The 288358-nt window shown below is 33.5% G+C and overlaps 1 pseudogene; it reads left to right on the forward strand.

The window, feature by feature from the left end:
• Positions 1 to 113883: 113883 nt before the first annotated feature.
• LOC149558152 (uncharacterized) lies at positions 113884 to 237102 on the forward strand (annotated as a pseudogene).
• The last annotated feature ends 51256 nt before the right edge of the window (positions 237103 to 288358 follow it).

Below are 288358 nucleotides of genomic sequence, written 5' to 3' on the forward strand. Positions count from 1 at the left end.
CTTATACATCCTCTTTAGCTTAGTACCATTGTATCTATCTAGTGTTCATGTCAGTTCATCCTTGATCAGCATCTTGCACCCATCGCACATCTTGGTTAGCTATTCCAATGCATTCTTTAGCTAGATTTCCTATCACCAAAGTGTTATCTTTCTTAGTTCAGCTTGCCAGACACATCACTCATCCAAATCCACCAGCTTAGGTGCTCTCCAATAGGTCCTTGTAGGATATAGCTTTCCTCATGTCTGATCTTGGTCCGTTAGTACCTTGTCCTACCCATCTCGTTGGCAAACGGTTCTCTTTTGGATTTTTGCTTTCTTTTGATTTGGACTCTTCCCTATTGGGTCTTGAAATATCTTTTCCAAGCAATCTCCTTTTTCCCTCCTCAAGGTTTCCATGATCTTCCATATCATGGTATACTGCGAATGGGGCAATCAGAGCGTAAGGTCTTGATCATGTCTTTTGCTTGTTTTCTTTTCTACTTGTGGGTTACCCAGTGCCATTTCCACACTGCTTCCTCTGGGATTCATGTGTGATGCTAGGGCAATCCTTGTGTGTTTGTTTTTTGTTAGTTCATCAGTCCTCTAGATAGTTGGTGAAAAGGCCTTGATGTTCTTGGTAACCTTGGTAATTAACCAACAGTCCTATAGCAAATGTAGTGCTCAACTACATGGTGGTACTTCTCTTTGAAGTATCCCTCCGCTCAAAAAGCTTCAATGGTTTTCCTTCATCTCCATTATCCCCCATCCATATCCAACATCTGTCTCTCCTACCCCAACTTATGCATCAGTATCTCTTTGAATCACTCCTCACCTTTAGCTTTAGGGATCCACAATCCTAGTCTTAGGGACCCACCAATCGAAATCAATCCACCAAGCCTCATCTTTCAAGATCCACAAACCTAGTCCTAGGGATCTTCAAAACCCATCTTCCACCAATATGACTCTTTGAAATCCTGTTGCATCAACTTTTGCCATCCCATCATCCATCCCCCTATCCTGGATTCTTTTTTTTATAGCACTCTGCTCCTTCATCCTCCCCCCAATCCTGAAAGTCTTAAGCTTGCTTCCTCTTATGCATCTGATAGCCCTTTATCATTCTCCCGTAGTGAGCGTTTGAGCTAATTTAGCCCCTTATCTTGAGCCAATATGACTCTCCTTGCTCATCTCGGATTCTTCTACTTTTCAAGAAGTCATCGAGCCTCATTTCTCTCTTCACCACCTTCTTGAGGGGGCATCATCTAAGTCTAGTCTCTCCTCTTCTTATCCAAGACTGGGGCAACCTTGTTGCTAAAACATCTTCCTCGTGTCATCTTCATTCGAACTTCTTTGAAATAGTGTTGTCTCAACACCATGTCAAAGAGGGGCAAAATGTAGACACCTAAATTTGATTACATTGCTTCGATAATCCTATTTAGCTATCTCTAAAGGCATCATTAATTAAATTCCTATTTAATTAATCCTTTGCCATCCCCTAGCTGATTAATTTAATTAATCATTTATAGTCCTAATTGATAAATCAAATAACTTATCATTTATCAATTAAATCCTATTCTTCTATCTAATTCAAAAATTCCCATTATTAAATAAATCTATTTGATAAATAAAACCCTCAAATCTAATAACCCTTAACTTATTCCTAAACCCTCTTTTTAGCCTAATCCACCCCATCCACCCATACTAACCAAGCTTAGCCACTAACTCACCCACCCTCATGAATGCCATCCACTCGAAAATCTCTAACAAGCCTAATCTAATCCTAAAACCAAGCCTAATCCACCCCCTAATGTTGTCACATTCCCCAAACAATCTTAAGACTTTCCTAAGCCAAGGAAAGTCAACAATCTCAACTCCCTCCAAAATATCCCAACCACCCAACAATGAATGCTCTTACAAAAGCCATAAAGACTCTTACAAGCTCTTACAAGCCATAATGAAGGGTCTTTATGAAGATATTATCCCTTGAGCCTCCTTTGTTGACTCATCCTTTCCCTTTCCTCCATCCACTCACCTTGTGACATGTGTCACTCCCCGATTGGTGCTTAACAAGCACAATCCATGTGCTCCTCTTTGAGTGCATCCTAGCCCTCCTTAAGCTTTCATCTTTCCTTGCATCTTAGCCCTCAAACCCTCAAGCCCTTAGCCTATAAATTGAATCCCCTCCCAAGCCATTTCATCACAATCTTGGAACTAAAGTTATAATGCCCTTTTGAGAGCCAAAAGCCATCAACCATACCCTTATGATGCCAAATTGAGAGCTCACAAAGCTACCAATTTGCCATTTTCCATCTCCATTGAAGCTAGTTTTTGAGAACCTTGAGCATACATCCCAATCCTTAGACCCATCTACCAAGCAAGGAGCTAAATCCTATTGGGAGAGTCCATTCATTTGGCTCACATTTCCAATTGGGGTTTCCTCTTTAATCTCTCATTTATGTTATGGTTTATATGCTAGTTAATGCTTTTGTTTTTGAATAGATTAGTATTACTTGCTAACATATTTATCATATACACATTGAAATCTTTTCAATGACTAAATGACATCCTTTACTCGATTTCCCATCTCTTAGAGCATATGTCATTGTCTTATATATCTATAGTCTACTATTTCATTTTCAATTGCATGTGTACTATCCATATGTTCACAAGTTGATAAAAGTTGCAAATAACCAAAAAATAAGCATGTACCATCCAAGCATGATGTCTTGTAAAATTGTTGGATGGCCCCTATTCCACATAAAATGTTGGATATGAATTCCCTTGAAGATCTTGGTAGCTCATTCATGTCACAATCCTACGAAACAAACTTAGAATGCAAAAACACACATATATTCCTAAAAATATCAAAATGGTTACAAAATTAAATATGTATCCTACAACAACAAGTTGTGCACAAGTGATTCATCTTCACATAAAAAATTTACCCATCTCAAAAAATTTGTGACTTATTTGAATTTGAGGATACCTACCAATAAATTTTACAAAAAAATATGTTTGAGTAGAGTCCAAAAAATGTTTTGCATATGGGTTGCAATTTTGTCTACCAATCTTCCTTCTTACAACATTTCTTTGATTAGTGGAAATATACATGTTATTTTTCCAAAAATCTTTGATCAATGATTTCAAAGCTTCACTAATTTCTTTATCCTTTCATGATAGTCTACTGCTAAATGTCCATAACTCATTTTTTGTTGGATCTTCCAATGTCTCACGCCTTAGCATGGCTCTCCTTAGAGTACCTCTACCAATTTTTAATTTTTTTCTTATCTTTCTCATGAGTCCAACTTTCTTCATTTGGGTACTTACAATTGTCAATGTAAGTACTCATCTTGTGATATTACTATCTTTGGTGTGTGATTTATAACCCACTTTGTCATAAGCACTTATTAGATTCTTTACAATGCTTTTTTCATTTGAATTGTCCATTGTTCTTAGCTCAAGAATCTTCATGATAGGCCTAATTTCAAATTCCTCATCATTTCAAAAACTAATTGGCATTAACCTATAATATTTAATTCTTCAAAGAATAATCTCCATATATGATTAACTTTTCTTTGACATGTACACTTGCTAATCTTGTCAAGTATTGATTTCAAAATGTTAGCATCAATATCAATCAAATATTTTGGTCTTCTAAAATGAATTCTAGAAGGTGTTATAATCTCTTCCATTATCTTAACATTTTGAACATGAACATAAGGTTGAGTGTTTTGCATACCTTGAACCGAAGATGATGTGCCTTGGCAATAAGATGCAAAAGATGGAATATAACCTACTTGATATGTTGATGTTGTGCCTTCAACATGACATAATAGAGTGTGTACATTGTCGAATCTACAAATTAGCATTTCTTCAACATGAGATGATGATATGACTCCAAAATTGGAAGAAGGTGTAGCTTCACAGTTCAATTGTCTTCTTGAGTGTAATAGTCTCATTCATTCTCTTTGTCTTTCCAATTCTTCCTCTTTGTTTGTTTGTGTTGATGGTTCTTGTTCCTCTTTGAAATTCAATTCTTCATTATTGCTTTGCAATTTTCTTTCTTCACGTAGTAGTTTTATTTTATCTCTTTTAATTACCAAATATCTCTCCCTCTCTTCCATTGTTTGAGTTTTTGGTTTCTTCCTTGGCATGATGATGATTTGTATATGTCAAATTATTCAAACATCTGAATTGCTTACAATTTGTAAATTACAAATCATTCAAATACATATACAAATTATAATTATTTCAATGAATGCACAATTTATATTAAACAACTTGCTAAATTTTTAACCATTTCCAAATAACAATTCATTCAAACATAAAAATTTCAATGAATTCACTATATATTAAACAACATGTCAAATTATAATCAAATTTGTCTCTATATAACAACAAAGAATATTTAAAAAGGACTGCACTAACCTTTTCTATAGAAAGAATATTCCACACTCAATTTCAATCTAAGGGTTCCCTAACCCCCAAAGCCCCAATTCACCCTTTTAGAACCCTTGTTCTTAGGGCTTGGTCAATCCCACACGTGCCAACACTTTTATGACCAATTAAAGATGCAAACATCAATGTTTTTTCATCACAAGCATGTTCCCAAACTCAAACACTATCCTTATTAAGTAAAATCTCATGCTATAGGTCTGTCCCCTCAACTTTAACCCTTGTTTTCACAACTTTCTTGCTTGGTGGCCACCAATTCTTCAGATTAAATGCTAATTACAAGGTTAGTAAGCATGGTACATGTTAGTGAAGTGTCTTAGGGAGTATGGTTTTAGTTGTGCGATCATATCTTTGGTGATTCTTACAAACTAAGTTGATTTTTTGAAGATCCTTTGTGTTATTGTGATATTTTAAATTGGTTTGAGATAGTTTAATTTTGATTTAAAGTGTTTAAGGCAAGTTTTCTAGAAAAAATCTAGGAAAAGGCTTGTTAAGAGCTCATTCCAAAAATGAAGCCCTAACTTGAATTTGAACCAGTGGAATTCTCTAAGATTCTAGAAAATTCAAGGAGGGTATAGTTATAGATTTCTAGAGCTCAAGAAGTGTCTCGATGGAAAAACCATGTTTGCATTAGTCCCTAAGTTGAATAGCTTAGTGTATTTAGGTAGGATTGAGACCAAAAATATTTTAAAATGTTGAATTAAATTGATGGGTATTTCAGTGGTGGATTTGAGTTATTTTTGGTTAGTAGAGGAGGTGTAAAGCCATGCACCAATTCATGCACCAATTATCTAGTAATTACTTTGAAAACCAAACCTAGTGTGACCTTATTAGGTCTATGTGCTTTACATGGGTTAGGTGCTATATGAATGGAATTGGGAATCTAGGCTTTGGAGTCTTAAATAAATTCCAAAAGGGTGTCTAAATCTACCCATAGAATAGTTAGATTTCAACCTAAGAGGAATTTAAGTCTAGAAAGTCAAAATAGGAGACCTACAAGGAATTCTATGATAGTCGACATTTTGTAATATATGAAAATTGGAGGGTTAAAAAAGGAGTTAATTCTCAATCAGTTCAACATAAGGAAGGTGTCCTAATAGAAGCTTGGGGTTGGTGAAGCCATTGGTGAAGTGTTACAGTTATTGGCTTAGAATAGGGCTAGTGTCCCTAAAGAAAAAAGGTGCAAAATCTTGATTGGAGAAGTACTCACCTTGGAGGAGATCACAAATGACCCTATCACTTTGGATAGGCCACAAAAATGATATCCTAAAGGAGTAAGATATTAGGAAGGCCACAAGTTTAGTTCGGTAGATTAGGAAGAAGAAGTTTCTTAAACCTCACTTCTTGCTCAACATATCTGCATTAGTGAGGGGGAGATAAAGAGGATAGATGGCTACACAGATATGGAAAAAATAGAAATATAAAGAGGGGGGGAATAAGAGAGAGTGAGATACAAGGATAGAGTGAGATACAAGGATAACATGAGCCAAAACTACCAAATTGTAGTGCTTGAATCCTTCATTAGAAAATCAACACCCAAATTTGAATACAATTCTACAAAACAACATGTTCCTTCCACTTGTCATACTCTTTTATTTCCTTTTAAATATGCTCTATGATTTTATATAACATGCATTGTAAATTCGTTAACAAGTATAGCTCCCTCTTACAAGTATCTTATGTGTCATCTTAGATTCGTCCCCCTCTCATGTGAGATATCTCTCTTTCCTATACATCACAACTATTTATCAAACTTTTATTTTTACCTTAATTTAGTTACTATATAATAATAACAACACATTCCAATCAACTGGTGATTATGTTACAATAATTAATGTATGAAAATACATAAAACTATTAGTGATTATGTTAGATTTATGATTTTTAAAATGACTTTTTTTTGCAAATAATCCATCTTTTCTCTACTATATCTAACATTTTTAAATTGATGATAAAGAATGGTGGTTGTGTATTGAAGCTCAACAAGCTAATTGTGTTTTTTCTTCTTGTCTATATTCTTTTTGTAACAATGATTTTTTCTTGTACACAAACTTTGTGACCACTTGTGATCAAATTTTTATCTTATTTTTAACATAAATATTTAGAGAACTTTTGATCTAATTTTGTTGGATAGAGTAATTTCAAAAAAAGATAATTGTTAATGGGTCATTGGTCTATTGATGAAGTTGAAATCTCTTTAAGCATCCAACAAATATAAATTTTACTGAATGTAAGACAAAATTTTAAATGAAAAATCTTACATCAAAAAATTATTTTTATAAAAGATTAAAACTTTATTATAAATTATTTATTCTTTATAAAGATTATAAAAATAAGTGCTAGAGAAGAGCCACAAGTGACCATGAAGATTCATATTGTAAAAATGGTATAACTAAGCCTATAATGAAGAAATATTTGGACCAAAGTTGTATCCATTAAAATCTTTAATAATAAATTAAATCAAAATCAATACAATTTATTACTTAAAGATATTCATAGTTCCATCTAACCACCTCCAAAATCAAAACATCATGGAGCCAAGATTGCAATCAAGGGACAAAAATAGACTTATTCAAAATAGCATCTACATACGGATTGTCATACAACATAAGATTGCAATGAGCTCTACCTTGGACAACCTCCATGCAAATGTGTTGATCATTAGAATCATCATAATAAAATTCCCACTTATCAACCATTAAATCATCTTCAGCTTCCAACTTATAGTATGCCCTTATTTTCACCTTCTCACCTCTCTTTGCAACATAAGAATGTTTCTTAACACTGACCCTATAACTCCAATGCTTGCTGAACATGGAGAAGATGCATAGAGATAGGGGGAAAAAAAAGAAGGTGTAGGTAGACATGAAGATTAAAGGAAATAAAAACATGGTGATAAATGAATAGAGATATAAGAAGAGGGTGAATGTGAGATAAAATTGAGAGAGTTAGGGAGACATAGAGAGACATCTAGATAGTGATATATGTTGGAATTGAGGAAAGCCAACTCCGAAGATGCCCAGGATCACCTGCATGCGAGAACCTATCAAAGAGAAGCGAAGGAGAGGAAGAGCATGGAGCAAGGGAAAAACCCTAAACGGACATGAGAGACAATATGTGCAAACACAAGAGAAAAATGTATTTATAATATGCACAATGAGATGTTATAATGTGATGTGATATGTTGTGAAAATACAAAGAGGGAGCCCACTTATAAAGAGCTCATGGAAGCTTGTAGAACAAGCTAGAAGGTGGTAGAAGATAAGGATGACAACTCAGCACATATCTACAAAAGGTGGAACATGCTAGAAAGAAACAAACTTATGTGTTGTCAAAAACTAACCACTACATGCATTAAATACTAAGTATTAAATAAATACATTTACCTAAGTAAGCTTAAGTAAATAGAATAAATAATTAACAATTAATTATTTACTCTAACACCCCCCCTTAAGTGCAACTTAAAGAAATACCTTAAGCTCACAAAACAAAGATGAATGCAAAATGGGTCCCGACAACAAGGCCATGTTAGGTACCCAAGTACAATGCAAGAAGATGCAACCTTTGAAAATGGGAAAAGAGAGAAAACCACATGAGAAAAACCCTCCCCCAAAAAGAGGCAACTTAGTGAAGAACTAGAAAAGTCTCCAACTAGGGAAATTGTCCCCTAAAATAGGAACAAGAAGTGATCATGTAGAAGCATCACTAAAGCATAAAGAAGCTACAAATCTGCCAAACTGCTAATCTGGAGAACCTCTAGGGAAGAAGAAGGCATGAACCGAGCATGTCTATATGGTAGATGATCCATCTCACCGAAATGCATAGGTAGCCAGCTACTGCAATCACCTTGTATATAGGATCAACCACTAAATACATAGTTCACACTATCAAACCATTGAACCATGAATGCATTAGAACAACAACATAACCCCCCCTTAATGCAGATGGGGTGTGATGACATGAAACTGAGAAGGTGGGCCAAAATCTCTTGCAGACGAACCAAGAACGAGGAGAGAGGAAAAGAGGTACAGACACCTATAAAGACACAGTCAAACTGACTCTACATGGGCCTAATGTCATGGAAGGGACACTCACTTGACAAAGGGAGAATGCCTAAAATAACAAACAACTATCCCCCCCCATGGTGCTTTATGAAAATAGTGCATGTACAACTAACTCAAAACAATGTTCATGACTTCCGAAATGCAAAAGTGGCACTTTATCTTAGTGCAAAATAAAAAAGTGCTTCAAAATGATAGCCACAATGATCAAAACTAAAAACAAGCTACAACAAAACAAAGTACAGCTGAAAATAAGAGAATCCATGCCAGGAAAATGATCCTTGGGCCTAAAACACTAAAGATATCCACCATATAGAAAAAATGCCAAAACTATGATAGAAAGAGCAAAGGCCAAAAAATAAGAAAAAGGACTACATTTCTTAAAAGTACAGAGAACTAGCTTTCTAAAAATATAAAGTTTTCAAAAAATAGGCATGGGACACAAAAGATATGCATGCTGGAGTCAAAAATATGACTTTAGACTTCAACAGAAAAAAGGGCAATAAAAAGGCATCAAAACCTAAAAATACCTACACCAATGTCTCCATCTTGGAACTAGCTTTCTGGTGCTTCTTTTGGATTGAAAAAATACCTTCGTAAAAAAAAGTTATGGCCAAAAAACTACAAGTAGGTCTAGAATAAAATCAGGAGAGGTGCATGCAAGGTCTGATGACTAAGTGCTAACCTCATGCTGATGTCAGCAAATGAGGACATTAAATTTGATGGCTTGCAGGCCGTCACCACAAAAAAGAGTGCCACGTGGTAGATGGATGACGTGGTAGGGACCACATGGCAATGTGCCACGTGTCAGGTAGAGAATGCACGCTGACTATGCAGGTGGCTGATGATGCAGAGTTGAGTGTCCTGTCAAAATGCTGATGTGGCAGCTGTGTTGTCTGTTGATTGTGTCAAAAACTAACGAACCAAAAACTACCAGACAGCTACTGAACTGTCACTGACTGGGCTCGGTGGAGCAGGGTGGAAAGAGGGAATTGGCGGAGGCGGCCGGAAACACAGAACCACTGAGTGGAGGAGCGCAACAGCGACAGAGGTGCTGGGAAGGAGCGGCACCAGAGTCGCCAGCCGGCGACACCGGGCCACAGCGGCTCTGCGGTGGCCCTTCTGGTGGTAGCGGCAAGCGAGCTATGCAACGGTGGCCATTGGGTGGTGTGGCGGTGGCCGCCCGGCGCTCCTGTATTTTTAAAAAAAAATTGCAATAAATGCGAAGATTGTCCGTACGACAGCGTCCCAAGGGCCTAAAAAATTCTCCAAAATGCCCTGTGTCCAAAAATAGAAAATTTTTTATGAATCCTGACTACAAATGGCCTTCTAGATCCAATGGTGATGTCCATTTGGGCCTAATGTGCTTCGAAAAACTGTTGATCCCCTGATTTGAAGAAAAAATGCACAAACAAACTAGGGTTTGTGACTTCAAATCATGGCTTCAAAATTCTTCAACCAAGTAGCAGTAGGAAGGCTCTGATACCATGTTGGAATTGATGAAATCCAACTTCGAAGATGCCTAGGATCACCTACATGCGAGAACCTATCAAAGAGAAGCCAAGGAGAGGAAGAGCATGGAGCAAGGGAAAAACCCTAAACGGACATGAGAGACAATATGTGCAAACACAAGAGAAAAATGTATTTACAATATGCACAATGAGATGCTATAATATGATGTGATATGTTGTGAAACTACAAAGATGGAGCCCACTTAAAAAGAGCTCATGGAAGCTTGTAGAACAAGCTGGAAGGTGGTAGAAGATAAGGATGACAACTCAACACATATCCACAAAGGTGGAACATGCTAGAAGGGAACAAACTCCCATGTTGTCAACAACTAACCACTACGTGCATTAAATACTAAGTATTAAATAAATGCATTTACCTAAGTAAGCTTAAGTAAATAGAATAAATAATTAACAATTAATTATTTACTCTAACAATATAGATTCATAGAGATCATCATATTAATACTTAGTTTTCTCTAATTCAAAAAATATTGAAGATATCATGCTAAAACTCTCTTATTGATTTTGTATCGACTTCATACTTAATTTGTCTTCTTTAGGTCATCCTTTTTAGGTTTAAGTGTATGTGCATACATTACTGATTATTAGCAATTGTAAAACTTGATCTTCTTCTTATGTAACAATATTTCTATGCTTAGATGAATACACTATTTATTTGATTATATATCTATAAAATTGGTTTGTACAATAAAGGCCAGCCATCTACAATCCAAGGTTTTAATTTAGCTAACAAATGGAGAGCTTCTCAACCTATTGATTTCTTTCATGGAGTTCCTAATAAATCTCAAGGTTCTCATTTAGGTGACCAATTGCTAGGAGGTCTACGAATATTGCTTGATAAAGTTTATTGCCAGGAGGTCCTAATCGATCTTGACTGATAAAGTTTATTGCCAATCAATATTGTATCAAAAATTCAAACTAATTAAGTATTGAATTAAACTTGATAAACAAATGATAGAGAAGGAAAAGTTTAAACATGAACAAGATCATAAAGCATATGACAATGACATATTGCAAATGATTAACTTATCCTTAAATAGTGATAAAGTTTATTGTTAATCAATATTCTATCAAAGTTTCAAATAGATTAGGTATTGAATTTAATGTCATAAATAAACATATTTGATTTAATGTCATACATGCACATATCTAATTTAATGTCATACATGAACATATCTAATTTAATGTCATACATGAACAAACATATAATATAAAATGATAACCAATAATTTCATGTACATTAACAAACACATAATATATTATGATAACCAATAATGTTGTATATGAACAAACATATCATATATTAACCAATAATGTCATAAGTTGAATAATGTCATACATCAAATATAAAATGTAATATGCATCAAATGTGTATCGAATATGTCCATTGATGTCTATATATATACATGTCTAGATCAACTATATCTTTTCCTTCCCATGAAGGGAAGGAAAAAAATCTCTCAACATCTTCTATCATCGTGTGGAGGGAGACAGTGGAGATGATGGGGTCCTCTTGACACACTCGCTTGTCCTCTTGTTGAGGCTCTTCTCTAACTTGAGCTGATACAAAAAAACTAGATATGAATCAATATTTATTATATGTTGAAATCAAATATATGTACACACGAAATTAATTATTTTCTTACCACCATTAGATAGTCACTCTATAAGTCCACCTTAAAGGCTCATGGACGATCAGGTATGATGAAACCCTACAAAAATTCAATAAATATAATCACTTATAAATAACATTAGAAATTTGGATACTAACTATTATAAAAAAAAACTAAAACCAAGAAAATTCGTTCATACCTCAATCAATGGTTGTGAGCTAGCCATAGCTGCGACCACTCCACAATCGATAGACTATTAGAGATGAGGAGGAGTGTCTGATGTCATGAGCTGCATGTCATACAATACACATTACATGTAACATGACACATGAATCAAATATAATCAAATGAATTAAATTAACATCAAACAAATGTACTTGTACATAGCTCATATGATGTCTATGCTCTAAGTCCATAGTAAAGGTTTACGGTCCAGTAGAGAAGTGAAACACATGCATAATTTTTTTGTCAATCCTTAATATGATTACTTAATAAATATATGTATTAATTTAAATGATTAAATTGATACACACCTCTAGACTTGTGGAGGGGACAAAAAAAGGGACCAGAGTATCGCTGCTAGGCTCGACAACACTCTAACCCTAAATTTTGAACAATGTCAATAGATGCTAATTAATTAATAATTCACAATACATATGAAATGTGATCAAATTAGTAAATTATAATTGTAATTTACCTATGTGTCAATGCCAAATGTGTCATTTAGGAACTGATTAGTGACAAGCCCATCATGCGCACCATCTCCAGCATGAGTCCAAATGTGCATAGGGATCTGCATGAAGTGCACATGTGACCACGATGCACAAAGGGCTCTCCCTCAACTAATGGGCTCATGGAATGGATGAGGGTCTACATCAAAGCATTAATGGTCCCTAGAGTGCTGGCCTCTACATGTTCCTTCACAACTAAAGGAATAGTCACATGCTCGCACTGTGGCTTGACCACATGTGCCCTACATTAGGGTCACAACGTGCTCCTAGCCTCTCAAATGATGACCCCCCACCTCTACCCTAGGAGTCTAATATATCAAAATAATTGGGGATCTACCCGAGGACAAACTTACAATATAATTTTTTCAAAAAATACATGGGGACCTTATGATTATTGCAAGGAGGGGCACCAAAAACTTTCCACCATCTATCCCAAAAATTATTTCTAATAGCATCATGTATGCACCAATGGATGGGGAACCATTTAGTACCCTCTCTAATAGTATTTTGCTCACCAGGTTTTCTAAATAGTGCACATATTCTACCTTTTGGTATTTTATTTTTTTTAACATCTTCATATGATAATTTATTTGCATAAAATCTTTTTTGTTCATCCCTCTTAACCTACCAAATATCTAACTGACAACTAACTAAGGCTATCTGGGTTTTAATGGATTCAAAGGATGATGCCAATTGAGCCCTCATTGGACTAGTTTGTCTAGATTCTTTCAACTGAGCAACGAGTCCGTCTAATTTAGTTTTGCCTCTCTCTATTTCATTTATTATATTTTCTTGAGTGCTTGGCAGAGGTCTTGCAATTGGTTCAGGTTATGGAATTTGTTGTTCTTCTTGGGGAGGGTTTTGGTTTTGAGGTTTTTGTGGATTTGTCAGTTGATTATGGACATTTCTTGATAAAAAATCAATTGAAATCCAAATAAATAAACATATCTGAATAAAAAGTGTAAAAACCCTACAAAATAATATTAAAAACCTACCAAACAATATGAAAAACATATCAAACAATGCAAAATGAAGTTCAAATCACATACGGTGTGGGTGTGGGCATGCTTGTGATCTTAGATTTTGCTAGCAAGGAGGCATATTGGAAAGGAAATGGTGAAAACTTTTGTTTCTTCAACCTACATATGTGCTGTAGGTGTAGGAATGTAAAAAAACTAAGATGAAAATGATGGGTTGTGGGTATGCAAACCATCTATAAAAATTCACTTTTTAAAAAGCACATACGTGCTATAGCATGTATGCGCTATAGCACATACCTACTATGGCTTGGGTTACCTAATATGTATATATGTACATATGTACATATATATATACATATATATATATATACATATATATATATATATATATACATACATATATATATATATACATATCCATATATATATATATGTATATATATATATATGTATATATATATATGTATATATATACATATATAAATATATGTATATATATATATATAGTAATTTTTTGAATTTTTATGTTTTATACATATACACAAATTATATTTGATGGACCCACCCCCACCTCCATGACCACCTAGTCCTCCTCCACCACCTATCCTAGAGAATTTGTGTGAGAGCATGAGATGCAACCTTTGTGACCTTATGCGAGATATATAGAGTATTAGGCACGAGGTCCATCCTCCTCCCCCCCTCACCTACTTTTCCTTGCAAATAGCATGCAAGGTTTTGTACAATCTATTGAACATGTAGACAATAACATAGATAGCTTCAGACTATAGAGGCAAAACATGTGTGCCTTCTATTCTAACAACCTATCTTATAGAGAGATCCATCAAATGAAATTACAAAAAAGACATTTTATAAGATATTTCATAAACTTGAAGACAAGTCTTGAGATAAGCGAGAAGAAGTATCGTATATCTATTAGATGGTGCACACATCCTCGTATATTACAACACTTTTAGGAGTGGTGGTGGATGGTATTTGACCATCCACCATAAGTTAATTATGAGGTGTCATTGTACTTTCTTAGAAAACTATGGGTTGAGTTTTAATTGGGTTTGAAACCTAATTATTTTGATATTAGACCATTTTAGGGGGTTGGTGGAGGGATGCCTTAGGATAGGCTTGGGAAAAAGCTTAGAGATAATATGAGGAATTACAGACATCCTCATCCTCTTTTTCCTCTTCCTATTCTAGTTGTCCTAGTGCCTCTCCATCATTGAGCAGTGTCATCATCTCTTACTTCATTGAGTGCCCTTTTGGGAAATTTAGTAGACTAGTAGATGCAGGAGACAAATAGTCATCGACTTGGACATGTTTGTACTAGTTGTGGAGGTATATGTAGAGGCCCCCAAAGCAATGTCAATGCAGCATAGGATGGCCATGATGCCAAGGGTATTGAATTTGATGATGAGGTGTACGTTGCTCATGGTGGTGGTAGTGATGATATTGATGTGTCATCATTTGTTGACCTTCTTTGTGGAGAGGGAGAAAGTCAGCAGTAGAAGGTAATTTTTTAATTAAAATTTATAACTTACATTATTATTTACTTTCTACATATATGCATAATTGTATTAACCATATTAATGTCTTTTAATTTTCAATTAACAAAGGATGGATGAAACTATTCCTTGTAGGAGATAGTATAGTCTTTTTTTGAGACCTTTAGATGTTGGCATCCCTTATATGGTATGCACTTTGAATTACTCAAATTTAATAACATGTTCTCATATATTATTTTTATATGATTTTGAAGGGATTGTCATCTATTACATAGTTAGATGCTTGTATAGGTCTTGATCCATCAACCATTGAGGTACAACCTCAAATACCTATGGTATGAACTTTTGAAGAAAAATAATTTGTACTATTTTTATGTACACATTATTATTAACTTATCTCCCACTTTGATTTATGTATAATAATGTATTTTGGTTGTATGAATAGGAGATAGATTGTACTTTTCCATGTAAGCCTTAATATAGTCTATTTTTGACTCCATCTTTTGACCATTTTAGACATGTTGATGATCATCATTGTAGTATATCTCTAGACACATCTGTGACACTGGCTAGTACTCAGGTATGATATATATGTTTTTATTTTAAAAAAATGTAGTGTAAATTATGTACTTTTAAATTTATGTATGTATAATTTTGACTCAAGGTTTATGTATCCATGATTTTAGGACTATGTCACCATGATTGTTGTTGGGACTACAGAACTAAGCTAGATGGAGGTACAAATATCATCCTTTTAGGTTAGTATTATAATTTATAAATAGTTCATTATGATCTTCATCAAATTTTTAAAATTTATGAATTCTATTATACGACTTCACCACTACCACATTTGATAGCTTTGACAGTGTTGTAAGAACCCTCCTCATATGTACTTATTTAAATATGAATTTCTCATTTAAAACCTAATAGGAGGTTTTAATGGATGTATGTGCACAACAAGACAATTGTATGGGGAAATGTTGTTTTTCTTGCTATAAACCTTGTATAGGACATCATGATAAATCATGGCTATCTTATGTATAATAATGATGATGATGGATATGAATTAACATTTTATGGTTTATGTGTCCTAGTGGAAATTGAGATCATTTGATACATTCATGTTTTATTACCCCATGATTTGAGACTTATTACATTATTCGATTGTTTAAACATTATTTTGTACTAACGATGCTATGAGGTGTTTCACCTTATAATGATGATGTTAATTATGGTACCTTAAGGATTATGATATATGCATTCAGATAGTTTAGTATGTCGTATTGATGATGTTATGATGTTTTGGGTATATGTATGCATTACAATGATTATTTCTATATTTTAATTTGAATTGATGAATATGTTGTGATGATTCAATTATGAGATTAGTGATGACCAGTTAAATATGTGTGTAGAAATGAGAAAGGTTTTTTAAATGAAAGTTTAATGTTTTGATCAATGTGATTATGGAATTTGGTTTAAACATATGAATGTGATGTTATCAAACTACTAATATTCAAATTGAGTGTATAGAATGATAAACCATGGAATTTATCAAAGAATTGATAATTCACCATATGTGCAAACTGTAAGACTAAGGTTGAATCCAATAAAGTGATTTGAACCTCATTGTCAAGTGTTTTATTTGTATTGTAATTTGAATGTGTGTATCATTCTATATTCTGTAAGGTGTTGAATGTTAAGTAACAATGAATCTTATGGTGTCACTTGACACTCATAATATGTATATGTGTATCAACATGTTAATTAGGATTCACAATATAACTCATCACCCGAAGATTGATTAAGTTAGCAATCTAAGACGAATTATTTGGTAACCTAGATTAATTACCCTGATTAGTAATGGAAAGGTTATATTTCTGGGGTTTTAAAAGATCAAATATTTTAAGTCAATTATGTATGTCCTAAAATGATCATAGAGGCCAAATTTAATATAATCCAAGTGCCCAAGCAGTATGTGTATGGTTTGGAAACCTTTTCCACCCTTCTAGATCCTTTTGTTGACTTTTATGACCCCTTAAATATCTTATTCTCCCTTTAGTGCGAAAATTGATCATCTTCATGAGGTTAGTCAATTTACACTTCTCCTAATAGGTTGTCTTGATAGTAGGAAATGGTGGTGTTGGTGTTTGAAAATGCTAGAAGGTTTTCAATTATCCCACTAAGAAACTGACATATCTAGGGGCAACTAACTCCCATTTTCAACATGCCATTTCTAATAATAGGCCAACTATAAGGCATAACTCCTTCTTCACTTCAGGCTCTACAAGACCTAGGTAGGTTAACCTTGCGATTATTTATATGGTACCAGTTATCAAAGCATACACTGAATCTAATATGAAGCAGATAAAACCCTTATTTCTCATATTAACTCATGTAATAACATAGATCTAAAGTAGCAAATTAAAACTCTATGATATTCACAAGCTAAGTGAGGGCATTCTATTATAGCTCTTCAACATGAAAGGGGAAAAACATTTGATTAATAATGTTGATATTAGCAAGACCCAAATATAAGCAACAAAACCTAATTATCCTATGTCTGATTAGTGCCTTATCTATTGGGAAATTAAATGAATTGCATCCATACATCTTCTGGAAATCTAAGATATATTTCTACATCAAGATCCTTGATCTATCTTTCACCTTGTGAATAGACATCTGCATCAAATTTGAATCTCATGCTCAAATTATCCCATCATGAAATTTGTGAACCCTGTGATAAACACCAAGCAATTACATTGCTCTTTGTTCCATCGGCAAGACATTTTAACCACATACATTCCAAAATGAAATGCAACCTAATTCATGCTCTTGGTTCACAAATTAGAAGAAATTACACATCCATGAACAGGAGACAAGATTCAAACTGAATTTAAAACCCTTTACTACTCTTTATTTGGTTTCCTTAAAACCAAATACATGAAAGATGTACAGAAAACTAACTCACAAATCACCTAACAAATCTAAACCATCTACATTAAAACATAAATGCTGATGATACAAGAAGAAGTGCTGAAGAATGGTGTCTTAGTAGTGAGTATTTTTTTCTCAAAATTGGAACCCCTACAATGATAGAGAGAAAGAACGATATAGGAAAGAAAAATGAAATCTCGGATTGAATCTATAACTAAGAGGTGTCCATTCAAAAATCCTTCCCAAGAAGATGAAAAACCTCTTTCTACCCTCTCTCCCTAATTGCCAGAATCAAATCTCCATCATTTGATTTTCAAAGGCCAAAAATATCTCAATGAAAGACAAAGATCTGATAATTGAACCCTGATATGTACCAAATTATCCATTTTGGACCCAAATACAACAAAGCCTTAAAATAATCAGATACAAAGACCACTAAATATGTTTTAAGGTATTTCTTTACTAAATTCTTTGACTGGAAACTCAAAACACCTCATAAAACACAAAAAACAATTAGAGAGACAAAACCTCCTTTAGCGTGTACCAGTGACATCCTTTGCAAAAATTGACCTCAGAATTGGAAAATTCAGATTCTCCCAATTTTGGCGATATATAATATTGCATACTTAGCCTCTTGGAAACCCCTAGAAAGTCGATTTGAAAAACACTCCCATGCTATAAGAACTTAGGTCTACAATTGAATATTTTTAAAAATTTAAATATTCTAAAGGATAGACTTTAGAATAAAAACTTATTAGATTTCAAATCTTGAATGTGCACTTCATTTGAAAAATATTTTAAATTTTGGCATTTAAAATATTTTATTCTTTTTCTTTTGTCTTCAAATTCATGGTCAACCCTCTATTGACTAGATGCCACATGTCACTCTATGATTAGCCCATATAATCTACATCATATGCCACATGTCATCACCTTATCAACCCTCGCTATGTCACTATACTAACGAGTGAGCAACTTCCTCTTAGCAACATAGCGAGAACCCTCAGATCTGCCACGTGGCACGATCTGGTGCACTTTAGAAATCCAATTGCCACATCGCCATTGACTCACCTAACAATCTACCACTTGGCACTACTTGATTCATTGCTCCGTACCCACGTCACCAAATCATCCTATCAAGCGGGCCCGAAAACTCCTACTAGATTTTTGAGTTTTTCTGGCTAGTTGCTACCTTGCTAGCTGATTTTTTTTTTGATTTTCCAGCTAGCAACATAGTGACTAGCAGGATTTTTGAGTTTTTCGGTGCGTTCAAATGCTGCCATCATCAGTCTTCTGTAAATTTATTCAAAATTTACACTTTGATAGCATCCAGCTTGTTGTCATCCGGGACCCACCTGTCGCATGCCATGGCCTTGCCTTTCAAAAGGCCCTTTCATTGAGACAACACAACTATTGAGTGCTAAGACTTTTAAATGTTTAAAAACTTCACTCATGTTCCCAATGTGGGATTAAACCTTTTTCATTTCTTTGCTTTATGCTACTCCTTGCTTGGTTGCTTTCTCTTCTAAATGTGTGGGCTGCTCATGCCATGTGTGGGAGGCTTGTGAAATGCTTGAAGTGTTTCCTTTTTTAAAATGTACAAGTTCTCCCTTTAATTCCATCAGCTCCCTTTGTTTTCATATTCCTCCCTGTGCATGGGCATTTCTGATCTCAAAATGTGGGTCACTTTTGTTGCTTGCACATCCCCATTTCTCATGCCTTGCATGCATTTTTGTTCATGAGAGCTGCTCCAAATTGGTTACTCCATGCAGTGTGGTCTTTCTTACTCATGGATGTTCATTGCTTCATTTTTCCACCCCTGCACCTGCCACCTCTTTGGCTTCTTTCTTTATGTGCATGGACTTCCTTCAACTCATCATCTTGCATCCTTAGCTATGGGCAGTGGCCTCTTTATTTGCATAGGGTACTATTAATTATGAAGAAAAAATGGTGTTTGACACAATAATGCCCCTTCCTTGGCCTTGTTGTGCAAGATCTTTACCTTTTTAGCATGTTCTTCCTATTGGCGTGGTTTTATTTGCAAGTCATTCATCGTTCACTTTAGCATGAGTTTTCTTTTACATGGGCATCTTCTACTTTTAATCTCCATGCTGCTACCTCCTCATATGGTGTGAATTCCTCAGTGTGGGCTTTAGCATAGATCTACATGGCTACGTGAGCACTCCACTTTGATGCATGTGGAGACTTATTTTGTACGCTGCTATAGATTCTACTGCTATGTTGGGTGTCTCTGCACTTTAACTAGTGACTACTCCTTGTCTTGGCCGCCTCCTTTGCTGCCTTTGACTGTGTGGGCATTCAGTTTTAGATGCCTCTGCTCCTTTGGCTGTGGCTTTCCCTCTGCATGGTGACTTCATCTTTTTAATTCATGAGCTCCTTGCTCTGCCAAGTCGACTACCTCTTCTTCCTATTTTCTAGAAGAATGTAGTTTTGCAATTGTGACAAAAGTTAGAGTAAAAATGGTTGAAAATGCCTTCATTGCCACCTCTTCTTCATTGGAAGCTCCTTTGTGATCTAGGGCTGCTCTACCTTGACATCAGGTTCCCCAAAGCTCTTCATTTTAGTAACAGATAAATGTCATTACTTATACTTATTGTTAGAATTGTCTTTTCTAAATAAAGGGTAGGAAAGCAACATCTTTGGATGATCATATATCTTTATTTTTTTCTTTCCCTTTCACATTAATCTTTATCTCTTTCTACACTAACGATCTTCTTGCTTTTGAAACCGTTGGCATGAGATAAAAATTGTAGGCTTTTCATCAGAAGATGTGATTCCTCATTGAGTTGCAAACCTCAAGAAAAACTCTTCCATCTCAGTAAACACAACTTTATTTTGTGGTGCTTCATTCAACTTGCATATCCAAAAGCTTATGCCAAGGACACAACCTAATAAAAAATGTAATGCGGTGATACTCATTAATAGATCACACTGCCTGAAAGAGGGCTTTTAATGTCATCACCAAAATTGCCTCCTGAACAGGATTCCCAACATCAACATTATTAAGCTCTTATATGAAATTATCACAACTTATGCAATCCCCCTCAAAATATTTTCACTTCCTGGGACTTCAATCAATTTGATAAAATTAGCCAGATCCCAAAGTGGGTCCGGCTAAAACAAATTTCATTTCAAAACAATTGATACTCCAAACTAGTCTATTCATCATCTAATACTAACTAGGATTAATTTTGAGGATTAAGCAATCATGAAAAGCTCATTTACCCACTTTTTGAAAACTATGATTTTGGTGCCAAAAGGTCCATTGACTGGCCTTAAAAACTAACTCAAACCTCTGACCTAGCTCTAAAAACTGGCACACCGAATCTCCCTTGTACATACTTTCAACCTGTCAGATTTCATCTTATGATGAATTCCTAGTCAAAAGATATTGATTGTCAAACTTGGCTTCTCAAAATTATCTGCAAGTAAACACGTTAGAAAACATTAAATGGGGCTTGGATTTGGCTTTAAAAGTTGAGCAAATGGGCACACGAGGAAACAAAAACTGGAACATTGGTTCTCTATCATGAGGACATTATGGATCTACAATTTGGGCTCATGATGAATAATTAGGCGTAAATGGAAAGCGTTCAAAGTAGCTTACTTGGATTTGCTGACTAAAAAGAATGTCAAGAAATTGATTTTTGGAAATGGATTTGACTTGGAAAAATGTGCAAATGGATTCAACATGACTTAAAAATTGACACACTTGGATTATTTTTAGAGGACAACACAGGGGTACAATCCATTCAATCTTACCAATCATGAATCCCAAGTTATGACATCCTGAATAGGGGTACCAAACAATCTACAAATGCTGACACTAGTATAACTTTAGAAATTGCATTTGGACTCGCATTTGAAAACTGACCAAACAGATTCGTCATAAGTTGAAAATTGAAACATAACAAGTCCCTGATGTCTAAAATGAAATGCAAAAGGAATTTCAATATTTTGATCAACTGGTTCAAACTTATTAATCATCAAACCTAGAATTCAAAAATAATTGCAAAAGCATGAAAACAATAACTAACCAACTTTGAGGGGTTCGAAACCTAGTCAAATGGACTTGAAACAACTCAAAATATGAAACATAAGTTCTTGGATATGGAAACTAGACACTTTCAAAGTGATGAATCACAAAATATTTATGGGCACAAGATATTCAATCACAAACATGGCCTCCTGTCACTATTTGACACTTGGGGCAAAAATGCAGATTTGAAACTAGCTCAAAACGAGATTTCACAAAATGACTCAGAATCTCAATTTTTCTTCATGGAATGCTTAGGTTGGCTAAATGTAGGGTGTTAGAAACATTAAACACCTTAGGGGGCTCAAATGGATAGCTGTGTACATAGGCATTAAAAAATGTTTATAGGGCTCAATTTTCTCAATGGTACTCAAAATCGGGAAGGCAATTTTTAGTCCCAATAGTGGATCTGTCTAGGGATGCATGCCCCTTGTAGTCATGGAAAGGATTCAAATCTTTGGGAGAAGCAAACCACACACCTGAACTTCAAAAACTTCTCTCAAACAGCTTTATTGAAAACAGGGAAATTACCACTAAGATTATATAAAAATGATGGCCCCAAGCCACTGAAAAATTTTCAAAACTCCTTACCCCTATCATACACTTGATTCTCATCACCATCTCTATGAGGTAAGTTGGAATTATCTCTCTCAATTTTACCAATCAGATTAGCATCATGAATCACATCACTTGGCAAAAAGAAATATCTTTCTTCATTCTCATAGTGCATATACAAATCAAGGACTATTCCATCATCATGCTCACTATGAGAAAAAAACATCAGCATGCTCATTACTACACAAAATAAAATGAGAATCAAAATCCAATGATGATTCATGCATGCTGATCAGAAACACAAAAACTTCATAATCTACATCATTCACCAAGTTGCAAACACCAAAAACTTGCAACTCACCTTGTGTCTCCGGCTACAAAGAGTATTTGAAATTTGATTGTTTCCTACTTGTTGTCATATCATTCACTAAATTAGATTCATCTTTCAATGAAGTCTCTTCACTTCTTCAAATAACTGATTAGTTACCAAGCATGAAAACTCATTTTGAAAGTGTTGATCTAAACTATGCTAATCACAATCATTTTCTTCATCTAACTGAATATCGGAATAAACCTTGAACTTATCTTTACAAGACCTGTCTGAAAATAAAGAAAATCTATAATTGGAGTGACAACCTTCACTTTTTTCATCTTCATCACATGAAACATCAAAACAATGTTTAGCAAGATCGACATAAAAGGAATATGAAACAACATTAAACTTCCCTTCATTAACATTCCCCACATCCAACAAATCATCATGTGTAAAGACATTTGAGTTACTATCATTGTTTGGATCCCACATCTCTTTCTACATCAAATTTTGGGGCAATAACTTGACTGAATGAAGAAACATTATGATAGAAAATATGAAGATCCTTAGAAACACTTACTTTCGTATCAAAATCACGAGCCAACAAATTAGAGATTTCATTAGAGTTCAAGAAGAATGCCTCACAAATCTTCTCCCGGCTATGATTATCATCCCGATGGCATGAAGAATTTACAACAAGAAGATCATTAGTATAACAATCTAGAAAAAATAGAATTGTTACAACATTCATTCTCATCATAGCAACCACTACCCCTACTGCTATCATAACTCTCTTCAACTTTATATTTACTATAACCAAATTTATTTTCTCTTTCATATCCATCTTCCTTATGTTGATTGCAATTACCCAATTCACTTGCATTTGAATCCTTCTCTTCACATTTGGAAGACAGATTATATTGCTCTATGGACGCATTGTATTCATTACTACCCTTGCTTTCAACACACTCATTATCATTGGAAGATATGTCATGAAATCTATAATCACCACTTTCCATCTCCCCAATGAATCTTTCAATTTGCAAAATTATTTGTAACCTTATAGGTGTTGGCCAATTGACTGAATCACTTACTAGAACATCAAGGAAAATACTGGGCAAGGAAGATTCCTCAAGTCTACAATGAAAAAGCCTCTTGTTGATTACTGATTTAATCCTTATATAACATTGTTTGGCATTTAAACCTTGAGTACTTCCTACGTCAATTCTTATAAGATTAACAATCCTTTTGTAGACTAGTCTATTCAACATAGCAAAGTTATTATTCACAGTTTCTAAACTCTCAGAATTTGGCAAACTAATCTCAGGTCTGAGATCTGACTCCATTATATAACATAATTTCTACCTCTTCCCTCTAGTGCTGAAAATCACTGAATAGAGGCATTGATTCTAACATTTGACTTCCATGAAAAGAAAACATGAAAACCAAAATACCTCAAGTGTTGATGTTGAACTTTGATCTATTGATTTGGCATAGGTACAAGACTAAAAATCCTTTACACCACTGATCAAACTTTGTAGAGTCACCACCTCCCTTCAAGAGGAATAAAGAAATCACAATTGTGATCTACTTTTACACTTCAATGCTTTATAGCAACAAATTGCAAACAACACTTTAAAACTTATCAAGAATTTAGAAATTCCTTTCCAAGATCTGTCAATAGTTTCAGATCTACCCATACAACTGAAAGTCCTTCAAAATTTTGTAATGAAATCAACTAGGAAAAAATTGGTATAGAGATTTGAGAGTCGCCACTCACACTTTGTGATAAATAAAACATAATTTGTCACTTGAAAAATTTGAACCAAGCCTTCAATGTAGGAGAAACTTGCAGATCATTATTATCTTGAAAAGAATTTACACCTTATAAATCAATTCTTGACTCTGACCTTTCTCAACAACACTTGCAAATACTGAACTGGTTGAAGATAGACTTATAATAGTCATAGAACACAATTTACATCCAGTTTCACAACACACTATTTTATATAAATAAAGCTTGACTAGGGAACATAAAACATCAACAGAGAAATGGTAAACACCTCACACAATCCTATTGCTATAGCATATCCTTCCTATTGTATTGAATCTTCTTCAAAAATTTAAGGTTTGTTTGTCATACAGATTCAATACAATCCTCAATAGAGTCACCATTTTGTTGGTGTTTGAAAATGCTGGAGGGTTTTCAATTATCCCACTGAGAAATTGACATATCTAGGGGTAGCTAACTCCCACTTTCAACATGCCATTTTTGAAAATAAGCCAACTATAAGGCATAACTTCTTCTTCACTTCAGGCTCTACAAGACCTAGGCGAGTTAACCTTGATATTCTTTATATGGTACCAGTTATCAAAGCATACACTGAATCTAATATGAAGCAGATGAAATCCTTATTTCTCCTATTAACTCATGTAATAATACAAATCTACAGTAGCAAATTGCAACTCTATGATATTCACAAGCTGAGTGAGGGCATTCTATTATAGCTCTTCAACATGAAAGGGGAAAAGTGTTTGATTAATAATGTTGATATTAGAAAGACCCAAATATAAGAAACAAAACCTAATGATCCTATCTCTGATTAGTGCCTTATCTATTGGGAAATTAAATGAATTGCATCAATACATCTTTTGGAAATCTCAAATATATTTCTACATCAAGATCCCTGATCTATCTTTCACCTTGTGAATAGACATCTGCATCAAATTTGAATCTCATACTCAAATCATCTGATTATGAAATTTGCAAACCCTATGATAAACACCAAGCAATTACATGGCTCTTTGTTCTATCTGCAAGATATTTTAACCACATACATTCCAAAATGAAATGCAACCTAATTCATGCTCTTGGTTCACAAAGTAGAATAAATTACACATCCATGAATAGGAGACAAGATTCAGACTGAATTTAAAACCCTTTACTACTCTTTATTTGTTTTCCTTGAAACCAAATACATGAAAGATGTACAAAAAACTAACTCACAAATCACCTAACAAATCTGAACTATCTACATTAAAATATAAGTGCTGCTGATACAAGAAGAAGTGCTAAAGGATGGTGTCTCAGTAGTGAGTGATTTTTTTCTCAAAACTAGAACCCCTACAATGATAGAGAGAAAGAATGATATAGGAAAGAAAAATGAAATCCTAGATTGAATCTACAACTGATAGGTGTCCATTCAAAAATCCTTCCCAAGAAGATGAAAAACCTATTTCTACCCTCTCTCCCTAACTACTAGAATCAAATCTCCATCATTTGATTTCCAAAAGCTAGAAATATCTCAATGAAAGACAAAGATCTAATAATTGAACCTAGATATGTGCCAAATTATCCATTTTCGAGCCAAACACAACAAAGCCTTAAAATAATCAGATACAAAGACCACTAAATATGTTTTAAGGTATTTCTTTACTAAATTCTCCGAGTGGAAACTCAAAACACCTGATGAAACATACAAAAGAATCAGAGAGACAAAACCTCATGTAGTGTGTACCAGTGACATCCTGTGCACAAATTGACCTTAAAATCAAAAAGTTTGAATTCTCCCAATTCCAGTGATATATAATATCACATACTTAGCCTTTCAAAAACCCTCAGAAAGTCGATTTGAAAAACACTCCCCTGCTATAAGAACTCAAGTCTACAACTGAATATTTTCAAAAATTTAAATATTCTAACATATAGACTTCAGAATAAAAACTTCTTATATTTCAAATCCTAAACGTGCACTTCATTTGAAAAATATTTTAAATTTTGGCATTTAAAATATTTTATTCTTTTTCCTCTGTCTTCAAATTCATGGTCAACCCTCTGTTGATTGGATGCCACATGTCACTCTATGATTGGCCTACCTAATCTACATCATCTACCATGTGTTGTCACCATATCAGCCCTTGCTATGTCGCTATACTAACAAGTGAGCAACTTCCTCTTAGCAACATAGTGAGAACCCTTAGATCTGCTACGTGGCATGATCTAGTGCACTTCAAAAATCCAATCTCCACATCACAACTAACTCACCCAACCATCTACCACTTGGCACTACTTGATTCATTTCTCTGTACCCACGTCACCAAATCATCCTATCAAGCAAGCCTAGCAAATCGTCCTGCCAAATTTTTGAGTTTTTCTGGCTATTCGCTACCTCAGTAGGCAAAATTTTTTGGATTTTTTGGCTAGTGACATAGTGACTAGCTAGATTTTTGAGTTTTTCAGTGTGTTCAAATGTTGATGTCATCAATTTTCTACATGTTTATTCAAAATTTACACTTTGACAATGTCTAGCTTGTCGTCATCCGGGACCCACTTACCTCATGCCATGGCCTTGCCTTTCAAAAGGACCTTTCATTGAGACAACACAACTATTGAGCACTAAGACTTTTAAATGTTTAAAAACTTCACTCACATTCCCAATGTGGGATTAAACCTTTTTCATTTCTTTTCTTTACACTGCTCCTTGCCTGGTTGCTTTCTCTTCTGAATGCATGGGCTGCTCATGCCATATGTGGGAGGCTTGTGAAATGCATGAAGTGTTTCCTTTTTTAAAACATGCAAGTTCTCCCTTTAATTCCATCAGCTCCCTTTTTTTGCGTATTACTCCCTATGCATGGGCCTTTCTGATCTCAAAATGTGGGTGGCTTTTATTCCTTGCACATCCCCATTTCTCATGCCTTGCATGGGTTTTTGTTCATGCGAGTTGCTCCAAATTGGTTACTCCATGCATCATGGTCTTTCTTGCTCAAGGATGTTCATTGCTTCATTTTTCCACCCCTACACCTACCACCTCTTTGGCTTCTTTCTTTATGTGCATGGACTTCCTTCAACTCATCATCTTGCATCCTTAGCTCTGGGCAGTGGCCTCTTGATTTGTGCAGGGTACTCTGTTAATTATGAATGAAAAATGGTGTTTGACATAATAAAACCCCTGCCTTGGCCTTGTTTGCATAGGGTCTTGACCTTTTTAGCCTGTTCTTCCTATTAGCGTGGTTTTATTTGCAAATCATTGATCATTCACTTTAGCATGAGTTTTCTTTTACATGGGTAGCTTCTACTTTTAATCTCCATGCTATTGCCTCCTCATATGGCATGAATTCCTCAGCGTGGGCTTTAGCATAGATCTCCATGGCTGCGTAAGCACTCCACTTTGATGCTCGTGGAGACTTATTTTGTATGCTGCTATAGATTCTAGTGCTATGTTGGGTGTCTTTGCACTTTAACTGGCAATTACTCCTTGCTTTGGCTGCCTCCTTTGTTGCCTTTGACTACATGGGTATTTAGTTTTAGATGCCTCTATCCCTTTGGCTATGGCTTTCCTTTTTCTTGGTGACTTCATCTTTTTAATTCATGAGCTCCTTGCTTTGCCAAGTTGACTGCCTCTTCTTCTTAGTTTCTAGCAGAATGTAGTTTTGCAATTGTGACAAAAGTTAGAGTAAAAATGGTTGACGATGCCTTCATTGCCACCTCTTCTTCATTGGAAGCTCCTTTGTGATCTAGGGCTGCTCTGCCTTGACATTAGGTTCCCCACATCTCTTCATTTTATTAAAAGATAAATGCCATGACTTATACTTATTGTTAGATTTATCTTTTCTAAATAAAGGGTGGGAAAGAAATATCTTTGGATGATCATATATCTTTATTTTTTTCTTTCCCTTTCACATTAATCTTTATCTCTTTCTACACTAACCATCTTCCAGCTTTTGAAGCCTTTGGCATGAGATAAACATTGTAGGCTTTTCAATAGAATATGTGATTCCTCATTGAGCTGCAAACCTCAAGCAAAACTCTTCCATCTTAGTAATCACAACTTTATTTTGTGGTGCTTCATTCAACTTGCATATCCAAAAGCTTATGCCAAGGACACAACCTAAAAAAGAAGTACTGCGATGATACTCATTAATAGATCACACTACCTGAAAGAGGGCTTTTAATGTCATCACCAAAATTGCCTCCTGAACAGGATTCCTAGCATCAATATTATTAAGCTCTTATATGAAATGATCACAACTTGTTCAATCCCCCTCAAAATATTTTCACTTCCTGGGAGTTTAATCAATTTGATAAAATTAGCCGATCCCAAAGTGGGTCCAATAAAAAAAAAATTCATTTCAAAAGAACTGATACTCCAAACTGGTCTATTGATCATTAGATACTAACTGGGATTAATTTTGAGCATTAAGTGATAATGAAAAGCTCATTTACCCACTTTTTGCAAACTATGAATTTTGTGCCAGAAGGTCTGTTGACTGGCCTTAAAAACTGACTCAAAGCTATGACCAGGCTCTGAAAACTGGCACACTGAATCTCCCTTCTACATAATTTCACCCTATCAAATCTCATCTTATGAAAAATTCCTAGTCAAAAGATATTGACTGTCAAACTTTCCTTAGAATTATCTACAAGGAAACACAGTAGAAAACAATAAATGGGGCTCAGATTTGGCTTTAAAATTTAGGGAAATGGGCACATGGGGAAACAAAAACTAGGACGTTGGTTCTTTATCATGAGGACATTATAGATCTGCAATTTGGGCTCATGATGAATAACTGGTCACAAATGGCGAGCATTCAAAGTAGGTTACTTGGATTTGCTGATTGAAAAGAATGTCAAGAAATCAATTTTTGCAAATCGATTGGACTTGGAAACATGTGCAAATGGATTGGTCATCACTTAAAAAATGATGCACTTAGAGTATTTTTAGAGGACAACACAGGGGTACAATCCATTCGATCTTACCAATCACGAATCTCAAGTTATGACATCCCGAACAGGGGTACCAAACAATCTGCAAATGCTGACACCAGTATAACTTTAGAAATTGCATTGGGAATCGCAAATGAAAACTGATCAAACAGATTTGTCATAAGCTGAAACTTGAAACATAAAAAGTCCCTAACGTTTACAATGTAATGCAAAAGGAATTTCAACATTTTGGTCAACTTGGTCAAAATTATTAATTGTCAAATAGGGCTTCCTAGAATTCTAAAATAATTGCAAAAGCATGAAAACGGTAACTGACCAACTTTGAGGGGTTCGAAACCTAGTCAAACTGACTCAAAATGACTCGTAATCTGAAACATAAGTTCTTGGATATGGGCACTAGACACTCTCAAAGTGATGAATCACAAAACATTTTTGGGCATGAGATATTCAATTGCAAACATGGCCTCCTATTGCTATTCGACACTTCAGGCAAAAATGCAGATTTGAAACTAGCTCAAAACAAGAGTTCACAAAATGACTTGAACTCTCAATTTTTGTTCATGGAACACTTAGATAGGCTGAATGCAGGGTGCTAGAAACATTAAACACCTTAGAGGTCTCAAATGGATAGCCAGGTACATAGGCACTAAAAAGCGTTTATAGGGCTCAATTTTCTCAATGGTACTCAAAATCGGGAAGGCAATTTTTAGTCCCAATAGGGGGGAAGACCCTAGAAGGCTTAAGTGAAGTATGAAGTTATTTTCTTTTTAGGTGGGTGAGTTTAGAAACCTATTTAGTGGTCATTTTGAGAGTTGAAGGTTGTTCACCCATTCTCTACATTTAGAGAAAGTCAAGCTTGGAATTGAAGAGGAAGAAGGATTTAGCTTGTCTGAAAACTCCATTTTCATAACCTTTGTGAAGGTAGGATTCTTCATGACCATGTTCTCCATGCATTGTTCATTTCTTGCTTAAATAAATTTCTTGCATGTGTGTATTTCATGTTTGTGTTAGAACATGTGAGGGATGGGTATTTGTGAATTTTCTATTTCCTTTCCTTTTATGTTTTCCTTTTGGTTTTTTTTGGGAAAATTGTTAAGGGTGTGTTGGAACTACTCACCCCCGGATAGGGAAAAAGTGACCATGTACAAGAGAAGGGCTTTAGTTGGACTCTGGATCAGTGTAGAGTCTCTCCTTATGATGAGGAGAGCGAGAAAGTAAGGTGTTATGAGTCTTTACTTGTCAATACAAACTAATTTTGGTTTTGAAAAATAAGGAGAGAAAAAACATAAGTTCATTATGACTTGTTAGCCTTGAAAGAGGCATATGATTTTTGTTCATGATTGACATCTCCTACCTAGAAAAATCTACCTTCTCCCTAGTCTTGGTTCAATATGGAACTTGTTGTGCATACCTTAGATGGGGTTTTTTTTGTTGAGTGTGTCATTGTGAGTGTATCTGATTGTTACTTGATTGATTATGGTTCTCCTAATCTTGGGGTGGGGCCTCACATTGATGCCTTGGTTGGGAGGTGATCTTTCCATGGTTATGATCAATCTTATTTGTAGGTTTGTGGATACTTGTTGGACAACTCTAGAGTCCTTGGACCTCCTATTGGAGTTTTGTGAAGAAAAGAGTTCAAGATAGTTTTTGGATCAAAATTATTTTTGGAATTTTCTCCATTTCCTACCCTTGTTTTTGTGTAATGGTATGAGTTAAAAGAGTATATTCCTATTCCATTTATAGATCTCCTTAAATTGTATGTATCATTAAGTTGGAATAAAAAGGTATTTTTTTGATGTCATTGATTAAATTATCTTGTGTGGATCTCTCCTTTGTATTGTAGTAGAATGAAGGAAATGTTTTTGCAATAAAAAGTGACCAAAAACAAGGGGGTCGACCCTTAGAAACTAAAAGCTGGTAACCAACACATTACCAATAGCGACCAATAGCAAAAATACAAACTAAAACTTCACAAAACTATAGAACAACTAGCTTAAAAACAACTAACTAAAATAAAAATCCAGAAGATCTAACAACTACAAAAGTTCAACAAAATAACTATTGGCATATCAAGCTAACCCAAGTCTTAGTTATAGATGGATACCAACAAAACCATAAACATGTTCAGAATAACATAAAAATCTTGGATCTGAAGATACCATTAAACTAAAAAACTCAATTTTCTTTTTTCTCCTTCTCCTTCACAGCCAAGAGAATCTAGGACCAATCTTCAACAAGGGATTTGAAGAGGAGCTTATGATCCTCCATATCCATCCCAATATCTTCCTTTTCTTGTGCCAGCAGTTAGAGGGTGGTGGCCACGGTGTGTGTGACTTTGAGGGAAAATTTAGAGAAGGTAAAGAACCCTTCCTCTAATATTTTAACCCTCTTATCCAAATTGGCATACACCTTCACTTGCTCCTCGATCTCTTCCTTGATATCCATTTCCACCTTTTTTGCTTCTTCCTTTGTTGTCTATACTTAGATATCATCTTGCAAAACACTAGGATTAGTAGAAATCTTAGATTTTTCCTTAGCTAAGGATGAGATATTTATGGGGGAGGTGTCCACTTTGCTACTCTCTTCACAGAAGGTTATGGGCTAGAGGGTGAAGCTAGCAGAAACATGGTTGATCTCTGTGGTAGCAGCATTGTCAGCTAACACCTGAGTCTAAGAATTTTCAACAGAATTATCCTCTAAGTTAACACTTTTTTCCACCTCCTCCTTTCCATCTTCTCTTTTAGAATCCTCCTCCCTTTCTTCTTTATTATTTTCTGAGCTTTCCTCCTCAACCTCCTCAACTTTGAATCTGTTGGATTTATGTTTACACCTTGCCTAAGATTAGGCAAGTCTTCGAGATCTTGTCCTAGTCTTTCTACCAGCCTCCTTGTCTGAATCCTCCTCTTCCATCTCAACAGTTTTTTCAATTTTTATCTTTTTGTTGCCCTTTTGTTCCATAGTTGTATCAAGTTTTTAATTTTTCTTATTTTCCTGACTAGGGGAGGGATAGGGGGTATGAATTTTAGTGCCAGTACTGGTGCTTGAGGGTGAATTCTGGCAATGGTGTTGGTTATCAACCACCATCACCTTAGGGGGGCACAGGGCAAGGTGGAATTGGTAGAGGCAAAAAATTAGTCCTTGATGGATTATGGTAAAGTTATGCCCTTTGTTCCTCTTTTCCCTAATAGTAGCTACCATATCCTCAAGAGAATGTAGAAGGAAAAATGGGATAGAAATGAAGTCCCTATTCCTAAAATGATTTAACAAAGGGAAATGGTAGTAGTAGTAAACACCAAACTTTCCCTCCAGCATCAGATATCTCATGAGAACCAGGCACACATCATCCCATGGGGCTAGCAGCTTGTCCCTTTTAAATCCTCCTCTATATCAAACTGGTTCCTTGTCTTCTGTAAAGAAATTGTTCATACTAGCCTCATCTGCAGTTTTGGTGACCTTTCTCCATTTTTTCCCTTTCATTGAAAGACTAGTTGCCATGGAAATCACTTCCTCATTCACTTGGAAGATGATTCCATTAATGGTGACCTTGCGATCATTCCACCCCTTAACAAACTGGAGGGCACAATTCTTGTCGTACCCCACCATTGACTGCATGTAGGGCAGAAAATCCCCTTCCTTCAGCAGAAACCAGGTGGTCATTTTATCCTTGAAGTTCTCCATTTGTGTGGGCTCTAGCCTATTCAAGTCTTGTCCCCCCCTCAACCCCCCATATCTATTCTGACAATATCTCATTCCTCTTCTTCAGTGGTGCGCATATGAACTTCCTTCCCTACAAAATCTCTACAAGTTATTATGGAAATGTTAAATGAGGTTATTATGGAAGTTAATGATATGATATTCACATTTAAAATTTTCATTCTAATGAAATCTATGGTGCATGAGATGAAAAAGTTCCAAATAAATTGGTAGTAAAGTAGGATGTATGAAGAGCAAGAAAATTGATATTGAAATATAGTTTTCAACATAGTGGGGAAGTTAGATTATGATGGAATGATACTAATAAGGAGATCACACCACTAAGACTTGTTAAATTTTTATTCTTTTCATGTCAATAATGTGTTTGATGTAGCTATCAAATTTAAAAGAATTCATAAATTGAAGAAATAGATATCATGTATGTGGAGTTACTTACTTATAGATTTAACCATTAGATTAAATTGGATTGAGTAGACACATTAAAGAAGGTGAATGGTAATGTCTAATATGACATTGATATACTAAAATAGAATCCCACTAAATTGATCCTCAAATAGTAACCTCTGCTGAAAATGTATGGCAAACAATTAATTCATCCTCAAATTTTGTGATGATCATTAGTTGTAATTCAGTTCATAAGTACAAGAAAATAACATGATGGAAACTATGTAACTATGTAGATCAAAATTACATTAAAAATTTCACATTTTATTTTATTAGTGAAAAAAAATATTAAATAAGATACTAATAAATTATTATTATTTTTACAAAATATAATATTAAAAATTTATAATAATGTTAAATATACTCTTAATCTATATGAGTATAATAATCTATATGAGTATAATTTTATTATATGTTTAACTTACTTTTATCAAATTGATTATATATAATTAATAGTATATACATATATTATATTATTTAATATTAATATATATTAATATTAAATAAATGTCTCAATGTTTATTTAATATTAAATAAATGTCCCTAATGTCTATTTAATATTAAATAAATGCCACCAATGTTTATTTAATATTAATATTTAGTAATATAATATATATATAAATTATTAAATATTAAAATTAAATAAATTATAATGAAATATAAATTTAATTGCATCAAATATAATATATTAAACTTAAAATATAATAATTATGATTTAATTGTATATCTATTTTATAGTATAAAAATCTACTCTAATTAAATCTATTAAATATTAATAAATTTTAAGGAAGGCACGCTAAGATAGAGTTAATTTACCATAGAAAAATTCAATCAAACTCCAAATTTTAAAATGCAATTCGATTTTCATCAGACTGTACTCTGCCACAGGGTCCGTGCATGGTTGACGATACAGGAGAGGTAGAAGGAAGATAGACAGAGATAAACGCATGGCATACCCAGCCAATCGAAATAACTGGCTAGGTAGTTGTTACCGCATTCGAGTGGTGGCTCAAATAAATTTTTATATGATAAGTAGGAGATATTTTCCATAGCAATTCAGAATGTGATATTGCTATCAAGATTTAAGTGTGTGATTTTGAGTCAAATTCATTGACCCGTGTTTCATGAGTGGTGACCCTCGGGTGCTTTACCCTGTGAACGTCACCTAGATCCAATGAGTGCTAAGTGTTCCATTTATTCTCAATGAAACATGGGTCAATGAGTATGACTCAAAATCATACACTTAAATTCTCATAGCAATATCACAATTTTTATATGATTACAAATTTAGAATGATATTTACTCAAGAATTTTTTTGGTTTGTAAAATTATGTGAGTGAAATACAACTCTCAGCTAAATAATTTAAAATATGTAATTTTTTTTTTGAATAATTGAAGTTTAAAAATATTTAAACAATATTTTTTTAATTTTAAATTAATCCCAATTTCGATTTGTTGGTAATTATTCCTAGTGAAAATTCTTGTACATTTAGGTTTTCTTGATATAATTGATTACTAAAAGTTGAATCTAAGTATTATTGTGACACATTTTAAATTTTACACTTTAACTAGTGATTAAATTTTTTGGTTTCTATAGTTAGAATTGATTGATTTTAACTTGCATAAGGATAGATGCAAGATTTTTAACTTTACAATTTTTAGAAAATATATTTCTAAGATTTGATTGGGTGAATTACTTAGCTCTTATATGGGTCGGGTTTGATGGATTGTAGATTTTTATTAAGTTGACTATGATTCATTTTTGACATTTTTTTGAATGTAAGTGGGTTGGTTTAAATTTTTATGTTTTAATATTACATTTTTTTTTAAAATATAATTTTTATCATTCCATTAAAAATACTAAAAAAAGGATATTTCTTATATTATATAATTATTTAAAAAATATTATTATAAAGATATTATGATTTATTTATAATATAATAGTATCACATGATATATGTGTGTGTGTGTGTGTGTGTGTGTGTGTATGTGTACATATATATGTATATATGTATATATATATATATATACATATATATACATATATATATATGTGTGTGTGTGTGTGTGTGTGTGTGTGTGTGTGTGTGTGTGTGTGTATATATGTATATATATATATATGTATATATATGTATATATATATATATATATGTATGTATATATATATATGTATATATATATATATATATGTATATATATATATATATATATATATGTGGAAAATTTAAATTTAAATTATAATTAATATCATTATAGAAAACTATAAATATATAATATTTTTATTAATTAAAATATTCTATAAATTATAACAAATTTATTAAATTAAAACTATATCTATATAAAAACTAAAGGCAAGTACTAACTCACTATGTGGCACTTGTTGTAGTAGTTGTATTGTAGTCACTTTCTACAATTAGTGAATTAGTTTTGAATATATCAATCAATAACGCTCTAGTATTTTTAGTTTATTTTAACTTTTCTAAAGTTTAGAATTTATTTAAATATGATGCTCGGGTTGAACAAAACATCTTAGGGTTGGATACAATTGTTCAATTGTGTGTTGTCCTTGATGTTACAAATGTCATATTAGTCATCAGATAGAGTTTACCGAACTTAGTTGGTCAGCAAGGCAAAAGACAGAGTCTATCGAGCTCAGTTGGTTAGCAAGGCAAAAGATAAAGTCTACCGAGCTTAGTTGGTTAGCAAGGCAAAAGATAGAGTCTACCAAGCTCAGATGGTTAGCAAAGAAAAAGACAAAGTTTACTGAGTTTAGAAGGTTAACAAATAAGGTTTACAGTGTCTGCTAAGCATTCTCAAGCTTTACCTTGCACAGGCAGTTGCTACTGAGCTTTCAAGGTTTAGCAAAGGAAATTTAGTTGTTACCGAGCTCACTCGATTATCAAGAGAAAATAGTGCAAGAAACAATTCTAACCAAGCTTTCATAGACAGTGAAGGAAATTTACTTCTTACCAAGTTAACTCAGTAGTCAAAGGATTTTGCAGCTTTTGCAGTGTTAACCGAGTTAAGATGGTTAACTCAGGGAATTATTTCTGAAAGCAGTATTTACCGAGCAGGGTCAGCTAGTGAAGAATTCCATTATTTTGTGAAATAAAATTTATTTGTTTAATGTAGTATTTGTAGCCAGCTGAAATATGGTTTATTGGTAAATGTAACTTGTGAATGAGCCAACTTGATAATTTGAATGGTATATACAAGAGGTCAAGTTGTGAATTCTAAGGGTGTGGTGTGTGTGAATGAAAAAGAAGTACTAAGAGTGAATTTTGAAGGATGATCAAAGATCATTGAGGAGCAACAAAGCTATATTTGATCAAGAAGGATCTAATAGTGAAAAATGGAGATTTATTATTAGCAAATTTAGTTGCATCTTGTTTAGGTCAATTCATTGTTACTTTCTAACCATTGTAGTAGTAATTTCAAATCTCTTAATAGAGTTTATTTAACAACCATTTTGTAAATCCTCTAGCAAGGTGATAGTTCAGTTGAATTGTTCTAAAGACCTCTAGCAAGGCCACTCCTATTAGGATGATTAAATCCTATAATAGGGTCACATCTAACAGTGTGTATTGTAACCTTTAACAAGTTTGGCTCCTAACAAAGCTTACTTCACAAGAGTGAAAAATTGGTAGCTAGTTACTTGGTAATTTTTTCCATATTGGGTTTCCACATTAAATCTAGTGTCTCTTGTGTTCATTTTATTTAACTTTTTTATGCATATTAATAATAATGAATGCTAGATGATTAGTAACTAGTTAATTAATCTACTGAGTTACAACATTCTTATAGTGTGTACTAAGTATCAGTAGTAAATAGGTATTTAAGACATCTAAGGGATCTATGAATTATTTTTGCGGTAACTAATTTACCCCCCCTCTCAGTTACTCCATCTATAATTCCATCAATTGGTATCAAATCTTTTGGTTCTTGTAGGAAAAGATTTCAAGGATCTAAGCCAAAGGTTAGGATGTTTTATAAGAGGGAAATTTCAAGACTTAACAAGGATAGCTTCTCAGCACGGCAAGGATTGATGAGACTTCATCTAGCTTCTATTGGTGATACAGGGCTAAAGTACCTTGATGAAAAATATGCAAAAAATTTTGGTACATTATCTATCAATGATATTGCTGAAAAGAAGGCTCACAACAACATGATGATAGATATAGCATCTGCTCTGAGTTATGAAGAAATTGTTGATATCAAGGATTGCAAAACTACATTTGAAATGTGGAACAAGCTGAAAGAAATCTATGGAGGAGATGATAATGTGAAAAGAGCCAAAGTAGAAAGTTTGAGAGGACAATTTGATCAAATGAGGATGAGAGAGGATGAAAACATTGCAAAATATGTTGAAAAAGTTAAAGCATGTGTTAGTGCAATTAAAGCATCTGGAGGACATATCAAGGAGAAGACAATTATAAATAAAGTTCTTAGAACTCTACTTCCTATTTATGTAATTAGAGTCTCTACAATTCAAGAAAGAAGATGTGAAGAAAATCATAAGATAAATTTAGAGGCCATAGTTGGAAGATTGATTGCATTTGAGCTAGACAACTATGATAATTATGTTCTAGCTACTAAGAACATTGAATCGACATTTGAAGCCAAGATTTCACTCAAAGAAAAAGGAAAAATGTTAAAGGATTCTCAATCAGATAGTGATAAAGAATCATAACAGAGTTTAGACAGTGATCTTGAGGTGGTTGAAGCTCTGCTAGCAAGGAAATATTCAAGAGGCAAAGGAAAATACAAAAGTAAGGTTCCTCTAATCTATTTTTCTTGTGAAAAAATTGGACATATTACTACTACATGCCCAAATAGGAAAAACAAGGATGAGAAGAAAGGTCACAAGTGCAATGGCAAGAAAGACTCCAAATCATTGAAGGATAAAGGTAAGAAATCATGTTTTATGGAAAAAGATTCCAATGATTCTGATGATGGAGAAGAAAATGAAATTGTTTACATTTCTATAAAAGATGATTCTGATAATGATGAAGAAATGCACTCATTTCTCATGTGAGAGAAAATGATACATAAATTATAGTTAATGGTTGTTCTCATCACATGACTGGTGATAAAACTAAGTTTGAACACTTTGAAGACTATGATGGTGGTAGTGTAAGATTTTGTAACAATGAACCTTGTTGTATAAAAGGAAAAGGAAGAATCTCACTAAGGAACTTGTATGTGATAATGCATATTGGGTAGAAGGATTAAAGCATAATCTGTTGAGTGTGGTAGAGCTACTAAATAATAGATTCAAAGTGGAATTTATGCATGGAAAAACAAGACTGCTGGATGGAAAAGGAAAGCTGATTGGATCAGGAACTCAAACAAAAGGTAACTTGTTTTATCTTGAACTTGGTGAATGTTCATGTTTTATTGCTCAAGTTGAAGAAAGTTGGTTATGGAATAGGAGGTTATGTCATGTAAACTTTGACAACTTGGTAAAAATAAGTAAATTCAAGAAAGTAAGAGGCATGCCTAACAAAAGAAACCTGAGGTTGGTCTATGCAAGAATTGTCAAATTTGCAAAATAGAAAAAACTAGGTTTAAAAGCAAGAACTATCAATCTAAAGAAATTTTAGAAATTGTGCATACTGATTTATGTGGACCTATTGGCATTGAAAGTTATACTGGTGAAAAAATTTCATTCTTTTTGTTGATAATTATTCAAGAATGATGACTGTCACGTACCTAAGAGAGGAATCAGAAGCATTTGAAAAGTTCAAATGGTATTTGGCTAGAGTGGAAAAAGAAACAAGCAAAAGGCTGAAATGTTTAAGGTCTGACAGAGGTGGTGAATTTATTTCACATGAATTCAATAAATTTTGCATTGAAAGTGGAATTAAAAGATAGGTTTCAGCACCTAGTGTAGACACCTAAATTTGATTACACTATTTTAGTAATCCTATTTAGTTATCTAAAAAGGCATTATTAATTAAATTTCTATTTAATTAATCCTTTGTCATCCCCTAGTTGATTAATTTAATTAATCATCTATAGTCCTAATTGATAAATCAAATAATCTATTATTTATCAATTAAATCCTATTCTTCTATCTAATTCCAAAAATCCCCATTTATTAAATAAATCTATTTGATAAATGAAATCCTCAAATTCAAAAACCCCTAACCTATTTCTAATCCTCCATTTAGCCTAATCCACCCCATCCACCCATACTAACCAAGCTTAGCCACTAACTCACCCACCCTCATTAATGCCATCCACTTGCACATCTCTAACATCCCTAATCTAATCCTAAACCCAAGCCTAATCCACCCCCTAATGTTGTCACATTCCTTAAACAAGTTTAAGACTTTCCTAATCCAAACCAAAGTCTCCCCTCAAAAAAAACCCAACCACTAAGTCATGAGTGCTCTTACAAAACATAAAGACTCTTACAAGCCCACTCATGACTCTTACATCCATCTTACACACTCTTCCCTCTTCCACACTCATTCCTCTTACATCCCTCTTACATACTCAACCCCTCTCATCATGACTTTAACCAACCCTTAACCCTACCCTCTCACACTCATCCTCCTTGTGACAAGTGTCACCTTCCCATTGGTGCTAAACAAGCACAATCCATGTGCTCCCCTTTGAGTGCATCTTAGCCCTCCTTAAGCCTTCATCCATCCTTGCATCTAAGCCCTCCATCCCTCTACCCCTTAGCCTATAAATTGAATCCCATCCCAAGCCATTTCATCAACAATCTTTGAGCTAAAGTTACCATGCTATTTTGAGAACCAAAGCCATCAACCATACCCTTATAATGCCAAATTGAGAGCTCACAAAGCTACCAATTTGCCATTACCCCTCTCCATTGAAGCAGCTTTTGAGCATCTTGAGCATACATCCACAACAAAAGGACACATCTACAGAATCAAGAAATCATGGAGTGTTTTCTCTTGTGAGGTTTGCACTCCTTATTTTCTTTCTTAGTCTAAGCATATTTGTGAATTTAGTTTTTGGTTTGTGAATGTTTACTTCATTTGTTAATGTTCTTTGCATACTGATTCTGGTTCTACACCTAGAACTCCTAAACAAAATGGAATAGCTGAAAGAAGGAACATATCTATCATGGACTATGCAAGAACCTTAATGATTGAGAAGAGAATTGCTATCAAATACTAGAAAGAAGCTATCAACATTGTAGTTCATACCTTGAACCGAGTACAGCTGAAAAAGGACTCATTCAAGACCCCCTATGAGTTGTGGTATGGATACAAACCCAATGTAAGTTACCTAAAAGTATTTGGAAGAAAATGTTACAGTTTTGAAAGAATCTAGAAAAGGTAAATTTGATGTAAAGGGTGATGAAGGAATATTTATGGGATATTCTTTCAAAAGTAAAGCATATAGATGTTTGAATCTATCTACTCACAGAGTCATAGAAAGTGCACATGTGAAAGTTGATGAGTTTGTAGAAAGAACTGAAGAAAAAAGAAAAAGTGAACCTAAAGACTACAAGAGATTTGTTTACATTGAACTTGATACGATGCCAAATATACCTATTAATCAAGAATCTTCAACTCCAAAGACTTTAGGTATCGAGTCACAAGAAGTTCAAACAGAGTTAATGCCTATCAAGTTGTAAGAACCTAAGTTGCAAACATAAGCTACTTAATCAACATCTACCAAGCTTGAGTAATCAAATCTAGAACTAAAATTTGAGACAAAAAAGGATAACAATGCAAGTCATTCAAAAGGCAAGGAGCCTGTATTAGCCAAGTATGTCAGGAAGTATCATGCACTAGATCAAATCATTGGAGATAAATTGAAAGGAATGATGATAAGAATTAAGTTGAAAGGCATTTGTTTACTTGCTGCTTTTGAACCTAGAAATGTCAAAGATGCATTAGAAAATTAAAATTGGATTGAAGCTATGAATGAAGAGATAGAACAAATAGAGAAAAAAAAACATGGACTCTTGTACCTAGACCTAAAGACAAAAATGTAATTGGAACTAAGTGGGTATTCAGAAACAAGTTAAATGAAGATGTAAAAGTGTCAAGGAACAAAGCTAGACTGGTATGCAAAGGATACTTTCAAGAAGAAGGTGTAGACTATGGTGAGACTTTTGCTCCTATTGCAAGATTGGAAGGTGTCAGAACCTTACTTGCATATGCTACATAGAAAGCATTCAAAGTTTATCAAATGGATGTCAAGTTAGTATTTCTTAATGGCATATTGGATGATGAGGTTTACATTGAATACCCTGAAGGTTTTGTTGATCCTAACAAGAAGGACATGGTCTGCAAACTACATAAAGCATTATATGGTTTGAAACAAGCCCCTAGAGCATGGTATGAAAGATTGCATAACTATCTTATTCAAATTGGTTTTCAAAGAACTAATGATAATAGTAGTTTGTACATAAAGGAAGGACCAGATAATAAGATTGTTTTAGTAGAGATATTTGTAGATGATACTTTGTTCATAGAAAATGATGATCTTTGCAAATAATTTTTAGAACAAATGAACAAGGAATTTGAAATGTCAATGTTTGGTGAAATCAAATTCTTTGTTGGTCTTCAAATTCAATAGAGTAAGAATGGCATCTACATCACTCAATCTAAATACATCAAGGAGATACTAAAAAAGTTTGGTATGGAAGACTGCAAACCAGTTGGGACTCCTATGTGTACTGGATTGAAACTTACCAAAGATGATGAATCAAAGAAAGTGGATCAAACATTGTATAGATCTATGATTGAAAAGTTGTAGTATGTAGTAAATATAAGACCAGGCATTGCCCTTGTAGTAGGAATTGTGGCAAGATTCTCAACAAAACCAAAAGAAAATCACATGATGGAAATCAAAAGGATCATGAGATATTTAAAAGGAACTGAAGATTATGGATTATGGTATAAACTTGGAAGAAATTTGGATTTAAAAGTGTTCACTGATGTAGATGAGGCAGGGAATGTTGATGACAGAAAGAGTACAAGTGGAGGAGCTTTATTTCTTGGAAAGAGGTTGGTTTCTTGGACAACTAAAAAGCAGAACTATACATCCCAGTCCATAGTAAAGGCTGAATATGTTGCAACAATAGTAAACTACTCAAACATTGTATGGGTCAAACAATTATTAAAAGGTATGAAGCAAGAAATCAAAGAACCTATTATTATGATTTGTGACAACACAAGTGTAATCAACATATCCATGAATCCAGTGATGCATTCAAAACCCAAACATATTGCTACAAAGTATCACTTTGTTAGAGAATTGGTACAAGAAAAGGAAATTAGATTGGAATATGTACATACAAAGGAAAAAATTGCTAACATATTCACAAAGCCTTTACCTAAGGATGCATTCTTGTATCTAAGAGGTAAGTTAGGGGTCATTCCCCTATCTGAAGCTCACTAAAATATAGTTGTAGTGATGCATCAACATGAATAGAACTGAATATCTATCAGTTGATGTAGCAAAGTAATGAAGACATTGCATATGAATCAGTGCATCAGGTACAATGCTATTCATTTGATTTGTGTTGTCTTTGGCATGTGTTTTAAATGAGAGAGAGTATACTATCATATCTTTTTGAAATTTTCAAGAAAATGAGAGCTTGTGTAAGAGTGAGAGATTATTATGAAAGAGGGAGATTTTTGTAAAGTAAAGAGTTGTTTAGACCCATTTTCAAATTTTATTCTGCTATGACATGTGTTTCCATCAATGCCAAAGAGGGAGATTGTTGGATACAATTGTTCAATTGTGTGTTTTTCTTGATGTTACATAAATGTCATATTAGTTATCAGACAGAGTTTATCGAGCTCAATTGGTTAGCAAGGAAAAAGACAAAGTCTATCGAGCTCAATTGGTTAGCAAGGAAAAAGACAAAGTCTACCGAGCTTAGTTGGTAAAAAAGGCAAAAGACTAAGTGTACCGAGCTCAGATGGTCAAAAAAACAAAAGACAAAGTTTACTAAGTTAAGAAGGTTAGCAAAGAAGGTTTACAATGTCTACTAAGAATTCTCAAGCTTTACCTTGCATAGGTAGTTGCTATCGAGCTTTCAAGGTTTAGCAAAGGAAATTTAGTAGTTACCAAGCTCACTCGGTCATCAAGAGAAAATAGTGCAAGAAATAATTCTAACCTAGCTTTCATGGATAGTTAAGGAAATTTAGTTCTTATGGAGTTAACTCTGCAGCCAAAGGATTTTGCAGCTTTTGCAATGTTAACTGAGTTAAGACGGTTAACTTTGGAAATTATTTCTGAAAGCAGTATTTGCTAAGCAAGGTCGGCTAGTGAAAGATTTCATTATTTTGTGAAATAAAGTTTATTTATTTATTTTAATATTTGTAGCTGACTGATATATGGTTTATTGGTAAATGTAACTTGTGAATGAGCTGACTTGATAATCTGAATGTTATATACAAGAGGTCAAGTTGCAAATTTTAAGTGTGTGGTGTGTGTGAATGAAAAAGAAGGACTAAGAGTGAATTTTGAAGGATGATCAGAGATCATTGAGGAGCAAAAAAGCTATATTTGATTAAGAAGGATCTAATAGTGTAGAATGGAGATCTATTATCAACAAATTCAGTTGCATCTTATTCTAGTCAATTCATTGTTACTTTCTAACCATTGTAGCAATGAGATCAAATCTCTTAACAGAGTTAGTTTAACAACCATTTTGTAAATCCTCTAACAAGGTGGCAGTTTAGTTGAATTGTTCTAAATACCTCTAGCAAGGCCACTCCTAACAAGGTGATTAAATCCTCTAATAGGGTCACACCTTACAATGTGTATTGTAACCTTTAATAGGGTTGGCTCCTAATAGGGCTCACTTCAGAAGAGTGAAAAATTGGTAGCTAGTTAATTGGTGGTTTTTCCCATATTGGGTTTCCATTTTAAATCTAGTGTGTCTTGTGCTCATTTTATTTAACTTTTGTATGCATATTAATATTAATGAATGCGAGATGATCAGTAACTAGTTAATCTACCGAGTTACAACATTCTTATAGTGTTTACAAATTATCAACAGTAAATAGGTATTTAAGACATCTAAGGGATCTGTGAATTATTTTTGTGGTAACTGATTCACCCCCCCTCTTAGTTACTCCATATATAATTCCATCACTTGGGGAAATATTATAAATATAATGAGTGTAGGATAGAAGCAAAAACAATAACTTAGCATTATCATTTTTTTAAAATTATTGAAATATACATAGTTTTAATTTAGTTAATAATCTTCATTTTACCACACTAAACTATTTGTTCTACATTTTTGCTAAAGCTTTTTACAGTTTGATTTATTGAATTAGTTTAGATTTTATAAATTTAATAGTTTGTTCTAACTATAACTATGACGACAAGTACACTATGTGGCACTTGTTTAGTAAATACTAAAACAACATGTCAATAAGTTTAAAATTATTATTTAATATAAGTTTGAAATTTGAAACAATTAAATTATTTATGTATCCTTAATATCCTATGACAATATCATAATTATTCTTTGTATCTATTATCTTTAATTGCATTTTAAAATTTAAATAGTTTTAAAATAGGGAATCAAAATGAGTGGGACTAATTTATAAAAATAAGATAATTATTAATACAAAATTCAACTTATATGTATATATAAAATAGTGAATTGAAGTAATTATTGATAATTCTTTTTGAGAATGTTATAAATAATTTTTAGATTGAATTGTGTTAATTTATTTTATGATAAACATTTCTTTCTAAGTATATGTTGTGGTTCTCACAATGCAAACCCCATTTCTCCCAAGAAATGGGGACCTCCTAGTTTAATTTTTTCTTTTTAGACCCTTAGTCAAGGGTCTGAGTCTTTTTTAGGGCTTTACCTAGTGTCGTAGAAAAGCTTGACCTTCTACCTAAGAAAATCACATCCTAGAACTTCAAAATTCTAGAGAAAAGTGTGATTTAGGTGTTAAGGGGAGCACCAAGTGCACCTAGCACACCCATCAAGGTGCACTAGTGCACTAGCCACATTAGTGCGGGACCACATTCTCTTGGATGTGAGCACATTTGTAGGTGTGCACCTCCAAGAGGTGTGCCCCATCCTGAGCCTATATAAGCCCAAGACCCCTCTCCTTGTCCACACTCATTTGTTTCCTCCAAACCACTGGCAGTGCACTTTTGCACCTCACAAGGTGCGCCATTTTTCTTGGATCTACACACACACACACACACACACATAAGTAAAAAAGGTGTGAAAATGTGCACCTTTTTTTGAATTTTTTTAAAAAAATAAACAAACCTAAGCATAAAGGTGTGCACCTTGTGCACCTAGCCAAGGTGTGCAAGGTGCACACCTTTATTTCACCAAGTAAAAAAGAAAACCTAAGGATTAGCATATAGAATAGTGCACAAGAGCACACCTTTCCAAGGTGCACACTTGCACACCATTGGTTTGTTTTTAAGACAACAACCTTTGAGAGAATAGGTTGCACACATTGCGCACCCCATAAGGTGTGCACCCTATTACTCATCCACTTAAGTGCCTTTGTCAAAAAAGGGTGCACACATTGCACACCCCCAAGGTCTGCATGGTGCACACCCTTTGGTGTCAAAGCTTGTTCAAGTGTGAAGGGCGCACCTAGTGCACCTTCAAGGTGTGCAAGGTGTGAAAGGTGCACCAAAATCTATCTTTTAGAGTTATGAAATGGGGTTTTTAGGTGTTGTGTTAGTTTTTAGGGTTTTGGGTCAATTTTATTAGCTAAGGTTTGTTTAAATTTGATTTTTATGCCTTTCAGACTAAGGTTATTTTATTTTTATGTAGATCTAATGGCCTCTTCTCTGTCTTCCCTCACCATAAAGATTTCTCCTAAGCAAGTGGTTTTTAAGTTTCAAGGTGTCCAACCGAAATCATGCTTCTAGGATGCGCATTTACAGATCTGAGATACAAAAATGGTTCAAATTGACTAGAATACATTCTTGGTTCTATGCAACAAACCAAATGAGAGGCGTGCAATGGTGTTTGCACTTATAAGATTGGGATTAGTAGATACAACTTCACACCCAATTTCATAACAATCTTCAAAGTTGTTCATGGCTTTGGGTAAGAATTATTTTTTAGAAGAGAGGGTGGTCAAAAGCATAACTAGAGAGATCATTTTTGATCTAAGACCCAAGAATATAGAGAAAGTATTCCATCTTCCAAGGGAAAATCAATATATAAGACTAACATACCATCAAGCAGAAAGGTGGTATAGAGATCATGAACAAGAAGCCACCTGAATTATTCAATCTTCATATCTCATTGATAGAACACCTTTGGGAAGAAAAGTTGGAAAAGTAGATATGACAAGAGGTTACATGAAGGATAATATTGGACATTCCATAGTACTCCTAAGAAAAATCATGGGATTACTAGTAGTAGGACACTTAAACGTATGGATGGTACGCTTCATTGAAACCATCAAAATGACAAAGATGCCAATTGACTTGGACAAAATTCTTAGTGAGAATTTAGATGAATAGCTATTGGTGTTAAAAAATGATCTAAGGTTTTATATGACATCTTATTTGGTGTATCTGTTAGCAGCAAGAATTACATATTACCCAGGGTTGTTTAAGAGGGGCAACTTGCAAGATGTAGATGCATGGCCTTATGTGGTATGCCTCCAGATGGTGAAGAAAAAGATCTTAGATTAAAATAAATAATACAAAATAGTGACTGATGAAGACATTAGACAAACATTTAAGACAGAGGAGGCATTGCTAGAATTGGATGTAAAGCTAGAAGACTTTGTTGAGACTCATATAGAAGTAGGAAACTATCGACAAGTAGTGAAAGCTAAGTATGATTCTTTGGATTTTTTGAATGCAACCCAAGTTATGGAGATCATTGAGAAATCCAAGACAAAATATCTAGAAATAGCTCTAGTATGAAGGGGAACAAAACCCAGAAGCTAGAATTTCAGTTTTGACACTTGAGGGAAAATTTTGCATTTTTTGGACTTGTCTCCCAAGGTGAGCAAGGTGCACTTCTCCCAAGGTTCACAAGGTGCACTTATCCCAAGGTTTGCAAGGTGCATAAGGTTCCAAGGTGTGCTTGTCCAAAGGTGCACCAATTTTTTTTTGAAGAAGTCAGAGGTGCACCGACAGTTAACTGCTAGTTCCAAATTTAGAGCTTTCCATGCAGTGAAAATGCATTTTGATGGAAGTTCAACTCCTAAAAAGTTCTAGAGAAGGTTGAGCTTCTATTTATGACATCTCCAGAGACTCCTACATCATCTAATGGCTTTCTTATTCTTATTTTCTCATGCTTTCTTAGTCTTAAGACATGTAAAGGCTCATGCAGCCATTAAATGATATAAACAAGGGTGGAATCCTACTTAGTGCCAGTTAGAGAGTCAGCTTGTACATAAATAGATTTTCTTTATTAGTTTAGAAGCATATGTTTGCATGAAGAGATCTCTCACTCTCAACACAAATTGATGAGAAGATTTCCTATAAATTGAGAAATTAAATATGTATTCAAGATCATTATTTTGATGCAATAATATATGATATTCTTGCCTGAGTGTGTTATAATTTGTGAATGTATTTTCATGGAGTGTAATGAAGCTAATAGTTTTTTTGTGTTATTTTGATTGAGTGATCTTTTAATTTTGGTGTTTGCCATGTGTTTACAAATTCCATTGAAGTACTTAGTTGGAGAAGAGATCACCCTATTGTTCCTGCATAGCTTTTTGTTTCGCATGAGCACACTTTTTGTGGCCTTGTGATTTGATGAAAAGTGAAACATCTTACAATTATTGAATTCCCATTGATGATTGTATCAGTAGAATTGAAGAAGAATTGCTCCTATTTTCATTGGTTACCTACCAATCTTTTCAAAGGCTTATCTCGTAGACATGTTGTTTCTATGGCTTATGTTTGTTAGATATTTATATTTTCAATACATTTGCTTAAACTTCTTGTTGCCCTATCTTCATTATTTTCTTTTACAAACACTTGGTTAATTTAGGAATTCATATAGTTGGATAGTTAAAATTGCATTCATTATAAATTGGGCAAAAAGAGGGGTAAAAATTTATTAAGACAGAAAGGAATACAACAAGGAGAGCTCAACAAGGAGCTCGATCCTGAGCAACAAGATCATCAAATTCTTGCACCATCTCAAAGGACAGTTGCTCCCTATCCCTAATATTCCAACCCAGATCATGACTAGAAGCCCATTCGGCTAAACAATCAGTAGGTCTATTCCATTCTCGTGGAATATACTTGAACCTAATGAACTGAAAAGAGGAAGAGAAGAAAAGAATCTGCTTAACAACAGTGGCCAGCTGCCAACTAACATCCTCAAGCTCTTGCGAAGAAATCATGTTCACCATCACCTGGGAATCAGACTCACAAATAATCTTACTCCATCCCCACAAGAAACACTGTTCCACAGCATATAAAATAGCCTGAGCTTCCATGAGATTGTTAGTATAATCACCCTTATGAATTGAGAAGAAAAATTTAACATTCCCAGAACTACAACGAGCCACTCCGCCAATACCAGCCGGACTAGGATTCCCACGAGAAGAACCATTATAAATTGAAAAAAATACAAAAATATAATTCTTTTTTGTGATTAATTTTTTGAGATAGCAAGAAAATACAACATCTTATCTGAAATTGGTCAAACCAGCAAATGCCTCCTAATGAACACTCACATGTATCTTCTACTAAGAAAATTCTAGTAGGTCACAAGATCACCAGAAACCTTGGAGTTGATCCTAGATCAACTTTTCAAGAGAGGAGTTTGAAAGGATTCCTATTGTTAAGCATCATACAAAATGATAGCTCAATAGTATATAACATGATCCAAGATGAGAATGCAATTTATTTTTCTAATGTAGAGAATGCAATTTTAATCTATGGTGTAATACAATTTTTATGTAGAGAAAGCAATTTATGTTTCTAATGTAGAGAATGCAATTTAAGGGAGCCTTAGAACATAATGGGGCTAGAATTCAAGATATTCAGTCTTTGTAGAAGGTGAAAATTGTGTGATCAATCTAGGAACACATTACATCAAAGAAAAAGGAAAGTAAGTGAACAAAGATAAATTTGACTCCAAGAGAAGTGCAAAAAGAGATATTTGATCCATAAATTTAGATTTTGAACCCGAAAATGTATCTAGGATGTCAAAATATGAATATTGAAGAGAGATAATGAGATGACAAGATTAAGAAAGATATGAAGACATGATCAAGAAGAAGGAAGAAAACTGAATGCAGTTGACTGATATGTCCTAGATAGATTATTTTATCTTATATTTTTTAATCATCATTTCGAATCACATCGAGCATGAGAGAGCACAAAGAAAAAATAGAATCGAAAAGATATTACATTTGACTATCTCTTAGTTGTTGTGTAACCTAAAATTTAAGACAATTTATATAAAATAATATTAATAGAACCTCAAATGGTAATATTGAGAAGTATAAAGTGAGAGTAATAAAAATGACTTTTTTTTGACTTGAGACTAGTAAAATAATCATTCAAACTACCAAAGAAAAAAACCTATATTATCTCTTCAAATATCTTCAAATAAGTTAAAGTCAAGAACATCCATACGTTGCTATATATTAGACATGGAATTTCTATATAGATAATGATTCTATTGTGAATTAGATCAAGGTACTCCATCCAAAATGTCATTGTCAAAATGGAAGGTAATTATTAAACTTACACATTGAAAAAGTCTCTTTCCTCCATACTCATAATTGTAGTATTAGGTGTACTATAAACTATCAAAATATTGGAAATATAGTAAAATATATTAATTATTTGTAAGAGTGGTGATCATAATTCTCCATGCTAATGTCATTAAAACATACAAATAACATACTTTAGTTATTAAAAAACTCTTTGAATTTAAGTTTCAAAATCACAAGAAGAAAAACTTAATATATTTTTTACCTTCACTAGTTTGCATTGCATGCATTGCATCTATTGTTCTTGGTGGTTGGTTAAGATCAATACAAAATGGTAGCCTATGTTGTCCACTATTCTTCTCATCATCTACACTTTCAATGGCATGCATAATTAATTAGTCAACATAAATAAATCCTTAGGTGTAGAAGTATAATATGTAGTTAATGTAATTAATTATGACATTTTTAATTACCTAAAATCCTTTGTTGAAATGTTTGACTGGGTGTTACACCAATAGTTAATGATGGTTGAGTTTCACAAATTGTAATAGAAAAGAGGTTAGAAACAACAAAATATGGAAATATTATAATTAATGAGTTAACATATCTAATAATTAAAATATTACCATCCATAGTTTGCATTTCATCTATTATTGACTGATTCAAAATCAATAGAGAAGGGCAATTGATGTTGTTCTATATTCTCTAGATCCTTCAAAGCTACAATCAAATATTTTTACATATGAAATAAGGGGAAGAATTATTGTTATGAAAATAACTAAAACAAATTAGAATAAATGTACTAACCATGTTGTTCCATGATTATAGTTGTTTCTTTTTGTATGGCTATGCTTGAACAATTTAAGACCCTCTTTTTCTTCTTTTTTCTATGAGATATATAAGGGAACTGAAATTCTTCATGCTCTACTACTCTTTCATTTGATTCTTGGTGAATGCCACAATGTGTTTGATGAACATGTATTTTTTTCTTGGAGTAAATCATGGTGCCATGTGTCTCATGGGCATGTTCTTAATACTAGCAATTGATGTAAACTTTGAAGAGGGAGAAATGGATGCAGGAAAATATATTTTAAATTTCTCAACACATTTAGCAAAACGAAGTTTTATGTGATCTTCTGTGGCTGGTAGATTTTGGAGTAATGAATTTTATCTTTAATAATTTGTTGTCATTATATGAAAAAATACATTGATACCATTATATCTTTAATAATATGTTGTGATTATATGAAGAGGTTAGATTTAGGGGATGATTCTATAGGACAGTAAAACCTATATTGAACAACTATAAATTAATGGATAATGGATGTCTACTAAGATGTTGTGACAATAGATAATATGATAGTGGTGTCAACCTAGAGAAGATTTGAAGAAGCAAATTATTGGAAAAGAACCATCAAATAAGTTCATTACTTGATTTCTAGTGTGCAATATGAAGAAAAAACTTGTTTCACTTCATATGACTAGTGTCATAAAATGCTCAAAGAGAATGTTCTATCCTTCATCATCATCTATGACATAAATAACCTATTTTGCATATAGGTACAATCTTTTTTCTTAAGTATAAAGTGACCAAATATGTTTTGAGGGACCAAATTATTCTTTAAATATTATTAGAAAAATTATTTGAATTCATTTAGATTAAACAAAAATATTATTTTTTAATTTCTTCAAGTTTGGATTTATTATTTTTTTCCTATGAAAAAAGACACAAAAAGAAAATGTTATAAGGACATTTCTTTCTATCATGAGGTATTTTTTCTTGTTCTTCTTCTTTTAAACAACATATCATGGAATAGAATACTCAAATTCTTTAACAATTTTCAAATGTATATTATTTACTAGGAATTAAATGGATAACATAATTAACATTTTTTATTGATTTGAATAAAATTAATAGTGATATTGATAAAATATTGAAAAAGAACCATCAAATAAGTTCATTACTTGATTTCTAGTGTGCAATGTGAGGAAAAAACTCGATTATGTTCAGATGACTAGTGTACAATGATAATTTTGTTAAATTGAGTAGGACTTGACATTTTTGTGAGTTGCTAATTTCAAGTGGAGCTCTAGAAAAAATAAAAAGTCTCTAAGTGGTAACTCCAATAAAATAGAAATTTGAATCTAATACAATTAACAATTAAAACAAAGAATACAATGAACCATTATGCTTCCATACCTCTTTTATTGCCTCTACTTTTTTGAACTTATTATGACTTTACAATTCTCCAACAAGGTGCATATGGTCCTGGTATTTACTTTCAATTTGTTAAAAAAATATAAGAATTGTATGGAAAATCAAAATTTGTAAATCTAATAAAATAAAGATTAACAACAATACAATTATTTTTAAAAAAATTAACATGGCATCTGATTATTTCATTTGTATGATTTAGTCTATTTGAATGAATATATTAGTGCATTTGATCCATTTCGTACTTGCATGATTTCTCTACCATTCTATAAAATTAAAATCTTTTTCATAAGAATCTAATGAGTTAAATGCATCTTAATCATGTTGGAAAACTTAATGCAGTGTTGACGTTTGCCCCTTGAGCCAAATGCTCACCTACCCCCCTGACGTCCAGAATAGACAAAAAAAATAATATGGGTAGGTGAGATTTTGAATTTGGACGTTGAAGGGGAAAGATATGAAAAAAAGGAATGTTTCTACATTCATTCAGAAGAGTTTGCAGATCAAGCAGATCAGAGAGAAGTTACAGAGCTGTGCGCAGAGAAGGAAGAAGGAAAGAAGTTTGTGCTTGCAGTTGCAAGTGTTTCCCCTTGTTCACTTTGTGAGTTTATTGTTGTTTGGTTTTATCCTGTTGAAGCAGTGATTACTCCAGGCACCATTGTATGCAGCCACTAGAGTTGCAGGTTTAAAAGTTTGAAGTTTTACCATTTTAGATTTTTTTTCTGGTTTAAGCCGAATGCTCCCAAATTTGTAATAGTTTAAATCTCAGTTGAATAGAAAAGAAAGTAGGCATACTTGAATCTATTGTTCTCCCTCTGCTATTCATTGTATTTGAGAAACTTGGTTGAAAGGTTAAAGCTCGGCTCTCTAGTTTTAATCATGAAAGCATTCACGTTAGATTGTTTCTAAGTTATAAATTTTATTAGTTGGAGCCAACCTTACTTGGCATCCATTGTCTTCTTTGAGTGCCGAGCTAACTCGGCATCTACTACATTTTCCTTTGTGTGCCGAGCTCACTCGACACCTGTTGCCTGTCACTCGGCACCATCAAGTGCCGAGAAACCTGCCACTAGGCACCATCAAGTGCTGGGTAAAACTGGCACTCAGCACCTTCATGTGCCGAGCAACTTTTATGTGCCGAGCAAAGATTTTAGATTTAGGGTTGTGAGATTATGTTTGATTTTAATATATTTCTCACAAATCAAAAGCAATGTTGATTCATTCAATCAAGGAAAATCAACATTTATTTATACAATCACACAAAACTAATGAGTTTTAAAAAATTCCTTTTTAATCCAAGATGTTTGAGTAATGCACAAATTAAAATATATTAATACAGACTTTTTAATGAGATACAAATTTTCTTTTAAAATAAATAAACAATAAAAATCAGAAACAAACTGAGTGAATACAGTAGAAGAGGTACAAGGCAGTATGCACAACTCATGAGAAATTTTCTAAAATAAATGGTTGTTAAGGGGTTTTGTATATTTGGCAAAATGAAGTTTTACATGATAATGGGGTTTCTCCTATTTGTTAATGGAGTTTTACACAGAAGAAAATATTAAATAGGATGAACATGCCAGTTTGATTTACGTTCGTTTCCCTCCAAATTTAGTATTGAAAAATTGTAAGTGGACTAGGCAATATTGCTAGATCCGATGGATTAAATAAAAATAAAACAGACAAATCAATGTATTGGTCTGAGGCATGGTCCGCTGCACACGAGGGCGAGCATGGTATGGGGCATGTATGGAGGTGGACGGCCTCGACGTTTACATGTGTTTTGTTTGGGCTTTAGCATATGCCATGGAATTAGGGGTGTTGGTGTTAAATAGATATGACATGTCTGTATATTAATGTAGTTTTGTGGATAATGGTTATTTTTGCAAAGTTGAATAGGATAGGATCTTATGAATAGGTTGTAGTTAATTGATTAAATGATTGTTTGATATTTAAATATTTCTATGTCATTAGATATGGTATTTGAAGATGAGTAGATTCATGTGACTAAGTAGTTATGGGATAGAATTGATAATTTACTAGTGAGTAAGTTTATTGGATAATTAGTGGATAGATGTGTTGTAATGTGAATAAGATAGTAATTATTCTAGATGAATGTATATAAGTATAATAAAATTTATCATAGAGTATTGATTTAATTATTATATTATTTTAACTAAATACTTAATTAAATATAATTCTTAATGTTATTAATGTTTTGGTTATTAGGTGTTGTCGAGTTGTTAGTGTTAATATAATGACCTAAATGTTATAAGTCATAGTTGACTAGATAACTTGTTTAGGAAAATTGGGTTATGTTTTAAAATGATATGAATGGTGTAAATAAATTTAAATGATGAATAATAATGATTTAATGAGTTAAATTAAAGTATGATTTTAAAGAAGATCAAGTACTTAGGGGATAGGACAACTTCTGATCTAAGATGCAAGATTGGTTCATGTAGGAGTTTTAACCAACACACCAAATGAATATGAAATAACTTGATAACCTAACATAACTTATGAAACTTTATGAACTTAATAATGTGACTTATAGCATGGTCAAAATAAGGTTGACTCTAGTCAACAATTAGGGTTTGAAACTGAATGTACCCTGTAAGGGTGTAATTTTGAAATGTTGTCAGAATGTGAATTAGATAGATTTAATCTAACTCCAAACCTAAACAAATTTAATGCAAATTCAATTGATGAACTAAAGAAACTTAAATACCCTTGAAACATGATGTCTTCACTCAGCTTGGGTTTAGTTATCCCACCTAGTTGACCCAAACAAGGTGTTTTCTGTAGCATCTTGACTTGTGTGTTTCAAACCCATGTATTTGGTTGAGATGTCAATTCTAAATCTTAATAAAATGTAAATGAAAATCACTTTAAATCCTTTTTCAACTTTCCATAACCTATTAAATGTAGGATGTATTAACATAGTGGATTATTTAATTTAAAAAAAAATAAAAATTGTTGTTGTGTTTTGCCCTGATATTGTGGGCATGACAAGTGCACCTCCTCCTATTATAGAGGGACACCTATCTCATGTGGTATTATTTTAAATAAGAACTAAATATTTTAATTTATTTGCTTGCTAGATTTTGAAACCCATTTCAATTAAGCATGTACATATTGTCTTCTCAAGATATGACACGCGATGCCCCATAGGATGTCTGACATGATGATCCATGTCATATCCCCATTTTAAGATATAATTTTAATAATAATTAGATAATACAAGGTTATTAAATTATTAATGATAATAAAATTATTTTGAAATTAATACTAAAATATAAAAATAAGAAATAATAATTATATAGTGGTATCAAACATGATCTTGCCATCTTGTAGGCTTAAAGAGGATCTAGAAATATAGTTTATATGAACTACTAATGTAGAAAGTTAATAACTATTAGAAATGATTCAAACATATGCATGATCATAACATAAGAATTTTGACAAAAATAACATATATATTTAACTCAACAAAAAAATTTATCTAATTGCTTGAGAGCAAGCAATTTGAGGAGGGGTGGACTGTCATATCCCCATTTTAAGCTATAATATTAATAATAATTAGATAATACAATGTTATTAAATTACTAATGATAATAAAGATATATTATAATTAATACTAAAATCTAAAAATAGGAAATAATTATTATTTAATCTATATTATCAATGAATTAAAATTTAGTATAATATTATAAATAATTAAAATATTAATAAACACAAATAAATAAGTATATAAATAATATAACATAGAATAATATAAATTAACTAAATCTAATGAAAAGTCAAGAGATATTTAACAAATAGACATGACTTCTTAAAATTGAGATATAAAGAGAGGAGGGTTTATTTTAGAGAGAGGGAAAAAAAGAAGAGGAGAAGATAGGAGTTCAAAAAGAACAAAATGGAAGAGGAAAGTAATATGAAGAAAATAAGGAAGTAACTACTTGAAAAGGATTATAACCATGAAGCATTTTGACTTGTCGAAGGATTTGTAATATGAAAGGTTGCAACTCTTGGAAAAGAAGAAACAAAAAAAGGTATATTTAATTCTTTCCTTATAATTAGAGAATGAATAATTTTAGAAAAAAATATATAGAGATGAGATAATCTAGAAGGACTAATTCATTAAAGGATTGAGTAATGATAGAGCCACATGGACCAAGCAAAAAGGAAGGTAAGAAAGGTATGTTTATGGATTATATTTGTTTAATTATGTTTATAAATTTATTTATACTAATCAATCATACTTAAGGCTAATGTGTGTGTGAGAGAGAGAGAGAGAGTGAAGATGTTTCAATTTGAAATGGATAACACACATGAATTAATGGTTAATGGTTTAAGATCAAGAGAGTCCCTTTTTAGGGAAGATAGTGATCTTAATATGGTTAATGTCTTAAGATCAAGAAAGTCCCTTTGAAAAGAGAGTGATCTTAATGTGGTTAATAGCTTAAGATCAAGAGAGTCCCCTTGCGAAGAGAGGGATCTTAGTATGGTTATAAGGCAAAAATATTATGTAGATTTTATCATATGCATATTTGTCAAGGGCTCTAGATAGAGAATGTCTCTTCTAAGAAGGACCTTAAAGGGAGCACTTCATAGAAGACGAAGAAGTAACCAAGGATCCAAGGATCCTCAAGAGGGTTATTGATCCCGATGTGAGACATCTTTAAGGTTGGATTAGGAAAAAGGGTAGAATAGTGAAATATATTTTATTCTTGTATAAGTTCTAATATTGGTTTAGTAGATATTAGTTTCCTCACTAGTTGGGACATTAAAATCCATCTGAGTCCTCTTTGCGTGGAGTAAAGAGGATTGTAGCTAAGATAGGTTAGGTCTTTTGGCACCTTTAGATTGTGTTTTTATGACACATATTGTTTATTATGATACACTTTATATTAGGATAGGTAACTGTATTATATATATTTTTATGACTTATTATCATGCTAGTGTATACATTATAGATTATTATGTTACTGTGTTGTAAGTATGAATTGTTTTTTTTATTGTGACATATTTTATTCATGTTATGACATATTTTGTTAGTATATGGTACATGAAAAATAATTTTAATAATTTTAATTAAATATAGGAACATTAATTTAAATGTGTTTGAATGTAAAAGTAATGGAAAAATATAGGATGTCATTACTTGAATTGACAAAGAATTTAGTATCAAGTGCACACCTTTAACTTTCAAATAGAAGTGAACTCCTATATTTTACACAGCTAAAATCATATGTTATTAAAAAAAGTGACTTTATATAAATTTAAAACAAGTGAAGTCATATATATGTAACACAATGTCAAGGACATAAATAGAGGTTAACTCATGTTTTCAAATGTTCACACAATGTTTTGATTTCAAAATAAAAAAATTGGTTGAACATATTTCTTCAAATGAGGTCCTGCAAAATAATTTTTTTAAAAGAAAAACACTATTTGAAATGTTAATAAAAGCATAAATTAATAAGACATATCTATATTATGTAAATATGTTTAATGTATGTACTCACTATGTGTAATTGCACAAGATGTTGATGTTGGATCCACCTTAAACATTTAAATTTGCATAAGTTATACTTGAGACCTGAATAAGAGGTATATATAAGTTCTCTAATTTGATATTGACAATGCATACATACATTTAAATTATGTAAGTACATATATAAAAAGAGCACAACAAAGAAAAAACTTACATATGTATATTTTGTATTCATCCCACTGTACCATCTATATCCTCTCTCTTTTGCAATGCATCTATGATTGTCTCGTACTCACCCATTTTAACTATCCATAAAAGCTCATTGGAAGATCTCCCTTTGTATCTTTCTAATTTGATATTTTTTGTCACAACCACATGATAATAGTGTAAAATCTTCTTTTCTGATTGGTTGTCTTCAAATGTCAGTAAACTATTTCTTCTTGTTAGGTATGTATGTAGCCAGGTGCCAGCTACAATGAAAGACCCAATTGGATACTCAAAACCATCATCATTTACTTGATGACATATAATTTTTTTCTTAGGTTCCACACATCTAGCTAGCTAATACTTAGTTTGTTCATCATTATCATTAGGTGCAATAACAACATAAATATGTACTACACGATAATATAAAGTACATAAATAATTTAATCACATGTGTACATAAATAAATAATATATTAATGAAATGTACATAAATAAATAATATAAATTGAAGCATGACCACAACAAAATTTAATTAAATTGTGCACAATAGGTTGTAAGAGGTCTGAAATGTGACCATAGTCTTTTGATGTAAATGTAACATTTGGGCCTTCATTTACTATCATCTTGAAAATGTGTGTTAGCATGTGCTAATGATTTATGTTGCTAATTGTCAACCCATTCTGTATTCTTGCATTCTTCCCATTCACCCACAAGACAAAACTGACAAAACTAAGCAAGATCCCTAGTCCATTTAGTGCAAGTGTTAGAATTTAAACTCCTAAATAAATGTCATTTAGTTGACCCACTAATTCTCTCATAGTCATATCTTGAAAGGATAATCTTCTCTTCAACTAGGCAAAATAAATGTTTGATTGTAGAGTTTAGACTTGATTCCTGTCTATAAATATTTGTTACACCATTCCACAATCTCATGTGCATTTTTGAATTTGGATTTTTCCTCAAATTTTAATTGCTCTCTACAAAGGGCTCTCGTCACACATGCACTAACACCATCATCTTCTCCTTTACCACGTCCAGCCTAAAAAAAAATACACATATGTTGGATATTAGTTTTCTCATGCATCCTACTCATTCAATAGAACATTCTAGCATTCTTGAATTGACTTGTACAATTATCTAACCATATCCAATGTTGTGTCATTTGAATTTATCTCTCTTAAATTATCATAAATGACCTTGAAACAATATTGGACTAACTCAGATGAATGAAGTTTATTATCACTCCTATAGAAATGGCACCCTCTCAATATTTTTTGATCCTCCTCTGTACTATCAGGTGCATGCCTATAAACTATATGAAAAAAAATTCTACTTGCACTAAATTATAATATTGTGCTTGTACCTTGTCTTGCAGTGCAAGTGTGTCATTCTCTGCAAAGTCAATAACTAAAAGTATAGTACCAATTGGATACACATTCTTACACATGTAAAATTGTCCATCAAGCCATCTAGCATATTGAGAGTGTTTAACATATTTTGGTATGATCACACTCTTAAAGTCATCCATAAATGTATGACAACTAACTTTATTTGTAACTAGATCACACCTTCTTCCAATATTCCCATCCTTTAATGGATATTCAATAATTCTAAGTCTTTTTACATCAACTTATTATTTTCCAAAAGTAGTCAAAGAATTTTCATGCAAACATTCATCTAACAAAGAAAGATTGCCAATATATCACATGTATAAAAAAGAAATGCATTTAAAATAAAATATTGGTCATTAGGTGGCCTACGAAACAAACCTAATATGAAATCCTTTATAGTTTGAGGTGGTATTTTTATACCAGATTATTGCAACATTTATTTACTATGCATGGTACCACATATAGATCGAAATACATCATAATGGTAAAAAAATTGTTACAACAACATGTGATTCTTTCCTTGTTAATCCTTACATACCATGGTTTAGAATTTTCAAAAGATCTTTGACTAATGATAATAGTTAACACCTTATCATCTAAATTTTTTCTAAACAATTCAGTTTGATTCACGTCCAAAAGGTGTTTAGGATGTGGATCATGTATTTTTTAGCCAAATCTCAACTTAAGAACATCACTTGAATTAGGTGATACTCTTGTGTTATCATGCCAAAAAAATTCAACCAAACTTTTTAATTCACTAGTAAGTTTCATATGAGATCTTGGGAGTCTACTACTAGAAGTCCACAAACTATTTGTTGGATCACATTAAAAGTTAACCCTTCTCTTTAAAAATCTTTCTAAATTTTTACAACTCACATTAAGATACCCACTTATGCTACTAATCAATCTTTTGTTAGTAGTTGATTTGTTAACTAAAGATGTTATTGCTTGTCATGTTGCATTCTTATCTTTAGAGCGATTTCTCTTTCCGATAATTGATAGGCCTCCAAAAGGCCATCATTCTAAGTTATTTTTATCTTGTTTTCAAGCAGTTATCTTAGAAAAACAATCATGACTTTATGGTTTTAATCAGATGAACTTATGTTTTTATGTATATGTTAAGAAATGAAGTAGAAGTATGGATAGTTCAAATATTCTATATTTTCTTGAATCTATGGACATAAATGGTATAATGAAGTAATGTTACATGATGATAAATGTTTCTCTATTTATGCTATGTCTTGGGTAGTTTTCCTACAGTAGTCATAGTATTTGCAAGAGTGGTAATTTGAACTTCACACCATTTCTCTAATATTGATGATGGAATAAATATATGTATGTGGAAGTTGTGTGCACATTGAATTTTTTTCAGGTACTTTTTGTGGACATTCAAAGATCAACACCTCAATTCTAAAGTCAAAGCCAACCAGATTGCTAAACCATCGCAAGTGGAGGAAGTCATTTTATGCTTTCTGTTGTTGCAGCACTTGAATGTAGCTTCCACAACTTGATATATTCCTAGAGGATTTATTCATGGTTAATGATGTTTCTATTTCAAACTTTATGAGTTGGTAATTGATCCTCATTAATGGATTGATCGTAGAGTTAGGAAGTAGTTGTAGTTTCCTTTAAATAATTCATGTTGTAGCTTTGAGCATAGTTTTGGAAGAAGAATAGGATAAGTTGATTTTCATAGCAATCGAGTGTGATACTATTTTTAATCAAGTGTAATCTTTCACCATGAATGAATAGTGATGGGACTCAAAATCACCTTCTCGATTTGAGTACCATTCCAAGCTTTTGAGCCCCTTAAAGCACATTTAATGCACATGTACTCAACTATCCTTTTGAGGCCTAAGAGGTGTTGAATGGTTATAACACCTTGCATTCAACATATCCATGTGTCCCATGAAAATAAATTTTCAATCTAAGTCATTCTATGAAGCCTTGTTTTGAGCAATGTTTAAATATGCATTTTTGCCTTAGTGTTAAACAATGACAGAATGCCTAGTTTGCAATTGAATATCTTTTGCCCAGTAGTGTTTCATGACTCACTACTATGGGAGTGTTTAGTATGCCTATCAAAGAAGCTATGTTCATATTTGAAGTCCTTTTGACATGTTTTGACTAGGTTTTAAATCTCTCAAAGTTGGTTGTTTATTTTTGTCGTGCTGATGTAAATTATTTAGAATTCTGGGAGGCCCTATTTGACCAATTATAACTTTGACCTAGTTGACCAAAATGAGAAAATTACTTTTGTATTGCATTATAGAGGGCATACAATTATTATGTTTTAGTTTTTAGCCTATGACGATTCCATTCGATCAATTTTCAAACATGATTCCAAATGCAATTTCTAAAGTTTGATTGGTGTCATAAAATGCAGATTGATTAATACCCTATTCGGGATGTCATAAATTTGAATCTGTGATAGGTGAGATCAAATGGATTTTATTGTTATGTTCTACTCTAAAAATTCTTTAAGTGTACTAGTTTGCAAGTCTTGATGAATCCGTCTGCACACTTTACCAAGACCTTTCTGTTTGTAAAAATTGTTATTTTGTCATTGTTTCTAGTTCTACAAATCCAAGAAGCGCACTTTAATTGTTTGCCAATTTTTCCCAGTTATTTTTCATGAGATTGAATCCCAAATTCATACTCTCCCCATGAAAATGAACTAACACCTTAGTTTCCATGCCCTCAAGTGTTAGTTTGAGCTATTTTTAAAGCCAAAACTGAGTGCGATTTATGGTTTTTTGACATATTTGCTTGTAGAAAATTTTGAGAAGAACACTTTGATGGTCAATATCTTTTGACCCTAAAGTCATCATGGGATGAAATATGATAGGGTACAAGAGTGAAAACCAACGAAGTAGTATGTCAAATCTTAGGGCCTAGTCAGATGTTTCAGCTAGTTTTTAAAGCCAGTCAAAGTACTTGTTGGCATGAAATTCATAGTTTGAAGAAAGGTTTGAAGTGAGTTTTACAAGATGATCCAATGATGATTTGAGTTTAATCAACCTGATGGGTTCAGTAGGCTAGTGTGAGATGTCAGATGCTTCAATCTAAATTTTTTTTTAGTCAGACTTGCTTTGGGCCTCGACTGCTTTCAACATATTGATAGGACATTGGGGATTGGAAATGTAAAAAGTTTGAAGTGCATTTTCATAACAGAATTAAATGGGTATGTAAGCTGCATAGTCTTAATACACAAGTAAAAAGAATTTTGAGCATACCAAAATGGATCCCAAAGTTTTAAATAATATGGAGTTGTATATAAGTATTGATCCTTGTGTAAGCCCAAGTATGTGTTCAACAAGATAACATCCATTGAGTATATTGAAGAAATTGGAAGTTATAATCAGGTAGAGTGGGATGGAATGTCATCAAATCTTTATGAGTAGAAAACCAGTGATTGAACTACTTTCTAATAAGATTGCTAATGGACCCACATCTTTACAAGGAACATACATAAGGTTTTATCCTAACAAAAAAGTCTTCACAATCATTACACATTCTAACTATACAATAATAGCTCTTTAGTCAACATCAATATAGCTTTTCAATGGTTCTTTGATGCATACTCTGATACCTTGTTTAGATGCAATCTATTGAAGAAGCTACATATCAATGATCAATACAACTAAAGGCCCAGTCAAATTCCTTAGCAACGGTGTGCTTAAATAATGGCTAACACTTGGTGAAGGTTTTGCAAATGGGGTTGCAAGCTTTGGGTTTAACCATGGAGGAAACTCCATAGTTAAGCGCACTTAGGCTAGAGTAGTATTGGGATGGGTGACCTCCCAAGAAGTCCTAGTGCTTCACCCCTATGAGCGTCACCTAGATCCAATGAGTGCCAAGTGTTCCATTTATTCTCATGAGAGATGGATTCATTTTGAATTACTACTCATGAAATATGGGTCAATGAGTTTGACTCAAAATCACATAGTTAAATCCTAATAGCAATATCACAATTTGACTTGCTATGGAAATTATCTCCTACTTATTAATGGCTAATTAGTCGACAGGATATTCTTATTATGAGGAAAGCCCTTAATGGAAATCTCAAGCCCCACACTTGAAAAGTCTCATGACCACCTCAACTCTTTTCTATAGGGCTTAACCACCAGTCAAGCAACTACAAATATCCTAATATGGGCTTTTTGACAAATTACCCAATGCTGATCATATTAAAGTAGATATCAAATGGGGGTGCAGAATTTTTTTTTCATATTAAATTACAACAAATCTAGTGGGAATTGGATGAAGTCAGTAACGTTCAAAACCAACATTTCCAATGGATCATTCATCCACTATAGCTAGTCATAGGTGAAAGGGAGTTTAGTGGTGGTAGTCTTAAGAAATTGAGTAAAAGAAACTGAAGAGTCACGTAGGAGAGGATGGTAGAGTAAGGAGGTGCTGCCATGAATGAAAGGGGTACAATAATATAGATTTCCACTGAGAAACTCATGCAAATAAGTGTTAGAGTAACAAACTAGAGATACCATTTTGCATGTGATGCCTCCAAACATGGAAGGTGAGCAAGCCATGAAGTAGTTGGTGTACAAATGGAAGACCAAAAGCCTTTTCCATTCATTGGTAATGTAGTAAAAGATATTTTACAATTAAAAATGTTGATTTTGTGGAAGATGCTTGTATTTTCCAAAGACTTCATGCGCTTTTCTTACAAGGTTTCTTAAGCTTGATCGTTTCCCCAAGTAAAATATGACTTAGGAGATATCAAGCCATTATATGAAGAGAGCCTTGCCATGTTATCAACCCCAGCTCCAGCTTATGATAAAGAAGAAAGCCACATAAGGCAACATCTTTGTGAATATAACTCAAAGTCTTTTGTCCCACATTGGTTTTGTGGTGACCTTTTATGTCTTTAAATACTCAACTGCTCACTTACAATATGTCTTCAAGAAAAAAGGCTTTTGAAGCCAAAAATATCATGTGAGGGCCCAGCCAACCGAAGCATGATGTAATAAAATTTTGAACAAACCTACCAATGAGCATGATGATGTGGATTTATTGGACAAATCACAATTGGACATGTGGCAACCAAGGACCATCCAGAAAGTGACATGTGGTGGAGGCTTTCAAGCTTGGTACAAATTTCAAGGTGGCCACATTAGTAAGGATGACACATAGAGACTTCCTACATTACTGCATTGATGTGGCAGTATGTTGACTAGGAATGCAGGAAAGTACCTCGCTAACATGTGGTAGTCGATAGTGATGTGGCGGGCCCAAGATGGATGCTCCAAATTTTTCCACGTGGCAAGATTTGATGGTTGGCACTTCCCTACATTACAAAGATGTGTGGAAGTTAAGAAATGTAGGAAAGTTTCTAGCTAACACATGGTGGTGACCCTAGTTGGTGATGACATGGCAATGACGTGGTATAGTGACTGTGCACAGAAGGGCCAATGAAATGGTGACACATGATAGTGTGTCAGATGGCAAGTGGAAATTTAAGAGACAAATTAGAGGGTGCCACATGGTGCCTAGGTAGGAGGTGATAGTGAAAATCCCAACCAATGATAGGCTGCTAAATGTCAAGCTTGGTCAAACCCAGATTTGACCTGAATAGAAATAAAAGGAAAAATTTAGAGTGAAAAAATATTGATTTTTATTATCTTTTAGTGTTGAATGGGTGGAAATTTTTAAAATCAAAAGGGGATATATAGTAAAGTCCAAATTTTAGAATATGTTTAAATTTTTGCATAAAGTTTTAAAGGCATGTGCAGACCTATGATGCCAGTCCAAAGGCATGGTTTTCAAATAAGGATTTGGGGTAGCTTTGATGCATTGATATAGCACTATTATATATCATTTGAATTGGGAGAGAATGAGATTTTCATTTTTGGAGTTTGTTTTTGCATAGGAAGCCACTTGGTCAAGCTATTCAGGGTTTTGTCTCAGATACCCACTTTTCAGTCTCATTTAGGTATTGAAGTTTAGATTTGTTTTTAAGCAAGATGATGAACTAGGTGAATGTCAGAGGTAGTAGGAATTCAGTTGGGAATGGATTTACTCACTTCCAAGTCAGTTAAATGAAGATATTATCAACATTTCAGATTCATAAATGATGGTTCTTTTTAGAATAGAGTTTTTCATTAGTTAGAGGAGATATTTTCATGTTTGTTACAACAATGATGAGAATCATATTAGATTTCATTTGTAGAAAGATGAGAGATGCTTTACAGTAGTAGGGAATGAATATTTAAGTCGACACATGTCACTTCCAGATTAGATCTAGGATTTCATTCTTTTCCTATATCTTTCTCTTTTTGATTCATTGTAAGGGTTCTAGTTTTTACTGAGACTAGTTGCTTCTAGTTTTTGATATGTGGGTAAAAGCACAAACCTATGTCACCCTTTTGTAAAGGAAAAGGATAACAAAATTATAAATATTCACCTTCAATGACATAAAAATGGTATTATTATTTTGAATTTGGAAATGAAGTAAACTAATGAAATCTATAGAAATGGACGAAGTTTAGGATTATAATTTTTAATAATTATTTGGAATAAGAATTAATATATTTTCCTAATTTTTATAGATATTTTTTAGGTGCTAAAAAATGCCAAAAATTAGGGGTCTAGTTTCCACCACAAAATTATATGTAAATAAACTTATTTCCCTTTTATCTTAGACTATGTCAAAGATAACATATATATCTAGAACAATAAAAAATAAAATAGCCTTTAGACCTATATTTTCTCTTTTATAAGGATTGAAATCTCAAGTCACCTGAGATCGATAGTTTTCATCTCCCACCACATTTTCCAAAATGAATATATTTTGACTAGGAGGAAAATTATACATTCTAAAAGAGGACTCTATCCTCTAAAATGTCATATAATTTTTAGATCTTTTTGATATGATATAATATTTTTTTCTTTCTCAAAACCGACATCTTTTTAAGTGTTAAAATATGAGGTTGTAGAAATTTTTAATTACAATATACTATATCTAATTAAAACAATATAAAATTTCTATGAGAATATTCTTGACTTTGAGCTTTATAAAATGGTTTTTACATATTATTAAAAAAAATATCATAAAAAATAGTAAGAGTTATTGAAATGCCACTTTTCTGAAATAATTTTATTTGTTTAATAATTGGATACAAGCTAGTATAAAAACATGCATTTAATAGACATTTTCAATTGGAAAAGTGTGAGACCATATATAACATAGCTAGAATGAATATATCTAGACCATATGTTTTAAAAAACTAGAAGTTTAGATTAAAAACTTGAATTTAGTCATTCTGATAAGTCAGCCTGTAAGGTGACACAACTTTGTACTTTTACCCATGTTTCATTACTATGATATCATTTTCTTGAACATTTTCTCTTGTAATGAACAACAAGTAATAAGAATACAAATAGTTCTAATCTATTTGGTAGTTTTATGATTCAATTTCATGCATCTTATTGTATTTGTTTCAAGAAAATAAAAAAAAGTGGAACAACAAGTTAATCTTCTATCTGAGTTTTGTCTCATGTTCATGCTATTTGTGATCTTTTATATATATATATATATACACGGTGTATATTGTTCAGTTGCAATCTGTTTTAGATCATATATGTTGATATTGTTTGCTTGTGATTCAAGGAGTCATGTAAATTCTTAGTTTATCATCATAGGGTTGTAGATCTCATGAAGGGATATGTGAAGTATGAGATTTAGAAAGATGTAGATGTCTGATTTACAAGCTAAATAAATAGATTAGGAAGTCTTGATATATGGGATATATCAATAACTTTTAGGGATTTGTGTTAGGGGTTTGTGGGATTTTCCAATAGATAAGGCACTGATTAGCTACAAGATCAAAGTGTTATGTTGTTCATGTCTTGGTTTTTTCTAAAATCAACATTATTAATCAAATATATTTTCCCTTTAATGTTGAAAGAGATAAACAAATTCCCTCACTTAGCTTATCAATTTCCTAGGTCATGTTATTGTAGACACATAAATTTGATTGCATTGCTTTGGTAATCCTATTTAGTTATCTCTAAAGGCATCATTAATTAAATTCCTATTTAATTAATCCTTTGCCATCCCCTAGCTAATTAATTTAATTAATCATCTATAGTCCTAATTGATAAATCAAATAACCTATTATTTATCAATTAAATCCTATTCTTCTATCTAAATCCAAAATCCCCATTTATTAAATAAACCTATTTGATAAATAAAACCCTCAAATCTAATAACCCTTAACTTATTCCTAAACCCTCTTTTTAGCCTAATCCACCCCATCCACCCATACTAACTAAGCTTAGTCACTAACTCACCCACCCTCATGAATGCCATCCACTTGCAAATCTCTAACATCCCTAATCTAATCCTAAACCCAAGCCTAATCCACCCCCTAATGTTGTCACATTCCCTAAGCAAGCTTAAGACTTTCCTAAGCCAAGGAAAGTCAACAATGTCAACTCCCCTCAAAATATCCCAACCACCCAATAATGAATGCTCTTACAAAAGCCATAAAGACTCTTACAAGCTCTTACAAGCCATAATGAAGGGTCTTTATGAAGATATTATCCTTTGAGCCTCCTTTGTTGACTCATCCTTCCCCTTTCCTCCATTCACTCACCTTGTGACATGTGTCACTCCCTGATTGGTGCTAAACAAATACAATCCATGTGCTCCCTTTTGAGTGCATCCTAGCCCTCCTTAAGCTTTCATCTTTCCTTCCATCTTAGCCCTCCATCTCTCAAGCCCTTAGCCTATAAATTGAATCCCCTCCCAAGCCATTTTAATCACAATCTATCAAATAAAGTTATAATGCCATTTTGAAGCCAAATCCATACTTTTGCATGCATCCACACCAAAAATCCCAAAAATCTCCATTGAAGCTAGTTTGAAGCTTGAGCATACATCCCAAACTAATCCATTAGACTCATCCCTAAATCAAGTGATTATCCTCATTGGGAGAGCCATTCCATGGCTCATATTCTCATTTGAGGGTTTCATTTTGTCTCTCATATATGTTATGTCTTTTATGCTAGTTAATGCTTTTTTCTCTTCATAGATTAGTATTACTTGATAACATATTTCTCATATACAGTTATTAGTTATTTCATGTCTATGATCTTTGCATAAGTACAAAAGATATAAGGGTTTTATCTTCTTTGTTTTACATTCAGTCTATGCTTTAAATACTAGTACCATATGAAGAATCTATAGGTCCACCTGCCTAGGTTTTGTAGAGCTTGAAGTAGAAGAAGAGTCTAGCCTTATAGTTTGCCTAGTGTTTGAAAGGATATGTTGCAGATGGGAAGTAGCTGCCCCTAGATGTATTCTTTATCATCGTGATAATTTGAAACTCTGACATTTCAAAACACCAACAAATAGAATGAGCAATCCAAGTTTATTTTTCTTATCTTGATTGTGTTTTCTATTCACTCATCGAAGGGGGCCCACTTGGTTAGTGAACTATTCTATTAGAATAGATTTCATTTCATTATTTTTTTCCTTGCAAAGTAGAATCATGTTGCTCCTACAAACATTGATAATAGAATAAGTGAATTGTTCCTACAACATAGATGCATAGATAAGTTTACTATTTGAAACATTACTTTAAGCTTTGAGTTAAGTTTTTGTTTTAGTTTCTAGCATATGTTTCCTTTAGCATTTCCTTTACTTTAGTTGTAATGAGTTAAAGAAGAATTAGAGCATATACTTTGCGGTCACCATCTCAAGTTTACACTTATGGATTGACAAATGAAATGAAGTTAGTATACTATTTTAGGTAAAACACATGATGTTGTTTGACCATAAAATCACTATGAATGGATGGCCAATCCTTGTTACTAAGGTATTAAGCCGACTAGCCATTTTTGATGTCATTTTTGGTGAAGGTGTCAATCTTGTTCAACTCTAAAGTTGTTATGTCAGTTTAAATTCTACATTATTTTACATGCATAGGAGAAGAGACCTCCTTGAGAGATTTCTTCCCTACAATATTTAGGAAGACATTTTTAATCCTGAGCTTGAAGAACCTCACAACGAGAATGAAGAAGAAGAACCTTTTGAAAATCCATTCGCTACTACTCAAGAATGAATATCCTTATTGTTTGAAGAATCCTTGCCAAGATAATCCACTTTCCCTTGTTAACTATCAACCACCAGCATCAAGTCTTCCTCAAAGAATGGCTTACCCTCAACCTACATTTTCTTTTCCTATCCCTCCTTAGCAAGGTAATAAAAACTTAAAGAACATACCTTTTGTTGCACTTCCCATGTTCTATGCCCTAATTATTGAAGACCCTAAAACCTTCCTCTTTGAGTTTGATATCCTTGAAAAAAGTTATGACTATACTACCAATGCTCACAAGTTGAAGTTTTTTCCATCCACCTTAAAGGAAGCTTCTTTAAGATGGTTCATGGGGTCGGGTACCAACATTGTAGTAGATTAGCTTGCAATGTGAAACTTTTTTCTTACAAAGTATAAAGAATACTATAGGGGTCTAGATTTGAAAGTGGATGAAATTTTTAAAATGCCCCAAAAGGATTTGAAACCTTGGAAAATTATGTTTCATAGTTCATGTTCAATCTACAAGGTAACACACAACATCAACTAAGCAGGGAATCAAAGAAACATTTTTTTCTGGGAGGTATAAATGATGGAAGTATTGAAGCTCTAGATCTTATGTTAATAGGCAATATCACTTAGAAAAAATGGTTTGATATACAAAGTATAACTTTAAATTATTCCAAGACCACTGTGGAGAAAGGTAGAGGACTTAAAGACCTACCACATAAGTCTAATGGCAGTTCATGAGTATCAAAGATGGAAGTATCTAATTTATTGTTAGATTTAAAACAAGACATCATTAATGATGTAGCTACTCAATTGGATACCATGCATGTGAGAAGGAAGAAGGGTGAAACTGATGCCATGTTAGTTGAATATTGTCCACATTATAGGGAAAAGAAAAGGCACTGTAGATGCAAGTCTATTGCAAGCATGGAGATACAACCAATTCTTACTAAGTTTAAAGCCATTGATGAAAAATGAGAGGTGCTCTACATTGCTCAATGAAGGTCATGGGCTCAAAGATAAGGTATGTCATAAGATCCTCTTCAAAGTTATAATAGTAACAATCAATGAAAAAATACTAGTTTTAGTGGAAATGATAATTTTAACAACCCTAGCAAGGTTGGTAGCAACCTTAATAGGGTTGGCAATAACCTTTGTAGGGTTGGCAACAAAACCAAAATTGCAATACCCAACCTAGTCAACAAGCCTTGATTCTACCACTCAAAAGCAAGCTCTAATGCCTCCTCTTGTAGGCACTAATACTCCTCCTACGAAGACTTAGCAACTAGTTGAGCCTAATCTTAATCCCAACAATACCAAACAACTAGCACAACAACAAAGATATGCTATTTCCTTGAATGATATCCTATTTAGGTTAGATACTACTCTTCCTTGATCCCAAAAGGCTATAATAACTAAAGTTGAAGATTCCCCAACTAAATAGATAGATGTGTCAAATCAATAGACCTCTCCTATAACCAAAGAACCTCCATTTCCTCATAGGTTGATGGAACAAGGCCAACCTACGGAAAACTACATAGTAATTAATTTTCTCAATCAACTAAAAAAATGATAGTATACATACCATTACTTTATGCTATCAAGGAAGTCCCTATGTAGACTAAAGCTATCAAGGAAGCATGTATCAAATAACTAGGAAGAAAGAAGAAGAATCCAAAAAATATTCATGTCTTAGGACAATTGTCAGATTTAATGTTGGAGAAATTAGTTATACCTAAATATTTTGACCCTAGGAGTCCTGTAGTTACTATCACCATTCATGGGATACAAGTTCAAAATTCTTTAGCTGACTTAGGAGAATCTATAAACATCATGACAAAGGAGGTATTGTCTCAATTACATATCATTGGTCTTAGAGAAAAACCAACCATACTTCATCTTGGTGATAGTTCTACTATCAAGTTGGATGTGATGATAGAAGATGTCATAGTCACCTTAAAATTTTTGGGAGTATCTAGTAGAATTTTTTCTTTGCCCAAAGGCTAACATAGGTGAATATCCTTTAATTTTAGGGAAACCATGGTTAGCCACCATAGATTCCTATATAGCTTTCTAGTTAAGAAAGATAACAATATCCAATGGTATCCATACTAAGAGCTTGACTTTATATTCCCCTGCTTAGCCATTATTGCTAGATGACCAAGTAATTTGACCAAACTTGGGCGATGATGATCTAGAGGTCAATTTGATCCATCAACTAATGATGATAGGTCGAGAGTCATTTTTATCCTCTCAAGAAGAAGATGAGATAATTTCATCCATTATCATTAATGAGTATGGAGTAGAGTTTCAAGTGTGTCCTCAAGATGGCTACATCTTAGAAACCATATTACCACCTTTGAACACACATCAACATTCAGAAGCTTCCCAATTTCTTCACTCATTATTACCTCATGAGATGGATTCTTCTCCTATTTCTCAGTTATTCATGACATATAAGGTTATTAAGATGAAAGTTGGTCTAGAAAGGGAATTGAATGTAAATAATGCCTTATCACCTTCCCATCATAAAATTATGTTGCAGTTACTATAGGAGAATCAAAACACATTTTCTGGGGATTGCATGGACATGAAAGGACTAGACCCTATGCTTTGCACTCACAAGATTTTAAATCAATCCCAACTTCAAACCTATCCAACAAACTTAGAGGAGAGTTAAACCTATTTTGAAAGATATAGTTAAGAATGAACTATAGAAACTATTAATTGGTTGTTCTATCTACCCCATCTTTGATAGCCAATGAGTCTCACCCCTAGTTATAGTACCAAAGAAGGGAGAAAAATGGAGATTTTGTGTAGATTATAGGGAGTTCAATTCAACCACTAAGAAAGACCACTTTCCCAAAAAATGTATAGATCAAGTTCTTGACAACCTAGCTAGCAAGAAATATTTATCTTTTGCAGATGCTTTTAGTGGTTACAATCAAATAAAAATAGCTCTAGAGGATCAAGAAAAAAGAAATTTGACATGCCCATGAGGAAATTTTTCCTACTTAGTGTTACTTTTTGGCTTGTGCAATGCCCCAATCACATTCTAACAAGATATCATAAGTATCTTTTTGGATATATTTGTTGACTGTATGGAGATCTACATGGATGATTTTACTATTTATGAGTCTCCATTTGAGGAGGCAAAATTCAATGTAGAGATGGTGATCAAGAGATGGCAAGACTATAACCTTTCCTAGGACATGTTGGATATTATAGAAGATTCATCAAGAATTTTAGTCAAATTGTAGCACCACTTTATAACTTTTTAAAAGAGTATTCTGAATTTTCCTCAGACTTTGACTGTGCTACATATTTCCTTCAAATTAAAGAAGTTTTGACCATAACACCAATTTTGAGAGGGCCCAAGTGGGGACTACCCTTCCATATTCATATAGATGACTTAGATTATGCTATAGGCGTAGTGATAGGCTAGAAGTTAGACTCAGTCGAATATGATATTTATTTCATCAAAAAATAATTTCAAGGTGCAAAGTTTAACTACACAGTCACTAAAAAAGAGCTACTTGTAGTTATTCATGCATTGAAGAAATTTAGGCACTATATTATTGGATATGAAATATTTGTTCATATTAATCACTCTTCTATAAAGTATCTGATGAATAAGCTTGCAATATCAAGAAGATTGGCTTGCTAGTTGTTACTTATGTAGGAATTTGATATCACCATAATAGATAGACCTAACAAGGCCAATGTGGTACCTAAATTTATCTCTCAATTTCATGTCCTTGATGATCCTGTAGCCATAGATGATAGTTTTCCAGATGAAAATCTTTTTCTATTATCAACACAAAATCCATGGTATGGAGATATTGCAAATTACCTAACTACAAGAAAGATTCCAGCTCACTTCTCTTCCAAAGAAAGAAAGTTACTTGTTGAAAAGAGCTTTAATTATTCTTAGATTGCTAGATTTATGTTTTATATTGGTCCTGATCAAGCAATGCATCGGTGCATAAGGGAAAATGAGACATATGACATCTGAAGGGCATGCCATGATGAGCCATGTGGAGGTCATTTTGCAACCAAGTGGACAACCTTTAAAATATTGACAACCATGTACTATTGGCCAAGTTTACACAATGATGCAACTAGGTACACAAAGAAATGTGATAAGTGTTAATGTATGGGAAGACCCACTAAATAAGAAGAAATTCCCCTAAAACCTCAAGTAGTTGTTGCACCCTTTGATAAACAGAAGGTTGACTTTTTAGGTCCTAGTGAACCCTCTTTACAAGGTAAGTACTATGTTCTAGTTTGCAATGATTATGTAACTAAGTGGGAAGAGGCCAAACCCATGAAACACCCAAGGGATAACATATTGGAAATATAAGAGGAGTAATTGAGAGGGGAGGGGTTAGAATAAAAATAAATCATAGATCCCTTAGATGTTAGAATAAACTTTACTAAAAATATAGATGCTTGGTAAACATACATTCACTCGGTTTACGCTAAGAAATGTTATAACTCAGCAAACACTAAAATAACTTAGAAACTTCTTAACATGAAAATATTAAGATATTATTTGTGATTAATCTCACTTAACTTATTTGCATACACATAAAATAAATAACATGAACACAAGTGACACCAAGATTTAACATGGAAACCCAATTTGGGAGAAAACCACCAATTCCAACTAGTTACTGATTTTCACTCTTCTAAAGTGAGCCTTGTTAGGATCCAACCCTATTATAGGTTACAAAATACACTATTAGGTGTGACCCTATTAGAGGATTTAATCACCCTATTAGAAGTGGCCTTGTTAGAGGTTTTTAGACACTTCAATCAAGAAATGTCACCTTGTTAGAAGATTTAAAAATAGCAGATAAGCCAACTCTATTAAGAGATTTAGATCATTACTAAAATGGTTAGAGAATAACAATGAGATGACCTGATTTATAATGCAACTAAATTATTCATTATAGATCTCAATTCTAGTTTGTATACTTGATCCTTTTTTATCAAATGTATCTTTGTAGCTCAACAAGGATATTTTTCTTCTATAGGATAAAGGCTTGGAAAAATTTCAATGTGAGGACTACTTCTATGGGGATTTTTAGGGAAGTTATGAACCCTCAGATCTTGGTGGACAACCTGGAGCAGCCTAGGCTCAATGAGCTCATAGACCTAGCTATCCTGGCCATCTCAGACAACACAAGGGAGACTGGAATGAACCTTCTAAATAATGCCCATAGTAGTATGATTGACAACTTCAGATCAATCAAATGGCTCTTCCATGAGTTGGAGGAAGTTAGAGAAAGGGTATCCCAGATGGAAAGTATTAAGAATAAGATAGGTAATGACATCAATGAGGACCAGGATAACAGAGAAAGCTTAAATGAAAGGAGATTAAGAAATCTTGAAAACTACAACCACAACCTAGCAAGTTAGATGATTTCTCTCCTGAGTTCAATGAATGACAACATCCAATCCCTTACTGGTAAACTTAAGGTCAGAGGCTTATTGGTGGAGGAGGGAGGACAGAATAGGGATAAGGCTAGGCCAAATGATGAAAAAGCCACAATAAGTACATTCACCAGTATGGATCAGGGCATGGAGAAGGTCTAGGATCAAATGGAAAAGGAGCAACAAAAGATAGTCGAGGCAGCTTAGACTATGCAGGAAATGGAGAAGATAACTGAAGACTAGTTTTCTTGTCTTTTGTCTTTTCGTCTTCCTGGCTTTTGGCTTTTGGATAGGTTTTCTGTAGTCTGTTTTAGTTTGTTTGTTTTCTGGCCTTTCTATGGGCCTTTGTTTTGGGCTGGGCCTTCGGGCTTTTTTTCAGCTTTTGGACCTCTATTTTGGTTGGGCTCCTTTTGCTTATTATCAAACTTATTTTTGTAAAACTTATAGTTTTCAGGATCCCTTAAAACCTGTTTATCTTATCAAAAACAAGGATATTTTTCTTATCCTTCTAATTTTCTTTCTCTAAGCATCCCCAAATCTTCTAATTTCTTTTTTTACATATTCAATCTTTAACTTGAACTTATAATTATATCTTACACATTGTCAAGTTGGCTTGAATACAACTTAGAATACTTAATATTCATCTCCTCAGTTGGTTGAAACCAAAAAACAAATCTATTGAACTCAATATGCCAAAACAAGAAAATCCTTCATTAGTCAACCATTCTTGGTAGACACTAACTTAGAGATGATTTTCTTATGTTAACCAAGTGAACTTGATTAAAAAATTCATATTCACAAAATTCTTTTGGTAACCAAGTGAGCTCAGTTAACATTGGCTTCATCCAATACTTCATTAACCGAGTGAGCTCAGATAACACTCAACTTTTGCAATCTTCCCTTTATCACCTAAGTGAACTCTGTAGACATTGTCTTCTAAACATGAAAAACTCTAGAATGCTTGGCAGACATAGGAAACTGCCTTCACTTCCCAAGTTAGCTTGGCATACACTAACTAGAAATGATATGACATTTTGTGTAACATCAAAGATAATACACAATTAACCAATATTATTTTCAACAAGCTCCCTCTTTGGCATTGATGGCAACACAACATGTCATAATACAATAAAATTTTAGAGAAAGAATAAAGTAAGGAGCATATTCTTAGTTTGATTTTGATTCTCATCCATGAGAACTCCCTCTATCAACATGAACTCCCTATGCCTTTAGTTTCTCCCTCTGTCAACAAAACTTTGTCTTCGACATCTTCTTTTGATAGAAAAATCTCGTTCTTTGATATTAGACCAAGTTCTACCAATTTGACATCTCTGAAAATAATTCTTCCTTTATAGAATTTATGTGAAATGTATACTCTCCTTCTTTATAAATTTTTCTATTATATGACAACAAACTCTCCCTCTTTTATATCTCATGCCAAAGACAATATTTAGTGTACCTCATGTACTGATTCATATGCAAGGTGCCCTTTTCAATACTGCATCAATTGACTAATATTCAACATGCTCTGATTGAGGCATCACTAAACTTTATTTAATGAGTTTCAGATAGTGGAATGACCCCCAACTTACCTCTTATATAAAAAAATGCATCCTTAGGTAATGGCTTAGTGAATATGTATGCAATTTGTTTTTTACTATTCACATATTCCAATCTTACCTCTTTATCTTGTACCAATTCTCTCAAAAATTGATATTTTCTAGTAGTGTGTTTGGTTTTGGTATGCATCATAGGTTTCTTTGATATATTAATTGTACTAGTGTTATCACAAAAGATAACCACTAGACCCTTGGTCTCTACCTTCATACCTACCAACAACTGCCTAAACCAAACAACTAGTCTTTTACTGAGAAAGAATGCTCCAACATTGGTGGTCTTTCTGTCATCAACATTTTCTTTCCAATCAACATCTATGAATGCTTTCAAATCTAAACTGCCTCCTTTCTTGTACCATAATCCATTGTCTTTATTAACCTTAAGATATCACATTATTCACTTGATTTCCATCATGTGATTTTCTTTGGGATTTGCTAAGAATCTTGCCACCATACCAACTACTAATGCAATATCAGGCATTTTGTGCACTGCATATTACAAGTTTCCAATCATTGATCTATATGTTGTTTGATCTACCTCTTTGGAATCATCATTTTTGAAAATCTTATGTCAAGTAGACATAGGTGTCCAATAGGTCTTGAATCTTCCATTCCAAACATGTTTAGTATCTCCTTGATATATTTGGATTACGTAATATAGATACCATCTTTCTTTTGCTAGATTTGCAATCCAACAAAGAATTTTATCTCTTCAAACATAGACATCTCAAATTATTTACTCATCTCTTCTGAAAATTCCTTGCATAAATCATCATTTCCTATAAATAAAGTGTCATCCAAAAAGATTTTAGCTAACACAATTTTCGTCTTTGGTCCTTCTTTGATATACATGCTATTGTTATCATTTTTTCTTTGAAAACCAATATTTATCAAGTAGTTATGAAGTGTTTCATACCAAGATCTAGAATCTTGTTTGAGACTGTACAATGCTTTGTGCAATTTATAGACCATATCCTTTTTTCTAGGATCTACAAAATCTTTAGGTTGTTCTATGTAAACTTCTTCTTGAAGAATTCCATTCAAGAATGTAGACTTTACATCCATTTGATAAAATTTAAATTATTTATGTGTAACATAAGAAAGTAAGGTTATAACACCTTATAATCTAGAAATAGGAGCAAAATTTTCACCATCATCAATACTTTTTTCTTGGGAATAACCTTTTCATACTAACTTTTCTTTTTTTTTTGGAAACTTCTGCATGTTCATTCAATTTATTTCTAAAACTCCACTTTGTGCCAATTATATTTTTATCCTTGGGTCTAGGAACAAGAGTCCAAGTCTTATTCTTCTATATCTGTTCTATTTCTTCATTCATATCTTCAATTCAACTTTCATTATCCAAAGCATCTTTCACTGATCTAAGTTCAAATTCAGCAAGCAAACATGTACCTTTCAATTTGTTTCTTCTCATTGTTCCATCTGGCTTATTTTCAATGATCTTGTTAGGTGCATGGTGCCTTTTGACATATCTTTCTAAAAAAGGTACTTTGGATTTAAATTTGTTTAGCTAACCTTCCCATGATCTTCTATATCAAGCTTGGGTTCCACTATTTGTGACTTGGTCCCATTAGATTTAGTTTTCTTTGGAAATAGCTAGGTAGCTTCTACCTATGACTCAGATCCTTTAGACTATGACTCAGGTTGCATTCATTGCAGCTTGATAGCTTCTATAGATTTTGGGGACTTAAGAGGTGAGGCCTCCTAACCACCAATTAGATTTAGCAATGTATCAGGCTCATAGTAAACAAACCTTCTATAATTCTCAGGTTCTTTGCTACTCTCTTCTTCACTCTTTTATGCAAACTCATCAATTTTCTCATGTCCATTTTTGACACAGTGAAAGGTAGGAGAATCCCCAAAGAAGATATCCTAGCCCCCATCAATATAACCACACAATGGAAACACAATAACAAGAAGTAACAATGCAAGATCTGATACCAAATCACAACTCTTTATTCACAAATATAACTGATTACATGCAATATGTCTAATTGTAAGGCCTTCTGGGTTAGGGCCAAATACATACACTAATTACAAAACAATTAGTTCTAAAAGATCCAACAAGATCCAAATTACAAACCCAATCCCAAATAGTCCAAATACACAACTTGGTAAGAACACCAAGAAGAATCCATACTTGTACCCTTAGGTCCACCAAGCAATCCTCTAGTTCCTAAGCCATAGCTCTAGCTCTTCAAATTAGCATCTATTCTTCATTCCATCCAACTAAATGAATAAAAGAATCCACAAGACCCCCCTAATTATACTAATATAAGCCACAAGTTGGACCATAATGCTAAAGCTAAAATTAAATACTTAAAGAGCCACAAGTTGGCCTACAACAACAATTAATGTCTACAAGTTGATATCCAAGAAAAATCATGATATCTCATAGCTCCTATTAAATTAGAACTCATGCTTCAAAAAAAAGGTATTAATTTAGGTCCTCTATAACCCCATAAATGCACAATGGCTGATTCCTTAAGAATATATGCACATTGATCTTGAAATTCATGCATAGAAAATTGTCACGTGAAACTGCTAGAAATTGATACTCCAAGAGAATTAACATATCTCCCAACCTCTATTGAATTAGGATGTGCACCCTTAACCAAAGATATTACTCTAGGTCCTCTTCAATCCTTGAAGTGGCAATCCTCTCATTAATTATGAAAAATTAGTTACATGGCTTGCAATAGCCACCTAGAAATTAAAAAACACCGTTCTATTAGCAAGGAAAAACATCTCAAACTTCAATTCAATCCATCCAATCTCTATGTAATCATGAGGAAATGTTCCCCAATGTGTCTCCAACACACCCCTAACCATGAAGAGCATAAGTCCACTAAATCCAAGCTCGATGCTTCACAAAACTTAACTAAAATCTCTCCAAACATGCAGGATTGCAAGCAAACCCAAGATGCTCTTGCATTAGAGACCCCACATTCAAAAAGATGTTCTAGTAATTGGAAGAACATCTTCTAGGATTCAACACATAAATTCTAAATTGTTTTTTCACATACATGTCCTCCAAGTCTTCAACTTGCACACTCTTTCTCTTATTTTTCTTTTTGTTCTTCACATCTATCATAGGTGTTCCATAGGTCTACCTTCAATGCTGACCTCCAACCTTCTCAGAATCTATCAACTCAACTTGGCTACCAATACTCAGGTTCCTACTACCAAGATCTTCATTTTATAAAAGAATCAGGGAAAGCTTCCTACTACTTTTCTCAATAGTAAACACATTCCTAACATAAACATGCACAACCCTACAATCATACTACCAAAGTCTACCAAGGAACATTTCATTAGGAGACATTTTAGAGGAAATTTTAAGAAATGGTTAAATAGAAGCTTAATTTTCTTTAATTTTCACAAGGTTTTACATGCTAGTAAGAACTGCAAGACTTGAGGATCAACATCAACAAAAAAAGAGATGTGCCAATCCTGGAAAAAGAAAGTAGAAGTTGAAAGTAGTGGAATGAGTGAAGCTGATATCACCCAATCCAATGGATTAGGAGATCACACCACATGAAACTAAGAAAGGAGGGTATGTGAGAAACTATATAATTGAATGAAAAATTATATATTAGTTCCTAAGAAAAGTTATGATTAAAAGTCTATATATGAATGAATCAAGATGCACTAGGATAGAACTAAGAAAATAATTGAGAAAAAAAATTCATATACATAATAGATTTTGAGTATCAATATTATTTTCTATAGTGACCAAGTGATGCCATATGAGCCAAGCTCTCATATAGAACCGAGATGATATGGTGAGTGAGCTAGGTAATGAAGATAGAGTGATGCAAGGAAAGAAGTGCATACACAATGTTATGTGAAGGATGAGATAGTTGTAATGCACAAAATAAAAGTACAACACATTTATTATAGACCTAATTCAATAGATTGAAGGTTTATATCAAAATTTTAAATTTCACTTTCATTTACAAAGAAATTTAGAGCACATAGGTGATTCAAAGGAAATTAAAATGTGATTTTAGAGAAAGTGCGAGCGAATCCCAACGTTACTTCGAAAAAATTGTTGAATGGAGTAAGTAAGGTTTGAAGTGCCAAGTTAAGTTATTTTAATTTTTTTTTAAAGTTTCAAAATATTAGTTTTGAAATGGAATCATCCATGTCTGCATCAAGAAAAGAGATGTTGAAGGAAAGAAACACACAAATTATGAGGAATGATCAATGTGGTCCACCCAAATTCAAGGCTTACCCTAACATTTTGATGACTAGAGATGCCTCTACTACACTATCATTGATTCCACCTAGATTTTAGATGGTTCATGATGTTTGAATGTATTACATGTGCAAGGTTTTAGAGATTAGAGATTATGAATTGTGATCTCCTTATGATAAGCTATGTGATAATGTAATTTTAAAAGATGCAAGAAAGATTATAGTTGATAAAGGGCTTACTCATGCCATGGAATTTCCTAAAGTGTTCAAGGTGGAATGGATAAATATTATATTGAGCTGAGTACATGATATGAAATTATAGTTAGAAGGTGTACCAGTCAAGATTAACAAATCAATTATTCACTAAGCTACTGGTTATCCAACCCTGGATAGGGTAACGATGATGAGATGTGAAATAAAGAATGTTATTGAGGATCAAATGAAGGCCAAATGGAATGATGATCCAATGTCTATTGATGGAATTCAAGACCTTATTATTGAATTTGTAGTGTGTGTAATTACACTCAAACTATACATGTCAAGCCAACTAAACAATGTTCCATGCATTATAGTCAAACTAGGTAACAAAATTGTAAAGAAAGACCATAGCTATGACTTGGTCTTCAACTACAAGAGCTATCAAAAAATCTTGGATAAATAAGGAAAGAAAAGAATACATATTATAAGTTTTGATAATTGATAGTTAATATATTTTTCTATGTACAAAATTCATTTCATATTGTAGGAACTATTGTATGGGATAGGACCAGACTTGCACCAAGAAAATCAATGTTTTAATTGAATAATTGGGTAAAAATACTGAGATATAATGGATAATTATTTTGACGAGTTTAAGGATAAACTATAAAATGGAATGAGGATCACACAATCTCTTGTAGATCATTACTATGAAGATATTTGTTTCTTGGTAAATAATCATTTCACGTATGCATATGAAGTGTTAAAAGGGGTTGCATGGTTGATACTAATGCATTATAAAGTGAACATGGATGAAATTACTAGAACAATCACTACATTACTATATGAACAAATAGACAGGAATTTGTTGAGCTCTGGAACAACTAAGGGCTTGCGAAGATCAGAATAGTAATGAAAAGGAAAGTTCCCAAGATGGATAGAAAAAGGCAAAAAATGATATAAGATCTTGAGGGAAACTGTGGTGAAGGACCACTTTAGATAATAGAGGGAAAAGGTGAAGATAGAGAATCTGGTGATGAAGAAGAAGAAGATGAAGAGTTAAAGGGAAAAGAGCTAGCTATTGTTGAGCCCAAGGAAACCAAACATAAGAAAATTGTAATTGTTAATCCTAAGGTGAAGAAAGATCTAAAGAGGAACAATTAGTTTATATAGTTGAGAAAGTAAATAATGAGCATATAGAGAAGTGACAAAATGATAAGATGGTCTTAGGAAAAAGTTTGAGCAAAAAGTTTTGGAGAGAGTCTCAATAGAACTTGCAATAAGATAGGTTGAGCTTTCTAACCTTGCAAATAGTTGGGAAGAAGTTTTTTTGGTTATTTATTCATTATAGATAAAAATTTGTGATGTTGATTTCTTCAACATGGAGAATCAACACTCCATTGTTAATTACAAGAAGATTTAAAGGCTTGTGCTAATTCTTTGAGGAAGAATGTAAGTTCAAGCTACAATTTATTTAATAAATTGAAATTTGGTCAAAAGAGATTAGCCAAGTTGATGGCTAAAGACATCAACATCATAATTAAATTGATTTTAATTCAAAACATGTTTTTAAGTCATATGGAGGTAATAAGAAGGAATACTCTATTGCAGAAGACTTAGTTAAGAGAGATCCACACATCTCAATTTTAGATCATTTAGTTGACCTAGCTATCCAGCTAGAAATATAGATTAATGTACTGGAATCAAATAAATCTAGATGGAATCATGGATTATAGGTAATTTTATAAAATCAAAAAATATTTTTGGATAAGTACCAGGTGACCACTACAAACCCCACATTGTAAGTGTCAAAAACAAGGGTGAAAATAGATGAATACATATAAGAGATCATAGATCACAAGTATGCATAGATATGTACATATATTATGTATAGTAGAGTCAAGTTTTTGGAGACCAAATCACAATCTAAGGGGGAGTGTTATTTTCTTTTTTTTAAATGTATTGCTAAGTCATGACAACATTTTGCTACTAATATTAAAGGGGAAGATTGTTTATTTCTAAGTCTTGTTTCCTATTAGTGTCCAATACTTAGTCATTTTCTAGGTACTGTTGGTTAGTCATCATTGTGATCGAGTCACCTATTGAAGGCCAAGTTACATGAACTTATTTATATTTTCATTACATGTTGAGCAATTCTAGAATTTTTGAGCACCCCAATGTAGACTAATCCACAATATATTACAAGTAAAAGATAAGGAATCCTAGTAAAGTGAAGAGAGTTTATGTAGAGTGAGTCAATATCTTCTGAGCATATAAAGGTCAAGGTATAGCATTAATGTCAAATATTTGGATATTCAACCGCTGAGTAAACTAGTTTTTGCATATGTGTTTGTAATGACACAAACACTTATGCAAATAATTTTGGCAGAATTTTATGTGATATTTATGAATTTTAGAAAAAATTAAAGAGCTAATTATCTCTTTTTCAAAGGATATCAATCCCTAGGATGGTAGAGTAACCAATCAAAAAATCAAAAGGATTAAATGACAAAAGGATGAATTCTAGATTGTTGATTATGACCTAGAACCTTCCACAATTATCTATTCAAGGAGGTTCCAAACCATAAATCATTATTTTCATGAAGGAAGATTGAAAATACATGAAAAGGATAAGGATAGAGTGAAGAAGGCTAAGTTTTATAAAGTGACTAGACAAAGAAACCTAGAGGTAAAGGAAAGAATAGAACAAATAAAATAAGGAGAAAAAATTTAGACAAGGTAGAGAGAAGATCTATAATCAACTTCATAAGAGAAAATTGAAGGATCGGGTATTGAGACATTATAATTAGTGTATCAAGGAAAATCTCTTAACATAGTGATTTTAGTAGACCTAGTTAAATCTCCTAATAGAGTGCTTACTTCATTGTAAGTTGAAATCCTTTAGTTAAGGTAGTCATTTAAATCTTTTAATAGAGAAGAATACTCCTAGGGTAGATCATGATAAGTGATCAACATTGTATCCCTAACAAGAAAATTTAATTACTAAAGTAGTGGAGATTCATGGGTTTCATTCCCACCTCACTTTTACCTTCATCTTTGAGGGTTTCTAGCTAACCAAAATCTTTTTTTTATGTGTTTACATTTATGATGATAAATGTGATGCATAGTTAAATTTCAATTTATGTTTACATGGTGCATAACCTAAGATATGAGATGGATTAGGAGTGAATTTAGTTAATCTATTATTTTTTTCAAGGAGTTCAAAGTTTTCACAAATCTTGATTTACACCCCCCTCCCCCCTCGCCCAATAATATCTTACTTCCCAATAAGACTTCCAACACAAATCTAGAGGTAGATGGTATCTTATTATGCTTTGATCTACACTTATCTACTTGATGACCTTGTTTATTGCAATTGAAACAATAAACATAAATTTTAGGTTTAGGGTTTGACTTACTACTATTTTTCCTGCAAATAGTTGTTGTATGGCCTAGTTTTCCATAGTGATAACATGTAGCATTTTTTTTCTTTGGTTTTGTAGTCACATTCATTTGTTCTCCTTTATTTGATAACTCTCCTTTCTTAGCACTTGATAGGAACTGGACATACCCTAGTCCAAAAGCATCATGGGACTCCTTTGTGCATTCATTTATTCATTGAAAAATTTCATAGACTCTTTAGGTTTGTTCAACCATTGAATAAATTATTTTTCATCTTTCAATTCACTCTTCAATGAATTATCCTTAGATCTTAGATTTTGAATCTCCACCTTTCTAGAAATCTCATGATTAGCACTTAGTAATTTATTGACCATCTCAAATTGATTGTGAGTTTTCCTATGTACCTCATTGATCCTTTCATCAAGACTTGTAGTCATTTGGCTCTTGTATTCATCAATTTTTTCCGTACCCTCTTTAGCCCATTTATTTTGTTTAGTAACTTCACATAGTTTTACTACTTGTATCTTATGTTCTCTTTCTAGTTCTTCAACTTCTTTGTTTGGAATTTTTTTACTCTCCAATAGATGTGCTATTGTTAACATTAGATTCACTAGAACTACCTTCATCAAAAAATTCTTGAACAATCTCTTCTTTGTATTGGGTGTAATTTTGTTGACTTGTCATGTCTTTCTTTTTCTTCTTGGATTGCCTGAATATCTACTTTGTAGTCTTGACTTGTTCAAATACAAGATGAACATCAAGATTCTAGTTTTCAATGATCTTTTCTAGTTTGTAGGCTTCCATCTTCAAGATCTTTAGCTCCTAAGTGATTAGATTTCTACCAAGAGTACAAAGCTCTAAAACCAATTATTCAAAATCTAATAGGGAAGTTAAGATACTTACAAGAGGGGTGAATGAAGATCTACAAAACTTTAAGACTTAAAAAATAAACCATCAATACAATCATGAACTTCAACATAACATCATATCTAATATCTAATTGCATGAATACAACTCATTAAAAAATAAAAAAATTTACACAAAGATTTGGTAATGCATAAGCCCTCCAAGGTGAAGCTAAAATTGCAAAGGGGATGACACCAACAAAAAGATTTACTACCACAACAATAAAGTGTGCATGTTAAGGCTACAATGTTGGATCACTTATGATAATCTACCATGTGATAGGTATGTCTTGTTAAAGGCTTACAAGAATAATATGTATATCTTGATTAAAGTATTTTCCATCACAAGTAAGTGAGTACTCTCTTAGGCTATTTATAATGACCTATTTAAGTCACTTTGTTAAGAGATTTGAACCTTGAAACACCTACTATAATGTTTAGTAACTGATGCTTCACATTGCACTTCAATATTAATAACAAATCATCACCTCACTATGATTAATCCTCAATGAATCTTCACTACACTATTTGGTCACCTCTATATTTCACCTCTAGTTAACCTCAAAAACTTCATATCCAAAATCCTCTCAATCACACACACTTCTTACATATGGATTATGTTTAAAAATTGACCTTATGTATTTGTTTGGTGAAGCTTCTAGATCATAATTAATGATCTAGATTCATCCCTTTTTTCACTTGTTACTTTTAATTTTTTGATTGGTGGATTTCCTTTAATAGGAATTAGTGATCTTCTTTATCATGCATAAGCAACTCCTTGATTATCTCCTCGATCTGTAAAACATGCTTCCATCTTGACAAAAAAAGGTTTACATAATATTTTGTGTCATTACAAACTCATACACAAAAAAAAAATTTTACTCAGCACTAACACTCTCTAATGCTCGACACACACTATTCTTAATGTTATCCCTCACCCTTAACTCTACTTGACTTCTATTGTAAATTTTCTTTATATTTCTCAGCATATGTTGTATCATGAATCACCCAACATTCATTGAAATTATTTAATGAATCCTTAGAGTACTTGGCACTAACTAGTGATCAACATGAACTAGATTTATACACTTTATATTATTTTTTATTGGCCTATATAGTGGCTTAGTTGTAGTGGTGACCAACCAACATTATCTTGAGAATGACTAAGTTTTTTTCACTAATAGAGAATACAAATATTTCCATTAGGGTCAACACATCATTCTTAAGTAATCATCAACAAATAAATTGAAATATCAATCACTATAATAACTTTTAATTTTCATAAGACCATAGAGATCAATGTGAACCAACTATAGTACATTTTTATATGAGTAAGACCTATTTTAAAAAAATTAATTAATCATTTTACCAACCTAACAATTCTTTCACATCACTTTATCATCTTTTATAAAGTTCGGTAAACATCTCACTCTTTTCCCCCTAGTACCCTTTGTTATGTTATCAAAATTTACATGAAATTACCTTTTGTACCATACCCAAACAACTTTAATCCTTGCAATCTATTGCCAAGTTTTAGTCTTCTCACTTTTAAGGCTTGAGGTCATTGGTTCAACTAAGTAAGAAGTGTCTAAGTATGTTTTAGGCTACTTACTTCTCATCTTTTCCAAATAACTCAGCCATATAAACTCTCTTTGGTCTCCCTTTGCGATGAATTTACCTAATCTTTATATGTGGGTTTTTTATTTTTCAGTGCACTTGGGGATTAGGTGATTTATATATGGTTGGGGTGTGATCTCTTGTCCTCCAAAGGAGAAGTAAGTGTTGTGAACTTATTTATCTATTGTATTTCCCTAACTTTTCATATCTAGTGGATTTTGAGATGTTGAATTAATTTCCTCATCAAGAGAACTACACCAACTATGAATCTAAAGGTTGGAGCTATGTAATGTGATTAAAAGAGTTTGAATGTGATTTTTCCAATACCCAAGGACTTACAAAGCATTGGATAGAGGCTAGGGTGATTCTAATTCAAATCTATGGAGATAAGGTCAAATATTGCTTAAGAATACAGGTTTATGGTTTGCTACTACATATTCATGGAAATGCAGCCATTTTATTCTATTTCCAAAGCCTCATGAACCTAAAACAAATATCAGTTCAAATAATCAAATACTGTGAACATACTATTGAAAGAACTACTTAAAGGCTCATGATAAGTTAGGCATGCTCAAGATCTAATTTTTAAGCCATCAGATTGTAGTTAAAAGTTGAAAACTATTTGTTGTGCCTCAATCTAGAAAATGTTGTTGAGAGAGGAGTTCTCCACCCAATGTTAACAACACATGCCACTCTTCTGGGAGCTTTGAAGATAGAAAGTTCAATTACCTAAAAAATTAAATATCCTTCTGAGATTCTCAACAGATACTTCTAGAAAAGTAAGTGTTGAACATGTGAACTTGTTATGAAGGAAAAAAATTGTTAAATCCTTTAGTAGAAAGTTGAAGAATGAAGTGTGTAAGCCAACAGAAAGATTATTCCTGATGCTGAATTTTGAAATAGAAGGAAAACAAAATTACAAAAAATCTAAGTGTTCCTTTCTAGTATTGTAAAGATATCTTCCTTCAAAATTTTGGATTAAAATGAAGCACTTCTTGTAAAGCTAAGTATTTATGTTATTCAATAACTTGTAACTATATCACTTTACTTTAATTAAGGTAAGATTTCTTTTGAGAACTTAATGTTTTAAGTGAAAATAAATGGAAAGTTTAAATAACCATTACTTAAGGAGTTAAATGAAAATCCAACCATTATAATCATTGGCCAAACTTAATTTCATTTGTGTGGCACCAATGTTCTAATTCCTTAAAGCTACTTCATCAAATTTGCAAGCTATTGGTTGCGACAAGTTTATTTAAACAACTATTTATCAAGAACAACATCTTATGCAATCATAGCAAATGAAAATTAGAGCTATTTGTTATCAAAGATTGATTAGCTTGGAAAGTGAGTTAAAAAACTATGCAAACACATCCTTTAAATTCTATGACTTGGGTGACATACATAGAAGGCTAAATTCCCAATTTATTCACCCAATCACTCTAAAACTCAAAGAGAGTGGATTGGTAGAAGCAACCAACTTTCTAATGGCCATTCATGCACCTAAGTTAGTAAGGGAATGTATTGAGAGATACAATCTAGAAATAGAATAGATTTTGTTTCTAGATTAGTCCGTCCTCTTGTTAATTAACATGGTGATGATGTAGTTAGCATTTAGTATCCCTGTTAAAGAGTAGTATTGTGAAACTAATTTTGAGTCCTTTGCATGCATGTTTAATGAGAAAAAGACCCTTAGATAGGAGGAATGCAAAGGACCTAGTTTTAGACTACCCTGTCAAAGAAGAGAAAAATGTCGAAAGCTTTGTTTGGAAAAAAATTAAAGTGAGATATCATGGATATCCTTACACCTATTAGATTGAAGGGAAAATATGAGATTCCAAAGCTGATTGAGCATCACTTTTGCCTAGTGCAAGCAATCTATGCCAAGGATATGAAGATCGGTTGGGCATAGCTCATTTGTCAAGAGCCTGCTTTGTGGTTGAATTCTACTAGAGGATTCAAGAAGTTATGTATATCCTCCTACTTGATTTATGCTTTAGAAACAAACTATTTTTGGCTTAGTCTCCCAAGTATCCCAAATTATGATGAGCACACCAAGGTCTATGAGTTCTATCTACATCTATAACTATAAAGGAGCTATGAGGAGCATGTAGATGTTAATGATGCCTTTATGATGAGATTGTGGTGGGAGTTGCAAGGTTTTCCTAAGAGGAGATTTTCACCCAAGGCAATTTTGACTATAAGCTAGTTTGGATGATCATTCATCGAGTTTCTAGGTTTCTTGTATTTGTGAATAGGATCCTATGATGGATTTCCCAAAAGATTGCCTAGTTATCCAAAGGACAAGGTAGTTCTAGTTTAGCTATGTCAAAAAATTTTGGAGGTGAACCCTTTGTATTGAAATGTTAAGAAAATTGTTAGAATTCCATTCCCTATTGTGGTAAGCTTATATTCATGTGCCTCTAGATTAGATTCCTAGAACCTAATTAATATTTTTGAAGGCAAGATCAAGCTATTAGATTATGAGGTGTTTATGCCTTAATATGATCTAGTAAATTTTGTAAAGGATCATTTGAAGTTGGGCTCTGCCTATAGGAATGCCTTGGATATTGAAGATTTCTAGTTTAGGTGTCTCAATAAGTACCAAAATTGGGAGAAATTTTAGTCAAGGCTAACTATTAAAGAAATAAAATTGTACAACGACTCTATTGCTGTCTCTAATCTTACAAGTGATGGAGCCTACATACACCCTACATATTATGAGAAGATCAAGAGCACTTCAATTATGTCTACTCCACCTAGTGAGCCAATCATTGATATGTTGAATGATCTCATGGAAGGGATGATTAAAAGAATAGAAAAATTGGTGGAGTGGACCTATGCGAGTAAGAAAAGGACTAGAGCTACCAGTTTAATAAATGGAGTGTTAATAGGAGCAACCCAATCAGTTGCAACAATGACCATAATGGACACTTCAAAAAATCTATTGGGCCATCACAATCCATTGGCCAAGTAGGATATCAGCCTCCAAAAGGAATGTGCCACTTACTAAAACATGTGGATTTGGTCCTCTTCTGAACATTGGGAAGATGAGAGAGACGGAAGATGACAAGGGTAAGGAGAAGGAACAAGAGAAATCAATGGCTAAGCCATCCTCCCCTATTCAAGTCATCAATTTGGATGGTAATACAAATCTTATGGATGGCCAAGAATAGGAAGCATCTCAAAGAGGGGATACATTATCCCTTTCGATTACCAAAGTAGCTACTTTCCTTATTACTTCCTAAAGCAAGCCAACCTTATTGATTTTGAGGAAGTTGCTTGATCCTTTTGCACTATAATCTACTATCTATTGGAAATATGGCCAAATAGATATATTGATGGTTGTCATTTAAGGAAACATGTATATAGTATTTCATTTATGCATTACGAGTTAGAACATTTTCTAAGTGTTAGAAAGTTTGTACTAGTACAAAGAATAAATCTTAAGAGTATGGATGACTCGTTAAGAGTTAGCTCATGTGCAGTTAGAAAATGATTTATGACACTAACATGATAATGTGATTAAGTGCATAGATGTGTATGGATAGTGTGGTACACGGTATGATTAAAATACTAGTATAGGTATTTACTAGAGTAGAACAAAGCATATCAATAGATAGAGCTATACAACTTGTGGAATTATTTTGTGTAATTACTAGGCTATGAAGAGCTAACTACGTGGATATTAATCCATAAGCTATTTTATATTATATCAAGCATGTGAAGACATGAAGGCTGACTGAGAAGAGTTTTGTGAATGTGCAAGGTATAAGTAAAGATATTAAATTGCACAATCAAATGATGCAATATGAAGATAATGTAAAGTCGTGAGATATTGTAATTGTGACATGAACTATTATGAAAGTTTTATATTATGTGAGATTTGATGTTTGATCAAAGAAAGTGTGAGTTACAAAAACAAATAAAGTATTATATGTATGCCTATCTTGTGAATAACTAGATTATGTTATTGCATGTTAGGGCAGTGGGCTCTTCTTGCATACATTATATTTGTTCTCCCAACTGCTAATAGGGTCAAGGCTTCTAAAAAGGCATAGCCTCCTAATAGGGACTCGAGAGACTATGTGTATTTCATAGACTCCTAATAGGGTCAATATGCTTAATAGTATCCTATTTTTTAGTAAATCATCTAGTTGGTACCATCCCCACTAGGGTTTTCTGTTGGCTAGGATTTCCATAGTTAACAAATAATGGTGTTATGAGTTATCTATGTGCATGGTTTTATTTAATTTTTAGCATTATAGGTTTACTTTCATATGCAAGTTATAAAGTAAATAACAATATTTAGTTGTGGGAAATTTTTTGTAGATTACTAATTCGCTCCCCCCTCTTAGTATTATCTATTTCTAACAATTGGTATTTGAACCTAGTTACTTTGAAGAGGTTTCATAGATTAAGTAAGATCCCAGTCAGTATGGAAAAATTGAAGAAGAATCTTGAAGAAGCTCTGGAGCAGATTGATCTTCTTACAAAAGAAAGAGACACTTTGGAAGATAGATACAAAGATGCAAAAGTGTACATTGGAAAACTAAATGATGAGATTGATGAGCTTAAATTTGGAAAAGAATCAATTGCACATACTAGTGATACTAATGAAGTAGGAGATATTTAGAAGCAAAATGAAATCTTGAAACATGAATTGAAAATAGTTTAACTTAAGTCTTAAGAAAAATGGTAGCATTAGTGAACCAAGACTTAAAACTAAGAATGCAAATCTTAGATCTTAGTCAAGTCAAGTTACACTTGAATTAGATAATACAAAGATTGTACATGTTGAGTTAGAGAAATAAATAATTATAGTGAAAGGAGAATTGACTCAAGCTAAACAACAATTAGAGAAATTTTTTTCCACTAGTGAGAAGATAGATCAACAGATATTTCATCAGAGACCTTCTTATGAGAAGACAAGACTTGGATATGTAATTGGAGAGAAATCAGCCAAGAAAGTTGAAATCAAGAGAGAACTAGAACTAATTATTCAATCCCCTAAAGAATCTAATCTGAGTAAGGTAGAATCAAGAACATCTACTGAAGTATCAAAGGAAGTTGAGTTAATTGATTTGACAATTAAGCCCAATGAACCTAAGAAAACAAAACAAGTTAATAAATCTAAGTAAGATGAACCACCCAAGGAAGTAAGACATGAATTTAGAGGTAGATGCTTCATTTGTAACGAAGTTGGACACATGAAGATAGATTGCATAGGAAAGTATTTTAAACCCATTACTAATTTCTATTATTATAATTGTCATGGTTATGGACATAGGGCAGTAGAATGTAAGAAACCTAAGTTTGATGGTTATAATGCAAACAATAGAATGTGTAGGAATACTAACCCTATAGGTAATGAAAGAGAAAGATTACAAGATATATCCATTTATAGAAAGACATGTAATGGAGAAAAGAACTAGTTCATGTGTTACAAGGTAGCAATCCTAGACACATTGCAAGGAATTATAGAGCACCTAAGAATCCAAACAAAACTAATCAAAGGAGGAATGAACCTATATGTTCGTTATGCAATAACTTTGGATACACAAAAAAATTCTATAGAATGGATAGAAGAAACCTTAGCAAGAATCCTAATCATAGAAGGAGCAATAGAGATATCAAAATTAATGAGAATGGAAGTGATATCAGTCAGAAAGAAGTAGTTAAGGAACATGTTAATGAGTTCAAGGAAGTATTTGTGAAATCTTGTAATTTAGAGAGTTCACATATAATATTGAAATAATAGTACTTTGATGCATTTGATGGAAAGTTGAAGTCATAGATTGTTTGTGTCTCATCCTACTTGAATTAGGTAGTTCTAGAAGAGATAGAGAATTAGTTAGTTAGAACTAATGTTAGAAAAAAAGTTAGAGGTTTCATAGTTAACAAAAGGTAGAAGACATAGAGAAGAATCTATGGTCGACTGCACAAGTCTTGACATGATTGCAACAAGAAAAAATCATGAAAATAAGGTTATTGGTAGATAGAGATAGTATTTTGAATTTGTGGTAGATACACATTAAATATACAATATAATATGAAATGACATAAGGATCCTACATAAGATTGAGTGTAACATTTCTTCATGCGAAGTGTCTTGAGTGAATTGAAGAGTGATTTGATAGTGAATTAAAGTGTGAAGTAAAGTTTCTGAAGCTAAAAGTTACAAAATCCCTAAATTGCAAATTTAAGGTATTTTATGGAACATTGAATCCATTTTATTCTAGTATTTATAGATTACAAAGATATGGAAAGTCAAAGAGTGTATGATGTTAGTGATAGACCAAGGTATGAGATCAAGAAATTTTTTTTAAATTTTTTTATTGGATGATCCATCTATTTGAAATATAAGATACGCTAGGTTATTGAGAGGGGAGAGGTGAATTAGGAACCAATAATTTTTTATCCTAACTCACCAATTAATCCTTCACATGTAATCTGATCTAATTGCATACATGAAAAACTAAAATCATTAAAACATTCATAACACTTTGAAAAACAATATGGTAACCCAAAAAACTTTCAAATATAATGTAAAACTGGGGTGGGAATGATACCCACAAGCTTTAGTACTGTGGAATAAATTTGGCCTATTATGGCTTACAATGATCACTTCTCATGATTTTCCTTGTTAGGAGAAATAAGGACTGCTAGGACCACCGTGCAAAAGGATTTACAAACATATAGTGAACTATGCACTTGATAAAGAGATTTGCAAAAGATTGTTAAGTCTACCTTGTGAAAAGATTTAACTATTCCACCTAATAGGAAGAACTAGTGGCTGATCTCTAATCTGCAACCTTGATTTGTTAAATGAGATTCTTTTGGAGTGTAATGATCACCTCATTTGGATAGATAAATCTAGTTGTCTAACAAGAATCTAGTGTTCTCTCACTGAAGAAATACTTGTCAAGTCAACAAACTCTCTCCTTGCTCTTTTTGACTATCCTGGACTACAACCTCATTCATAATAATAGTTTTCCTTCCAATCAAATTTTGACCACACTTGAAATAATTACCTCTAAACCCACCTCCACCTACCCTCCTTTTCTATTCAATAGGTTTTGGTTCACCTTTTGCTTTTGGTTTAGCTTGTGCCAAACTATCTTGCTTCTCTTTCCCTCAAGAACTACCTCGATTCTTCCTCTTTAGCTTCTCCTCTGCTCTCAAAGCCTACTAATAAGCATCCTCAATTGAAGAAATATTCAACATACCAACCTCATCCCGAATATTAAATCTCAAACCATTAATGCACCACGCTACCTTCTCCTTTGGCAATTCTCTATGGCCAGACCAAATAGTCAACTTGTAGAACTCCTCTATATATTTTTTCACAGTCATATCCTTTAGTTTTAGATTCTAAAATCTCTTAAACAACTCAAGTTCATAATTAGTAGGAATGAACTTAGCCTTCAACTTAGTGACCATAAACCTCCATCTAGTGATCTTCATTTCACCTTCCTCATCTTTATCTCTTTATAGTTCTTTCCACCAAAGAGTAGCATGTCCCTTTAACTTAGTTTGTGCCAACCTCACTCTGAGTGGATACTCAATATCCTCAAGCTCAAAGTAGTCTTCCAATTCACCAATCTAGTCAATTAGGTCTTCAAGATTCAACGTACCTAAAAAATTAGAAACCTCCATCTTATGCTTTATCTTCAATTGAGATATAGGTCAAGAAAAATTACTAGCCCTAATTCCAATAGGCCTCTCCACATGATTATTTCTAGCCTCACAACTTGATGATGTAGGAGCATCTTGGGTTTGCTTGCAATCTTGCATCTTTGGAGGGATTTTGGTTAAGTTTTGTGGAGCATCAAGCTTGGATTTGCTAGAGTTATGATTTTCATGGTTAGGGATGTTTTGGAGATACATTGGGGAACCTTTCCTCATGATTTCATAGAGATTGGATGGATTGAGTTGAAGTTTGAGCCATTTTTACCTTGTTGCTAGAACTGTGTTTTCTAGTTTTTGAATTCCTATCGCGAGATGTATAACTAATTTTGAACAATGAATGAGAAGATGAACACATCAAGGATTGAAGAGGGCCTAGATTACTATCTCTATTAAGGGTGCAATTCCTAATTCATTATATGTTGGGAGATATGACAATTCTCCTAGAGTATCAATTTTTGGAAGTTTTGTGCAATAGTCTGTTATATGTGACTTTCGGGATGGATACATACATATTCTTAAGGAATCAGCCTTTATGCATTTATGGGGTTCTAGAGGACCTAAAATACTACATTTAGTTTGAAGTTTGAGTTCTAATTCAATCAAAGCTAGGAGATATCGTGATTTTTCTTAGATATCAATTTGTAGGCATTTAATTTCTATTAGAGGTCAACTTGTGGCTTAGAGTGGTATAGGTAGGGTTCTTTTGGAGTCTTTTAGTCATTCAATTGAGAGTGGTGAGTAGCTAAAGAGTGAGTTTTTCTTGAGTCTACAGATAGAGTGCTAAATGTGAGGCAATTTACAACAAGAATGTGATGGAGTTGTGAATGTGTGGACCGAACACCGAATGTGAGGTAGTGTACACTTGGATCTTGGATAATTTAGAGCAAAGCTAGGGCTATGGCTAGAAAACAAGGAGAATGCATGGTGGGCTTGCAAGCACAAGTTTATATTTCCTTGGTGGTTTCTTTCATATTGCTGTTATGTTACTAATCTGGGCTAGCCAGGATAGGTTTAGATTGGATCTTGTAGAATTGATTATTTTTTAATTACTATATGTATTTGGCCCTAACATAGAAGGCCTTATAGTAGGAAATTTACATGAAATCAATTATATTTTATGAAAAAATTATTGTAAATTGGTATAAGATCTTGCATTGTTGCTTCTTTTTGTTGTGTTTCCATTGTGTGGTTATATTGCTGGGGGCTAGGACATCTCCTTTGAGGATACTCCTACCTTGCACTATGTCAAATGGTATTAGAGTGAAGGTTGTTCTTGAGTGTGTAGACAAACCATCAAAGTTGTAGCATTTTGCAACAAGACTTGGGTTTGAGAAGTAGATCTAAGTTGATCTTGATTTGGTGGTAGATTGTTCTTTCTAGAGTCCTAGATCTCTTGGTTGTGAGGTGGCAGATCATTGTTCTAACTTGCAATTGTAGAAGGCTTGCAGATGGATCAATGGATGTGAAGATGGAAGATTGATCTTGTTGAGGCATGATCGTAGAGAGTTTGTGGATTGTAGATCTGTGGTCCTAGACTTGTGATGTGGTTTTTGATTATTCATGCAATGTGGTAGGTTGTGATCTGATTTGCAAACAATTTTGGTTTGTCACAAGGAGTTTTGGGAGGATTTTTTGCAAAGGGTTTATGAAGATCTTAGGAGATGGCTCTACAAGGATTGGACCTTGAGATAATTGCAAATCTCTATGATGTGGTGGAGAGGAATTTTTCTAAGATGTTTGCTTGGTTTGAAGCTAGTTTGGTTGATTAAGCTAAGGAGGAGGTTGGTCAATTTGAAACTAGTTCAATTGATGGAGATAAGGAAAGGATGAGGAAGGCATTCTATAGATATTTGTGGAGTTGGAGTATACTAATTTGGAAGAGAGTTGTCTGGCTAGTTAGAAAACTTGTTCATGAGAGAAGATGGTATGGCAAGGTTGAGGTGGAAGAGTTTGGTTTTGTTGATCAGATTGTAGAGTCTAATACAGAACTTGTAGAGCAACTGGTAGTTGTTGCTAAAGATATTATTATCCTTGTTGATGTTGGGACAAATGTTGGTTTTCATGATTAGTTGGCTGAGTTTGACATGGAAATTGCAGAGCACTTGGTCATGGATGATCTAGTTGTTGTTGGTGATGAGTTTTATGTTGTAGAGCGTCTTGTTGAGAGCAATGAGATGGTTGGTGTTGAGAGTTTGGCATATGTTTTTGATGAGTTATATATTTCTACTATTATGGAGTTTTTTTTGCAAGTGTGGATTCACTAGTTGCTGATGTGGATAAGGGTTTTTTGATGAAGCATTATGTTTAGTTTGTTCTTGGGAGTGAGCATGCTAATTGGGTGGTTGAGATTCTGGTGTTTGACAAAATGATGTGGATGTGGATGATGTGCAGATTGGTTTTCTTGTCCCTGTTGGAGAGGAAGCCTTTGGTAAAGATGAATTTAGTTGTAGATATTTCTTTGGGTATCAAAGTATGGGACATACTTTTCTATTTACCTAGGGAGTCTGATGGAGGAGCATCTTGGGTTTGCTTGTAATCATACATGTTTGGAGGGATTATGGTTAAGTGTTGCGGAGCATCAAGCTTGGACTTGGTGAAGTTATGCTTTTCATGGTTAGGGATGTGTTGAAGACATGTTGGGGAACCTTTCCTCATGATTGCATAGAGATTGGATGGATTGAGTTGAAGTTTGAGTCATTTTTACCTTATTGCTAGAACTATATTTTTCTAGTCTCTAGATGCCTATTGCAAGATCTATAACTAATTTTGCACAATGAATGAGAAGATGTGCGATTAAAAAATTTAAGAGGGCCTAGATTACTATATCTAGTTAAGGGTACAAGTCCTAATTCATTATTAGTTGGGAGATATGACAATTCTCCTGGAGTATCAATTTTTGACAATTTTGTGCAATAGTCTGCTATACATAACTTTTAGGATCGATGCATAGATATTATTGAGGAATTATAATTTTTGAATTTATGGGGTTATAGAGGACCTATAATACTATGTTTTTTTTTAAGTGTGTGTTCTAATTCAATTGAAGCTAGGAGATATCATGATTTTTCTTGGATATCGATTTGTAGGCATTTAATTTCTGTTGGAGGCCAAATTGTGGCTCTTCAAGTATTTAATTTTAGTTTTTTAGCATTTTGGGCTGACTTGTGGCTTAGATTGGTATAATTATGGGTCTTATATATTCTTTTCATCATTTAGTTGAGAGTGGAGAGAGGCTAAAGAGAAATTTTTTCTCAAGTCTACAAATAGAGTGCCAAATGTGAGGTAGTTTACAGTAAGATTGTGATGAAGTTGTGAATTTGTGGATAGAGTGTTGAATGTGAGATAGTGTACACTTGGATTTTGGATAAGTTGGAGTAGAAAACAAGGATATTTCTTGGTGGGCTTGCAAGAACAAGTTTAGATTTCTTTGGTGGTTTCTTCCAGATTATTGTTATGTTACCTATCAAGACTAGCTAGGATTAGTTTTGTAAATTGGATCTTGAGGAATCTTGTAGAACTAATTTTGTAATTACTATTTATATTTGGTCCTAACCTAGAAGGCCTTATAGCTAAACATATTGCATGTAATCAATTATATTTTATGAATAAATTATTGTAATTTGGTATTAGATCCTACTTTGTTGCTTCTTGTTGTCGTGTTTCTACTGTGTGTTTATATTTTTGGGGGCTAACACATCTAATTTTGGTATTCTCCAACCTCCTTGATCTAGAAAATTCAAACTCTTCAGGATCTTTCTCATAACCATATTTAATACCCATATGTTGAGGTACACCACCTATAGCACTTATGAACTCAGTGATCATATCACTCTTCATCAATTCCATCTTAGATGTGAAAGTGGCTTTAACTTCCTCTATTTCAGATCTAAAATATTCTTTAACCTTCTCTAAGATCTATTCTTCCACAACATCACTAAGATCATCAATCACCATAAGGTCAAATATTCTTGGAGGCATCTTCCAAATTTTTCAGCAAACCCTAAGAAACAAATCCACCAATCCAGAAGATCAATCAGCCACAAGATCAACCTTCATTACAAATCCTAGTGTAAACTGCCTTAGCTTTGGTGATTTATCAACACACTCAGGAACAACCTTTTCTTTGATACCAGCTAATGTATTACAAGGTAGGAGAATCCCCAAAGGAGATGTTCTAACCCCCAAAAATATAACCACACAATGAAAACACAACAAGAAGAAGTAACAATGCAAGATCTAATACCAAATCACAACTCTTTATTCATAGATATAACTGATTACATGAAATATGCATGGCTATATGACCTTCTAGGTTAGGGCCAAATACATACAATAATTACAAAAAATAAATCCTACAAGATCCAAATTACAAACCCAATCCCAACTAGTCTAGATACACAACTAGATAAGAACACCAAGAAGAATCCACACTTGTACCTTTAGGTGCCCTAAGCAATTATCTAGTTCCTAAGCCATAGCTCTAGCTCTTCAAATTCACATCTATTCTTCATTCCATCCTAATTGAATGAATAAAAGACTCTGAAAGACCCCTAATTATACTAATCTAATCCAAAAGTTTGCCCAAAATGCTAAAACTAAAATTAAACACTTAAAGAGCCAAGAGTCAGCTTGCAACAACAATTAAATGTCTAAAAATTGATATCTAAGAAGAATTGCGATATCTGATAGCTCTAATTAAATTAGAACTTGTGCTTAAAAAGGAAGGTTTTAATTTAGGTCCTCTAAAACTCCATAAATTTTTAAAGGCTAATTCCTTAAGAATATCTATGCATCTATCCAGAAAGTCATGCACAGAAAATTGTCACATGAAACTGTTAGAAATTGATACTCTAGGAGAATTGCCGTATCTCCCAACGTATAATGATTAGGAATTTCTCCCTTAACCCAATATAGAACTCTAGGTCCTCTTCAATCTTTTAAGTGTGTATCCTCTTATTCATTGTGCAAAATTAGTTACATGGCTCACAACAGGCACCCAAAAACCATAAAACACAGTTCTACCAGCAAGGTAAAAATGGCTCAAACTTCAACTCAATCCATCCATTATATATGGAATCATGAGAAAAGGTTTCCCAATGTGTCTCCAATTCATCCCTAAACATGAAAATCATAACTCCACTAAATCCAAGCTCAATGCTCAATAACACTTAACCAAAATCCCTCCAAACATGTAGAATTGCAAGCAAATCCAAGATCCTCCTACATCAATTTTCTATGATCTTATGAGTGAATTAATTCAAACATTATATGCTTTAATTCTATAGGAGTATCCTAGGAACATGCCTTTATAACCTTTGAAATCAAATTTACCTTTCCTAGATTCCTTCAAGATATCACATTTTCTACCAAATACTTTCAAGTAACTTACATTAGGTTTGTAGTCATAACATAGTTTATAAGGAGATTGATTTGAGTCTTTCTTTACCTATACTCTATTTAAGGTATGCATTATAGTACTAATTTCTTCCTTCCAATATTTAATTGCAATACTCTTTTCTATTATTAAAGTTCTTGCACAATCCATGATAGATCTATTCCTTCTTTCAGCTACACCATTTTGCTAAGGTGTACTAGGGGCTAATAATTATCTCTTAATTCCTCTTTCAATGCATAATTCATTGAACTCATTAGAGATAAATTCATAGCTCTATCTAATCTCATACACTCCAAATTCTTTCCAAATTCTTTCCAAATTCTTTTTCAACACTTGTCAGATACCATTTAAATTTTTGAAATGCTTCAAAAGTTTCCTTCATATACATTATAGTCATCATTCTAGAATAGTTCTTTAGAATGATAGTCCTTTCTTTTCAAACTTATCTTTCCCATCTTACCAATTTGACAATTTTTGCATGGGCCCATATCGAGTTTTCCTAGACTAGGAATACCTCTTACTCTTTTCTTCTTTCTTATCTTGAATAGATTATCAAAGTTCACATGACATTACCTTTTATGCCACAACCAACTTTCTTCTACTTGATCAATAAAAAGTGAACTTTCACTAAGATCTAGGTAGAATATGTTACCTTTTGTTTGTTTGCTAGACCCAACTAGATTTCCTTTTCCATCTAGTAGCCTGGCCTTCCCATTCATGAATTTCACCTTGAATCTAATGTTATTCAACTATGCCACACTTGATAGATTATGCTTTAGTCCTTCAACAAAATAAACATTATCACATCTAAGTTCATTAGTTATTGAGATACAACTTTTTCCTTTTATGTAACAAGGTTCATTGTTTCCAAATCTCACACTTCCACCATCATAATGTTCCATATGTTCAAACTTTGTTTTGTCACCAGTCATATGATGTGAGCAGCCACTATCAATAATCCATGTATCATTCTTTCTAACATGAGAAATAAGTTTCATTTTATCTCCTTCATCATCAGATTCATCTTCTACAACAATATATATATCATTTCATCCTCTTCACTACTAGCTAAATCTTTAGCCATAAAACAAGATTTCTCACCTTTGTCCTTGTAGTCCTTGATGTTCTTGAAATCCTTCTTTCCTTTGTAATTGTTTTGCCTCTTTTCACCTTTGTCTTCTTTATTTCAGCACCTTGTAGCAATGTGTCCAACTTCTTCACAAGAGAAACATATTAAAGGAATCTTACATATACTTTCCTTTTCCTTTGAGATACTTTCTTGTAAGCAACCCTTCAATGGCTTCAAGATCACTATCATAACTATCTCCCTCTTCACTCTTAGATTGTTTTCTTTTAGATGTTTTAGCTTTCTTTATGAGTGATATCTTGGCTTCAACTGTATACTCAAGATTTCTAGAACTAGGAGTATAATTATCATAGTTATCTAGGTCAAATCCAATCAATCTTCCAACTAGAGCATCCAAGGTTATCTCATTATTTCGATCACATCTTATCTCTTGAATAGAAGACACTCTGATTGCATAGATAAGAAGAAGGGTTGCAAGTACCTTTCTTAACACTATTACATCTTCAATTTTTCCTCTAGAGGCTTTGATGACACTAACATTGGCTTTGATTCTTTCAACATATTTTACAATGTTTTCATCTTCTCTCATCTTCATGTAATGAAACTGGCCTCTCAAGCTTTCTACCTTGGTTCTTTTCACATTATCATCACCTTCATAGATATTCTTTATTTTAGTCCACATGTCATGAGCAGTAGCACATCCTTTTACTTCATCAAATTTAGCATAGTTAAGAGCTGATGCTATGTCAATCATCAAGATATTATGATTTTTCTTTTCAATAATTTCTTCCATAGTCATTGTTTACCAACAAGAGATTTTTAAGTAGTGTTTAAATATTTCAAACCTAAATCATTGATGGTTGCTAGATGCAACTTTATAATTTCTTGTAATGCTTCAAAGTTATCTTTGTTCAACTTGGGAATCTCTCTCCTATAAGACATCCTTATCTTTAGCTTAGGTTCTTGGAACCTTTCTCTGCAAGCACCAAGAAGCTCTGATACCTATTGTTAGCAATATAAGAGGGGTAGCTAAGAGGGGAAGGGTGGATCGGTTACCACAAAAAAAAAATCCTAGATCCCTTAGATCTCAGAATACACTTTACTAAAAATACTAATGCTTGGTAAACACATAGTCACTCAGTTTACACTAGAAAATGCTATAACTCGACAAACACTAAAATAACTTGGCAACTACTTAACATGAAAATATTAAGATATTATCTGTGATCAATATTACTTAGTTCTATAAACATAAAATAAATAGCATGAATACAAGTGACACCAAGATTTAACATGGAAACTAAATTTGGAAAAAACCACCAATTGTATCTAGTTATTGATTTTCACTCTTCTGAAGTGAGCTCTATTAAAGGTTGTAAAACGCACTATTAAGTGTGACCTTGTTAGAAGATTTAATCACCCTATTGGGAGTGGCATTGTTAAAGGTCTTTAGACACTTCAATTTAGAAATTCCACCTTCTTAGAGGATTTCCAAATAACTATTAAGCCAACTTGGCTAAGAGATTTATATCACTCCTTCAATGGTTAGAGAGTAACAATGAGATGACATAATTTTTGATGCAACTAAATTACTAATTACAAATCTCAATTCTAGCTTGTATACTTGATCCTTTCTATTTGAATGTGCAACTCAAGAAGGATATTCTACTTATCTTTCTAATTCACTTCCTCTAACCATCCTCAAATAATCTATTTTATTCTTTTACACATTCAATCTTCAACTTGACCTTATATTTATATCTTACACATTATCAAGTTGGCTTTAATACAACTAAGAATACTTAATAGTCATCTCCTTAGTTAGCTAGAACCAACCAAAAAATCTATTCAACTCAATATGCCAAAATAAGAAAATCCTTCATTACTAGAATCTGCTCAATAGATACTAATTTCGAGATGATCTTGTGTTAACAAAGTGAACTCGATTAACACTACATATTTAGAAAGTTCCTTTGGTAATCGAGTGATAATAGTTAACACTAGTTTCATCCAATACTTCCTTCATTAATCAAGTGAGCTCAATTAACACTCAACATCTACAATCTTTCCTTTGTCACCCGAGTGAACTTGGTAGATACTATCTTCTAAACTTGGAAAACTCTAGAATGCTTGATAGAGATAGGAAATTGTCTTCATCACCTGAGTCAGCTTGGCATACATTAACTGCAAATGATATGAAATTTTGTGTAACATCAAAGATAATACACAATTAACCAATTGTTTTCAACATAATAATGTTTCCAAGTTCTTGTATGAATCCATCTTTACATAGTTTGGAGTCTCTAGGGAGTTGACATCTAATCAAGGAGCTCAATTTACATCTAATTAGATAGCTACTCTCATGGAGGAATATACTATTCAGCATGGTAAATAATCACCTTACCATCTACAAGCTAATGACCAAGTAGAAGTTACCAATAGGGATCTTGAAGTCATTCTTACCAAAAAATAGCACTTCATATGAAGGATTAGGTCACATGCCTTCCAAAAAATCTTTGAGCTTATAGAACCACCTAGAAATCTACAATAGGTTTCACTTCTTTTGAGCTTTTCTATGGTAGGTCAGTTGTAATGCCTTTGGAATTTGAATATAAGATATTAAGGACTTCTTTGGAGTTGGGTATGGAACTCACTATTGCACATCAAGACTGAATTATGAGTTTAAATGGCCTTGATGAATGATGTAGGTCTGTATTGAACAACAATGAACTCATTTAGAATCAATAGAAATAGTGGCATGATATGTTTATCAAAGATATAAAAAATTTGTGGTATATTTGGCACTTCTCTATGATTCCAAATATCAATACAATCTATGCAAGTTTCAAACTCGCTAGTTGGGACCATATGAAATTTTTGTTGTATTTCCAAATGGAGTGATCCAATTATCTACTATTGATCTTGTTTAATTCAAGTTACTTATCAATGGGAATCACCTCAAGCTCTATAATAAACCAGTCAGTCATAAGGAGTTCTTGTATCAATTTCAACACAACAAAGATATACTCATTCCTGCAACTGAGTAGTCTGGGTCTTCCACCTTGATTGCTGCAAAATGTTGATTCCATTCAAGATTTTCATAATAAACACTTTCTTCTTGAAAGTAATTTCTCCACCATACACTTCACCTCACCCTCTCTCTTCCCCATCCCATCCCATCACTTTAGATGATCTTTTCCAAAATACTTTTCCTACTTGCGAGGTATGTGCCACATAACCTTGCATATATTTTATTTTATTTATTCCTTATTAGAAGTTCATGATGTTTGAATTTATTTCTCTTGCATATCCTAGCTTGGTGGGATCCATTCCTTTATTTAGTTGGGGAGGATATTCATTTTTCAAAATTTCAAATCATATGTAAACTTTAAAAGTTATTGTCTTATGAGATGACATGTTGATGACGTATCCTTCAATGATTGTGTCATTAAGGAAATTAAGGATATTAGAAGTTGTGCTTACCTTTTAATGATAATTAGCATCATGTTCTAGGTGGTAGACATGTACATGAGTGAAAAATTATGAGACTTAATGTAAGGAAGGATATCATGAGATTTCATGCAGTAAAAATATTTAAGAAGCACATAGTAATAGTAGGTCATTTTCTTAGTCTAGTGCCATAACACTACAAACTTTGTTAATTTTCCATTATTGAGATCAGAAAACACCATGATTTTGCCCAAGGCTAGTTGTGAGATGTTTAGGAGAAGAGGATGGTTAGATTACTGCCTTAGTCTTAAGGGATTTGATGAGAAGGTTGCTCTTCAATTTTTGAGAACCTTGAAGGAAGGATTTGCAATGGTTAAGGGCCTCAAAATTAAATTCATAGAGGATGTGGTGCCCAAAGTCATTGGGCTACCTAGGAAGGAGAAAATTGGGTAAAGGATTTTAACCTACGTACAACTAGGGGAAATTTCATTATGTGTCTTGACCCTCCACTAGATAGTGACAAGACGTAGGAAACCTCCATATTATTTTTTCCCTTGGATTTTATCCAACCAAAAAAATTTATCATTCAATATTTCACTTGTGAAGGTCATTACAAATACCTGCATGCCCTACATTTCAAGATTTTGGCTCATCTACGACATGACCATAGACATTAAAATCTTCCCAATTTCCTATTTAACATTGTTAAGAAGCAATCTTCTTTAGTAAAATTAGGAAAAGATTAGCTTGTCTCCCATCATTATTTGATAAAATTAGTTGTGCAAAGGGAGTTAAACAAAAAATCAATTGGGACATGGGAATAGTTTTTGTAGTTAAATGAGGTTGAACCTAGATTGGTTGGCCCTAGAGGCCAAGGTGTTGGATGAAGGGAAAGGACAACCACTAGTTTTTGTAAGGTTATTCCCAAGACTAAAAACATTCCTAAAGCCTCTCCCTCAAGTTCTAAACCAATTAAGAAGCGGGTTTATAAAGATGATGCCTCCATTTCTAGAAAAAAGAAAAAGAAAAAAAAAAAAATGTTTAGTTCCCCCAAGACCCCATCATCTACTAAGACTAGGTCTACTATTACGGAAGGCAAGGGTAAAGTTGTGGAACCTAAAAGGGAGAAATTAGAACAACAACTTGATGATGAAAGTAATATTAATGAAAGTTTGCACTCACAAGAGGAGGAAGCTTTAGAAAAACCTCCTAAGAACCTATAGTAGAAATGTTTGTAAGAAAGAGGAAATGAAAGAATCCACCATGCTTATCTACACCTCTTATGAGGTGAAGTGCAAGGATTTTTGAATGAAATAGGGTTACTGAAACCTTTGTTCTAATGGTTAACCTAGAGTCTTCTGAGTTTAAGAAGGATTCCTCTTTGAAGGGAAAATTAAAACAAAACATAGCCACTAATAATGAGCATAATAACCTGGATCCACAACCTAAAGTTGACCTTAGTGTTAACTATGTACTTGTTGATAGTGATAAGGAGCCTAATGAGCCTAAAGCATTTGAGGAGTTTGAAGAAATTCATGTTATGTATGATATTGGTGAGAATTAAAAAGGCCTTCCTTCTAAGAACTATCCAAAATTTATGAAATAAATTTTTGAGGAAGTAATGGAAAAGATCAATTACGATGGACTAGATACACTGGCTATAGTAGTAGCTAAATCTAGTAAGGAAGAGAATGTGGTGACAACACTTGTTATAATGAAAGGAGAATGCTCCATGTCACACATTTCCAACAAATCTCCTCATACAACATATGATTGGATAGATATTTTTAATCAAGAACCATTGCCCCCACCTAATCTATTTACACATTTATCTATAGGGATAAAAGAGAAAAATTGGAATTTTCTATTAATGAAAAAAACTATTAGTTGAAGTAGAGCTTAGATTAGAATTAAGTTTTAAAAATGAGGATTGAACAAGTCACATGATTGATTCCTAAACTGATGGAATGCAAATTACCATCACCAATGTATGCATTGTTTCTTAAAGAAAAAATTGTAAATTTCAAATTAATTAGAATTGTGGAAGGGCTTACTCCCTCTATTTCAACTGCACATGAGTTTTATGATACATTCCAATTTGTTCCAATGCCTTTGAAAAATTTATTGTGTGAATTATATATACATAATTTGGTAGTGCCTAATGAAACAGAGTGGAACTCAGTCCTTTATATAGGGGATGTGTAGTTGAGAGCAGTAATGTCTTGGATGCAGAATGAGATAATTAGGGAACATCAAGCTGTGTCATACTAGGACAATGGAATGAAAATTCCTCTACTCATGAAACCAAAAGTTTGACACTCTAGGTGAACATTTCTAGATTGGATTTCTATTCTAGGAAACCCTACTAGAGCTACAAGAGTATGCTCAATTAGAGAAAAAAAACATTTGCAGATTGGGAACAACACTCACCTCGAGATGTTTAGACAACAATTTTTGCTTCAAGACAACTATGGATTCTAATGCCACATGACCTAAAGATAAGAGAACCCCACTCTCCTAAAAAAATAACTCTTGCTACTATCAGAATTCTATGGTATATCAACTTAGGAAGGAGTCAATGAAAATATTGGCTTCCATTAAGGTACCAACCTCCCATTCTCCTAAACCACTACTAGTAGTGAGTGACAATATAGAGGATCACAATATGATAGCAAAAGTTTGACAATGGAGAAGGCTCAAGGAAAATTATGGATACTTTGACTATGTTAAGAATGAGCTAGGGGAGAGGACAACTAGTGATTGGAGAGATTGGGCTAGAATTAGAAATTTCATGGTTGTTGGAGACCAAAAAAAAATCAAATGGCAGACTGATGGGCCTCCAAAAGGCCATAATTCTAAGTTCTTTTTATCTTGTTTTCAGGTAGTTACCTTGCAAAAATAGTCATGACTTTATGCTTTTAAGAAGATGAACTTATGTTTTTATGTATATGCTATATATATGTTAAGACATGAAGTAGAAGTATGGATAGTTCAAATATGCTATATTTTCTTGAATCTATGGAAAAAAATAGTCTAATGAAGCAATTCTACATGCTGATAAATGTTTCCCTATTTATGCTATGTCTTGGGTAGTTTTCTTCTTGTAGCAATAGGATTTGCAAAAGTAGTAATTTGATCTTTGCACCTTTTCTCTAATATTGATGATGAAATAAATATATGTATGTGGAAATTGTGTGCATATTGAATTTTTTGTAGCTATTTGAAACACATATTCAAATTTCAACATCTTAATGCTAAAGTCAAAGCCAACTAGATTGCTAAATTGTTGTAAGTGGAGCAAGTTGTCATATGCTTTTTGTTGTTGCAGCACTTGAATGCAGCTTCCAGAGCTTGCTATATTCCTGGAGGATTTATTCATGGTTAATGAAATTTCTATTTCAAACTTTATGAGTTGGTAATTGATCCTCATTAATGGAGTGATCATAGAGTTAGGAACTAGTTGTAGTTTCCTTTAAATAACAACTATTGTAGCTTTGAGTGCAATTTTGGAAGAAGAATAAGATAAGTTAATTCTCATAGTAGTAGAGAATGATAGTATTTTTAATCAAGTGTAATTTTTCAGCATGAATGAATAGAATGAGCAGTTCAACTTTATTTCTCTTATATTGATTGTGTTTTCTGTTCACTCATCCAAGTGGGCCCACTTGGTGAGTGAACTATTCTGTTAGAATAGATTTCATTCCCTTGTTTGTTTCTTTTCAAGGTATAATTCTATTACTCTTGTAATCATTGAAAATAGGATCAATGGACTATTCCTACAACATAGGTGCATAGATAGGTTTACTATTTACAACATTACTTTAAGCTTTGAATTAAGTTGTTGTTTCAGTTTTTAGCATAGGTTTCCTGCAACATTTCCTTTACTTTAGTTGTAATGACTTAAAGGATAATTAGATCATACACTTTGTAGTCACAATCTCAAGTTTACGCTCTTGGGTTGTCAAATTTAATGAAGTTAGCATACTATTTTATGTAAAACACATGATGTTGTTTGACCATAAAATCACTATGAAAGGATGTCCAATTCCTTGTTACTAAGGTATTAAGCTGACCGACCAATAACATTAAAGGAACTAGCAATAGTGGATACAACTTATTTTGAAGACTCATTTTACTCTTGGTTTTTGCATACATTCCTAACCTTTTCATCACTTTTTTGCATTTTACAAATTTAATTAGATGCAACATCAACTGACATTGGAACCCAAAATTATTATTATAAAAAAATATCAATATAATTTATTAGCATGTGTCCTAATCTATCTCAACAAAAGTAATCAATGAAGATTATCTAGCACATCATTAGAAAAATGAACATTATGTTCATGCACTTCAGTATCATTTAAACATGTTTGTTCAGTACTTGGTGTTTCCATGTCTACATTCAAAACATTGTTATTTTGAATTTGCATTTCATTTTCAAGGTTATTTTGAATTTGAATCTCATTTTCATTTTTAATTGGTATTTATTTTGGGGCTTGAATTTCCATTGGAGTTTGTTGTGCATGATCATTTGACAATCTATTCTCATGAAGAAAACCTAAATCATTTAAATCATAACCTGCTTCTACAAAATCACCAATTTTATCATGAGAAAATATTCAAGGGTTTGGAGATACACCTGTATTGAATGTTTTATTAGAATGTGCACCTAAACCTCCTTGTATTGGGTTCTCTTCTTTAGCCTCTTCATCCATCATGGTATCCTTAATGCCTTTCTATTCCTAAATAATATTTGAAATTGATGACCCAACATTTCTCAACTCTCTAATTCTTTGTCTTCTCTCTCATTGACATTGTGCTTCATTCTCCTTTTTTGTTGCAATCTCCTCATTTGTTAGAATTTTTATTTTCTTCTTTCTTCATTGTTTTGATCCCATGTTTGCACTAGTTTTGAATTCAAATCAATAGCTTGAAAGTTGTAGAAGATGACAAGAAAACAAAATAATTGTGACAAAAAATCATTGTTGCAACTCGAAACTATTAATCAATCATTGCAATGATTGATAAGTGCTTTATGGGTCATCTTTTGGGGACCAACAGCTACTTAACAATCATGCACCCAAATTTTAAACAATTGAGTACATAATGCTAAATCAAGCACCCAATATTTAAATAATTGGGCACCTAGTTTTTAAATAATTAGATTGTCGATTATTTAAATATTGGGTGTCCAATTCATATAACAACTAAATTAGAATTCAACACTCAATTTTTGAATAGAACATTGGGTGCTCAATTCTAATGCCATGGGTGGGAATTTCCCTTTGGCATCAAGTTTTTCCTTGGGGAAGGGCATGGTATAGACTTGGTGGGACCAAGCATGTTCCTTTATGTATCAAATTTTGACTAAGGTAATTAATTGACAATTTTAGGGATTATCATAATTTTAATACGGTCTTCCCCATTGATTGTTTTGACAAAATAAAAACCCATTATAGGTCTTACTATTCAGATTTTGAAAATGTAAATTTTATAGTGTTATGAGTTCATTTTCTATTTTTGCATTATTTAATAACCAAATTTGTCTCTTAAACATGAAATAGTGAGATTCACTAAAACTTTAAGAACTTTAATTGATAATTTTAGGTATTATCATAATTTTTATACGGTCTTCCCCATTGATTTTTTTGACCAAATAAAAACCCATTATAGGTCTTACTATTCTGATTTCAAAAGTGTAAATTTTATAGTGCTATGAGTTCATTTTCTATTTTTGCATTATTTATTAATCAAATTTGTCTCTTAAACATGAAATAGTGAGATTCACTAAAACTTTAAGAACTTTTTAATTTTCATATTTCTTAAATTAATTTACATGTCATCAATCTTCACACAATTATTTTGAAGTTAAGAAAAATATTCCAAAAAAGTTAAATTTTGATTAAATTATGGTGTCTGTACATGAGAGGTTTTAAAAATTAGCTTAATTGTTAATTAAAAATTAATAAAAAAAATTGATTAAGTATTTAACAAAAATTATGCTCATCAATCTTTGGTGTGTTAGGTAACTTCTTTTAGAAGGATTCACCAAAAAAAAAAATTTGTTGTGTCAAATTATGGTGTCCGTACACAAGTGTGGTATGGTCCTGAATTAGGTAATTTGAAAAAGTGGTTTTTAAAGATCCCTACCAAAAAAATAACTATCATATGAGTATACAAATAGATTACATATTCAAAAGGAGATTCCTAGCACTAGAATTTTTATTTCTAAAGTTTGTTTATATTTAATCTCTAAATGCTTTAAATTTTGGCATTAATTGACAATAAGTTTAAAAAGTGGGAAAGAGACTTCTACATTTTGGCCAAAAGTGAGACCGAACTTCTTGCACGGACCCAAGGAGCTAGTGGAAAGAATGAATAAAGTTAGTGAATCTATAAGATACTTTGAAGAACTTATGAGATCACTAAGGTCATCTAATGATACCTCTAGATTAGGACATATCAAGCACTACTCATCTACTAAAGAAGGAGAATTATCCAGGAGCAGAGAGTAAAGAAATGCAAAACCTAGAGGAAAATGTACATGTCATCATTGTGGCAAGGTAGGACACACAACAAACATTTGTAGAAGAAAGAAGTAAGAAAAATCCTAAACCTAAGTTTATTGGCAACTATTTTAAATGCAAGACATAAGGACACCAAGCACATGAATGCAAGTCAAAGGCAAGTGATACACCTATTGCACCTAGATTTTAAGGTCATTGCTACATATGTAAAAATTATGGACATAGAGCTAAATAATGTAGATCCAAGAAAAAATCAAACTAGATATCTAAGAAGTAAGCACATGTACCAAAGCAAGGTAACCCTTACAATTGGCATAATAACACATGGTAAAATTGTCATTGTTGTGGAGAGTGTGGTCGCATTATAGAACATTTCATTAGGAGACATTTTAGAGGAAATTTTAAGAAATGGTTAAATAGAAGCTTAATTTTCTTTAGTTTTCACAAGGTTTGACATGCTAGTAAGAACTGCAAGACTTGAGGATCAACATCAACAAAAAAAGAGATGTGCCAATCCTGGAAAAAGAAAGTAGAAGTTGAAAGTAGTGGAATGAGTGAAGCTGATATCACCCAATCCAATGGATTAGGAGATCACACCACATGAAACTAAGAAAGGAGGGTATGTGAGAAACTATATAATTGAATGAAAAATTATATATTAATTCCTAAGAAAAGTTATGATTAAAAGTCTATATATGAATGAATCAAGATGCACTAGGATAGAACTAAGAAAATAATTGAGAAAAAAAATTCATATACATAATAGATTTTGAGTATCAATATTATTGTCTATAGTGACCAAGTGATGCCATATGAGCCAAGCTCTCATATAGAACCGAGATGATATGTTGAGTGAGCTAGGTAATGAACATAGAGTGATGCAAGGAAAGAAGTGCATACACAATGTTATGTGAAGGATGAGATAGTTGTAATGCACAAAATAAAAGTACAACACATTTATTATAGACCTAATTCAATAGATTGAAGGTTTATATCAAAATTTTAAATTTCACTTTCATTTACAAAGAAATTTAGAGCACATAGGTGATTCAAAGGAAATTAAAATGTGATTTTAGAGAAAGTGCGAGCGAATCCCAACGTTACTTTGAAAAAATTGTTGAATGGAGTAAGTAAGGTTTGAAGTGCCAAGTTAAGTTCTTTTAATTTTTTTTAAAAGTTTCAAAATATTAGTTTTGAAATGGAATCATCCATGTCTGCATCAAGAAAAGAGATGTTGAAGGAAAGAAACACACAAATTATGAGGAATGATTAATGTGGTCCACCCAAATTCAAGGCTTACCCTAACATTTTGATGACTAGAGATGCCTCTACTACACTATCATTGATTCCACCTAGATTTTAGATGGTTCATGATGTTTGAATGTATTACATGTGCAAGGTTTTAGAGATTAGAGATTATGAATTGTGATCTCCTTATGATAAGCTATGTGATAATGTAATTTTAAAAGATGCAAGAAAGATTATTGTTGAGAAAGGGCTTACTCATGCCATGGAATTTCCTAAAGTGTTCAAAGTGGAATGGATAAATATTATATTGAGCTGAGTACATGATATGAAATTATGGTTAGAAGGTGTACCAATCAAGATTAACAAATCAATTATTCACTAAGCTACTGGTTATCCAACCCTGGATAGGGTAACGATGATGAGATGTGAAATAAAGAATGTTATTGAGGATCAAATGAAGGCCAAATGGAATGATGATCCAATGTCTATTGATGGAATTCAAGACCTTAATATTGAATTTGTAGTGTGTGTAATTACACTCAAACTATACATGTCAAGCCAACTAAATAATGTTCCATGCATTATAGTCAAACTAGGTAACAAAATTGTAAAGAAAGACCATAGCTATGACTTGGTCTTCAACTACAAGAGCTATCAAAAAATCTTGGATAAATAAGGAAAGAAAAGAATACATATTATAAGTTTTTATAATTGATAGTTAATATATTTTTCTATGTACAAAATTCATTTCATATTGTAGGAACTGTTGTATGGGATAGGACCAGACTTGCACCAAGAAAATCAATGTTTTCATTGAATAATTGGGTAAAAATACTGAGATATAATGGATAATTATTTTGATGAGTTTAAGGATAAACTATAAAATGGAATGAGGATCACACAATCTCTTGTAGATCATTACTATGAAGATATTTGTTTCTTGGTAAATAATCATTTCACGTATGCACATGAAGTGTTAAAAAGGGTTGCATGGTTGATACTAATGCATTATAAAGTGAACATGGATGAAATTACTAGAACAATCACTACATTACTATATGAAGAAATAGACAGTAATTTGTTGAGCTCTTGAACAACTAAGGGCTTGCAAAGATCAGAATGGTAATGAAAAGGAAAGTTCCCAAGATGGATAGAAAAAGGCAAAAAATGATATAAGATCTTGAGGGAAACTGTGGTGAAGGACCACTTTAGATAATAGAGGGAAAAGGTGAAGATAGAGAATCTGGTGATGAAGAAGAAGAAGATGAAGAGTTAAAGGGAAAAGAGCTAGCTATTGTTGAGCCCAAGGAAACCAAACATAAGAAAATTGTAATTGTTAATCCTAAGGTGAAGAAAGATCTAAAGAGGAATGTGAAGAAAATAGTTACACCAATTTCACTTCAACCTAAGAGGAGGATAATAAAAATACCCAAGGTATAAAAACCCATGGTTGGTAAGACAAAGAAAATTGTAGCAAAGAGGAAGAATATCACAAAAGGAACTAAGAAGACTCCACAACAGAGGCCAAGAAGAAAATTGACTGTCACACCTGATGAGGAGGAGGATGAGGGGGAGGAAATTAAAGAAAATGATTTGAGAAAGCTTTATATCGTACCCACATGGCCTCCTATAAAAATTGACCAGGTATGTGAGAATATCATAAACTTAGCTAGCATAATAGGTTTTCAGAAAATTAAATATGATTCTTTGAATAAGAAATAACAAGAGAAAATTACATGCTAGATATGATGGAAAATTTGAAGTATACACTTATATAATTAGGAAAGAATATTCCTAAATATTTATATAATAAATTAGATGCAAAATGGAAGTTGGAATTATCCACTAGAAGGAGAAATAATGAAAAGCACATTGGCCAAAACAATGCCCAACTTAGGAAAGAAAAAAATGTCTATTACCTTAACATATTTTGCTAAGAAATTTATGTCAAAAGAAATGACATACACAATTTGGAAGAATAAAGAAGATGAGGTTGAAAAATAAATTATTTAGATATAGAAGAAATAATTTGGATTGTTACTTCCATCAAGAGAAGAGGAAAAAGAGTAAGAAGGAAGAGATGTTATTGAGCTAGATAATCAAGAATAATATGATGAACCTGAGAGATTGGAAGAACAAGTGAGGAAGATAGTAGAAGGGGAGTGAACAACAAGATGTTGTCACTATATAAGGTGTTCTTGACTTATCACTAGAGAATCATAATATCTTTATTGAGGAAGATTTGGAAAATGCAAAAATAAACACCTTAGGAACCTCTCTCCCATACACCAATCTAGATTTGTTACAAATACAATATTATCCAAGGATTTAAAGTGCATGAATTTATGGCATACAAGCTACATTAGTTACACTTGTTCTATACATGAGTGTTGAGCAGCAAAGAAAGACTATTATCATGATACCTAAGTCCACTCATCCAATTGATGGGAAAAAAGAAGAGAAAGGTGAAGCAAATCAATCTACTCAAGATGCCTCAGAGGGAGCCATGGATGTAGAAATATCTAAGCCAATAGAGAGAAATAATCCTATAGATTAAGAGGCTATTGAAATCCTCATTCAACTATTGAGTGTTGTTCATACTAATGCATTAAATGTTGCACTTATTGAATAGGTCATATCAACTCAACAGGACATTATCTACACTAAACAACAAACACCTAGACCAAGTGCTAAGGGTAAATGATTTCAAATATCATTTCTAGGTGTCACCACCCTATGTTCACAGATAATAGAGTAGAAGTTTCAAATACTAGACTCCATTGAGTCTAGATGAGGTCATTACATTACCCAAGTATGACCCTGATACTATGACATTGGGACACATACATAATATACAAGCTTTTCTAAGTTGTAAGAACACACAAGAACAACTAAAGAGGGATTCAAAGAAAAATAAGGTACTCCATGAAATTAAAGATATTTTATAGATGGATTTGATATTCATGATGTAAATGAGAATAAAACCAATTCTGGAACAATTAGTTTATATAGTTGAGAAAGTAAATAATGAGCATATAGAGAAGTGACAAAATGATGAGATGGTCTTAGGAAAAAGTTTGAGCACAAAGTTTTGGAGAGAGTCTCAATAGAACTTGCAATAAGATAGGTTGAGCTTTCTAACCTTGCAAATAGTTTGGAAGAATTTTTTTTGGTTATTTATTCATTATAGATAAAAATTTGTGATGTTGATTTCTTCGACATGGAGAATCAACACTCCATTGTGAATTACAAGAAGATTTAAAGGCTTGTGCTAATTCTTTGAGGAAGAATGTAAGTTCAAGCTACAATTTATTTAATAAATTGAAATTTGGTCAAAAGAGATTAGCCAAGTTGATGGCTAAAGACATCAACATCATAATTAAATTGATTTTAATTCAAAACATGTTTTTAAGTCATATGGAGGTAATAAGAAGGAATACTCTATTGCAGAAGACTTAGTTAAGAGAGATCCACACATCTCAATTTTAGATCATTTAGTTGACCTAGCTATCCAGCTAGAAATATAGATTAATGTACTGGAATCAACTAAATCTAGATGGAATCATGGATTATAGGTAATTTTATAAAATAAATAAATTTTTTTGGATAAGTACCAGTTGACCACTACAAACCCCACATTGTAAGTGTCAAAAATAAGGGTGAAAATAGATGAATACATATAAGAGATCATAGATCACAAGTATGCATAGATATGTACATATATTATGTATAGTAGAGTCAAGTTTTTGGAGACCAAATCACAATCTAAGGGGGAGTGTTATTTTCTTTTTTTTAAATATATTGCTAAGTCATGACAATATTTTGCTACTAATATTAAAGGGGAAGATTGTTTATTTCTAAGTCTTGTTTCCTATTAGTGTCCAATACTTAGTCATTTTCTAGGTACTATTGGTCAGTCATCATTGTGATCGAGTCGCCTATTGAAGGCCAAGTTACATGAACTTATTTATATTTTCATTACATGTTGAGCAATTCTAGAATTTTTGAGCACCCCAATGTAGACTAATCCACAATATATTACAAGTAAAAGATAATGAATCCTAGTAAAGTGAAGAGAGTTTATGTAGAGTGAGTCAATATCTTCTGAGCATATAAAGGTCAAGGTATAGCATTAATGTCAAATGTTTGGATATTCAACCGCTGAGTAAACTAGTTTTTGCATATGTGTTTGTAATGACACAAACACTTATGTAAATAATTTTGGTAGAATTTTATGTGATATTTATGAATTTTAGAAAAAATTATGGAGCTAATTATCTCTTTTTCAAAGGATATCAATCCCTAGGATGGTAGAGTAACCAATCAAAAAATCAAAAGGATTAAATGACAAAAGGATGAATTCTAGATTGTTGATTATGACCTAGAACCTTCCACAATTATCTATTCAAGGAGGTTCCAAACCATAAATCATTATTTTCATGAAGGAAGATTGAAAATACATGAAAAGGATAAGGATAGAGTGAAGAAGGCTAAGTTTTATAAAGTGACTAGACAAAGAAACCTAGAGGTAAAGGAAAGAATAGAACAAATAAAATAAGGAGAAAAAATTTAGACAAGGTAGAGAGAAGATCTATAATCAACTTCATAAGAGAAAATTGAAGGATCAGGTATTGAGACATTATAATTAGTGTATCAGGGAAAATCTCTTAACATAGTGATTTTAGTAGACCTAGTTAAATCTCCTAATAGAGTGCTTACTTCATTGTAAGTTGAAATCCTTTAGTTAAGGTAGTCATTTAAATCTTTTAATAGAGAAGAATACTCCTAGGTTAGATCATGATAAGTGATCAACATTGTATCCCTAACAAGAAAATTTAATTACTAAAGTAGTGGAGATTCATGGGTTTCATTCCCACCTCGCTTTTACCTTCATCTTTTAGGGTTTCTAGCTAACCAAAATCTTTTTTTTATGTGTTTACATTTATGATGATAAATGTGATGCATAGTTAAATTTCAATTTATGTTTACATGGTGCATAATCTAAGATATGAGATGGATTAGGAGTGAATTTAGTTAATCTATTATTTTTTTCAAGGAGTTCAAAGTTTTCACAAATCTTGATTTACACCCCCCTCCCCCCTCGCCCAATAATATCTTACTTCCCAATAAGACTTCCAACACAAATCTAGAGGTAGATGGTATCTTATTATCCTTTGATCTACACTTATCTACTTGATGACCTTGTTTATTGCAATTGAAACAATAAACATAAATTTTAGGTTTAGGGTTTGACTTACTACTATTTTTCCTGCAAATAGTTGTTGTATGGCCTAGTTTTCCATAGTGATAACATGTAGCATTTTTTTTCTTTGGTTTTGTAGTCACATTCATTTGTTCTCCTTTATTTGATAACTCTCCTTTCTTAGCACTTGATAGGAACTGGACATAGCCTAGTCCAAAAGCATCATGGGACTCCTTTGTGCATTCATCTATTCATTGAGAAATTTCATAGACTCTTTAGGTTTGTTCAACCTTTGAATAAATTTTTTTTCATCTTTCAATTCACTCTTCAATGGATTGTCCTTAGATCTTAGATTTTTAATCTCCACCTTTCTAGAAATCTCATGATTAGCACTTAGTAATTGATTGACCATCTCAAATTGATTTCGAGTTTTCCTATGTACCTCATTGATCCTTTCATCAAGACTTGTAGTCATTTGCCTCTTGTATTCATCAATTTTTTCTGTACCCTCTTTAGCCCATTTATTTTGTTTAGTAACTTCACATAGTTTTACTACTTGTATCTTATGTTCTCTTTCTAGTTCTTCAACTTCTTTGTTTGGAATTTTTTTACTCTCCAATAGATGTGCTATTGTTAACATTAGATTCACTAGAACTACCTTCATCAAAAAATTCTTGAACAATATCTTCTTTGTATTGGGTGTAATTTTGTTGACTTGTCATGTCTTTCTTTTTATTCTTGGATTGCCTGAATATCTCCTTTGTAGTCTTGACTTGTTCAAATACAAGATGAACATCAAGATTCTAGTTTTCAATGATCTTTCCTAGTTTGTAGGCTTCCATCTTCAAGATCTTTAGCTCCTAAGTGATTAGATTTCTACCAAGAGTACAAAGCTCTAAAACCAATTATTCAAAATCTAATAGGGAAGTTAAGATACTTATAAGAGGGGTGAATCAAGATCTACAAAACTTTAAGACTTAAAAAATAAACCATCAATACAATCATGAACTTCAACATAACATCATATCTAATATCTAATTGCATGAATACAACTCATTAAAAAATAAAAAAATTTACACAAAGATTTGGTAATGCATAAGCCCTCCAAGGTGAAGCTAAAATTGCAAAGGGGACGACACCAACAAAAAGATTTACTACCACAACAATAAAGTGTGCATGTTAAGGCTACAATGTTGGATCACTTATGATAATCTACCATGTGATAGGTATGTCCTGTTAAAGGCTTACAAGAATAATATGTATATCTTGATTAAAGTATTTTCCATCACAAGTAAGTGAGTACTCTCTTAGGCTATTTATAATGACCTATTTAAGTCACTTTGTTAAGAGATTTGAACCTTGAAACACCTACTATAATGTTTAGTACCTGATGCTTCACATTGCACTTCAATATTAATAACAAATCATCACCTCACTATGATTAATCCTCAATGAATCTTCACTACACTATTTGGTCACCTCTATCTTTCACCTCTAGTTAACCTCAAAAACTTCATATCCAAAATCCTCTCAATCACACACACTTCTTACATATGGATTATGTTTAAAAATTGACCTTATGTATTTGTTTGGTGAAGCTTCTAGATCATAATTAATGATCTAGATTCATCCCTTTTGTCACTTGTTACTTTTAATTTTTTGATTGGTGGATTTCCTTTAATAGGAATTAGTGATGTTCTGTATCATGCATAAGCAACTCCTTGATTATCTCCTCGATCTGTAAAACATGCTTCCATCTTGACAAAAAAAGGTTTACATAATATTTTGTGTCATTACAAACTCATACACAAAAAAAATATTTTACTCAGCACTAACACTCTCTAATGCTTGACACACACTATTCTTAATGTTATCCCTCACCCTTAACTCTACTTGACTTCTATTGTAAATTTTCTTTATATTTCTCAGCATATGTTGTATCATGAATCACCCAACATTCATTGAAATTATTTAATGAATCCTTAGAGTACTTGGCACTAACTAGTGATCAACATGAACTAGATTTATACACTTTATATTATTTTTTATTGGCCTATATAGTGGCTTAGTTGTAGTGGTGACCAACCAACATTATCTTGAGAATGACTAAGTTTTTTTCACTAATAGAGAATACAAATATTTCCTTTAGGGTCAACATATCATTCTTAAGTAATCATCAACAAATAAATTGAAATATCAATCACTATAATAACTTTTAATTTTCATAAGACCATAGAGATCAATGTGAACCAACTATAGTACATTTTTATATGAGTAAGACCTATTTTAAAAAAATTAATTATTCATTTTACCAACCTAACAATTCTTTCACATCACTTTATCATCTTTTATAAAGTTCGGTAAACATCTCACTCTTTTCCCCCTAGTACCCTTTGTTATGTTATCAAAATTTACATGAAATTACCTTTTGTACCATACCCAAACAACTTTAATCCTTGTAATCTATTGCCAAGTTTTAGTCTTCTCATTTTTAAGGCTTGAGGTCATTGGTTCAACTAAGTAAGAAGTGTCTAAGTATGTTTTAGGCTACTTACTTCTCATCTTTTCCAAATAACTCAGCCATATAAACTCTCTTTGGTCTCCCTTTGCGATGAATTTACCTAGGCTTTATATGTGGGCTTTTTATTTTTCAGTGCACTTGGGGATTAGGTGATTTATAAATGGTTGGGGTGTGATCTCTTGTCCTCCAAAGGAGAAGTAAGTGTTGGGAACTTCTTTATCTATTGTATTTCCCTAACTTTTCATATCTAGTGGATTTTGAGATGTTGAATTAATTTCCTCATCAAGAGAACTACACCAACTATGAATCTAAAGGTTGGAGCTATGTAATGTGATTAAAAGAGTTTGAATGTGATTTTTCCAATACCCAAGGACTTACAAAGCATTGGATAGAGGCTAGGGTGATTCTAATTCAAATCTATGGAGATAAGGTCAAATATTGCTTAAGAATACAGGTTTATGGTTTGCTACTACATATTCATGGAAATGCAGCCATTTTATTCTATTTCCAAAGCCTCATGAACCTAAGACAAATATCAGTTCAAATAATCAAATAATGTGAACATACTATTGAAAGAACTACTTAAAGGCTCATGATAAGTTAGGCATGCTCAAGATCTAATTTTTGAGCCATCAGATTGTAGTTAAAAGTTGAAAACTATTTGTTGTGCCTCAATCTAGAAAATGTTGTTGAGAGAGGAGTTCTCCACCCAATGGTAACAACACATGCCACTCTTCTGGGAGCTTTGAAGATAGAAAGTTCAATTACCTAAAAAATTAAATATCCTTCTGAGATTCTCAACAGATACTTCTAGAAAAGTAAGTGTTGAACATGTGAACTTGTTATGAAGGAAAAAAATTGTTAAATCCTTTAGTAGAAAGTTGAAGAATGAAGTGTGTAAGCCAACAGAAAGATTATTCCTGATGCTGAATTTTGAAATAGAAGGAAAACAAAATTAAAAAAAATCTAAGTGTTCCTTTCTAGTATTGTAAAGATATCTTCCTTCAAAATTTTGGATTAAAATGAAGCACTTCTTGTAAAGCTAAGTATTTATGTTATTCAATAACTTGTAACTATATCACTTTACTTTAATTAAGGTAAGATTTCTTTCAAGAACTTAATGTTTTAAGTGAAAATAAATGGAAAGCTTAAATAACCATTTTTTAAGGAGTTAAATGCAAATCCAACCATTATAATCATTGGCCAAACTTAATTTCATTTGTGTGGCACCAATGTTATAATTCCTTAAAGCTACTTCATCAAATTTGCAAGCTATTGGCTGCCACAAGTTTATTTAAACAACTATTTATCAAGAACAACATTTTATGCAATCATAGCAAATGAAAATTAGAGCTATTTGTTATCAAAGATTGATTAGCTTGGAAAGTGAGTTAAAAAATTATACAAACACATCCTTTAAATTCTATGACTTGGGTGACATACATAGAAGGCTAAATTCCCAACTTATTCACCCAATCACTCTAAAACTCAAAGAGAGTGGATTGGTAGAAGCAACCAACTTTCTAATGGCCATTCATGCACCTAAGTTAGTAAGGGAATGTATTGAGAGATACAATCTAGAAATAGAATAGATTTTGTTTCTAGATTATTCCGTCCTCTTGTTAATTAACATGGTGATGATGTAGTTAGCATTTAGTATCCCTGTTAAAGAGTAGTATTGTGAAACTAATTTTGAGTCCTTTGCATGCATGTTTAATGAGAAAAAGACCCTTAGATAGGAGGAATGCAAAGGACCTAGTTTTAGACTACCCTATCAAAGAAGAGAAAAATGTCAAAAGCTTTGTTTGGAAAAAAATTAAAGTGAGATATCATGGATATCCTTACACCTATTAGATTGAAGGGAAAATATGAGATTCCAAAGTTTATTGAGCATCACTTTTGCCTAGTGCAAGCAATCTATGCCAAGGATATGAAGATCGGTTGGGCATAGCTCATTTGTCAAGAGCTTGCTTTGTGGTTGAATTCTACTAGAGGATTCAAGAAGTTATGTATATCCTCCTACTTGATTTATGCTTTAGAAACAAACTATTTTTGGCTTAGTCTCCCAAGTATCCCAAATTATGATGAGCACACCAAGGTCTATGAGTTCTATCTACACCTATAACTATAAAGGAGCTATGAGGAGCATGTAGATGTTAATGATGCCTTTATGATGAGATTGTGGTGGGAGTTGCAAGGTTTTCCTAAGAGGATATTTTCACCCAAGGCAATTTTGACTATAAGCTAGTTTGGATGATCATTCATCGAGTTTCTAGGTTTCTTGTATTTGTGAATAGGATCCTATGATGGATTTCCCAAAAGATTGCCTAGTTATCCAAAGGACAAGGTAGTTCTAGTTTAGCTATGTCAAAATTTTTTGGAGGTGAACCCTTTGTATTGAAATGTTAAGAAAATTGTTAGAATTCTATTCCCTATTGTGGTAAGCTTATATTCATGTGCCTCTAGATTAGATTCCTGGAACCTAATTAATATTTTTGAAGGAAAGATCAAGCTATTAGATTATGAGGTGTTTATGCCTTAATATGATCTAGTAAATTTTGTAAAGGATCATTTGAAGTTGGGCTCTGCCTATAGGAATGCCTTGGATATTGAAGATTTCTGGTTTATGTGTCTCAATAAGTACCAAAATTGGGAGAGATTTTAGTCAAGGCTAACTATTAAAGAAATAAAATTGTATAACGACTCTATTGATGTCTCTAATCTTACAAGTGATGGAGCCTACATAAACCCTACATATTATGAGAAGATCAAGAGCACTTCAATTATGTCTACTCCACCTAGTGAGCCAATCATTGATACGCTGAATGATCTCATGCAAGGGATGATTAAAAGAATAGAAAAATTGGTGGAGTGGACCTATGCAAGGAAGAAAAGGACTAGAGCTACCAGTTTAATAAATGGAGTGTCAGTAGGAGCAGCCCAATCAGTTGCAACAATGACCATAATGGACACTTCAAAAAATCTATTGGGCCATCACAATCCATTGACCAAGGAGGATATCAACCTCCAAAAAGGAATGTGCCACTTACTAAAACATGTGGATTTGGTCCTCTTCTGAACATTGGGAAGATGAGAGAGACGGAAGATGACAAGGGTAAGGAGAAGGAACAAGAGAAATCAATGGGTAAGCCATCCTCCCCTATTCAAGTCATCAATTTGGATGGTAATACAAATCTTATGGATGGCCAAGAATAGGAAGCATCTCAAAGAGGGGATACATTATCCCTTTCGATTACCAAAGTAGCTACTTTCCTTATTACTTCCTAAAGAAAGCGAACCTTATTGATTTTGAGGAAGTTGCTTGATTCTTTTGCACTATAATCTACTATCTGTTGGAAATATGGCCAAATAGATATATTGATGGTTGTCATTTAAGGCAACATGTATATAGTATTTCCTTTATGCATTACGAGTTAGAACATTTTCTAAGTGTTAGAAAGTTTGTACTAGTACAAAGAATAAATCTTAAGAGTATGGATGACTCGTTAAGAGTTAGCTAATGTGCAGTTAGAAAATGATTTATGACACTAACATGATAATGTGATTAAGTGCATAGATGTGTATGGATAGTATGGTACACGGTATGATTAAAATACTAGTATAGGTATTTACTAGAGTAGAACAAAGCATATCAATAGATAGAGCTATACAACTTGTGGAATTATTTTGTGTAATTACTAGGTTATGAAGAGCTAACTACATGGATATTAATCCATAAGCTATTTTATATTATATCAAGCATGTGAAGACATGAAGGCTGACTGAGAAGAGTTTTGTGAATGTGCAAGGTATAAGTAAAGATATTAAATTGCACAATCAAATGATGCAATATGAAGATAATGTAAAGTCGTGAGATATTGTAATTGTGACATGAACTATTATGAAAGTTTTATATTATGTGAGATTTGATGTTTGATCAAAGAAAGTGTGAGTTACAAAAGCAAAGAAAGTATTATATGTATGCCTATCTTGTGAATAACTAGACTATGTTATTGCATGTTAGGGCAGTGGGCTCTTCTTGCATACATTATATTTGTTCTCCCAACTGCTAATAGGGTCAAGGCTTCTAACAAGGCATAGCATCCTAATAGGTACTCGAGACACTATGTGTATTTCATAGACTCCTAATAGGGTCAATATGCTTAATAGTATCCTATTTTTTAGTAAATCATCTAGTTGGTACCATCCCCACTAGGGTTTTTCATTGGCTAGGATTTCCATAGTTAACAAATAATGGTGTTATGAGTTATCTATGTGCATGGTTTTATTTAATTTTTAGCATTATAGGTTTACTTTCATATGCAAGTTATAAAGTAAATAACAATATTTAGTTGTGGGAAATTTTTTGTAGATTACTAATTCGCTCCCCCCTCTTAGTATTATCTATTTCTAACAATTGGTATTTGAACCTAGTTACTTTGAAGAGGTTTCATAGATTAAGTAAGATCCCAGTCAGTATGGAAAAATTGAAGAAGAATCTTGAAGAAGCTCTGGAGCATATTGATCTTCTTACAAAAGAAAGAGACACTTTGGAAGATAGATACAAAGATGCAAAAGTGTACATTGGAAAACTAAATGATGAGATTGATGAGCTTAAATTTGGAAAAGAATCAATTGCACATACTAGTGATAATAATGAAGTAGGAGATATTTAGAAGCAAAATGAAATCTTGAAACATGAATTGAAAATAGTTTAACTTAAGTCTTAAGAAAAATGGTAGCATTAGTGAACCAAGACTTAAAACTAAGAATACAAATCTTAGATCTTAGTCAAGTCAAGTTACACTTGAATTAGATAATACAAAGATTGTACATGTTGATTTAGAGAAATAAATAATTATAGTGAAAGGAGAATTGACTCAAGCTTAACAACAATTAGAGAAATTTTTTTCCACTAGTGAGAAGATAGATCAACAGATATTTCATCAGAGACCTTCTTATGACAAGATAGGACTTGGATATGTAATTGGAGAGAAATCAGCCAAGAAAGTTGAAATCAAGAGAGAACTAGATCTAATTATTCAATCCCCTAAAGAATCTAATCTGAGTAAGATAGAATCAAGAACATATACTGAAGTATCAAAGGAAGTTGAGTTAATTGATTTGACAATTAAGCCCAATGAACCTAAGAAAACCAAACAAGTTATTAAATCTAAGTAAGATGAACCACCCAAGGAAGTAAGACATGAATTTAGAGGTAGATGCTTCATTTGTAACGAAGTTGGACACATGAAGATAGATTGCATAGGAAATTATTTTATACCCATTACTAATTTCTATTATTATAATTGTCATCGTTATGGACATAGGGCAGTAGAATGGAAGAAACCTAAGTTTGATGGTGATAATGCAAACAATAGAATGTGTAGGAATACTAACCCTATAGGTAATGAAAGAGAAAGATTACAAGATATATCCATTTATAGAAAGACATCTAATTGAGAAAAGAACTAGTTCATGTGTTACAAGGTAGCAATCCTAGAAACATTGCAAGGAATTATAGAGCACCTAAGAATCCAAACAAAACTAATAAAAGGAGGAATGAACCTATATGTTAGTTATGCAATAACTTTGGATACACAACAAAATTCTATAGAATGGATAGAAGAAACCTTAGCAAGAATCCTAATCATAGAAGGAGCAATAGAGATATCAAAATGAATGAGAATGGAAGTGATATCAGTCAAAAAGAAGCAGTTAAGGAACATGTTAATGAGTTCAAGGAAGTATTTGTGAAATCTTGTAATTTAGAGAGTTCACATATAATATTGAAAGAATAGTACTTTGATGCATTTGATGGAAATTTGAAGTCATAGATTGTTTGTGTCTCATCCTACTTGAATTAGGTAGTTCTAGAAGAGATAGAGAATTAGTTAGTTAGAACTAATGTTAGAAAAAAAGTTAGAGGTTTCATAGTTAACAAAAGGTAGAAGACATAGAGAAGAATCTATGGTCAACTGCACAAGTCTTGACATGATTGCAACAAGAAAAAATCATGAAAATAAGGTTATTGGTAGATAGAGATAGTATTTTGAATTTGTGGTAGATACACATTTAATATACAATATAATATGAAATGACATAAGGATCCTACATAAGATTGAGTGTATCATTTCTTCATGCAAAGTGTCTTGAGTGAATTGAAGAGTGATTTGATAGTGAATTAAAGTGTGAAGTAAAGTTTCAGAAGCTGAAAGTTACAAAATCCCTAAATTGCAAATTTAAGGTATTTTATGGAACATTGAATACATTTTATTCTAGTATTTATAGATTACAAAGATATGGAAAGTCAAAGAGTGTATGATGTTAGTGATAGACCAAGGTATGAGATCAAGAAAAAAAACTTTTTTTTTTATTGGATGATCCATCTATTTGAATTATAAGATACGCTAGGTTATTGAGAGGGGAGAGGTGAATTAGGAACCAATAATTTTTTATCCTAACTCACCAATTAATCCTTCACATGTAATCTGATCTAATTGCATACATGAAAAAATAAAATCATTAAAACATTCATAACACTTTGACAAACAATATGGTAACCCAAAAAAATTCCAAATATAAAGTAAAACTGGGGTGGGAATGATACCCACAAGCTTTAGTACTGTAGAATAAATTTGGCCTATTATGGCTTACAATGATCACTTCTGATGATTTTCCTTGTTAGGAGAAATAAGGACTGCTAGGACCACCATGCAAAAGGATTTACAAACATATAGTGAACTATGCACTTGATAAAGAGATTTGCAAAAGATTGTTAAGTCTACCTTGTGAAAAGATTTAACTATTCCACATAATAGGAAGAACTAGTGGCTGATCTCTAATCTGCAACCTTGATTTGCTAAATGAGATTCTTTTGGAGTGTAATGATCACCTCATTTGGATAGATAAATCTTTTCTGCTCCTTATACTACTTGTAGCCTTTTTACTTCACACTTTTTTTCTTATACATGTTTTTCTATCTTCATGCATACTTAATGGATGTGATACAATATATTACATATATACTAATCCAATTTACAATTCATCAAAGTTGGCTACAACATAAAATACAAAAATTTGGCCCAACTGTTGGTACTCAAGTTTTGAAGACAAACTTGGTGAGATTTTGATACTTGAAAACCATTATCAATGCTTGATATCATCATGCACTCAGTAGATGTAGAAGCTCGACTCATACTAATCACTTCTAAGTGGTCTAAACTTGATCTGTACTAGTGACTCAGTGAACATTGGGAAACTCAACATATAAACTAAATCACTTAGTTGACATTGTATAGCTCGGTCAACACTATCATTGTGAGATTGGTATAAACTAAATCACTTGGTCGATACTACATAGCTCGGTCAACACTAGATTCACATAACTAAAGTTGCAAACTTGGTAACTCTCAAGAACTCAATTTGCACTGAGAAACATGGTAAACACTATGAAGCTCAATTTACACTGATAATAAAAAACTTGGTAGATATTGCTTGGTGTGAACAGAATATTGTTCCTAGAACTCAGTAGAAACTGTAGAACTTGGTAGAGCCTGAATTACTTGGTTAACAATGTAAACTGCAATATAACATTAGTAGCTACTAACCATCTAATTAAGTGTGTGTTTCATTAATAAAAAAACTTGATTGTAATATCAAAAATCTCCCCCTTTGGCATTAGTGACAAAAACTCTTATCAATCAAACCTGAATTTTCAAAACAATCTATATTTTCTATCCTATGTGTTTAACTCAGTAACATACTCTATTTTAAAGATTTTTCAAAATTGCTTTTGTAAGAGATATTTATTTGAATATATGTACATGTATATGTATAATATTGTGATTCTCCCCCATAAATATATATTCAATATAGTTTACATGTCTTTATATTACATCTTCTTCTCCCCTATTACATATTCTTCATCTTTTTGACATAAATGCCAAAGGTGTATGCTACATGGTAATACCAAAATATGACAATAAGTTAGAATGTACCTAAGTTAAAATTAGTGACATCATCTTGTCCCAATTTTCTTGTAACACCTTGCTTGTATGAAATGCAATCTAAACTTTTGTTGATAACTCTATCAATTGATCAGCCATGGAGAAGGTGTTATCATGAATGAGAGCTTTTGCATGTGCAACATGTTTTTGCAATGCATCCATGTTTGGAAGAATCATTCCTTGAATTTCTAAAAGTGTGGCCTTTATTGTGGCTTCTTCCCTTAGTGGTTCTACTTGCATATTTGTCAGAAATCTGATCTTTGTGTAATGAGAAGAACTGTAGCTTGGGTCAAGTGACAACTAGTGTGCACTTGCCTTTAGGCCTTCATCTATCTTGGAAAGTTTATATTCGATTTCCTAAGTAAAGATAGATGTATATTCCAATGAGCTGAGAATAGTAGATAAGTCTTCTTGATATATTGCAATATTTTATGCAAATAGCTCGAATACGTTGTTTTCAAATTTCTTCTCTACTCTTTGCAACAATTTTTATTGCCCATTCAGATCTTCATTAAATTTTTGAATAAATTCTACTAATTGAGTCAAAATAGGTTAAGAAGTATCAACCTTGATGCTGAGTGCATTTGCAAGTATGTTCTTTGCATCTTCAAGCACTTGATTTTCTCTATTTCTCTCCTCTCTAAGCCTTTGTTGCTTAGCTTTCTTCTACAAAATCTCACCTAGTATATGCATTTGATTAGGATTTAGAGTGGAGATATCCCAATTCAGGATAACTATATCCTTATCAAGATTGATGTCTTCTTCTTTATCATTGCCTTTGCTAGAAACCTTAATGCTTAATTGAGGCTTACTCTCAACTATCTTTGTACTAACTACTTGTACATTGGGAATAGTAACAATAGTGGAAACAGAAGGAATAGCAACAAAATTTGATGTTACACTGCTTGTAGAAATAGCTAGTTGTTGAGTAGCCACATCTAATGAAGGAGGAAGCATTGACTACTTAGTAGATGAAGTACATAACTAAATAGGTGCAAATATTGGTTGAGTGCTTGGATTTGCAATTTTTTCCACAACCAACTCAAGAGAATCATTCTTTGAGCTTGATGGGTTTAAATCTTTGCTCAGAGAATGGGGAAATGAGGCCATAACTATTGCTGCAATCTTCTCAAGGTTGGTTTCTGATGGGGACACAACCCAAGAACAAAATGGACACAACAGAAAAGGGAAATTGTATTAATTGAAAAATAAGCTAGTACATTCAGTACAGAGAAAATAAACTTTAAAACATGCCCTAAGAGCTTACAATAGCATAAATGTGGAGATAATTTCTCCTTTCAGTACCTCCTCTCAAACTCCACTCCGAACTGCCTTTTACAATGCCATAAATCTCCTTAAATAGACCCCAGAGGGTTAAGGACTAGGAGTACATTCTATAAAGTGCTAGTAGGCATCCACTGACCAAATAGAAGGTTCCAGAAGCTACGTTAGAAGTTGACGCAAATCTAGAAGAATCCAAAAATGATAACCGAACTTTCGGGAGGCATAACTTTTGAACCGTAGCTCCGATTGATGAACCGTTTACATTTTTGGAAATTTCTCGAAGTGCTCTATAGCCCTATGGACTACCTTTGCTTGTCCCCTATTTTTCAGCCCTTTTTGAGGTCATTTAATGACCCTAACCTTACTTTGAAGCATTCGTAGGAGGTCTCCACAACCCAAAAATCTACAATAACTCTCAAATCATGGGGCCTTTTGTCCTAATTCTTTTTCTGGAATGCTCTAAATTACAATTACATTCATCTAGCCAATTTACACCTCCTAGTTGACCAAAATGATGGCTCAATTACATACGCCTATTTTTTTTCAGAATTTACACAAACATTAATAGTGGAACTGTGAGAGTTGGAACCTTTATTTGACCCAAATGGGTATCCAAAAATGAAAGCACATGAAACAGAAACTAAGTCTAAGTATTTTTTTTTTTGGTGACATAGGATTGCCCTTATATCTTTGGCTACTCCTGCATCAGACACCCAGGGTAGATTGAAAAGTGACCCTGTCACTTTATGAATGGTAGAGCAAATCCCAAATGGGAAACCTCAGCTACTGAAATCCAAGTTGAGTCCTCGATTCGTCATCCTTTCCATTTGACCAAATACTCTTCATACTACCTATTTCTGGTACTCCTACCCACATGATGATCTAGAATGTCTTCTATCTCCTCCCTCTTAGAAGCTGGAATTGGACATGGTTCTAACACTAGCTCCTCATCTGCACCATCATCATGATACTCTGTTAAATCTGCAATGTTGAAAATGGGAGAAATGTGAATACTATATGGCAGCTCCACTTCATATTCATTTCCTGAGTCATGTTTCTTCAAAATTTTATAGGGGCCAAATTTCTTCATTTTCAGCTTGTTGTAAGTACCGACTAGAAATATTTCTTTTCATAAGTGCACCATGACTAGATCCCCTACTTGGAATTCCTTATGTCTTCTCCTTTGATCAGCCCTAGCTTTATACTCTTGATTCATCTTGGTAATGTGTGCTTGAACCTCCTCATGTAGACGCTTGATATGTTTAGCAAATTCTTCTGCTTTAGCACTTGTCCTCTCCCCTTGCTCTATCTTTCTTAATTCTAGTGTAGTCATTGGGCTATTCCCATATACAATTTGGAATGGTGATTTTCCAGTACTCCTATTTATAGAGTTATTGTAAGCAAACTCTGCTTGTGGTAGAATCAAATCCCATCCCTTGGGCTTATCCCCAACTAAACATCTCAGCAAATTGCCTAAATTTCTGTTTACCACTTCTGTTTGGCCGTCAGTTTGTGGGTGATGCATGGAACTGAATTTCAAGTCTGTTCTAAACTTTTTCCATAATGTCCTCCAGAAATACCACACAAATTTAGTATCTCTTTCAGAAACTATACTCCTTGGAAGACCATGTAGTCTTACCACCTCTTTGAAAAACAAGTATGCAATATGGACAACATCATGAGTTTTGTGGCATGGAATGAAATGTGCCATTTTGGAGAACCTATCAACCACCATGAATAATGAGTCATTACCCCTTTGTGTCCTTCGCAATCCTAGAACAAATCCATACTTATGTCCTCCCATGGCCTTGATGGAACAAGCAATGGCTGATATAGGCCAGTATTGTGACTAAACCCCTTGGAAACTTGACAAACCTGGCAAATCTGTACAAACTTCTTCACATCCTGTGAAATTTGAGGCCAAAAATAATGTTCTCTAAGAATGGCAATGGTCTTATCTTGACCAAAATGTCCTATCATCCCTCCACTATGTTTCTCCTTAATCAGATTTTCCCTCATGGAACTCCTTGGAATGCACAATTAACTACCCTTGAACAACATGCCATCCTGAATCAAATAGTCTAACCACTTGGTTCTATCTACAGCAATAGGCTCTTTACAAGCTTTCTATGCTTCAGCAAAATAAAGATCCTCAGGGTACAAATTCTTGAGTTCATCAAACCTAACTACTTCAACCTGCATTAATGTAAGCAACAATTGTCTCCTAATTAGTGCATCTGCAACCCTATTAGATTTTCCACTTCTATGCTTCAACACAAATGTATAGCTTTGCAAGAACTCTACCCACTTCATATGCCTCTAATTCAATTTACCTTGGCTATTTAGGTACTGTAATGCCTGATGATCAGTATACAAAAAAAATTCCTTTGGCAATAAATAATGCCTCCATTTCTTTAAGGCCTGAACTATTGCATAGAACTCTTGATCATAAACATAATACTTCTTCTTTGCATCATTCAATATTTCACTAAAATATGCAATAGGCTTACCTTCTTGGCTTAATATAGCCCCAATAGTGCTACCACTAGCATCACAATCCACCTGGAACACTTTTCTAAAATTTGAAAGTGCCAACACAGGCTGTTCTGTCACCTTCTTCTTCAGCAATTCAAAATTTCTCGCAGCTGTTGTAGTTCATTTGAACTCTTTTCTATCCCATCTTTTTATATCAGTTAGGGGTGCACATATGTCACTGAAATTCTTAATGAACTTCCTATAAAAACTAACCAAACCATGAAATGATCTTACCTCAGTAGAAAACTTTGGAGTAGGCCATTCCAAGATGGCTTTTACCTTCTCTGGATCCATTTTGACACCTTCTAAATAGACTAACTCCCTTTTTGCAAAGATACACTTCTTCAGATTAATTAACAGTTTCTCTTCCCTTAGCCTTTCAAGGAAACTATGAATAGGCATTAAATGTTCTTCCAAAGTCTTGCTAAAAATTAAAATATCATCCAAATAAACAATAACAAATTTTCCCAAGAACTTCTTAAGTACCTCATTCATGAGCCACATGAAGGTGCTTGGGGCGTTCGTCAAACCAAAGGGCATGACTAACCACTCATAAAGACCCTCCTTGGTCTTGAAGGTTGTTTTCCACTCATCTCCTTCTTGAATCTGTATTTGGTGATAACCACTCTTCAGACCTATCTTTGTGAAGTACTGAGCTCCACTCAAGCAATCCATAAGATCATCCATCCTTGGCAAAGGAAATCGGTACTTGATGGTTATCCTATTTATAGCTTGAGAATCTGTACACATCCTCCACTCTTCATCCTTATTTGGTGTGAGTACTGTAGGTACTGCACATGGACTTAGGCTCTCTCGAATCAAGCCCTTCCTCAATAGCTCCTGAACCTATCTGTTTAGCTCCTCTTTTTTAGTAGGAGTCATCCTGTGAGTAGCCTTGTTAGGCAAACTAGCTCCTAGGATTAAATCTATCTGATGACTGATTTGCCTTACTGGTGGCAATCCATCTGGAACATTATCAGAGACAATATCTCCAAACTCACCTAGTAAATTTGAAACTTCAAGTGGTATTTCACTACTACCCTCTTTATCTTTCCTGAGAATCAAAGCATAGCACATATGCTAATGTTTCATGCCATCTAAAAACATCCTTCTATCAACAAGAAAAATCCTAGCACTGCTACATACCTTTTCACCTTCCTTTTTCATGGGCTTCAATTTGTGGCGAACTCCATCCTTTATCAGAGAGTATGTGTTTGCATGTCCATCATGTACTGCATGTCTATCAAACTGCCATGGTCTACCCAACAATAAATGGCAAACATCCATTAGAATAACATCACAGAGAACTTCATCATGGTAACTCCCAATTTTGAATTTTACTAAACATTGTTCACTTACCAGGACCTTATGATCATCTTTTACCCAAGCAATCTGATAGAGTTGGGGATGTTTCTCCCTCTTGAGCTTTAGCTCAGAGACCATCTCTTCTGATACCAAGTTATCAGTGCTACCACCATCAATGATCATGTCACAACATTTATCCTCACACTTGCATCTGATATGGAACAAACTCCTCTGTTGTCCTAGTTCAATCTCACCACTTAGTCAGACTCTTTCATTTACCAAGGTCTCTCCTCTTTCTGCATCCTCTAAATGTGATGATTGTGCATCCTCATCCATGTGAGCAACCCTAGCTTGGCCCTCAGCTCTCCTATATGTCCTTCCTTGTCGTTAAGTGCATTCAAAGGCACGATGACCTTCTTCATTGCAATGGAAATAGGTACCACAGAAGCCACCTCTTCCTTGTCCACGTCCTCTACCTCTTCCTCTCTAATTTCCAAAGTCTTGATCATGGGAGCAATTGAAACCCTCATTCCTCTAGTTCCTACTAGTACCCACATCTTCATTTTTCTTTTGGGTTTCATTGCGGCCTCCAGATGATCTACCGCTTCCCCTTCCTCCTTGACTGCACCCTCTTTGTCTTCCTTCAAACCTTTTATTTAGCTTCTCTTCAACTTGTAGGGAAAACTGGTATGCCTCTTCAACACTAGTGATTCTTACCAGACTTAATTCCTCCTAGATGCTAGGTCACAACCCACTGATATAACAAGCAACCTTCTCCTTATTTGCTTCTGCATGCCCCGCTCTAATCAAGAGTCGATAAAATTCCTCTATATATTCTTGGACTAATCTTCCTGCTTGCTTTAACCCATGCATCTTCTTAAACAAATCAAGCTCATAGTCCACAGGAATGAACTGCTTCTTCAATTTGTCCACCATGCGATCCCATCTTGTGATCTTCTCCTTTCCTCTTCTGTTTCTTTCCAATTGGACCTCTTGCCACCAAATTTTGGCATGGCCTTTCAGTTTGGCCTTTGCAAACTTAACCCTATCAGGGTCCCTGATATCCTCATACTCAAAGTATTCTTCTAATTCATTGATCCAATCAATCAACTCATATGGTTTCAGATTTCCTGAAAATACACCCACTTCAATTGTAGGTCTTTTCCCAAACTTAGTAATGGCCCTAAAAAGCCTTTCCTCTGCATGATTCAGAACTTCCCCGTCAAATTCCCCTTCTGGTCCAATTTCATCTTCTTCGTTATCTTCACTTTCATCACCTGTGGCCATAGTTTCTCCTCTACAGAGCTCCTCCTGCAATGCTTGTACCTTCCTTTGAAGGGCTCTAACCTCCTCAGGATTAATAGCTCTAGCCCTTCTGCCATTCTCTCTTCATGGAGGCATCTTCTTAACTCAAACCCACAACCACACAGTCCTGGTGCAAACTACCTCACAGTCGGCACTCTGTCTAGACACTGAGGAAAACTAGCTCTGATACCACTTGATGGGGACACAACCCAAGAATAGAATGGACACAACAGAAAAGGGAAATTGTATTAACTAAAAAATAAGGTAGTACATTTAGTATAGAGAAAATAAACTTTAGAACATGCCCTAAGGGCTTATAATAGCATAAATGTGGAGATAATTTCTCCTTTTAGTACATCCTCTCAAACTCCACTCGGAACTGCCTTTTACAATGCCAGAAATCTCCTTAAATAGACTCCGAAGGGTTAAGGACTAGGAGTACATTCAAGAAAGTTCTAGTAGGCATCCACCAACCAAATAGAAGGTTCCAGAAGCTGTGTTAAAAGTCGACACAAATCTAGAAGAATCCAAAAATGGTAACCGAACTTCCAGGAGTCATAAATTTTGAATCGTAGCTTCGATTGATGAATTGTTTACATTTTTGAAAAGTTCTCAAAGCACTCTATAGCCCTATGGACAAGATTTGCTCATCCTCCATTTTTCAGTCCTTTTCAAGGTAATTTAATGCCCCTAACTTGACTTTGAAGCATTCTTAGGCGGTCTCCACAACCTGAAAAACTGTGATAACTCTCAAACTGTGGGGCCTTTTGTCCTAATTCTTTTTCTAGAATGCTCTAAATTACAATTACATTCATCTAGCCAATTTACACCTTGTAGTTCACCAAAATGATGGCTCAATTACATACTCCTATTTTTTTGAGATTTACACGAACACTAATAGTGGAACTGTGAGAGTTGGAACCTTTTTTTGACCCAAATGGGTATCCAAAAATGAAAACACATGAAACAAAAACTAAGTCTAAGTATATATTTTTTTTGGGTGACACAGGATTTCCCTTATACCTCTGGATGCTCCTGCATCAATTTCCTTAATGCTCTAAATGTCAAGGAGATTCTCCTTAGTAGTTTCATGTTGTTTCTCTTCATCATCTTTAATATCATCATTTATTTCTTCTTTGTTATCTTCATCATCATCTTTATCGCTAACATAAAAAAAAAATCACTCTTCTGATGAATATTATAGATATTCTTCCATGTATTAGTGGCATTCTTCACCATATGTTCAATGTCATTAACCAATATCATGCAAGTGTTAAATTTCAAAGTGAGTTTTTCTTCATTTTTCTTTATGGACTCTTTTACTTCTTTGTCATTAAGACTTGGCATGAGTTTCCTTAGAGTCTACTCATATATATTCTTTGTATTTTTCTTGGCATGTTCTCATCTTGGTTTGATTCTTTCCACCAGTTCATTGGGAATTTTCTATGCAAGTTGGTCTGGTGAATATTTCCATTTACCTAGTTTAGAGATAATCATGTCTCCAACTTGCTTCTTCTCATCTACATTTCTGGTTTCATATCTCATTGATTTAAATTTTTCCATCCCAAAACCAACATCAATCTCTTTTAATTTCTATTGAGATGTAGGTGGAGCCATTTGAAAAAAACATCCTTTTCTTCTTCACCCAATTTCAATTTCTTTCTAGATGTCCTTCTAGTGAATACTGTAATAGATGACTTGGTAGGTCTGTTTATGATAAGCTTAGATTTCTTTCCAATTGGCTCTTCTTCTTTTTATTTAGTTTCATCTACCTCATCTTCTACTTCATCTTCTATCACATCATTTCCTTTACCTTCTGTCAGTAGGAGAGTAGAACTGGTTTATTTCAATTTTTTTATCCTCTTCTTTCCTTTTCTGACAGCTTGAGGAAGCTTTATTTCTAGTTTAATTTTGGCTTTGGCTTCATCATATGTACTAGAATATGTAGCCTTGAGATCTATAGGTTCATTCAATAATGCATCCATGATGTCCCTAGTGTCATCAATGTTAACCTCATAGGCTAGAGGCTTAACCCACACCACTCTAGGTTTGACTGCTTAAATGTATACCTTGTCACAATCTACCATAAAAAAAAAATCATCCTTGTAATGTTCTACAAGTTTCTTGGGAATTTTGAATCTGTTATTCATATTTTTGTTGAATGAATCAAAATAATTATCCATGATATTGACATAATTCTCACCCATTTTTTCTATATACTCATTGATTTGGTATAGTACATGCACATCTTTTTTCCATACAACTATATCTTTTGAAGGGAAAAGCTTTTGCACAAAGAAGAATAAATAGGTTAAAAGTGAACCAAACTTACATAGGTTATTCTTCAAATTTTTTATGCTCTCTATGTTCTTGTTGAATTGGTTCAAGATTAGCTCAGCAAGGTTGAAGGACATATTGTTCTTTACCACATTAAGAGTGAGATCAAATGCCTCACATGATACATTGTTGAGATGACTGGAGCTATATATTTTATGTGATATTACATGAATTCCAAACTTTAGCTCTATGTCAGCTACATAACTGATCTTCATACCTCTTCCATCCCATTCGGCAAGAGTTTTCCTTTCTAGGTCTACCCAACTTAGAGTTTTAGTAGTCTTTGGCTTGGCCAACATTGGGAGCCTTGTGATTTGATGAATCATTTTCTTCATTATGGGAATAGGCTACTCCAACCATAGCTTCCCATTGTGTACATCACTAAGGACACACCTTATCCATTTTATTTCAAAATCTTGGGGCATATATGGAATGTGGGTTAGACCCTTGGTTTCAAAGTGTCGAGTTTCAATGCACCATTCACATACAATGTTTCTAGATTTTCATCCATATATAGGGTTTCAATGTCTTGAATAAAACAAAAAAAACGTGAGTGAATATCATTAACTAGTAGTACCTTTGGTGGAATTTGTGACTGAGCTCTAGCTGGATCAAGTGTCTTTGCAATTGCTAGAATTAATTTGAAGTTTGGTGCTTTCCACTTAATTCCTCAAACCAACATCTTGGACCCCTTATTATCTTTTTTCTAGAGGATTCCATGCTTAGAAGGGTTTATGAAAACATAGAAAACTTCAACAAAAAATCACATAGATAACTTGGATGCACAAAAATCAGTCTTTGCATATATCTCTTTGAAAATTCATGGTGACAAATGAGTTTGATTTCATAATTTTTAACAAATTTGACTTTCCAATTTCCATAAATGCTTGGTATGTTCACTTGCTTGGTGATAGACTATCTTCCACTTGGTTTTATCTAGTTTCTTGGTAGAGTCATCCATGACTCAGTGTTCACACAATGACTTCGTTTCTCCCAACCTTGCTCGATAGGGTCTTGAAACCTAACCTAGCTTGGCAAGATCCAAAATTTCTTTAGACACTCAGTGATCTCCTTACATCCTAAATGCTGATATAGATCTTTCCTTCTAGCTGACTAGAACTAATGTAAGATGCCTACTTCAGAAATTTTAGTTCTAGTTATCTTTGAGAGAGATCAAGTAGAAATGTTTGAGTCACCCAATTCTTGAGTGACATGTGCTTCATTTCTTGGACTTGCATTCTTAGAAGATTTCAGAATCCATTCCTATCTCATCTACTTTCTAATGTTGTTAGCCTCCAATTTCTTTTCATCTTTAATTCTTTTTGTGTTTATCTAGTTCTTGGCAAAGTGTCCAAGTTCTGTACAAACAAAATATCATCTAGTGGTGTTTTTTTTCCTCATGTGATATTTCATACAGTTTATTCAATTTTTCCAAATTCTCCATAGTAGTGACATCTACACCATGTGTTGTAATCCTAACTAAATATATCTTTTATAATCAGTTCTACTAGATTTAGTATCTTTATTTTGCATTCAAAATATTTGTGCCCATGCTTCTTGCATTTGTGACATTTGCCTTCAAATTTAGGTTTTTCTTTACATTCATTAGCTCTATGACCATGCTTGTTGCAATTGTAATATTTTGAATTGAATATAGCTTTACCATTTGTGAAGAACCTCCTTATAGCAATATCATGAGAATGCTCGAAATAACAGAATACAAAGTGATAGCAGAACTCAGAATGAATCTACTGATCGCAGGCCACTTCGAGGGGGTAACCTCCTTTGAGCAAGCTCAATACAATAAATTCGTCCGTGCCCATTAAGGGCCTCAACCTATTCTTATATACTGGGTACGATCTAGAAAAGTAATACTACCTATGCATGTGGGATAATAAAATATACTCACGGGACGACTTACAAAGCATATGCGTCCAACAACACTACTCTAACAAAATAAACAGAAGGAACACACAGGTTCCTAACATCCCCTCTCCCTTAGAAAAAAGCTTTGTCCTCAAAGCTTAAGGTGTGGAAATTGTTGTTGAATCTGAAGAAGGGGTTCCCAGGTAGCATCCTCTGGTTGCATGCCATGCCACTGAATCAAGACCTCAGAGATGGAGCGAGAGCGAAGCTGGCGAGTGCGCTGGTCAATGACTGCCACCGGCTCCAGGATAATGGATCCTTCCATATCCATTTCAGGGAGAGTAGTTTGTGCTCTGACAGTGGTACCCAGAACTTTCTTTAGACAAGAAACATGAAAGACTGGATGAATGCGAGAAGAAGGAGGAAGTTCCAGTTTATAAGCAACTGAACCAATCTTCTGCAGAACCTTATAAAGCCCATAAAATTTTGGGGCCAGCTTATGACGCCCTTTCAGCTTTAGGGAGGATTGTTTGTATGGCTGTAGACGAAGAAAAACCATATCCCCAACTTGAAATGAGCGCTCAGAACGGTGTTGATCTGCTTGTTGTTTCATCCGATTACGGGCCATGTGAAGATTATCCTGTAAGGTACGAAGAATCTGATCCCTGCTGCGGAGAACTATGTCAACTGCCTGGACTGGTGAGCTGTTGGGAGTGTAGGGAAGGAGCACTGGAGGTGCCTGACCATAGACTGCTTCATATGGAGTCATTTTAGAGGCAGTGTGGTAAGAGGTATTGTACCACCATTCAGCTAAAGGGAGCCACTTGGCCCACTGATGTTGCTGTTCGGAAGTGAAGCAACGAAGATAAGTTTCCAAGCATTTATTGACAATTTCAGTTTGACCATCAGTTTGTGGGTGATAGCCCGAACTCATCTTCAGTTTGGTGCCAGTTTTCTGAAACAGTTCAGTCCAAAAATGACTGGTAAAAGTTGCATCACGATCAGAGACAATGGAAGAAGGGAGTCCATGAAGATGAAATATCTGGTCCATGAAGATTTGTGCAACAGAGGAGGCAGTATAGGGGTGGCTGAGGGCACAAAAATGACTATATTTTGAGAGACGATCAACCACAACCAAGATCACTGTCTTGCCACCGGATTTAGGAAGCCCTTCAATGAAATCCATAGAAATATCAGTCCAAATCCATGTAGGGATGGGAAATGGTTCAAGCAAGCCAGGAAGGAGGGTCGTTTCACCCTTGTGGTGTTGGCAAGTATCACATTCAGCCACCATCTGTTGAATCGTCTGTTTCATCCCTTTCCAAAAGAAGTTTCTCCTTGCTCGCTCATAAGTTTTGAGGAAGCCTGAGTGCCCTGCTGAAGGAGAAGCATGGAGTTCATAAAAAATAGCCTGATGTAGAGCTGGGTTCTGAGGAAGCACTAGCCGACCCTTGTATCAAAGAGAAGCACCATCCCAAGAGTAATGTGGTATAGCAGAAGGATTATTGGCTAGCTAGTGAATGATTTGAGATAAAGAAGAGTCACTGTCATAGCCCTGCTGAACAGACGCTAACCAATTGGGAATGGGCATAGAAATAGTGGAAAGGGAAGCTTGATTATCAAATGTGCGAGAAAGAGCATCTGCCACAATATTCTCCTTACCCTTCTTGTAGGTGATCTCATAATCATACCCCATGAGTTTGCTGACCCATTTCTGTTGTGTAGGAGAGGATACCCGTTGTTCCAGGAAGTATTTCAAACTTTGGTGATCGGTTCGGATGCAAAAATGACTCCCTAAGAGGTATGGCCGCCACTTCTGTACAGCATGCAAAATAGCCATCATTTCTTTTTCATAAGTAGAGAGGGCTAGATTCTTACCAGAGAGGGCTTTGCTAGTGAACGCAATAGGATGGTCATCTTGCAGGAGAACAGCACCCAATCCATTGCCGCAAGCATCACTCTCAATAGTGAAGGGTTTGGAAAAATATGGCATCGCGAGAACAGGTGTACTGCACATAGCCTGTTTCAGTTGTTCAAATGCAGTCTCAGCAACAGGGGTCCAGGAGAAGGCATCCTTTTTTAACAGAGCTGTCAATGGTGCTGCAATTTTCCCGTAATCTTTGACAAACTTGCGGTAGTAGCCAGTCAACCCCAAAAAACCCCGAAGGCTCTTGAGAGTTTTAGGATGCGGCCAAGTTTTCATGGCATCTATTTTTGTAGGATCCACCCGCACTCCATGGTGTGTAACAATATGCCTGAAATACTCCACTTCCTCCTGGCCAAACACACATTTAGATAGTTTTGCACAGAGTTGATGATCAGAGAGAAGTTGCAAGACAAGCTCCAGATGATGGAGATGCTCAGCCCAAGTTTTGCTATATATGAGGATATCATCAAAGAAGACCAGAATGAATTTCCGGAGGTATGGTCGAAATATGTTATTCATCACTGCCTGAAATGTGGAAGGAGCATTCGTGAGGCCAAAGGGCATGACTAAAAATTCATAGTGACCATCATGTGTGCGGAAGGCAGTTTTAGGTATATCCTCCTCATTAACCCGAATTTGATGATACCCAAAACGAAGATCTAACTTGGAGAAAAAATGAGCCCCATGAAGTTCATCAAGAAGTTCATCAACAACTGGAATGGGAAACTTGTCCTTTATAGTGAGATGATTAAGTGCTCGAAAATCAATGCAGAGTCGCCATGACCCATCTTTTTTGCGAACAAGCAGAACTAGAGAAGAAAAGGAACTGGTACTAGGGCGAATAATACCTTGCTTCAGTAAGTCATGGACAAGTATCTCGATTTCGGTCTTCTGATGAAATGGGTAGCGGTAGGGCCTGATGTTGGGCGGAACACTGCCAGGAAGGAGCTGAATACGGTGGTCCTCTGGACGAGAAGGAGGTAATCCCACAGGTTCAGCAAATATACCAGAATACTTGTCCAAAATGTGTTGGAGATCGGCAGGAGTGCTAGAGACTGCTGATGGCTGCATCTGAATGGAATGGAGCTGAGCGATGACGCCATGTGAATTCTTCTTAAGAAGTTTTTCCATACGGTGTGAACTGATGATGCTGAGAGACCCTGGTTGTAAGCCTTTCAAAGTGTGTTGGTGCCCCTCGGCTGAAAACTGCATCCAAAGTTCAGCAAAATCCCAGAGAATGGGGCCAAGAGTGCGTAACCATTGGGCACCCAAAACCACATCACAGCCACCTAAGGGTAAGGCAAACATGTCAGAGCGCATGTTATAATCTCCAATAGAGAGACGCACATTGCGACATTTCCCTTTACAAGGTAAAGTGCCCCCATTGGCAATCATGACTTCAAAGCTAGAGCAGGGATGGATAAAGCAATCAGCCTGTTTGGCTATTCGTGGATCAATGAAGTTATGAGTGCTACCAGAATCAATGAGTATAGTAAGAGGGATCTTCTTGAAGAAACCCTGGACCCGCATGGTTTGTGGAGTAGTGACTCCTGCCAAAGCATGGACAGATATCTCTGGTGGAGCTTCTGGTGAAGGAGGTTCAGGCTGGTGAGGCTCAACCTCATCATCCACTGTTTCCTGAGCATCTACATATTCTTCCAGTTCCGGTGGAGAATCCACATCCAAGAGATAGAGCTTTTGCTGAACACATCTATGGCCCCGAGACCATTTCTCATCACAATTATAACAAAGCCCTTTGTCTCGCCTGACTCGCATCTCTGTTTCAGACAAGTGCTTGATCGGAGTAGTTCTGGGAGCTGGTATGACGGGAGGGTTGTGAGAACCTGTATTTCTGAATGGAACAAAATTAGATCTAGAGCATTGTAGAGCACTAATCTTGTCTTCCGCTAACTTAGCCAACCCAAGGGCTTCCATCATTGTAGTAGGTCGAAACATTTTGACTTCTGAGCGAAGTGCATCCTTCAGACCACTGACAAAACAACTACGGAAGAATTCATCAGACAAGCCCTCTGTGTAATTAGCTAATTTTTCAAACTCTGTCTGGTATTCTCTTACAGTGCCTGTTTGACACAGTTTAGTGAGTGCTCCTGTGAAATCATCAAAGGAACTAGTGCCAAAGCGCTCCAAAATGAGGGTGCACAATTCGCTCCACGTTGGGCCTACATTAGCCTTGATGTACCAACGAAACCATTGAAGAGCTTCATGTTCCAAATGAAAAGATGCAAGGGAGACTTTGTGGTTATCCAAAGTATTATGCAAGCTGAAATACTGCTCTGCCCTATAGATCCATCCAGTCGGATCAGAACCATCGAAGCGTGGAAAATCAAGCTTTGGTCCACGAAAATTGCCAGAAGAGGACCCAATATCTCCTGAATGGTTTCGGCTCATGGCTGACTGCTGAAAGTTAAGACCCAAAATTTTGTCATCCAGATCTTGAAGTTTGGTTTTGAGGGATGCAATTTCCTCTTCCATGATTTTTGCTCCTGTACGCGTAACAACCATAAAACAAGGTTCTTTTTTTTTTTTTTTTTTTTTTTTTTTTTTTTTTTTTTGAAATGGGTAGAAGATGAGAAACAAAAACTTTTTTAGTTACGGCAAACTTGGATTTGGGTAAAACTCATATAGGAAATGGGTGTTCGACGGGTGGTGGGAGACTATCTGGGGACAAGGGAAAAAGAAAAATGAGGGTTTCAAGGGTAGGGAGGCGAAATGAGGCGAACAGTCCAAGAGGGATAAGGGAGCAAAATGAGGAATTGAATCTTGTGGTTCAGTTTGGTGGCGATTGGATGAGAGGTGAAAAAGATAGGGCAAACCCTAAAATTAGATAAATGAGGGATTTAGGGCTTTGATATGTAAAATTTGGGGTTGGGTCGCCAAGGAAAGAAGTATGCGAAATGATATTGTAGACGTTCTGTGGAAGTATGAGCAGAAACAGACAGAACAACTGAAAAGAGTTATTGCAATAACAAGAGATATTAGAAGTGAGAGGAACCTGAAGGCCACGACAGAAAAAAAATTTCATGTAATTTCCACCCAGCGAGCCCAAGAGAGTGCTCTGATACCAGATGTGAAGAACCTCCTTATAGCAATATCGTGAGAATGCTCGAAATAATAGAATACAAAGTGATAGCAGAACTCAGAATGAATCTACTGATCGCAGGCCACTTCGAGGGGGTAACCTCCTTTGAGCAAGCTCAATACAATAAATTCGTCCGTGCCCATTAAGGGCCTCAACCTATTCTTATATACTGGGTACGATCTAGAAAAGCAATACTACCTATGCATGTGGGATAATAAAATATACTCACGGGACGACTTACAAAGCATATGCGTCCAACAACACTACTCTAACAAAATAAACAGAAGGAACACACAGGTTCCTAACACCATTACTCCAACATTTGTTTGATGTATGAACTAAATTACCACAACGATTTCAAGTAGGTCTTTCATTCATTTGAGCTCCTTGCTTGGATGATTCACCTTCTTCTATATATCCAATTCCGGCTTTGCCTTTCTACTTGTAATGGTTTTTCTCATTCAATAGGTTCATGTTTTCTTGAGATTTCATCATCCTCTCATTATTTTACCTTTTAGTGTTTATATCATTCTACATTCTCTCATTTTTAAATCTTAGATTCATGATTTCTTCATTTGCAATAGTAAGTTTGTCAATGAAGTCTTCCTATTGAAGGGATAGATGTTAAATTTCATTTTTCTTTCCTTCTATCTCTTCTTTTATCTTATTTTTCTCTTCCATGAATTCACAGAATCTTACTAATTAAATTTCTTGTTCTCTTTTAAACTTTCTTACTTCTTCTTTAAGGTTACCATTCTTTTCTAATAGTTCTCTAATTGCCTCATTAGCTTCATCTAAATTACTTTTTGAGTGAATATCATCAATTCTTTCTTTAGTGTAGAGTTTGTCATTGATTTGTACTATAAGATCTTTTCTTCTTTTTAGGGATTTAGAGAGTTGCTCCTTTTTTTTTCTTATGTTTCCCAATAGCCAATTCTAAATCTATCTTTTCATTGTCAATAGCCTTATCAAGTTAGAATATCTCCATTACCTCTAGTCTTTGCTCAAGCTATTAAACTTCTTCTTTGAGAACCATAGAGCTTTGATACTAATTGTTGAAAATATAAGATAGGCTAGGTTACTAATAGGGGAGGGGTGAATCAGGAACCAATAAATTTTTATCTTAATTCACCAATTAATCCTTCATATGTAATCTAATCTAATTGCGTGCATGAAAAACTAAAAGCATTAAAACATTCATAACATTTTGACACATAATATGGTAAACCGAAAACCTTCTAGATAGAAAGTAAAACTGGGGTGGGGATGATACCCACAAGCTTTAGTATTATAATATAAAGTTGGCTTGTTAAGGTTTATAATGATTACTTCTAATTATCTACCCTGTTAGGAGCAATAAGGGTTGCTAGGTCCACCTTGCAAAAGGATTTACAAACATATAGTGAAGTATGCACTCAGTAAAGAGATTTACAAAAGATTGTTAAGTCTACCTTGTAAAATGATTAAACTGGTCCACCTATTAGGATGAACTAGTGGCTAACCTCTAATCTATAACCTTGATTTTCTGAATGAGATTCCTTTGGAGTGTAATGATCACCTTGTTGTGATAGATAAATCTTTTTTGCTCTATATACTACTTGTAGCCTTTTTACTTCACACTTTTTTCTCTTACACATATCTTTCTATCTTCATACATACTTATTGGATGTGATACAATACATTACATATATACAAATCCAATTTACAAGTCATCAAAGTTGGCTATAATACAAAATACACAAAGTTAGCCCAACTGCTGGTACTTGGGTTCTAAAAAAACAAACTTGGTGAGGTTTTTGATACTTAGAAACTATTGTCAACGCTTGGCATCATCATGCACTCAGTAGATGTAGAATCTCAACTCATACTAATCACTTCCAAGTAGTCTAAACTCAGTCTAGACTGGTGACTCAGTGAACACTACAAAACTTGACATATAAACTAAATCACTTGGTTGACACTGCATAGCTTGACCAACATTATCACTATGAGCTTGGTATAAATTGAATCACTTGGTTGACATTGCAAAGCTCAGTCAATAGTAGATTCACATAATTAAAGCTAAAAACTTGGTAAAAACTAGAGAACTCAGTTTGCACTAAGAAATACAATAAATACTATGAAGCTTAGTTTACACTAATAATCACCAACTTGGTAGATATTGCTCGGTGCAAACTAAATACTGTTCCTAGAACTTAGTAGCAACTATAGAACTTGGTAGAGCCTAAATTATTTGGTTAACACTATAAACTACAAGATAAGCTTGGTAGCTACTAACCATCTAATTAGGCATGTGTGTCACTAATAAATAAACTTGACTATAATGTCAACACTGATAGGCACATTTTTGCAAGTTCTAGAAAATGTGTTCCACATAGAAGATATCAGATGTTATATACAATGCAAGATAGAGAGCATTAGTGATGATGAGGTTCACATAGATTAAGATATTATGTGTAACAATGATTTATCCCTAAAATTTGAGTATGTACACCTAGAGGAATTGAATTTAGTGAAGTATATGTTCTATACAAAATTGAACAATCATGAATGGACCCAAATCATATTAAGTAGGGTACATGATGAGATGCTTTGGTTATGTGATACACCAATTGTCATTGACAATGAACTGATTCACAAGGTTATAGGATTAAGAAATCAAGGTTGTAATCCCATTAATGAGAATAATGTCAAGAAAGACGAACCTAAAAATGAAGTTTGACAAAAGGAATATGAAGGTTGAACCAATTCAAAACAAAGCAGTTAAGTTGTTAAGTAACATATTAGGGTGCATGTAGAACCATTGATCAAGGGTTAACTCTATACTAGCTAGATTTCTTTATGTGGCATATGTAATGGCTATTGAAGGAAGAAAAGTGAATTTGTGTGATATTATTAGATTTTAATTGTTGGACAACATTGCAAAGATCAAGAAAATGAAGAGTGTAGTATTTAGATTTGAGTCCCTATTGACTCACTTATTCTTCTATATTACCAAGAATTTCCTTAGAATAATCAATTAGGATAGGATCAAGTGTGTAATGAAGTTACTAACTCAATGCTATAGATCTACACTTGAAAATATTGAAGATAGTGACATAGATAGATTAATGAAGAGTTTCCAATATGAGATGAAACTGAGGTATAAGATACCTCCTTCTATGGTGGAAAAGTATAAGGATGATTTGTGCTTCATGGTCAAGATTGACAACACCTACATGGATGAAATCATTCCTAGAGGGAAATTCATTAAGCCTATGAGAAATGAGATGAGAAAAGAGCTGATTAAAGGATATGCATAGATCATACTCAAATTTGATCAAGATACATAATGTCCTAGATGGGGAACCTATGATGAGAGATCAAGGATAGTTCAATTTGAACTTCATAGTAAAGATATCAAGAAAAAGGTTAAAAAGGAGATAAGATTCCATTATCAAGGAATCTACCATGGCAAGAGAAGAATTCAATGAGATAAAGGGAATTGCGCTAGAGATGAAGGCTAGTAGGTAGACTAAAGTATTGGCTGCAACACCAATTGTAGTAGCAAGACCCTTAAAAGGAGTAATTGTGGCACAAACTTGTACACAAGCTCCTATTGCACCCTATGCAATAGTTGTCCAAGTGCATCTAGTAAGAGCTACCCATAAAAAGATAAGGAGATAGCCAAAGGTGGATACACCTTCTAAACAAAGGAAGTCTAGGAGATTGGTGAAGGTTAAGAAAGAATGTAGACCCCATACAAAGAAAAGGGTCAAATAGGTCAGTAGTGGACCTAGAGAATGGAGAAAGATCATGCAGATAAATAGTTCTAAAAGTTTAGAGGATGATGGTGAAGAAAAACCTATTGAACAAGATATGCAAAAGTAAGGAAAACAACATACAAGAAATCATGGAAACTCAAGGCAAAGTGTAAATTATAAATGATGAAAACCTTTTTTAGTTAAATAAATTTCATAGCATGTAGACTAATATGGATAGGAGGTAGTTAGAGAATGCTATCATAAGAAATATGATCTTAAGGAATAAGAGATTTGAAAGCATATAGAATAAGATTCCTAAAGACCTACATAATAGGTTGGTGAATAAGAAGAAAAGAGTATTAGAAGAAGATCTAAACATGAGGATCATATCTATAAATAAGCTATGTGATGTTGAATCTAAATAAGAGTTAGAAAAAATTTTGAAGGGTATTGAGCCCTTGTTAAGGAACAAAAGAAGAAGAATTCTTCTAATGGGAGGCAATTATGAAGAACTTGTGAAAGAAATAGAGGATGGGTACAGTGAAATAAATGTCCTCAATACCTAAGGTGAGTGCATAGTCTAAGAGTTATAGTCATGTTTATGTATAGGTAGATTCACCTTCTAGAGATGAGGAAGAAGTAGAATAGACACATTAGGCACTATCACCACCTCACATTGTTATGGGTATTGAATGAATGCAAGTCGATAGTACACACATAATTGTGGATGCAAAGGAGAATCCTTTTGTAGGATATGAGGCAAGCATTGTTGGCAATATTACTAAATATTCCAACTTAGATGATGAGGAAGAAGAAAAGAAGAAGAAAGAAGAAAAAGAAGAAGAAAAGAAAAGAAAAGAAATAGAGAAAAATAAGAAGAAAGAAGAAGAGGAGAAGAAGAGGAAAGAAGAAGATGAGAAAAAGAGAAAAAAAAAAGAGGAAAAGAAGAAAGAAAAGGAAGAAGAGGGAAATAGAGCAGAAGAGAAGACAATGAAAGAAAAGGAAGAACATAAGAGGAAAGAAGAAGAGAAGAAGAAGAAAGAAGGTTAGAAGAAGATTAAGGCTAATATACTTCTAGTAGTATCAGTAGCTGGAACATTAGTAGTAGTACCTTTTCCATTTGATGATGAAGATCAGAAAAAGTTAATGGGCACCTTGAGAAAGTTGTTTGAGAAAAAATAAATCCATAAAGTCTTTGGAGAAGACTTTTGCTGAAGTCTTGGAGAGGATGTAGAAGATAGTTTCCATAGCTATAGAAAATATAGACTTGTAGGATAAGGAAAAAAAGATGGTGAAAAACTTTGACAAGGAATTCATAACTTTAGCTAAAGTAGCAGTAGCACAAGTGTAAACACAACATGATGCATCACTATTTGACATAGTAGACATAAATGTTAGGAATGAAATGAAACCTTAGATGAATTTACAAAGGAGATAAGGGAGAGATTAGTTGATATAAAGAAGTTGTATGGAAAGTGTTTAGTGTCTTACAATTACCTAACATATTTTTATGCTAAGATTAAAGGCCATATTAGTGAGCTTAAGGTACTTAGTACTAGATTGCAACAACTAGAGGTCAGAATTAAAGATTCTGAAACAAAAATTGTGAAGATTCACAATGATATCAAAGAAATTGAGGTTGACAAGGAGAAGTTATTTAGAAGATTATCTATTCTTAGAGAATATTTGACACCTAAGGTTGTCATTTTGTAGAGGAAGTTAGAGGAATGTTTGGTAGTAAAGGCATCTTATGTCAAATTTTCTTATACTGACTTGAGTATAGTTGAAGTGGCATCTTATGCACTTGCACACTCATCAGTATATTAGATATAGTCCAAAGAAACTAGATGAAGGACTTAGAAAGGCTAAAGCTTGACTTTGTAGATTGTATATCCAAAATGACAAGCTGATCATTAGTAGGTAGTAGGTTTTGTGATAGAGTATTAACACCTTTGCCATTGATGTCAAAGGGGGAGTATTATGTAGAGAAAATTGTATAAATGTAAATGAATATGTAAGGTGGGGGCTTATCTATGTATCAATGTAAAGGAGTGATAAGGAATGTATGATCCATCAAAACATGAATAAAATTGTTATGTTTTGAAGGCATTTTTTTCGTAGTTACTTTACTTTTGTTTTTGTTATGTATCACATCATTTTGGGACTTAGCCAATTTTCCCAAATGTTGCCATCAATGACAAAGGCAGAGATTTTTGGAAATATGGTTAGGAAGATATCTTGATGGTTTTCATTTATGGAAACATTTATACAATATTTCATTTATGCATTTAGAGCTAGAAAATGGTCTAGGTGTTAGATAGTTTGCATCAATACATAGAACATATCTTAAGAGTACAGATGACTCATTTAGATTTATCTCATGTGTAGTAAAGGAAACATTTGTGACACTAACATGATGATGTGGTTAAATGTGTAGATGTGTGTGGATAGTATGGTGAAAGATATGATTAAAATAACAGTGTGGGTATTTAACAGAGATGAATAGAGCATATCAGTAAATAGAGCTATACGACTTGTGGAATTATTTTGGTTACAAAATAGTTACTAAGTTATGATGAGCCAAATATGTAGATATTATTCCATAAGATATTTTATATTATGTCAAGTGTGTGAACACATGAAGGTCAACTGAGAAGATTTTTTTGAATGTACAAGGATTAAGTAAAGATCTTATATTGTGTAGTCAGATGATGTGATGTAGAGATAATGTGAAGTCGTGTGATATTGTAATTGTGATGCGAACTATTATGAAAGTTTTCTATGATGTGAGATATGATGTTTGATCAGAGTAAGTGTGTGTTACAACATCAAAGAAATTAGTGTATGTATACCTATCTCATGAAGTGATGAATTGTAATATTGCATGTTAGGGGAATGGGCTCTTCTTGCATACACTATATTTCTTCTACCAACTCCTAATAGGGTTAAGATTTCTAACAAGGCCTAGTCTCCTAATAGGGACTCAAGACACTATATATATTTCATGGACTCCTAATAGGGACAATATCCTTAACAGGCTCATATTATTTAGTGAATCATCTATTGGGTATCACCCCCACTAAGGTTTTCCCTTGGCCAAGGTTTCCCTAGTTAACAAATAATGGTGTTATGAGTTATATATGTGCATGGTTATATTTATTTTTTAGAATTGTTGGTTTAATTTCATATGAAAATTATAAAGTAAATAAAAATATTTAGTTGTGGGTAGAAGTTTGTAGAATACCAATTCACCCCCCCTCAATATTATCTATTTCTAACACTATCAATGTGTTCTCAATAGAGTCTTGGCTCAAGGAGACCATTGATATAAAGAAGAGGAGATATGAGAATGTAGCCCTATCAAAATACTTGATACACAAGTCATCTCTTCTTAGCCATTAAAGAAGACTAAGAAGTAGAAGATGATTGGTGCATTGTCTACAGAATCAACAACTAGCCATATGCTAGTTGAAATTTCTAAGCCTCAAAAGGAAGGAAGATTTCATGAGCTCTCAAAAGATGATTTCCAAATCAAAACATTGGATCTTGGCATTCTAGTTCATGACTCCATGGTGAACATGTGGGTGTCAACCAATTAAAAGATTGAAGACAAGTTGGAGGAGCTAAGAGCAGAGAAGGAGATATTGAAGGCTTCCAATAGAGAGATGGTAGAATACATGAAGTCCTCACTTGGGAGTATTTATTTTATTCAATTCAACCCAAATGTGGAAGAAAACAAGAACTTAATAATTTAGCTGTAGCAAAAGAGACATTTTAGGCAAGTAGGTCGAGCATGGGTAGATCAAATAAAGGCCTAGGGTCCCCTGCTAGTTGAGAATTTAGGAATCTTGGTACTAGATGCTCACAAGCTCAAAGAGGCTACCTCAGATTATCAATCAATCAGATAAAAGATGGTGAACAAGTTGACATAGCAATTGGCCCTTCTGTAAGAAGTGATTGATATGAAGACCAATGTGACCATTGCTCATGGGATCCTAAAGATTGGCCAAGAGTCCCTGTTCCACTTGAAGAAATCCTTGGAGTTTGTCATTGAAAATTTTATAAGATCTCCAAGTAAACTCAAGGATGTGCATGACTTGGTGCAAAAGATCATTGACAAATTGTTCCAATATTTGAAGATCTTTCACACAAAGTCCTTTGTGTCTACTAATAGCAAGGTGGTAGACATCAAAAGAATGAAGTCCAAGTTCTTCAAATTCATTGATGAATTTGTTGATCCACTTAACCTCCATGTGGCCAAGATCTAGGAGTTGTTAGCAACTGATGTAGTCATAAAGATGGAAATGGAGAAGTTCCAATCAACAGTGGCTAGAATTAATGAGCTTATTGAAATGCATAATTATTGGATGATCAAAGCCAAAAAATCATCATTCTAGGTGTCAAAGAGCTAGATAAGATAACCAAAGCTATGAAAGCATATATGGCTAAATTAGTTACTTCTAAGAAGACATTATGATTCTAATGCTTCTCTAGACATCTGTCTTTCTTACCCTCTTTCTTGTTTTGTCACCATTCTTAACATTATGCTAAATCTCTATAATGGAAAATGATTCAAACTTGTCCTAATTTTAGATTATTTTATTTAGAGATGCTTTGGTGAGACATTATCTAATGTAACCAGCCATTTTGAGAAGGCCTATAATGTAATCTTTTAAGATGTAAATAATATTGGCAAAATTTACTTTGGGAAAACCCTTGTAACTGGGACTCCTATGTGAGACTCTAAGTTCATTTTAAGTTTTTCTATTTATTTAGTTTAAGTATATTTTTTGAATACATGAGTTAATGCTAAAGGTTGAATGAATGTGAATGGACTTAGCTTTGTTTTCTTCATTCAATAGTCTATATGCTTTTCTCTCATCAACATAAGCATATTTTCTATTCATTGTCATCTATGTGTTTAGTTTACTTATGAATAAGGAAGTTGGAAGTTACTGTGGGAGAAACTAAGGAATTGACAATCTAGGTATTGTCAAAAAATCAGCTTATCCTATAAGGGAGTTTTACCTTTCAATTCAAAGGTCTTTGATAGATTAATACACTGACCCATTCTGTTGTTAACTAGTTTGTTTTCCATAAGCCTTTGGGAATGTAAAGTGTCAAGATATAAACCAATATATTAAGGAAAAAAAACTATTAACCATCACAATCAAATATGCATTCTCAATACAATCCATATCTAATAAGTTACCTCTAGTTTTTTCTTTTCTACCAATTAGATTTCCAACATCATCATAGATCTTTACTTTCCAATTTTGAAACTTTAGTCAATGACTTGTGTTATTTAGTTGTGCATGAATTAAAAAATTGTAGTTTAGTCCTTGCACCCAATATTTATTTTCATATATAATCTTCTTATTCAACATAATAGAAAATCCTCCTTTTAGAGAACGTGGAGCATCATTTTCAAGTTGTAAAATTCCTCAATCATAATATTCTATATTATCAAACTTTCTAGTATCACTAATCATTTGATGTGAATAACCACTACCAATAATCCATGCATCATTCATACTATCTTGAGAAATGATACATCTTTCATCTTCATACTTTTTATGCTCTTCTAAATCATCATTCATAGAAACTAATCTTGATTAACAGTTTCATACTCAGTATCATTTTCTTCATCTAGGTAACATAACTTCTTTCTTTTGTCCTTGTATTATTTAATCATTTTCTATTGATTCTCCTTTTTATCATTCTTAGCGCTCCAATTCTTTTTAGGACATCTAGATACAATATGACCAAACTTCTTGAATTAAAAAAAATCAAATGTAATTTAACTTTACATACTTTACTTTTCATTTAATTAGCCTCTTTTCTAGCAGTTTTTCTCCTCTGATTCATAGTCACTTTCATCTTGATTATAATGAGAGTTATTTTATTTTATTTTACTAATGTTATAGATGAATTAAAATAAGCTTTTATCATTAATAAATAGTTATCAAAATTGTTTAGCTAAAATAGAGTCTTCCTACTAAACAAAACATTAAGACTAATAATATTACTATTTATGGATCTCAAGTCTTGAATAATAGAAACTTTAATATTATAGATAGGTAATAGAGTTATAAGAACCTTACTTACAAATACATATTCTCTTATTATTTTACCATATCTTTTGATAGTATTAATAACTTAATTTTTTTACTTTATTGTATAATGTCCTTAGCTTCTTCAATTTTCATTTCATCAAAATTTCCTCTAAGACTCTAAGCCATTTTCCTAAATACACTATGATATCCTCTATGAAAAAATTTAATTTATCCCACATTCCCTTTGTTTTAGTACAATAACAAACATCATCAAAATTAGTATCAATTACGGTAGACACTATCTCTATCAACAAGTTGTTATGTTCTTGGTTTTCTCTCATCTTATCAACTATTATAGGTGTATGGGGTGGAAATGTGTATTGATTTTCTAGCTAGTATAATATATAATCTAAAATTTTACATAAGTATTGTTGGAAATGTAATGAAAAGAAAGGGACTAAGAGGGGTTGAGTCAGGAACCAATAAAATTTCTCTCACTTAGATGAATTCTTTACATTATCTAATCTACTACCATGCATGAACATAAAGTAATAAAGAAATAAACACCATAACACTATGACACAAGATATGGTAACCCAAAAACCATCCAAGTAGAAGGTAAAACTTGGGTGGGATGTGTAGATACTCCAAAAAGGTTTTCATCTACGGTTTCATCACAATGTCATACTAATTCATTCCATTTTCTCATTCCACTAACTCTGATCTTTTGGCCAACTTGATCATATCTCATCATTCGTATCCTCTTTGACATCATATCAAAATCAACTCAAAATCACCCCCAATCAACTTGGAATCACTTGAAATCAGTCATAATCATCACAAAATGTGTCAAACATCTCAAATCAATCATCATCCATCCAATCCTAAGCATTGTTGTGGCTTTAAGTGCCTTGGAAACCTATAAATCTATCAAATCTTATCAATTTGATCTTAGTACTGTCATGGCTCTCAATTCTAGGTCAAACTATCATTCATGTCATCTAATCTTTGACATTTTTGAGTCCTTCAATGTTGGATCATGGTATTATCAACCATTTAATAACATTGAAATTGTCCATCGATGTTATTATGATCAACCTTATCAACTAATCATGATCCTATAGTAGTTTACAATGTTAGTTAAATGTTATGTGTCCTTAATTCATGTCATGTGTCCTTGGAATGTTATCAATTTCAACCAACTGATCAAATTGATGAATGACTTTGGTCTACTCATCATCATCCAAGTAAATCCCCACAATTGTTGCATTTTTATCAAAGGGTATTGTCACACTTATTTAATCAATTTGGCCAATCATTTACTAATTTTCTCTATAGGATTAAATAACCCATAATTTGATCCTATCATCCTTACTAATTATTATTCCTAACTAAAATCCTCAATTAGTTAATTTTATTAATTAATTGATTCATCACTCACAAACCATGGAAATTCCCAATTTCCTAAGTCATGTTTTCCATCATTAATTCCATTTTTACTAAATTTTATTTGTGTGGCATAATGTATTTTTAATTCAAATATTCTGCATAATATTGACATCATCATGACACATGGGCATGACACATTGTGCATTCTCTATTTACACTTGGCTAAGATATGTCATAATTGATATATTCTTATTCCCTTACACTTGTCTATCTTTGGTTTCCATCATCATAGATTCTTGGTTTTAAGTGCATTTGAGGTGTCACAAGATGCATCATAGATCCTCTTCCATTTTTAGCCATGTTTGACTTCTAGGCATCATAGAATCCTACATGTGGCATCTTGTGTCGTATGTGTCATGGATTCTCAAAGGAATCTCTTGCCATTTCATAAATCCAAGGTGACAATTCCAATGCTCTCGCCTTTCGTGTTGATTATAAAATGGGCATTCTTCCTCTCATTTTTGGTCCTAATCCTTGAGTCTTTGAGTCCTTGAGTTCTTAGCTTTTAGCCTTCCATTTCTCTCAAGCTTAAATCACATCTTCTAGTATTCTCATAGCATCATCATCTATCCTAGGCTTTTTCTTCATGATTGTGTGCATTATAGGCAATTTGGAGCTACATCACATGGAGAATAAAGAAGGACATGGGAACTACAAGTGAAAGAGGGAGTTTTAACTTTGTTTTCTTCTTTTGTTCATTTGTCTGTCATTGTAGACTAGAGGGTGTCAATGTATGATTAATGAGTTTGTTATTTGCTCATAGTATGTTAGAAATTAGCCCATTTTTTGGTCCTACAATTGGTAAACCCAATGTGAACATGCTTAACTAACTTGGGTTTCTTGTTTTTGTGCTTGTAGGTGCAAGGAAGGAGCTCACTTGGAAGGGTATAATGACTATCTGTGCTTCCTTATCACATTTAGATTAATTAGGGGGCCTAGTAATATGGTTGTATGCTCTTGTTTTATATATTCTATTAGTTTTCTATTCTAGGGTGCACTTTTCTCTATTAGGGTGCACTTAGGACCCCTAGGAGGCAGGTTTAGGAATCGAGGAGCCACCATAACCCCTATCTACTATTCATAGCTTAACAACTAGGCTTAGAACTTTCTAACTGCACTTCTAGGCCCTAACTACACCATGGGCATAGCCTAGACTATTTAAGCACACTTGGGAGGGTAGAGTTCAAAATTTTTGTTTCTAGTTATTATTTAGGGCTCAATTCCCCATATTCTACACCTAGTCTCCCAACTATGCCTAGAAACTACCAACTGCACCCTTTTGTGCCCCAAGTGCACCATGGGAATAGTTAGCACTATTTGAGCACACTTGGGGGCATCCTGAGCCTTTCTGATATTCTTGGGTGTAGTCTACTTTGTTAAATTGCAATTGATTTTAAAAAGGTACATACATAGCTTAGAATCTGCATCTTGGGTTTCTATTTCTTTCTAGGATGTAGGGTAGATGTTTTTTGTGTTACTGATGGTTTATTCGCAACATGTGGTGACCATTAGATGAAGACTAATCACTGAAAAACTACTAGTGCTTATTTATAGGATGTTGTCAAAGACGTTATGTGTTTGTCAAAACCATGTGTGTTGATTTCCTAGGTTAAATAACACTTCATTTGGTGCATAAAATGAACTTTTTCTTTTTTTCTTGGTGCATCCATAGTGTTTAAAACCCTATGGGTTACATGGATGTATCCTCTCCCCTTGTCATTCATGGATCTTGGGTGTAAGAGAAATTCATGTGACTTCTATAGAAGCCTACCTTGGACCATTATACCTAATATTGGGTATGCTAGGGGACAACTTTAGAGTGGTAATGAGCCAAAAGCCAGGTCAACATTCTAACTGCTATATACAACTTGATTACGATGAAAGTCATGTCGATAGTATTTTTGCATGATAGCTCTCCTCCAGTACCCTTATGGTGCATCAAACCTTGGTTCCCAAGGCTAGGAGACCTTATGAGGAAATTTATCATTCACTTGCTGAATGGAATGCCCTTACTAAAAAATATGTTTTAGTGGCCAAAATCCTTTATGTCCATTGGCTCAAGCGGTCCTAAGTTTAGTGCCAAGTATCGATGCTTGTAATGACATCTTACATTCTCGTGGTCCTTAGTAGAGACAACAGTCCCTTGGGAAGTCATACCCCTTGGGAAGCAGGTCTTGGTAGCCCCGAGAAGTGAGTGCACTGTAAGGGGGAGCCTATGGTGCCAAGATCCTAAGTTTTTCACTCTAAATAAGCATGGCTAAACTTTAGTTCAAGTAGGAATTCAGTGTATATAGTCCTAAAGACTAGGTTGTGATGTGAGTGTTCACTTTTAACAACTATTCTTGTCTTAATGTGTCTTGCATGTGTGTAAAACACTAATCCTTATAAAAACCAAATTTCAAATTTACACCTTGGATATCATTTGAACCTTGTCAAAACATCAAAAACTATCAAAATGTTACAAATTTTGTCAAAAATGTTACAACTTGGAAAACATCGCCACTTGTGATCCTAATCGTTCTTGGCATAACATAGATTTCATCCTTACATAGAACCCACTTGCATTCACCCTAGTTTAAACCTCATACATGCATAATATAGGCTTCATCTTGCATCTTTTAGTCCTTACTTAGTATCCCTTATCTTTCATATTGCATTCATTAAGGTTTAATCTGCATCCCTTAGTCTACATTTCAACCTCAAAATCTACACTTTGCATCTTCCATCTTGCATCTTTGCATACCAAACCTTTATCTTACACACTTTAACCATCATTTTGGGTGTCCTAAGCATCATTCTGAACCTTCATTTTGGTCTTAGCATTGTCTTCTACTGTTTAGCTCATTGTAACATGAATCTGGAAACCTTAGTACTTAAAATTACCTTAGTTTTAGCCCACTTTACCAATTACAATCTAAAAATACCAACTGCACCCAAACTAGCCCAAACTACACCATAGGCATAGTTGGTACTATCTAAGCACACTTGGTGGTCTAATGACCTAGTTTGGACTTCCAGACAACAATCAGAGACTAAAAAGGTGTCCTTAGGTACTTGGATAGGTCCCCTTGTATTGGAATGCCTTGATCTGCATCCTACAACTCCTAACCTTCATTGTCATCACTTAGGACATCATTCCTTAGGTCATAATCTTCATTTTTCATGTCTAATCCAATCATAACATCATCCCTAGCATCCTAGCTTTTTGGCATATCAACTTGGCAACCACACAACTCAAAATCAACAACCATTAAACCTAATCTCCCAACTACACCATGAAACTACCAACTACATCCAAACTAGCTCAAACTACACCATAGGCACAATTGGTACTATTGGAGTGCACTTGGTAGTATCAGGGCACACTTGGGCACCTGTATGACCATTTTGGGTCTTCAAACTACATTTTGGGACCTTAAAACTACATTAGGAAGCCTCCAAAGGTCCTCATTCTACATATGACCCAAAATGATATCTTGAACCCAAAATCTGATTTTGCACATTAGGACATGTCCATATTGCATATCTAATCAGAACAACCACCATTTCAAGCGACCTTAACATCATTTTGAACCCAAAACCTTTGAACTTAGTCCAAAACCTAAACAAAAGTATGAACCCTAAAGGCATTGTGCCAATGGATAATGGATCTTGACCATGGTCATTTTATCATTTTCTTTGGTCAAATGCTATCTATGTCAAGATAGAATTGACTTTTTCATTTTTATCTTATCAACTTTTATCTTTTTTTGGTCAAGATCCAAAGTCTATTTTCGTAATGTTAAACTCTTAGGTTAATACCTTTAAAATATTTCACCTAAGTTCAAAAAACTTTGCATATACACTTGCCATTATAGTATCATATTCCTAGTATTCCCAAACATCATTTTCACTTACCCTAGTGGTATATCCCTCCTCATCTTTCATTTTTCAAAACTTTTACATCATTCCCACCATCAAAACCCTATCAACTTGTCTACCAAGCAATTTGTATTCTTGACCACTTATCCTCATTTTGCATATCCAAAATGTCATTATCAGATCTAGCACACCATCCCTTGCATAGTCCACCTTACACCAACCTTTAGCATCATTACCAAATCCAAATCATAACCCTAATCATTATTTTGCATACTATAGGGTCATTTTCATCTCCTCTAGTCAAAATCAAAAATGTCACTTTGCATTTGAATTTGCATAGCATCCCTAGAACATTTTCACTTTACATGTCAAAATTCTAGTTCATTTGGCACCTCCTTAGGTTTCATAACATCCCTAAATATTTAAAGACCCAAAAAACACTCATATCTTTCATACCCACTTCTAGATTTCCAAGTTTTGCCCTATTTTACCAACTACACCCCTGTTTTACCAATTGCACACTTTGGGTGCGTAGTTGGTAGTTTCAATGTGTAGTTGGTAGTTTTAGAGTGCACTTGGTAATAAGGGATTTCATTCTAAGTTCTATAACCCTAATTTGCACTTCCACAGCTTGCATTGCATCCTTAAACCTTGGAAAACACATAAAAACACTCAAAACATTCAAATTTTTCATTTTAGGCACCCTAACATCTTTGTTTACCAATTGCTTACCTTCAGGTCCCCAAGTGTACCAAGGGCACACTTGGTACTTTTTGAATGTAGTTTGTAGTTTAGGTGCGCACTTGGGAGGCATAGAGTCCATTTAGGTTTTCCTCCATTTCATTTGCATCCTTAGGTATCATGCCAACACTCACTAGGACACAATCAACTCAAAGACCTGAAGAACTTTATCAACCCTTTTTTTTCTAAGCTGGCAACACAACCAAAAACTTGTCCAAGTAAAAATAAGAGCAAGAAAACCCAACCAACATTTGACAAAGATCAACTTGAGGCATCACAACCATTACTTGTAGACCCCTTAAACATGTATCTACAAGATTACCATAATCAAGAGATGACACAACATACCCTAAACAATTCACCTACTATGTAGTTTCCTTCAAAAACTTCCCCTACACATGGGATGGTCTAATGGATTCCTAGCTTTGAACCTATATTTGTGCCCATACGACCTGTAGGAGGAATTGTACCAACCACACCTGAGGATGAACAAACACACTCCTTTGAATTCAGTTAACCCAACACAAGTACCTTCAACTCTAATATATAAAACACACAAAAAGGTATTGTACACCTAAGTGATGAATTTGAAACTAATTATGGCATCATTGATGAAGAAATGGCTAGGGCATGTCAAGAGAGAAATTTTTGCAAGAACTTCTAACTTTTGGCAGCCCAAGAAATTGTCAAATTTAATCCACACTTGGAGGAATTGAAGTCCAAACATCAAACTGACACAAAAATTGAAAACATACAACCCATGATCAATTTGGACTTAGATAAGGGAAAAGAATCTTTGGAGTTTTTGAAGAAAATAATGGCACCTATAAGGTCCCATCAAGAATCAACCATCAAAATCCTTCAAAGTATGTTTGAACACATCAACATTAATCCCTTGTTTGATGAACCAAAATTGATGAAGGGGAACAAAACTCTTCTTAAATATCATAAGAGGACATTAAAAATTGATCTTAATCACATGATACAACAAAAAGACACACCTAAATGGACTTTTACTCTAGGGATTCCAAGCATACCTCCTTTGGAGGAAAACCAATAAAGTGCACCTTTGCTCCTAACTTTACCAAGTGTTATGATGTCAAATGTGATGGAGCCTCCCACAAGTACACCATGTGGAACATTAATTGCAACAATCCCTATTGATGCACAAAGGTAAAGTCTTATTGACATTACACCTATTCCAAAAAGGAATGTTTCTCATTGTCAAATCAACATTATGTCCCAAGGAGGAACATCTAATAGACAAAGGTACCAAAACCACAACCTAAACATGATGTTCAATTCTAAAGGACATAGCCATCTCCCACAACAACATCAGCCTATAGTGGTACAAGGAAATAACATTTCCAATGTGCAACCAAGTATAAATCCACTCAACACATATTTGACACATCAACAAAAACATCAACCACAACAACAATCATCTCAAGTGGTGCCAGCATCTAACGTCCCTAACATGCAATCCAATGTAAATCCCCTTGACTTACACAGAATGTATCAATAGCAATTCCAACAACAACAAGCCTTGTTTGCTAAACAATAAGAGAAAATTAAACAATAGTTGGAATACTAATGATGCCTCGAGAAAAAAATTGCATATCAAAAAAATTTGTTACAACAATAACATGTGCCACAATAATCTCAATAGATACCTCTGCAACAATAGTCATATACATGGTCTCATATGCAAACAATAGAGGTATCTCAACAACAAGTACCACAACAACACATGGTACAACAATTTTAGTCAATACCACAATTAGTACCCCAAAAATAGGAACCCTTCTATCTTTGAGGTACCAATATACCCCCACCACCTAGTGACACATCACTAGGCTCATTAGATACAAAAATGTTAGAACCAAGTAGACATAGTTCTCGCCATAGCAAATGGTCTACTCATAGACAAAAAAGACTTGAAGGGAAGGCTATCATGAAAAAACCTAATGAAGAATTACTACAACAATTCAAAAAACTTTCCAAAAAAGTCAATGCATTAGGAGTCCAAAAGAAATAGGCTATGTATATAGAGAGGGACCTACATCCTAATCCATTTGATAAAATCTTGTACATGCCTCCATTCCCAAAAAAATTTGAGGCTCCAAGGTTTGAAAAATACTAAGTAAAATGAAACCTTTTTTATTACATCTAAGAATTTTGTGCCTCTTGTACCAAACTTAGTGATGAGCCCACCTACCTCATTAGATTGTTCCCTCATTCTCTAGGTGGTTTTGTACTTGAATGGTACTCCAAACTTCTTAGTACTATCAAATCTTGGTTAGAACTCACAAACAGGTTCATCTCCCACTTTTCCTTCAACATTACAAATGAGGTGACACTATTCAATTTTTGCTCAACTAAATAGAAGATGGGAGAACCATTTATCACATTCTTACTACACTAGAGAAGCATGGTTAGTAAATGTTCACTAGACATTACTGAAAAACAAGTAAAACCTAGTTCCCAAATTAATGTATGAACTAAAAATCAAAAGTCCAAGCACCATTTCCAAATTGAAGAAAAAATGGGCTACTATTGAAGATGAACAATGAGAACACAAACACCAATTCATCTAATGACAAGGCAAAATTTTTCTTCAAAAATAGGAATGTGACCAATGATGGTATTGTGGATGCATGTACAATTAGCATAGCACAATCTCAACTGACATTGAAAGGTGCAAACCCTACAAATTCATAGAATCCCAATCAAACAACACCTCAACAATAGAAGATTGAGACTTCCATACAGGATGGACCCCAAAGACATCCTAGAATAAAAAGATAGAAAATTCACACCATTGGGGATACATGTTGAAATTGCACTTCAACAATTACTTAGTAACAACTTCCTGTAGTTACCCCAATCAAGGATGAGCCCCTAACTAAAGTTTATTAGTGGGCTCAAAAAAAATTCTATGATTACCACTACAACAAAGGACATAATATCTCATCATGTTTCCAACTAATTATTGATGATGGCATAATCATAGTTGATCCATCACTACTAACATCCAACTTTGATCACACTATTTTTAAAGATCCTTTGGGTAATCACAACAAAGAGAAGCCCTCTAGTTCAAACTCAAACTCATAAGCTAATTTGAATTACACACACATGGTATATGACTATAGCATCAGTTGTTTCAATGAGTCTAATTCCAACATATCTACATTCACCTTAAAGGATGAAGACCCTCATTGTGCTATCACCACACACTGTACCAAGATCACCCTACCTGAAGCTCCATCTAGATCTAGTGCCTCTACAAGACCTGCACCCCCTAGCATACCTTATACTCCTACTTCATTTGATTATAACCTTGTTGAATAGCTTGAAAAGACCCCTATGCAAATATTCATCTTGGACCTACTATGTGGATCTCCCAACATTAGAAGATCTTGGATCAAGCCCTTAAAGAGTCTATAGTCCCAAATAAAATTGATGTTGCCTAGTTCCAAGCCATGGTTGGAAACCTATCCACATCACAACATATCTCCTTTTTGTTGGAAATATTCAAGATATGACAAGTTACTGAGAGGGGAGGGGTGAATCAGTAATGTCTAAAATTTCAAACAATAAAACTGCATACTGATATATTCACCATTCATCCAAGTAACCTACTGTAAGCATGAAACAAAATCATTTGCAACACTTGAACACACAAATTTGGTGACCCAGAAACCTTCCAAATAGAAAGTAAAACTGGGGTGGGGATGAAACCCACAAAGCTTCGTTACTGCAGTATGAAGTTGGTCGGTTAAGGCTTACAATAACCACTTCTGGTGATCTGCCCTGTTAGGAGCACAAAGGATTGCTAGATCCACCTTGTTAGAGGATTTACAAACATACAATAAAGTATGCACTCTGTTAGGAGATTTACAAAAGACTGTTAAGTCTACCTTGTTAAAGGATTTACAAAAACTGATTCACCTGTTAGAATGAAATAGTGGATCTGATTACAACTAATTGCTGATAAGATCCGCTATGCTCTAATTCACCTTGATGTGATAGATAAAACTTTTTTGCTCCAAAACTTGACCTTGCTGAATACCTTCACAACTTAGCACACATACTTTTGCACGCATGTATTTCTTTCACACTTTCACATTTTCATTCATTACCATTACATTTGAATGATACAATACATTGCATATATATACCATCCAAATAAACAATACATGCAAGGTCGGCCAAAACAACAAGTGCAAATCTCTATACAAAGTTGGCCCAAGGTAAAAACTCGGGTTCACTGAACTGACTTAGTGTCCTTTTGATACTCAGCGTCCACTGCATTACTCAGCATCATCATGCACTCGGTAGAAGTGAAGGCACAGTCCATACTAAACACTTTGAGTAGTTCTGAACTCGGTAACCACTAGAGACTCGGTAGAAGAGATGTCACTCGGTGAACACTTCTATCTAAACTGTAGCTCGGTGATCAAAGGAAACACTTGATAGAACCTTGTGACTCGGTGATAGTTAGTTTCCTTGATAACCATTTGAGCTAGATAAAATTAATTTCCTTGATAACCTCAGGAGCTTGGTTATCACGAAGTTCTTGGTCAATACTAAGTACATCTTCACTTGGTCAAAACTAATTCCTTTCTTTACCTCAAACACTCGTTAAACACTGACTGCTTTGTTCGCCTCGATCACTCGGTAAACACTGACTTCTTTGTTCACCTCGATCACTCGGTAAACACTGAGAACTAGGTAAAGCTTGGCTTACAAAGGAATGTCCGGTGAGAGCTCGGTAAGCATTCAGAATCCAATAAGTGTTGTAACTAATGACAAAAATGTATCATAATGCCAACAATCTCCCCCTTTGGCATTAGTGACAAAAACACTTATGAGACAAAATTTATCTGACATGCTGATGATTGATTCTGAATATACATAGCTTCGTTATATACAACTCCCCCATAGAATGTACATACAGTATTTACATGAGCTGTATATCTCTTCCTTTGTACAATTTTTCCGAAAACACTTATTCACCCATAATATACATATCCAACAATAATCTCCCCCTTTTTGACAATAATGCCAAAGAATAAAAGAATATATATACTTATATAGAAACACCAAAATGAGAGATGAACTCTGAATGTACCTGAAGAATAAGCTGGAGAGTCTTATCCCAATTCTCTTGCAAAATTTTGCAGGTGGAAAGAGCTACTTGAACTTCAGCCGAAAGTTTAGTCACATGGTCTGCAATGGAGAAGTTATTATCATGGATTAATGTCTTTGAATGTGCAATGTGCTTCTACATTGAATCCATGATGGGAAGGATCATGTTTTGGATATCTATCAATGTAGATCGGATCCTTGCCTCTTCTCTCAACAACTCTATCTACTTCTCTGACAAAAATTTGATCCTGAGGTGATGAGATGAGCTTGAACTGGGGTCAAGCTTCAAGTTCTGTGTGCTCACCTTCAGATCCTCATCAATTTTATTTAGTTTCTCTCTTATTCCCTTAGTGTACTCGGTAACATCACAAAGCTTAGCAAAAAGAGATGTTACATTATTAAAAGAATTTTCCATATCTGCCAAAACTGAGGTTAATGCAACTTGATTTATTGCAATGTTCTGGGAAATGTGCCCCAACACCTTATTATCAAATTTCTTTGTTGCACGCTCAATCAGCTTTTCTTGTCTGGAGGCATCTTCATTGAATTTATTAGCTGCCTCTTCCAATTGAATCAAAATGTGTTGAGAAGTATCAACATCAACACCTATAGCCTCAGTAATTATGTTTCGGGCATCCTCAATTATCCTGTATTCCTTATCCCTTTCCGATCTTAACTGCATCTGAGTAGCCTTTTTCTCAATAAGTTGACTAGCATACCTCATTTCTTCAATGCTAGCATTATCAAAGTCAATCTTTGGAATTACTATCTCTGTGTCCAAGTCAATGTCTTCAGGAATTTCCTTTCCAGTGATCATAAGTCTTAATGGTTGCTTTTGTTTGACTTCTGAGATGACTGGTTTTACCTTTGGAATAGACACAACAATAGAGACAGAAGGACTAGTAGTAAAAACTAGGATGCTTGAGGGTTGAGTGCCAATAGGAGTATGTACAGGGTCAAAAATTTGAGTACTGGCCAAAAATGGTGATACACTCGGTAATATAGTATCTAAGCTCACTGTGCCTGAAGTAGATGGTGACAAAATTGTAGAAAAAATTGGAGTAGTCAAAATTGGAGAACTCACAGCAATACCAACTGATGATGATGGAGTCAAGGAGGCCAACTCGGTAGATGAAGAGGGCTGTAGCTCGGTAGACGAAGTGGTAGTCACTTCCACTGATGATACCTGGAGCTAAGATATGGTAGGTGTAGATGGTAAATTTGGTGTAGATGAACCTACTGAAGCTGACTCCAACCTTGATGATGTCACAGGTTTAGCTAGGGAGTGAGGAAGGGATGCAATAATTGCTGCTGCAATTTTTACCGGATCATCCTCCTTATCTTCCTCTTCAGCTTCTTCCTCTTTGTCTTCTTCCTCTTTCTCTTCCATCATTGCATGCAACTCTCCTGGTGTAACTATGATGGATGGAGTGCTATCTGATTCATCACTGCTGCTGCTGCTGTCATCATCCTTTATTTCTACTGGGTCTACACTGGGCTTATGTAGATGATAGATGTTTTTCCACATGTTTGTAGCATCATTTACAACATGCTCTATATCTTTGATCAAAATCAAACAAGTGTGGAATCTGATCATCATTTTACCTTCATAGGTTTTCAATTCAGATTTTATCTCTACTCCAGTGAGACTAGGCCGAAGATTCTTCAGGGATTGCTCATATATATCTTTTACCATCTTGGTGGCTAACTCCCATCTTGACTGTACTCTCTCCAGTAGTTCTTTAGAGATATGAGGAGCAATCTGGTCCAGGGAGTATTTCCATTTTCCCATTTTGTTAAGTACCAGTTCCTCAATCTGCATTTTCTCTGCATCAATCCTTGTCTCAAATTTCAATGCCTTGAAATTTGTGATGCCAGCTCCTTCTTCCAATGATTTGAGCCTTTGCTCGAATGTAGGTGCAAGTTTGACCAATACAAGTTCCTGAATACCTTTTCTTGTCCTCTGAGTAAATACTGCAGTAGGCTGCTTCTTGGGCTTGGTAATGATTACCTTGCCTTTCTTCTTTGCTGGTTACTCTTCTTCTGATTCTTCTTCTCCTTCTTCGCCTTGCGGATGCCAATGCTGCTTGGTGAGTGAAAAGGTTTCGTAAGAATACTTCGCCAGAAAATCTCTTCAAATTGCTTGAACTCGCTTGAAAGCCTTTTTTTTTGTGTAAATCTCGAATTCGCGGTGAAAAATGAGGTCAAAATCTGCCCTTTTGATGAAAAATTCGCCATTAATGTTTAGTACGGAGGTAGCTGTGATCGATAGACTATAATCCACTAGCTCGGCTTAAACTTCGCAACTCGGTGACCAAAAGAAAATAGGTTAAGCCGACCTTAACTCGGTAAGAGAAGAACCAACCATGCTCGGTAAGTGCAACTTGTTGAAAGAAGCCTTATTGCACCCGACTGAGCTCGGTAAGGTCATGTACCGACCATGATCCTGATGTATCTGAAATACTGATTTGATCATATTTTCATTCTAGGACTGCTTAGGATATTGCTTTGTAGATACAGTCCTGGTCTTTTCCTGATGAGTCTTAATTGGAAATGGTAGAGGCACTCACTTCTTGAGTGACCATTCCATCACTTGAATTATCTGGCTCGGTAGACTTAGGAATCCATTGCTGCTTCATTTTCTTTCGAATATTGTCTACTTTGATTTTCTTCTCATCCTCGACTTTCTTTATGTTCATGCAGTTTTTAGATATATGACCAAGTTCTGTACATGTATAACATCTTACAGTGGTATCCCTTTTTCTTAGGTGATGCCTTGCACAGTTTATGCTAGTATGACCATATTCTCCACAATAATGACATCTGCACCAAGTGTTGTAGTCCCAACCAAATATTGCTTTGACAAGTTGTTCAGCTGGATTAAATGATTTGGATTTGCATTGTGATGCCTTATGACCTTTCTTTTGGCATTTGTGACATTTACCTTCAAATTTCGGTTTCTCTTTGCATTCATTGGCTTTGTGTCCATGCTGATTGCAATTGTAGCACTTTCCATTAAATTTGCCTTTTCCATTGCTCCAACATCTGTTAGATGTATGACCTAACTTACCACAGTGGCTACAAGTAGGTCTTTGATTCTTTTGAGTACCCTGTTTGGATGATTCACCTTCTTCCTTGTATCCAAGGCCTGATTTACCATTTTGTTTATGAAAGTTTTCTTCATTTTGCAGATTCAATTGATCCATGTCCTTTTGAGATTTTACCATTTTCTCATTGACTTGTTTTTCAGAGATTAGATCACTTTGTAAGCTTGCATTGATTTGCCTTTCAGTAATTAAGTCATTTCTCAAATTCTCATTCTCAGATCTTAGATTCATAATTTCTTCATTTGCATTAGATAATTGAGTTAAAAGATTTTCAAGTTGAGAGGATTGATTATTCCTTACCTCTAAGTCTTCAGCTACCTTGTTCCTTTGCTCCAAGATTTCACATAGCCTGATGGACTAGATTTATTGTTCCCTTTTGAGCTTTCTTACTTCTTCCTGCAGAGATCCATTCTTTTCTAAAAGTTCTTTGATTGCTTTCTTAGCTTCATCTGAACTACTTGATGGTGAGAGATCTTCAATCTTTTCTTCAACATACTGATGGTCATTCATTTGCCTTGCAAGTTCTTTTCTTCTTTTCAAGGATTGTGAAAGATGCTCTTTTGCTTCATTGAGTTGAGCCATGGCCATTTTCAGATCTAGCTTTTCATTCTCAATAGTTTTGTCAAGTCTGAATATCTCCATTGTCCTTGATCTTTGCTCAAGCTATAAAACTTTTATCTTGAGAACCTTATTGCTCTGATACCAATTGTTGGAAATATTCAAGATATGACAAGTTACTGAGAGGGGAGGGGTGAATCAGTAACTTGTCATATCTTGAATATTTCCAACAATGAAACTGCATACTGATATATTCACCATTCATCCAAGTAACCTACTGTAAGCATGAAACAAAATCATTTGCAACACTTGAACACACAGATTTGGTGACCCAGAAACCTTCCAAATAGAAAGTAAAACTGGGGTGGGGATGAAACCCACAAAGCTTCGTTACTGCAGTATGAAGTTGGCCGGTTAAGGCTTACAATGACCACTTCTGGTGATCTGCCCTGTTAGGAGCACAAAGGATTGCTAGATCCACCTTGTTAGAGGATTTACAAACATACAATAAAGTATGCACTCTGTTAGGAGATTTACAAAAGACTGTTAAGTCTACCTTGTTAAAGGATTTACAAAAACTGATTCACCTGTTAGAATGAAACAGTGGATCTGATTACAACTGATTGCTGATAAGATCTGCTATGCTTTGATTCACCTTGATGTGATAGATAAAACTTTTCTGCTCCAAAACTTGACCTTGTTGAATACCTTCACAACTCAGCACACATACTTTCGCACGCATGTATTTCTTTCACACTTTCACATTTTCATTCATTACCATTACATTTGAATGATACAATACATTGCATATATATACCATCCAAATAAACAATACATGCAAGGTCGGCCAAAACAACAAGTGCAAATCTCTATACAAATTCGGCCCAAGGTAAAAACTCGGGTTCACTGAACTGACTCGGTGTCCTTCTGATACTCGGCGTCCACTGCATTACTCAGCATCATCATGCACTCGGTAGAAGTGAAGGCACGGTCCATATTAAACACTTCGAGTAGTTCTGAACTCGGTAACCACTGGAGACTCGATAGAAGAGATGTCACTCGGTGAACACTTCTATTTGAACTGTAGCTCGGTGATCAAAGGAAACACTCGATAGAACCTTGTGACTCGGTGATAGTTAGTTTCCTTGATAACCGTCTGAGCTCGGTAAAATTAATTTCCTTGATAACCTCAGGAGCTCGGTTATCACAAAGTTCTCGGTCAATACTAAGTACATCTTCACTCGGTCAAAACTCATTCCTTTCTTTACCTCGAACACTTGGTAAACACTGACTGCTTTGTTCACCTCGATCACTCGGTAAACACTGACTTCTTTGTTCACCTCGATCACTCGGTAAACACTGAGAACTAGGTAAAGCTTGGCTTACAAAGGAATGTCCGGTGAGAGCTTGGTAAGCATTCAGAATCCAATAAGTGTTGTAACTAATGACAAAAATGTATCATAATGCCAACACTTTTCCCCTTGTGATATTCCTAATGATAGTCCCAACCACAATGATCCCCTTCAGCTTGAAGTCTTCATCCATAATGCAAAATTTAGACGTGTCTTATTAAATGGAGGGACAAGACTAAACATATGTAATCTTAAGGTTGTCAAAGGTTTGGGCTATTCTAAGGAAGATGTGAATCCCTCTCACAAAATTACAATAAAGGCATATGATGATGGAAAAATCTTCTCCAAAGGCATCATCATATTACCCATAAGAATTGGTTCAGCTATTGAAGACACATTATTCCATGTACTAGATATCAAAATGAATTGCAACATAATACTAGGATGCCCTTTGTTCCATGCTATGAAATCCATTCCATCCACATATCATCAATGTCTACAGTTTTCTTACAACAATGTGGAGGCTACTATCCCGAGTGATCCAAATCCTTTCTAGTTTTGTGCTGATCTAAGAGATACTACTACATACCAAGTCTGAGCAAAAAATGAAGCATAACCCATAGATTCCTCTAAGTGTGTGGATGCTAATATACTCCTTAGTAAGGCTAAGGAAAAGCTAAATATTGAAGACAAAGGGTGTGGAAAATACTTTATGTCCCAAGCATCCCACATTAGGGAGTCACCAGTTTCTCCCCAATCTTATGGTAAATCACAACTATTACAAGCACAATATTTTGAGATTAGTAATCAAAATACCACTTGAAACAAATGAGGATACTTCCATTTGTATTGAGAAAGCACAAGAAGAACAAAAGCCCACTTTGATATCTCTTAGAAAGTATGGACTTGGTTTTACTATCAGGCAAAAACAAGGCTATGATGACTATAGTGGTCTTGGATTTTAGAAACAAGGAATAATTGAACCTATCACTACAAAAGTATGACCTCCTAGTTTGGGGCTTGGATTCAAACCATTACGAGTAGGTCCTCTAAGTACTACAATACTTATATGTAAGACTATGGATGTTTTGAATGATGAAAAGGCATTTGAGGATACCCAACCTAAAACCAACAATCCTCTTGCTTCTAAGCATGTCGCTAATTATACCACTAAATCATATACCCATATATCTACCTTCACCTAGAACCAATTCAATGATGATGATGACATCCCCTCAAGTTACCTTCAACTATTAGATTGGATCTATTATGGACCACCAATTTTTGATCAATTTGAAAATGATGATCCTCTTGTAATAGACTTTGAAATCTATGAAGGCATTATAATTGATAATCATATAGAAGCAATTTCTCCTCAAGAGAACAAATTGGCATATTTTGGGGACTCATCTCCATCTTCTAGTTACAAAGATAAAAGAAAAGGAAAAAATAACAAGCATAGGTCTCTTGGTGAAAATCAAAAGCTGAGCAACTCCCAAGGATACAAGATGAGAAAGATGATGCCATGAATATCAGTTGTCCAATGTTCAACATGCCATGAAGTCTTTTTGAGCTCTCTTGGTCAGCCTTCATGTGGAAGGTCATTGGTCTCAATCCACCTCCTTATATCCAATAGTTCATCCCCAATCCTACTACCTAACTTTTCCAACACCCAAAATAAAACCTCTATCCATCCAACCTTTGAGCTCATCATCATTAGAGATATCCTATACAAAGAATCTTTTGACCCAATTATCCTCAAATTCCTTTACTCACAAGAGACAGACACTATCTTACATATAGGATATGATGGTATATCTCAAGGCCTTTCTAGTGGTTTGAATTTAGCTATAGACTTAGAACAAATCCTGCATAGTGATGGTCAGTCATGGATCTAGAGATTATTAGCTAGAAGGATTGACAATAGATTTCTTCTCAACAATCATTAGCAATATTCTTGATTCTATCTAAAAGTCTTGAAAAAATAGGAAAAGAAGAAGCAAAAAGTCATGAAAAAAAGAAAAAAGAAAAGAAAATTAAAAAGTGAAAAAATTCATGAAAAAATGGATGAGTTGATGAAAACTTGGCAAACAGGCATCTTGCCATGAAAATTTGAGTCAAGAGAAAAATTTTGTCCACAAGTGAAAACTTGGCCAATAGGTTCTTTGGGAAAGTACCATGGTGAAAACTTGGCAAACAGGTGCCATGTGTAATTAGTTTTTGCTCCTCCATCTATCAAGATTCCATCTAGTTTTCCCCCCTCCTTTTTTCATTCCCTAATCATATCCATCATATTGCAAGACATCCTTAGCCCCTATCATGGCCGATGAACTAGTTAATGTCCATTGTTATCTTACCTAAGCATCCCCAGTCTATACATACTTTGTCATTTCCCTTTGTACATAGTCTGCATATTGTCTAGGGACATATTACCTACATGGTGCATGAATTTAAACTTGAACTGGGGGCATAGCCCTAAGCGGTCTTCTATCCATTGAACTTATCACATAGCGGATTGGAGCTAACACTTGCATATGCTTTTATGATCCTAAAAAGATCATTAAAATTCAAATCTAATCTTGAAAAAATCCTAAAAAAATCCTAAAAATTCAAATACGATCTTGAAAAACTCATAAAAATTCAAATATGATCCTAAAAAGATCACTAAATATCATAAAATGTTCTAAACAAATTCACTGAAAAAATCATAAAATGACCTGAAATAAATTCATAAAAATCATAAAATGTCTTGAAAAAATAACTAAACATCATAAAATGACCTGAAATAAAACCTAAAAATTGTAAAATTTCTAGAAGAAACAAGTCACACAAACACAAAAAATATCCTCAAAAACACTAAAAATCACAAAATTCATCAAAAAATTGTAATAAAGCTTGTGAATATTCATTATGTATAACCACCCCTTTTACTTAAACACTTGCACTTCCATAGATTGAAACTCAAAGCAATACACTTTCAAGACAATCACACTATCTGAGCAATATGAACTAACAACCAATCCAAAATGTCACTATGAACCCATCAACTGAATCCACAAACAAAACTATCACATGATCAACCTGTCAAACACTATCTAGAGACCTAAAACACTAAAAGGAAAGTAATAATGGACAAGAATAACTATTGGCTCATGCTTTTTAGAGAGATTTATTTTTTCTTTGTTTTTTTCTTTGATCATATTCCTATGGCACTTGATGATATAAATTGATCTATGAGAGTGGTCAAGATGGTTCATGGTCATCTTTTATTTTTTTCCTATTACAATGTACCTATGAGAGTCTAGGGCATGTATATATACCTTAGGAAGGACAAGGCCATTTTCTACCTACATCATGCTTATTTATGCAAAAGGTTTTCATTTGTGTTCTAGCACTTTATGCTATGATGTGTTGCATTCCATTTACCATATCAAAATAAAGATCTATTTGACATATAGTACACTTTTTGAAAAAAAAAGTCTTCACCTCATTCTAACAAGTCCTCATCTCATCTCTTTAGTCTTCTTTCATTCATATCTTCATCCAACACCATGATCATGTGTTCCAATACATCAAATTATCTTCATCTTGCATTCCTACATTCCTACGTCATCATCGACTATCTATCAACCTTCTATGGCTTTCCACCTAGTCTAGCCTTAGTCTAAATTTTTTTGACCAAGTTTGACCACATTTGACCATGTTTTACTAATTTCACTCATGTTATGACATCTTTCCATCATTTTGGGTATGCACACAAAGTTTTAGGTCATTCCAAGTCCAATTAGGCTAATTTTGGCCCCCAAAGCCTTCTGGGGCATAGTTCGCATTTTTAGAGTGCAATTGGGCTTCCCAAGTGCACCCTAGGTGTACTTGGTACTATCATAGCGCACTTGGACTTACCAAGTGCACATTGGGCACACTTGGGGTAGTTAGATGCTCAAAACTACTCTTGAAGCCCCTATGTTACACTCTAGAGCCCATAATTTTTATGTTTGAACTCGGACTTGCAAACTGTCAGTTGCGTTGGATGTGTATCTTCATTGTGAAAAAATTGAGCTATTACTTTCATCATTTGGTCAGTATCTTGAGTGGTAACCTTGAAAATACTCTTGGGCTCTTGATCGACCCCCATTTTGTACTTTAAATGTCATAGCTTTCATATTTTTGCTCTGATTTGTGATCTATCAGATGCTATAGCTTTGTCTTCCTTTTTTGACAAATTGACCTATCATATGATTATCTCAGTCAATTTCTCAAGGGGGAACCCATATATATCACCCCTAGTGGGGCATGTTTGGTTGCTTTCTCATCAACATTCTTTGACATAATGCTCTAAATCACATTGTATCAAAGAGGGGGAAAATGTAGACACTCAAAAATGGTTAACATCTATGGTTTCATCAAAATGTCATACTAATTCATTCCATTTTCTCATTCCACTAACTCTTATCTTTTGGCCAACTTGATCATATCTCATCATTTGTATCCTCTTTCACATCAACTCAAAATCATATCAAATCAACTTGGAATCACCCCAAATCAACTCAAAATCACTCAAAATTAGTCATAATCATCACAAAACATGTCAAACATGTAAAATCAATCATCATGTATCCAATCCTATGAATTGTTGTGGTTTTCAGTGCATTGTAAACCTATTAATCTATCAAATCTTATCAATCTTATCTTAGTACTATCATGGCTCTTAGTGCTAGGTCAAACTATCATTCATGTCATTTAATCTTTGACATTTTTGAGTCCTTCAATGTTGGAACATGGCATTATCAACCATTTTATAACATTGACAGTGTTTGTCAATGTTATTATGATCAACCTTATCAACTAATCATGATCTTATAACATTTTACAACTTCACTTAAATGTTGGTTGTCCTTAATTCATGTCATGTGTCCTTGGCAAGTTATCAATTTCAACCAATCAATTAATTTGACCAATGCTTTGGTCTACCTATCATCATCCTAGTCAATCCCCACAATCATTTCATTTTTATCAAAGGGTACTGTCACACTTATTTAATCAATTTGGCCAATCATTTACTAATTTTCTTTATATGATTAAATGACCCATAATTTGATCCTATCATCCTTACTAATTATCATTCCTAGCTAACATCCTCAATTAATTAATTTTATTAATTAATTGATTCATCACTCACAAACCATGGAAATTCCCAATTTCCTAAGTCATGTTTTCCATCGTTAATTCCATTTTTACTCATTTTTATTTGTATGGAATAATGGATTTTTAATTCAAATATCCTGCATAATATTGACATCATCATGACACATAAGCACGACACATTGTGGATTCTCTATTTACAGTTGGCTAAGATATGTCATAATTGATATATTCTTATTCCCTTATACATGTCTATCTTTGGCTTCCATCATCATAGGTTCTTGTTTTTAAGTGGGTTTGAGGTGTCACATGATGTGTCATAGATCCTCTTCAATTTTTAGCCATGTTTGACTTCCAAGCATCATAGAATCCTACATGTGGCATCTTGTGTCATATGGGTCATGGATTCTCAAAGGAATCTCTTGCCATGTTGCATATCCAAGGTGACAATCCCAATGCTCTCATCTTCCATGTTGATTATAAAATGGGCATTCCTCCTCTCATTTCTGGTCCTAATCCTTGAGTCTTTGAGTCCTTGAGTTCTTAGATTTTAGCCTTCCATTTCTCTCAAGCTTAAATCACATCTTCTAGCATTCTCATAGCATCATCATCTATCCTAGGCTTTTTCTTCATGATTGTGTACATTATAGGAAATTTGGAGCTACATCACATGGAGAAGAAAGAAGGACATGGGAGCTACAAGTGAAATAGGGAGTTTTAACTTTTTTTTCTTCTTTTGTTCATTTGGCTTTCATGGTAGACTAGAGGGTGTCAATGTATGATTATTGAGTTTATGATTTGCTCATAGTATGTTAAATTACTAGCCCATTTTTTGGTCCTATAGGATGACCCCTACAAGAATCACTAATGAAATAATAAAGTTGACCTATTAGGGCTTATAATTGAGCACTTCTGGTGATATACTCTATTAGGAGTATGAATGACTATTAGGTCCACCTTGGAAAAGGATTATATAATACATTAAATTATTTGATCTATAAAGAGACTTAGCATAAGACTGCTAGGTCCACCTAGTTAGAGGATTTGACTAATACACCTGTTAGGTTGATGAATCAACAAGATGATATTTGCAATGCAACTTGATTTTCTTAATAAGATCCTTTTAATAATACGATCACCTAAATATGATTACATATTTAGGTGATTAAATATGTCTCTTCTTTGTAATTTATACTTCTTTGTAGCTTGATTACATATTATGCTCCATATTCTCTTCTTGTATCCAAAATTAACATATATCTTCTTCTCTTACACAATTACACACTTAGAAAAATGAATTTATCATTCTTATATACCCTTCAAACAATAAATTTATACTAAGTTGGATCCCACAATAGATATCTTCATAAAAACCAAATATACTGTTAGGTCAACTTAAGTATTGATGCTTAGTAAATACAATGCTTTTGATCTTTTCTTGTCACTTTAGCAATATAGAGAGCTTGGGTGATACTGAACCTTGGTTAGAATTGGATGCTCAGGTAACACTATGGAGCTCAAATGATATATCTAGCTTAGTTTACAAAAAGAGCTCGATTAACTCTTTGAACTCAGTTCATACATGAAGTTGTTTTTTCCACTGATAATACTAAACAACTCAGTTTATACTATGAGTTCAATTAGTATAGTAAACCTTCATCTACTTGGTCTATATTGTAATTGGTTCCCTAATGCAAATATCAACTACAATATTAACTAAGCTTTTTGGAGAGTTTAAGTGGTTTATCAATAATTGACAAAATATCTTTCCATAGGGTCAACAATCTCCCCCTTTTGCATTAGTGACAAAAATATTTATCTTGATTAGTTCTATCTAATTCAAAAATTACTTACTCAAAATTTTCTTGTCAAACTCCCCCTTTCCATGTTCTTGGTTCTATAACTCAATTTGAACTAGAATGTTGTAGCTTAGTTACAAATTTTTTGAATTGGGATTTTTCAAAATTATTTTTGTTTGATTGAACATTTGAATTGTATCATATACATATTCCTCTATACATTTCCTCGATTATATACATACTATGTTTCTCCCTTTTTTTACAAATGCTTAAAACATATACTTATAAATTAATACCAAATTGTGTGAGGAAATCATTATGCACTTTCAAAATTAGAGACATAGTTTTATCTCAATTCTCTTGTATTACCTTCAAAGTTTGTAATTCAATCTAGAGTTTAGCTAATAACTCCATCATGATGTCTAAAATTTAGAACTTTGTGTCATGTACTAATGTTTTTACATGTGCTAAATAATTCTACATCACATCCATATTTGGAAGTACCATGCTTTGGATGTCTATAATGGTTGACCTTATCATCGCTTCCTCCCTCAATAACTCCACCTATAAATCTATAAAAAATCTAACCTTTAAAAATGATTTGAGCTGGTACTCGAGTCAAGTACTATCTAGCTAGCATTTCTCTTCAAATCTTCATCAATTTTTGTTAGTTTGTCTTTTATTTTCGTACTAAAAGTCTATGTAGCACACAATTTTGGGAAAAATGAAACAATATTCTTTACAACTCCTTCAAGTGTTCCAATCAGAGTGGAAAGTTCCACTTTATCAATAGCAATCTTCTTTGATACATTTTCCAAAACTTTATTCTCAAAATTAATTTCTTCCCTTTGAAAAAGTCTCTCTTTACCATCAATATCTTTATTGAATTTATTTATAATATCTAATAATTTTTTTATAGTAGGGGTCTCATTATTTACCTCTATTTTTAAGACAACCAAAAATATATCCTTGATGTCTTCAAGAAATTTTCATCTATCCCTTTCTACTTTCAACTTCTTTTGTTGTGCCCTTTTTCTTCATAGATCACCGAGGATCTTGAATTGATAAGTAGTGATATTAGATTGATCCCAATTTAGAATCAAAATCTTAGTATCTAGATCTCATCAAAAATCTTTACCTTCACTTTACCTTTTTCACTAGGAGAGACAATGATTGCTTTATCTTTATCATCATCTTTCTTCTTATCTCTACTCAATTGACTCTGAGTTGCTTCTTTACTTTCTTTGTCAACCTAGTCTTCATCCTTATTATTTTTCTTAGTTAAATATGTCCTAGAGGTAGATTGAGATTACAACTCTATTCCTACTTGGGTGGATGGAAGACTTAGCTCATTCTTCTCTGATTGGTCCACATTGGGTATATCAATTGCTTGTCTCAAAGTGGAAAATAGAGATGCAATCACTACTACTACCATCATCTCTGTATCAGACTCTTTTATAGGTTTTACTACTTTCTCTTCATTTTTTTTCAATTTTCCCTCTTCCTCAAAAGTTTTCTTCCACAATTTTGTTGAGGACCACACAACATCCTCAATATCGTTTGTAAAAATTCATAAAACTTTGAATCTAGGAGTCTTCCTATTCTCATGCCTTGTCATTACCTCCTTGTTTTTTCCATTGGAGAGGTTAGGCATGATACCTTTTAGAGTTTTCTCTCTAATATCCCCTTCTATTTTAACAACATTAGTCCAACTCTGAGTGACTTCCTATAGTAGGACATTAAGAGCTTATCCTTTCAACTCATTTGGGTCATATTTCCATTTATCCATCTCTCTACTAGATCATCTTCAATTTGTTGATGCTCTTCTTAACTTCTAGTTTCATAGTTGATGTGTTTGAAATCTACTATTCCACTTCCTTCTCTTAATCTTTTAACTTGTTACTAAAAGGATAGTGGAGGCTTCTTTAACTAAATGATAGGAGTGGTCTCCTCTTCATCATCTTAATCCTAAAGCTTTAACTTCCTCTTGGATTTCCTAATAGTAATTAATATAAGGGTAGCTTCCTTCTTAGGTGCAGACTTCTTGAGTACCCATGTAAACACTTTTGCCATTTTTATTGGGAGGTTTTTTCTTGTCTTCTTCCTCTTCTTATTCTTCTTCATCTTCTTTTTCTTCCTCTTCATCTTCACCTTTGACCTTAGGAAGAATAAGAGGGTCACCTTTCAATTTATTCTTTAGGCTCTCCATCCTCTTCTTCCCTCTTTTCATGACTTGTGGAAACTCTATTTCTAGAGATATCTTGACCTTTTCTTCATAAAAGGTACCAAAATATGTTTCCTTATGGTGATCAAGCTCATTAAGAAGAGATTCTATGATATCCTTGATGGAAATATAGATGAGAAAGTAAGTTCTAAGAGGGGTGAGGGAGGGTGAATTGACACTTAAACCTTCTTTCCATAAAACAATTCACAAAACATCCATCTCATAACTTAATATGTAAACTAAAATAAGTAATCATGCATCACATCCATAGCATAATGTAAATCAACACATAAAACATAAGATTTCGGTCACCTAGAAACCCTCCAAGGAAAAGGTAAAAATGGGGTGGGGATGACACCCATAAATCTCATTACTACAGAAATAAAGTGCAGCCAATTATGGCTACAAATTTTTTATCATAAACTATGATCTACCCTATGAAAGGTTTTCCCTATTAAAAGGCTTACAAGCATGGAGTAAGTTAGTGGCAATTTTGGGATTTCTTGGTGTTCAAATTGGTGATTTATGAGCTATTTCATTGAGGCCTAATTGCCCAACATTATCATGGTAACCTAGTTGATAATCATTCCAATCGCCAAACATATTATGCACTTGATGTCTTTGCTAGTGTTATTCACCTTGCATTATGTTGACATGGTTATTGTGACCCATAAGATGTTCACCAACTCTTATTTAATTTGATTTACATGCGTATGAATGGTTCACCCACTTTCATTAATTTTAAATCACTTTAGTCAGCTCATTTCAAATTGGAGGCCAAGTCAACACAATTTGTCCCGATTCACAAAAATAGAAATTGGAATTGTCAATGGATGTAAATTCTAATTGGAAATTAGCCAACGAACACTATCACTTTTAGATTTCTTTATCTTTTAGTATACCTACATTGACATCTTGATTGGAATTTTAGAACAACTCGAGAATCAAGTTCATAGTTAGAAATCAATTTCATTTATGTTACAGTTAGATGTCTGTCAAGGCTATTAAAATTTACTATAGTTGAAAGAGGGGTTATGTTGGGTAGAAATCTACTGCCAATTTCTCCAAATTGGGCTTGATATATATGCATTTCCTCCATCAATTGTCCATTCTAGAATGACAATAAAAGTTAGAGGTGGTGATTGGATGAGAGAAAGGAAAAACAATTAAAAAGAGAAGCAACCCATCTATGATAAAGGGGTGAGGTTGAGTGAGAAATTGATTGAATTTATTTGGAGTAGAGATGTGCTCCATATTTATGGAAGTGGGATTGTCACTCTCCTTCCATAAAACCTCAAATTTGAGGCATCTTGTTTAATTTTGATCTGTGGAAGCAAAGGAGACATTGTGAGATGGAAACTAAAGTGTGGAAGATCTAGATGAGTATGATGATGAAGATGAAGAGGGGAGGTAGAGTACCTTCTGATAGTTGGGAGAAACCACTAGAGATTCCATTTGTCTCCTCCCCCTAGCCCCCTCATCTTTCCAATATCGACTCTATCCTTATCTCTTCCCCAATTAGACTAGCTTCCTCTTTACCATGCTTTTCTTCACAACAAGAATAAGGAAATTAAATTTCCCCCAAGCTTACCCCTCCCCATCCTTTGCATCATTCTTTTTCTATTAAGGTAGTGTTAATTCATAAATATAAACGTGGAAAATATTAATCGTGTGACAAAATGGGAAGCTTGTGAAGAGGTTTGATGTCCAAAGCATATTACCTCAATGGATCATGCTATAATTCCAAGGTATGCGCAATTTGTTTCATGAGAAGTGTTTGACATTCTTTCAACCAAATGTAATTAGCCCATCATGCCATAATGGGAGCTTTGTAGTTGCAATTGTTGTATAATGCTATGCAATTGTCAAGGAAATGTTTGACATGGGTTTTGCAATTGCCTTGATTATTATTTCAAAAATGAATATTTTTTACTCATTTGCATATAAGTATTATCATTATTTCTATAACAATTCTTTATTTTTACCACTGATGAATAAAAGTCTTGATAATAATTAGAGAATATATGATAAATAACTAATATTTAAAAATTTGAAGTAAATGAAACCCTGTTCATTGTCTTGTAGTACTCTTATGCACAAAAATAATTGCCAATTTTTTCCATCTACCAATAAAGAAAGAGAAGTATAAGATTTCCTCCATATGTATAAAAACAAGGAAGAAACTTTAAAAGCATGCTAGAAAGTAAATTTTAATGATTATGATCCCACCTTATTTGAAGACACCACTTCCAAATCGATTGCAATGTGAAATTATAAAAATTGAAGAAAAAATGTGGAGTTGATATGATAGAAAGTATGAACTATTCTACATGCACCAAGCACATTCATTGACATATTATCATTTCATGAAAAAATTGAAAACATTGAAAGTGATTGTAGACTATTGAGATGAGAAGGGTCTATTTTAATGATCCATCTAACATTATTAGTTGATATTTGAATATTTTATACTCCTTTTTTTGGTAATTTACATTAGGGATGAGGCCCTCTCCCATCCTATTAATAATTGGAAATTCACACAAAAATCTTGCACTGGGGTGATGGCTATCAAAAATATCTTGCACCTTTGTTTAGGTAAGATAACTTTAAGATTGAGTTTTAGCTTTGAGTATGAATTTTGATTTTTAAAGAGAGTTAAATTGTCAGTTTTGGGAATATGCTTATTGCATTTGAAATCTTCTTAATTGAGGTTTTCTATTTTGTAGTTTCGCTCCAATGATGGAGTGGATAATTAATCATTATAGGACCATTGTGTGTCTTATCTCACAACATGCTTGGCTTTACACTGAAATTTTTGTGGCACAAACTATTATTATCATAAGAATAGCTTGTTATTTCTTCCTGTCTTGTCCATAGTCACATTGGGAGACTGTAATAGTCCATATTCCAATGATGAAACAATACAATTTAAAACAATAATAACAACAAGAACACAAATCTAATTTAGAATTGATTAGTAAATTTTAGTAAGAACTATGAAATTCTTATAATATGAATAGTCTTCTTCTAAATCATTAGATATAGGAGAGTGAATCATCATATTAAATTTTTTGGGGTTATGAATATAATATTTTAATATGATGCACTACTTTAAATTATATACATTATTTATAATTGATAAATTATATTTTAAAATAAATTAATAAATATCATAACATCGTAATAATTATTAATTAGGTTTAAAAAAAATTATAGAATAACTTTCAAAAGAATGTTGCTAATAATTTTTTTATTCTAAGAAAAGAAGTCACTAAAAAGGTAGAAAGTCAAATGATAAATTATGAATTCACCATAATATATTATCATCCTAATAAATTATTTTGCTTTCATTATAACAATGAATATTTGTGTTTTAGGAAGAGCCTACAACTTAATGATAAATGGCGAGCTTCTTATCCAAGAGGTCTAGGGTTAGAGTTTACTCAAGATTAATAAATAATAATAATCACAACACATGAAAATAACTAATCTTGAATTCGGCCTCTTATAAAAAAATTAATGTTTATGTTTCAAGTGCAAAATAAGATAGGAATGATATAAGTTTTTAAATTTTCTAATTTTGTAAGAATTTATTTTATTTTATTATAATATTATTATTAAATTTAGCCATATCATTATAATGTTTTTATTTTATGCCTAACACAATGAATCATTTCACCCATAAAATTAATGTTTAACTTAAATTTTTTTGCCAATGTATATATTTTATTTCTAGTACAATGATATAATTCACCCATAAAATTAATATTTCACTATGAAAATTGTTTTTATTCACCAATATATGTATTTTTATGGTTTTAAAAAAAATACTATTCACCCAATTTTTACACTCTATTTGAGAGATTATGAATTATTTGCCAATTGAGATTATTATTTTTTCTTTGTAAATCAAAAAATTTTACCCAAAAAATTATTATTTTTGTCAAGAGCTTTATAGCTTTTGCCAAGGTTTTAAACCTTTTCTAAAGGGGTAGTTTCTTAAAGTATACCCTACTTACAAGACTATTAGGTATCACCTTGACTAAAGGATTTCAACATCACAATTAAGTTAGCACTCTATTAGGAGATTTACAAAAGTCTATTAGGACTACTCTGTTAAGTGATTTACTTTTTATCACCTATCAAAATGATTCAACACTTGATCCTTTAGTTATTACCTTGTTGATTGATGTCAGATCTCGTCTTTAATGGTTATCTCTTGATCCTCCTAATCAAATCTATCTTCTCTAACCTTTCACTACTTGTTTATGTTCTTCTCAAGTTGATTCTGCATTATAGTTCCATAACTTAACCATCTCCCCAACCATGAATTCCCTCTATCCTCTTAGCATTTATCTCCTTTACACATAATACTCTCCCTTAGGGTTTACCTCTTTAAATAGGCATAGTGGAGATAGGCTAGGTATTAATCAATGGTTATGGATGATCATTATTTCTACCTAATTACTTCCCTTTATCTGATTGGTTATATGTAATACCTTGAGATTGTAATATGACTTGATCCTTATCTATTAATATTGAAAATCCATGTTCATGTCAGCCAAAAATAGTTTACATAGGAGTTTTTGCCATTAAAAACATTTATATCAAAGACTAGGAACTTGACATCAATAGCCTCTAATGCTCGACCTTAATTGTGCTTTTTCTATTGTAACTTGACTTCTAAATGGTTTGACACATACTATTTCTTGACACCTGAATCACTCGGCACACATATTTTCTCAGCACCTACAAGTGCTTGACACTAACTATCACATTACTCAACATGTATTTTCTAGACACTTATGTTTTACATATATTATGCACTCAACTTGAAATGATTCTTTTCTAGATAACGACTAAGTGTTTTGTCACTATTGGAGTTTTAAGAATACCAAGCAACAAAGTATTTGACACTAGGATTCTAAGGATAAGTCTTAGTCTAATGGTTAGCTACATCCTATATTCAACTGATAAGTCTTTAGATATGGATCCAAATTTAATAGGATCATAGAGATTTTATACTCTTTATGTTCTACAATACCAAAGTGAGTGCACCTTAGGGATATGTGGATATATGACTAGTTTATGGTTCTTGACTTCAACATATGCTTACTAACATTATCCCTTACAATAGAAAATGGTCACAATTCTTCAAAAACTTTGCAAATAATCCTTGATACCAGCAGCTAACAATGACATATGAGGAGTTATTGCAAATAAGTGTTGACCAATGATTTAACTCTTCATACATGAAATTAAAGATTTATTTTATTTTAAAACTTATGCTTCATGTAACCCCATGATTTCTTCAATATGCAACAAAATATATGATCAGTTCCCTATCCATTGGCATTTAGAGTCTACCTAGCAAGTTTTGTCCTAATTAATTGCCTTACAATCTATTATATCAGTAATTAACCCTAAACCCATTCTTATGAATATCCGTCTTATATGACTGGAGATCCTACCAATTTATTGAAGCATTTACTTAGTTCCTTGAATTAAAAGCAATAGTAAATTGACATACAACCTATTCTAGCTCAGGGTAAACTTTAAGAAACCCCCCTCCAAAAAAAGATATAAATTATTGGCGAATCTTTCATTATTTTGAAAAAGAAAATTATTTTTATAGGTGAATCTCTCAATTATTTTTATTTTAATTATTATTTAAATTGGTTATTATTTTGGAATCATAATTTTTGAGTAGAAAATATTGGCGAATCTCAATAATAATATGAAGTTGGATAATTGTCATCAAATCTTACAAATCAAAATTGAACATGTTTTATCTCATGGAAATCAAGAGGATAATTACATTATATTTTAAATCAATAGTGAAAACTAAATATTGGTAATATATCCCTAAAGTAAATAATAATTATGAGAATTATTGGTGAATTAATTTTAGTTTCTTTGATAATATATAATATTTAGGTTAATCAAATTTAATCATGTATCAAATATTGTGGCAAAGCTTTGAGTTTAATTATTTTAATAAAATAAATTATTGAGTGATTTTAAATATTTTAGAACTAAATTTAATAAAAATGTGGTGATTTAGGTTGCATTAAATCTTAAATTATTAGCCAAATTACTAGCAAAACAGTTCATAAATTCACAAAATTATGAATATTCACCACTAAACAATACCCTATTCTAGTTTCATTAAATTGCATAAACATTGCTCATACAATCTCAACATAACCATCACATAAAATGGAGACAAAATTTAGAGAAAATAGATATAGCAAACATTCCCTTTATATTAATTGTCCTTTGAATATTATACAATACTAATGTAAACTCCAAAATACTTCAAGACATGATAACTTCTCTATCAAATTTTCCCTGTATCCTCAAACTTGCAGATGAATAAATCACAAAATTTCACATAAAGACTTACTAGACTAGAAGCAAAACTAGCACAACCTTAAAAATTACATAAATTTAAAACCTCAACTCCACATCTTTTAATTCCTTTTATAGGAAGGATTGCAACAGGCTTTAGATGGGAGGATATTTGTCAAAAAACTGATGGAGACAAAATATAAAGGTATTTTATCTGATTGCAACTTATAGAAATTCTTTGTACTTGATGAAAATTCTAGGATGTAGTTACAAAACTGTCAGCTAGCAATTTCAGCAAGTGTCTTCAACATGATTTCTTTTATCTTGAACATCTTATTACTGTCTTTGCCTTTTCCTTATCTTTTGTCCTTTTTGCCTCTAACCGCATAACTAATTTTCCAAGTCATTGTCCAAGGATGGTATTGCTTTTGTATCAACAATGACTTCCCAAATGGAAACATGATCAGTATCTATATTAGGCCAGGTGGAATTTCTAACTACATCCAACTCATCAAGTTGTTTGTTCAATTTAGTATCTGTTATATCTTTGACCTTTGTAGTTACTCTTGACATCTTTGATTCTAACTTGTAGAGCATGTCAATCATATCATAAACCACTGCCACACCTGCCTCATTACTCCTATAGGATAGGAATTTGGGATGGTTCACTATATTGTTTAATGCTAAAGATTGTTCTACCCAATCCCTTACTCCTCTATCCTCATTCAAAATTTAAGAAACGAGATTTGGTGTTTCTATAGCAATTTCTTTCATTTTGTTCTGAATTTGTTGCAACTTGCCATTTAAGAAACAACTTAGATCCCTTACTTTATGGATAATCTTTCTAGTACCTATAATTTGTACCTTAGGTAAATCCTTCTTCTCAGCCAACAAGGTTACAAGGCTATCAAAAAATTGAAGGTAAGGAATCCATGAAGTAAAAAGTGGAGATAATAATCCAACTTCATCCAAGCACCTAGACTCTACCCCTTGCAACACAAGATAGTTTCTATCCACATTCTATGATACTTGTTTTAGTGCATTTATCTTGTGGATCAACAAGTTCCTAATTGTCCTTATTTCTATCTCCTTTCCTAACTCCACATCTTCCTCTTCCTCTACATGCATTTCATGGTTTAATGCTTCCCCTATTTTAGGTACTTGTCCCTCTATTCAGATGCTCTGTTCTTAAGCCTTTGCAACTGATCTCACAATGTCTTTAAGTGTTGCTACTTCATTTTCTAGTTTTTAAGGGTTTTCTATTCTAAGACATATGTCTTCTTCATTTCTTCCTTATAAATGCTTCTAGTTTTGATAAACCTCTCATATGCTCCTTCCAGGTGAGTCTATAGGGTATCCATTTTGTTTTTACTTATTAGTGGCACTAAGGTATGCAACCCATAAATTTGGTTTTTACAAGTGGAATGAACATTCCAAAAAATAATATTTCCTCTTGGGGATTCCTTGATCTCCATCAGAGTTGGATTCTGGTCCTTTGGAGCTAAACTCCATATTGCCATTGTTTGGGCATCAATGTTGCATCTAGAGCCTTTTACTTCTCCAAACATATTTTCATCTTCAAAAGAGATGGACTTTTCTTGTCTCCTCATCTAATCTTGTAGAAAATATGAACTCATGTCCCACCTTGGGAAAACAATCATGTCACTTCTTGTCACTAGGTCTCTTGCCTCTTCCACAGTAAAGGTCTCACTAGTAGGACCATATTCTTGTAATTTTTGTACTAGCCCAAAAACTACCTCATCAGAATCACCTGGTTTCATCTGCAAAGCTAATTCATTTTTCTTTATTTTGAATAAGAAGATTTTAAGTTCTTCAATTCTAATAAATTTTTCATCTATTATGAACTCATTTTCTTCAATAATTATATCATCTATCATTTGAGCCTACAATTTTATATTCTTTTCTCTTTGCTCATCTTCAGAAACCTGAGATACTAGATATCTTCTTCTAATATCATCAAAGTACTGAGTCCATCTTGACATAATTTACAGGGCCTTTTACTAAACCTTTTTTAGTATCTCTTGCATTTTATGCTTCTTATCTCTTTGTTCTCCCCACTTTGGACTTTCAAGCTGATCCCACTCATCATCAAAATATTTAGGGTCTAATTTCTTTCTGATCTCCTCAAGGACCTATGCTCATATATTATCAAAGTTCTCTACACACTTGTCCAACTTTGAGCACTAGTATTCCTAATGATAAAACCCCTTGAAGGATGGATCTATCTTTATCATTTCAAACACAAAACTTTCAAAATTTCTATTCTTTATCATCCTCTCCCTGCATTCATCCTCATTCAACCTATCAATAATTACATCTTCTTTCCATAGAGGTTTTTTGGGGATTAAATTATTTCCCCTCATCTTTTTTAGAGAATGTCTAATTACATTACATGGGTCATAGGTTATGGATGGCCCAATTGGCAATTTTAATTTCCTCAAAAAATCATCAGTCTCCTTAATGAAATTTTTCCCAATCTCAAAATCACCTATCCTAGTACATCTACACAAAAATTTTCCCTTCTTAACAGTCTTTCCTAGATATTCTCTGTTTAATGAAATCAATTGCCAAAACACTTATATAAACCCTAGTCTTTTAGGGACATATTTGGGTAGGATATGTGGTGGCTAAGGGCACCCAAAAACTCTAATAATAGTATAATCTTCAAATAGAAAGACACTACCCCAATAATATGTTAATTTTTTTCCAGCACCATAACATAATTTAGGTTTAACAACCTTTCTAACACTTCTAGGGATTCTTTCATTTTCTAACCCTATCATCTTCAAAATTGGATGCACAAAATCATTATAGAAAGAAATAACACTAGAATAGGGGTGAAACATTTTCCATACCCTTTTCCATATTTGTACTAGAATTATCTCTCCCCATTCTTATGTGCATTTGAAGAAACTCTGATCAAAAGAATCAGTGTTCTTAAACATGATCAGATGCATGATTAGAGAGTAATGATAAAATTTGAAATTTCCCAACTATCCCTACCATGAAATAGTAATTTCTTCATGGATCCTATCAATGATGTAGGCCATGAAATAATATCCAACATAACATTTTGGGTCTTGGATGTTTAGTGCCATGATATAGAGTGCTCCCAAGGCATTCATGGTTCCATCTAAGCCAAGAGATTTATTCAAATCAAAGACAATATTTTAAAAGTATATTTGGAAAAACTCAAGTGGTAGGATTGACTCAATTTCCTTCTTCTTTGAAATATCTCCCTTGTCTTTATTTGACATAGGGATATGACTAGTCATTGCCCTTCCCATATAAAAACTCTTGTGCTTCTTGAAGTTATCCTTCAAATCTTCATTGTCTATAGGTAGTGACATAGGACCTACAAAGTTGAATGCTTTTATGAATGTTTCTTTGTACAAAGACAAGAAAATGCTTCTATCCTTCCTATGAAATTAATTTCTCACTTGATTGTAGTACTTGATTAGTGCCTTCACCAAGTCCACATCCACGAACACCTCTAGGATTATTAGCTTGCCTTGATTTTTGACCCAATGGTTACATACTAGAACCTTCTCTATGTAAATCTCACAAAAGAAGTAGAATAATTCATATCCATTTCTATTAGGAACCTCTGCATTTCTACATAATGCATATGGATCTTTGAAAGGGTGATCATTAGCAACTTGAGCATTAGAAGAGCTAGGTAAAATATGAATCCACTCCTCTATAAATTTTTTAGGGCCTTTTAGTTGTGTAGTAGGATCTTCAATTACTACTTGTGCTATAAATTCTCCTTCTCTTTGAGCCATTTCTACATGTAATTCTGTCAATTTTGTATATTGAATGTTGGAAGATCACTAGAAATTACTCTGCAACTCAAAAACTACTTAGAAAAACTTAAGAAATTATGATTTAGTAATGAAAATTGTATGCCCTTCAAACTTTATTTGTTTCTATAATGGAAGCATGGAATTAATTAAATTTAAGATTAGCATACTTGAAAACCTATCAATTCTTGAAAAGCTATCCAAATCTACACTTTTTAGATCTTAATACATCCATCTCATCATACTTTTATCCAGCTCAAACTTGGCCATTGAAAACTATTTTATATTTCAAAAATAATAGCTATGATGATGTAAATAATATTATTTCATTGATTTAGCCTAGATTCTTCTCTTTCCTCATTCCTAGCTACAACCATGTGATTAGGGATTTCCTTCTTAATTTTTTATAGCCTCCTATCTATTCTTTCTAATTGTTGAATCTGAATTGTAATGTTCTATTGGCCATTATGCGCTCCTTTGCAACTTCATTTTACTTTAACTTCATAACTACTACAATCAAGCAATGAACCCTTTATCTAATAGTCTACACTTTCACAACCATTCATTACTTAACACTTTTTATGCCTATGATGCTACAGAACTTCAAATTTTATCATTGTTTCTTCTTCACAAGTGTTAGACAAGATGTTCAATCTAACCGTGCAATGTTGCACCAAGGCTTTTCCTTTAACATTTTCTTTACCTTGCAACATTGTAACTTAATATCTTCAATTCCTAAGAAATTGTGTGAGGGGATGATGAATGCTTTTAAATGCAAAAATTCCTTTGTTCATGGCTTCACATCATTATTTCTTTTATATTTGCTCTTGGCTTGCAAAGTTGCACTAACTATTTTACTTAACCATTATCTCTTTATTGTAGTGTTTCCACTTGAAGTTTAACTTGTGAACATGTGATGGTCTTTAATATTAACCATTCTAAATGTATCTTTGCAAGTTCAGAGCATTAAATTGGTAACCAGAGTTAAAAGTTGCAATCGTGTGATGCATTGCATTCTCCAGTTCACAGTCTTTACCATGAGTCATTCATTAACTCAAGACATGGTGTGAATGGTGTAAATCTTAACTTCATGATTATTTGAATCGCTCCATCATAGATTAATATATTTCTCTGCTTAAAACCTTTGTGAACTGGCAACAAGCATTTCCTTTAACTATTGGATATCTTTTATGGTTTCATAACTTATAAACCACCCTTGCCACTTAACCATTTGATCATATGCACATCTTCAAATCTCTATACCATGTGTCACATCTTGATCTATCTGTCTCTATCTTGGCTTCACCACCTAGATGCATTAGGATATATGTCTTTCTTTCACTTCCTTGCAAACCGAAATGCTTCCAATTGGATTCTAAGTGCAGTCATGTGTTTAGCCTTTATGTTGACTACTTTGCTTCATTCACATTGTCTCTAGTTAAAGCTTTTATGCAACAAGTAACCCTGTGAAGATGTGACTAAAAGCTTTTCCAACTTTGCTCCACTAACCTAAGGTTCTCTTAACTCTCTTGCGAGGATGTGCTTGCATACTATTTCTTTCTTATTCACACGGTCGCCACTTGAAATAACTTAAGTCAAATATGACCTATGATCATGCACTCTTTTCCCTTTTTTCACATTCACACCTTTAAAATAGATATTGTCACTAACCACTATGAGACCATGGTAAGCTTAAAAAAGACTATTTCACCCTTTTTGCACATTTGAAATGGTTAATGAATAGAGTGGTGTAATGTTTCGATCATAGAGACTTCACAATATTGTGACTCAAAATACATGGAAGGTCATGAAATATAAAGGTGAAAAATTTATTAAAATTTGGGGATATAAAATATTGTTAGAAATAAAATTTGGAAAGTAAACTCTAAGAGGTGGTGGTGGGGGCGGGGGGGGGGGGGGGAGGGTGTTGTGTGTGAATCAACACTTAAAACATTTTAACCATAAAAAACATTCACCTCACATCCATCTCATAATTCAACAAGTAAACTAAAATACCAAATCAAGAATATACATTTAAAGCATGTAAATAATTAAACATTCAACACATGTATGACACAAGATATGATTACTTAGAAAACCTCCAAGGAGACAGTAAAAATAGGGTGGGGATGAAACCCACAAATCTCCACTACTACAATAATGAAGTGTATCCAATGAAGGTTACAATGTTTTGATCATGAAACATGATCTACCCTATGAAAGGTCTTCCCTATTAAAGGCTTACAAATACTATTAGGTCTTACCCTTTTAAAGGATTTCAACACCCTATTAGAAGTGTGCCTAGTAAAAGGACTTTGACTTAAAAGGAAGTAAGCACCCTATTAAAGGATTTATAATAGCTTGTTAAAACTACTCTGCTAAAAGAGTTAACTGATTCAACCACTAGAATGTCTTAGCAATGATCCTTCGGTTAACATGTTGTTGCTTATTTATAGATCACCTCTTTCCTGATGTTTACTTGATCCTTTCTGATAAGATGTATCTCTTCCATCTTCTAATTATTTTCCTTTGTTCTCCTCTAACTAATTTTGCAATGTATTTCAAATCAAAATTCTTTAGTCAACATGAATGCTCTGTTTGTGCATGCAAACTTCTATCTTTTATCATCCCACACTCATAACAAGTTTAGGGTTTGTCCTCCTTAAGAAGACCTAGGTGACTTAGGGTTAGGTATGAATCAATGATTGTGATTCACACATATTGCCACTTAATCCTTTCATTTTTTTGATTGGATGCATATACTACATAGGGATTCATAATAAAGATTTGTTCTTGTCATCTAAGGTCACAAAACAATCCTTAAGTTGGCTCCAAAATAGTTTACATATAATTTTATGCTATTACAAACAATTATGTCAAAACTATATAACTTGGCATATGAAATCCCTAATGCTTGGCATCAACTACAACTTTGATGTTGTAACTTAGCATTTGAATTACTCGACGTCTGAATAACTTGGCATATACTATCTATTTGACACTTGAGTGACTCGACACTTACTAGTTACTTAGCACTTGAATCACTTGACATAGACTATTGCTTGACACTTGAGTGACTTGACATGCACTATCTAACATGTTATGCTCAACATATATTACTTGTTTGGCATCAACTAAGTACATAACTTTTAAATAACTAAAATGTATAGACACTCATTTGTCAAAATATATCTAAGATTAATAATCTACCCCTTTGATATGAGTGACACAAATACTTGGTCATGCATGAATAATCCTCACTTACAAGCATAACTTAGATATCCATTATCTCTATTTGTCTTATATACAAGATTTCAAATTTTCAAAATTTTGTAAAACATAGCTTATCGATCATACCTCGACATTCAATAACTCTATTCTATATCTAAACCAAAAATCATTCCTCCTATTGAGTAGATTTGCATATGTTGATCTGTGTGCTCTCTTTCTATCATTGACTCCCCCTTTCTCAAAAATAGTAGCTCCCCAAAAAATATAATCTCTCCCCTTTTTGAAACTTATGTTAAAGGGTCATACACTTATAGTGTGTTTGTCCAAAAATATTTTATGGGTCTCAAGCATAATTTTCAAAGTAGTATCCCAATTATCACAAACTACCTCCAATGATTTGATTTGGATGGATAGCTCAACAACAAGGTGTACTAAGCCTTCATGAGTAGAAAAATGTGGTTCTTTCTTCATAAGTATTTCAGAAAAGGTGAGTTCATTGTGTAATATCTCTATATGTGGAGTCAACATGGACTCAATGTTGATCACTTTAGCCTTGATGTTTGATTCATTTGTATGTAGCACTGTTAACTGACTCTAGGAGTTCAGGAGATTTCTAAAACATTTCTCACTCTAGACTAGAGACCTTGGTAGAGTTATGCTAGTTCACTGCATATGACTTTCCAAATTTATTATGTGGTTTCTGACTTCCTATGTGAAAAGTGTTGGATTGCATAGTTTGGTGTATAAAGAGAAAATATTCTCTAGTACCTTCTTCACATTGTTAATTTTGGTTACTAACTCAACCTATGATAGTGCAATAGCACTTGATATATTTTCATTAACCTTAATTTAAAACTTTCTTTCAGACTATTCATGTAATTTCACATTTCAATCTAGGTTTGTGTCATTTACCTTCTCAAATAAGCTAGTTAACTACTTTATGATAGGTTTCGTGGCTTCTGGTATTGGTAGAATAAATGCATCAAGAACATTTTCATTGATATCGAACAAAGTTTACTTCTATCTATACTCCATTCTAAGCAATTCTTGTTTTTTCTTCTTTCCAAGAGCATCCTGTAGTATGCTCATTTTTTCAATAGTGATGGTTGCAAGATCAAACTTTGGCAAGTCAATCACTTCATCCAAGTTCACATCACCAAATGATGTAATTTAATCTACCTTGGATTTGATTGGACTCAACGTTGATGATTGTAGAGGTATAGCTTATATACTCAGCCTATGTGGAGCTTAACTTGGAGGAGTAGCATATCCTAGCAAAGTCACCAATATTTCTATTGCCAGTTGCTCCTTAGGTTTTGTAGTCACATCTAGATCTTCAGTCGTGTGTACTTGACCTTTGGAAATTGTGTTAGATGCTATGCTTCTATAGTAACTTTTGGTATTGAGATAGTGTGTACCAATTTTCTGATATGGGTCATGGATGGCTCTTTCCTTTGATACACTACAAGAGTGATGTAGGTTGTATCATGGTGGATTAAGGAGGGGCTATAAATGTCTCTTATGTATGAATTTCCTCCCTTGAAGATGCCTTGTCTACCTTCTCAATCTCATCAACACTTACCAATATAGGATGGTCACAAAGTTTTGTGTGGATAGTAGAATCTATCAATATCTTCTTCAGGTCTTCCTTTGTAAGGGGGTTGATATTCTGAGTGATAGTATCAAAAATATCCTTAATCTTTACAGTATTAGTGTCTATATTCAACTCATGTTGAGGACTAGCACTCAACACTAGTTTATCTAGTACACTCTATTCAGTGTGCTACTCAACCTCAGCTATAGCCAGTGCATCTTCATTTGTCGCAGTACCTTCCTCATGTGTAACTTTCTTAGTGTCAATTCTAGTAACCACAATTAATTTTTGTTGTTCATCTTTGTCCTCACCTACCTCAATAGGTGTTTTCTCTATTGCCTTGTGTGTTGTCAAACCATATAATGACTTCTAAATCTAGGTGGTCTTCTATACAACATCCTCAATATTATTTTGCAATATGCTAAATTTGATGTATTTAGGTGTAAATTTTCCTGCATGCATCTTTATTTCCTTTGTCATTATTTCCCTATCCAACTCTAGCATCACTTGTGCAAGTGTAGTCTCTATAATTTGTCTTTTTGTATTGATACTATATTACCACTTTTGCTCAACTCTATCATAAAGATATTTTGGTAATGAGTTGGCAACATCAATCAGAGTCTATTTGACTATTTCCATCATGACATATATTGACTCCTCTACTCGGTTCATCCCAATTTTTTGAAGTTTACCAAACTCAATATGTGTTAGACAATATAAATCAACATTATTCTTTATGTTTTCACACATATTTTCTAAATCTAAGGAAGATTTATGACTTAGTACTTTGAATTGGCTATTGTCATCAGATTTAGCTTTTCTATTTCTTGAGCCTTTTTAGTAGTAGCTCTTGTGCTTGTTTGAGTTGCTTGAACTGTAGGCTTATGTTTTGCAACTTTCTTTGGTTTCTTGACTACTGGGGCTTTAGCTCTCTTATTCTTCTTCTCAGTGGCAATGGGTGCTTCACTAGATTCTTTTCCCTTGATAACTTCTTCAATTTCCACCTCTTCTCCATGGTCTTCACATTGACCTTGAGTAATGGTCAATGGTGCTTGAGTAGAAACTTCTTCTTCTTCTTCATTTTCCTATAATCCTTCACCAAATTTCTCTTTAAGTTTCTTGACAATTTTTTTTTTCTTTCTTATGACTGAGGTAATCTTTAAATCCATTTTTATCTTAGATTTAGCCACAAGAAAAGTTGTGATTTCTCTAGAGGCTTCATACACATTGATCTCATAGCCTAGTGGCCTTAGCCACCTTACCCTTGGAACAATAGCTTGAACATATATGAAATCAATGTCAACTAGAAGGAACACATCATTGAAATGTTTCTCAACTAGTGAAGCTAGTATCCTTAGTTTTTTTTTCATTGAATGCTTAAAATCTTCATAGTAGCTACTCATTATAGACTCAAAATTCTCTCCAAGTTGCTCAATAAATTCACATATTTGCATTGTAATAGACCTATTTGTTTTCTGTGCAAATTTACCAAAAGTAGGGAATGTATTCTATAGTAGACCTAGTCCACATTGAATAGAAAGGAGGAGAAAGTCTTGCAGAATACTTACAACGCTAGTAGATCTTCACAATGAGGATTTCTTGTACCATCCCTGAGTGTCATCTTGTTAAGATGTTCATAAACAATGCATACCCTAGCCTCTCTCATCATATGGTTATGAACTATTTGCAAATGTACAAGGACATCAAAGAAAAAGGGATGGGCCTCAAGAAAGGTTTCATTAAGGATGGTTTCATTAGATTGTACAAAGAAAAAACCTAGGACTAAGGTCTAAGCAATGACAAAACCTGATATTAGAACAAAAACAAGAATACAGTGACAGATGGTGCCACCGACATTCGATAGGTTCATATTGTTGGGGTAGCTACCAATGTTCCCATCACATTTTTCCAACAACAACCTTATCAACATCAACCCCCTATGTATCACTAGCCATTTGTACAAACTCATTAGCAAGTACCCACGCATCATAACCAAACTAATGCTATCACATGGTCGGTAGGTAGTAAACCTTGTGTTCAGAGGCAACCATGTTCATACACCCCATTGAGGGAACCTCTTGATGCAATCTTCCAAAAATTGGCAAAAGATAACCTTGTTCAATATCCACAAATACAACCCTTGGAGCTCAATCAGTCTAGAGCATCCTAGTACAAAGATAACAAATATTGTGAATTCCATCGTGTCAAAGGACACACTATGCTTAAATGAATGCATCTTAAAGATTATGTATAGGCCCTCATTGACTGAAAGGAGATCATAGTGGGGGTAGAACCCTCACCTAATACAGGATTAATGATGTATCAAAATGCTTTCCCTCCTTGTAACATGAACTCAAGAAAGGCATGTAGAAACCCTCTTGTCAACAAACCTAACAATGCTCCAATTAAACAAGGTGACAATTAGATACATCTCAGAATTATACCTCAGCATACTTAGATTGTGGTAGCCTAATTGGTTGCATATCACAAGTTGAGCCATCTATCAATGTCATAATTATCAAGGGCCCAAACACTCAATGTGCAGTTGCTACCCACCAAACATGACTCAATATAGCTGGTCCACCTATATCTACATAAATTAGACCACCATTAGCATGACCACCTCCATCTCAAGCATCTCCATCAGAATCACCTTCACTATGGTCATAGTATAGCATCTTGGAACACCTTGGAAACATGCCGGCCTAGATCTCCATCTTGGATCTCTTAAAGAAAAGCCCACTTTATCAAGAGATCCTTGATAGTACTCTATGTGAGTCACGCATCCCCTCTAACATAAATGCAACTAAATTTCACAACTTGGTTGGCCATCTTTCAGCCTCATGTGTCTTATCCTTCAAAACCACTGATATCCCAATAGTTGAACCTGATCACATCCTCCCACTTCGCATAACTGTCATGCTTTCTGACTTTGTAGTTAAATGTGTCATGATAGATAACGGATCAGCTCTAAACCTATGTACTCTAAAGTTCATCAAATAGGTAGGATATACTAAAGTAGATATCATCAATGAGGTGATCACCATCAAGGCATATGACAATTTGGAGCACACTACTGAAGTAATCATCTTGCTCCCTATAAGAGTCATCCCAACCACTCAAGAAACACTCTGCCAGATAGTTGATCTTAACCTTCCATATAACATCCTCCTTGGTTGCCCATGGATTCATGCCATGAAGGCTATTCCATGCACATATCATTAGTGCATCAAATTTTCATATAATGGCACTGAGATAACCATCCACACAAATCATAAATTGTTTGCTTATTGCAATGTGGTTGAAGCTTCATACACCAATGATTTTCCTGGGATCAAAGTTGGCACCACTATGGCCAGTTCCTTTGGCACCTTCCATGATCAAGACACCATTTTAGCCTCCACTCTTTCCATGGATAAGATCAACTACCAAGGTTGTGGTGAGTATAGTCCAATAGATGCTTTTGTTGTTGGTACTCTACCACTTGATCCACATACTCAAGGATGCCCAACACATCAAGGACCTATACTGGAAACCACCTCTCAACTCCACCAGTTGGGCCCTACCACATTTATCACCAAACATATCCTTGATGGAGTAGAAAATGCACTAGACATTAACACATGGCTATACAAAGAGCCACCCCCTAAAAGTGAAGCACTTCTTCATCATTTTAAATAGAAATATCTCTGGTCACATCGCTTGGCCATGGAGAAATGAGATTATCAAGGAGGTGGTTTAGGTCACCAACAATCAGGAATGAGATAGCCTATAGAAGCACACCAAGGATAGAAAATCAAAGGCTTAGGCTATGGACTTCCCACAATTGGGGGCACTACAATGGAAGGCCATGCCATTACAAACATCCAAAACACTCTCATTGAGGTCAAAGACATCCCTGAGCAAGTTGAAAAGAAAGCTTATGATGATATTTTCCTTGACAAAATAATCCTTGGAGCCTCTGTGCTCTGCTAATTATCATTGAATCTCATAGACCTCCCCCTCACTCACCCCTCACTCATAGATTGGGACCAACTAAGTGTCATTCATGTTGACAAGTTCTCTATCAAGCACATGCTCCTTAAATTCATGGGGGTAGAAACACCATATAAATGGCCACCACCACCATCGACATATGTATACAAGCTAGATTTCATAGGTTACTTCAAGGAGGACGAAATCTCTAGTCGCAAAAATGAAATTCAAAAAGAAACAAAAAAGAAAAAACATAAAAGAAAAACATCCCATGGTAAAAAAGTGCCATTGGGTGACTCAAAAAATGAAATAAAAATAAAGGACATATTTGATAGTGAAAAGCTCTCAGAGGCATCTAACGATGGAGATTTCATCCTCCCCCCACAAGAGCATCAGCCTCCTATATTTTCAATTTTTATAGAAGAAACTTGGCCTATAAATATCAATTTGATAGAGATACCACATATCACATACATCATAGCCTCTCTACTACCTGAACAAGTAGATCTTCTTATTGAGGTTCTCCATGAAAATGTGGGCCATTTTGCATGGTCATATTAGGACATGCTGGGTTTGGACCCCAAACTAGTCATACACCATCTGGCAATGAATCTAGGGGCCAAGCCTATCAAGTAGAAACTTCAAAAAATACACACCAAGGTGGCTTTATTAGTTAAGGAAGAGCTAGAAAAGTTGTTAGAGGCCAAAATCATTTGACCAATAGATTATTCTAAATGGATTTCTAACATGGTACCTATTACCAAGCCCTCTGGTAATATTAGGATTTGCACCAATTTTAGGGATCTTCATAAAGCTTTTCTGAAAGATGACTTTCCATTACCAAATATCAACATGATTGTGGATCTCATCGCAGGTCATGAACTCTTGTCACTAATGGATGGTTTCTTCAGGTATAATCAGATTTATATTGCAGAAGATCAACATAAGATGAAATTCACTACACCTTGGTGCACATTCTACTACACCATGATGCCATTTGGGTTAAAGAATGTTGGGGAAACCTATCAATGCATACTGATGGTCATCTTCCATGACCTAATCCATATGATACTTTAGGATTACATGGATGATATTTTAGTCAAGTGTCTCAATGCTTTGGATCACTCATCTCACCTTGAGGAAGTTTTCAATCGATTGGTAGAATATCATCTCATGCTGAACCCAAAGAAGTGTGTCTTTGGTGTTACTTTAGGCAAGCTCTTAGGCTTCATTGTGTCATAGTGCAGTATCAAGATTGACCCTAAAAAGGTCAAAGCCTTCATGGATATGGCTTCTCCTCAGACACTCAGGCACCTTCATTCTTTGCAATGAAAAATCCAATCAGTTTTTTGGTTCATTTCTTATCTTATTGACAAGTGTCAACCTTTCACTCACCTACTTAGGAAAGATCTAAATTTCAGATGGGACCTAGCTTGCTAGTGCAATTTTGAGCTCATCAAGCAATACTTAGCTAATCCACCTATTTTGGTCCCTCTAGTTGTAGGGTGCTCACTCATACTATACATCATAACTACTCCCACAAAATTAGGTGCTCTTCTAGTACAACTTGATGATGCAGGAAAGGAAATAGCTATTTATTACATTAGCTAAACATTAGTGGGCTATGAGCTCAACTACACACCAATGGAGAAAGCATGCTTAGTAGTGGTATTTTCCACCCAAAAGCTACATCTTTACATGTTGATTCATAATGTGTAACTGATATCAAAGATTGATCCATTGAAATATATGCTCTCTCACATAGTACTCATTGGATGCCTAGTAAAACGGGTTATGCTTCTCAATGAGTGTGACATTCAATATATTAATAGAAAGGCTATCAAAGGCCAAGCTATTGTAGATCACTTGGCTGATGCACCCTTAGTTGGAGATCACCAACTCATCATGGAATTTCCAGATGAACATCTCTATTTCATAAAAGAATAATCACTCTTAAAGCTATATTTTGATGGCTCCTATACATCAAGGAGCATTTCACTTAGATCTAGTTTGTATAGGTATCTATACTCTAGAATAAGGTAGTTGATGCCATGGCTACTATTGGTTCTTTCTTGGAAATGCCAGATAAAGCTACATAATATGAATTCTTTGTTGAGTAGTTGTACAAATGCGCATATGAGAACAATGAATCAACACCGACGTGTATCTTGGTTGGTTCCTAATCTCCATGGTACCATGAAATTCATTCTTATTTACTAAAATGGATCATATCTCCTTACCTTACATGAAACCAATTCCAAAACCTTATTCATAGAGCTTCTCGTTACAATATCATTGCCCAAACCCTATATCATCGTGGTTATCATGATACTCTCTCTTGATTTTTACATCAAAACAAAGCTATGATGGCTCTCAAAGAGGTACATGCTAGACTTTGTGGTGCTCACACTAGTGGGATGGTGCTAGCAAAGTAGATCATTTGGGGTGGATACTATTGGCCTACTCTAGAACATGATGCATGTGAGTTTGTGAAACAATGTTGACCTTGTCAATAGCATGCAAATTTGATCTAAGCTCCACCACAAGACTTGCAATCCATTGCACCACCATGGCCTTTTTCCTGCTGGGGGTTTGATCTCATTGGCCTTATTGCACCACTTTCTTTAGAAGGGCACAAGTGGATAATCACTACCATTAATTATTTCACTAAGTAGGTCAGAGCATTTCCCTTTATTACTACCATGGGATTTTAGGTGTCCAAATTTATCCTATATCATATCATATGTTGCTTTGTCATCCTAGCCACCATTTTCACAAATCATGGGAGAAATTTTGAAAAAATAAATATGGAGGAATTGTGCACTTCCCTTCACATCCATCACCACTTTTCTAGCCTGTATTTCCCATAAGGTAATAGTTAGGTGGAGGCAACTAACAAAACCCTATTTAGAATCCTCAAGAAAGTTGTCAATGACTCTAGCCATGATTGGCATTTGCAAATCAATCCTACCCTATGGGCATACCACTCTTCATTCTATACAACCACTGGTACAACTCCATACTCCCTGGTCTATGGTGCTGAAAAAGTCTTACCTGTTGAGGTTGAGCTTGCATCTCTTCAGATTTCTCTATGAGGTTAGATATTTGATGAAGAGTATAGGGTGGCTTGACTTACTCAACTTGATCTACTTGATGAGAGAAGGCAATAAGCCTATGACCACCTCATGGTCTATCAAAGTTGCCTTAAGTGAAATTTCAATAGGAAAGTTCATCTACACATTTTTCAAGAAGATGACATGGTCCTTAAAGAAAATATGAAGATTCAGGCTAGCAGAGAAAGAAAGGTAAATTTAATCCCACATGGCTTGGTCCTTATGTGGTTATGGTATTTTTGGGCTCAAGAGCCTATCAGCTATCTACACTTGAAGGTAAGGTCCTAAATGATCCTACCAACATTATTCACCAAAATAAATTCTACACTTGAAGAAAAAATTCTCAAATCAAAAATAGGAAAAGAAAAATAAACATCCAATGGTGAAAACTTGGCAATTCAAGTGCCCTGGATAGGTCCTTGGTGGAAACCTAGAAAATAGGTGCCAGGTGTACTACAACTTTTTTATTATCTATCAATGACACAAACCCCCCATGTCATCACCCTATATCATATCACTCCTCTCCCCACTTTTCCAAGGTGTTCCTCATCATTTTTCTACTCACCACTTTTCATAGCATCATCCTCTAGCACCTCACACTTTGCAACATCCCACCTCACTCCTATATTATAGCATCCCATGTATCATACCCAACATATTCTACTATTGTACTCTACCACATGTATCTTATCAATTGCTTTTCATCCTTATACTTTACCATATGTAGCATTTGTAGCCCATAGAACTTTGTGTCTCATATCCCTACACTGATCCATGTATCATACATACCCTAACTGTGTAAATACAATAGCATCCTGACCCTTGTACATAAATTACACTTTATGTAAACCACACCTATAAAAAAACCCTTATATCATAACAATGCTATCTTCTCATCTTGAGCTTTCCCCCATCATGTACATAGCTACTACTGTATTTTTGTTCTAGAGTTCCCATGTCATTATATGGCCATGCTTGTACATACTATCTAGGTCTTGTTGTGACATCTTGTGTCCCTAGCCCATCAGTAGCTCATTAGTTGATCTCTTTAGCAAAAGGTTACTTTTTCACTTTGCAAAATCTTTGGATTTTTTTACATTTTGATTGATTGCTTCCAGGTATCTTTCATTGTTTCCTCCTCAAGATTGCCATGATCATTTCATATCATAGTGTGTTTTGACTTGGGCAACTTAGGGGCATGGTTTTGATCATAGTATTTTTTTTCTTGAGAGTCAGTCAGATATTATCCTTGCATATTTCAAACATGTTTTCGTTTCTTGGTAAAACATGGTGCAATTGGGTAATATCATTTTCTTATGGATCACCTAGCATCATTCCTACACTGATATCTCCAAGACTCATGTTTGATGCTGAGGCAATCCTTGCATTCCTATTTGAGTCAGTCCTATGAAATTTTGGGGACAAGGCCTTGAAATTCTTAGTAACCTTGGTAGATCCCTAAAAATCCTATATCAAATAAAGTGCTCACACTACATTGTGGCACTTCCTCACCAAGTACCCCATGCTCAAGCCTCCCCTATACCTCACATTTATTTTCAAAACCCCTAGTATCCTCTTACTTTTCATCACCTCTCTCCCTTGAACTCTTGCTTTTTCCACCCTGAGAATCATTTGATTCAAATAATTTACCATCAACTCTTGTTCATCCTCATCATGATGTGATCCCTATCATAAAGTCATTATCCCAGACCTAATCATCACTATCCTCCTGATTGCAATTTTGTTGGTCACTCATTTTCCAACATCATTCTCCTTAGAATTAGCATCTCTTATGATCACCTTTTAACTAATAGCTCACTATCATAAGTTTAGCATTAGTTATCTTATTCTACCATCATCATTTATCTCGTATCTCCTAGACTCTACTGTGTTATATTATAATAATTCTTTATCCTGTTATCATATCTCATAAAGTAATAGCATTTTCTCTTTGATGTTCCTCTCATGTGTTATCATAAGTTGTAGATATATCTTTTTAGTTTGTGGCTATTTTTAGCATATCATAAAATCTCCTAACCTCTTCTTTTTTTTGTTTAAATTTTGGCATCATCGTTCATCATTAGTTTATATAACAAATTTCATATAGCTCATCCCTAGATGGTCATTTAAAAAAAAAACTTTTATCATCCCTAGTTTGTCACTTTTTTTAAAGCATTATGAGTTCATCATTTAGATTGTAAATGCATTTTGGTCAATTCATCCTTAGATTGTCATTCATCATTAGCATTTCACGTCCATTATTTAATTAGATTTCATTTGTTATAAGTTCATCATTTCCCTAACATTTACCATCCATTATTTAATTAAATTTCATTCATTATAAGTTCATCACATCATTAGCATATGATGTGCATCATTTAAATCCGAATTCATTTGTAAACTCATCATTTCATTAGGGTTCATTTTTAAAAAAATTATTGCATCCTTTGTAATACCATTGAGTTCAATTTTCATATCATAAATCTTTTGTTTATCATTTAATTGTTGAGTCATTTCTTTTTTATCGTTTATCATTTAGTTTGTATTTATCATCATAAAAATAGCATATCCCATCATATATCTTAAAGTAAAGCCTATCAACAAAAATCACATCAACATGTATCACATCACATATCATAAAGTAAATCCTATCACCAAAGATCACATCAAAGCATATCACATCAAACTAAAATATCATAAAACAAGATCACATCAAAACATCTCACATCATATCTATCATAAAAGGAATCACATAATTTAGGATCACATCATAAATATCTCCCATCACATTTAAAATATCATAAATAAAATCATATCAACATATATCACATCACATTTGAAAAATCATAGCTAGAATCCATCGCATCATATCCTCACCATCATAAAAAAAATCACATAAAAAAATCTCACATCATACATCCAAATTGTAGCAAATATCACATCCTGCATCAAAAACTATTAGCACAATCATCAATCTCAACACATATGCTATTCTGCATCACAAATCGTCAGTAATATTATCAAAACATCACATCCTACATATCAAGGAATAGCAACAATATGCATGACATAAACAATCCATAACACCTCTCTCACCAAAATCATCAGGTCTATATCAATGAAAGCATGAAAGAATAACAATCCATCGAAGTCCCAATATATAATGTCCATATCATAAAAATAGGTCTATGCCCACACAAAATGTACATCTCAAAACTATTGATCTGTACAAAAAAATGCTCATCATGTCAAAAATCTAGCATATCATTGATCATTGATTTGCCTCCTTTGTCTCCTCCTCTATCTCTCCCATGACCTTGGTGCTACTGGTGGTGGAGGTGGTGGCCTCATCAGTCCTCCCCCTATCCTAGAGCACTCTACCTCATCCCTCCTTCGCCCTCCTTAGGCTCAATCCTACCCTTTGACTATGACCTATGTGCTAGGACCCACCTATTCTCATCACCCCAACACTCCATCCACTATCTCCTCTTGCCTGCATCCTTGTGTGTGTACCTACTATCCCTAACCTAGTTAGTTTCTTGTAGTGTTCAATCTGATATGCCAAGACTACTACATGATACTTCCCCTGATAAAAACTAGCCCTCTCCCTTAGCTCCTCTACCTCCACCAATAGTCTCCTCAACTTATCAAGACCCCCTCCCACTACCATCTATGCCCATAGGGTTGCCACCTCCTCCACCAACCTATCTCTCTTCTACTAGAGGGTGTCTATCCTCACCTATGTGGCTTGTCTCTCTAGTATCACCACATCCAACCTCCCGTCCACCTATCTTACCTTTGAAGACCCATATTATCTACTTACCCCTATGCTATGTCTTGCTCCTATCTTAACTGATCTGACTCTGTACTGAGCTAATCTTGCTCCTATTGGGTGTCCTAAAGTAGCTAGCTAATGGCCTCATATGGTTGTTGTAGCAAGGCATAGCATGCTACCAGTCCACCACCCCCTCCCCCTACTACTAGCCCTCCTATGTCACCCCCTATTGGCCTTTGTGGCCTCTGCTCCATCTCCCCCTATGACCTCTTTTTCTTTTCTCTCTCCTCTCTCCCTCTCTCCTCTGCTCTCTCCCTCCACCTCTCTCTAGCTCTACCCCTCTCTCCTCCACTCTCTCCTCTCCTCCTCTTTCCTACCTCCCTACCCTCCATCTCTACTGCATTGGCCCCTCCTCCTGAGAAATGACCACTACCCATTGTCACAACCCTCTGGATACATAGTGCCCCTATCAAGCTACCTAGGCTAACTCACCTAGAACCACTATCGCCCTTGTACCCTACACTTATCCTGCTAGTCTCAGGCACAAAAAAAATCTTGGTACTCCTAAGTGGAGCCCACATTTGCTGACCCCCCAAACTAGTCCCACTACGATGGCTCTAGCTCCAACCATGCTCTCAATAATCCCTCTCTCCACAAGGCTAGCATGTACATCGATAATAGCTCACATGTTACACACTGATACTAGTTCGGCTTCCTTGAAGCCATTTGTCACCATCAAAACTATTGTAACACCCTATTTGGCCTATACTTCTCTACTACATAGAGCCATCAACCAAACATAAAGCATGGTGATATCATGTACGGAAGCTACTCTTCATCCTCCACCCATGGTCTTAGGCCCATGTATGGCCACCACACCACTGTAACTATCTCATCAATACTAACTCTCTAGTAGTCCACTAAATTTTTGTGGTGGTATGTCAATGGCTTAGCCTAGTTGTATACCACTAGCTCCTCCACCTATTTCTCTCTCTCCATCCAAGAGCCCTAAGCACGACAATATGCTCCTCGGTCCATACTTGTAGTAGTGTCGAGAACCCAATAATCCTCCCTATTGGTTGCCACCCTGGTATACTATCTAATGAAGGTCCTTGTATAGCTCAACTAACATCGAAGACCCCTATACAGCTGGGAGTCTTGCATCCACTATCCGCATCACAACTAGAATCAGTGCCAGAGTAACTCCTATCCCACCTATATCTAGGACAATGTACCCCAAAATGAGCCCCAACACATAGAAGTAAATTTTCTTCTCAAGCACCACAAGATTTAGATGCTCATCCAAAGAAAATTGTCCTCACTGGATCATGAACTTGACTCAAGGTCATACCAGTCCCTATATAGCCACCTCCACTATCATCTCTTTTGTCACCATCATTGGCATCCCCTATACCAATAGTCTAACAATGTGGTACACATCCTCTAAGTTCACTATCATCTCCCTAGTTAGTAGATGGAAGGTCATTGTCTTGCTATGCCATCACTCGTATAGGACTATGACCATCACCTTGTATGTGTGGGTATGGGGCAACCTCGCAAGATAGCCTAGTATGATCACCCTGATCCTTGCCCAGTTTGCAGGCATCAAGATCTCTCCTATGTGCAACACTATTGTTGGCTACTCCCGTGATACTAAGGCATCTAGGGACCACTACACACCACACAATCAAACTCAATGTTAGTTTTCTATGTCATATTTTAATCTTTAACCCCTAATTTTTTGACCCAACTTTTTTCTAAAATTTTTTGCACTAGCCCGCATAACCACTAAAACGTGTTCCCACAAAACTAGACCCTTGCAATCCTACAAGTTTATCTTCTTGTGAGATCACAATGTTGACCTTATCTTATTCTACCCAATTGACCAGCGATCCCTTTATAGCATTCTTGTAGCCTCAAAATCAAGCATTCTCATGAATATATCTTCCAGTAGGAGTGTGCCTTTGACTTGTCCAAAAACTTGACCTTTTGATCACATCCCCACCTAGGCATCCTCATGCTAGCTAAAACTAGTGATCCTGTAGGATTGTATTTTTCTATTCTCCCACCTAGTCAACCCAACCTCATTCTCACTTTGACCCCTTTGAAAATGGGATAGCATCCCCATAGACTGAATTGCATTCCTTTTTGCAAGAATGCTATCCCATCGATTTACCCCCGATCCTGCATGAGCTCCTAGCTCAAGTTCATTTTCTTGCCAAAATTTAATAAAACCACAAAACTACTAATCGTCTATGCCACTTTCACAGGATTGCAATCTCCTCAATCACACTCACATTCCCGCTCGACCCGTGTTTGTAAGATCATGTTTTTTCTTTCACAAGAATGCAATAAAAAATGGACAACATCAAAACATGAAGAGGTTTAAGACCCTACTCATTGATTTGAAATCCCTTGTACTCATACTTGTCACACTATGTCTGCTTGGTGATCTAGTTGTCAATACTTGCCATCGCAATATCCAATGTGGAGCTCCTGACAGCAATATATCCTCCTCACACTAAATGCAAATGACCCCTTCTTGCCCCCTTCTAGCCCCTTATAGCCCCCATAGGTGCCCTAGCTACCCCTATAGGTCATCTAGTACTATAGTTTTTCCCTACCCCCTCACTTTTTTTCACCCTCCCTTTATCATGTTTACCTATTCTTCCCTCTTCCATGCCTTCTGAGCCTTTGCCAGCTTACTGCCATTTTCAAGTAGCCATCGTGACACATTTTTATTTCCTCACTAGCTTCTTAAAGGGGCATTACATAGTCTATTCTCTCTTTCTACTCAAGATTGGGGCAACCACATTGCTTCAAAAAGTCTTCTTCATGTCATTTATGTTTGAACTTCTTTGAAATAGTGTTGTTTCAACACTATGTCAAAGAGGGTCAAAATGTAGACACCTAAATCTGATTACATCAATAAGTAATAGTATTTAGTTTTCTCCTAAGACATTATTGCTTAAATATCTACTACTTTGAAATAGTGTTGTTTCAACACTATGTCAAAGAGGGGCAAAATGTAGACACCTAAATCTGAGTACATCAATAAGTAATAGTATTTAGTTTTCTCCTAAGAAATTATTGCTTAAATATTTACTATTTAATTAATTAATCATCATCCCCTATTTAATTAATTTATTTAATTAACTATAGTCCAATTGATAAAATCAAATGATCGCCCAAAATCAATTTATCAATTAAATCCCAATTCCTCTATTAAATTGAATAAATCATCAAATCTATTCAATTTAATTCCATACTCTCATTTTATTGAATAAAATATTTAATAAAATATCTAAAATCCTAAAAGCCTTCCTAAAACCTATCCTAACCCCTAATCCAACCCATTCACCTATACTAACCTCACTTAACCTCCTACTAACCCATCCTATCAAAGCCAAATCACTCATCCCCTAACCCCTCTTCTAAGCTAATTCTAATCCCTCTTCTAATCATGTGCACAATCATAAACACGGGTTAAGACTTGCTAACCCAAGATAAAGTCAAAAAATATCTTCTCCCCTCATCCATCCTCATAAATGACACTTACACATCTCTTAAACCTCTCCCATCCTCTCTTACATCTCTTACATGACTCTTACATACTCAACCACCCTCATTAAGCCCTCACCAACCCATTTCCTATCCTCTCACATGCATGCTCATTGTGACACTTGTCACCTCCCCATTGGTGCTAAACAAGCACAATCCATGTGCCCCCTTTTGAGTGCATCCTGACCCTCCCTAATCATCTCATCATCTTGACATCTTGACCCTCCATTTCTCCAACCCTTGGCCTATAAATTGAACCTGCTTCCTTCACTAAAATCATCCACCTTCCATTCAAAGTTATAATGCTATTTTGAGAGATCATAAACTACCAAAATACTATTATAATTTTGGAATCACTCCATGAATCCATTGTTGAAACCTTGCTTCATTCACTTTATCCATCCATCTAAAGATTGAGCATATCTTGTGAGAATACACATCTTAAATCAAGGACAAATACCATTATGAGCCTATCATTCTTGGTTTGCTTCCTTTTGTAGTGATAACAATCAGTCCTATCTTAAGTGTTAACTACTTTAGTTGTGTTAATGCTTTCTTTATTAGTTAGCATTCAATTTGCACTACTAAAGTAGGTGATACAATAAGTACTATATCTTCTTCCTTGATTGATCTCTAATCTTTAGCTCAATCTTGGATCACAAAATATCTCATATAAAACTTTGCATATAATTTCTACAAAAGTTAGCATACAATTGCTCAACATCATAATTACACAATAGCATGATAGCACACTTCTTATCGCAAGATTTCCTTTGTATAAATACCATGCCTTTAAAAAAAATTTCTACTAGGTTGACTAAGACCACAATCCACTTATCTAACTTAGAGTAAACATCTAGGATGTCATCCCTAATTGGACAAGTAATTATCTAATCATCCTTTCCTTCAATTCCATTGTCTTGTTTCCCTAAAACATGATTATCTCTATTCTGTATAGTCCATACTGACTTTCAAGGTTATAAATTTCATAACCAACATGTATACTATCTCCATCTAACTTCACTATTCATAATATGATGTCAACAAGTTATAATCAAAATAATACACTGCTGTAAACCAAATCCTATACTTAGACAATTTTTTGATTACCAAACACTAAGTATCTTTATTTTCAAGGTTTCCTATTAGCATGTACACCATGTATTGCCATAAATGAAAATAATTAGATATATCTATTAGCCAATTGTCAACAATAGAATTATCATGAATTTTGCTCAGAACTATCTTTATCCATTCTAGTTTGCAAATATTAGGGAAATCTAGGGAATGAGTTAACCCTTTTGTCTCTACAATTTTGAATTCATCTTTCAATGCTCCATTTCCCATAATTTCCCATTGGTTTCCCTAATCTCCATGTCACCTATGCTACCACCTTGCATGTGTAGCAACATCTCATATCTTGAATCATTAAAACTCATGGAGGTATAATCAATAACACACCAGATGGATCTTGCTTGTAAGAAATATTAGGAATGGCTCTCAAGTTTGTTTGTTTGCTCTCATTTCTTATCACTTATACATTCAAAACTTCCTTTTCCTCTTTAACCTTAGTTGCTAAAGAACTAGACACCATTATGAAAAACTAGGGTTTGCAAAAATTCAAACTACATAGCTTGGCACACAATAAACACCTTTGTAAATTTCCTAAGATGGTGTCAAGGAACTATTGAATCTTGTTTTTGAACAATTGGAATGATTTATTCAATTTTCCTTTAGCTCTTCTTCAAATTTGAATGCTTTCAAATGAGTAGAAATCAATCATATAGACCTTAAAACCTCATATTTAATGCTTTGTGCATACACAATTGTAAGCTTGGCTTCATAAGAAATTTCAACTCACTCAACTTCAATGAAGTTTCCTTTATGCTTGACAACTACTATGAGCTCCACAAACACTATCACCTTTAATAGCTTGACATCAACTAACATTTCACTTGACAGCTAAAGTGAAACTCTTCATGCTCGATAGTAACAAGAAAACTATCACAACTTAAAGATTTTATCTAGGTTATAATCAACACTTTTCATCTTAATGCATATTCAATATTTTTAGAACTAAATAATTGGAATTTATGTATAGTATATCTTTTTCAAATATTAGTCCCAACATACCTCATGATTGCTTAATTTGAGGTAGTGTGATCACCTGAACCATTAGGTGAAGTGACCTAATTTGAGCTTGAGGTGATGCAATCTTCCTTTCTTTTCAATGTCTTTTTTATCTCATCTCTGACATTCTCAACATCTGCCTTTCCTTTTCTTTTTTTGAATTCACTACTAGGTGCCTTTGACCTTGTTGGACAATTCCTACTTATGTGACTAGTCTTCAAACAACTAAAACATGTGGTTTGACTCAACCATCTTTTGTAGTCACTTTTGAAATGTGTTATTATGCAATTTTCAGCAACATGTCCATACACTTGACAACAGTGACAACTATAGGTCTAGTATTATAATCCAAATTATAAGAGTTATCATTATGATTTACCTTTGTCTGCTTGTTTGATTATCATTTAGGCTTAGATCTAAACTCATATGCTCTATGTCCATACTTCTAATAGGTATAGAAGTATCCTTTAAATCTTTGTGTTCTTATGGTCTTTGTTTTGCATTCATGTGCATGATGTCCTTGTCTATTGCATTTATGGTAGTGACCTATGAACTCTACTTAGGATTTTGGTTTACAGTCTTGCTCCTACAAATATTAGTAGTATGACTTATTGTACCACAATTATGACAAGTAGGTTTGGAGTTCTTACCTTTCTTACTTCTTTCCTCACCACTTTTGGATGATTCTCCTTCTTTAGTACTAGTGTAACCCAATCTGGAAGTATCACTATTGGATCTAGGAGATCTCATCAATTGCTCAAACTACTTGATAGCTTCACTAGGTCTTTTGAAGTTTTCAAAAAACTTTTATTCTCTTTTTAGATCATTTCTCAGTTGTTCATTCTGTAACTTCAGTGTTATAATCTCAATGTCTTTTCCATTCGGTTCATGATTTACAATTATGACTTGATTCATTTTCTCCAATTGCATGCTAGTAATTCTTTATACATTTGATGTTTTCTCCTCTAGTCTATTGACCAGTGTCCTTTTCTCATCTTCAATCATGACTTTGTCTTTTATGGTTTCTTTTTTCTATTCAATGGCCTCATATAGAAATATTTATTGGACTTCTTCTTCTATCTTGAGATTTCTAACCTCAATTAGGATTCCATTCTTTTCCATCAGATCTACAACTATTGCATCAAATTCACTTGTGTTTCTATCTACAAACAATTCAGTAGTGGCAGTCTCTTTGTAATGTCTCATTCTCTTCAATATCTATTTCCTTCCTGCTCTTCAATGATCACGTTAACTCATCTCTTGCTTCATTCAGCTGATGTAGGGCAAGTTGTATTTCAATCTTCTAGTTCTCAATAATCTTTCCCAAGTTGTAGACTTCCATTTCATAGATCTTCTCTCAAAGTTGCAAAGCCTTACTTTTAGAGAACTATGCATCTTTCCAAGATCTCATAAATCAATAAGTAAACTGAAATACCAGATTAAACATATACATATAAAGCATGTAAATAAGTAAACATTCAAGACATGTATGACACATGATATGATTACCAATAAGCCCTCCAAGGAGAAGGTAAAACTAGGGTGGGGATGGCACCCAAAAATCTCTACTACTATAGTATTAAAGTGTATCCAATGAGGGTTACAATGTTTTTATCATGAAACATGATCTACCCTATGAAATTTCTACCTTGTTAATGGCTTACAAAGACTATTAGGTCTCACCCTATTAGGAGTGTGCCTGGTTAAAGGACTTTGACATACAATGAAGTAAGCACCCTATTAAATGATTTACAACAACCTATTAAGACTACTCTATTAATATATTTAACTAATTCACCTATTAGAATGTCACAACAATGATCCTTCAGTTAGCACTCTATTGCTTGTTGATAGATCACATCTTTCATGATGTGTACTTGATCCTTTCTGATAAGATGTATCTCTAATGCCTTCTAATTCCTTTCATCTATTCTCCTCTAACTAATTCTATAATGTATTTCAAATCACAATTCCTTAGTCACCATGAATGCTCTATTTGGACATGCAAAATTATCTCTTTTGTCCTTCCACACTCATAAGATTTTTAGGGTTTTTCCTCCTTAAGAAGACCTAGGTGACTTAGGGTTAGGTATGAATAAATGATTTTAATTCACCCATAATTTAATTTAGTCATTCCCTTTTTTTGATTTGATGCATGTACTACATAGGGATTCACAATAAAGATGTATTCTTATCATCTAAGATCACAAAACAATCCTTAAGTTAGCTCCAAAATGGTTTAAATAGAAGTTTGTGCCATTACAAAAAACTATGTCAAAAATATATAACTCAACATTTGAAGTCCTTGATGCTTGACATCAACTAGAACTTCAATGCTATAACTTAGCCTCTGAATAACTCAACATCCATTCATCACTAGGCATCTAAATAACTAGGCACATACTATCTGCTCGACACTTGAGTGATTTGACACTTACTAGTTACTTGACACTTGAATCACTTGGCAGATTGTGTTGCTCAACACTTAAGTGACTTGACATGCACTATCTGACATGTTATGCTTGGCATGCATCACTTGTTTAGCATGAACTTTAAGTAAATAACTTATAAATGACTAAAGTGAATAGACAGTTATTTGTCAAAACTAATATGAGATTAACAAATATATCAAGAAAATTTGCATATAATTATTTTGACCTTTGTAAAAAAATTTGAAAAGACATCAACTGGTTAGAAAAATAAAAGAATTTGACCTAGGGTTTTTTCATGAGAATTAACAAAAAACATAAACCTAAGCAAAGAAAAACACAACTTTTTCATGGTTTTCACAGATGTTAACAATATCTTAGGCAAGTGAAAATTTAGGCCAACAGTCACAACCTTGTCAAAACCATAATGTGATCAAGAATCTACCATTTTGACCTAAATTGCAAAAAGACTTTGTCATGGCATATACAATCTTATTTCATGCATAAGTTAGACAATGTACCTTCTCTTTTTGGCTTCTATAACAAAATTCAAAATCTTCAAAATTTGCAAAAATGTTGTCATTACCTTGCTATGTTACTCCCCTTGAGTAAATGCTTCTTTTTATTTCTATAACTCCTTCTGAGTAGGTATCTTTCTTTGCAAAGTTCTCCAAAATTTACAAAATCCCCCTTTTTTGACACTTATGTCATTTGGGTGGTACACTTAAAGTGTATTTTTCCAAAAATGGCTTATATAATTGCATGATGATTCCCAATATGGAATCCCAATTGTTCAAGAAACAATGTTAGAGGAATGTAGTGAGGTAGAAAGAGATCTTTTCATGTGTAACATGAGAGGTAGAGAAGCCCTACTACTAGCTCTTCCAAAGAATGAATATAATTAGGTAAAGACATTTCAAACTTCTCATGAAATTTGGAAAGCATTGGAAGTTACTTTTGAAGGTGATGATCATGCAAAAGGAATGAGATTACAAAATTAGATTTGTTCATTTCAAGATACTAAGATGATCGAAGATGAATATATAAGAAGTTATGTTGGTTGAATATCATAAATTTTTGCATGAATTTAGTCTCATGGTAGAACTAAATAAGATGATGAGGTTATATGGAAGATCTTGAAAAGTTTAACACCACCATTCAAGAAAATAGTGATTCAGCTAGTAATACATTGCACCAAATATTTCTCTAAGGAAACATTGCTTGGAAGATTAGAATCTATAGAAGAAAAAATGAGACAGTCTAGAGAATTAGCTAGAGTTGAGACAACTTTTACTGTTCTCAACATTCAACCTAATTTGTCAATAAGTGCAAGTGCAAGATGAGACTTTTCCAGTAGTAGTAGATCTGAAGAAGATAAGAAGATAAGAAGGGATAAAAGTTGAGATGCCAACTCCTACTTTCGATAGAAACATGACAAAGAATCACCCTCCAAAGAAGATAATTGGGAGCAAGGATAAGGTGTAATGACAAGGAACATAGTGAATGAGGAATTGTGTCTAATTTCTCAAGTATAACCTAAAAGCGCTGATGAGGCATATAAAGTGTTGACATTTTAGTCAAGTTTGTTATTAGTGACACACACTTATTCTATATCTACCAAGCTTATTGCATAGTTAACAATACTAACCAAGAATTTAATGCTTTACTAAGTTCTATAGTTGCTACTGAGTTCAAGGAACAATTTTTAGGTTGCCCTGAGCAATTTTTACCAGGTTGGTGATTTTTAGTGTAAATTGAGCTTCCTATTGTTTATCAAGTTTCTCAGTGCAAATCAAGTTGGGTAGTTCTTACCGAGTTTGCAGTTATAGTGATATGAATCTAGTGTTGATCAAGCCATTTAATGTTAGCCAAGTGATTCATTTTATAGTGAGGTCATAGTGATAGCACTGACCAAGCTATGCAGTATTAACCAAGTGATTCAATTTATATATTGAGTTTCACAATATTCACTGAGTCACCAATGTAGACCAAGTTCAAACTACTTAGAAGTGATCAGTATGGATCAAGCTTCTAGATCTACAAAATGCATGAAGATGTCAAGAATTGATAGTGGATACAACTATTAGCACCTCATCGATCTAGTCTTCAGAACCCGAGTTCCTATAGTTGGGCTAACTTTATGCATTTTGTGTAAACTTGTATTTTAGCCAACTTTGATCAATAGTAAATTGAATTGGTATATATTTACTGTATTGTACTAAATCCAAAGACATGATGTGTGAATGATATCAAGAGAAAAAGTGAAAAGTAAAAACCTAAAATAGTATAAGGAATAATAAAGATTTATCTATTACAATAAGGTGATTATTACATTCAAATGAATCTCATTCAACAAATCAAGTTGCAGATTAGAGATCAACCACTAGTTCATCCTAATAGATAGATCAGTTAAATTCTTTCACAAGGTAGACTTATTAGTCTTTTGTAAATCTCTTTACCAAGTGCATACTTCATTGTATGTTTGTAAATTCTTTTTCAAGGTGCACCTAGTAGTCCTTATTGCTCCTAAAAGGGTAGATCATTAGAGGTGATCATTGTAAGCCTTAATAGGACAACTTTATATTGTAGTACTAAAGCTTTTGGGCATCATCCCCATCCCAAATTTACTTTCTATTTGGAAGGTTTATGGGTCACCATAGTGTGTGTCAAACTATTATGAACATTTTTAATACTTTTAGTTTTTCATTCATGTAATTAGATCAAAATACACATGAAGGATTAATTGGTAAATAAATATTAAGTTTTATTGGTTATTGATTCACCCCTCCCCTCTTAGTAACTTATCCTATCATATATATTTTCAACAATTGGTACTAGAGCTTTTTGGTTCTTAGAAAAGGAGTTTAACAACTTGAGCAAAGATTAGAGGCTATGGAGGTATTCATACTTGATAAGGCTATTGACAATAAAAAGATAGATTTGGAATTGGCTATTGGACAACTCAAGAAAGAAAAGGAGCAAGTCTCTCAATGCTTGAAAAGAAGAAAAGATCTTGTAGTATAGATGAATGACAAACTCTACATTGAACAAAAATTGAAGACATCCATTAAGAAAGAAATTTAGATGAAACAAATGAGGTAATCAAAGAACTATTAGAAAAGAATGGTCCACTCTAAGAAGAAATAAGAAAGCTGAGAAGAGAGAAATAAATCTAGTTAGTAAGATTGTGTGAAGTCATGGAAAAGAAAAATAAGATAAAAGAAGAGATAGAAGGAAAGAAAAATTAAATTCAACACCTATATCTTCAGCAGGTAGACTTCACTCATGAGGTCATCAATGCAAATGACGAAATCATGAACCTAAGATCAGAGAATGAAAGATTATAGAAAGATCTAAGCATTGAAAGAAAAACCAATGAGAAGATGATGAAATCTCAAATAGACTGGATCAACAAAATGAGAAAATCTAATACATACAAAAGGCAAAAGTAGAAATTGGATATACAAAAGAAGGTGCATTATCCAAGCAAGGAGCTACTTGCAATCATTGTGGTAAGTTAGGTCATACTTCAAACAAATTTTGGAGCAATGGGAAAGAAAAATTCAAAGGAAAATACTACAATTGCAACCAACATGGTCATAGAGCTAATGAATGCAAAGAGAAACCTATAATTGAATGTACATGTCACAAATGCAAGAAGCATGGGCACAAATCCTCTAAATGCAAAACTAAGATATTGAATCTAGTAGAATAAATTGTAGAAGCTATATTTGGTTGGGACTATAACACTTGGTGTAGATGTTATTACTATGAAGGATTTGGACACATTGGAATGAATTGTGTAAAACATCACATGAGGACAAGAGACACTACTTGAATATGTTTTATTGTATAGAACTTGGCCATGTTGCAAAGAATTGTATGAATACAAGAAGAATTGAAGATGAAAAGAAGGAAAAAGCTTGATAACATTAGAAAGAAGATAAGACAACAATTGATTCCAAATCCTTGTAAGAATGCTAGTCTGAGAAATGAAGAAAATGTCACTCAACAATTGGGTGACTCAAGCATTTCCACTTGATCTCCCACAAGGAGAACTAGAACTAGGATTCTAAAGTAGACATCTTAAATCAGTTCGAGTCAGCTAAAAGAAAAGACCCATATCAACATTCCAAATGCAAAGGGATCATTGAGCGATCAAGAAAGTGCCAATTATTACCAAGAAAGGTCAGGTTACAACACCCTACTGAGCAAGGTCAGGATTAACTAGATTTCTTATGTGGACACCGAGTCATGGATGACTCTACCTAGCATTTAATGAAAACTGAGTGGAAGATAGTCTATCATCAGCCAAATGATTTTACTATGCATTTATGGAAATTGAAAGGAAAATTTTGATAAAAGGGATGAAATTGAATTCATTTATTACTGCAATTTTTTCAAGAGTTATTTGTGCTAAGTGATTTTAGTGCATCTGAATGAATTACTGTGTAAGATTTCTATGTCTTTGCAAACCCTACCAAATGATGGCATCCACCAGTAAAAAGACTAAGAAAGGGGTAGAGATATTAGTTTTAAGTGTGGAATGGAAGGTACCAAACTTTAATCTTAGTTTGACCGTCGCAAAAACCCTAGATTCAAGCAAATCACTATCTCAGATTCCATCTAAGGTACTACTGATTGATGATATTTGTTCACATTTTTGATGTGCTATTCAAGATATTAGAACTCTAGAATTGGATGTCATTGGGAAAATTGTGTGTTAATAGGGTATTAAAACTAGAACATCAACACCTTGAAGCAAAGGGTTTGAATCACATTCCTTATATGCCATGAGACTTCCAAATTAAATGGATAAGATTTATCCTTCATTGTGTACATAATTGATAGTTGTGATTGGAGAAACCTATTGTGATAAAAAATAAAATGATCCATAGGATCATAGGTGTTCCAATACTAGCCAAGGCAAAAATGACCAAAACCCTAAGTTGGGTTGAACAGGAGAAGAAAACCCTTGCCGAGTGGGATGGAAGGGGAATGAAGATCGGCTATGTCATGGATATGGAATTGAAGTTTGATATACATGTGATTGCACATAATATATAAATCTCAAGTAGACTCAATAGTGTATCATATGAAGTAGTGGATCTCGCATTCAAAGTGGTCAAGAACAACATGTCATTTGACCTAGCTAGGTTGATGTTGAATCAGTTCAACAAGAACATGGAGAGCATAAGAACTTCAAAGAACAATCCTTGTAACTTTGGTTCACTCTTAACTTGTCTATTTTTCTTTGTGCAAAAGTTCTTCCCATCAAAAGATATAGTTGTGTGGAGAAAAGATGTACCTATTCTTTACCAAATAAATGAGTATATAGCAGAAATGGGAGAAAACTATGTTAGTATTATAAATAACTATTTTAATGCATTTAAGGACAAGATGAGTAATAGATTTAGAATCCCCAAGAAACTTGTAGCTGACTACAAAGATGATTTTTTTTCATGGTTTATTGTGATAAAGTGTATATATAAGTAGTAAGACCAAGAATTGTATGGGGTAAGCCTCTAGGTTATGAGGTTAATATTGATGAAACCAAAGATATTATTGAAGTAATATTAAATGATCTTGTTGATCCAAAAGATGCATCTTTTGGCACATATGATGAAGCCAAAGAAAGAATATAACTTGAGGTAAAACTCCCTTAGGTAGTCAACAAAGGGAAGAAGAGAATAATAAAATTGAAATAGTCTAGCACCACCCTCTTTTTGACTAAAGGAAAAGGAGATGACATTGAGGAAGATGATGCAGGAGATGAAGAGAAGTGAGAAGAATAAGAGCCTATAAAGAAGAAAGTTAAGGTTATTATAACCAAACCTGCAAAAGCATCTACTACAGTGTTCACAAGGAGAGCATCTAGGAAGAAACTTGGTAAAGAAGGAGGAGATGCAATATTCAAATACCCTCCACCCACCTTTCAATAAAGATTGAAAGAAATACATTCAAGAGCTAGAATAAAAAAAATTAGATCACTAAAGTATGAGACAAGAACTACGAAGAAGCAAAATCAAGTAGAAGACATAATAATGTCTAAGATGGGAAAATGGAGATATTCTTTAGACCATCTTCCTCAGTAGATTTTGAGTGATTTAATGGAGAAAATCAACTCAAGATGGGAGCATGCTATGAAAATTACTAAAGACATATATGAGAAGACCCTGAGGCAACTCATGCTAAGCTTGAATGACAAGGAGGTGAAAGATTCCATTAAGAAGAATGAAGAAAAACTTACTTTGAGATTCAATACTTCTCTGATATTGATAAATGACATTGAACATGTGGTAAAGAATGCCACCAACACATGGAAGAACATTTCCAATCTTCATAAGCAAAGTGATTTTTTAATTCATGTTAGTGATAAGGATGACGATGGTGAAAATGACAAGCATGAAGAAGGAAATGATGGAGAAGAAACACATTATGACAATATAGATGATGAGGAATAGGAATAGCAATCTATCAATGAGAATCTACCTAAGATTCAAAACATTGAGAAGACTGGCCCAGAGAAGATTGTAGTAGTGGTCATAGCCTCACTTCCTCATTCTCTGAGGAAAGAATTGAAGACATCAAGCTCAAAGAAATCTATTACATATTTGGTTGTGTCAAACATTGAAGTTCAAGAACTCAATCAATATTTGTACCTATTTAGCTTAGTACTTCATTGATAGAAGTGACAAGCACTTCATCTACTAAGAAATAAACACTTCCTCCTCCATTAATTTTGATTACATAAGGTATTTTCTCAATAAGTGTAGTATTTACTTTTTCTACTAGTCCTACTATTGATTCTATTCCTAGCATGCAAATAATAAGTACAAGGATAGTTGAGACCAAGCCTCAACCTAGTACAAAAGTTTTGAGTAAAGGTAAAGATAAGGAAGAAGAAATTGTTCTTGGTGAGGAGATAGTTATCCCAAATTAGGATATCTCCAGTATTAATCCTAATTAGATGCATATATTGGAGAACTACTTCAAAAGAAATCTACGTAGTAGAGGCTTATAGAAGAAAGAAATAAAGAATTTTAGGTGCTTGAAGATACAAAGAACATATTTACAGAGGCACTTGACATAGAGGTTGACACTTCTCAACCAATTTTGGTTCAGCTAGCAAATGTAGTCTAGAAATTCAATGAATATTTGAATGGACAACAAAATTTTTTTAATAGAGCAGAGAAGAAATTTGAGAATAAAGTATTTGAGCTAATTGCACAAAAGATCACATTTCATCAAGTAGATTTGTCTACTATTCAAGGCTCATTGGAGACCTCTTGCAACAATGTGACCTATTTGTTTAGTAAAATCTATGACACTTCCAATTTCACCAAGGAAATTAAAGATAAACTTTCAAAGATTGATGAAGATCTAAAGGCAAGTGCACAAAAATTGCAAATTGACACAAGTTACAGCTCTGCCCACTATACAAAGATCAAATTTTTAATTGATATGTAGGTAGAATTTCTAAGAAAAGAAACCATGATAAGAGCTACACTTGTAGACATATAGGGCATGATTCTTTTAAACATGGATGCATTGCATAAACATATTGCACATGCTAAGACACTCATCCATGATAACAACTTCTCTATTGCAAACCACATGATAAAACTATTAGTAGAAGTTTAGGTTGCATTGCACACAAACAAGGTGTTGTAAGAAAATTTAGGACAAGACAATGACATTGATTCTAAAGGTACATTCTAATTTCTTGTCACATTTTGTTATTACTATATCGATTACACCTTCCAAATTTATGTCAAAAAGGGGAGAAGATGTAGATAGTATATTGTAAAAGGGGAAAATATATAATATAAGATGTAGTATACAAAAAGGGGGAGAAAATGTATAACAAGAAAAGAATATGTAAAGGGGGACAAGATGTGATATATAAAGGGGAGAAGATGAGAAGATGTATATAATATTGAATATATATGTATGGGGGAGAAACATCATATTATATACATATACAGATATTTAGAGATACATCTCTTACAAAAGAAATTTTGAAAAATCTCAAAAACAAAATATACTACCGAGTTAAAGACATAATATGATGAATAAAAGGTGTTTTGAACTTTTTGAGAATTTAGTTTTGATTGATAAGTGATTTCGTCACTAATGCCAAAGAGGGAGATTGTTGACATTGTAGTCAAGTTTGTTATTAGTGACACACTTATTTATTATCTACCAAGCTCATTGTATATTTAATAGTATTAACCAAGTATTTGAGACATTACCAAGTTTTAAAGTTGCTAGTAAGTTCAAGGAATAGTATTGAGTTTGTGCTGAGCAATTTTTACTAGGTTGGTGATTTTTAGTGTAAACTAAGCTTCTTAGTGTTTATCGAGTTTCTCAGTGCAAACCAAATTGTGTGGTGCTTACCGGGTTCATAATTATAGTGATACGAATCTAGTGTTGACCAAGCCACTCAGTGTTAACCAAGTGATTCAGTTCATACTAAGCTTGTATCGATAGCATTGACTGAGTTATGCAGTGTTAACCAAGTGATTTGGTATATATATCAAGATTTGTAGTATTCACTGAGTCACCAATGTAGACTAAGTTTAGACTACTTAGAAGTGATCAGTATGGACTAAGCTTCTATGTCTATTGAATGCATGATGATGCTGAACATTGACAATGGGTGTTGAGTATCAAAACCTCACTGAGCTAGTCTTTAGAAGTCAAGTTTCTACAATTGGGCCAACTTTGTGTATTTTTTGTAAACTTGTATTGTAGCCAACTTTGATAAATTGTAAATTGGATTAGTATATATTTAATGTATTGTACTACATCCAAAGACATGATGTGTGAATGATATGAAGAGCATAAGTGCAAAGAAAAAGGCTATAGAAATATAAGGAGAAACAAATATATATCTATCACAACAAGGTGATTATTACACTCAAAGGAATCTCATTCAACAAACTAGGTTGTAGATCAAAGATCAACCATTGGTTCATCCTAATAGGTCGATCAATTAAATCCTTTCACAAGGTAGAATTATCAGTCTTTTTTAAATCTCTTTACTAAGTGCATACTTCATTATATGTTTGTAAATCCTTTTGCAAGGTGGACCTAGCAGTCCTTATTGCTCCTAAAAGGGTAGATCATTAGAAGTGATCATTGTAAGCCTTAAATGGCCAACTTTATACTACAATACTAAAGCTTGTAGGCATTATCCCCATCCCAATTTTACTTTATTTTTGGAAGGTTTTTGGGTCACAATATTGTGTGTCAAAGTATTATGAATGTTTTTAATACTTTCAATTTTTCATACATGTAATTAGATCAAAATACACATGATAGATTAATTGGTAAATAAAGATTAAGTTTTATTGGTTACCAATTCACCCCTCCCCTCTTAGTAACTTAGCCTATCATATATATTTTCAACAATAGAGATGATCACTAGATGAAAGCAGTGATGGAAGAATTGGATTAGATAATAAAAAATTATAAATGGGAATTGGTTCCTAGACCAAAAGATAAGAATGTGATAGGAATTAAATGGGTTTTTAGGAATAAGATGCACAAGCAAGGAGAATTTATGAGAAATAAGGCCAGACTTTTTTGTAAAGGTTATTCAAAGCAAGAAGGAATAGATTATGAAGAGACATATGCACCTATGGAAAGAATGGAAGTGGTAAAGATGTTCTTGGCTTATACAGCAAGCATGAATTTCAAGGTTTATTAGATGGAAGTCAATTCAGCTTTTCTAAATGAAGAACTTGAAGAAGAAATATACATTGAGTAACTTGATGGATTCCCTTGGATAGAAGAAAAAAAAATTTATATGTAGACTAAAGAAAGAACTATATGGTGTAAAGCAAGCACTTAGAACCTAGTATGCTAGGTTGGATGGGTATTTGTCTAAGCTTGGATTTATAAAAAGTAAAACAAATGGTAATCTATATTTAGGGAAAATTGATGATGGTTTGTTCATCATTAAAATATTTTTTGATGACATAATCTTTGGAGGTAATGATAATGAAAGTGATAAGTTTGTTGAAGAAACAAAAAATGAATTTAAAATGAGCATGATAGGAGAAATGAAGTTTTTCTTAGAATTGTAGATTACGTAGAGCATAGATGGGATACTTATTTCATAGACCAAGTATTTAAAAGACTTTATGAAAATATTTGGTTTAGAAAGTTGTAGACCTATTGGTACACAAATGATAACTTGTCACAGGTTATCTAGTAAAGATGAAACACCTATAGTTGAGCAAAAAAAGTATAGATCTATGATTGGAGGATTGCAATATCTGACTCACAACACACTAGATATAGCAAATGCAGTTAGAATTGTAGCAAGATTTCAAGCTAATCCTAAAGAGTGTCATTATAAAATAGTAAAGAGGTTATTCAGATACATGAAGGGTACATTTGATTATAGAATTTGGTATGATAGATCAAGGGACTTCACTTTGTGTGCATATATTGATGCAAACTAAGCATGCAATATGGATGACAAAAAAAGCACCAGTGGTGGAGAATTCTTTCTTGGAGGAAGATTTTTTTCTTGGTTGAGAAAGAAACAAGATTGTATATCCCAGAGTACAACTAAGGTAGAGTACCTAGTAGTGGAAAATAACTTTAATCAAGTTATGTGGATGAAACAAATGCTGAAGGATATTTGGACTGAGTTTACAGAACCTATTTTCATTTATTGTGATATCACAAGTATAGTAAGTATATCTAAGAACCTAGTATTTCATTCTAAGACAAAGCACATATATTAAGTATCATGTTTTGAGAGAAAAGGAAGCTAAAAAGGAAATAAGTTTTGAGTATGTAAGTCCTAAAGATTAGATTGTAGATATCTGTATGAAGCCTTTTCCTAAAGATACTTTTGAGCACTTAATAGTTATGCTAGGGGTTATGCCCCCACCTACTTTGGAGTAGATGATGCAAGGAGTGCATTAGTCTAGTGGTACAAAGCACTAAGGTTAGATTAGACTAAATATTGATGCATCTTGTATGGGGGAGTATCTTGTATTTACTAAGTTATGTAGGAATCTTGGTACTTGGGCATTTTTTTATTAAATAATGTCTTTTTTTACTTTATCTAATCAAAAGAGTTGGAAGAACTATAATTGTGTACTTGTATTGATACCTTTGACATTGATGTCAGTGGGGGAGGGAATGTGTACATGAAAAAATCTCCTAGGCAATGGGGAAAGAAAATATGAAAGAGGTACCTATTGAGATGTCAATGGGGGAATGTTATCTCTTTAGGGAAATTTAGAAATATTCATGTAAGTGTCTAGAACAATATGTAAGAGCACAAAAAAATATGTCAATGCACAGAAGAATATGTTAGTGCATAGAAGAATACCTCTATGAGGAAGATATGCAACTAGAAAAATGTTGTAAGTTTATTCACCATGAACAATTCATGACCTGTAGCTAGAAGATTTTAGATTGATGAAGAGTATTTGAGAAGATGAAAGTAGCAACAATAGAGAACAATTTGGTATTGTTGGGACTTAGATGTTTTTCATCTATGTTGTCATCAACACCACAGGGGTAGATTGTTAGCATGAATGTTGATGATATTACATTATAGGAGTATCCGAAGCATTGAAGAACATTGATATGTTGCATTCATGCCTACATTTGTCATTGATGTCAACATAGTAGGAATTCTATAAAGACTAAAAGAATAAAGGTCATAGATCCTATGATACATAGAAGGTGAGGAAGTTTTAGATGATGCACAGTAGAGGACATGTTGCTAAGTTTATCCTAATGACATGGTTAAGAGGACTAAGTCTGAGTCAATGATGTATGAAAGTTACACTTGATTTATTGGAAGCAATATAGAAATAGAGCATTGGAAAACAAACTATTGATGACCTATTGCTATCTTTCATCTAAGATTTAATAAAGAGATGCACAATCACATAGTGATAGAGGATAGTTGTGTGATGACACTAGTGTGTGCACAAGACATGGTTTCACATGTGTAAAGTTTTGTATAGACTATGAGTTGACAATTCTATATTAATTATGAATTAATTAATTATCTTGTTTTAATTAATTGGGAAAGCCTCAAGGATGACTCAAGGAATTATTATGAAGATATTATATAAAGGAAAGTTGTTTCCCTTGCTTGTAGAGTAAGCTTGGATTAGAGGATCAAGTAGAATGTGAAGTATTAGTGTGCAATGCAAGAAGGAGAAGAATGCTTATTGAATGTGTGTAAGTGATCCAAGGAATCATTAGATGTACAATGTGAGATATGGTTACAAGATATGAAGGAGGAGAAGCTCCATTGATAGGAAAGAGACAAAGAAAGGAAGTACATTGCAGTTCTATTATTTTGCAAGGAATAATATAGAGATCATTTGGACAGTGGATTCTTTGATCTTAACCTTGAAGCTATTTGGTTAGTGGGTCCAACTGTCTTCCATAACTCGTAATAGGGATTCAAAGTCTACTAAAGAGGAATCTTATGTACTAAATGTTGTAACAAACTCATAATAGGGTCTATTCTCTAACAAGGAATATTTATATTGGTACATCATCTTGTGGGTACCATTCCCGCCAGGGTTTTCCCTCTAATAAAGGGTTACCCTAGTTAACATATCTAGTTTTAATTGTGTATGAGTATCTTGTTGTGGTTTTAGTTAAAATTACTCATATGGTTAGGATTTTTTAAAGTTAATGATTTCTATGATAGTTGTATAACTCATTCACCCCCCCTCTGAATTATATCAGTGAACTATATATTCTAACATGAACATCTTGTACACCTTGAGTTTCTTCCTCTACTATGTCATCCTTTTCTTTCACTTTATCTTCCTTTGTTCTTTCATCCTTTTCTATATCTCCTTTCTCTTATACAATTGTTGTGGCCAACCCATAGATTGATTTCCAATGTAGTGTACTCTATGTTACCACCTCTTTAACTCATTTTCTTAGAATATGAAAACCTCTATATTTAGGAGAAAATCTCCCTTTATAATTCTTCACATCTTCCACTATGATCTTCTTATCCAAAGAAGAAATAACTTGGGCTAAAGTAATCTCTCTAATATTATTTTTAGTTCTCAATCTAAACTTCCACTTTTGTTCAACTCTCACATACAAGATTTTAGGTATAGAGTTATAAATATCCAATGGAGTAGTCTTAAAAGTAGCCATCATGTGATAAATATCTTCTTCAATTTTATTTTAATCTCCACTTCCTAACTTATCAAAATCAATATGCTAAAAATCTAATAAATATGTATTATTCTTTACATTCTCATTTAGGGTTTCAATATCAAAAGAGGGATTATGGCTTGCCACTTTGAATTCACTAATGTAATATGATTAAGTCTTCTCATTATTTGATTCCTCCTATTGCTTATACTTCCTTCTTATTTTCTTAGTAGGCTAGCTTGCCTATTCCATGTTATGGTCCCTTTTTCCTTTTATAGATTGTACTTCTTTGGCTTGTGCAGGTTTTGGATTGTCTTCTACTATGCCTTCCTCTTCTTTCCAGTTTCCATGGGTGCTTCCTTGAATTCCTCTTCATCGTAATACTAGACTTCACACAACCCTTGTGTAATATAAAGAGATCCTTGAAATTCTTCATCATCTCCTTCTTCTGCATCTTCTTCTTCACCTTCACCAAACTTTTCTTTATGTTTCTTTAGCATTTTGTTCTTTTTCCTTATAATTGTGGTAGTTTGAAATTTTATTGTAATTTTAGACTTTGCCTCTTCATAGGTTGCAAAAGATGTAGAATCCTTATCTATTTATTTTACCAATAATGTTGTGATGTCTACTAATGCTTCATCCATATTCACTTTATGAGTTAGAGGCCTCAACCATCTTACCCTTGGAATAGTTGCTTGAACATATGTATAGTCAACATCTACTAGGAAAAAAACATGATTGCAATGTTTGTCCACTACAGAAACAAGAATTCTTTATCTTTGCTTCATTGACTTCTTAAATTCTTCAAAGTAGCTAGTCATCACTAAATCAAAATTATCTCCTAGTTGTTCAATGAACTCTCTTATCTATTGAGTAACAAAGATATTTGTCTTCCATAATACATTGCCAAAGATAGGAAACATTTTTTGTACATATAAGAATATGAAAATGATGAGTGCACTAAACGTACATGAAGAACTCTTTGCTTTCTTGATAGCTTCTAGGTTTTCTAATAATTATTGAATTTGTAGTTTGGCTAGATCATATGTATGATCGTTCTTGACAATCTTGTAACCTAGGTCAATGACAATGCATGGCACATTTTTAAGTCACCTTGAATGGAAGAATTTGTGTGCTATCACACACACACTACAAATTGAATAATAAGTTCTATGGTTGTATCTATTGAAATTCCCCTTTTGTTCCATATTGCTCTTGTATTCTTCTAAATTGCTTCTTTTGAATTGCTCATCATGCTCTTTTGTCTATCTAGGGTGGGATACCCTATTACCCTATGAATGTTTCTCTTTGATATTTTGATAAGGACATTCTCTAACCATATCTAATTATCATGAAGTATTCTAAACATAATCTTGATCCATTTAGTTTAGAATACTTGGGGAAAATCTAGGGCATGCATTAACCCTTTTTTCTCTATGATCTTGTTATCTTCCTTCAAGACTCTGTTCTCACATAATTTTTGATAGATTTCCCTAGTCTATAGATCTCCTAGTTCTCCTACCTTGCATGCATAATAACATCTAACATCTTGAATCATTAAAACCTTTGGTGGTATAATTGATAATACACAAGATGGATATCCTTTATGTGTGATTTTAGGTATGAAACAAAATGGAGGTTGTCACACATCATTACTAATCAATTGAACATTAAAGACCTCTTTTCCTTCCTTCCTCACTAATGTCAAAGAATTTTTTTCCATTTTAACTCGCTAGGGTTGGAAAACACAAAAAAATGTAACTCAACACAAGTGAAATACCTTTCAATTTGATGAATTGTATCAAGTTGCAGTTGAGTCTTGTTTGCAAATGCTAAAATCTCTTTTTCATTTCATCTTTGTGCTCTTCGATCTTTTAGTAAATACAAATGACTCAAAAATTGACCATATGACCTTGAAATTTTTTTGTATTTATTGCTCAGTGCTTACACAACTATAAGCTTGGTCACTATAGGATTTTAAGTATTCTTGGCTAATATAAAGAGATCAACAACCACTACAATTCCTTCACTACTTGACAATAACGAAAATACTTCCAATACTTGGCAACAACATAGAAAAAATAGTGTAACAATAGATTATCTCTACCTCTAATATATTTATTACATCTTGATTCATACTGATATAACTTTTTCGTAGTTTAGATACTTCACTAATGCATAATATATCATTTCAGATGTTAGTTGCTCACATACCTTTGATTTCTTAGTTGGGGGTGATGTGATCACCTGATCCATTGGATAAAGTGATCTCATCTTGTCTTGATGTGTTGAAATATTTTTTCGTTTTCATGTCTTATTCATTTTTGTCTTTACCTTTTCAGCATCTATCTTTCCTTTTCCTTTGTTGGATTCAATGCTCGGTGTAGGTGATTGAGTCAGGTAGTTTCTGCTTACATGTCTAACCTTGAGACAACTAAAGATCACAATTTCATTCAACCACCTATTGTAATTTCATTTGAAGTGAGTCCTTATGAAATTTTCAACAACATGACTATATTCTTGGCAATAATGAAAACTATACCTTGCATTGTAATCCCAACTCTAAGAATTTCCATTTTGTTGTACCTTTGTTTTCTTGTTTGATGTCTACCTAGGTTTATGATGGGGACACAACCCAAGCACAGAATGGACACAACAGGAAAGGGAAATTTTATTAACTTTGTAAATAAGCTAATACATTCAGTATAGAGAAAATAGACTTCAAAACATGCCCTATGGGCTACCAATAGCATAAATTTGGAGATAACTTCTCCTTTCAATACCTCCTCTCAAACTCCACTCTGAATTGCCTTTTATAATGGTAGAAATGTCCTTAAATAGACCCCAGAGGGTTAAGGATTAGGAATACATTCTAGAAAGTGCTAGTTGGCATCCACCAACCAAATAGAAGGCTCTAGAAGCCGTGTTAGAAGTTGGTGCAAAACTAGAAGAATCTAGAAACGGTAATCGAACTTTCGGGAGGCATAACTTTTGAAACATAGCTCCAATTGACAAACCATTTACATTTTTGGAAAGCTCTAAAAGTTCTCTATAGCCCTATGGAGCAGATTTTCTCATCCCCCATTTTTTGGCCCTATTTGAGGTCATTTAATCCCCCTAGCCTAACTTTGAAACATTCTTAGGAGGTCTCAAAAAATTGAAAAACTGCAATAACTTTCAAACTGTGGGGCCTTTTGACCTAGTTCTTTTTTTGGAATGCTCTAAATAATAATTAAATGCATCCAACCAATTTATACCTTCTAGTTTGCCAAAATGATGGATCAATTACATACTCCTATTTTTTGGCATTTACACGTATCCCAAGGTGTTGAAATACTCTATCCTAGAACACTGATAGTGGAACTGTGAGAGTTGGAACCTTTATTTGACCCAAATGGGTATCTAGAAATGAAAACACATGAAATAAAAACTAAGTCTATGTACATTTTTTGGGTGACATAGGATTGCCCTTATACCTCTGGATGCTTCTGCATCAGTTTAGATCTGCATTCCTACACTTTGTGTCCATACTTTTGATAGTTGAACAATATGCTTCAGAATTTTGAGTGTTGATGGTCTTGGTCCTACATTCATGTGCCTAATCTTCTTACTTCTTGCAGTTATAATAGTAGCCTTTGTATTTTTGCTTGGCGTTTAGATAACCCATTTTGATCTTGCAAATATTTGTTGTGTGACCCAATTTTCCATAATTATGACAAATTGGGTTTGTTGTTCTTTCCTTTATTACTCTCCTATTCATAACTTTTAGATGATTCTACTTCATCAATAGTAGAATATCCCAATCTAGTAGTAGCACTATTGGGTCTTGGTGATTCTATTAGTTTCTCAAAATACTTTATGGTTTCACTAGGCTTGTTAATCTTTTATTTCTCTTCCTTCAATTCATTTTACAATAGGTCTTTTCTATTCATTTCTTTATTTGAAAGCCTCAATTGATTCATTGCATCCAGTTGGATGTTTGTAAGATTTTGCACATCTGATGTCTTCTCCTCGAGATTTTTTGCCAGTAATCTTTTTTCTTCTTCAATAATGACTTTATATTCTTCATCTTTGTTTTTTAGTTTATTTTTCTCAAAAAATAATATTGATTCATCTTCTTGTTCCCTTTTTAAATTCCTGACTTCTTCATTTAGGCCATTATTCATTTCCATCAGATCTATAATCTCTACATCAAATTATCCTTAGTTATTGTCCTCAAACAATCCAGTAGTGTCAATTTCTTGGTATTGTGTATCATTTTGTTGCATAGATATTTCATTTCTCCTCTTTAATGATTGTTGTAGTTTATCTCTTGATTCATTCAATTGATTTTAGACAAGTTTTATTTCAATCTTCTAGTTCTCAATAGCCTTTCCCAATTTGTAGACTTCCATCTTCAAGTTCTTACCTCTCAAGCTATCAAAATTTTCTTTCAAGAGAACTTAGTTATGATACCAATTGTTGGAAATATAAATTAGAAAGTAAGTTATGAGTGGGGGGTTGTGAATCGACACTTAGAACTTCTTTCCATAAAATAATTCACCAACCATAAATCTCATAGCTTAACATCTGAACTAAAATAAGTAACCATGCATCATATCCATAACATAATGTAAATCAAGACATAACATAGAAGATTTTGGTTACCCAAAAAGCCTCCAAGGAGAAGGTAAAATTGGGGTGGAGATGAGACCCACAAATGTTTACTACTACAAGAATAAAGTGTGGCTAATTATGCATACAAAGTTTTGATCATAAACTATGATCTACTATGTGAAAGATCTACCCTGTTAAAAGCTTACAAGAATATTAGGTCTCACCTTGACTAAAGGTTTTCAAACTCACAGTTAAGAAAGTAAATTTTTAGTAGATTTACAAAATTCTTAGATATGACTACTTTGTTAAGAGATTTACTCTATATCACCTACCAAAATGATTCAACACCTAATCCTTTGGTTAGCACCTTGCTGCTTGAAGAAAAATGTCCTCTTTACTAGTTATCTCTTGATCCTCCTAATTAGATCTATCTTCTCTAACCTTTCACTACCTATCTGTATTCTTATCAAACTAATTCTACATTATAGTGTTGCAATATTTAGAATAACTGGGAGGTGGGGAGGGGGTGAATCAATTATCCAAAGTCCAAATGTATAAATAATTTTTTTCAATACTTACTACATTCATATCCATATATCCATATCATGGATAAATTCATTAGGTTATCCAATATCGTAAACTTTTGTAAGTTACAATCCTAGGTCAAATGAACTTTGGATAAATGTAAACATGAAACATCAACCATTCAATCACACATTTGACACAAGGATTTAACATGGAAACCCAATTTGGGAAAACCAACTAGTAATATGCTACCAATTTTCACTCTTCTAAAGTGAGATCTATTAGGAGCCAACTTTTTTAAAGGTTATAATACAGACTATTAAATGTGACCTTGATTAAAGGATTTCAATCACCCTATTAGGAGTGAGCCTTGTTAGAGTATTTTAGAAAATTCCATTAGAATGTCACCATGTTAAAGGATTTATTCATGATTATTAGGTCAACCTTAATCCAAAGGATTTATCCAAACTAATAAAAATGTTAGAGAGTAGTAGGAGGACTTCATTTGATAATTAAATAACTCACTTATAGATAATTTTATTTTGTTCAACTCTCCATTTTGCTTGGCATTCAATCTTCTTTTTCTTTGATAGGTTCTTTACCCTTCAAGCCTTCACCTCCTTAAGCCTTCATTCTCAGTATTCCATTAGTACATCCACTCCTTAAGCCCTGATATGAAGGAATACCATCAAACTTCTTCTCTATCTCTCTTTGCTCCTATAACTCTTCTCTTGGCTTCAACGACCATTGTTTCTATCTTTGTATGCTCTTAAATAGATAATTTTTATCTTTTTTCTCTTAACCATAATCACCCATTTTATGGTTAGGTAGGATTCATTGAATCTAACAATCTTTCTATTTTTTCCCCTCTAGAAACTTCTCTTACAATCCTCATTATATTCACCTTAAAATAATTTATCTTGAATTCGATGCCTCCATCTCATCAAGGTTATCTTCTACATGCTTCACACAATTCAAGAAATCAACTATGTTGGCTCAAATTCTTCAAATCTTTGATCAAAATCTTTATGTTGTCAGTTGACAATAAATAGCATTTGATGCTTGACCAAAACTAGGTTTCTCAGCATGAACTATGTCTTCACTCTACTATTACTGCCATTCACTAGTGCTTGACACATACTAATTATCCTTTTCTCAATTCATAATATATTTCTACTCAACCTAAACCAAATTTTCTCGGCTTATACTATTTTCTTAGTTAGGCTTAGTAGACACAATTTACTTTTCTTCTTCTTCTTGTCTTTTCTTAAGTATGCTTTCAATTTAGCTCTAAGTAGATAAAAAATACACTACATAATCATAGTCTTATCTGATCTTAGTGCTCCTTTTATATACCATATAACTCAACCTTTCTCTAGGTACTCTTTTTTTATCCATTCTTCTTCAAATCCTCTTCATCATTCAATCAAATGATAACATTCACACCAAAGTAAGAAATTTTCTTATGCACAATAGCAGATTTAACATCAATGAAAAAATAATGATTGTTTCAAGATAATCAACAATCTTCTTCTATCAACAATCTCCCTCTTGGGTATTGATGGCAAACCAATACCAACCACATTACCTAAAAGAAACTTAATCTATTTCAATGAAATCTTTCCTGCTATCAATATATGTCCATCCTCTATATAGGTTACTGATCTTTCTTGTAGTTCCCCTCTTTTCTCTATCTCTCTTCTTGGTTCTAATTCCCTTTATTATTGTAATACTCTTCATGATCTCTGGTAAACTCTCCCATATTCTAGTAAAATCCCCCTCTTTGACAATAATTCTAAATACTTGTCATATTTTCATATATATATATATATATATATATATATATATATCTTCAATTTAAGTTCTCCATTTGTCACCTTTCTTGTGAAAGTAAATCTTCTATTTCTATTCCTTCTTTACTTTAGGCAACTCATCAAGTAAGATCTACAACATTAATTTGTAAGATATGTCAATCAATATTAGTTGATGTAGGGAACTAATATCTCTCCTTAAGAAGATTGAGATAGGCATAACACCCCTAGTGTACCTCTTAAATACTCATTGGCATCCTGAGGTAAATCCATTGTGAATATATCAACTATTTGTTCCTTTGTATTTACATATTCTATTCTAACTTCTTTGTCTTGAACCAATTCTCTCAAAGAATGATATTTGATTGCAATGTGCTTTGTCTTTGTATGCATAACAAATGTCATATCATTATCAATCAGTGCATGCCAAGCTCACTCAGGTAGTGAAGATAGTTTTATGTATTTTCCAAGTGTTCCTGAGTTTGCCAAGCTAAGAAGACAATGTCTACTAACTTAACTTAGGTTTTGAAGGAAATTCTATAGAATATGAGTGTTAACTGAGCTCACTCGGTTAATGAAGGAAAAGTTAAATAGAACTAGTATTAATTGAGCTCACTTGGTTACCAAAGGATCTTTGTGAGTTTGTAGTGTTAACTGATCTTCAGTTGGTTAACATAGGAAATTATTTCTAAGTTAGCGTCTACTGAGCTAGGTTGGCTAACAAAGGATTTTCTTGTTTTGGCATATTAAGCTTAATTGATTTATTTATTGGTTCTAACTGACTATGATGATGAATATTAATTATTCTAAGTTCTACTCTAGTCGACTTGACAAGATGAAAGATATAAGTATAAGGTCAAGTTGTGGGTTAAAGTGTGAGAAGTTGTGAATGTATTGAAGATTTAATGATGAAGAGAGGAAGAAAATTTGAAGGATAAGTAGAATATCCTTGTGGAGCAAAAAAAAAAAAATCGATCAAGAAGGATCAAGTACAAGCCAAAATCAAGATCTGTAATCACCAATTTAGTTACATTCAAATTAGGTCATCTCATTGTTACCCTCTAACCATTGTAGTAGTGATCTAAATCTCTTAATAGAGTTGGCTTAATAGCTATGTGTAAATCCTCTAACAAGATGGCAATTCTATTGAATTATCTAAAGACCTCTAACAAGGCCACTCCTAATAGGGTGATTAAATCCTCTAATACGGTCACACCTAATAGTGTTTTGTAACCTTTAACAAGGTTGGCTCTATTGGGATTCAAAATTGAAGCGATGATTTTGAGTACCATTGAAAAATTTAAGCCCTATAAGCGCTTTCTGATGCATGTGTACCTAATTGTACTTGTGAGGCCTAAAAGTTGTTTACTATTTCTAACACCTTGCATTCAATATGTCTACTTGTCCCATGAAGATAAATTTCCATTGCAAGCCATTCTGTGAAGTCCCATTTTGAGCAATGTCCAAATCTGCATTTTTGCCTGTGTCAAATAGCAACAAGAGCCCTTGTTTGCAATTAAATATCTCACACCCAATTATATTTCATGACCTGCAACTTTGGGAGTGTTTAGTGTCCATATTAGAGAACCTATGTTTTAGATTTTGATTTATTTTAAATCCATTTGACTAGGTTTTAAATCCCTCAAAGTTGGTCATTTCTTGTTGTCATGTTGACACAGTTTAGAATTTTGGGAGGCCCTATTTGACTTGTTATAACTTTGACCTAGTTGACCAAAATGCTAAAATTCCTTTTGTATTGCATTCTAGAGGTTAGGGACTTGTCATATTTCTAATTTGAACTTCTGGTGAATCCATTTGATCATTTTTTGAACACAATTCCTAATGCAATTTGTAACTTTTTATCGGTGTTAAGAAAGGCAGATTGGTCGATACCCCTATTTATGATGTCATATCTCTTAATCTGTGCAAGGTGAGATCAAATCGATTGTAACATTATGTTATTCCCTAAAAATACTTTAAGTATGCCAGTTTGCAAATCTTGATTAATCCGTCTACACACTTTCTCGAGTCCATTCCATTTGCAAAAATGACTTTTCTGCCAATGTTTCGGTCTACAAGTTTTGGGTAGCCTACTTTGACTGCTTGCCAAATTTTTCTTATTATTCATTACGAACCCTAATCATAGATTTATATTTTCCTCATCAAAATGAAATAATTCCTCACTTTTCATGCCCCCAAGTGTCAGCTTGACCTATTTTCAAAGCCAAATCCAAACGTATTTTATGGTTTTTTGACATTTTTTCTTGTAGGTAGTTCTGAGAGGGCAACTTTGATAGTCAATATCTTTTGACCGAGAGATCTTCATGAGATGAGATTTGACAGGGTGCAAGTATGTAGAACAAAGAATCAATATGTTTGATTTCAGAGCCATTTAGGTTTTTTTTCAGTTTTTAAAGCTGGTCAAAGGACCTCCTATCACAATATTGACAAGTCTATAGAAAGATGTAAGATGAGTTTTGAAATTGTTGCCAAGGGTTGATTTTGTTTCAAATTAGTGCAAGATTTTTAGTAGGCCATTCTAAAATGTTAGTTGTTTGAAAAATAATTTTTTTTTAGTCGGTCCCACTTTGGGCCCAACTAATTTCATCATATTTATCACATTTGTGAGGATTAAGGATGTTTTAAAACAAATGATTATAATGAATTAAATTTTATGAGGTCTTGATGTATGCATGTTTTCATGTAAAGTCAAATGGATGTGAGTGGGATCTACATGTTGAACTATAACATAGGCAAAACTAGAGGTTTAATTAATAACCAAAAGCCAACATAACAAAAAAGATGGAGGAAGGAATGATGGGGGATATGACGAAGATGTTTGAAAACTAAATATCTCCAAGTCTTTCCTCATTTGAAGGTGGATTCACTTTTGCACAAAGAAATGTGTACACTTGAAGACCTTTTTGATGAATAAGAAATTATCAAGAATTCAAGAGTGTCAGCAATCGTCTTATTAATTTTCTTCAAGACAAGAAACACACACAACACATGATACACTACATGTTAAAGAGCCTCTAGAATGCAAAAAGTAAATGATGTTTTAGATTTCCATTTATTGCTTGTGAAATTTTCTCTTGTGAAATTGATGCTATTCTTAAGACATTTATTGAGGATGAAGAGTTGATGAATTTTCTTTTTTCAATCTTGGAATCTAATCACCCACATAGAACCTTACTAGCTGGTTACTTTAGTAAGGTTGTAATCTCTCTACTGCTAAGAAAGACAATTACTACTATGCACTATATCCAAGCACATCAAGCAATATTAGGTAAACTGGTGAATTTGATTGGCATCACATCAATCATGGAGGTAGTGATCCAGTTGATTAGAGTAGATGATTACCTGTATACATATCATATTGACCCTTTACAATGGCTAGTTGACACTAACTTGCTAAAAATTCTAATAGATGCATTAAGCTCAACAAGTTCACCTGAAGTGCATGGAAATTTAGCTTAAAAACTTTGTGCTACAGCTAACCTTGCTCCATCTGCATTGAGTACCAAGCTTTCCAACCCAAGCTTCTTGGGAAGGCTTTTGCATAATGCTTTGAGAACCCAAAATCAAAATGCACATTAGTGCATTCATTGTCCGTCTGTATCTCATTGTTAAATACTAATAGAGTCAACACAACATCAGCACCTAGTGCGGCCCGTGGAAATCATATCATCTAGCCTATGATGATTGCAAATCCTAAGATAGTGGATGGCATGTTACAGAGGCTTGGTAAATTGTTGGAGCTGTTGGATGTGTCTTTTGATGCAACTGTTCTTCCCACAATGTCTGGATAATTAAGACCACCATTATGAATGCATTGTTTGAAGATAGTGGAATCAATTATAGTTTTGCTAAGAAATGGAAATGAAGTTGCCTAGTAGGGGTTGGTTTGTTTGGGTGCCATTCAAATGGTCATCAAATTTTTATCTTTTTTACCATCCATTCAACAATGTTTTGCATCACTATGTGGAGAGTGTCTTTTAATGGGCATGTGGCCATCCCAGTACAATCCAAGAGAGGAATTTGGACACTGATAGTGATGAATTTCATGATAGGAATTATGATGTATTAGCAATGGTAAATAATTTAAATGAATCCTTTTGTAATGGCATGTTTGAGAGTGAGGGTGTAGAAGGATATGCACAAGGTATAAGCTAGTTCAAAAGCATTTGTCCCACATTTGGTAGGGGAAGATCTTTCCAAATGCTTAAATACTTTTCCACACACTAAGTGTAATTAATATAAGACAAAGCACATTTGGAAGTTGTAGGTTGTTTGGTGGGGTCCATGGTCAACTGGAGGACCTCAAAATCTAGACCTTAAAATAATTTTTTATGTAAAATGCTAATGCAATGACATGGAAATTGTGGATGAATCACAAACTAACATGTGGTGATCAATGAGCTCAAGATGGATGTGTTGAATTTTTCCAGTTGCCAAGATCTGACAGTTGGTGCTTTATCACTTTGTGTAGATGTACAGAAGTTAAGCAAAGTAGGGAAGTGCCTGGCTACCACATAGTAGTGGGCCCTAGTCCATGGTGATGTGGTAGGTGTGACTCTAAGTGACTAACAAAGTGCCACATGGTGATGATGTGGTAGGTGTAGGTAAAGTGGTGACGATGTAGTAACAAGATGGTTGAGTAGCCAATGAGAAGCTACCATGTGGTGGTACTTGACAGATAAATCAGAGGGTGCAACATGGCTTCTAGTAGATGGTGACTATGCAAATATCTAACCAATCAAAGCATGACACATGGTAAATGTGGTCAACTAGGTTTGACCTAAAATGCATGCTAAAGGGAAAAATCAAAAATAAAAAATAAAAACATAATTTTAAATTTTTTTTTCAAAAGGGCTCATGTTTAGAGATTTTTAAATCTAAAATAGATATATTCTAAAGTTTGAACTTTAGAAATTTTAAAATCTTTTGAAATTAAAATGCAAACATGAGACCATGTACAAGGGGTATATTTTTCAAAATTGGTTTCTAGGTGTTTTCATTAAACAAACATAGGAGTATTATATATCATCGAAACTAGGAGAAGACAAACTTTCTGATTCTAGAATTTTTTTTTGATAGGAAGCTAATGGGGACACAACCCAAGAACAGAATGGAACCCATAGAAAAGGGAAAATTATATTAACTGAGAAAATAAGCTAGTACAAATAGTGCAGAGAAAATAAACTTCAAAACATGCCCTAAGGGCTTACAATAGCATAAATCTGGAGATGATTTCTCCTTTTAGTACCTCCTCTCAAACTCCACTCCGAACTACCTTTTACAATGCCAGAAATCTCCTTAAATAGACCCCAGAGGGTTAAGGATTAGGAGTACATTCTAGAAAGTGCTAGTAGGCATCCACTGACCAAATAGAAGGTTTCAAAAGCTGCGTTAGAAGTTGGTGCAATTCTAGAAGAATCTAGAAATGGTAACCGAACTTCTAGGAGGCATAACTTTTGAACCGTAGCTCTGATTGATGAACCATTTACATTTTTAGAAAGCTCTTGAAGTGCTCTATAGCCTTATGGACCAGCTTTGCTAATCCCCCATTTTTTGGCCCTTTTTGAGGTCATTTAATGCCCCTAACCTGACTTTGAAGCATTCTTAGGGGGTCTCCAAAACCCGAAAAACTGTAATAACTTTCAAACCGTGGGGCCTTTTGACCTGATTCTTTTTTTTGAATGCTTTAAATCACAATTACATTCATCTGGTCAATTCACACCTTCTAGGTCACCAAAATGATGGCCAAATTGCATGCTCCTATTTTTTTGAGATTTTCAAATGCACTGATAGTGGAACTATGAGAGCTGGAACCTTTATTTGACCCAAATGGGTATCCAAAAATGAAAAGACATGAAACAAAAACTAAGTCTAGGTACATTTTTTTGGGTGACATAGGATTGCGCTTATACCTCTGGATGCTCCTACATCAGAAGCTATCTTTTCAAGTTATTTGAGTTTTTCTCCCAGGTTCTCAACTTGCAACTACATTCAAGTATTGAAGTTCAAAACTATTTTCTGGCAAGGTAATGAGTTGAATGTGTATAAAGGGCAATAAAAATGCAATTATGGGCGAGTTTGGTCACTTTCAAGTTAGGTAAACCTAGATTTTATTAGTATTTCATGATACATTTTATCTATTTGAGCAACATGAGGGTTTTCATTATTTATATGAGATATTTCCAAGTTGGTTACAAAATAATGATGAAAACTAAATCAGATCAAATTGGTAGAAAGAGGAGAGAGGTTTTACAAGAACAAATGATGGAATTTCAAATGGACATGTCATCTTCAGATCAAATCCTGCAAAAATTCATTCCTTGTCTATATCTTCTTCTTTCTCATCCATTGTAAGGGTTGGTTCTAGTTTTTGGAGAAAATTGACACACTACTAAGATACCATGTGTGTTCCAATCTTGAGGGCTCTTAGATTTGTAATACCATAGCTTCCAGTTTTGATGTGTTCTCATCACTGTGACATACATTCTTTAGCATATTTCTCTTTTATGGATAGTAGTAGTTAAGATAATATAGAAAGTTCTGATATGTTAGGCATTTCTATGTTTTAATTCCATGCATCTGAATGTATAGTTTCAATGAAATGAATACAAATGAGAAAAATCTCTTTAGTTTTATTCTAATTCTCATCTCTTATCTTTGTAATCTACAATCTTATGTGGTTTAAGGACAAAGAATTGAGACTCATTTGCATCCCCTTAAGGTTGTATGTTTGATATGTTTTACTATTGGAACAAAGGACCAAGTAAATTCTTGACATGTTTGATAGGGTTGCTAGTTATCTGAGAAGGATACTTCATAAGAATGAGGTCTTTATGAACATTGATGTCTGATTCACAAAGTGATAAGATAGATCTGATATTTGGGTGTATGAAATATGTTACTGATATCACATGTGTATGTGTTTAATTTGTGCAATTTCCCAATAGATAAGGCATTGATCAGCTATAGGATCAATTTGTTCTTATTGTTGAATATTTGGGGTTTTATTGAAATCAACATCATTAATCAAATGTTTTTCCCTTTCATATTGAATGAATTGAAAAGAATGCCCTCACTTAGCTTGTGAATTTCATAGAGTTGTAATTTTCTACTACATATCCTTGTCATTGCATGAGTATAGGAGAAATAAGGATTATATATGTTTTTTCTAGATTCAATGTATGCTTTGACAACTGGTACCATATAAAGAATCTATAGGTACACCCACCTAGGTTTTGTAGAGCATAAAGTAGAAGAGGGGTCTAACCTTATTGTTGGCCTGGTGTCTGAAAAGATATGCTAAAGATGGAAAGTAACTATCCCTTGATGTATCTTATTCTCATCGAGGTAATTTTGAACTATGTTGTTTCAAAATAACAACAGGCTTCTAATAGGGCTCACTTCAAAAGAGTGAAAATAGTAACTAGTTGTAATTGGTGGTTTTTCCCAAATTGGGTTTCCATGTTAAATCTTGGTGTCAAATGTGTTCATGCTATTTTTTTAATGTGTTTGCAACTAAGTTAAAGTAATGGTAATCAAAGATAACATTTAAAGATTTGCATAATTAGTACTTACCAAGTTACAACATTTTAAGTGTGTTTGCCAATCATCAACAATATTCAATTTTTAGAGTATATCTTTGTACTAACATCTAAGGGATCTTGGATTTATTTTACTGGCAACTAATTCACCCCCTCCACTCTTAGTTACTCCTCTCATATTTCCAACATTTGGTATCAAAGCTTTTGGTGCTTGCAAAGAAGGTTTCAATGACCTAAGCTAAAGATTAGGATGTCTTACAAAAGAGAGATTCTCAAGCTAAATAGAGACAATTTTGTAGCATGGAAAGGACTTAAGAGGTTACATCTAGATACTATTAGTGATCTAGAAAGGAAATTTGGTTGGATCTAGAAAGCAAACAAAAGGCAATCTAGTTTATCTTAATGTCAATGAATGTTCATGTTTTATTTTTCAAGTAGAAGAAAGCTAGTTATGGCACAAAAGATTGTGTCATGTAAACTTTGATAATCTAGTTAGGATAAGAAAACATAGAAGAGTAAGAGGTATTTCTAGTTTGAAGAACCCTTATATGGGTCTATGCAAAAATTGCCAAATTGGTAAGATGGGAAAGAATATTCAAAAACGAAAAAACTATCAACCAGAAGAAGACTTAGAAATTGTGCATACTAACTTATGTGGACCTATTGGAATAGAGAGTTATAGTGGAGAAAATTTTTTCATTCTTTTTATTGATGACTATTCTGGAATGATGATTGTAATGTATCTAAAAGAAAAATCAAAAGCTTTTCAAAAGTTTGAATGGTATCTAGCAAGAATAGAAAAAGAAACTAGTAAAACATTGAAATGTTTAAGATTAGACAGAGGTGGTGAATTCATATCCAATGAATTCAATAATTTATTAATTGAAAGAGGAATTAAAAGATAAGTATCAACCCCCAGTACACCACAATAAAATGGTATGTTGAAAGCAGGAATAGATCCATCATGGATTTTGCAAGAACATTGATGATAGAAAAGAATGTTGCAATCAAATAATGAAAGGAAGCTATCAACACTACACTTCATACCTTGAATAGAGTTCAGTTCAAGAAAGACTCAAATCAAACTCCTTATAAACTATGGTATGGCTACAAACCTAATGTAAGTTACTTGAAAGTATTTGGTAGAAAATATATTATCTTAAAAGAGTCTAGAAAATGAAATTTTGATGTAAAAGGTGATGAAGGCATATTTCTAGGATACTCCCACAAAAGTAAAGCATACACATGTTTGAATTTTTCTACTCATAAAATCATAGAAAGTGCAAATGTTAGAAATGATGAGTTTGCAAATAAGAGTAAAGAAGAAAGCAACAAAGAGCTAGAGGGTTATAGAAGATTTGTTTACTATGAACTTGATACCCTACCAAACCTATCTGAAAGAAAGGAGGCTTCACCTCTAGAGTCCCCAAAATCTCCAACTGTTACAAAGTTGTAGACAGTGCAACCCAAGTCATAGTCTATAGAATCAAGTTGTAGTTAGAAGCAATCGAGCTAGTTCAAACCGAGTCTCATGGACCTGAGTCATAGACACTAGAACTCAAGCTTGATACTGAAGTTCATGATGAAATTAGTGGAAATATTTCCAAATCCAAAGAATTTGTGTTAGCAGATATGTCAGAAGGCATCATGCACCTAATCAGATCATTAGAGACAAATCTGATGGAACAGTGACAAGAAATAAGTTAAAAGTTACATGTTTACTTGCTGAATTTGAACCAAGAAATATTAAAGATGCATTAGATAATGAAATTTGGGTTGAAGAAATGAATGAAGAGATAGAACAAATAGAGAAGAAAAAAACTTGGACTCTTGTTCCTAGACCCAAGAATAAAAATATAATTAGCACAAAGTGGGTATTCAGAAACAAGTTGAATGAAGATGGAAAAGTTTATAGAAAAAAAGAAAGATTGGTGTGTAAAGGCTATTCTTAAGAAGAAGATGTTGATTATGGTGAAACATTTACTCCTATTACAAGATTAGAAGATGTGAGAACTTTACTAGCATATGCAACACATGGAGGATTTAAAGTGTATCAAATAGATGTCAAATTTACATTCTTGGATGGAATTCTTGATGAGGAAGTCTACATTGAACAACTAGAAGGTTTTGTAGATCCTAGAAAAATGGACATGGTTTAAAAATTACACAAAGAATTATATGGTCTCTAGCAAGCTCTAAGAGCTTGGTATGAAAGACTTCATAATTACTTGATACAGATTAGCTTTCAAAGAACAAATGATAACAATAGTTTGGATATCAAAGAAGGACTAGAAAAGAAGATTGTGTTGGCAAATATATTTTTTGATGATACTTTATTCATAGAAAATGATGACTTATGAAAATAATTTTCATAAGAAATGAGTAAAGAATTTGACATCTCTATGTTTGGTGAAATAAAATGCTTTATTGGGTTGTAAATACAATAGAACAAAAATGGTATCTACATCACTCAATCTAAGTATATCAAGGAAATACTAAAAAACACTAGTGGTGGAGCATTCTTTCTTGGTAAAAGACTAGTGTCTTGGATAAGCAAGAAAAAAAATTATCTCTCAATCCACATCCAAAATATGTGGTAGCAGCTATTAATTTCTCTAACATTGTTTGGTTCAAACAACTATTGGAAGGAATGAAGATAGAGATCAAGTATCTAGTAGTAATATACTATGATAACACTAGTGCAATAAATATATCTAAGAACCTAGTGATGCATACCAAAACAAACTACATTGCTATAAAATATCACTTCTTAAGAGAATTGGTGGAGGATAAAGAAGTCAGATTGGAATATGTAAATACAAAAGAATAGATTGCAAACATATTCACCAAGCCATTACCTAAGGATGCATTTTTGAATCTAACAAGTAAGCTAGGGGTCATTCCTCTATCTAAATCTCTCTAAATAAAGTTTAGTGATGCATCAACCAGAGCAATTTGAACATAAACTAGTTGGTATAGAATTGATAAGAGAATATTAGTAATGATTAGTACTTAAGGTACATTGATATTAATAGAGTTGTTGTCTTTGGCATGTGTTTTCAAAGAGAGAGAAGTTTACTACCATATCTCATAGAAATTTTTGTTATTAGAAAGAGGGAGAAGTATGCTATCATAGAGATATTTGTGAGGAAGAATGAACTTGGTAGAAGTTGTTGCAGACAAAAGTCTTCTAACAGAGGGAGAAACTGAAGGCAGAAAGAGCTCACACTAACAGAGGGAGTTCTCATGTATAAAACTAAGGATATGTTCTTGCTTTATTCTTGTTCCAAAATTTCATTGTGTTATGACACATTCTGTTTCCATCAATGCCAAAGAGGGAGATTGTTGGATACAATTGATTAATTGTATATTGTCTTTCATGCTACACAAATGCCATATCATTATCAGTTAGTGCATGTCAAGCTCACTCGAGTACTGAAGATAATTTTTTGTGTCTACCAAGCATTCTTGAGTTTTCCAAGATAAGAAAATAGTGTCTACCAAGTTAACTCGAGCGTTGAAGGAAAGTTTGTAAAAGATGAGTGTTAAGCGAGCTCACTTGGTTAATGAAGAAAAAGTTGGATAGAACCAATATTAACTAAGCCCACTCAGTTACAAAAGGATCTTTGTGAATTTTTAATGTTAACTGAGCTTTTGTTAGTTAACATAGGAAATCATTTCTAAGTTAGTGTCTATCGAGCTGGGTTGGCTAACGAAAGATTTTTTTGTTTTGGCATATTAAGCTTAATTGATTTATCTATTAGTTCTAGCTGACTTTGATGATGAATATTAATTATTCCAAGTTTTTTCTAGCTGACTTGACAATATGAAATATATAAGTATAAGATCAAGTTGTGGGTTAAAGTGTGAGAAGTTTTGAATGTATTGAAGATTTAATGATGAAGATAGGAAGAAAATTTGAAGGATAAGTAAAATATCCTTGTGGAGTAGAAAAGATATATTTTATTAGGAAGGATCAAGTACAAGCCACAATCAAGATCTATAATCAACAATTCAATTTCATTCAAATCAACTCATCTCATTGTTACTCTCTAACCATTGTAGCAATGATCTAAATCTCTTAACAAAGTTGGGTTGACAACTATTTGTAAATCCTCTAACAAGTGGCAATTCTATTGAATTGTCTAAAGACCTCTAATAAGGCCACTCCTAACAAGATGATTAAATTTTCTAATAGGGTCACTCCTAATAGTGTGTTTTGTAACCTTTAATAGGGTTGGATCCTAAGAGGGCTCACTTCAGAAGAGTGAAAATAGTAACTAGTTGCAATTGGTGGTTTTTTCCAAATTAGGTTTCCATGTTAAATCCTAGTGTCAAATGTGTTCATGCTATTTTCTTTTATGTGTTTGCAACTAAGTTAAATTAATGGTAATCATAGATAACATTTAAATATTTGCATAATTAGTACTTATAAAGTTAGAAAATTTTAAGTGTCTTCACTGAGCATCAACAATATTCAATTTTTAGAGTTTATTTTTTTACTGACATCTAAGGGATTTGTGATTTACTTTAGTTGTAACTAATTCACCCCTCCCCTCTCAATTACTCCTCTTATATTTCGAACAATGTTTATAGTACTTGTATTATCATAGTAGATTATGATAGGTTCATTGATTTCCTCCTTCATTCTTTTGAGTAACCATTTAATCTACACCATATTGGTACAATTCATTATAGTAGCCACATATTCAACTTCAACAATAGATTGTGAAATAAAATTTTGTTTCTTACTAGTCTATCAGGCTAATATTTTTCCTAATATAAATGCTCCACCACTTGTGCTTTTCTTGTCATCAATATTTCTAGCCCAATCAACATCAATATACGCTCTCAATTCAAATTTGTCATTCTTTTTGTAGTATAGACCATAGTCTTTTGTCCCTTTCAAATATCTCATAATCCTTTTAACAACCATTAAGTGATTCTCCTTAGGATTTCTACATATTTCAATTTTCCAATCATAGACCTATATAATGTTTGATGTACCTCTAGAGAATCATGAACCTTGGATAGCTTATGTCTAGTCACCATTGGAGTACTAAATGGTCTTAAATCTTCCATTCCAAAAAATTTCAAGATTTCCTTTATATACTTGGACTCAGTTATGTAAATGCTATTAGTGATTAATTCCAACTAGTAGTTCTATTTAGTTTTGATAGTGATTCACTAGGTAGTTTTGATAAGTTTTGGCAGTGATTCTCTTCATGCATAACTGAAGATCCCATTGTTATTAACAAATCAATATCCTTTAGTTAGCCAATAACCCTAATATTTCACCTTGAATTACTCTTATTTGGTGGATTTAATTGTGTATGAATCATGAATTTTATATATTAATTTAACTATCAATGATCAAAAGAATTTTATTCTTAATTAGCTCTATATTTTTTTCTTACTTCTATAATTAGTATCTTTTTCTTTCAACAAGATTCTTCATTTTTTGTCTAGCTTTAGATCTTTCATAAACTTCGACATGGTATTAGAGCCTAGTTAGTTGGAAGAAGAAGTATTATTTTTGTTGCAAGTATTGTAGATCAAAGTAGTTTTTTTTTTTTTTTGGATGAATTTTGTTCAATAGACTGGGGGTTGTTAATGTGTTTCTATTTTTTATCGCGAACTAAGATAAAGTTCCATTTTGGGGGAGATCAATGATGTCTAGTATATATTTTCATCCATCTATTTTCAAGCTAACCTTGGAAAATTATTTTCTTTAGAAAAAAAGGGATAAAGGATCATTGCATTGAGCAAGATCTAACACCCTATCTCCTTCGACACATTTTTGAGCCAAGCAAGTATGAACAGTAAATTGCATGGCTTAATAGTAATGATATTATCTATGCACTAATATGTCTTACTATCTCTGATGATATGTTATATCATATAGAGCATGGAGAGTGCCTTTTCATTTCTGGACCATCATCTAATAGTTGTATGGAGACATTGATTCTTCATCTAAAAGTGATGATTCCTTGGATAGCCAGACTTCTATGGGTGATACTAAGATTTTAGTTGCCTTATCTTGTGTGAACACATCCTTTGTGGATGACTAGTTTATTCATGACCTTGGTGCTTCTATTATTTGTTCAGAGATTGTATTTGCTTCATCGAAAGCATCCAATATTTCTTTGCAATAGGATCATTTGTGTCTTTCAGATTCAGTACATTAGGATAGATTTCTACCAGACATATAATTTTTGTATGTAGAATCCCTCATTTAGATCTAGATGAGAAAATTTATTTTATTCATCTTCCCTTTGATGAAGGTGAATCTTCTTTATTTGTTGTGACAGAGCCTCCTAGCCCTCTTCTTCCTTCTCTACATAGTCATTCTTCATAGATTGATATGAGTTTGGATATATTTACACAAAATTCTCAGGAGATCTATTTTCCTTTTGAGGTGAAAAATGTGTCTTTTCATTATGTTTTACAATAGTTTCTAAAATATCATAGACATTTCAAGATCTATATAGAGACCATGGAGCAGTTCTCCAAGGCATCATACATGATCTTGAGATTTCTTCCTACATATTCCTTTCAGGATTGGGGAGACTTCATTCATACATCTTTAGTTATGTTTCTTCCTAAAGGGAAGAATGTTGTTCAAAGATCATGGACCACCTTGTGCACATAGTGTCAAGCATCTACCATTCAGCACACACTATGGAGGGATCTATCTTCTCTTCCATTTCACTTTCTTGGAGATCTTCTTAGGGTCAACGAAATTGTATTATTGTACTCTTTATTTCTTTATTAGCATCTATTTTGCAGGGGCAGTGGGGGTGGGGAATGGGGTGATTTAGTCATATTGGGTTTTTTCTCTTTCATCTCCTTAGATATCTCTTTTCTCTATGTTAGAATAAAGGGGAGGTGTTGATGATTAATTCTAGCAGGCAGTTCTATTTAGTTTTGATGGTGATTCACTAGCTATTTTGATAAGTTTTGGTAGTGATTCTCTTCATGCATAACTAAAGATCCAATTGTTATTAATAGATCCATATCCTTCATTTAGCCAATAACCCCAATCCACCCTAAATTACTCTTATTCTGTGGAGTGAATTATGTATAAATCATGCATTTTATATATTTATTTAATGATCAATGATTAATAGAATTTCATTCCTAATTAGCTCTATGCTTTTTTCCCTCTTTCTATAATTAGTATCTTTTTCTTTCAACAAGATTCTTCATTTATTTTGCACCTTTAGATCTTTCATCAAATTCTACAAATTCCATATTTCCTCTAATATACTTGCAATCTAGAAAAAACCTTATCTCTCCAAACATTGACATTTCAAATTCATTCCTCATTTCATTTGCAAATTTCTTGCATAATGCATTTTGTACTCCAAATATGATATAATCAACAAATATTTCAGCTAGTAAAATCCCTTTACGTCCTTCTATCTTTAAATATAAGTTTTTCTTAAGATTTATCTTCTCAAAAGAAATCTTCACAAGATAATTGTGTAGCCTTTCATACCATTCTGTAGGAGCTTTCTTTAAAGCATATAAATCTTTGTGCAATCTACACACCATGTTTATATTGTTTGGACCAAAAAATCCTTCAAGTTGTTGAATTTAAACTTCATCTTCTAGTATACCATTCAAAAATGAAAATGTTACATCCATTTGATAAACTTTGAATGCTTTGTAAGCATAATAAGTAAGTAGAGTTCTTACTCCTTCCAATCTTACAACTTGGGAAAATATATGTCCATAGTCAATACCCTCTTCTTGTGTGTATCCTTTGTAGATTAATCTTACCTTATTCCTTGTTAATTCACCATTCTCATCTAAATTTTTTTTGTATACCAACTTGCTTCCAATAACATTCTTGATCTCTAGTTTGAGTACATGTGTCGACATCTTGTTCTTCTCAATCTAATCAATTTCTTCATTTATGGCTTGGTTCTAGTCATCATTCTCTAAAGCATCTTTCATTGTTCTGGGTTCATGCACACTTAAAAGACATGTTTCATTTCTCAATCTATTCCTTCTCATTGGCCCATCTTCATTTCTTCCAATTATTTTTTCAACAAGATGATGTTTTTTGACATATTTTGGTAGCCTTGGCTCTATTCTTCTTTCTTTAGCAATAGGTCTTTCATGAAGTTCAATATACAGTTCACTATACACTTCTCTATCAATTGAACTCAACTTTCCTTTTTTGTAAATTGATCTTAGCATTAGAATATACCTTGGATTTGAACTGCAACTTGAATCATAAATACAAATTGACATCCATTATATGTGACTCGTTAGTGATAGATTCTTGTTGATTAGAAACTTGGTTCTTAGTTTCATCAATCATGCCTTCATAGTAATAAATAAAGATTTTGTAGTTTTTAGGTTCCTCATTTGGTTCATCTTCATGTACCTCTGTATATTCATCAATCTTTACATTTGCACTTTCTATAACTTTATTAGCATGAGTATTTAAACTCTTATAAGCTTTACTTCTTGTGGAATATCCTAGGAATATATTTTCATCACTTTTAGCATCAAGTTTACCTTTTCTATTATCCTTTAGAATGTAACACTTTCTTCCAAATACCTTAAAATATTTAACATTGAGTGAGTGTGCATACCATAACTCAAAAGGTGTGAGATTTGTACCTTTCTTGACTTGAACTCTATTCAGGGTATAGAAAGTTGTACTAATAGATTCTCTCCAATATTTCAAAGTAACATTCTTCTCCATCAATAGTGTCCTAAAAAAATCCACCACTCATATAATTCTCCTTTTAGCAATCCCATTTTGTGGAGAGGCCCTAAATGAAAATGTTTGTCTTTTGATTCCTCTATCATGGCAAAAATTATTGAATTCATTTGATGTAGACTCTCTACCTCTGTCAAATCTCAAACATCTCAATCTTTTATTAGTTTCCTTTTCAACTCTTGCCAGATACCACTTACACATTTGAAAAGCATTATATTTTTCTCTTAAAAACATCATTATCATGATCCTAGAGTAATTATCAACAAATTGAATAAAACACTTGTCACCTTTTTAAAATTTTACATCAATTGGTCCACATCGACCAGTTTGAAATAATTCAAGAATTTCATTTAAAGTATGAGTCTTATTCTTAATAAAATACTTTTTCATCTAGCCTAATTGACATTGTTTGCAAATCACATTATCAGGTTTATTTATTTTTGGCAACCCTCTGACTCTCCTCATCTTACTGATACTAACCAAATTATCAAAATTTACATGACATAACCTTTTGCTCCATAGCCACACATCATCAAATTGTATAACTAAACATGTATATTCACTCATGTCAAGATAAAATAGATTACCTCTAGTTTGATCACCATTTCCAATGATTTCACCATAAACATCATAAATCTTGTCCTTCTTATGTTCAAATTCAACTTTACATCCTAAACTATTCAATTGTGACACACTCAATAGATTATAGATAAGTCCTTCCACATAGTAAGCATCATCACACATGATCTTGTCTATCAATCTTATTGATCCTTTACCTTTTATCAGACATGGTACATCTCTTCCAAATCTAACACTAATTCAATTGTAATGATCAAGGGTTTGGAACTTAATTTTGTCTCTAGTCATGTGATGAGAACATCCATTATTAATGATCCATCTATCTCCTTTAGTCACATAAGATACTAATCTAGATGCCTCACCTTCATCAAAATCATCTTTCACAACAATATACACAACTTCATCATCATAATCATCTAATCCACCATCAGATCCCTCTTTAACAATGTAGCAGGATTTCTTTCCTTTATCTTTATATTTTTTTTTCTCTCATCTAATCTACTTATATACTTTTCTTCATTTCTATTGTTTCTCTTCTCATGGAATCTTGCTGCAACATAACCAACTTCGTTATAGTTAAGGCATATGATAGGTAAGTTACCTTTGTATTTCCCTTTGCCTCTGTGAAATATCCTTGCCAAAAGTGCTTCAATTTATTATAGCTCTTCATCATCTATATCATTGTAACTAGTAGCATATTTGACCTTTTTATTTTTATTATCTTTAGGTCTATCAAGTGTCAATTTAGCTTTGAAAGAAGAATCAACATTTTGAAATTTGAAATTATCAAAATTTGAAAGTTGAAAAGTTGTAAGTCTACCAATCAGTCCTTCAAGAGTCAAATTACTACTAGGAGTACATCTTAGTTTTTGTATAGTAGAGATTATAATAGCATAGATAGGCAACAATGTTCCTAATAATTTTTTGATCATAATATCTATTAGCATGAATTCTAATGATACTACTTTGGGGAGTATTGATATGCCTCATTCATGATAGTGTTTGTCATTGGTATCAACATAGCATTGATTATGTAAAGACTAGTTGAGTAGAAAATAGAGATATAAATGGTATGAAAAATTGTTTAATTATCTAGTCAAGTGCAGTAATGGACATGTATGACATAGTGTCATAATGACATGGTTAAGTACATAGTGTATGAGTCAAAGATGTACAAAGGTTGTACCAAATTAGAGAGAGTAGTTCATAGGCAGAGTATTGGGAAAGTAGTTCCTAATGTTTTTTCACTATCTTACATCTAGAATGTAATGAAGAGATGCATAGTTAGGTAGTGATAGAGGAAAGATAGATGACAACATCAACAAGTCTACAAACTCTAGCATCATATGTGTGAATTTTTCTATAAACTATGAGTTGATAGTGCTACTATAATTGTAATTAATTAATTCTTTTATTTTAATTAATTGGGAAAGCCTCAAGGCTGACTCAAGGAATTATTATGAAGATGTGGTATAAAGGAAAGATGTTTTCCTTCATTATAAATTGTATGATGTGTATTGAGATTCTTGAAGAAGTGCGAAGTGTAAAAAGGAGTAGACTACTTACTAAATGTGTGTAAGTGATCTAAGGGATTATTGGATGTGATATTTGAGATTTGATTACAAGATATAAAGGAGCAAAAGTCTAGTTGACCAAATGGAGACAAAGGAACAAAGTAAATTTTAGTTCTATTATTCTACAAGGAATAGTACAAAGATCATTTGGATAGTGGGATCATTGGTCTTTCCCTTGAAGTTGTTTGGATAGTGGGTTCATATCTCTTCCACAACTCCTAACAGGGTTGGAATCTCATAATAGGGATTCAAAGTATCCTAATAGGGACTTAGATGTATTGAATGTTGTAACAAAATCCTAATAGGGTCTATCCTCTAACAATTAATATTTATATTAGTACATTGTCTTGTGGGTATGTACTCTGAATAGAGTATAGATTAGAAAAGGTATGGACAAGACACCTTATGAACTATGGTTTGGACATTCACCAACAATCAAATATTTTAGGATATTTTGGAAAAAATATATATATTAAGAGAGATGATGATATTGGGTAGTTTGATCCAAGAAGTGATGAAGGTATGTTTCTTGGCTCTTCATTGAAAAGTAAGACTTATAGATGTTTCAATTATAGGACTAAGACAATAGCTAACTAGAGAAATGTAAGGATTGATGGGAAGTTTGTAACCAAAGAAAAGATGGTAGAATATGATTCAAATGAAGAAGAGAATAACTCTAGAATTATTAGAAATAACACTCAAATTTTTTTTAAGACTAATAATGACTTGCAAAGTGATGTTTAATGCCTTGCCTAAAGATTCTTGGAACAAGGATTCAATACAAGACAAGATTTTTTTTTTAACAAGTATGAATGCACATGACAACATCATATAGGGATCACAAAGATTGCAATGGACAACTTCACCAAAAATCCCAAAAACCAACAAATCTCCAAATACCACAACCTATTTGACATAACCAAATTGAAGAATGAAAACCCAAGATGGCATCAGAACACAAAATCTTTGATATGTCAAATCATGGAACCACTACCATTCATAAAGGGTACTCAAAAGTCCAAATTTCATTCTCTAAAAAACAATAGAGATGCCCCCTACTTTTTTGCATGAGAGAATAAAAACTAATAGTCTAGCATGAGGAAGTACCTCTTCATGTGATAAAGTACACTAAGCTACACAAGGAAACACCATCTCTCACAAGGACATGTTGGGATTAGTATTCAAAAGAACTATATTGGTGTGGGGTTTTATGCAAGGATTCACCACAAGCCACACGAGGAAACCCAAAACACCACACAAACAATTGCATTCTCACGTGAGAAAGTATAATTTCATGCAAGGATAAAAGTTAGAAAGCCAAAAAACATAAATATAAAAGCCTAGGAAATAAATTTTCTCAACACCCAAGAGTATTAGATCCATAATCGAGGTGAAGGCACTCAAAAAAAAAAACTAAAAGATGAAAATTGCATCTAACCATCTAACATAGCATTAAAGGGAAATAACTAAAAGCAACATTGTAGTTTATAGAAGCAACACCACAATGCACTAAAATAAAAAACTAAGTGAACGATTTGTCCCAACCATAATAGCATCATGAGACTATCATGGGTCCTAGCCATCCCCCATGTAAAACATCCTAAACTACTAACTAGATCATTGGAGCTATCTTATGAAGACATCACTACTGAAATGTGCTCCAACATAAGAATAAGGAAATATAACATGTTGGAATTAAAGCATAAGATTGTCCTAAAAATCAAACTCATCATCTAGCATATGCTAAACATCATATTAATAGGGAATTTAACATACTAAACTAAAGCAATAGATACTCCAACAAAGAAATTCACATCACCTAATCAAATGCTAAACATCATAATATAGGAATATGTCAAATAAAATAACATCATATATAAGCATTCCAATGAAAGAATAAATCACAAGAAAGCATACTCTAGAACATCAAAATATCAAGTGAAAACATCCAACAATGGTCACAATAGGACAATAGACTATCTCTGTACACTAGTCCCTAGTAGTGGTATGGGTAGCTATACCTCCCAACTAGTAAAATCCATGGGTCCACTCCCACTGTACTAATGGAGATAATGATCCAACCACAAACACACAAAAAAACATAACATTCATGGCTAATACTCACACTAGATAATAATCATGATTTAAACCAAGATCATGAGACAATGCAAGTACTATAGGTCTTGGTCAGACACTCAATTGGCTACTATTTAAGGGATGAAATCATGGTGAGCAATGCGCTTGGTACTCCCAAGCTAAATCAAATGTGGAAAGACTCTCAAGGTACTCCCTTGGAGGCCATCACATGAATGGGGAAACTCGCTCAAGGTAATCCCTTGAAGGCCAACACATTTTTTTTTCATTATCTTAAGTTTTATTACAACTCACATATTTAATTTAGTTATCACTTACATAAAGCTTCTCATGCAATGCTCTAGGCATGGACACTAGGCTGCAAAAATAGAAGCCCCCACCATATGCTACCCTACCCTACCAATAATCATAAAATGATGAGTACCCATAGGCATGTATAATCCCAACCCAACCCCAAATGATTATAACTTTTGACAAGTCCATGGAAGATTAGGCCTCGCAAGTTACCTAATAAATGCACTCACATGTGCTCGTGTGTGGCACACCACCATGACAAAGATCATAATACAAGGATTGGATGAGAACATAAGAAAAATATCACTCAATCAAAAATAACTTAAGAGGATAGATTCTACATGAATCCCAAGAAATAATAGAACCATTCACCATGAACTCACTCAATTGACCTTAATCTAGGATAATGGATTCTACATGAATCCTAGTGTCCATGAAATAACAAGGGTCTAAAAGAAATAATAACATGAGGTAAAAATCACTCAACCAAACACAAAGTCGAGAGTATGGATGCAACATGCATCCTTATGTAACATAGAAGTGAAATAATGGTTTGACCGATATCCTATGGCTAATGCACATCCACGACCAACATCACACCAAGAAAACCTAAGAAAATTGGGTGGCATGCAAACTGAGGCAAAAATCTTCAAAACTCAAAAACTTTGAAATCAAAACCCATTAGGTCTGAGAGCACAAAAGTCACAAAAATCAAATAAAATTTGGATTTGGAGTCTGAATGCAAAAATGGCCAGCATAATTGTGCAAAACCCCAAACCCTCATCCCAAAAAATAGGGAAATGCTCATATGTGTCCAACCAGGTAGAGCTAGCATATAGAAATGGAGGGGAACACAAGGCCTCAACCTCCTATTAAATAGCTACCAAAAATAAAACATGAAATGAAGCTAAAAAAATAAAATTAGATAGATCTACCTCACAGCTAAAAGGGAAAAATGGGAATTTGAATCATAAAATAAAAATCTCATAGAAGTAGCTAAATATTGTAGCAATCCAAGGTCTCCCCAAGCTAGATCCACTAAGATCAATCTCATGATGATCCCAAGCCCATAGCTCACACAATGAACAAAATAGTAAATCATCATGAAGAGGATTTTGGGTTTTACTCCCAAACTCTCTAATTCAAAAGTGAGTAGTGAGGAGCTAAATTCCTCTTTGGATACTTATTTACTTTTTGAGTGAATAATCGATTAGGGAAAATAACCAGCCAACCTAGTTAAACCCTAGATTGACCAAAATGAAGAAAAGCTATTCCTAGTAATAGGAATTCATCTATGGAAAAGCTACCAAAAATAAAAATAAAAATATAATAATGCCCGAAAACCCTGAAATCACATAATTTACTTAACAACCTTCACAAAAATGTGAACCTCTAAATGCATAGACACATTCATGGGCCTAATCACATAATGCAAATGAGTTCAAAACTAATAATTAGTGAAAGGTTTAATTAATCAATACAAATAAGGATACACTAACCATACAAGGATGAAATTGGTAAAATATGAATGGCTAAATCACTAACTCCATGTGCCACTACTAGGGACATAAATCTTGCACACTAAAATTTATGATCAAGTGCAATTGCACATAATAACTTAGCCAAAGTAATAAATACATTAAATCACTAATTTAACCATTTATTCAATTATATGAAAATAATCCATTTACATAACTCACATTTGCATAGAGCATAACAATGTAGGAATGAAGTAAATAACCATAGCATTAAATCCATCACATAACATAATTAGAGATATGTTCAAATACTATATAATCAGATATCATCATAAAACATAGTGTCGTCTCAAAATGGCATCATCATGTAATATGATCAATTGAATAGCATAGTAGTCTAACATCTATGATACTGAAATCAAAGTATAACATCTAACCATCACATCATCTCAAATGTAAAACATAACATGAGTAACAAGTATATTTCATATTGAAATATAATAAGGTAAATATCTATAGCACATAACCAAATAATCCAACATGGACAATCCATCCCTAATTATGTAAGCATTTAATAATTATTGATTACACAACATGATAAGGCACTTAAAACACATAAGTGAACATAGTCATAAACATGACTAACCACTACTACAGGAACCTAGTCTAGTGTAGCAAGGTAATAGTACATAGTGTAATATTTCCACACATCTCATGGTAATCAAAAAACAACCTCATGATACCACATCAATCTTGGTAACCACTGGCACAAACCTTAGTGAATCATTAATTGCATCATAATCTCATAAATAAGCCATAAGCAAAATCAAAGCAACTAACACAAAAACCTAATCCAATCATCTCAAGGGTGTAGACCACTCATGGTCCCAATCATGATCTCTTCACACAAAAATATCAACAAGGTTGCATCCATCAGGGTGACTTACAAAAGTCAAATGGGAGAGGCACTACATGATGTGCTAACTTTTGAGCATGGAGGAGAATAGATTTCTAGACCTACAGAAGAGATAAGAGTTGATATTTCAATCCACAATAATTTAACAAGGAATCACCCTCTTAAGAATATAATTGGAAGTAAAGATAAAGGTGTAATGACAAGGAATAGAGTAAATGAGGAGATATGTTTGATATCTCAAGTTGAACCTAATGGTGTAGATGAAGTAGTCAAAGATAATCATTGAATCAAAGAAATAGAGGAAGAATTGGATTAGATATTAACGAATGATACATGGGAGTCAGTTCCTAGACCAAAGGACAAGAATGTAATAAGCAACAAAATGGGTTTTCAAGAATTAGATGAATGAGCAAGGAGAAGTTGTAAGAAAAAAGGCCAAATTTGTTTTGAAAGGTTAATCATAGCAAGAAGGAATTAATCATGAGGAAGCACATGGACCAATAGCAAGAATGACAGTAGTAAGGATGTTCCTAGCTTATGCAGCGAAGAAGAAATTTAAGGTTTACTAGATGGTTGTTAAATCAGCCCTTCTAAATGGAGAACTAGAAGAAGAGGCTTATATTAAGTGGTCTAAAGGTTTTCCTTTATCAAAATATAAATACATGGTATGAAGATTAAAGAAAGACTAACCTAGTATGGAGGTTAGACAGTTACATGGAAAATCTTTGATTTGCTAAAGGTACGATAGACAATAACTTGTATCTGAAGGAAATTGAAGATGGATTGTTGATTGTTGTAATATTTTTTTATGACATCACTTTTTGAGGTAATGATGAAGCTAGTGATAAATTTTATAAAGAGATGAAGAATGAATTTGAAATGAGCATGGTAGGAGAAATAAAGTTTTTCCTGAGTTTGCAAATTTTGCAAAATAATGATGGTATATTATTTCACATGATAGGTATCTAAAATATTTGCTAAAAAGTTTTAAACCTATTGACACGCCTATGATAACTATTTATAAGTTATCTAGCAAAGATGAGATACCTGCAGTAGAGCAGAAGAAGTATAGATCCGTGATTGGAGGTTTGGAGTATCTGACTCATAGTAGACCTAATATAGAAAATATAGTTGAGATTGTAGCTATATTTTAAGCTAATAGTAAGGAATATCTATTTGGAGTAGTGAAGAGAATATTTAGATATCTGAAAGGGACATCCAATTATGGTATTTTCTATGAAAAATCAAGTGATTTCACACTTTTGTTGATTGGGCAAGTAGTATGGATGATAGAAAGAGCACTAGTGGTAGAGAATTCTTGCTTGGAGGAAAATTGGACTCTTGGTGAAGCAAGAAGAAATATTGTATTTCATAGAGCACTACTAAGGAAAATTATGTTGTAGCAACAAACAACTATAATCAAGTTATGGGGATGAAGAAAATACTAAAGGATAGCAGAATTGAGATTGAAGTACCTATTATCATTTACTATGATAACACAAGTACAATGAGTATGTCTAAAAATCTTGTATTGCATTCTATGATAGAGAATATATCTATTAAGTATCATGTGCTGAGAGATAAATTAGTAGAAAAGTAGATCAGATTGGAGTATATAAGTACTAAGGATCAGATTATAGATATCTTTACAAAGCCTTTACCTAAAGATACATTTGAGTACTTGAGAGGTATGCTTGGGTTTATGCCCTTGCTTACTGCTGATTAGTTGATGTAGAAAGTACATTAGTCTAGTGGTACAAAGAACTTTTATTTGATAGGACTAAATTTTGATGCTTTCCATATGGGGGAGTATCTAGTATGTGCTGAGTCACTGAGGACTCTTGGTATTTTGTATTTGGTATTTTGTATTGAACAGTGTCTTTGGGCACTCAAGTTGGTTGATGACTTGGAGTAGCTCATTAACAATTGGTACATTGAGTTTGAGGTCTTTCACATTGATGTCTCTAGGGGAGAATATGCTTGAAAAACATTTCCTAAAGCATGGGGGAGAGTATGCATGAGATGAGGATAGAAGCCACAGTAGAGTACTACTTGGTATTCTTGGAACTTAGATGTTTTTCATTTATGTTGCCATCAATGCCAAAGGGGGAGATTGTTAGAATGAATGTTGATGATACTACTTTGGGGAGCATCTTGAGCATTGGAGAATATTGATATGTTAATCAAAGATCAGTTTTGACAAATGATTGTCTATACAATTTAGTCATTTATAAGTTATATACTTAGTTCACAATGAACAAGTAATGCATGCTAGGAATAACATGTCAAATAGTGCATGCTAAGTCACTCAAGTGCCAAGTAAAAATATGTGCTAAGTGAGTCAAGTGCTAAGTAACTAGTAAGTGTCGAGTCACTCAATTAATGAGTAGATAGTATGTGCAAAGTTATTTAGATACCAAGTCATTCAGAGGCTAAGTTACAATAGTGAAGTTATAGTTCATGCCAAACATCAAGGACTTTAGATTCCAAGTTATACAATTTTGAAATAATTGTTTGTAATGGCACAAACTTCTATGTAAACTATTTTGGAGATGAATTGAGGATTGTTTTGTGATCTTAGATGATAAGATCAAATCTTTATTATGAATCCCTATGCACTACATGCATCCAATTAGAAAAAGGGAAGGATTAAGTGACAATATGAATGAATCATAATTGTTGATTCATACCTAACCCTAAGTCACCTAGGTCTTCTTATGGAAGACAAACCATAAAACTTTTATATGTGCATGGAAGAATATAGAGAGAATTTTTGCATGCACAACTAGAGCTTTCATGGTGATTAAGGAATTTTGATTTGAAATACACTGTAGAATTAGTTAGAGGAGAACAAAGGAAAGGAACTAGAAGAGAACAGAGATACATCTAATTAGAAAGGATCATGTACACATTAGGAAAGAGGTGATTTTTCATCAAGCAACAAAGTGATAATTGAAGGACCATTGTTAGGACATTCTAATAGGAGAATCAGTTAAATCTCTTAATAGAGAATTCTTAGTAGGCTATTGTAAATCTTTTAATAGGGTGCTTACTTCATTTTAAGTCAGAGTCCTTTTACTAGACACACTTCTAATAGGATGTAGAAATTCTTTAATAGGTTGAGACTTAATAGTCTTTGTAAGAATTTAATAGGGCAAACCTTTCATAGGGTAGATCATGTTTCATGATCAAAATATTGTAACCTTCTTTGGATACACTTTAGTACTATAGTAATGGAGATTTCTAGGTGAAATCCCCACCCCAGTTTTACCTTCTCCTTGGATGGTTTATGGGTAAAAAAATATCTTGTGTCATACATGTGTTAAATGTTTATTTACATGGTTTATATGTATATGCTTGATCTAGTATTTCAATTTATGTATTGAATTATGAGATAGATGTGAGGTAAAGGATTTTATGGTTAAAAATTTTAAGTGTTGATTCACCCCCCTCTTAGAGTTTACTTTCCCAATTGTATTTTCAACAATTAGTATCAGAGCTTAGTTCTCTAGAAGTAAAGATTTGTCACTTTGAGGAAAGATCTTGGAAATGGAAGTCTACAAGTTGGGAAAGACTATAGAGAACCAGAAGATTGAAATACAACTTGCCCTACATCAACTGAATGAAGAAAGAGATGAGTTAAAGTGATTATTGAAAAGAAGGAAGGAAATAGCTATTGAAGAGAAAGACACACATTACCAAGAGATTGATACCACTAAATTTTTCTATAGATGGAAATGCAAGTGAATTTGATGCAATAGTTGCATATCTGATGGAAAAGAATGGAACCCTAATTAAAGAGGTCAAAAATCTCAAGATAGAACAAGAAGTCCAATCAATATTTCTATGTGAAGTCATTGAACAAGAAAAGAAAGCCATAGAAGAAAAAGTTATGATTGAAGATCAAAAAAGGAAATTGTTTAATAGATTGGAGGAGATAACATTAAAAGTACAAAGAATTGCAAGCATGCAACTAGAGATAGTGAATCAAGTCACGATTGCCAATCATGAATTGAATAGTAAAGACATTGAGACCACAACACTTAAGTTGTAGAATGAACAACTAAGAAATGATCTAAAAAGAGAAAAAGAGTTTTCTAAAAGCTTCAACAAACATAGTAAAGCTATCAAGTACATTGAGAAATTCATGAGATCTCTTTGATCCAACAGTAATACTTTTGGATTGGGTTACACTAGTATCGAAGAAGGAGAACCATCCAAGAGTGGTCAAAAAAGGAATGCCAATGGTAAGAACACCAAACCTACTTGTCATAAGTGTGGTAAGATATGAAAAACTACTAATATTTGTAGGAGAAAGAATAAAAATTAGAATCCTAAGCATAAGTTTATGCATCATTGCCACAAGTACAACAAATAAGGATATTAAGCACATGAATGCAGAACCAAGACCATAAGCACACAAAGATTTGAAAGATACTTATATAAGTATTAAAGGTATGGACATAGAGCATATGCATGTAGATCCAAGCCTAAATGGCCATCAAACAAGAAGATAAAGGTAGATTTGTCACTATTATCAAGAGTATGGGCATGTTGCTGAAAATTGCATAAGAATACATTTTAGAAGTGACTACAAAAGATGGTTGAGTCAAACTATATGTTTTAGTTGTTTGAAGACTAGTCACATAAGAAGGAATTGTCAAACAATGTCAAAGAAACCTAGTAGTGAATTAAAAAAGAAGAAAAGGAAAGGAAGATGTTGAGAATGTCAGAGATGAGATGAACAATACATGGAAGAGAAAGGAATATTGCAGCACATCAAGATTAGATGAGGTCACTTCACCCAATGGGTTAAGTGATCATAGCACTCAAATTAAGTAATCATGAGGTATATTGGGACTAATATTTTAAAAGGCATACTATACATTAGTTCCAAGGATATAGTTCTAAAAAGATTATATATGCATGAAGTAAGATGCAAAGTGTTGATTATAACCTAGAAGAAATGTTTAAGTTGTGATCATTTTTATGTTACTATCAAGCATGAAGAGTTTCACTTTAGTTGTTGAGTGAAATGTTAGTTGATGTCAAGATATAATTAGTGATAGTGTTGGCCAAGCTTGTAGTAGTTTCCTAGCATAAAGCAAACTTCATGGAAGCCAAGTGAATTGAAATCTCTATCAAAGCTAAGCTTACAACTGTGTAAGATCGAAGCATTAAAAGAAAGGATTTTAGGTCTATATTATTGATTTGTACTCTTTTGAAATCATTCAAATTTGAAGAAAAGCACAAAGAGATAAAGAATAATTAAAGAGATCATTCCAAGTATTTGCAAGTAGGATTCAATAGTTTATCAACACTATCTCAATAGATTTATAAAGGAATTTATTGTGTGCTGAGCTACGTAGTTTGAATTTTTTCATACCCTAGGTTTTCATTATGGCATCTAGTTCTTTAGCAACTAAGGTTAAAGAGGGGAAGGAATTTTTTAATGTACAATTGAAAAGCAATGATATCAAACAACCAAACTTTAGAGCCATTCTTCATATTGCTTACAAGCAAGATCAATCCGGTGTGTTATCAATGATACCACCATGAGTCTTAATGATTCAAGATGTGAGATGTTGCTACACATGCAAGGTGGGTAGCATAGGTGACATGAAGATTACAGAAGCTTATGGGAAACTATTTGAGAATGGAGTATTGAAAGGTGAATTCAAAATTGTAGAGAAACAAGCATTAACTCATACCCTAGATTTCCCCAACGTCTTCAAAATTGAATAGATAAAGATAATTCTAAGAAGAATTCATGATAATTCTGTATGGTTGGAAAATGGAAAAGTGAAAATCACAAAGAATATTGTACATAGAGTGACATGGTATCCAACCCTAGACTGACCTAAACTATGAGGAGTGATGCAAAAGAAGTTATTGAGAAGAATACTGAGGCAGTGTGGAACAAATGAGGAATGACAATTGACACTATCTCAAATCTGCTAATTTCTTTTGCAATGAGGATTATAGAACACAAATTCTATTGATCTAGTAAGTTGAGTAGTGTACCATGTATTGCTATTGACATGGGCTACAAGATAGTTAAGAAGGATCATACTTATGACCTTGTTGAGTTGTAGTTGCAACAATTGAAAGAAAATTTGGGATCAATAAGGATGACCAAGAGTGCACAATGTAAATTTGGTTCAATTCTTGTATGTATTTTCTTTTATGTATAGAATACATTCCCTAATTTTGGTAAAGTTTCATGAAAAAAAAATAGATCTGTTGTAGTGCAAATAGGTGAATTTATTAAGCAACTTGGAGAGAATTTTGAGTTTGTAATGAGTAGCTACTTTGGAGATTTCAACTAGTTAATGAAGAAAAGACTAAGGATGCCAATTTCACTAGTTGAGAAACATTTCAAAGATGTTTTCTTTCTAGTGGATGAAGCCTCTACAACAATTACAACTTTTCTTACTGAAGAAAAGTTTTCTCAAAAAACTTAAAGAGAAATTTGGTGAAGTAGAGGAAAATGAAGTGGAAGAAAAAAAGTTTTCTCAAGAAACTTAAAGAGAAATTTGGTGGAGTAGAGGAAAATAAAGTGGAAGAAGATGATGATGAAGGAGAAGAAGATGTTCCTTCTCAAGAACCATTGATCATTTCTCAATGTAAGAAGATGAGGTAGAAAGTGAATAAGGTTCCAAGGGAGAAGAAGCAAGAGAAGCACTTGAGAAAAATAAGACAAAACCTAAAGCCCAAACAATTAGCAAACCAAGGTTGTAAAACCTAAGCTTGCAGTTCAAGAAACTTGAACTAGCACACGTGATATTGCTAAAAAGGGTCAAGAAGTAGAAAAGCCAAAAGAGATGAAGGATGGATCAGCTAAAAAAGAAGAAGATTCTAAGAAGAGACCAAGGAGAAAGTATATTGCTTTAGCTAAATCTGATGACAACAACCAATTCAAAGTGGTAAGTTATAGTTCCTCCTTAGATATAGACAATGTGTGTGAAAAAACAAAGAATAATGTTGATTTATTTGATCTCACACATATTTAGTTTGATAAACTTGGAAAAATTGTGATGAACCAAGTAGAGGAGTCAATATATGTCATGATAAAAATATTCAAGCAGACTCCAATTGAGATTGCCAACTCATTACCAAAAGATCCATATAATAGAGTTGAGAAAAAGTGGGAATATAGTCTCAATATAGAAAGACAAATTGCATAAGTGATGCCAGAGTGGGATAGGGTAACAATGAAAAAGGAAATAAAGAGCATGTAGGGAAAGTTGCACCTAAATATAGAGCATTTATCATACCATAGAATAACATTGAGGATGTTGTATAGAAGACCACCCAGATTTGGAAGTCATTGTATGGTTTGACAACACCCAAGGAAATATAGCAGCCACTTATTGATGTACGTGAGGAAAAAGATGAACAACAAGGAGTAACTATGGTTACTATAGTTGATATTGAGACAATTACACATGAGGAAGGTACGAAGAGAAATGAAGATGCACAAGCTACAACTAAGGAAGAGAAATAGATAGAATAGAGTGTACTAGATACACTAGTTCCAAGTGTCAGTCCTCAACATGATTTGAATATAGATACTAATGCTATCAAGATTAAGGACATTTTTTATACTATCACTCAGGACATCAACCCCCTTACAAAGTAACATAGGAAAATCTATGTGAAAATCCTATAATAGTGAGTGTTGATGATATTGAGAAGGAAGATAAGGCATTTGTAGGGGGGGGGGAATTAAGACACAAGAGAAATCTATAGCCCCTCCTCAATCCACCTTGAAACAACCTACATTACCCCTTGTAGTGTATCAAAGAAAAGAGCCATCCATGATCCATATCAACAAATTAGTAAACAATGTGTCAGTACCAAAAGTTGCTACAAAAGCACATGATACAACACAAGTTCTAATAGGTCAGGTATATAATCCTGCACCTATAACACAAGATCAAGGTGCAATTGGGAATGTAGAGAAAGAAAAGGATAGGACTAAAGAGATAGATTTGACTACAAGACATGTGGAGCAACTAGCAATAGAAACACTAGTGACTTTGCAAGGAACTTCTACTCCTCCTAGTCAAGCTCTTCATAGGCCAACTATAGAAGCAATACCATTACAATCATCAAGGTTGACTCAACCAAGCACATCCAAGGTAGATTAAGTTACATCATTTGGTGATGTCAACTTGGATGAAGTGATTGAGTTGCCAAAGTTTGATCTTACAACCATTACTATTGAGAAAATGAGCATATTGCAGGATGCTCTTGCAAAAAGAAAAACCAAGAACTACTTAAAAGGGAGCACAAGTAGAAGAAAGCTTTGTTAGATATCAAGGAAATTATTTTTGATGCATTTAGCTTGTGGCACCAGAACCAAAAAAGATGATCATAGAGTAGTTAACCAACTTAGTTGAGAAGGTAAATGACACATACCTAGATTCAAATGTAAAATTACTTGAATGGTTTAAAAGAAAGTTTCAAAATAAGGTTAATGAAAAGATATCAAGTGCTATTGCACTATCATAGGTTGAGTTATCAACCAAAATTGATAATGTGAAGAAGGTACTAGAGAACATTTTCTCTTTGTACACCAAATTGTGCAATCTAATACTCTTCACACAAGAAGTTAGGAGCCACATAATAAATTTGGAGAGTCATATGTAGTCAACTATCATAACTCTTCCTAGGTCTCTAGCCCAAAGTGAGAAAAATTTTAGGAATCTCCTAAACTCCCAGATTTAGTTAACAGTGCTACATGTAGATGAAAAAAATATTAAGGCTAAACTGATTAGCATCCTGTCTATATCGACTCCACATATGGAGATATTTCTCAAGGAACTAGCCTTTTCTAAAATAGTCGTAAAGAAAGATCCACATATTTCTACTCATGAAGGCTTAGTACACCTTGCTGCCAAGCTAACCATCCAAATCAAATCATTGGGGGTAGATTGTGACAATTGGGATACTACTTCAAAAATGATGCTTAAGAAACATAAAATTTTTTTTGGACAAACACACTATAAGTATATAAACCTTTGACATAAGTGTCAAAAAGGGGGAGAAATAAGAAAAGGGGAGAAATAAGAGAACTAAGATAATGTTTTTGGCCAAGCTAATATTTTTAAGAAAGGGGGAATCAATGATATAAATAGCATACAAATAATAGAAATCAAGTACATTGATCAACTTATGCAATTCTACTTAGTAGGAGGAATGATTTTGGTTTAGATACAAAAAAACACAATTAACTCAAGGGGATTATTGAATTTTAAGGTATATAAGTTATGTTTTTCAAAATTCTAAAATTTTGAAATTTTGTATAGAAGCCAATCAAAGATATTGGATATCTAAGTTATGCTCATAAGTGAAGATCATTCATGCATGAACAAGTGTTTTTGTCACTCATGTCAAAGGGGAAGAGTGTTAATCTCATATTGGTTTTGACATATGAGTGTCTATACACTTTATTCATTTATAAGTTATGTACTTATTTCATGCTAAAAAAGTAATGCATGTCAAGCTTAACATTTCAAATAGTGCATTCTGAGTCACTCAAGTGTCAAGCAACAATATATGCTGAGAGAGTCAAGTGTTGAGTAACTAGTAAGTGCGGAAAAGATAGTATGTGCCAATTTATTTTTAGGTGCCAAGTGATCAATAAATGTTGATTCATTTAGAGGCTAAGTTAAAGTATTGAGGTTGTAGTTGATCCTAAGCATCAGGGACTTCATATGTTTAGTTATATTGTTTTGACATAGTTGTTTGTAATGGCACAAACTTCTATGTAAACTATTTTGGAGTCAACTTAAGGATTTTTTTGCAATCTTAGATGATAATAACATGTCTTTATTATGAATTTATATGCAATACATGCATCTAGTTAGAAAAAGGGTGCTTACTTCATTGTAAGTCAAACTCCTTTTACCAAACACACTTTTAACAGGGTGAGAGTAATAGTCTTTGTAAGCCTTTAACATGGAAAACCTTTCATAGCCTAGATCATGTTTCATGATCAAAAAATTCTAACCTTCATTGGATACACTTTATTACTGTAGTATTGGACAGTTATGGATGTCATCCCCACCCTAGTTTTACCTTTTCCTTGGATGGTTTCTGGGTAACCAAATATCTTGTGTCATACATGTTTTGAATATTTATTTACATGCTTTAGATCTATATGTTTGATCTAGTATTTTAGTTTACTTATTGAATTATGAGATGGATGTGAGGTGAATTATTTTATGGTCAAAAATTTTAAGTGTCGATTCACCCCCCACTCAAAGTTTACTTTCCCTACTATATTTCCAATAGTTGATGCAATATTATAAAGGGTAGATTGTATGAATCATCACATCAGTTACATGGAAGTTCATCAAATGTTATATTTTGCATGATATGTAAAATATGGAGAGTTTTATCATACATCAGAGAAATTTTATTTTTTATAGGGAGATTTTTATGTCATATATCAAAGATGGAGAATGAACTTGATGGAGAGTTTGATATTGCAGTCATTGCAATCAGAGATTGATGATAGAGGGACTTCACACTAAAATATGGAGTTCTCATGGATGAGAATCAGACTAAAAATAAGGATATTATCATTTCTTTTATTTTTCTCTAAAATTTCATCATATTATGACATGTTGTGTTGCCATCAATGCCAAAGAGGGAGATTATTGAAAATAATTGTTCAATTGCATATTATTTTTGATGTTACACAAAATGTCAAGTCTTTACCAGTCAGTTTCTTTTGAGCTCATTTAAACAAGTAAGACAATTTCCAATGTATGTTAAGCATTCTAGATACAACCAAGTTCACAGATAGTGTCTATTGATTTTACTTGAGCATTAAAGGAAGCTTGGAGGAAGACAATGTCTGCCAAGTTCACTCAAGCACCAAAGAGAAGTTGGCACAGAGCCAATGTTAACTAAGCACACTTGGTTACCAAAGGAAATTTAGTTTAGGATGTAGTATTAACTGAGTTCATATGGTTAACAAACGACATCTAAAGAAAGTCTTTTCTGAGTTATTGTTGACCGAGCTAAGTCACCTAATGAAGGATTTTCTTGAATCAATAAATTTAGTTTGATAAATTTATTTGTTAAATCTATCCAACTTAAGGGATGAATATTTAATATTTGTAAGTGTATTCAAGCTAACTCAATAAGGAAAAAGATATAAGTATAAGGTCAAGTTGTGGGACTGAATATGATATGCATGGTATTAGAAGGATAAACCAAGGAAAAAAATTGGAAGGATAGCAGAGTATCCTAAGTTGACCAAGATACAAAGTTTTGTTCGATCAAGGAGGATCAAGTATTTAAGAAAGAAAAAAGATCTAAAATAAAAAATATGGTTGCATCAACAATTAGGTTGTATCATTGTTACTCTCTAATAATTGTAGCAATGTATCAAATCTCTTAACAACTATTTTCCAAAACCTCTAACAAGGTGGCATTTCTAGATTGAAGTGTTTAAAGACCTCTAGCAAGGCCACTCTTAAGAGTGTTGATTAAATACTTTAACATTTTTACACTTAATAGTGTGTTTTGTAACCTTTAATAGGGTTGGGTCTCCTAACATGACTCACTTTAGAAGAGTGAAAAATAGTAACTAATTGTAATAGGTGGTTTACTGAAATTGGGTTTCCACATTAAATCCTCGTGTCATATGTGTTCTTGTTATTTTATTTCTATTTATGGAACTAAGTTAATTGAGGTTAATAACACTACACATATTAAGAGGTAAATATTTTAGTAATTTCCAAGTAATAGAGATTCTTGGTGTTTGTCAAGTGACTAAGTGCTAATTGAGTTACAACAATATTTTTTAGTCTCAGTAGAGTTTGGATTTTTATTTGTAGTGACATCTAAGGGATCTAGGATTTATTTTTGTGGTAACTGATTCACCCCTTCCCTCTAAGTTACTCCTCTTTTATTTCCAACATGAGGAAGAGTAGTGGTGTGATCTAGAGTTTGTAACACAATGGATTATTTTTAAAGATGTTGTGCAATACACATTTGGTGTAAAGTCTTTGGAATGATGTGTAAGATATGAAGATTGTAGACCTAAAAATGAAATAGGTGCAATGGATGAGATTGCATGCTATTGAATCACTCTAAAACCCTTTAAATTCAAGTTAGAATCTCCTTGGAAATGTGTAATGTTTATTAAGTTATCAAGTCCCTTTAAAATAATATATTGTTTGTTTGAATGACCTTGATATTGGTCTTTTTCTCCCATTTTCTAAACATATAACCGTACCCATAGGTTTTATCACCTAATAGAAAAAGACATGGGTTCTTATGATAAGATTAATAAAGAAATGAATTATAACAAGAAAAATGTATATGAAAATTTAACAATGCAAGTCACCTTGAGTGGCTTGTGTATGCTCTTGGAAAACATGGCATCGAAAATGTTCATGACCTTTTTTGATTCTACGTGTTGTTGCATGCAACCTTCACAAACATAGTGCTCCAAAATGTCTACTTAAGAATGTATGTGAACCTGAAATGCATTGCTATGTGGTTGAATATGTAGAAAATCCTCCCTAGTCTACTCTTTCTCAATTTTGAGAGGTTTCTTATGGAGACCAAATTGACTAGTGATCAAGGTTCAAGTGTTTTCAAGCCCTATTCCTATTGAGAAAGAGTAGACTAGGGAAAATCTTAGTCATTAGAAATCAAAAATTAGCTATAGTTATACTGTTTAGGTGGTTGTCATTAGGATCTTGAATATTGTATCAGTTCCATTAGCATTGTGTGTTAGGAAGGATATCATTATTTGACAAAGATCATAATTGATAGTGATCATTTTGGTGATTGTGAGAATATTAGACATCGTTCATAATTTTTTATAGTGATCATCATATTTGGTAGTGATCATTGTGATGTGATATATTTAGCATTATGTTAGCATGCTATAGCAATACATACCTTAGATTGATAGGGATAAGCATTTTGGAGTTTCCCTTTAGTCCATGTAGTGTTGAGAAATCTATTCCATGACTTAGAGAATGGAATTATCATTAATAGAATGATGTAAAACATATCTTGAACTTTTGGCATTGTCTTATGTTTCATATTGAAATAGTAATAATATGATCTACTTGTTCATGCTTAGAATTGGAACTATTTATCTATCATTTTCTTTTAGATGTTCTAGGATATTTTAGTGGTATTAGAGTCTTGACCCTACTAGCCTTTTGAATTGAGATTGATGAGTGGAAAGTGATATGATTATAGTGGATTAGAAGAGAATACATCTCTCATTGGATAGAATAGGAGGTTCTTAGCTAGATATTCTAGCCATCTTGGGTGATTTGGCAAGAGGACAACAAAGGTTAAATAAGGCCATAAAATATTTGATAGATATAAGGAATAATGGTGCCAATGGAAAGAGCAATGAGCATAGTGATAATTTTTGTTGGATCTTGAGGTAACTTACTTAGCATAGGTTGAGTGAGTTTTATTATTTTATTATTTGGATTCTAGAATATCTATGCAGCTAGATTAATACTTATGTTGTGCCAAGATCTCTCTCTCTCTCTCTCTCTCTCTCTCTCTCTCTCTCTCTCTCTCTCTCTCTCTCTCTCTCTCTCTCTCTCTCTCTCTCTCTCTATCTATCTATATATCTATCTATCTATCTATCTATCTATCTATATAGCACACACATATGTGTCTGTATGTATGTATTGTTAATCTTAGATTCATTTTGACATATGAGTGACAACATACTTAATTCATTTTATTAGTTCATGCCGAACAAGTAGTGTATGTCAAGCATAAGTTGTTAGATATATAGTATGTGTCAAGTAACTAGTAAGTGTAGAGCAAATAGTAGATGTTCAGCCATTCATATGTCAAGTAATCAATGGATGCCAAGTCATTCAAAAGCTTGGTTATAACATTGAAGATACAGTAGGTGTCGAGAATCAGACACTTCAAGTATAGAGTAAATAGTTTTGGATATATTAGTTTTTAATGGCACAAACTTCTATGTAAACCATTTTAAAGCTAACTTAAGGATTTTTTTGTGATTCTAAGATGATAAGGATGAATCTATAATGCAGATCCCTATGTAGTATGTGCAAACAATCATTTGAAGGGATGTTTTGAGTGGAAAAATGGGTGAATCACAATCGTTGATTCATACTTGACCCTAGGTCACCTAGGTCTTCTTAAGAAGGTAAAAACCTAAAAGATGTAAGTGTGGAATCCAAGAAGAGAAGAAATCTACATGCACAAACAAAGCATTCATGGTGGCTAAGGAGTTGTGAATTGAGTTACATTGTAGGATATCAATTAGAGGAGAACAAAGGAAAGGAGTTAGAGGATAGAAGTGATACATCTGATCAGAGAGGATCAAGCACACATCGGTAAAGAGATGATCTATTATCTAGCAGAAAAGTGCTAACTAAAGGATCATTGCTGAGACATTCTAGTAGGTGAATCAATTAAATATCTTAATAGAGTGGTTCTTTAATCAAACACACTTTTAACAAGGTTTTGAAATCCTTTAAAAGATTAGACCTTTCATAAGGTAGATCATAGTTTATAGTCAGACATTATAGCCTTCATTGGATACATGTATTTTATTATTGTGATAGTGTAGATTTGTGGGTGTCATCCCCACCCCAATTTAACCTTCTCATTGGAGGGTTTTTGTGAAATAAAATATCTTGTTTCATACATATGTTGAATGTTACTTTCTTTCATGCTATGGATGAATATGTTTAGCTAATTATTTCAGTTTACATGCAAATTGTGAGATGGATTTGTGGTGAATGAATTTATAGTTAAAGTTTTGAAGGAATGATTCTCCCCCCTCTCAAAGTTTACTTTCCCTATTGTATTTCCAACAATTGGTATCAAAATGTTGGTTCTCTAGAAAGGAAATATTTTTAGCTTTGAGGAAAGATCTTAAAGATGGATCTCTACAAGTTCAGAAAGACTATTGAGAATCAAAAGTTACAAATCCATCTTGCCCTACATCAGCTAAATGAAGCAAGAGATGAGTTAAAGGTCTCATTAAAGAGAAGGAAAGAGATAGCTATTGAAGAGAATGGCATACAATACCAAGAGATTGAAACTACTTAATTTTTTGTGGATAGAAACACAAGCAAATTTGATGCACTAGTTGCAGATCTGATGGAAAAGAATGGAGCCCTAGCTAAAGAGGTTGGAAACTTTCAGATAGAACAAGAAGTCCAATTAGTATTTCTATGTGAAGTGATCGAGTAGAAAAATAAAGTTGAAGAGGACAAAGTCATGATTGAAGATTAGAAAAGGATACTAACCAATAGATTGGAAGTGAAGATATTAGAGGTGAATAGGATTGGTCACATGCAATTGGAAATGTTGAATCAAATGATGATTTCCAATCATGAATTGAATGGGAAATATATTGAAATCACAACACTAAAATTGTAGAATGAACAATTGAGAAATGATCTAAAAAGAGAAAAAGAATTTCCTAAATGTTTCAATAGACTTAATGAAGCCATCAAGTATTTTGAGAAATTGATGAGATCTTTTAGATCTAATAGTGATACTACTTGATTGGGTTACACTAGTAATGAAAAAGGAGAATCGTCTAAAAGTGGTGAACAAAGGAACAAAAAAGGTAAGAACTATAAACCAACTTGTCATAGTTGTGGTAAGATAGGTCATAGAATAAATATTTATAGGAGCAACAATTCAAATTAGAACCTTAAGAAGAAATTCATGGGTAAATATCATAAGTTCAAAACAAATAAGGACATCAGACACATGAATGTAAGAGCAAGACATCAAGCACACAAAGATTTGAAGGTTACTAATATAACTATAAGAAGTATGGACATAGAGCATATAAGTGCAAATCAAAGCGTAACTAGTCATCAAACAAGATGGCCAAGGTAAACCATACTAATAGATCCTACAATTGGGATTACAATACAAGGTATAGTTGTCACTATTGTCAAGAGTATGAACATGTTATTAAAAATTGAATTAGAAAACATTTTAGAAGTGACTTTAGTAGATGGTTGAGTCAAACTACATGTTTTAGCTATTTGAAGATTGGTCACATAAGAAAAAATTGTCCAACAAGGTCAAGAGCACCTAGCAGTGAATTCAACAAAGGAAAAGAAAATTTTTATATTGAAGAAGTCAAAGTGTAGATGAAAAAAGACATAGAATAAGGAAGATTGTATTACATCAAGCTTAGATGGGGTCACTTCATCAAATGGATTAGGTGATCACACCACCCCCAACTAGGTAATTGAGAGGTATGTGTGGGACTAATATTTCAAAGTTCAACTATACATCAGTTCCAAGGATTTTGTTCTGAAAAGAGATCATATATGCATGAAGTAATATGCAAAGTATTGGTTAGAACTTAGAAGGAATATATAACTTTTCATGTTGTTGCCGAGCATTAAAAGTTTCACAGTGGGTGCTAAGTGAAAGTTAGTTGTTGCCGAGCTATTGAAGGTGATAGTGTTGGACAAGCTCACTATGGTTTCCAACCATAGTCAAAATTACATGGAAGCCAAGTGAGTCAAAATTTCTATTCGAGCAAAGCTTATAGATGCATAAGCACTAATCATTAATTGTGAAGTTTGAAGGGCTATATGGTCAATTTTTTACTTATTTTCTATTATTTAGGATTGAAGAGAACATGAAGAGCTCAAGGTAAATTGGAGAAAAGGATTCAAGAATTTTAAAATTGAATTCAACTACTACTTAATACCTATCATCAAATTTTAAAAGGTATTTATCATATATTGAGCTACACTATTTGAATTTTCACAAACCCTAGTTAGTTATAATGGCATCTAGCTCTTCTACTACTGTGGTTAAGGAAGGAAAGGAAGTTTTTAATGTCTAATTGATAAGTAATGAGATCAAAAAACCAAATTTCTAGGAAATTCTTGACATTTCATATAATGGACACCCATTTGGTGCATTGTCTATGATATCACGAAAATTTTTGATCATACAAGATGTAAGGTGTTACTACACTTGTATGGCTGCAAGAATTGGAAATATAGAAATAAGAGAGTTATATGGAAAATTGTGTGAGGACATAGTATTAAAAGAAGAATACAAGGTGGTAGAGAGATAAAGGGTTAACTTGTGCCCTATATTTTCCAAATGTGTTCAAGATAGAATGGATTAAGATTGTTTTTAGTAGAATTCATGACAATTATGTATGGTTTGGAGCATGGTAGTATCAAAATTCACAAAGAGGATCATTCATAGAGTAAAAAGGTATCCAACCCTAGATAGACCTAAGACAATGAGGAGTGATGCAAAAGAGGCAATTGAAAAGAATATAGGGGCACTATGGAACAAGAGAGGGATGACCATAGCTATAATTACTAGTCCGCTAATTGAATTTTTAGTAAGAATTATTGCACATAAGTTCTTTCAATCCAATAGGTTAAATAGTATACCATGTATGGATATGGTTTTGGGTTACAAGATAGTGAAGAAAGACCATTCTTATGACCTTTCCAAGTTACAAATCCAACAGTTATCTAAAAACTTGGGAGTCATAAGGAAAACAAAAAGTGCAGAATATAAATTTGGTTTAATACTCGTTTGCCTATATTTCTCTGTATAGAACACTTTTCCCACATTTGGGAAAATGGCTTGGAAGACCAATATGTTATTTGTAGTATAGATTGGTGAATTTATAGAGAAACTTGAAGATAATTTTGAGTTTTTGATGACTAGCTACTATCAAGATTTTAAGAAGTCAATGAAACAAATACAAAGGATTTTATATCATGAGTAGAGGAGCATTTTAATGATGTATGGTTTCTAGTTGATTTTGATTTCACTTATGTTCAAGTTTTTGTTCCACGGGTGAGATGGCTCAAACCATTTCCTTATGAGATTAATGTTGACAAGGAAAAGTTAAAGATAACAATGGATTTGAAGAAAACATCTATGATGAGGAAGAAGAATAAGCTTGTGAAGAAAATCAAGGAACAATTTGGTGAAGTGAAAGAAGGAGATGAAGAGCAAGAAGATGATGAAGATGATGAAGATGCACTTTCTTGAGCACCACTTACTCTTACATAGGGTCAAGGTAAGGACCACAGAGAAGAAGAAGTGAAAATTGATGAAGGTGTTAACGAAGAAGAAGCCAATAAAGCACCTGTTGCCACAAAAGAGAAGAAGAGGAAAGAAAATAATCCTATAGAAATAAAACCTAAAAAAATTGTGAAACCTTCACAAAAAAGCATGTAGTTCATGTTACCAAGGCTAGCACAAGAGATACTACCAAGAAGACTCAAGAAGTTTAGAAGCCTAAAGGCAAGAGAGCTAGTACAATTACACAAGGAGATGAACCTAAGTAGAAACAAAGAAGAAAGTATATTTCCCTAGCTAAATAAAATGAGGAGAGAATAGAGATAGATGACAATAGCTAATTCAACATGGTAAGTCATAGTCCCTCTTCTAATTTGGACAACTTGTGTGAAAATTTCAAGAACAATGTTGATTTAAGTGGGTTTACACATGTTGATTTTTATACACTTGGGGAGTTAGATATGGATAAAGCAGAAGAGTCTATATATGCCATGATGCAAACTTTCAAGATGACTCCAATTCAGGTTTCCAACTGTTTACCCAAAAATCTATATGATAGAGTTGAGAAAAGGTGGAAATATAGTCTCGCAACAAAGAGAAACATTAGAGAGAGACTACACATACAAGAGTGATGCTAGATTTGGACAAATCTAAAATGAAAGAGGATATTAAAAAATTCAAGGGAAGATTTGCTCCAAAATATCAAGCCTTTAACATTATACAAAAAAAAATTGAAGAGGCTTTTCAGCAGAGCACACATATATGGAAGGTGATCTATGGGCTAAAAATTCAAAAGGCTATTGAGAAGAAAGTAGGTGAAGGAAAAGAAAAGGAATAAGTAATTGAAGTAACTAATGATGAATATGTGATGGAAGTACATGGGGAAGGTATTATAGAGGCAATGGTTGAAGAAGACAAATAGCCAAACCAAAATGTATCAGAAATACATATGTCAAGTCCCAGTCCACAAGTAGATATAATAAAGGTTAAGGATCTATCTAACACCACCATTCAAAACATCAATCCCCTAACAAAGGAAGATATGTAGAGGATACTAACTATTTCCACCACCAAGGTACAACTATGTAGTCATCATGTGTTGGTGCATGCAGATGATATTGAGAAGGCATAATTGGCATGAATAGGGGAGAAAACACAAGCATCATCCATTATCCCCTCTCAATCTATAGAGATACACCATTCTATGCATACAGTAGTATATCAAAGGAAGGACACAATGCTTTCTCATGTCAGCACCCAAGTATGCAATGTTTTAGTACTACCTATTATAACAATTGAGAAAGAAAGGCCACTAGTCCAAATAGGTCAGGAAGTCAGTCCTATACCTACACTAGAAACATAAGGTGGAGTAGAAATCAAGGAAAACGAGAAGGATAAGACTAAAGATTCAAACTTGAATACAAAGCTAGAGGAAGTAATAGAAATATAGACACTGGTTATCCTACCAGACACTACTACTCCTACTCCTATTCAAGCACTTCATAAGTGGAGTGCATAAGCTACCCCATTGCAAACATCAAGGACAAGTTCTAACACATCTAAGGTTGATGAGGTGATTGAATTTACAAACTATGATCTTACACCAATCACAATAGATAAGCTAAGCATATCGTAGGATGCTCTATCAAGGAAGAAACACCAAGAATTTCTTAGAAGGGAGCATAGGTAGAAACAAGCACTTCATGACATTAAGGATAATTTTCTTGATGTATTTAGCCTACTTGCACCTAATGAAACCAAGCCAATCATTAAGAACTTGGAAAATATATAGAGAAAAATAATGATGAAGACCTAGATTACAATGTCAAATCACTGGAATGGTCTAAGAAGAAATTTCAAACCAAAGTGGGTGAAAAAATATCTAGCGCAATTGCACTACACTAGGTTGACTTAGAAACCAAGATTGTGGGTGTGAAGAAGGTGTTGGAGAATATTTTCTTCCTTTACACCAAGTTATGTGATGCTTCTCTATTTACACAAGAAGTGTAGAGACACATTGACCATATGGGGGGAGATATGAAAAAATAGGTAACATTCTACAATAATATCCTGGCCAAGGTCATTCTTACTTTAGGAACTTATTATTAGCACAAGGTTAGTTGGTAGCATTACAAGCTCAAGATGCAAATATTAGGGCTATAGTGATTAACATTCAGTCCATGTTAACTCCTCACATGTAAGTGTTACATAAGGAACTGGCCTATTCAAAGACACCATTGAAGATAGATACCCATCTTTCTACACATGAAGGCTTAGTCACCCTTTCTACCAAGTTAGACATTTAGATCAAATCTCTAGAGGTAGCATGTGACAACTAGGATGCATAATTGAAAATAATGATGAAGGTCCATTAATCTTTCTTGGAAAAACACACAATTTGAGCACCACCCATGAAATAAGTGTCAAAAGGGGGAGAATGAACAAAGGAGGATAATGAATGAAAGGAGAGATAAGTTTTGGGGGAGACAAAATAGAGGCTACAAAGATAGAAAAAATAGAGTCGATACTACAGAACCAAGGATAGACTGATCTACTTAGTAGGAGTATTCAATTTTAGAATTAGAATAGAATATTCAACTCAAGAGGAGTTATAGAATTTTTGAGGTATGACTGATAAGTCATAAGTTCTGAAATTTTTAAAAGATTTTGAAATTTTGTATGCAAGTACTAAATGGATATTATCTAAGTTATTCTTAAGAGCTAAGGATATTCATGTTGTTGGTCTCAGAATGGTTTTAACAATTGAGTGTCAACACAATTAACCAATTTTCATATAGAAGCTAAGTACACTACATATGTTGAGCAATCTCCAAGTGTCGAGTGAACCATATGAGCCGAGTGACTTCAAATGCCAAGTGAACCATATGAGTTGAGTGATATATAGGTGTTGAGTCATAGTTGATGCTGAGCAAGTTGAAATGTAACATGTGTCGAGCAAGCTAGAATCATAAATGTGCTAAGAAAGATAGAATGCAATAGGTGTCATGCAAAATAGAATCATATATGTGCCAAACACCAATAATCTAGTATGTGCCAAGTAACATAGAATTAGCATGTGGGTTTGTGCCTTCAAAAACTTGTATGTAAACCATTTTTTTAGCTAAAATGAAAGGATCTCAAATGTATTAAAAGATAAGAATGAATCTTTTATATTTCCTATGCAATCAGCATGTAGCCAATAAGAAAAATGGAGAAGAAATGCAACCAATAAGAAAAGTGAAAGGAGTGAGTAGGAAATAGAGATTCAATATGGACCATAGATCCATACCTAACCCTAAGTCTTCAAAATCTTTAAAAGGAGGATGAAAACCCATTGTATGCATGGGAGAGAACAGTGTATGGGCAAAATATAGCAAAATTCAATGGGAAGAGTGAAAAGACTTAGAGGAGCAAAGCAACATTGTAGTATCTGGTTGATCAAAAAAAAGTAAGGGAATTGAATAGATATCAAATCTCAGAGGATCAAGATCAGAATGAGTAGATCAAGTGCCTAAATTTAGAAATCAAGGATTGTAAACTATCAAGTTTATTTATTCTAATACTCTCTAGCAATTGTATTAGAAGGAAAATCCTATTTTGATAGGTTAGCTTAACAACTAAGTTGTAGATCCTTTGAAGAGGTGATAAAATCCTTTAATAGGGTGATAGTTCATGTAAATTGTTTGTAAATCCTTTAAATAGGTCACTATTAATATAATGTAGAGCCTTTAACAGGGTAGGCCTTTCACTGGGCAAACCATCAGAAGTGGTCAAACATTATTGCTATAGTGATTTTGTGGGTATCATCCCCACCCTAGTTTTACCTTCTCATTTTGGAGGGTTTTTGAGTTACCAAATTTTGGTGTTATGTGTTTTTGATGCATGTTTTTACTTCATGTTTGTTTGATATGTTTACATGTACGAAGATTAATTTCAAATTAAATATTTTTAAGGTTAAAGTGTGACACTTCTGATTCACCTTCCCTTCTCAAAAGTATTCTTCCCATTTGATTATTCCAAAAATTGTTATTAGAGCTTGTGTTTCACAAGGAGAAGTCTAAAAACTTAGAGAAAATATCTAAAGATGGAAGTCTTCAAACTTGGGAAGATTATAGAGAATTAGGTGATTGATGTCCACCTCACTCTACACAACTTGGAGAAAGCTAGAGAAGAATTGAGAAAATCCTTGAAAAGAAGGAAGGATATAGCCATAGCTGAAAATGACATAGACTACAAGGATATTGATAGCACAAAAGTGTTTTCGAATGGAGATTCCAAAGAGTTTGATGCAGAAATAGCATAATTGATGGAGAAAAATAGAGCTCAAGCAAAAGAAATTAAAATACTCAAGATTGAACAAGAATCACAAGCCATAATGCTTTGTGAGGTAACTGAATAGAAGAAAAGAGCCATTGAAGACAAGGCCATAATAGAAGATGACAAGAGAAATCTTACCAATAGAATAGAGGAAAAGAAAATTAAGTTTGAAAGAATCTCAAGCATGTAGCTAGACACTTCAACTCAAATGATGAATGCACATCATGAGCTAAATATGAAAGACATTGAAATCTCTACACTAAAGATACAGAATGAACAATTGAAAAATGATTTGAAAAGAGAGAAGGAGATTGTAGAGAGCTTCAACAAACCTATTGAGGCCATCAAGTACTTTGAGGAGTTACTAAAATCACCAAGGGCTAGTAATGATACTTCAAGACTTGGTTACACTAGCACTGAACAAGGAGAATCATCCAAGATTGCAAAAGAAAGGAGTAACAAAGGTAAGAAAACTAAATTCACTTGTCATTTATATGGTAAAATGGGACATACTTCTAATGTATGTAGGAGTAAGAAGAAAATTGAGCATGATAAGCCTAAGAAAGCAAGATACTATTACAAGTGCAAAAAGCAAAGACATCGAGGACATGAATGCAGGACTAAGATTATCAGGACACCAAAATTTGAAGGTCACTACTAAAATTGTAAGAAATATGGACATAGAGCTTTTGAATGTAGATCAAAGCCTATGTGGACACCTAATCAGCCTACAAAGGGAAATAACCATGGTCATCACTACAATTGGAACTATAACACTACGTATAGCCATCATTATTGTCAATAATATGAGCATGTTCCTAAAAACTACATAAGGACACATTTTAAAGGGAAATACAACAATGGCTAAGTCAAACTACATGTTTTAGTTGCTTGAAGACTGGTCACATCAGCAGGAATTGTCCAACAAAATCAAAGAAATGTAAATTAGAAGTCAACAAAGGAAAAGAGAAGGTAGATGTTGAACACATCAAAGGGAAAATGAATAAGACTTGGAAGATGAAAGATGAGTGCACCTCATCAAATGAATGGATCACTTCACATAATAAGTCAACTGATCACACCTCATCCAACTAAGCAAGGATAGGTGTATGGGATTGATATACAAAGTTATATCATAGATCAGTCACAAGATAAACAAGCACTGCAAAGAAGAAAATAGCATGAGAAAAGATGCCAAGTCAAAACTTGAAGTTTTTGCAAACACTGCCAAGCTGTCCTTAGATGCTGAGTAAATGTTAATGAATGCCAAGTAATGGAAGACCAATGGAAGCCAGGTCATGTTGAAACCTTTAAGAGCTGAGAGTACAACTATATGCACTAAGCATTTAATGCTAGGTTTTGAAAGGTATAAGGTTAATTTTTGATCATTTCATGCCATTCAAATGTAGAGAAAAGATGAGAAGAGCATAGAAGAGATCAAAGAACAAAATTGAAGACATTTGCAATGAATTCAACAGTCATCAAGCCTAAATTTCATCGATCTAAGGTATTCTTCAAGTGTTGGGTTGCAGAGTGTTAAAGTTTAAATCTTTTAAAACTCTAGATCAGCAAAATGGCCTCTAGTTCTAAGAACCCAAAGGATAAGGAAGGTAACGAGGTCCAACTGGTTAATAATGAGATCAAACAACTCAAGTTTAGGCCAATCCTAGAAGTCACCTATAAAAATGACCTTGCTGGCACATTGTCCATTATTCCACCCAAAGTTGTCAAGGTACAAGATATTAGGAAGTGTTACAATTGCAAGATAGGTTTAGTAGGAGACTTGGAAAATTTTCAAGCATATGATAAACTATGTGAGAATTGAGTTCTCAAGGATAAATGTTAGATAGTTTAGGAAAAGGGTTTAACCCATGCCCTAGTTTAGCCCACAGGTTTTAAAATTGAAAGGATAAGGATTGTTCTTAGTAGAATAAACAATGGATGTTTGTGGTTGGAAGGAGGACTAGTTAAAATAATGAAGAGGATAGTGCATAGGGTTACAGGCTTTCCAACCCTACATCGGCCCAAGACCTTGCTAGTGACGCTAAAGAAGCCATTGAAAAGAATACCAGGGTTAAATTGAATAAAAGGGGCATGACCATTAACACAATCATAGATCGCCTTCTAGACTTTTCTATGAGAATAATTTCTCACAAGTTTTATCAATCTAGTAGACTAAATAGTGTGCCATGTATTGTTGTGGATGTGGCATATAAACTTGTCAAGAAAGACCATACATGTGATCTATCAAAATTGATGTTGCAACAAATCATGGAGAATCTTATAGCAATAAGAAGATCCAAAGGTGCTCAGTCTAAGTTTGGATTAGTCCTTGTTTGCATATTCTTCTATGTTTTGGAAGAATTGCCTTCAATTGGGAAAGTGAACTAGAATTTGAACAAGTCTGCAATTACTCAAATCAATGAGAAAAATGGGTGACAACTTTGAAGCACAAATGACAAGCTACTTAGAGGATTTTAAGAAATCCATGAAAAAAAGATTGAGAATACCAATTTCCCTAGTGGAATAACATGTCAATAACATCTACTTCTTAGTTGATATTCATTACACCCACATCCAAGTAGTAGTTCCAAGGGTGAGATGGTTAAGGGAATTGGGTTATGAACTAGATGTAGATGAAGCATTAGAAATAATAATTGCATTTCTTGTAGAAGAAATAGACAAGACTACCAAACCTTTTGGCACATATGATGTTGTAAAGTATAAAGTTGAAACAGAGTTAAAGATAACCTCTACAATTAAGAGGAAAGATAATCTAGTAAAGAAGATAAAGAAGAAATTTGGTGCAGAAATTGAAGGGACAACAACTATAGAGGATGTACATGAGGAAGAAGATGATGGTGAATAAAATGAATAGGGGCAAGACCCAATGGAATTAACTCAAGGCTTAGGTGAAGATAAGGAGGAAGATGTAGAGGAAGAAGAAGCTAAGGAAGCAATACCTCAACCTGGGCCCAAGAAAAGAAAAGAAAAAACTTAGCCTACAGCCCAGTCCAAAGCAAAGAAGGCTATAGAAACAACTCAATCCAAGCTAGCACTAGTAACAAGAACCACTACAAGGGCCTCAAGTCAAAAGGCTAAGGAGAAAGTGAATGAAAAGAAGAAGGCCATTGAGCAGATTGGTGAAGTGCAAAAGAAAAGGAGAAAGTATGTAGTACAATCAGATTTTGATGATGAAGAAAGGATAGAATCAAAGGACATCAGCTAGTTCAAAGTGGTAAGTAATGTTTCTAATGTTAGGATAAACCACGGACAGAAATAAAAACTACATGAAAATATAAACAATAACAAAAAAAATAATAGATCACATAGAAATGAACACAAGGCACCAAGATTTAACGTGGTTCACCCAATCCTTGGGCTATGTCCACCAAATAGCAAGTTCGATCTTATTACAATCCAGTGATTACAACTTGATTACAGTCTATAATCCCTTACAGCTCAATACCGCCGCAAGAAGCAATTTTGCATCACAACATAATGAAAGATACCTAACCCTAAACCCTTTTATACAAGTATTTTATCTGTTGTATGGTTACAACATGTCGATCATATGTTGGCCATAATATGTTGGCCATGACCTCGAACCCCACTAATTATGAAGTATGTACAGTACTTTCCTAATCAGTCACCATAATCTCTCACATAAGTCCAACATTGATAAAATATGTGATAATGTTAGGAAGAATGCAGATTTTTCTAGTTTGAAAAATATTGATTTCAATAAGTTAAGTAGAGAGGATCAAAAAAAGATAGAAGAGTCAGTGTATGCTATGATGGTAGAATTTAAGAATACATCTCTTGAGTTAGACAATACTATGCCTAGAGAGTTATATGAGATTACTAAAAATAAATGGAATTATTGTTTAAATATGGAGAAGGAAATAAGAGAATCAACATTGGCACAACTAATGCCTGATTTGACTAGAGGTCAAATAACTAAGGCTAACAAGAAACATGCTAGCAAATTTTTAGAAAAATATAGAGCCTTTAGCATCCTACAAAATAAAATTGAAGATGTAGTTAACAATTTAAAAAAATTGTGGAATTCAATATACAAATTGACTGATGATAAGGATGAAAAAGGAGAAGAGGAGGATGCAGAAGCAAATAAGACAAAGGCCAGTGAGAAGGAGAAAGAAGATGAAATAGAAGAAGAGGAAACAAGAAAAGGAGAATAAGATAAAAGAGAAGAAGAAAAGAAAGAAGAAGAGAAGAAAGTTGAAGAGGAGAAAGAAAAAGGTGAGGAGGAGAAGACAAAAATAGAAGATCAAATGGTGACAACTAAGCAGGAGCAGCAATAAGACCAGAGTGTGCAAGACACACAATTGCCACCTCCTAGCCTTCCTCATGTAATCATCACATCTAAAAACACTATAATTATGAAGGATGTTATTGAAAAATCATCTTAGAGCATCAATCCACTAATTGTAGAGGATCCCAAGAAGATCCTTCACCAATCAACTCTATGGGAATAATTATGCACAAATCTTGTATTGGTGAGTTTGGATGAGTTGAAAATGGTTGTAGCAGAACCAATTAGATGCAATGTGAAACCACAAGAACCACCTTCTAACATCTCTATAGCCACTAGTACTCAAATTTTAATGCTTCTACCACCATTTCCAATAGTAGACACATCTAGAATAGGTGATGCCATGTAGCACAAGCCAAGTGAAGGAGTAGATAAAGATACATCAAAACAGAAAATAGGATAGATTTCTATATTTGATCCTAAAGTATAGTCAATAGGTACACCTTAGATTATTTTGATTGATGAAGGGAGAACATATGAGGAAGATGAGGACAAATCAAAAGAAGAGAAGTAATCCATAATACAAACATTGGTAGGGTTACCAAAAATTGGTACTCCTACAAAAAATCTTTAGAAGCTGAGCATTGATGCAATGCCATTGCAAATATCTACACCAAGTTCGAGTTCAACTAAAGTGACTAGGGTACTTAACTATGGAGACTCTAAGTTATATGAAAAAATTGGCATACCTACCTATGGCTCCAAGACAATCAGCATTGAGCAGATCACAGAGATGCAAGATGCACTGAATAGGAGAAAGAGGCAAGAAATACTCAAGGAGTATATACATAAGCCAACATTGCATGAGATTAAGGACATCTTTATGGATGCCTTCAGCTTGCAATCACCAAATGAGATAAAGCCTACAATGGAACAATTGCTAGAAATTATTGATCAAGTGACATGTGAAGACCAGGAGACCAATATGAAACTCATGGAATGGTCTGAAAGGAAGTTTCAAGGAAAAGTAAATAAGAAAATGTCCATTGGCATAGCACTTCAACAAGTGAAATTGGCTAACAAGATTGAAAAGATCAAAATTGTACTTGAGAATGTCTTCTCATTATACAACAAGTTGTGTGATTTTTCCAATTTCACACAAGAGACAAGCCAAAGAATACTTAGTTTGGAGAGAAATCTAAAGATTTCTAGCATGCAGCTACTAAGAGACCTAGCTCAAAGTGAGAAGCATCTTACTCAATCACTTTTCACCCAAAAGGAGTTAGCTTCACTCACAAGTTAAGAGGCCAATATAAAGGCCAAATTAATGTAGATTCAACCTTCCATAACCCCACATTTGGAAGTACTCCATAAAGAGCAAGTCTATGTTGAAACTATTTTAATGAAAGATCCTAATCTTTCTACATTAGATAGACTTGTACATCTTGCTGCAAAGACTACCATCTAGCATAAGTCACTAGAAATTGCTTTGGAAAATTGGGATGCAGCTCTTAACATGATAATGGAGGTCAAAAGTAAATTTTTGGTGAAATATGGTATTACTCCTTAGCACCCTTTGACATGTGTGTCAAAAAGGGGGAGAAATAAAATAAAGGGGGAGATATAATAAGGGAGATATAAAAAAGGGGGAGAATATCCAAAAAGGGGAGATACAATGTTTCAGGAATTGTATGGAAGGTAACATAGGCATAGAGTACAATCACCTCAGAGGGAATCAGCTTAGGAGGAGTTATAAGAATTTTAACATATATTGTTCCTTACAAAATTTTGAACAAGTTTTTAAAATTTTGTATATATATGCCAAATAGATTGGATAATGTACTCATAAGGTAAGAGAAATAATGCTTAGTTAAATGTTCTTGACACTCATGTCAAATGGGGAGATTGTTGGTCTCAAAATGGTTTTGACAATTGAGTGTCAACACACTTAACCAATTTTCATATAAAAGCCAAGTACACTGCATATACTAAGAAATCTTTAGGTGTCGAGTGCACCATATGAGCCGAGTGACTTTAGGTGCCAAATGAACCATATGAACTGAATGATATATAGGTGTTGAGTCACAGTTGATGCCGAGCAAGTCAAAATGTAACATGTGCAAAGCAAGATAGAATGCAATAAGTGTCGAGCAAAGAAGAATCATATATGTGTCAAGTAACACAAAATCAACATATGAGTTTGTGCCTTCACAAACTCAAATTTAAATCATTTTTTGAGCTAACATGGAAGGATCTCGAAGGGATTAAAAGATAAGAATGAATCTTTTATATTTCCTATGCAATCAACATGCAACCAATAAGAAAAATGCAGAAGGCATGCAACCAATAAGAAAAGTGCAAGGAATGAGTGGAAAATAAAGATTCAATATGGATTGTAGATCCATACCTAACCCTAAGTGTTCAAAATCTTTAAAAGGACGATGAAAACCCATTGTATGCATGGGAGAGAGTAGTGTATGGGTAAACTATAGCTAAATTCAATTGGAAGAATGAAAATACTAAGAGGAATAGAGTAGCATTGTAGTATCCAGTTGATTAGAACAAAGCAAGGGAATCGAATAGATATTAGATCTTAGAGGATCAAGATTAGAATGAGTAGAAAAAGTTATTGAATTCAGAAATCAAGGATTGTAAGCTATCAAGTTTATTTAGTCTAATACTCTCTAGCAATTGTATTAGAAGGAAAATCCTATGTTGATAGGTTAGCTTAATGGCTGAGTTGGAGATCCTTTGAAGAGACGATAAAATCCTTTAATAGGGTGATAGTTCATGTAAAAATTTTGTAAATCCTTTAAATAGGTCACTATTGATATAGTGTAAAGCCTTTAATAGGGTAGGCCTTTCACAAGGTAGACCATTAGAAGTGGTCAAACATTATTGTTGCAATGATTTTGTGGGTACCATCCTCACCTTAGTTTTACCTTCTCATTTTGGAGGGTTTCTAGGTTATCAAATTTTGGTGTTATGTGTTGTTGATGCATGTGTTTACTTTGTGTTTGTTTGATATATTTGCATGTATGAAGTTTATTTTTAGATTAAAAATTTTTAAGGTTAAAGTGTGATACTTTTGATTCACCTCCCCCCTCCCCCTTCTCAAAAGTATTCTTCCCATTTGATTATTCCAACACATGCATGACCAAGTATTTTTGCCACTCATGTCAAAGGGGGAGATTTTTAATCTCAGATTGGTTTTCACATATGAATGACAACACACTTAAATCATTTTCTTAGTTCATGCTAAACAAGAAGTGTATGTTGACCATAAGTTGTCAAATATACATTATGTGCCAAGTAATTAGTAAGTGTTGACTCTTTCAAGTGCCAAGCATATCATAGATGTCAAGTGATTAATGGATGCCGAGTCATTTAGAGGCCAAGTTACAACACTGAAGATATAGTGGATACCAAGCATTAGATACTTCAAGTGTTGAGTAAATAATTTTGGACATAGTTGTTTGTAATGGCACAAACTTCTATGTATACTATTTTTGAGCTGACTTAAGGATTGTTTTGCAATTCTAAGATGATAAGGATGAATCTATAATCTAGATCCCTATGTATTACATGTGACCAATTAGTTGAAGAGATGTTTTGAGTGGAAAAATTGTGAATCAAAATCATTAGTTCATACCTAACTCTAAGTCACCTAGGTCTTCTTAAGGAAACCTAAAATATGTAAGTGTGGATTGCAAGAAGAGAAGAAATTTGCATGCACAAAAATAGCATTGATGTTGGCTAAGGAGTTGTGAATTGAGATACATTGCAAAATATCAGTTAGAGGAGAATAGAGAAAAGGAGTTAGAGGATAGAATTGGATCATCTGATTAGAGAGGATCAAATACACATCAATATAGAGATGATCTATTATCTAGTAGCAGAGTGCTAACTGAAGGATCATTGCTAAGACATTCTAGTAGGTGAATCTATTAAATCTATTAATAGAGTTGTCCTCACAAGCTATTATACATCCTTTAATAGGATGCTTACTTCATGGTAAGTTAAAGTCCTTTAATCAGGCACACTTCTAATAGGGTGTTGAAATCCTTTAATAGGGTAGATCATAGTTCATGATCAAACATTGTAGCATTCATTGGATATAGTTTATTGCTAGAATAGTGGATATTTGTGGGTGTCGCCCACACCCCAATTTTACCTTCTCATTGGTGGGTTTTTGGGTAATCAAATATCTTGCATAATACATATGTTGAATGTTACTTACTTTCATGCTATGGATTAATATGTTAAGCTAGTTATTTCAATTTACATGAAAATTGTGAGATGTATGTGTGGTGAATGAATATATAAATATACATATGTGTATATATGTATATACTATTGGAAATATGGTCAAATAGGTTCCTTGAGGGTTGTCATTTATGGCTACATGTATTCATTATTTCATTTATGCATTTAGAGTTAAAAAATTGTCTATGCATTAGATAGTTTATAGAAGCATAGAGACAAATGTGATGAGTACAGATGACTCATTGAGAGTTATCTTATGTGAAATTGAGTAAATCTCTATGATAGTGTCATGAGGATGTGTGCTAGTGCATATATGTGTATGGATAGTACAAGGTGATTTATGATTGAAATACTAGTGCAAGTATTTGATAGAGTAGAACAGAGCATAGCAGAGAATTGAGTTTTACTACTTGAGGAATTATTTTGGTAACAAAATAATTACTAAATCATGATGAGGTGACTTTGTGGATGTTATTTCATAAGTTAGTTTATATTATGTTAAGAATGTGAAGACACAGAGGTTGACTGACTAGAGATTTAATAATTTCCAAAATATAAGTAGAGATCTTATCTTTCTCATATGCATGTGTGATCTATGTAATATTTTTTATAGATGTGAAGTCAAGGAGATGATATATTAACTATGTGATACAAGATTTGATCTATGATTAGTGAAAATGTGAATTACAGTAGTCAAAAATTATTGTATGTATATCTATTCTTGTGAAGAACTTTATTGCATAAATGCATGTTTGGGTAGTAGGCTCGTCTTGCATACATTGTATTTGATTTGCAAACTCCTAATAGGGTTGTAGAAACTCTTACTAGCCTAGTCTTCTAACAAGGACTCAAGAAACTATATGTACTTCATAGACTTATAATAGGGTCAATATCCTTAATAGAATCCTTTTGTTTAGTGAATCATCTTGTGGGTATCATCCCCATTGGGGTTTTCCATTGGCTAGGGTTTCCCTAGTTAACAAATAATGGTGTTATGATTTCTCTATGTAGGGTTATATTTACTATTCAAAATTGTTGGTTTACTTTCATATGCAAGTTATAAAGTAATCAATATTTAGTC

The sequence above is a fragment of the Cupressus sempervirens genome, chromosome 5 (genome assembly GCF_028749045.1).
Source record: "Cupressus sempervirens isolate cs-2001-9-10 chromosome 5, ASM2874904v1, whole genome shotgun sequence".
Lineage (NCBI taxonomy): Eukaryota > Viridiplantae > Streptophyta > Pinopsida > Cupressales > Cupressaceae > Cupressus > Cupressus sempervirens.